Genomic DNA, 282339 nt, shown 5'->3' with positions numbered 1-282339 from the left:
AACCTGCTGCATATGGATCGATCTGTGTTACTGAGCTGAACACACTCCAGGTGCTGTCATCGCTCTACAACGTCTCCATCAAAAGTTGTTGTCGAAAATGTGTTAGAGACCTTTGATGACCTAATGACTGACCATTTCAGTCACCACTGGTCATTAGCTGCACCTTATCTCTAAAATGAACAAGGTGTCATGGCTACAAAAGTATCTAGCGTTTTTAGCATATTCTTTCAAAGCAGAGGGCATCGTGCTTTTTCCCATATCTTATCATGATTGGTGAGGTCACACACCTATTTGACCTGACTTCGCTTCTCAGATGTAAAATCCCAGATTCATGAACTGTTGGCACTTATAATCCCATTCATTACACCAAATTTCAGACTTATAGGAGTCACTAGTCAGGAGATAATCTATAGGAATGACAAGATTGCAGTTTTAAGAGGCATTAAAACTTACCTTGACATGACATTGTTACCTGACCTCGGGTGACCTCTGCTTGATTTTTATGCACGATGCAAAATTGATGTACAATACGATATACCGCTGCTTTCGCGGCGCTGCGCGCCGAGGTTTTTCTCCGGGCACACGAAAAAACCGGGAGTGTGGCTAAAAACCAGAGCTGGGCGCGTTCCTCGATTTTCGGTAGTGCGTTAGCGTTCCTGCGTTCCTCCGGCCGCGGTTAGTGCGTTCCTGGAATAGCGTTCCTCAATTTTTTTTCGTTCGGTGCGTTAGCGTTCCTGCGTTCCTGCGTTCCTCCCCCAAAAATACCGCCGAACCACGCGGCGCGGGCCCAACCAAACACGGGGCGAATCGATCAGAATGGCGACGTGGGGCCGAAAAGCAACTCGACATCTCTTTTCCGAATCGAATATCTGAAATACGTTTTACCAATATCATCCGTAGGGTTTTCAACAAAAATACGACCTGCTTAAAGGGACTATCCCACCTTCTAAAATGTTGTTAAAACCAGTTAAATTGTGCCCGACTTTATAGATTGGATGACCAAGAACACGGTTCTGGCATTTATTTTTCATTAAACATCTTAGGCTTCCCATATTCCAAACACAAACTTTCAAATATGTGACGTCACAGCCCAAAATTACCTCCTTCCCCAGGCCACATTACTGTCATAAAGCTGATTCTTTTTACTCTGTAGGCACCACAACAAAGTTCAGACCAAGTTTTAAGCGATTTTTCAACGAACAAACCCATTTAAAGGAAATAGTTCACTTTCACGAAATTATTTTTTTTTTGCAACGATTTATTATTTTTTATGTTCAAAATAATCAGGAAAGAAAATAAAACCTTTTTATAACAAAAGATTTTTTTCTATATTTTGATATAGGAAGAACTTTTCAGTTTCTGTAAGGCACAGCGATCCAGTATGAAAAGAGCATGGGTCCCGAAAATTCTTCAGAAACAGAGAAATTATCGCAGCCACCGGCATTTGGGCGATCTGCTCGATCTGATAATGTTCCCCTGAATGTCCTAATTGATCAGTACGAGAATTTCTCTAGAGTTCTCGTAGATAATTTCTCTAGTTTCTGAAGAATTTTCGGGACCCATGCTCTTTTCATACTGGATGGAAATATATGCAAGGCACACATCCTCAACGCAAGACACCTTTTTCGGGACGAGAAATAGAATATCTTTGCCTAGGGTGATCGTTGGGCTGTAAAAGCTCCTGATTTATGCTCGTCTCAGCCCAAGCTACGGAACTGCTATTCCAGTTCAAAACCCATGTTAAAAAGTGAACTATTTCCTTTAAATCAGAATGACTAAACGAGGTGACGTCACACTAACGGTCGCTCCATGTTGAAGTTAAGGCCTTGTACAAGGCCCATTTTCAAATGAAGGGAACGAATTTCTTCAACACCAAGAGGCCGCGGGGGTTGCAACCTAGATAGATAGTGGTTTCTGAACCTCGCCGCAAACTTGGCTATCTCAACTCAAACCCCATGTTAAAGGTGGGATAGTCCCTTTAAAAACAATAGTTAAGTTAAAAGATGTATCTTAGTAAAAGTTTATCATATTTACTTTACACATTTAATGCCTGAAACTGAATCGAATAGTAAACATCACCACTAAAAATCTTTACACATTTAATGCCTGAAACCGAATCGAATAGTAAACATCACCACTAAATCTAAGCAAGCCTTCCTCGATTCGACCGACAAGTGGCGCCTCTACCGGCAAACACACGTACTCGAGATTCAAACATTTGACACAGAGGTCATTGGCAGCAATATAATTTTTCGGGTGGTTCCGCAAGAACGCAGGAACGCTTCAAAATTTCGGGTGGTGCGTTCCTCTTACTTGCGTTCCTTTGAAAAACTTTGCGTTCCTGCGTTCTTGCGTTCCTAAAAAGGGCGGTGCGTACGTACGGAAGAACGCAGGAACGCACTAAAGGAACGCACTTGCCCAGCTCTGCTAAAAACACCCCTACCCATCAAGACGAAGACCGGAAACCCGACCCCCCCCCCCCCCACTCAAAAATCCGTGGCGACGCCCCTGGCTCCAATCACCGGCCGGGAGTCGAACGCTTTAGGTACCTACCAATGAACTGAGCACTACTTGCTCAATAACGACCAAGCTCCAACCGGCCTCACGGCCCAAATCGCACACCGCAGTGACGTCTCCACCAGGGACACGAGGGGCTCTCTAGCCGGCTCGCTGCAGATCCCTCGAGTGCGCAGTGAACACGCACGGAAGTCGTTCTTTTGTCGTGCTGTCTCACTCTGGAACCGCGCTCCTGCGGAAGTGAGAGAGTCCCGCTCTGCCAGAGTCTGTCGGAGAAGGGCGAGAAAGTGGCTGACGACCTCCACCTAAATAGGACACTGATACTTTTTTTTTAATGGTGTTGATAACTTTTAGGCGTGTTTCATGTGTATTTTAATATTTTTAGTGTAGGGTGCAATATTACTTTTATGCTGCATATTTTACTTTTAATAGGTACCTGATTTTATGTAAACCTGACACTTGTTCCGAAAAGCCATCGAATGTGGACGAACATAAGAATACATGATGATGATGATGATGAGCAAATGCACGGGCAACCCTTGTGAAAGTTATCGCTCATTTGAAAATTTTAAGTTCTTTTTTATCAGGCACGTAGCCAGGATTTTGCTCAGGGAGGGGCCACAGGTCAGGTCGCAGTCTAGTGTCGTACCCCCTCCAAAAAGGAAAACTCCTCGGAATACGCCCACTATTTTTGTGGGTGTGGTGCCGCTGTTTTTATCTTTTTTTATTTTTTATTTAAATGAATTTTAATGTTTTCATTGGGGGCATTACCCCCGTGCCCCCCCCCCCTCCCCCTTGGCTACAACTATGTTTTTTTAATGCAAATATGAAGTATCATGAAATCCCAAAGCAATCAGATTTGTACTTATAGCATAATACGTGCCTAGGCATACCTATACCCACGGTGACTACCTATACCTATCACAAATCACAATCGCGGGTCGCGTTTTAGGACACTGTGGGGGTTATGCATCATACCATCCAAAAAGTTTTCCATAGACCAAAAATTCCTCAGAGTTCAATTTTTACGCACTGCTGTGCAGTTTAAACCAAACCTTTCCCATAAAAGTTGTTTAGTTTTCCACTAGTTTTCTTTTTATTCTCGAAAAAAAAACGTAAAACCCTCGTCTATTACCAGGGGCACGGGCGTTATTCCCCCCACTCCCAAATCCGTCAGTGATAAATCAAATCAAATAAGTGAGCACTATTCCCTGAACAAAATAAGCCCGATACTCATTACGCAACAGTCAACAGCCCATAATTTCCAACAGATAAAACATTTAGCAACATAAGCAACCAATGACGTCATATGATTTTGTTTGTTGTGGAGCCTCATCAGAGATTTCGCTGCTTGCCCCGTTTCAAAAGCAAGACCTTGGCGTCCAGGCGAGCCGGCTTAGTGGGTTTTTAATTTAGCGTCAATAAAAAGAAGACTTTTATGCGTAAAAAATATACTTCAAAGCTATCAGAACTTGAAGATAGCTGCTTTTCGATGTGCTTTTTTCATAGAATGAATTTTTGATTTTCAAATGTAGTGTGCTTTTGGGATTCACTCAAATATACTTTGTCGGCCCCCTGCGAGAGGCTACGCTGCGTGCAGTTGTCCAAAGAATGGCGGATGGAGGGGGATGGAGCCAGCCTCATTAAAATATCGGGCCACCCAGGTATATCTCTTTTTGTTTTATATTTTGATCTAATTTCTCTTTATTTCAGCTATTGTCAATGTGTCGGCTTTGGCGTTTCGTTTATCCGTTCTTGTAACTGGGTATTTTTCGAAGTTCGTTACTGCGCCAGTTTCGTATAAGATGATTTAGTTATTTTTGCAGGATTAAATAGATATATGGTTGAATGCAAATCAAACCCTCTGTGCTTTCAGTTTGATAGATGATCATTGCTTATTCTGATTCTGAATTACTCTTGATATCCAATGTTCAGTATTATTCAGTGGCAGTGTTATTCTCACCTGATGAAAGGTGCTGCACCTGTTCACTGGAAATATAGCTTTGTTTTGCTAGAATAAAATATTGAGTTTTGTCACTAATGCTGCTTAAAATGTCCTATCTGTACATATGTGATCAGGGAAGTTTGTGGTATGTAAAAGTAATGAGAAGCATGTGATTCACATCTTGCATTGTAAGGCTGACTTTCCTCAGGACTTATTGAGCAGTTTCCCGTTACCTAGGCTGTAAAATATTAAGTAAATATTTCAATGTCAATTGCACATGAAGGTACTATATAATACCTTTTTTAATTGACTACTGAAACACTAAAATAACGGAAAATAAAGATAATTCTGGTATTTCGTAAATCGTTCACCCAATGTTATGATATTGGTTATTTTGACACCAATAATTCTGATATTGGTGTATTCCCTAGGCTTACCACCTGGTCAAACTACTTGAGTGTGTGGTGTTTATCTTATGTAGTATAGCCTAGTCTAGCACAAATATTGTAGGTACCTACCTCATTTATTATGAGGAATGTTGATGGTGGCTGTTTGGTATGCAGCTTGCTTCCTTTTTTTCTGGCATATGGTTGCATTTTTTCCCTGAAAATTCTGGTGATTGCATTTCTGAAGTAGTACCAGCAAGACCCATAGTACATGTACCTAAGTGGATGTTATTAATAGCTGCTATTTTTACATTAGCACTGACTGGATGAAGATGATTAGTTCAGAATGCACCAGTAGCACCTTTTAACAGTGCCTATGTATTGGATCTTCCTCTTTTTACTTAGGATTAGGTTGGTCATGCGTCACTTTCAATTACTAATGCATAAATGAAACTCATTTGTCCACATAAAAAATCACACACATCTATTGGCACATTTTTGTGACTAAAAGTTGTATTGTTAGATGCTGATGGCAATTTATTTTCGATTATCATAAATTTACCATGACCCCCATGCATATGACCTGACCTGATCCGGACCTTAGTTTGACTGCCCAATCAACCCTAAAAATTGTTCCAATTCATTCTGGCCTTTCAAAACAAATGCTTATTTGACAGACTGCACAGCCTTGACTCATATATATATATATTTTTTTGCAGGTAGGCTTACAGTGCATGAGCATAGAAAGCTATGACATTGTAGAAGCACATTTGATGCCCATTTGAGATTGCAGTTGGTGGTGTAGTTTGCAACCCACCACTTGGTCAGGGGAGAGGCATTAAGCTTCCCAAGCTGATATATATTGAACTTAAAGTCCCAGCATTACATGGCAAATAAAAGCTATCTATAAGATGATTCTAACCAACCAGCCCTTGAAATTTGTCTTTGAAGCAATTGGTCAAGTATCTACTTGAAATATGGTTTCAACTGATCATTTTTAACATTTTTTTTTGAAAATTTTCATAAACTTCAGGCGTACAAAATCGATTTCTGAAGAGCAAGGTTCAGGCAGAAGTCTGTGCAACAATTTTTAGGTCAAGATTGCCAAGTTTTCAGTCTTCTATTGACAACATAGCATAATGCACAATTTGAACCTGGCTTTAATTGTTTGACACTAGATAAGCTATTTTTGTATAAAAAAAAATGCTTAATTTGCAGAAGTTTTTCTGTTATATTTATTGAATTTTGTAGTAAGGACATTGGATTGTGGCCATCATTTTTTAAGATGCACTGGATGATTTAACACGTGTATTGCACATAGAGCTTGTTTGTGCTGATTATGTTCCTCTGTTCTTTTTCAGCTACCATCTCTCGCTGTCTCACCACCAAAGACCGACATAATATCTCAATGTTCCATTGCAATAATTCAGGGCAGATAGTCAGTGTAAGTATCTCACAAATGAAAGAGACTTTCAGTAAAGCAATTGCAAATGTTGACCTGTGTGAAATCACTTTGTCATGCACAGGGCTGCGGAGTCGATGGATTTTCGGCGACTCCGACTCCGACTCCGACTCCGGCTTTCAAAAACCAGCTCCGACTCCGACTCCGACTCCGGGCAGAATTGTCGACTCCGACCGACTCCAACTCCCGACTCCGACTCCGCAGACCTAACAGGGCTGCGGAGTCGACAGATTTTCGGTACTCCGACTCCGACTCCGGCTCGGGTTTCTAAAATCGACTCCGACTCCGACTCCGACTCCGGTTACAACTGTCGACTCCGACCGACTCCGACTCCGACTCCGACTCCGACTCCGCAGCCCTGGTCATGCAACACATATAGCTTTACTTCTTGTGCCTGACTCTTAGTTCCTCACACTTAATAGAACATAGCTGTATTTGCAGTTTGCATAATTCCATTCCTGTTAATATATAGCAAGCAATAATTATATTATGTGCATTTTAGGCTACAGCTTGAATATTGCATTCATCCCTTTATATGTAGTAAAGCGTGTGTTTGTGTTTCTTTGTCTCTTCAGACGAAGGAGGGGAGCGAGAGCGCGGTCCTCGCGATCCATTCCAGGGCAATGGAGGGACGGTGCCACCTCGCCTCTGCCGATCACAACAAAGTGCCTGATATTAGGGTGAGTGACAGCTGACAACTGACAGTAGTTTACTTACCTACATAGGTACATAGATAACATGAATCATGATTCATGTTATCTATGCTACATAAATAAAAGAAGTGTTGCATGATATTGTTCTTCATAGCTCTTATGAACTATTGGGTGATTTTCCTTCTTTTTCCTTGGTTGGCATCATGTCACCAAATTTACAGTTTGCGAGTGTAATCTCGAGTTTCGTCGTGGTGCTTGTCCACCGCTTTTAGCTGAAATTACGTGTGCAACAATGCCACAGCCCATTAATGTTGTGTTACATAATGGCGAGAACTGACACGGCACAACAGTAACTAAGCAGTGATCCCGAACAGGCACATCCTTTTGACAGAGTACCAAGACCCTGAGAGATAAAACCTGAGACCCTGGCATTATGATATGCATGAATATTAAATGCCTATGGGATTTGAACTTGGACCCTGTCACATTATGTGTGACAATGGCTGGACGAAAGTCACGGAACGGTGTTGGCATTGTCGTTTTCGGTCTTGGTCCCGGAGAATAAAATATATCCCCTCCCTTCAGGATGCCTGTGGTAACAGTGCCCCCCCCCCCTCCCACCAGGATGCCTCTGTCGCAGCGGCCTCCCACTGTGAGTTGCGTGCCTTTCCTCCCTTCAGGAGCCTCCGGTAACAGTGCCCCCTCCCGCCAGGATGCCTCTGTCGCAGGGGCCTCCCACTGTGAGTTGCCTTTCCTCCCTTCAGGAGCCTCCGGTAACAGTGCCCCTCTCCCCTCCCACCAGGATGCCTCTGTCGCAGCGGCCTCCCACTGTGAGTCGGCGGCGGGCGCCACCGACTCGTCCGGGCCGGCCGGCGCCGCCCGGGGACGCGGAGCGAGTCCCCGTGCCGGCGCCGCCCGCCCATCTCCACACTCTGTGATACGCTCAGCGCCCGAGCAGCGCGCCGTGGCGGTGCTCTCTCGTGTGGTGCCGCGCGGCCCGGCCACCACCGCCGGCTGGCGGCTGGCGCCGTGGGCGCGACTGGTCGGAGGAGGAGAGTCCACTGGCGGCACGGGCACGGCCGGCTGGGGCGCCCCGCCGCCGGCAGCTACAGGAAACAGCGCCGCCGCCGGCACGGCCAACTGGGCTCAGACCGGCCCGCCGCCCTCTCAGTGGGGCAGCGGCGGCCGGCCGAACGGCGCGCAGCCATCTGGCGCCGCGCAGCCGCCGCAGCCCGGCGCAGCAAAGAACGGCACCGATCAGCCTCAGCAGCAGCCTCAGCAGGGGCAGGATCAGCAGCAGCAGGGCGGCGATCAGCAGGGGCAGCAGTCGGCACAGCCAGCCCAGCCCGGACAGGATGGGCAGGAGCAGCCGGCGGCCGGCGCGCAGGCTCAGAACGCCGGTGAGTGCCCGACAGACCGCCGCAGCTGTGGGTGGTACCGGGGGCGGTGGTGGCTGGGTCATGGTATAACAGCCGGTAGTGTCTGGGTCATGATGTAACAGCTGGTGGTGTGTTTTGGGTCGGTATATTCCCGGGAGGGAGGTGTGGGTCGGGACACAGCACGGTACACAGGTGCAGCGGTAGTTTAAGGTGTGATGAAATGATTTCACAGAGAACATAATGCTATGATAGGCGATAGCCGTTAGATGTAAACATTCCATTTTCACACTGGCGCGTGGCGTTAGCTGTACCGGAAGATGGTTTGTATCGTTTTTCTGGCTAGCGTTACCTAAATCGGCTTTTTCGAACTTGCTCTTCACGTGGCATTCACATCGCCCGTGTTGTTGATCATCGATTTTTATATATTTGCCTCATTTTGCAATGCATCTTATAAACACGCGGCATTGTAACGTTTTACATGTACTTATTTTTCTTGCGTCCACGGGGTATCACCGACAATATCCACATTACCCGCTTTACCTCTCACATGCTGTTTCTCAAACTAGTCCCCCTCTCCATCCATCAGGCTCGACCGGCGGCGCCGCGGCAGCCCCCTCCGGCGCCGCCGCCGCCGCCGCCGCCCCCGGCTCGGCCACGCCGGCGGCGGGCAGTGGCGGCGGGGCCGACTCGGCCGATCTGGAGCGTCTGAAGGCGATGCGAGCCGCCATCACGGCCACTGAGGGCTGGTCCAGCAGCCAGGTGAACCAGGAGTCGAGCTGGGACCTGCCGCCCAGCCCGGAGCCCAAGGAGCACCCGGGCAATGTGGCCGCCTGGAAACTACCCGGAGTCAACAATGGTGAGTTTGAGACGGGGAGAAAGGGCTAAGTCTGAGGGCGCTAGCGAGAGGGGACGGGGATGTGTTTGAGTGCCTGACGGTTAGTGCTGGCTGCTTAGACTAAATAAACATGTTAGCTGGCTTGTTTTGTCTGTCGCTGGACGATTATTCCCATATCACCGACGATTTTGCATGATCTTTAGGTTTTTAAATAACAATTGCACAAGGCTATGAGGTGAAGTTTTTAAGCAGTGTTATCAGGGCTGTGGAGTCGGAGTCGGAGTCGGTTGAAGTCGACAGGTCTGCCCGGAGTCTGAGTCTGAGTCGATTTTGGAAAGCGAATTCGGAGTCAGAGTCGGATTAACTGAAAATTCAACTACTCTGCAGACCTGGCAGTGCTGCGGAGTCGGAGTCGATAGTTCTGCCTGGAGTCGGAGTTGGTTTTTAAAAGCCGGATTCGGAGTCGGAGTCGCCGAAAATCCATCGACTCCGCAGCCCTGAGTGTTACTGCTGCCAGCTTGTTAGCTGAGGATACGCAGTGCAGGCCCTATTTCATTTATTTTCAGTCTCGTGCCGCCTGCCCAGCCGCGGCTGCGATTACATTGTTTGTGCAAGGAAATGGCGAGCCATATTTGCACGTGATAACAGCTGCGATAGCTGGGGGATACCCCGGATACCGGACTGTGTGAGGCGCCACGCCAGCTAGCGTAACAAATATTGTGTGTGCTTGTGATATATCGTAGCTTAGGCCAGTGTCGATTAGTTTATTTTGTTTGACGCTTATTCTCGAAGTTTAACGTCACGGCTTTCTTGCTTGCACTGATGTACTATAATTCCAGAAGGTCGTCTCCTCGCCCAAGCGTTAGCAGACTCTCTTCCCTTCTAAAACCTCTATCTCTGTGTATATCAAATTCCTTACTAAGCTTCCCCTCATGGCAATCCTGGACAACACTGCTCGCCGAAATTTACAAGTCCCCCTATAAGCTGAACCCCATGTGACCTCAATTCATAATATACCTTTGACAGGTCTGGACGTATGGCACGCCAATCTGCGCAACGGCGGTGCCCCGGCGGCGCGTGCGGCTGAGCCCCAGTGGGGCCAGCACATTCCCCAGTCCAACATCGGAGGAACCTGGGGAGAGGATGACGATTCTCAGGTGTGTACTGGGCTGATGACTGATGAGTGAGACGGCAGCAGGAAAGTGCTGACCGATTGATAGTGTTCTGGGCTAAGGACGTGGAGTAGTAAGACCAGCGTGGCTTGTTTCGAAGTTAAAACTGATTCTTGCGGAGCAATCTCAGCTTGAACATTCGAAGGAGCAGGAACTAGTGTCATAAGGGCTCCGCTGCAGCATTTAAGCGTTTTGCGCTCAGGATTGAATCCTGATCAAACTACTCAATACGTCATACGTGCCTGGTTTTTCTCTTTCACCGTTTAGTTTTAGTACCACAGCTGACTCCCCCATCCCGCCGGCAGGGCGGTAACATGTGGTCGGGCGCCCCACCGGGTCCCCCCGGGCCGCCCGGCTCCCACTGGGGCGGCGGCGGCGGCGGCGGCGGCCCGGGCGGCTCCTGGCCCGGTGGTCAGCGGCAGAAGGACGACTGGGGCGGCGGCGGACACAAGCCCTGGGAGGGACGCGGCGGCGGCGGAGGAGGATGGCCGTCCGGACCGCCGCAGCACGGCGGTCCCGGACACTGGGGCGCGCCCGATCACTCGCCGCCGGTCGGCAGGAGACAGCCTGGATTCGACGACTGGGGTGAGTCACGGAACTAGGCCCAAGATGGTAGATAAGCCTAAATTAAGCATATTGTGTCTTTAGTTTTACAGCTAATGACAAGTTTCAAGTGTTCTAAGTATTTAAGCTAGCTATCCCTATGTTTGAAGTTGATCAATAGCTCGGTGTGTCTTTTGAAGTTAGCCTTCCAGTCTAACGAATCGTTCCGTGCCACACCTTCCCCTGACCTGGTATAACCCAGCTCTGCTTACTTCTGACGCTCCCGTACTCGGCCCGCCAGCAGGTAACAAGCGAGGCGGCGGCGGCGGCTGGAAAGAGATGGGTCCGGTGCGCCCGGGGATGCCCGGTGGCGGCCCGCCGGCCCACCTTCTCTCCCGTCTTCCGCCCGGCGCCCCGCCCGACCACAAGGGCATCGACGGCTGGGGTCGACCCCCGCGCAACGGCTGGGGCGAGGCACCGCCGGGCGCCCACCCCGGCTGGGGCGGCGAGGATAAATGGGGCGGCGATGGACACCCCGGAGGCTGGGGCGGAAAGCCCAAGACCCCGACCGCTCCTGGCGGCTGGGGCGAGCCCGACATGGACTGGGGAAAGAGCCGCGTCGGTCCGGGTGGCCCCGGCGGCCCGGGAGGCATGCACCCGGGCATGAAGGCCGCCATGGCGGACAAGTACCGCTCGCTCGCCGACCGGCCCGACGATATGGAGGCGATGCTGCGCGGCGGGGACGATCCGACCGGTCCCGGCGGCGACTGGCGCCCCTCCGAGCCGGCGCCGTTCGACCCGCACGGTTTCCCGCAGATGGCGCCGCCACATATGCCCGGTATGCCCATGCAGAGTAACGGAGGCCCGGCCGGTATTAACCCGAGTGTGGTGCAGCAGCTGCTGCGTCAGCAGGCGCAGCAGCCGGGCCGCTTCCCCGGTCAGCAGCAGCCGCAGCAGCCGTCTCCTCAGCAGTTACGGCCGCTGATCAATCAGATTCAGATGGCGGTGCACGCCGGACACCTTAACCCGGCCATACTCCAGCAGCCGATGGGCCCGCACACTCTGATGCTGCTCAACCACTTACTCAGTCAGATCAAACAATTGGACAACCTGACTCGCCAGCAGCAGATGCTGGCCTCGCGCGGCTCCCAGCCGGGCCCCATGCAGAGTCTGCAGATGGAAATCATGCGTGTCAAGAGCACGATCGGGCAGATCCAGAACCAGATTGGACAACAGCAGGCCATGATGCTGAAGCAGCCTCCTCAGCCGCAGCCGCAGCCGCCACTGGGCGCTGGAGCGAGCGGTATGATGTACAAACACGGGCCCACTCCGCCCGACATGCACGGCCTGCCCTCCGGGTTAGCCGAGCTGAGTCTGCGCGACGGGGGTCCGCCGGGCGGCGCTCCGCCGTCCCACCAGCCGCCTCAGAGCCGGCTCAACCAGTGGAAGCTGCCGGCTGCTGACAAGATGTACCGGCCGGAGGAGGAGTTCTCGCGCGCGCCGGGGAGCGGCAAGGTAGCCTCGTCTCCGCCGCTGTCCATGCTGGGAGACAGTACGTGGTCGGCGGGCAGATCGGCCGGAGAAGGAGGATGGCCAGACTCGGATAAGGATGGTGGTTGGCCGGGAACCGGTCAGCAGCAGCAGCAACAGCAACAACAGCAGCAGCAGAACAGCTACGCTGACCTCGGCGTACCCGAGTTCGAGCCCGGCAAACCGTGGAAGGTGAGTTGTGGTAGGGGGATTTGCTTCAACTTCAGGTTCAATATTAGCCTGTTACTGTGAATCAACTTGCGATTTTTGTCTCTATGCTTGAGTCAAAAATACAATTGTTGCCCTTTCCTCGGCTACTTCATTCCATTTGTTGTTTTCGACCGACACAGAGCTCCAATCAACCCCTCCCCATATGCACCTGTGTGCAGATGAACCTTTCAGTATGGATGCTCTTGAAAACCAGGCATCACATCGACTTCCCTCCCGGTTAGCTTCACGACACTCCTCGGTTCGGCACGCCCTACAGCCCCGGTAAATTAAGAACCTTCTCTCCTGTTCTCCTTTGCCGCCATTATAATGTTGCTGTTTCCGACACCCTTATAACTGCCTTTGTGCCTATCACTAACCACTTCTATCCATCAGATGCGCGCCGTCGAGGACGACCCGGCGCTGACTCCGGGCTCGGCCCGCTCGTCTCTGGGGCTGTCGGCCGGCGCCGGCTCGCAGGACCTGCTCGGAAAGTCGGCGGCTCCTGGGGCCACCGATCCGCTCTCCTCCACATGGAGCTTCAATCCGAGCAGCAGGTATGGATGAAGGGAATGAAAAGTATGATAGCGAGCCGGAGGTTACGAAAAAGCAGGGTGCAGGGCGGCGAATAATTGTGGGCGAGTGAGAACCAGTGAACCTATGGCTTTGTTATGTAACCAGGGAAACGGTGGCTTTATGCTAGACTTTTTGTCTATGCACATACTTTTTATATTGTTGAACTGTTGTCCTGTTTCCATTCATGTTTCATAGTTTGTACACCGTTGCTATTATTCATTTCATTACATTCCTTCAACATTGTAGTTGCTAAGAGAATTCAACGCAATATCCAAGTCACACTTCAATTCACAACCTGAAATAACTCTGTTCGGACTGGAGAGCTTTGAACTGAAGACCTGCTTCTTTCCAGCGGAAAGCACGGCCTGGGCGGCTCGGCTAAGTGGGACGGCGGCGCCGACTGGGCCGTCAAGTCCCGCGGACCGCCGCCGGGCCTCAACAAGAGCGTGGGCAGCGGCGGTGGCGGCGGCGGCTGGGGCCGCGGCTTCGACCAGCGCTCGGCGTTCGCTCCCGTGCAGGGCGGAGGTGGCGGCGGCTGGGGCTCGCCCGGCTCCGCTTGGCTGCTGCTGAGGAACCTCACTGCTCAGGTGAGTGGTTTGGTGGAACGGAGGAAAACGTGGTCGTCATGTGTGGTTTTATGTAGTGGCGATGTTTGTCTTTTCCCCTGCAGGAGACTTATGCCGTTTGTCTTTCCCAGCATTCTTGTATTATTTCATTTATTGTTTGCTATGTTTGCTATCCGTTCATGTCATCCCAAGTATGTCATCCCAAGTATGTTTGTAATACCTTATGAGCATCTCTGCTTTAGAACTGGGTGAAAGGCTGAAAGCCCGAAGTGGCTATGGCTGCGTCCTACCTCCCTACCTAACACGCGAACCTCCCCGTGCCGCCCCAGCTAACATACCCTCCCTCCCCACCACCCTCAGATTGACGGCTCCACGCTGAAGACGCTGTGCATGCAGCACGGCCCGCTGCACACGTTCCACATGTATCTGAGCCAGGGCGTGGCACTCGTCAAGTACGGCTCACGCGAGGAGGCTGCCAAGGTATGACGTACTCTGTCGGGGATGACGGGCAATGGGCATTGAGAGCGGCAGGGAAGGGCTGGGGTGACTGGTTTGGAATCATCTTGTGGTCGCTTTGCCGCGTGTTTTTCTTCCCCATTTAATAAACCTCTCCTAAGTGGATCGCTTTGCTCCAGAGAACGGTTTTTCATGTTCTCTATCTTTTTGGGGTTAACCCTATTAGTGGCAGGCTCCTGGCTACCCCATATTAGTGGCAGGGGGGGGGGCTGTTTACGACCCCCCCCTTGATATCTCGAGATCTAACGGGCCGATTTTCAAAATTCAAACGGCATTCGATTTGGCTCAACGAGATCTACATTTCTAAAAAAAATAAAATTAAAAAATGTCAATAGGGGGGTAGAGGGGGGTAAAAAAGGGCAAATTGCAGATACATTTTAGACTGTTTATCACGGCCAGGTTTCTGAACCAATCTTAACGCAACTTTTGCCGATCGATAGAGAATGAACCAGGAATTCACATGGATCCTAAAAATATGCATTTTCAAAAATCATAGGCGGATACAGATCATTGAGATTGGGGGTACACAAAAAGTATAGTAAATAAGGTTTTTGTTGGTACTATTTCTAAAAAGGGTGGCAATGGTCTTGTTATGTTACAATTTTCTTATGAGAGAACGACTAAAATTGTATTGGTCATGCATAGGCGGTGTCAGGGTACCTATGTTGGGAGGTAAAAAATAACCCCCCTTTTTGGACGCCTGGATCCGCCTATTATAGCAAAAACGTGTCAAAAGAGGATGCACAATAACTTTGTATATGTTATCACATGATACCTTTCATTTACTGTTCGTAAAACTGGTGCAGCATCGTGATCTTCGCCCAAATGACTCGCTTCACGAATAGGACCCCCCAATTCCCAGTGCCCTGGAGCCGCCCCTGGTAAAGCTATGAACTTGAAATTTTCAGGGAATGTGCCCAATTTAGTTTTAGGAAAAGTCAGAAAATTTCAGCATCGTAGCTTCAGCGGTTTCGGAGATATTCCCGAAAAACCTGAGGGGTGGATAAAAACAACCCCCCCCCCTGCCGCTAATAGGGTTAAGTTGTCACTAACATTCATCCCCCTTTTTGACTCTATCGTTCGGGAGAAAATATGTGGCATCATAGTCGTCCGTGACTGCTTCTGACCTCTGCCCATCTCTTTACAGGCCCAGGGCGCGCTCAACAACTGCGTGCTCAGTAACACGACCATCATGGCCGAGTCGGTGACGGACGAGACGGCCGCCCAGGCGCTGCAGCAGCTCGGCCTACCGGGCTCGCAGCAGGGCGGCTCCGGCGGCGGCGCGGCCGCCAAGCCGCCGGCATCGGCCGCCTGGAGCGACATGGGGGCCGATTCCGGCGGGCTCGGCACGGCCACCAGCATGGCCTGGAGCAGCGGCGGCGCCGGCAACGGCACCCTCTGGGCCACCGGAGGGCTGGACGAGTCCGGCCGCGGCGCCGCCTACCTGCCAGAGGGCCTGCTGTAGGGCGCGACCGAGGCGCTCTACCCGCCCGCCGGCGTCTGCGGAGAGGAGTTATAGGCGGAGGTGAGCGCTCGGGCGCCGCACAGCCGCCCTCCAGTGGCGGGAGCACCGTCCACTCGGTGAGTGAGAGAGAGTTATAGAACAAGCATCCGTCTGAGTTGGCGCGACGGGCGCGCGCAGCGGCGCGCCGCGAGCCACTCGACGGAACCGTGACGTATTCGGCAGGACAGCAATACGGGACGGGCCGGTCCCTTGCACATCGACGCGTACACTCGACTGCGAGCTAGCAGTTGTCCTACCCACAGGTAAACCTACACGTACATGTACACGTACATACCGTGCCGCGCGGAGAAAAGAAAGAGGTGCAGTCACTGTGTACGTTCTGGAGATGCCAGTTGCCGGAGCGCCATTTGGGGCGCTACACCTGAAGCACGCTTATGACGCCTGCCCGACGGATAGTATTTAAGGCGAGTAATGTTGGCGGACGCCTGCTCAGAGCTCCGCCGGCCGGTGTTTGTGTGTGAAAGAGACGGGAGAGGGTGTGTGAATGTGCAGGGAAATGGCGCGTGTTCTGTTTTGGCGCGAGCAGACCGGCGCGGCGGCGCCACTGGACCAGGGTCTGCCGTCGACGCCAAGTGTGATCATTCGAGGGAGGCCTTGTAGGCGCGGCCGTCGCGCGCTGCACGGGTCACTGAGCCAGCCGCCAAGTCCGCCTCCTTGTCCCGCCCCCGCCCCCGCCCCCGCCCCCGCCCCCGCCCGGCCGCCGGGGCCGCCCGAGGCCGCGCGCTCGCTCCCGCCGTGTGTGATATTAGGTGTAAGTCGCTCTCGCCGGCTCGCGGTCGCTCTGAGACGGTGCCTTGCCCGGCGCCCGGGCCGCGGCCGCTACCAAAGAGCGCGTGCCGCGCCGCCAGCGGGCCGCCGTCCGACGGTCCCGTGCAGTACAAAACGATTCAGGTGAGCGCTCGTCAGCGGCCGGTGCCGGGCCGATCTCGCCGATCGTCTTTCAAGCGCGAGCCGCGGTGCCTCCCGTCGACGGCTGGGCTTTCAGGGCCTCGACCCAGTGCCAATGCCGGCCTTACGCGGACCGCCTCCCGACCGCTCGGTGTCGTGGCCAGGCCAGCCGACTCATCGGGTACTCCTCGCTTTAAACGCGTATCGTGGGGCTGTGTGAGCGCCGGTACCGCGCGCCACCGCTGCCGCCTCTGAGGGCCCGTCTCTCCGGGGGTGGCGGCGGTCCGGGCGCCGCGGGCCGCCGGCGCTCCGCCGTGTACGGTGCAATAATCGCCTCCAGGCCTGTCACGAAATTGGCGCGAACCGTCCGTAGTCGCGCCCGTGCCGCGGCGCGATATCAGCTTTACATATCGGCTGCCGGGGCGCGGAATACCTCAGGCCGCGGTTGGGCGGCAGCACTTCCTGTCTAGGTTAAGGTAGCTATAAGCGCGCGCCGCGTGGGCCGGCCGCGCGCGGCGGGAGCGTTCGGCCCCCGCCACGCGCGGCCGACCGGCGCGGCGCGCTAGTTAAGTTGTGAGTCGCCAAGACGGCGAGTTGTGAGCCTCCTGAGTCTGCGGCGCGCGGTTGCGGTGGCCCCGGCGGTTCCCCGTCACCCCTCCCCGGTTCCCCGACGCGCTCCCTGCCCAGATAGTGCCCCGCTCCTCTGTGATGCTTCTAGCCACGCGGCAGGTTTCTCGTGAACATGTCGCTCTCGTAATGTCTTGCCAATCTCCACTATCCTGGGACGTATCGTGGGGGCGCCGTTTGGGACCTGACTGGATTGTCGACCCGTGCCCTGACGCTCGTGACCTCCCTGGTCGAGGTCGTCCTACCTGTTTCTGAGATCTGCTCGCCCCCGACTGTCCACTGCCCGTGCTGACCTGGCTGGGGGATGTCCCGGACCCCGTGGTCCGACCGCCTTGGTCTCCGTGGTCTCCGAGAGACGCTCCAGGTCTCTGTGATTCCGAGTGGTTCCTGCGCGTTCTGTGACCCTCTCGTGGCCTTGGTCCGCCCCCGCTCCCGCCCCGCCCCGTCCCGTTCCGACCTCGGCCGACCCGGCTCCGCGGTCACTGCGGACGGCGGCGCCGCTCAGGACAGCTGGCGAGCCAACTGGGACCGCCAGCCAGCGAGCCGACTCTGTGATTGGTCGTCGTCCGCGCGGCGCGACCGGTGATTGGCTGATTCGCTTAATGGTGCGGTCTTCCTTGTCAGTACAAACGTTTACTTAAGAGCTGCTGGCCAGGGAGGATGGAACCGTGTTCATCGTGAAGAAAAACACTCAGATCTTGCTACAAAGGGCGCCGTGTCCTGTCGCGCGCGGTCGGTGGGGAGGGCCGGGGCGGGGAGGGGGCTGGCTGTGACAGCGCGCGCGCGCCCAGCGGTCTCAGAGGGCCGCGGCGCGCCCGCCCGCACTGGCACAGCTATGTGATATGCATTAGTCGAGCGGACGGGGCCGGTGGTTGGTTGTTTGGCCGCTAGTCGGGATAGTGGCGCTGGCATCGCGGGCCGAGCTGATCAGGGTGGTGTAATTCGTACAGTGTGGGTGTTGTGACTCACCCAGCCATGGCCGTGTCTGGTATAGAAAATGACGAGAAAAGCCACAAAAAAATCAACTAGGTTAAGGTTATTTTAGAGTAAGCCCCGTTTATGCGCGATGCCGGTTAGAGGTACGGGCATTCTCCAAGGTGGCCAAAAGGTTAGCTGTGTTTTTAAAGCTTTTGTTGCCTTCTGTTTGAGCGCGTGACCTGACCTGGGCTGACGGGCGGACCGGGGCGTGGCGCGGCCGCCCCCCTATGTGTGTTTGTGTGTGTGTCTGCGTGTGCAGTGAGGCAGCGCGTGGCGTGGCCGCGCGCCCCCTATGCAGCAGCGCGCGCGCTCGCGCGGCGACGGCAGCGACCTGCGTGTCGCGCCACCCTGGACCAACGAGTCGCGGCTGGCGCGCGCCTTTCACTGCCGCCCTACACGAACAATCAGCACCTATCATAATACGTGAGAGCAGCTAATCGTGTGCGCCACCATTGCCGACCTGATTGGCGCTGCCGGCGGCGGGAGCGCGCCGCTCCCCCGCGGGGGTCGAGCAGCGCCCGCCGACCGGCAGCGCCGCACCGCTGCCGGCGCCACCGGGCCGCTTTTTAAACGACGGTGTTCTCTTTTTAACCCGATGTAACTCTGGTCAGAATATCAGTATGCGTATAATACACGGTCGTCTAGGTGTACAGACTTGTTTGCTGACTGGATGCGAGATGAGGTGGAGACTGGAGTTGGGGAGAGCTGTCTGGAAACGGGCAAGGAGAGGGAAGTGGGGGCTGCCAGCTGGAGCGAGCAGCTGATGCAATGATGGTCCCATCGAGCAGCGTCGCGGCGAGAGATACTCTAAGTAGACTTGGAGAGATATAAAAAAGAGGGCCCATCAGCATAGCAGTCCATAGTCTTGAGCAGAGGGCTGACCCGTAGGTGCATTGGAGTCGTGACATGGCTTGGATTTCGGCAGCGGTAGGCCGCAGGACAGGAGTGAAAGGGTGCGCTTCACTGGGCTCCTACGACACCCTGATAAAAACTCATCCCGGTCTGGAAGCGAAGATATTTTCATTTTCGCTTGCTTCTGTAGGTCTCTGAAGTATGCCAGAGGCAGGGAAGAGAGGGGGCTTACAGAAATGTGGCGCGGTGACGTTCGCACCTTCGATTAACTGTGGTATAGGGGCTAGGTTGGGCATTTATTTCTTCGAACGCACAAGACCTTGGCCTCCATTAGAACCGCCATGACGGGTGATGGGCTTCAGGCATCCCGCATCGGGTTCATGCTATCATCCAGATGAATGAAGTTCAATTTCATTCAATAGCTTCAGTTACAGCCGTACAAATTCTGCTGTTCAGCGTGAGGACTTATTCCACACTGAATTATTCAGTGAATTATGCAATGAGTTTGCCATTTTTTACTACGCCCGGAGTTCTATAGCCTTGCTACGCCCCTTCGCCCTAAAATTTCTGCAATTATCTCAGTGAAATATTTTCGACAAATCTGAGGCATTTTAGACGTTCGAAGTTTCTAAGTCAAAGTATAAAATCAACTGTTTTAAATGACGTCACAGATTTCATGAGAAATTTATGAGGAATGAAACAAAAGGGTAGATACATAACTGAAATGCACAAGACGAAATGAACTTAAAATAGTATTCTTTGTTTTGAAACACAAATATTGAAATTCCTTACAAAGTTGAGTAAATTTTACGCAAAACATCAATTTTGTATGACGTCAGAGTAAAATGCTCGTGATAGATGAATCAGTGGAGTGATTATTTGACAGGGAGTGTTATTTTTCGCTTCATGAGTTATGTGCGTTTTGTTTTTGTGATTAGTTATTTCAACCTTCTGCGAATAATCGGATTTTTTAGAGGGCCACGGATCTGAATTGTTTTACGTTCCAGACTTACGTTGAGAAAGTCGATTTTATTTCATTATGGTAAGGAACTTGATAGGTTGAGGTGCCATGTTCATAGAATTCCTCATTATTTGTATTTGCTCTTTGATCTGTTGATTTGTCAGATTTGATATTTATCTGTCATTCAGGTGGCTGTGCCTCGATTTGTACTTAATACCTATGCTCTGTCAAAAATAATATGTGTCAAATAGGCCTTTCCCTTATTTAATCCGATGGACTGTAAATAGGTGGGTAGGTAGGTACACATTTTATTTTTGGTAAGCAATGAGTTTCCCAATTTAGATCAAAGTGCAGAGGTTGGAGACTGTAATGATAAATAGATGAAATGTAACGATTATCAATATGGCAACTCTGCATGTTTGGGATAATGATAAAAAATGTAGCTATATTTTGCATTTAATTGAAAGTGCAGCAGTTAGTAGGTAGGTAATAACACCCCTCAAGTGGTGCATTTGCTAGCAGGCCCAAGAGGCACTTTCTTTTGCTGCTTAAGTCATATATCTATTTGGAACTTGCCGTTATCAAATGTCAACTGATGCCTAATGAATGATGGGGAAAGAATATATTAGACAGATGCCACCTAGCTAGGCCCTAAAATATATGCATCTTGTGGGGCCCTGCTTTTCCAGTTAGAGCAAGTCACATTGGAGTAGCAGATCTGCTCCAACTTGACCTTTGACTAGTCACAACTTGAACTAGATTAAAGGAAATAGTTCACTTTCACGAAATTATTTTTTTTGCAATGGATTTATGATTTTTTATGTTCAAAATGATCAGCAAAGAAAATAAAACCTTTTTATAACAAAAGATTATTTTCTATATTTTTGATATAGGAAGAACTTTTCAGTTTCTGTAAGGCACACGCGATCCAGTATGAAAAGAGCATGGGTCCCGAAAATTCTTCAGAAACAGAGAAATTATCGCAGCCACCGGCATTTGGGCGATCTGCTCGATCTGATAATGTTCCCCTGAATGTCCTAATTGATCAGTACGAGAATTTCTCTAGAGTTCTCGTAGATAATTTCTCTAGTTTCTGAAGAATTTTTGGGACCCATGCTCTTTTCATACTGGATGGAAATATATGCAAGGCACACATCCTCAACGCAAGACACCTTTTCGGGACGAGAAATAGAATATCTTTGCCTAGGGTGATCGTTGGGCTGTAAAAGCTCCTGATTTATGCTCGTCTCAGCCCAAGCTACGGAACTGCTATTCCAGTTCAAAACCCATGTTAAAAAGTGAACTATTTCCTTTAAATATTGTGTGACCAATCTTTTTCTGATAATGGTTCTTGTTTGTGCTACAGCTAAGTTGATAGAGCATGTTTCAAATTATGACTTGCGAGAGCCCAAATTTGATTGCTCCCTATGACAAACTGATGCCTAACAGTGATGATGGGTGCTGGTGAGCTCAGTCTCAGTCATCGAATTCAGCGAGTGAGAAGGACCTCATTTAGCTTTGAATGGCATGTTAAACATTGGTCTTAAATCCTCACTACAGCCAACCAGCCCAGAATCGCCCAAACGAACATTTGGGGTCGGACTCTGCCAAGTGCCAACAGCCTCTACTTGGCATGGACAGAGGCCACATGTGCATTCAAGCATTTAAGTGATGATTAATAAACATTACCTGACCGGATGTCCTGCTATTTCAGTTGTGAACCGCCTCACAACCCGCCCACCTACAGAAGACTCCCTCACCACCACACGCTTGTGAGCACTTGCTGCTGCCAGGGAGGCGGTAATTCGATACCTGCCCTCGGCGGTAGTCGAGGAGTCGGTCCAGACCGACGTCACAATGTCCAAGCTGAAGCGAATGCGACTGACGGGGCCATGCTGTCTCCACTTCCGCTACTCACCTGAAGAGGTGGAACAGAGGATGGTCAGTCGACAGATCGACCTGGAACTGGATAAAGAGAAGAGGATGCTACGTAGACAGGTGAGAAGATTGGGTGGGTGGGGGGAGAAGGTAGAGGTGTGGTGAGGTGTGATGGTGAGATGCGGAAAAGGGGGATGATGGGATGAGTGAGGTGAGATGAGAGGATTAGAAGAGGTGTGGTGAAGAGAGAGGTTTAGAGACGATATCGTGCATTGTGGAGTGTGGGGGAGGGGGTCGGAAAGTAGAATGAGCTGTGCTGTTTTTTTAAGAACATGACTGGCCGATGGGCTGTTTCCTGCTCGTTTGGTGAAGCTCACAGTGTGGAAAAAATCGTCAGAATTCGAGGCTGTTTTGATTTCAACTTTTAAAACAGTATTTATGTTATCCAAAGAATCCTACAACTGTGGATGTCGCTGATTTGCAACCTCATGCAACGGAATCTCAATAATGCACTCATGACTGAGTTGAGTTCCTATGCGGAGGTCTGGTGTTTATTTGAACTATGAAGGTGTGGTACTGTCACCCCCCCCCCCCCCGACCCCCCTGGTATCGAACACCAGCTGTGATTGGCGAGCTGACCCAGACCAGTGTTAAGTGAGTATTGTTGCAGACTGTAAATCTACAAATAAGCACGCGATTTATTGCAGAGTCGTTACCAGTCCCATAAGCGAAATATGACCCGGTGACAGACAAGGGTGCTACTGTGTACTGCTTCTAATTCATGAAACTTCAGTGAAGTTTCCCGATAAACGGTCAACCAGTTGGTTACTTTTGACGATTTTATCGTTTTATGGAGTCGCCATAGTATGTCCCCGGTCGCTTTCGCGCCTTGCTTTCCGCAATAAGATCGATAAGTTGTTTTTCGATAAGAGGAGTTCACTTTTATTGCGTCCATGGAATAGCCTTGCCATGTTTCTTGCTTGATTAGAGTCATTGATTACTCATTCTCTTCGTTTAGTTCACCACTTGAACAGTTGAGCAATGTTATTGATATCAAAAGGGAGTTTTATGGAGCTCATGCATTGCGAATGAGCCTTTTGCATGAGGCCAGTTGTATGAGATTCCATCAGCTAAGTCCCTGCCCGGGTGTGGCACGGCACGGTGTCACGGTGTGGGTCCCGCCGCGTCGCCTGTTTACCCCCGCCCGCCTGCAGTTTGTGTTTGTGGTGGTGGTGCGTTTACGGCCGCCACCGGTACGTAGAGGCAGTACGCTGTGAGGGGGGAGGGGTAGGGAGGGTCCATGTGCGGGCTGCGGGGACGGTCGATGACGTCTTGACTTAGTGTGTCATGCTGTAAGGAAATGTGTGCTAGAATTCCGGGAGAAGTGGCGAAGAACCTTTGATGAGGTACAGGTGTATTGGTTGCATGAATTGGATTGTTGTTTGGATTTGTGGAGTTTCGTCTACGTTTTCACGGAATTGCATTTTGGTAAATCAACATTTCGCTCAACCTTGAGCTTCTTGTAAGTTCTTTGCCCATACGCCATGTGCATTTTCGTTCCACTCCAACTCAATGCCTTGCTCCTCGCTCGCTTCCCTCGCCCTTTGTTTCTTTCCGTGCTGGCTCTGCTACCGACACCTCTGTGACACCCGAGTGACACCTCCAACACCCCAGCGACACCCTTTTGACACCGCTCTTCTACTCTGTCCCCACAGGTAAAACTCCTGCTGCTAGGTGCCGGCGAGAGTGGCAAATCCACATTCCTCAAACAGATGCGTATCATCCACGGGTACGGCTTCGACACGGAGTCGCTACAAGAATACAAACGCATCATCTATCAGAACGTCGTGCGTGGTGTGCGCGTGCTTGTGGATGCGCGCGACAAGCTCGGCATCCCTTGGGGAAGCGAGGACAACGCGCCTCTCGGGGCTCACGTGATGAAGTTTGAGACGGGTGGCATGCTGGACACGCGACTGTTTCTCGACTACCTGCCGATCCTGCGTGAACTGTGGGCGGACCGTGGTATACGGACGGCCTTCAGTAGACGCCGAGAGTACCAGCTGGTGAGTGGAGAGGGAGGGATAATTAAATAACTGGACAGGGAATAAAATAAGGGAGGCCGATAGAAGAACTCTGGATGAATGGGGGAGACAATTATAAAGGACATGAATTTGGAGAGGGGTATGGAAATAAGCATTAGAGAGATAAAAAGGGAAGTTGTATAGCATTTGATACATGAAGCAATCGTTTCAAAACGTCAAGTATACGTATTTAGAATGTAGATATTTGAATGAGGTCTGATATCTGAGTGTTGATCACCAATGAAGCGTCTCGGCGTGGCGGCTTTCAAAGCCTGGCATTCCAAGCGTCCAGGTCTGATACGAGCCGTTTGCCGTTCGAGTATGGAGTCTCGGCGGCTGTGCCGAACCGAGTGGGCGGGTGGAATTGTTTATCGCAAAATTCCGCAGCGAGACCGGGCGAGGCAGGCTCAATGAGCAGAATTCTGGATCATGTTCCGTTGTTACGCTCAGTAAATGCAATTGAAATTGGCTGCGCGATTGTGGTTAGTTTAAACATTGATAAGACAATTATATGGTGGAATGGTGCTTGAGATCCTGTGATTGATGGTTTGTTAACGTTATCGAAATGCACGAATGAATTGAGATGATCAGTGCTGTGGCAGAAGTGTTTAATTTGAAATACCTAGAATAAAGCAACTGATGTACCACGGTCTGACAACGTCTTTGACTTTACGTGTCTCGATTCAATAGTTTTACGTGAATTACATAATATGCTAATTTGATCGTTTTAAGTTAATTTTTTACCTTTAATTTATTCTACTGACTAACATTTTCTCGTTTTTTATCTTAACGCCCCGCTGCCCCTTTCCCTTTGCAGGCGGACTCTGTGAAGTACTTTCTCGACAACCTGGATCGGGTCGGGGTCAAGGAGTACGTGCCCTCCAACCAGGACATCCTGCTGGCGCGCAAGGCCACCAAAGGAACCTTCGAGTTCACCATTCCCATCAACAACGTACCTTTCATGTGAGTAGCGTAGCTGCTGGTGGTGCTTGACGTGGTGTATGTGTGATTGTGTGTGTGTGTGTGTTTGTTCGACAATTTTATTTGACATTTTTTAATGTTTGAGGTTGTTTCCAAGACTGGAATGATAAAGGCAAGGTCGGTTGTATGTAATTCGCTTTTGTATCGGCTTCCTACATAGGATACGTTATAGAAAGCGGGAAACAGAAGCCCAGTCACGTCAAAAACAACGTTTGTAGGTTTACCTACAATCAGTTGCAAACTGGAGCAAATTCCGTTTGAATGGCCCGTTCCTTGCAGTAACTGCTTGGAGCAAAATCGGTGAAAAACTAGCATATGTTCACCGGTATGAAGGCCGTGGTACCGCAAAGTCCAGGCCCCCGGAGTGTTTTGTTGCATGCAGCTGGCCGCAATCGCCCCAATGGTATCGGCCAGTTCCACGTCACACAACCGAGCGCCTATCGCGTGACGTGAGTCGATCGGGGATTTCCCTCGTGGACTAAGGACGGCTGTTTGGTATGAGTATTGTCCAGCTCTCTGGCTGTTACTAGGGTTGCAGTGTATCCTGACTGTCGACCGTATACAAGCATAAATCTGCGTGTTTCTCTGACGAACACGAACAACAACTTTCCTCTGACCGTCACAGTCTATCAATCCTGTCCCTCTAACGTCCGGATTCCGGGGTACAGCGCTATCACCGGCCTGCCGAGGTGTTTCCTGGACCCGTAGCGCTAGTCGTTGCTCTCAATGTGTGCACATTGCACACTATACAGCCTCGTGACTCGTATTGTGTGCTGACCCTGACGCATGATGACGCGTCATGTACCACATGTGACGTAGATTCTATAGCAGCGGTCGGTGGTTCGCGGCGTGTGTGTGGTTGACTGAGGATTGACAGGACGGCTACTGCAGCGACAGGACGGCAGGACAACTGCTGTCCCGTTGTGCGCCTGTAGACGAATATGTGTGTTTGGGAGGGAGTAGTCAGTTAGATCCTCACATAGACCGATCGTCTAACTGATTCTACACACTAGGTGACGCGTTTATATATTTTGCTCATGAATATTCAAAATTATATCAATTGGATATAGCGGAGCTACGTCTGATGATATAGAATTCCCCCTCAGTCACTTATTTCGTGTCCTCTTGGATTAGGCTATATGATATGTGTATTGTCTCGTCTCGTCATTCCCTGGATTAGGCCGCATAGCCTCGCGGGCTCAGAGCTTCCCTTTACCCCCCCCCCCCACCCACCCACCCCTCGCCGTCTCCTGTCTCTAACATACGCCGTTTTCTGCCCTCGTGCGCCAGGTTTGTCGACGTGGGCGGCCAGCGGTCACAGCGCCAGAAGTGGCTCACCTGTTTTGAGAACGTGACGTCGATCTTGTTCCTGGTGTCGTCGTGTGAGTTCGACCAGGTGCTCATGGAAGACAGGTGAGAAAATTGGTGGGGTGAGAGAGGTGAGGGGCGGGGACTTGTCAGAGGCCAGGATAGGACAGGCCATCCTAAGGAGATGGGATCTGGGAGTGTTTTAGGAGACAGGCGAAGTGACAGGCTGGGAGGGAGACAGGCCGATAGGATATGTGTGTGTGGTTGATGTTGACGGCTATTTTCGTTGTGGTGGTGTCCTTGTGGTTTTGTGTTTGGCTTGTTTGATAATGAGGATGTGATGGCGTGTGTTTTTCCGTCAGCGTTTCATTGTGGTTCAGGATAGCAAGCAGAGGCCTCTTGCACCAAACTACCTAGCTAGGTAAAATCGAAAAACCGGTTTCAGAATAAGATAATCTAACGGTGGTAAATTTGTTTGCAATAGCCCAATACATAATGCTACATGTGATTGCTAAATTTTGCACATAAATTGTTACATTTGAGACTCGGACTGGGCATACGATGCAAAATAATCCGAGCGTTGGTGCAAGAGGATTTTGGTGCAAGAGGCCTCAGTTGTCTGATTTAGCACAAAGGTCCATGATACTGCGGGTTTTGTAACGACTTTCGTTTAAAACAAAAATTAGGGGACGGTTTTGGTGAACATAAAACCAATATATCTGAATGATAAAACGAATAAACCTCTGAATACTATCATTTTCATTTTACCTCAGCTTTAATCATAACTCAGTTTTTTTTTCTCAATAATCTTACTAGTTGTTCTCATACCTTTAAGTGGATTCGTTCCAATAGAGGAATGGTGTGAGTCACCATTTCTCCCCTTCTCAAAATCACCCCCTCCCCATAGGCGGCGGAACGGGGAGGGCACCGGGGCACCGTGCCCCCTTTGATTTTGACATTTTAACATTAGCCCTATGGGCGTTGCATGGAAAGAATGGGACCAAAAGTCGGCAGTGCCCCCCCCCCCTTAATTGAAGATGTTCCGCCGCTACTGGCCCTCCCCCTCAATCATTTGTCATCTCCCACATCCTCTGAGATCGAAAACAACCCCCTTAGCAGCGCCCGTAACATCACCATTCACTCTACACACGCCTGACGCGAGGTGCCACGGCCGGCGAGGAAGGTCGGGGACACATCCCTCTGAGGGCTCAGATCTGTTACATCAGCTGACCGGAAACCGTGACTGGGATTGTGGAGGCTCTGGGTAGAGGGGGGAGAGGAGAGAGGGTGGGCGGAAGGTGGATCGGTGCAGCTGAGAGCTGAGAGGTGGGGAAGATAGTGGGTTTCTTGGAATGTAGTGTACGGGTGGTTGGGAGGTCTTTATGCGCTTGACGTGAACTGTGACCTTGGATGGTGTTTTACTTTATGTGAAATATTGGGTTTCTTGCTGCTGACGTTTCGTCAAAATTCCTCTTTTGATTCATGAATAGGTGTACCTAATGACGATTTGTCGGTGAACTTTGCACACGCCACACTGCGCAGCGCGCAGCCCACTTACGTCTTAGTTCATTGATAAAATACAACCATCCACCCTAGGGTTAGGAAAAGTGTTTATTTCCCAGAAGCCAAGTAAAAAACATCGAACAAGATCCAGTATCAACCCCAACACATGCACTCCTATTCTAAACTTCAGTAGCCGCAAACCATGCACTCAAACTTCAAAAACGCGCACAGTGGTCGACAAAACTATCCCCCGGCTGGCACTTCGACCGCCCACATCCACCATAATAAATCCAAACATCAGTCAGAACCCAGAACAAGTGTCGCTGTGTCTGCTGATAGAATCCGATCGCATTCCAGGCATTCCGCGCGAGCCATCGGTTTAAACAAACCGGTGACACGTGCACTGTGTATAGACTGCTCCCTTCTCTAGTGATGCAACTTCGCAAAGTTACATCATCCATGTTTGCGGACGATGCATTGCTTTGTAAAGTCTGCGTAGGTTGTCGTAAGCAGAATGGTGTCATTCATTCAGTCTTTAGCAAGCTAAATGTTGATGATAATTTACTGAACAACGTTGTTTGACACAACTGTTTTCGTTTTGTAATTGTAGATTCACAGGAGGATGAACAGTGAGTTGAACATCACGGTATGAATCTGTGTACATAGTACTCATTTATGATGACGGAACGATGTGTGGCATGGCTGGTTTTTATTGGACATGTATTGTAGATGAAGTGATGATTCAGAAAATTTCGTCACTATTTACATGGGTTGAGAATGCGATGCTGTGCTTATTTTACACTGCATGTCCAACTGTTGCAATCCTTACGATTGTTTCCATCCGGGTTTTGAGTTGGTTTTTTCACGCCCCTACACTGTTATGTCGTTGTCCTTAGTTGATAATTTAATCACGTTTTTCATGTTTTAGCGTACCATACAAAGCTAACCGGCATTGATACCAATTACCAAGTACCTATGTCTGATGGTTGGTTTGAGTTTGTGCATCGTCACGATCGACATGTGGTATTTCTTAATCCCTCTTTTGATGGATCATTGACTTCACCTTCTTATGTATAGTTATTGCTTTCCTATGCATCGTAGTGATACATGGCGCTATTGATTTGACCGAGCGTCAATGTCAGAAATAGAATACCTATAATTCAAGCTTGAGCTCGGACTTCTATCATACCTACTTCATTTATTCGTTCACCTAGGTCTAATTGGACGTACGGAGTGTTTGCCATTCTCTTCTTATGATGTAAGCTTTGCATGTAAGCTTTTTCCACAAAAAGTTATTCTCTTTTCGCTCTGTTCCAACCTCAGTCAATATCTCCCCTGCGCGACTCCGCCGTCACTGCCATCTCGCGGCCTGACTGCAAACCTCTACTTCCACAGACGGACGAACCGGCTGGTAGAGGCGCGGAACGTGTTCGACACCATCGTCAACAGCCGCATCTTCCGCGAGACCTCTGTGATCCTGTTCCTCAACAAGACTGATCTGCTGAAGGAGAAGGTGCAGCGAGCCGACACCGACCTGGCCGCCTACTTCCCAGAGTTCAGGGTAAGTTTGAGCTGCTGGATAGGATTCGTGCAGGAGCTCCGCCACCGGGGATCGCGGAGGTCCTGACCCCTTCCCACCGCAATAATTTCGCTTCCTAAGGCCACCCAATTTATAAAGTGATGTATTTTCAGGTCGGACCCTCCCCTCCCCTCATCCTGAGATTGTGGCAGAGTCCCTAGATTTGTGTTTTGGGAGAGATGTTTGGCTCAGATATGCACGGGTACGGGTAACGTGGTAAGATGGATTGTGGTGTCGGGAGTTTGCATGATGCTGGTACAAGGTGACTGGTTGGTGGGTGGTTGATGGGTGGCTGGTGGGTGTTTGAGTGTCGAGCGGAGTGGGTGAATGGGGGAGGATGCATGCAAGTTGGCGAACGGGTAAGTGAGAGGATAAATTAATAATTATAGCATGTGACGCGAAGTCGTGAAATTTTGCTACGTGTTTATAGTGCAGACAAACGGATTGAGAAAAGAAGGTGGATGACGTCCATCACATCATAACGCACATCACTCAGTGGTGGTTTGCAGCATCCATGGACATTGTGCAGTGCGCATGGACGTGAGTCCAGACTGATCGTCTGCCTGACAGCACGTTCTATTTGGTCTGGCGAGTTTTCCAGCTCAACTGTTTGTGTTGGTAGCAGGGTGATGCCAGCTACAAACGCGTGTTCGTGTTAATGGCCATTCAGCTGGTATTGATGTTCGCTGCCTGAACGTTTTTATTTCTTTAAATTTTGCCGTCAGTTCCTAACTTCCTGTACCCGACAAAATAAACTGCCCTTCTACCCTCTTACCTTGTCCATCCTTCTCCACTCCTCCCTTTCTACTCCCACCCCCACCCCTCCCTCAGAAGGTGATAAAGACAGGAAACACTCCAGCTCATCGCGGACAGGCAAAAACATGACATGAACTTGGCGACCTGAGACTGTGACTCAATTGGCGCTACGCCCGCCTTGTCCGTAGTTGCTAATGTAAGCGTTTCACGTAGTCGGGGATGCTCTGGCGCTTCGCTGTTTTATGTCACACTTTTTCCGTATCTTTTTTTCTGGTGTGTTTTGTGTCCCTATCGTCCTTGCTGAATGTCCACAATTCCGAGTTTTTTATCAGACTTGAATCTGTTGCCACCAGCATGGTTACTACCCGCCTTTAGGCCCGGTGACTCATGCCTGTCTTGTTACTAGTCGAAGCTGAAATAGTCCACTCACCCCTGACTTCTGTGGAGTTTTTACGTCATCGTTACGTCACCAGTTCGGGACTGAGCCCATCGCTTCTCGCTGTCATGAGACGCTCGGGACAGAGTCAGAAATATCTGGATAGCGCTGCGACGGATTCTCCCCGTAAATAGCCGTAAACAACGCAATGTCGCGAATGTCAGAGGCTCCTTGGATACCTACCTGAATGACATGGCTGTTCGTTTTATCATTATATTTATTTTTCTGAGTAACCGAATTTGGCAGCTGGCGGGTCTTAGCTAATTCCTTATATGTTCTGTTGTTTCAAAGTACGCGTCTCGTGACTTTTACTAACCGCCTTGCCGCATACTGAAGAAGAAATGTTAACGAAGACAGCATGGGTTGCTTTGGGCCTTGGGTTGCACGTTTGCTCCAGTTTGCTCCGTTTCTGACTCATTTTTAGCATGACGCCCCGCTTTCCCGACTCGTGACAGTGCGGGACAGTGCGCGAAAAGAATTTTAACTAACAATCAATTTTGGTGTTTGGCTCTCCATTTCGGCAATGGCAGGGTCCACCAAGGGATGTATTTATGCTCGCTATCGATTGCAAGACGTTACACACATTAATCATTACCATGCAGGACTCTCTTCTGCATGCTAACCTTGGTAGTTATTGTAAACACTAACCCGTTTGGTGAAGTGCTTGCTGGGCTCTTTTGGCTAATTCGATGTCGGCTGGTTTTGGGGAGCTTGCCAAATGGCCTAGGGGTCACCCTGAACGATCACGCACAATTTTCGATAAACAGGGTAGTTTGGGATTTAAATATTGAAATGCGTGGCTGCTGTCTAATTGTGAGAGGATTGTTTGGTGCGCTTAGATTCTGCATATGACTACGAAGTACGACAAGCAGATCCGGTCACCTTTCTTTAAGTTTTGTTTATTTTCATCATTGACAAAATTTAAAGGTTTTGTGAGGCTCAATGTATCAAGCATACCATCATTCGTGCCCCATTCATGACGCATCTACTATTGTTTACGGATCCCGTCACGGGGTGCTGTGGGTCAGGTGGATGTGCGCAGAACGTCGCAGGAAGTCATGTGCTGGGTGGGCGGGGTCGAAATCACGGGATGCGTGAGGCCCGCTACTACTAATATGTGTCCCAAGTTGGTGTCTTCCTTGATCTGCGCCCTGTCTTCTAATTACGCCACTGCTGCCCTGACAGCCGTGACCTGCGCCACGTTTCCCGGTGACCCAATTTGGAGGTGAGGCGTAGCACTGGTGTGGTATTTACTGTTTACTACGCCCCGTAGTGCGCCTCCCGCCGGCCCTAGCCGGATGTTTCTGGATGCGAGCGGACCGGTGATTTCCGGATATTTCTGGTGTGGCGGAGGTCGTTCGCAAGCGTTCGCACGGGTGCACTTGAGGTGCACTTGTGCGGTAGACCGTGTCCCGCTACCTTGGAAATGCCGTTCCTGAAAGAAATGCATACCTAAATTCACTGTAGTAAATATAGTCATTCATGATTTGACAGTGATATTTGGCTAGGTAAATTCAATGAGTTTGAGAGCTGATTATGCACTAGTAGTTTCTACAAACTTATGACATCAGTGGGCATAGTTTCTCATGGGAAGCCGTATATGATCGATATCGCGACTAGAGACCGTTGTAATTTGTCGTGATTGTCGTATTCGGGCACAAATTAACTCCGAATCGCGTTACTGGCACTATCCTTTATGGTTCTATGGTTTTTTCCTACGTAGTAGCCGTTCTTTCATCATAAATTTCCGTCGCTGTCTCTACCCGTCCATCCCTTCCCCTCTCCCTATCTCATGTTTCCACACAACTGACCGCCTCTCTCGGCTCCGTCAGGGCAACTCACACAAGCTGGAGGACGTGCAACACTTCCTGGTGGAGATGTTCACGGCGGCGCGGCGGGAGCACAAGCTGCCTCTCTTCCACCACTTCACATGCGCCATCGACACGGAAAACATCAAAGTCGTCTTTAACGGCGTCAGGGACACGATCTTGCAGCGTAATCTCGACACACTGATGCTGCAGTAGCGGAAGACGGTGCTGTATGTACAGGGACGCTGATATATCGCTGTTAATTGCTGCGTTGCCGGAGGTGTTGCGCCTCAGTGGTCACGTGTGTTACGATAACTGTGCTGAGGTTATCGTGTATCACAGTGTGAGTGTGTGTTCGTTTGTGCTCGTGCTACTCTCCGCAAGACTCGAGGCATTCTTTACCAGCGGTGCCGCGCGCAGCGCTGTGTCTGGAGGCATTTATACGGCGGAGAGCTGCTTTGAGTCGGCGGGTGGTCTCCGCCCAGGCCTTTCTTGCGATATTGAGTGCTACAACTCGTGGCAATGATTGATCTAAGGCCGACCAGCCACAGTCTAGGGTCTGATAGAGATCTGCGTCTAGATTCTAGTTTCAAAGGCAGTCAGTTGATGTGTGGATTGTGAGCGGGTAAGACTGAACTCGTTTGCTGTTCGAGCGAGTTCTCAGCGGTCCAAGGCGACCGGCGCGGCGTTCGCCCATACTCACCCTAGCGCTGCCACAGCCGCCGCGTCCCCGCCCGCCGCTGCGACCAGCCCAGTGTAATGTTTTGATAGTGGTGACTGGCGAGTCTTAGCGCCGGACTCCTGCTAGCAACGACTGATGTGTTGAGTTTACGGCGTCGGCGGCTGCCGGGCGGCGCCGCTGTCGCCTCGTTTTTGCGTATATGTTTATCTTTGCCGGCCAAGGGCGCTGGTGGTGCCCAGTCGTTTTTATCGCCTATGTTATATGATGTTGCCCTCTGCCGGGTGGGGAAGGCTGGGTCGGGAGGGTCGCCGGCCCCGCCAGGGGCGCCGATAGCGCTCTTTCGGGGACGGCGCCGGGTGTTATTTTTGTACGCATGCGCATTTCACGATCTGACTTTGACCAGAATCCAGTCACCGACCAAACTCTGAGAGTGCCTTGTGGGCGCGGAAACGGGGCACAGTGAATGAAGGCTGTAAGTTTGCGCCGCAAGCGAGTGTGTGTGAGAGAAGGGGTACTATATGCCAGTGTTACTATTTTATTGCCCATACCTGTAGTCTGTAGTCGGTCGGCGGGGCACCAGGCCGAGCTGCGACGCTGCCAGCGCGGCTGTGGCCGTGCCTGTGACCGAGAGAGAGCGGTGTGGGGCCGAGCGTCTGCGCGGGACCGGCCCCTGTGAGCCCCTCTGATCTGCTGATGCTGCGCCGTAATACACTATACAGTCGGCGCCGTGTGCCTGGAGTGGTGGAGAGAGACGGGATGAGTGGTTTGATGCAGTTCAAATAAGGAATATGTTACTAACTACTTGTCATCAGTGTCGTCAGAAGTCTGACGTGTTTTAGGGACTTGTGTTCTGTTTTCTTCGAGTGAGTTTTGCACGTCAAAAAAGTTCCGGGAATCCAATGCGACCCTGAATCTCGCTCACCGTTCTAAAAAAAGACCCATTCAGCGGAATACGCAGGATCCACCAATGACGACGGAACTGTTACACAGTCAACAAACAATGCCCCCCGCTACTACGCACTTGTAACTACGCCGCTGTCGTACACACTTGTCACGTGCCTCCAGTACGCGGCGCATCTGTAGTGTCTGGCGCTGTAGTGGGGAAGGGTGATGGGAACACCCGGCTCGCGGAGTCCGCCCGCCCTGCCCCGCCCCGGAGCCAATGCAAAACACTATACACTACACAGGCTGTTGTGGGCCCAGTACCAGATATAACCGGTTGGGGAGCGGTGTGGCCCGCCTCGGGTCACTCGAGGTCGTGATTTATGGTGGGGCCACCGGGCGGCGCTGGTAGCTGATCGGAGTGCGCAGGCGGCCGCGTCAGTGTCGATTTGACGTCGGAGGTGATCGGTCGAGGGGTGCGCTCAGTGGTAGTGTGTCGTCTCCCGACATCGGAGATTCAGGTGGGTGGGTGGTCCGCTGTTGCGGAGCGGGGACGTGCCTCAGTGGGGCTAAAAGCGTGAGGTACACGGTAAAATGTGCATCCTGCGATGAAGGGTTGACAGGAATGTATAATTACTTTGTTTTGAGTTGATGGAATTAGGCAGCAATAATCAAGCCGGGCGTACATATTTTCTCCCCAGTCGTGATTTTCTTTCTAGTTCTAAATTGCATTAGATGTTTTGCTAGTGTTTTTGGTATTGAGACACATTACGTGCCTTTTTGCTTCGTGCCTTTCAGTCTGCGAGGTGTAAAAACAAAAAGGCATAGCGTTGCCTCCTGTGCTGCAGAAAGCTGCCTGATAAATATTGCAGTAACTTTGTTCATGATGTCAGACACTTATTGCGCAGCATATACGAAATTGTATCGATCTCTCTCAGCGGCTAAAGCGAAAATTATCGAATTTTAAACGGATCCAGTAGGAAATCAGGTAATCAAGGGTTTTTAAAGGGTTCATTTAACAAATTCTATATATTTCTTCGATTGATGTCTGATGATTCTCATTATCATGGTGAGATGCTCGTGGAGGCCCCTTAATTTGTTGAATCAAGTTCTTGCTATAGGTACTCGAGAGTCGAGACTGAAGTCTAACCCCGAAATTTGTTTAAGGGCATCTAGGCTAGGTAGGTAGGCATTTGCCATTTTATTTAATGAAATTAAAGGGTTCATTTCTGTAAGCATAAAATGGAAGCTGAATAACATATCGATTGGTGTTTCTGGCAATTTGAATTGTCAGGAAGCTAACACTGGGTCATTAATTCCAGACTGATAATGAAGGGGGCCTTCTTAACTTCAAGAGTGGTGAGGAAAGGCCTGCAGGCATCTACACTGCAGGGTAAGTATCTAAAATTGTTAAAGTTATGCTTTTGAAGCATATTGAGCATTTTGTTTTGTGGCATTGCTGCTTCTCCATCTCATCTTTAACTCACGTGCATTGGATATTCATCTGATCTTAGTTTGCATTTGGCCTTTGACATGAATCTCCCTTGTTGTGATTGTGTTTGTTAACTCGTTGGAATTGTCTTATTTTAATATTCAGGCTAGTTAAAGTAAGATAACTGTATCATCATGAGAGGCCTGAAGCATTACAGAATACAGCATAAGGCTAACAATAAATGCCCATCTCTTGCAGCCCGGCAGAGGAGCTCGCTGCCGGAGCAGGCTCACCAGACTGCCAGTCTGGTGCAGGGGGAGCCCAACTATCCAGTGGTGGCCACCGCCATCCCTGGTCCAAAGAGTCAGGAGTTGATGAAGGATCTCAATGATATACAGGTCAGTCATGTTAATGTAGTGACTTTGGGGCTGACAGCATCAGCAATAGCGTGACTGAGCTGTTTCTGGAAAGTTGTATGGTCTGAAAATCCACTATTTCCTAGGCGAATGCATGGACCGGCTGCTTTTACACTCAATGCTTTGCTCTGACGGGCGATGTGTCCGACTTTTTGCACATTTAAGCTCATTTAAATGCAACTTGGGCACTACTTCAACCGTCGTGAGGACGCAACGTTGACCCTCTTTAGATGGAACAACACAGACATTAAACAAGAATGGTGAAAATTTCCCCCTTACGGACGTTATTGTTAACAGACATTTATGGCAGACCTATAGCAATGTCCGGCCGTCGGCGATCAAACTGAGATTGTTGCTAGTTAGTCAACAAAGGACAGTTCTTAGTTGATAATAGTGACGAAGTATGTTTGAGTGAAAAGGAAGTTCCCACAAAAATGAATCGCGTGTGTCGTAGCCCACTTGGCAGAGTTACTTGGCAGCGCCCGTAGGGCTCGCAGCCAGCTGGCAGGCTATGCTCACGTCACGTGAGAGGCGAAAAAAAGCAAATAAACCAACAAACTGCGGGCTGAGGATATTAGGCTCGATTGGTGCGCCGCAAAACCGCTACTGTGTGTGTGAGCTCGATAAAGGGCATGATTTATGCATTATGCAATGTGGCTGGTTATTTGGGGAGTTGACTTGGATGAAACTCTCCAGATATGTTACCAACAAACCAACGTAAATTGTGTGAACCTGTCTCAGCCAGTACAAAGAAAAATAGGCTTCAGACTTAAACCGTTTTACATGTCGAAGCGTACGGGTTGTTAAGATGACGAAAGAGCTACAATCTATCGTGAAATGCTCCACATAACGACGCTCAAATAATGTCCGTCTTTAGATAGAATAGTTTGCAACGACGGTGATGATTATGATCGAGAAATTATCCAAGCATACTCCGTTGTTGCTCAAACTTCATGCCTCTGTTAGCATTGTGAGTTCTGACCTCTCTCCCCGTTTTTCGTCGTCGACAGGCGGTGGGCAGTGTGCAGTTTTTCGTCGACTACGCCCGCTCGCTGGGTAACTACGTGGCTGACGTGGACGGGAACATTCTGCTGGACGTATACACTCAGATCGCCTCGCTGCCGCTGGGATACAACCACCCGCGCCTGCTGCGGGCCGCCCACAGCCCCGAGATGACGGTACGGAGGGCTGGGACGGCGCAACATGGGGACGGGACATCGGGATGGGGCTAGTGACAGAACCTCGAGATGACTACAGCGCTAGTGGACGGGAAATAATTTGTACAGATATTGTTGACTGTAGACTGTAGAGTTCCAATACTGTTTTTTCGAAGAAAAAAAAAACGGTGATTTTCCGCGTCATTCCCCTTCCCCTCCCGGTCTGATAGCGTTACCTACTGTGTCTGTTACAGCTGGCGTCCGTCAACCGTCCCGCCCTGGGCTCGTTCCCCTCCCGGTCTGACCGCTATACTGTCTGTTGCAGCTGGCGTCCGTCAACCGTCCCGCCCTGGGCTCGTTTCCCTCCCGGTCTGACCGCTATACTGTCTGTACACCTGGCGTCCTCTCCCCGTTTCCCTCCCGGTCTGACCGCTATACTGTCTGTTACAGCTGGCGTCCTCTCCCCGTTTCCCTCCCGGTCTGAGGCCTATACTGTCTGTTACAGCTGGCGTCCTCTCCCCGTTTCCCTCCTGGTCTGAGGCCTATACTGTCTGTTACAGCTGGCGTCCTCTCCCCGTTTCCCTCCCGGTCTGAGGCCTTTACTGTCTGTTACAGCTGGCGTCCTCTCCCCGTTTCCCTCCCGGTCTGAGGCCTATACTGTCTGTTACAGCTGGCGTCCTCTCCCCGTTTCCCTCCCGGTCTGACCGCTATACTGTCTGTTACAGCTGGCGTCCTCTCCCCGTTTCCCTCCCGGTCTGACCGCTATACTGTCTGTTACAGCTGGCGTCCTCTCCCCGTTTCCCTCCCGGTCTGATCGCGTTACTGTCTGTTACAGCTGACGTCCTCTCCCCGTTTCCCTCTCGGTCTGACCGCTATACTGTCTGTTACAGCTGGCGTCCTCTCCCCGTTGGCCTCCCGGTCTGACCGCTATACTGTCTGTTGCAGCTGGCGTCCGTCAATCGGCCCGCCCTGGGCTCGTTCCCCGACGCCCGCTGGCCACAGAAACTGCGCTCAGCCCTAATGTCGGTACGTAACGCCGCTTGCAACAGCTGTCACGAATACACAGGCATACAGCCGCAGTCCCCTGCATGTATCGCTCCCTGTACTTCAGAAGTTCAAGTGGCATCCGTTATCGTTACGTTGCGTCGCACTTTTGTTCGGCGCTATCAGTCACATTATTGATCTCCTGAACTCACGTTCAAGAGATCTATTGCAGCCTACAATGTGTATTAGCTATTATCTATCGTTAACGGTAAAGTAGGGAGCATTATGATCAGGTGAATTAACTAATGTGGCGGGAATATTGCCTGCTACACAGCTACTGCTCGAATAGTTGTAATAGTTGTAACGCAATCTTAACATTCCAAGCTGTATTCAGAAACTCGCCTTGGTGTGACAGACGCTGAAAATGAAAGTGTAATTACAATGATGCGTTGCGAAAAACGCTCTGACGCTACGAAATTTGCGTCTGCATCTGATTGTTCCACACATTACTAGGCTCTAACGCCACATTTATGCCAATTTTTATCAAAGTTTCTTCTGTTCGTACCTGATCCCGTTTGACGTCTGTAAGTACGACATTGTGTACATTAGACAAGTATCCATAAGCTATCCATCCCAGATATTCCTATCAGCTCATGGTTGCGTGGAATTTGTCGACATTTCTCTAACTTCTATCTGGTGTTCGTGTGAATGCTATTACGTCATTTTCAAACACCGAACTAACTACATGACCGCAAGATCACCGAGTAACAATGACCCCGATGTCCTCTCGGTGGGTGTGTCACGCTCTGATGTTAGTATTTCGCCGAGTCTGTTTATTTGTTGGTCCATTTGAGAGGTCACGATCACGTGTAGCGGCGGCTGGGAGCTGTCAAGGTGTTTGTAAAGACAGGCCGTCGGTTGACGGTCATCTGGTGGCGTGACTGGGGGATGGGGCGTGGGAGGGGAATGATGGAAGGGGTGGAAGGGTGCTACAGTTCCACCCCTCCCTCCCTAGGAGAGGGAGGGGTGGCGGGGTGCTACAGGGGCACGGGGATAGCCACACATGTCAGCTGTTTTACTAATCCGCATTATATTCAGTCGAGAGACGCCGAGTATGTGCGTTATGCCTGACGAAGTTTTATCTCCTGCCTCCCGACAGGTGGCTCCCGAGGGAATGACAAACGTACAGACCATGGCCTGCGGCTCCTGCAGCAACGAGAACGCCTACAAGGCTATGTTCATCGTATACAGGTAAGTGGGATGTGGTATAGACGTTCTAAACTGATCGCGTAATGAAATTTATACAGGTGTTGCACTGATGTGTGCTGGTAAGAGTGAGAGTGGGTGGCCGATTAACGCTCCAGCAGCTTGACCTCAGCCGTCACCCTTTGCCTACTAACTATTCACCCCCTTCCTCAGGAACCGCCAGCGCGGCTCCGAGGACCTGCCTCCAATCGAGGACCAGCAGTCGTGTATGCTGAACCGCGCGCCCGGCAGTCCTTCCCTCACCGTCCTGTCGTTCGAGCACGCGTTCCACGGCCGCACTCTGGGCTCGCTGACCACCACGCGCTCCAAACCGATCCACAAAGTGGACATCCCGGCGCTGGACTGGCCGGTGGCACCGTTCCCCATGTATAAGTACCCGCTGGACCAGTTCGTCGCGGAGAACAGCGCTGAGGATGAACGCTGCCTGCAGAGGGTGAGAAAGAGGGGGAGAGAAGGAGGGAGAGATGACGAGATGTCCGCAGAGGGAAGAGAGGGAGAGTGGAGGGAGGGGCTGTGTTTTGGGCCAGGGGTGGGCGGAGATGGTTTGAGCAAGATGCGGAGGGTGAACGAACGGGATGGAGGTAGCGATGAGTAAAATAAATGTTTTGACGGAGTACCAGGATTAGGCTGGTAGAAAGTGATAAATGGATTGCTAGACATCATTGATTGTATCGGTAAGGAGCCTTTGTAACGAGAGAATAGAGGGATTCTGTCAGTACAGGTCAGGCCGTTGATAGTATTTTTGTGCTTTATAGCACCCCTAAACTAAATTTAATATTTGATCTACCGTCTTTTTATCTGCGCCATGTTCTCACTTGTAGACTCACCTGGGCTATTACCACGCATATCCGCATCGACAGGCCGAGGAGGCGATCGAGGAGTACAACCGGGCCGGAAAGTGGGTGGCCGGAATGGTCATCGAGCCGATCCAGGCTGAGGGTGGAGACAACCACGCCTCGCCGGAGTTCTTCCAGGGGCTGCAGAAGATCGCACGCAAGGTTGGTGGGTGGAGGGTGGCTCCGGGTGGTCATTGAGGAATATTGGAAAGGGTGTTGTACTGGGTAGTGATGGGTGTGTTAAACAACAGGTACAGTCAGCGTATGTGAGACCTGAGTGCTTCTGTTTTGAGCTTTGTTGGATTAACTAATATTTATGGATATCGTTCAGTGGTTTCAGTTGCTAGTGCTGGCTGTCGGTACATATTTTATTTTTCCTTCGAATTATTGCCACTCTGGTAGGTTAAAGATGATTTATCTATGGATGGTTTATTTCTTTAGCTGTGCTGTTTTCCAATGTGCGAATAGCCTGTCCCCCTTTCCCACTGACCGCTCTCCCTCAGTCCCCCGTTGACCCCCTCCCCCCCCCCTCACCGCTCCACAGCACCAGATGGCGTTTATGATTGACGAGGTTCAGACTGGCTGCGGTGTGACCGGGAAGATGTGGGCCCACCAGTGGTTCGGACTGGACGGACCGCCAGATATTGTCTCCTTCAGTAAGAAGATGCTCACTGGTGGATACTACCACACGGATAAATACAGGTGGGCAGGCCAGCATCTCACCATCGTTTTTCAGTTGCGCTTGTGATGACGTGGAATGGGCTCATTCTTCGATGGTCACTTGAGCAGCGGATATGCTAGAATTGAGTATCTCAGATTTCCAAGCCTGCTTAAAAATCCTGCAGTTTGAAGGCTTGTTTTTTAATATAACTGAGCACGTAAGTGTAATTGAAGTGTAATTGTAATTGTAAGTATATTGAAGTGGTAGTCACAACTCACAGCCCTATATGTTTTAGTATTTATTCAGTCTATCCCGTACCGCCTAACCTGGCTCACCCCTCGCCCACCCGCAGGCCGAACGCTCCGTACCGCATCTACAACACGTGGATGGGAGACCCGGCCAAGGTCCTTCAGCTGGAGGAGGTCATCAGTGTCATGAAGGATGACAAGCTCATCGAGAACGCTGCTGATGTTAGTATGCTTCTGGATAAGGGAGGGACAGACAGCAGAGAAGTGGGTAGGAATCAGTGATTAATGATGGCAGAGGGAGCTCAGAAATGTGATTTCGACCTGCTTATGTCCTATTGTTCATAGCGACTTTTTTAGACAGTTTTCTCTTTGTTCCTGGCTGCTGCTGCTCTTAGACACACTTATAGTTTATCATACTACGCTCGTTACTTATTTACATTGCATTTTTCTTTTCTTTTTTTCTTTTTTGTTGGGTTAGGCCCTTTCGCTCTGACGAGACCATTTCAGAGCCGGAAGGACGGTAGGAATTTGGGGCTGAGCGGGCACCCTAGTGAGTCACCTGGGCTGAGCCCATCCAATTGGACAGCCCACTGGTACTCACTGCACCCGGCTTGACTCATCCACTCATCAAGTGATTTGTCCCTCGGTCGTTCATAAGTCGCTCCTCAGACACATTTACAGGGTCCACTGTGTGCTCGTTCCCCAGTCCTCCATCTTACACACCCCTCCTCTTGCTGGCACAGGTGGGCGCTCATCTGATGACCGGTCTGAACGGTATCGCTGAGCGTCGTCCGGGTCTTCTGAGCCGTATCAGAGGCCTGGGCACCTTTGTGGCGTTCGACCTGCCATCTGGTGGGCAGCGCGACAAACTGATGGCTGTGCTGCGCTCCAAGGGTAAGAGAAGACCGGGAACCTTTTCATGTCTGCGAACTTTGACTGTTTACTGTTTCAGTTGTCACTGGTTCGGTTGTATACTGGTTCAATTGTCCAATGGTTTAGTTGTCCACTGGTTCAGTTAGATCATACCAATTTGTTTTGTTCCCGGTTTTTAGGGCGCAAATCATTGTCTTTTGTGAATGTGACACGTTAAATTGCTGTAATTTTCATCATAATATTGGAACAGAGGACTTAATTTTGTGAAGTGGAAGTGAGAATCGCACGCAACGTGTCTCCTTTTTACCAGTTTTTTTTTTTCTTGTCTAGAAGCCAGTTCAACATTGACTAGTACCTGGCCTCCAGCTTCAGAACCACGTATTTGACCGCACTGTATGATAAGCTGACTGTGTTCTCCAGGCGTGGTCTCTGGCGGCTGCGGGGACGCCTCGATTCGCCTGCGTCCCTCGCTGGTGTTCCAGCGTCAACACGCCGACATCTACCTCGGAGCGCTCGAGTCGGCACTGGCCGAACTGGGCGGGGACTAAATCTGCCCCAGAGGCAGCCTCGGCGACCTTTGGCAGACTGGGCGTCGACGAGGAGCATCCCGTGAGAGTCTTGGATGCACTGAAGCAGCGCCGGATTTGTGGATTCTATGTCGGGCTTCTAAATGGCATCAAGAAGGCTCAACCATCCTTTTGAAACACCATTTCAAGAACGGAGAACTAGACCTTGGCAGACCTTAGATGGTCTTTGAGAAGATATGTGGATTTGAGGCGCTTTTGATAGTTGGCGTCATGCTTTGAGGCTGTCTGAGAGATCTCCAGATGGCGCTGTGGTGGTTGTTGCGCTCAAATGGGGAGCGTTGGACCCCTGGCAGCCATGCGTCAACTGCTGCTGGTCGGTGGAAGATTGGCTGAGGAATACTGAGGCAGGCTTGGTTTTGGGTGGGTTACGGTGGGCTTTGGTGGCGTGGATTTGATGGACAAAGGACGGAGAAGTGACTGAAATTCTTTCTAGGTGCCAGATCATCTGGTAAGGCTATCTTTATGTCGCAGTGCTCGGTTGTTCCGCGCTGAAGGTACGTTATTTCCGACTTGCGTGCAACGCTCGATTGGAGGGCGTTTCATGGATGGGATATTCTCATCCAGTGATCGCTGAATTTAGCGTTACGAACATTACTTACTATAAGTCGCGTGGTGTAGATGCTAGGTTCCCTGAACCGAAGTAGCTAAAAGCTCGTAGATTTGACAATCGATTTGTCGTTTTGCACTTCTCTACAGAGCTTTTGTCATGAAACTGTTTGTGATTTTCGTGCAATGACTGGCTTCGTATCTGATACTGGTGCAGTTTGGGGTTTGGAAAATGGTGAAGTTTTGCGCGAAAATATGCAGTTTTTGTCTTGTGCGTTAACGTTGCCATCGTAAGCTTTTGTAATGAATAGCTTTGTGCAAACATTGAAGAATTGTTGCCTTTGCTTTGCATATTATATATGATCGCGCTTGATTCGTTCATACGTATTTTTATACAAATGCAATAGTGAAGCATATTGTTTGCCGTTTTTTCGTCGCAGACCACTTGGGAAACAGTGGTGCTTATTGGATAGAACGCGGATGAATGATATTGCATACGTTCTAATAGGTTGAAAATTTGATGTTACTTCGGTGCAATATGCTGCCAGTAATTGGCCAGGTTATGATATTTGACTAGTTGCCTTGGTGAGTTGAATTGTAATACCTTAATAACTGACCACATTATCACCATATTGGGCTCAATTTTGTCAACCCCTCCGTGCTATCTGCGCTTCTGCGTGCTATCTGCGCATACAGAATACCACTCTCGCGGTGTTCTCACATTGGAGATATGCTATTGCATTCGTCTTCCGACTGTCTTCCATTGTCGGTCGATGGCTGGACCCGACCTGACCTGAGCTGATAATTGTCCGCGCTCTAGCTTGTAAGAATATGCGACGCGGTATTTCTCGTAGCTTCGATCCGATGTAAAGGCTGTCGCCTCGCACATAGTCTCTTCTAAATGTGTCGGCCAATACGCTAGGGCGTTACAGTGGTCTCTTCTCGCATAGTTCATCGTTGTTCCCTTACTGTTGCAAGTCATGCTGGTCAGACTGCTCAGCGGCTACCATCCCATGGGTGCAGAGCAGGCTGTCTAATATATGGATGCCGACATGTCTGCGCAGGTTAGCATTGTCCGTGTTCTCAAGCTACTTGTCAATGCTAGTGGCTACTTGAAATATGCTCTATCTTCTTTGATGTTGGTCGGTACGATTTCACTATCTTCGCAGGATCGCGTCTCGAAAAGCTCTTAATGTACCCTTTATATACCCTGTGGTTGAAGTCTGGTGTCAGTAGATAATTCTCCCGTGGTTCTTAGTGAACCCGATATGTGACCCTATATGCGCTAATGTAGAGCTCATGGCAAACTTATCTGTGCCAATAATACAGCTGAAAAATGTGATGGCATTATTATAACGGTTTATTGATCATTTCACCCCGTACGTCTTTGAAGTTTAAAACTAATCTATGAATGAGCAGTCTCTTCGTCCTAACTTGAGTGTCTTCGTCCAATTTTCTTATTGACCAGCATCATGTGGTCTTGGAAGCGAATAGTATTGACCAGTCAATGAAGTGTCAGTCATGGATGGGGGATCTATTTCTACGATAGATATTTCCATTCTATTCCTGTCTCTGTTCGCGTAAACATTCCTCAGAACCGGAAATAAATGGTGACTTGAACTCCCAGCCGGAGCAAATGGCAGCTGTACATATAACACATTAGGAACCACTAGTAGCCGTGTTGCGATTTCAGTTCGCCGGGCCCGAGCGGCTACAGTGTATCTAATGGAGACTGCAACAGTACACACGACACTAACACCACGGTATGGAGACTGCAATAGTACATACTACAGTAGCACCACGGTATGGAGACTGCAACAGTACACACGACACTAGCATCACGGTATGGAGACTGCAACAGTAGGTACGCACAACACTAGCATTACGGTGTGGAGACTGCAACAGGACACACGACACTAACACCACGGTATGGAGACTGCAATAGTACACACGACACTAGCACCACTGTATGGAGACTGCAACAGTACACACGACACTAACACCACGGTATGGAGACTGCAACAGGACACACGACACTAACACCACGGTATGGAGACTGCAACAGGACACACGACACTAACACCACGGTATGGAGACTGCAACAGGACACACGACACTAACACCACGGTATGGAATGGAGACTGCAACAGCACACATGACACTAGCATTACGGTATGGAGACTGCAACAGTACACACGACACTAACACCACGGCATGGCTGACATTGACAAGTGTTGCTGAGCGTATAGGAAGGCCTTAATTATTATTATTCATTTGTTTTAAACTAAGACTGAATCTTAACATTTAAAATTGAGGTTTTGCCCGACGTTTCGCGTTTATTGCTTATTCATGGGCTAATGTTACAACATTAGCCTGTAACATGATGTACCTAACATTAGCCCATGAATAAGCAATAAACGCGAAACGTCTGGCAAAATCTCAATTTTAAATATTTAGCTTCAGTCTTAGTTTAAAACAAATGAGTAATAATTAATCTAAGGCCTTCCTATACGCTCAGCAACAAACTAATACGATGTTGGAACAGCGCCACTCATCCGCTTAACGCTGCGCAAAATAGCACTGAGCGAGCGTGTCATTGTTACTGAGACGTGCCGACCAGACGGCCGCCAGACCGTCGGTTACTGGTCTATCACTCGTCAGTGCAGGTCACGAGAGGTCACCCGAGGTCACCGGGGTCATGTGGGGTCAGACCGCCCGGGGTACCTACAGCTCAATTACCAAATACTGCCGCCGCTCCCACGCCCGTACTCGATTGTGTATGATACGTTCGGGTGTTGGCGACACGGAGTTTTAATGTGATGATCGTGGGTTCAATGACAGGCTTCTGACGAATTAGGACTGGCTGAAGCCAATGGTGCTGAACCTTTACGTATGATATGGTCTACAGCCTATTGGGAAACGATGGAAAGGGTCATAGCCGTGCATATGATTACATATAGACTATAGATTTGATCTAGTGATCTGATGTCACAGTAAAAGGTGTGAATTTGTTTGAGGTTGCCATAGATTTGTTCGCATAAGACATGCACAGCTACCACTTTATGACGCCGATACCTATGTTTGTAGACTCCTATTCTGGTATAAATAAAATCGGCTGGAGACTACATTTATAAACAAGTAGGTAATCATAACTGCACTGGGGGTTTAAGTCTGCTGCAGTTGCCTTACTTGTACGTTAAGTATGCGACAGCATACAACCCACTTATAAGCGCACGCCGCACATGCATGCATGTATGCGGTTAAATATAGTGGGAGGCACTAACCTGAAAATGTCCCTTCCCTTTTATTACCTACCACCATTACCAAGCATGGCCAGAACTTGGTCCGTATTATCCCGACAATTCTCAGCGCCCAGCTTTAATTGCTCATTTTCACCTCGCTTCGGCACACGTAACGGCACGTTGTGACCTATGACGAAATACGGCACACCAGCCGTTGTGCGTGTGTACATGTGGATAGTGTGCTTCCTGGAACTTGGCGATGTCCGCTGTGAGCGTAACAAGACAACCAGTTCATCCACTACAGTTGTAGTAGGTATAGATAGTTTTAGTTTGCATGAGCTGTATCCTCGGTATGAATAGTTGCGCCCATCACATTGAAGTAATTTCACGCTGCACTTTTCCGTGAAATGTTCTTCTTCTGTAAAACACGGAGACCTATAATTCTTCACCTAAGGGATAGATAATTATGAGTTCGTGAATGACATCTCTTCATCCCTTTCGCATCTTTCGGCGAACTCGACCATTTGACGGCGTTACGGGAGCTACCCGGTCGCTCTATGGTGAAAGTGACCTGTACGATCCGCGTACCGACGCGACGGCACCCGCTCTAACCTCCAAACCATGTGAGAAAGGAAGGCCCGTTACGCAGAGCATCACTACCGGACGAGCTGTCGGCTGTCTCCCCACAGCCGTGGGGGCTGCCCGCCGCTGACACTGCCCCGGGGCATGAGGGGTCGGGGTTAACGAGAGCCGACAACTCACGAACAGTGAGCCAGGGGAACTACCTCGGCTGCAACGCAGCGCATCAGCCGGCGGCGCAGGCTGGTTTATAGCACGGCCACTCACAGGTCAGAGATGTGAATGGTCGTGAAACGCCTAAAACCTCAGTAATGCTGTTAAATGGCGTGTCCTTGCTCAACTAGGGTACCTATACCTCACCACATTTTAGCGGAGAACGTGCAGTCGGGTAAGTCCCCGAGGCAGGGACGGGACCCAGCTCTGTGAATTGCCGTGAAGATAGCTCCATACTCGCAGCGCTGGTTTACGCGTCTGGCGAGGCTGTTAACCTTGGTGTCTAGCCGTCAAATTATACGTGCCTCGAACGGTCATGGGATTGCGAAACGGCCGCCATTTTGATTTCCAGCGACCCGGCCGGTGACTGGCTGTTTTCAGTGCGATCCCTGCCCTTTGGCTAGTTATGTGGCGCAAACTGGTCACGGCACGTGACTGAACAGCTTCAGGTTCAGATGCCCGCGGACGGACGGGATGGCAGTCATTATGCTCGAGTCATCGTAATCAGATGATTTATTTCATCATTAGAATAAGTGAATGGAGTTGAAAAAGGAACTGCATTGATATTATGAGGATGAGGTCAGTAGGTATGAATTATGAAAGCTTCATCAGGAGCATTAGAACCATAAGGTAGATATAAGCATACCATGGATGAAGAATCGTGGCACTGGAAGCTTCCCGAAACTCTTGCTGCTCTTAAAAATTAAACCGTCCACTCTGTCGCACTCATAGAGGTCCTCGAAATCCATAGCAGATATTAGCCGTTTTCACGACGGGCTATCCGGCGAGTGCACCTAATTTGACCAAATCTGCACCTAATCTCTTTTACAGCAAATATCTTTATTTTATGAACTTATTTACGTGTTTTAATCGATAATACTCTCTGATAATATGACAAAGCAGGCATGCAAGCATGAAGCAATTATTGCAACCCTAGCTGATCGCTACTAAGAGACACACTGAACCTAAATTGACCAAATCCGCACTTGATCTGCACCAGCTGTGCACCAAATGTGTACCAGATGGCCGTCGTGAAAACGGTTACTGTAAAAGCTACAGGCATATCTACGAGAAATTCGCAAAAACGAGCATCGGGAGCATGTGAAGATTCTTAACTGATACTTAGCAGCGTGCCACTTGTCAGCTTTATTTACGGCGTTATATCTGTCTGTTTTGGCACTCATGTGTTCATTTATAAGAACAAGTTACGCATCCATCTCAATAATGGCAGCCCGCTAATAGGTCTCGCATTCTAGTAACCGTGCTAGACCTATGCGCGACCTTCGTCGGGCGACATTACGCCAAAATCATTACTCTTCATTATGTCATTTCCCGCTTCACGCCCTGCCGACGCTCCCACTGTATAAAGACGAGCACATCTACCCGCTCACATGGTTTTTTCGTCCATGTGTCTTCCCGAACCACTACGCAAGACTGTCTCAAACGCTAACTTGTCTCTGCTCGTCCGCCGGACACGTGAGAACGGCCCAAGTGACCCATTTCGTTACACCAGAGGAAGATGACCAGCGTCTAGCTTATTCACTCGCTTATCGCGGCGGCGTTCAGTGCCGCGGTTGCGGCGGTTAGTGGCGCACAGTCAGCAGCGGTGCGGTACGCCGCATTTCGTCACATAGGCGGACATTGCGCGATCGGCCGGGCCATGCAGGGTTGGTGTCTGTTTTCTGGTGCAGTCCGGTCACGCCGAGGGCCAATTGGCGGCGGCGGTGGCCGCAGGCGGGGGAGAGGTGCTGTGTAAACGGCAAGAAATCGCCACATCTCTGACACAGCTGGCGGCGGCGAGCGGAGGAGCGAGAGGGGCTACCACCTCCGAGCCAGGATGGGTCATGACGTGCAGAGCACGGCGTCTAGGGTCGGAGAATGGAAGGGGTCTAGATTGTGGTTGTGTTTATGGTATAGGGGCTGGGAGGTGTCTGAAATGTGACTGAAAACGAGCTGGACATAGGGAAACATATGTTCAAACCGTGTTTTTATATTACTATGAGCTATGGGAAGTGAGGGGCTGCGAATGCAATCGGAAGAGTTGAGCTTTATCAAAACATCCTGACTGGCATCTGCCTTCTCTACCTTTTTTCGTCGATGCAGACCTCACCATAATGCATAAATAGATCACAAAAAGAACAAACAGAAAAGAGGGAAGGAGGAGGGAAGCGAGCAAGAAGAAGAGAGCGACAGTAAAAAGAAAAAAGAGCGAGAAATGAATAGTAAAAAGGAAAAACAGGCATTGAAAACGTTGTGCAGAAAGCAAAGGAAAGCAAAGGAAACACGCTGTGCGGAAGAAGGGTCACAAGTCTTCAGCGGTGTTAATTAACAGCTCTGTGACCGACCTTTAGCTGTTAACTAGAGGTACTGAGTTGATTTGGATTGGATTAATCAGGGATAAAAATGCCTGCCTTTGGGTGCCCCAGCCAATAATGACATAGGAAGATATGGCCATGCTAGGAAGAAGGATATTTCCTGACCATGCATTTGGAATTTCGAAAACGTTTTTGAAAGTTCTCTCCCATTCTGAGCAAAAATTATCCCAATAAATCCAAACATGTACGAGGATAAAATCTGAACCGTCCCGATCAGATTCGGTTTGGTTATGTATTGTGGTTTGATCAAAATTATGTTTATTCTGCAAGTTAGGCAAAAATCGAAAGCTGGACTGATCAAATACACCCGAGTGAGCTTCTTTACAATGTAGCAATTAGTATCGCAATGCAAATAAGATGATAAGAGTCAATTGTGTGTTATGCAAAGCACCCTAAAATTATCATCCAAAGAATATTTTCAAAAGCCTTCTTTGGTTTAACCCTCACCATGGGGGGTCGAAACGACCCCCTCGGTTTTTGGAGTAACTCGCGTAAAAAGCGGCCGATCGCAACGAAACTTTCAGTACCCTCGAGTTGATCAATTTTATACCTACTCGGAAAATTTCATGACCCTGACCCAAATGACCATACTTTTCGAGACCGTGTTTGGCCGGAATCGCGATTCGGCGTATGTCGGCTCGCATTAGCCGCGCGTTTGCAGTCTTTTCGTGCACGGGTGGAGAATTGTGCTGGACTGGGGGTGCTCGAGCTCTCCCAATTCCACGCCGGCCACGCCGGCTTGGCTTTGGAGCCGCGGCCGGGCGGCGCGGGTCAAGGTCACCGCTAGGCGGCGGCGGATTTGCTGCGCCCGAGCACCCCCAGCTGGTCACAATTCTCCACCTATGTTTTCGTGGTTTCAAGCGTTCAACCATGTGATATGATGTTGCCCCCATGCGTTAGGGTGGGTGTCAAGGTCACCTGAAGGCCAGGTCAGGTCATTGACCTTTGATGACCACGGTTCACTTTTTCGATTTTTTACATGTTTCTAGGTCAGTTTTGGAGCTGATTTCGAACTTAGCAACCATATAGACATTTACGAAGTAGTTTTGGTGCCTTCGTAACATGTTAAGAAGCTGTCAGACGCGGCTGACACCTACTACGAATACCCGGCAGGACCCCTTCTGGTTGAACTGACCTGACCTGACCCTATCTAGCCTAAATGCATGATGACATCATCTGTGAGCAAAACTAGCATGATATTCGTGATCAGCACCCAGAAAAACCCATAGCAGCCAAAATTTACGACGATCTAACAGGTCTCGATTTTCCCGACTTTTGGGTCATTGACCTGACCTGGAAGGTCAACCAATGACCTAGGACCTTAAAATTAGTTATCATCGGCTTCCTCTTGTCACGAGCAGCACGCTCGTTATTTTCTGCGAAGCTCTAGCTCGACCAGGGGCGAAACGGCAAAGGGAGTCCAACGGACCCCCCCCCCCCCCCTTATACGTTCGCGGCTGGAAAAACACCAATACGGGCGAGGTTTAAGTCGAGCGCAGCTAATTGTACGCAATAGCACAACTCACTTATGACCAATCAGTTAGAATGCTTAAGCGTTTTCAACAACACCCAATTCGATCCCTCAGTTGATGTTCTACCTGAAGTTGTAGTAAAGCTGCCGCTTGTCTTTTGAAGCTCGACGGAAAAGTAGATGATTATGTTTTCGACCATTTTAGCCTTTACTAACCGAACATCTTTTCTTGGAAACGATGTTAATTATTCATTCGAACATCAATCTGCTCGTACATTCATGACTCGCTACCAACCTGTTTCCCGACCTCATCGCGTTCCATGTCGGTGGGGAAAGGGCGGCCGGTGGGCACCCTGGCTCTGCTCGACGGTCGTATATAAGCGGCACGCGCCCCACTCCAGACATCAGTCACACACACAAGCAATCACTGCGGGGAGCGGACCGGGAGCAGAGGTGAGCCCGACTGGGTGAATCGTGATTAATGAGTGGTTGAATTTCATACGATTTGCTCTGAGTAGTGATGTGGATAGTTTGAACTACATTTTCGGTCCGGTAATCATCATTGTACTAGCGATAATTTACAATCAAATGATAGATTTGATACGAAATCCTTTTCTGATGAATTCTTGTCGAATTTGTTTTACTACTTTTTATACAAGCATTTTTTATTTATTTTTATTTATTTCTAGTGCACGCTTTCTTTTCTTACCCACCGCTTCCATCCCTAGATGCTGCGACACGTTGTTCTTCTGTGCCTGGTGGCAGCGGCCGTCGCCGAGGAAGTCGCCGTCAAAGAGGAGGTGGCCGCCAAGCCGGCGGTCGCCGAGGAGGACCCCGCCGACGACCTGTCCGCTGAGGCCAGCGTCAAAGACAAGCGTCAGGTGGCGTACGGAGCGCCCACCGGGCTGGCTCCCTCCTTCGACAACTTCGGGGGCGGCCATGGAGCCGGCTTCGGAGGCGGTTTTGGAGGCGGTGTGGGCGGAGGTTTCGGTGGAGGTTTCGGTGGCGGTTTCGGCGGCGCCAAGTGCCGTGACGAGACCAAGTACGTGCTCACCTGGACCAAGACGGTGATCCCGGTGACCGAGTACGACACGCGCACCGAGTACCTGCCGTCGACGCTGTACAAGTACGTCACCGAGACCCAGTACTACCCGCTGACCCAGGTGCAGCTGGTGACGACCACGCGCGCCGGCGGCCGCGAGTACCAGGAGGAGACCAAGATCGCCTACCGCACCGACACGGTGGTGGTGCCCCAGGTGGAGACGGTCTACTCGACGCTGGTCTTCACCGAGGACGAGCACGTGACGGTGACGGAGACGGACCACTTTACGCAGACGCAGGCGCAGCAGTACCCGGTCGAAGTGACCGTCACCAGCGTCCAGCAGATCCCCCAGGTAAGGAGAGGGTTATAAGAGCGATTATACAGCCTCTTTATGCAGGGATTACTTTACATTGAAGTGTTCAGTGAAACTAGAGAAGCTGTTGAAGCTTCAGGTATTTTCAGAAATGCAGTGCAGGGGGTCTTGTTTTTAACTGCTTGTCGATTGCCATTCTAAATAGGCTATGCTGATGATCTCTTCCACCTTCCCTCGGCAGATCCAGACGTCTGTGGTACAGGTGTACCAGACCCAGTACCAGACGCAGTACGCCACCAACCAGTACGAGGTGGTGCAGACGCAGACGGTGGACGTGCCGCAGGTGCAGTACATCACCAACACCATCACCAAGCAGCAGTACCAGACTGTGGCCGTCACCCGCACGCGCCACCAGTACCACACGGTCACCAAGTGCGCGCAGAAGGGCGGCTACGGCAGCCGCTACTAGACTCGCCGGCCAGCTCTCTGACCTCCCCCCCCCCTCCCCCTCCCGCTACACCGACACTGTGTTGTGACAGGTCACTAGGCTAAGGTGCGCGAATTCCCATACTGTGATATATATATCGCCGGTTGTGCGGTGCCATGTTGACCAGAGGAGCGGCGCTGAAGTGGTGCCGCGGGTCGGACCAGTCAGTCGCCCGTGACCTCGTGTCTGTGCCCCAGCGGACAGCTGAGGGTGCAGACTGTTTGTGTCCCTTGTTTGTCATGTTTGTGTTACGCAGCTTACGTACAAATGCTTGATATAATAAAGAAAAAAAAACAAGAGCTAGAATTTCTTCCGAGATTTTTACGAGAAAGTCGCCCGGCATGAACACAACAACTTCCACATGAAAATTGGGGTTAATTGAAATGGCAATGTTTCGGATGTCAAACAAAAGTCATCATCAATCAACATCAATTCAACCTCAAAACTACTGCTAATCGATTTATTATCTTTTAAAACTCAACTTTCCCACAATACGTAAACTCAGACTGGTTTTTGTTATAAATTAGCTTCAAGGATAAAATGTGTCCGATCAATTTTTTCGTTACGCACCGCGCCAGGTATTTCAGTTCAAAATAGGTAGTGCTCTTTCGCGGATTCACTACTGAGTTTTGAAACATTATTTCATAAAACCTATTATATAATAAACACAAGTAATGTTATTCATGTCGATTTTTACTTATCCAAAACAAGTAGATGGCTCTGGCTAATATGAAATCAGCCTGATAATGAGCTTCTTGTGCAGCCCTCAGCAGACTGGGTGGTAGGGATTCTTTTTTTTCGACAAAACCGATAATAACTAAAAGGCTATGTTATCAGTCGGTAGGTATTCTTTTTCCGACAAAACTGATAATAGCCGTTTTCACGACGGCCATCTGGTATACATTTGGTTCACATCTGGTGCAGATTAGGTGCAGATTTGGTCAAATTAGGTTCAGTGTGTCTCTTAGTAGCTATCAGCTAGGGTTGTACTAATTGCTTATATGCCTGCTTTGAATATTATCAGAGAGCATCATCGGTTAAAACACTGAAATAAATTCATAAAATAAAGATATTTGCTGTAAAAGAGATTAGGTGAAGATTTGGTCAAATTAGGTGCACTCGCCGGATAGCCTGTCGTGAAAACGTCGAATAACTAAAAGGCTACTGCTTTCAGTCGGCCGGAGCTCATTGCAAATAGATGCGCCATGCGATTGGTTCAATCACTAAACAACGTATACGCCTTGTGTGGCGACAAAATGAAAAGGTTTGTTTTGGGGGCAAAGATAAACTGTTTGGTTTTGTTGTCAAACTGGATGGAAATGAATACGATGCTAATGCCAATATAAGGTGCAGAGTCTCGCGCGTCTTGCTGTTACAGTTTCCGAGTGACCGATAGCATAGTCAATTCGCGTTATTCTCGGTTTTGTCGAAAAAAGAATTCCTACCACACAGTTTGCAGAGGGCTGTACGTATTTCAAGGAATTCAACGCCTTTTTAGCACTATGAAAATAAACGTCTTTCGCGGTCTTTGGTCGGAAGAATACGAGGGTACTCTTGTCTGAATCACACCTGCTAATTCAAGGAAATGCACAGATGATTCAATCAACACGCTATGTGTGTAAAATTGCAGTTTTCATCTCATTCCGTTACTACTGTGTGTATTATTGCAGTCTCCATACCGTTGTGTTTCTGACGTGTGTATTAGTGCAGTCTCCAAAGCGTGGTGTTAGTATCGTGTGTACTGTTGCAGTCTCCATACCGTGGTGCTACTGTAGTGTGCACTGTTGCAGTCTCCATACCGTGGTGTTACTGTAGTGTCATGCGTGTATATTTGCAGTCTCCCTATTGCGGTGCAACTGCTGCGCTTGTTATTTAAGTCCCCATTCATTTTATATCATTTTTTACGGATTATGATAGTCTCCGACTCCATTCTTCAGTGCTAATGTTGTGCGTGCCATTCCAGGCTCCATTCCGTGGCGCTCGGTTGTCTGTGCTATTGCATCTTCCATCTTGTGGTGGTTCTGTCTCATTTGACATTACATTCTGAATCTTTTGGGTCTGCTGTTGTGTGCATTATTGCAGTCTCTATCTATCAGTGCTTATGGTATGTGTACTTATCATTGCCGTTCAATTTAGGGGTCATTCTGTTACGTATACTGTTACACTCGCTAACGATAACTTTGCAATACTGGTGTGGCGTTACGGCTATGGGCTGCCATCCCAGAAATGTGTTGCCAAGCTGGAAAAGCATGTGTTGTCACACATGTTGTCAAGCTGAGAACTCCTTGCAACCACACCGAGGTACAATGACAAGCATGCCTGCAGGCGCTTCGCTTCCTTGAATAAGCCATTGATGGAAAATGATAACGATTCCAATTCACTGCGCAGTGCTAGACATTGTACTTACATTGCTTAGCATGTTGTTTGTCCACGCATAGTCGAAAGCAAAAAATATGACAGCTCAGCTAAGCATGAAAATACAAGGAACTAAAAGATTGGATTCCAAATTAACTTTGTCAAAGTCAGTTCTGTAGGTACCAACCGTGGTTCCAGGTCTCTCATTATTTCTCCTTTATCCATAAACACCATTATCAATTAACTTTTTTCGTTCTTCAGAACAGATAGGAAAGTTTTTCGTGTTAATATAATTTTAATTTATTATATCAAGCATTTGTACGTAAGCTGCATAACACAAATACGACAAACAAGGAACACAAACAGTCTGCACCCTCAGCTGTCCGCTGGGGCACAGACACGAGGTCACGGGCGACTGACTGGTCCGACCCGCGGCACCACTTCAGCGCCGCTCCTCTGGTCAACATGGCACCGCACAACCGGCGATATATATCACAGTATGGGAATTCGCGCACCTTAGCCTAGTGACCTGTCACAACACAGTGTCGGTGTAGCGGGAGGGAGGGAGAGAGGGGGGAGGTCAGAGAGCTGGCCGGCGAGTCTAGTAGCGGCTGCCGTAGCCGCCCTTCTGCGCGCACTTGGTGACCGTGTGGTACTGGTGGCGCGTGCGGGTGACGGCCACGGTCTGGTACTGCTGCTTGGTGATGGTGTTGGTGATGTACTGCACCTGCGGCACGTCCACCGTCTGCGTCTGCACCACCTCGTACTGGTTGGTGGCGTACTGCGTCTGGTACTGGGTCTGGTACACCTGTACCACAGACGTCTGGATCTGCCGAGGGAAGGGGAGTGATCATCAGCATAGCCTATGTAGAATGGCAATCGACAAGCAGTTAAAAACAAGACCCCCTGCACTGCATTTCTGAAAATACCTGAAGCTTCAACAGCTTCTCTAGTTTCACTGAACACTTCAATGTAAAGTAATTCCTGAATAAAGAGGCTGTATAATCGCTCTTATAACCCTCTCCTTACCTGGGGGATCTGCTGGACGCTGGTGACGGTCACCTCGACCGGGTACTGCTGCGCCTGCGTCTGCGTGAAGTGGTCCGTCTCCGTCACCGTCACGTGCTCGTCCTCGGTGAAGACCAGCGTCGAGTAGACCGTCTCCACCTGGGGCACCACCACCGTGTCGGTGCGGTAGGCGATCTTGGTCTCCTCCTGGTACTCGCGGCCGCCGGCGCGCGTGGTGGTCACCAGCTGCACCTGGGTCAGCGGGTAGTACTGGGTCTCGGTGACGTACTTGTACAGCGTCGATGGCAGGTACTCGGTGCGCGTGTCGTACTCGGTCACCGGGATCACCGTCTTGGTCCAGGTGAGCACGTACTTGGTCTCGTCGCGGCACTTGGCGCCGCCGAAACCGCCACCGAAACCTCCACCAAAACCTCCACCCACACCGGTTCCAAAGCCGCCTCCGAAGCCGGCTCCATGGCCGCCCCCGAAGTTGTCGAAGGAGGGAGCCAGTCCGGTGGGCGCTCCGTACGCCACCTGACGCTTGTCTTTGACGCTGGCCTCAGCGGACAGGTCGTCGGCGGGGTCCTCCTCGGCGACCGCCGGCTTGGCGGCCACCTCCTCTTTGACGGCGACCTCCTCGGCAACGGCCGCCGCCACCAGGCACAGAAGAACAACGTGTCGCAGCATCTGGGGTCGGCGACGGGGGTTAGTGTGAGGAAGTGAGGTTATAGATATGTTGAATAGCTGAATGGATTGATTCGAATATTAAAAACCCAACATTAAATATTTTGATAGACAGGCGAAACGAAGCAGATATCACTACTTCAAATGAAATTATCAAAATTTTGAAAATCGATAGCGGGTGGCAAGAAGTTAAAGGGTTCACATCAGTTTTTAATGTTAGTTTTGCAATTCAACCACTCGTTGAGCACGTTTCACCCAGTCGGGCTCACCTCTGCTCCCGGTCCGCTCCCCGCAGTGATGGTTTGTGTGTGTGACTGATGTCTGGAGTGGGGCGCGTGCCGCTTATATACGACCGTCGAGCAGAGCTCGGGTGCCCACCGGCCGCCCTTTCCCCACCGACATGGAACGCGAAGAGGTTGGGCCTGGTCCGGGTCTGCGCGGGAGCGATAAGCTGCCGTTATTCGACGGATGGTCGACTGGAGATAGTACACATTTTAACCGCGTAACAGGTGTGAAAAAAAATATTTAGAATTTTGTCAATATGTGTTAGTTGATCATAATTGCCAATTTTGGGATGTTCATCTGTTTTCTGCAGTAAAAGGTGCATGTTTCGTTGCAATTTATCATAAGCAGCTTGACTACAGAGTTTTCGACATAGCTAGATAATTATGTGGCTCGACTAGCTGCGATGGAATGCTTATGAATCGCCTAGGACATCATTATGTTCTGACTTCTGGGTATAATAACAGCACAGAATATGCATTCTGCGACCGAAAGTAATGATCATGTCCTAGACTACATTTGTGTACATGTACATATTCTATACTTATAGTCTACATTCAATTATTTCGTGAATCGTGATTATAGGTAACCGTTCTGTTGACCATATTAATAATGGCATATGGCAAAGTGCCTCTTTTGAAGTGCACAGGAAGAAAGTCAACACTGCATGAAACGCGCAGACGCGTAGCAAAACTCTGGAGGTCGCCATGCCTCAGCTGGCAAGAATACACGGCTGCCTCTGTCGCCTCGCTGCACCCGATTCCTTAACGCCTTTCATTACCGTTGCCGATTGCTGCAATACGCAATGATTGGGATCTGTATGACACTGCCCGCTAGAGACAGAAGCTTTCTATGGACTCCTGAGTCCTGACCTCCACCCCGACTTGTTCAGCATGCGATAGCCTTCTAGCAAGGAAGTGAATGGTATTGAAGATAATGAGGCAAAATCTGCGATTAAATCATTAGAAAAGGTATCCCCCCTTCCCGTAGCAGCCAAAGCATTTTCTTGATTCCGCTAACAGCCGTTTTCACGACGGGCTATCCGGCAAGTGCACCTAATTTGACCTAATCTGCGCCTAATCTCTTTTACAGGAAATATCTTTATTTTATGAATTTATTTCAGTGTCTTAATCGATGAGCTCTCTGATAATATGGCAAAGCAGGCATATAAGCAAATAGTGCAGCCCTAGCTGATAGCTACTAAGAGACACACTAAACCTAATTTGACCAAATCTGCACCTAGTCTGCACCAGATGTGCACCAAATGTGTACCAGATGGCCGTCGTGAAAACGGCTAATATGAAACAATAACAAGTTCTCAAATGCGAAATGCCATCATCCCATCGAATTTTGATGAGCTTGAAACATATGCGCTTGATGTCATTTGACATCAGAAAATTTCCGTTTCTCAGCTATGCGGGTTAAACACAATAGCATAGCTAATAGCTATATGTAGCTACGCAAACGTGCATACGTTGTCGTCGACATTTTTAATGACACGTGTTTTGCTTTTAAACTCGCTGTTATCGGTTATGTGCGTGACTAACTGTGATAGGTGCTGTCAATATTTTTGGGTGCTAGTGTGACCCGTGGCGGTTTTTAATTGTCTGATAATGACTCTCGGATTTATTTATTTATTCATTTATCTACTATTAACTTTACATATTAGTGCGGTGCTCCCTGTTGGTGATTATGCGAATAATAAATAACAAATAAATAATAACCCCAGGTCCGTTTCCAACTAAAAAACATCCCATGCTATGCGTCTATGGCGTTCTGTCCATCTCAAACGGATGTTTGACCAACAGGCGCAATCACAAGCGCTCATAAATCTAATATATTGTTGCCACGAAGGCAAATTGATGGGCAAACCGCAGATTCAGTTCACGATTGCTGGGTCCAATTGTGATTTCAACCCGTGAGACGGTTCGCATGGGCGCTGACCATGAAGCGATATTCCCCGGTGACAGCATGCAGCATCGAGCGGTGATCAAAGTTGCACGACTCACAGATCCCTTCAAGCGCCGCCGGACACCTCGGCAACGCTCGCGTTACATTGCTATTCGCAGTTCCAGAAGTCTTTGCCTAGTCATGCGGTGGAGCGGGACGGCGGCACGCACCATTAGGAGTGGACGAGTCTGGCTGAAATTCCGTCCCATCACGTGGATTACATCAGCCGGAGCTTTCGGTGGTGGGTGGGATGACACAGAATGATCTTTAAATGTCGCCTGACGTGCCACTGAGTGAGCTGGTTTGTTTGCTCAATCATCAGAGAGGGCTTGTGAAACAATCTGGAGGCTCGTGATTTATTCTTACGCTTCCTTATCGCTGCTTCTGTAGAGCACTTGAATTTTTCCGCGGGCTTCATTAACCATGTATAGTTAGCCTCACCCCACATCTGAATGCATATATCAAGAAAATCATTTTGTATTTGTATTATATTCATAGTACGTTCACGAGTGATCCTAACATGGCGTAGCGATTACTGCCCAGATTGATGCCTACGTAGACATTGCGCGAGACTCCGATTGATTCAGCGAGTGGCATGGAACGGATGCCGATCATATCTTTCGGCATACTATTCCATCGATACTACTCATCACGGGTAGCAACTGACGTTCACGGTCCGCTCATGATCAGTCGCCCATGCTTTCACGAATCATCAGAGAGGTCGGCCTGTTTTTCGGCGCTGGATGGTACTCGATATGGAGCAAAGCAGGAACAAGAACGGCTTTTTGCGGGGCGACTGCTTGACCAACCGCATACCGGTGCGTTGGGTAACGGGCTCAGATGATAGACATGATGAGAACGTTCATTTTGGTGCAAAAGAATTCATAAGGATGCGATCAGTCCATTAAACCTCACCCTGGCAGGGCATTAGTTCATAGAGCGGCCTGGCAGGGGGGGGGGGGGGTCGATGCGACCTCCCCCGGCGTTTCGAAATTAAGCGTCGTAACGCTTCGTAACAAAGTCAAATAAATTGCTCTCAACGAGTACTCGCGATTGGTGGTATATTTTTTAACCCTAGGTCAATATTTGACCCAGTTATGGCAGGTCAAAGGTCAAATTTCGGGGAAAGGCTGTAATTTTTCCAAATTACCTAGCCAATATTGGCGAATCTTTGAAAGATAGCGACGTGAAACTTTCACGACCGTGTTTTTCAACGAATTAGCAGCAAAATGATGTATACCTAGTGATTGCATTTTGCTGGCGTGACGTACTCCGGGAACACGGGAGGTAACACCCACCGCCGGCGAGGACGGTCGCGAATATCGAGAGCTGACCTGGGTTGACCCTGTAAAGGTCAAGGAACAGTTTTGAAGGCGTTTAGGTGAAAATTGAACCACAGATTCAGATTCAGGACCTCAAGGAACCCCACTAAACACAGCTCATATCACAGAGGTCAGTGTGAACATCAGAACATGCGAGGTCATTTACCTTGGTTGACCTAGAAAGGTTAATATACTGTATACAATGTAAAGATTCATGTCCAGTCAAATTCTGACATAAATCACACGGAATAGTTTTGTTCTTGTCGATGAGATCACGTCCAGGTACGCGGTATGTGCGATTTTGTCCAAAACGGTCGGAGGTTGTACCTACTACCTATTATGACGTCATAGCTCGGTGACCTGACGTGACCCGAAAATGTTTTTTTTTTTTACCAAAAGTTGCGCAAAGGACGCCCCAGAAGCTATTAAAAATGTCAGCACGATCAGAAGGATGGTTTGGCGCGCATCGCAAAAAAAACCTGAGGGGTCGCATCGACCCCCCCCCCCCTGCCAGGCAGAAGGTTAATATTTATATCTCGAAGTTAGAACGTAACCACAACCAGCCACTAGGTATGTTATGCATTTGTGGTTTGTACCTTTTACGAGGAATATGTCAGTGGCTATTCCAGTTTTTCATTTGCTACTTAAAGGTAGTGTGCCAGCTTTCCTGGACCGTATGGAGTTAATGGCCCAGATAAGGAGAACCGGATTTTTAGAACTTATCCATACCTTCAAAACTCATGGAAACGTCTTAAATTCTTCAAATTTTGAGTACCCCAATGCGAAATTCGCCCCGACGGGTTGTCGGTCGTACCCCAACAACCACATTTCACACCACTATGAACAATAAATGCACACACTGAAATCGCTATTACCGATATGCTCATCCAATCAAGTTTCGATAAACCCGTTCATCATCAGCTCCTGCGGTTTCGAACACGCCTGTTAGGTGGTGCGGTAGACCGCGCCCAAAGCCAGGGCCCCGGTAACGTGAGGTAGCCGAGTCAGGACTCAGGGCAGCGTGCGCTGACCCAAGCCGGAGCCGCGCGTCCTCCCGGTGTCATGTGATAGCCCGGGGCTGCCCGCGGGGATGCGGTAGACCGCGCCCAAAGCTGCGGCCCCGGCTTGGGTCAGCGCACGCTGCCCCGACTCGGCTACCTCACGTTACCGGGGCCCTGGCTTTGGGCGCGGCTTCTGCTCATACTTTGTGGTGCGGTGGTGGTGCGTCGGGCTGCGCGCTCTGACTTCGGCCAAGAAAAATGCGTCAGCTGATCATTGTCATTTCTGCCACTTGCGTGTGGTGAAATGGGGTCATAACTTATGAGACGGCTTTTTCATATCAATTATTTTACATAAAATCATATTTCAAACCATAAATAATGTTCGACAGCCAAATAAAAGAAACAATACCAATACAGGCTTACAGTTTAAGGCTCGACATTGTGTTGTCTACGATTAGACAGCTGATAACTCATTCCCGTACGTCGTAACACTATAATGACCTTTGCTTATTGTCACATGTGCGCCGCATTCGCGATTGTTGGCGACGCCTGTTTGCAGGTGAGCCCACTACAGTTATTATACATATCGAAAAACCGATAAACTTTTAGGAGAAAAAGGCACTATTCCAGGCCCATTTTTGATTTGTTTTTTGCGATATTAGGTAAAAACAGAAGCTTCTTATCCTAGGAAAAAAAAAATGGGAAATCTTTCAAAGGTGGCACACTACCTTTAAACAGCTGGAAAATGCGCAAGATTGCGTGAAATCTTCTGATCGACTATTCATGCTGAAGTCAACAAGCCCGAAATCAGTCTTGCTGAACTTATTGAACTGTACAAAACTATTTCGCCATATACGATTCTTTCCTGGGTCATGTGATTACATTTTAGCGTCAAAATCACGCTCCACAGTACACCGCTTCATTTGACAGCTTCTCCCTTTTCCATGCCTGGCTGACCCATGTGTTATGCCCCGCCAAATGGGACCCGATGCGACCTTGTCCCATCCTCCGCACACTCATAAAATTAACGAACTATAGTAACCGATTTACGGTCCAGCCCAAACACATGAGAATCATCACCCGCGGGCACTCACTACTGACACCAGCACGCGTGCCCCCTCCCCCCGTCCAGTGGCCCCCCTCGCCCATCACGTCTCATAATACGAGATTAATGGGATAATACCCCGCATGGGAATCCCGCTATGGCTTCCCCCTGGCAGTTTCCTGACCCCTCTCTCCTCTACAATGGCCGAGTGTTGGCCAATTCGGTCAGAGGCGAGGCTGGTTTTCGGGCCCGCCGCCCCAGGGTGGAGGACGAGACTTTGGCGACGGGCTGAACTGGATGGCCTTGTGTGTTGGAGGAGCTGGGACGTTTATGGGACCGGAGTCGATTCATGGCACGGTAGTTAGCTGGGTGATTGCGATTGATGGTCGTTCAGCTTGCTATTATACCAAATGAGCACGAGGACAAAAGGCAATAAGTGTACATGCTTTTTTACGTTTAGGTACTATGCAGGGAAAACAGCTGCCCAGCGGTCAGTTTTGGTCCACAAATACGGTTATCGTAAAACCGATGCATGGAAGAAAGGGATAGACGGAAGTCACTGGACGTTTTAGAAATGTGACAGAAAGCACATCTCTTGCTTGTCTTTTAACGACATTCAAACAAAAACATCGCAAAAAAATACAGCAAAAGTAGCTCGTGGTCATGGGTCATTCCTCTCAGCCCAGGAAATACACTTGATGAGATAGGTAGACAAGGAGGTGGCATCATTTAAACCTGAACGATTGAAAATAAATGTCGGGTAAAGATTTTTACAGAAAACTCTAGCCGTGCAATGGTATCTACACATCCACTGTCGTCCTACCCGAATAAAAAGCAAATGTTTTTTATTTTATTTATTTTTTCAAAAATCGAAGTCCCCAACATGCCACCAACCCATGTTCCATCGCAGACAATTTCTGTTGCTAGGCGACAAGCCATATGGACCGGCGCTCAGGGGTCAAGAGGTCAGCACCGGTCGCCGCAGGCAGCTGAGACCTGTCTTCGGCGCCATACACACGCCGGTGACAGGTTAGGGAGCGGGGCGTTGCGCAAAGGACGTCACCGCTACGCACCGGTCGCTGAGGAATTCTCTCCGGGTGGCGAGAGGTGAACTGGACCCGACTAGGGATGGGGAATAGGTGCCGTGTTATGGACAAGACCGGTTTGATGCGTGGAGTAATACGATTTGGTAACCGATAGTTTGATGTATGAGCAAGAGCTTACATACCTGAGAGTGTGCTATATGCGGCCGTCGAAAACTAAAGATATTTAGCTCTGTCATGGTCTGTGAACTAAAGATATTTGGCTCTGTCATGGTCTGTGAAGGTTATGAAACTCGACCCATACCTATATAGGGAAGACCGGGACAAAGCGGCCACTCGGGGCAAATTGGTCACTAACCATCCCGTATTTTAGCCGTTCATAACTGGAGTCAACTCCAGTTATTGGTTGCCAAAGATCTCTTCGCGGTCGTTGAGCCACACTGGGGTTTCCGGCCCGTCGCCATTATCCTGTGATACACGGAAAAGTATCTCTTCCCAGGTGTCTTACTATTTTAACGATTTTCAAAAGTTGTTTTATTTCATAACTGGCAACTGCTTGAAATTTTATCTAAGTGTTCTTGTTGATGTATTGTGTGATTATCGTACATGCACATGTCGTACACGACAGGGGCGGATCCAGCTCAGAGTTTTTTTTTTTGGGGGGGGGGGGGGGGGAAACCATAACAATTTATCGATTCTTTCCATGCCTTGTCCATAGGCGTAATGTTAAAATTATGCCGTTTGGGAGGGGCAAATGCCCATTTTGCCCCCCCCCCCTGGATCCGCCACTGGTACACGATTTATGTACGAAAGTGATTAACAGCACGATGATACTGAAAATCGGGCTACTCATTGCATTTTACGGACGGAGCTATTCGTGAAGAACCGAGGGAGTCTTTCCAACCCCCCCCCCCCTACACACACCGTTGAACTCCGAGGATGGACACCAAGTGTTATAATGATCGGTGGTAGCCGTTTCAGCAACTGAGCTGTCTGACCCAACGTCAAGCCAACGTCAGTTCTACAGACAGGCTGACAAACTTCTCTTCGGCGAGCCGGCTAAGTCTCATCATTACAAAGCCTGTCTTATGTCTCTTGATACCCTCATCCAACGCCCTGAACTGGCATGAATAGACGGCTTAATTGAACTAATCAAACATCAAACAAGCCGACTAAAACTAGCGATGTGTTTGTGGTGTTTGTGGTTTTCTCGTCAGTGCAGCGGTAGCTGTACTTTTTATTTGTGTTGGTGCCATCTGGTGGTACTCCCAGTGACAGTGGCGTCACCGCGGGCCGGTCTTTCTGTGACGGCCTGCGCCATGGGGTGAGCCTAGCGAGTTTAATAATAATGTAATAGCTGTTTTGCTCTCATACTTAATAATATTTAAAATGTGTTTATATTTAATAATTGGCAAGAGCGGGACGAAACCATGCTGCGATTCATGTGAAGTAATGTGTAGGTATTAATGCCCGAAATTATTTACGCTCGGTGTTTTGAAACGGACACCACGACAATGCAGCTATTGTTGAAACCCGGAAGCATTGTTACGGAGCGAGCGAAGCGAGCGTAGTCTTTCCTTAGATTAACGGAAATTTCTGAGTATGAGCGGCCGGCCGGCCGGCCGGCCGGCCGGCCGGCCGGCCGGCCGGCCGTGGTCACGCTTTTGCGAGGCTTATATCTCAGCAACCACTTGACCGATTTACACGCGGTAATTTTTGTAGGGTAGCTTCATTCCTTCTACCAAGTATTGGACTATTCCCGATGCATGTGGGTGACCCCTTATGCACGTGCCACGTGCAAAACGAAGAGGTGTCACTTTTGTAATTGTTGCAATATCTCGGTAACTACTTGGCCGATTGCGCTGAAAGTTGGCATGTAGGTAGGCACCCACTAGGCACTGCATATACATGTGCCAGAGTTGGGGTGCTGCTGCACGTGCGCACGTGCAGGGGTCGTTTCCAGATCTCGAGAACGGCTGGACCGATTGCGCTCAAATTTGGTACACGGTTAGGGACCGGTTAGTAGGGTGCCGTGCACAAGTCAGTTGGGACCCATTTTGCACGTGCGCACGTGCAGGGTGCCGCTTCCAGATCTCGAGAACGGCTGGGCCGATTGTGCCCAAATTTGGCACATCGCTAGAGACCAGTTAGTAGGGTGCCGTGCACAAGTCAGCTGGAGGTACCCCCTCGCAATTTCGCACGTGCAAGGCCCACCCTCTCGCTCGCTCCGTTAGTCGCCCCAAAAGGCGTTATACTGGTTACGATTACTTAGTACAGAAGTTTTGTTGCTACCTTTAACGCAGCATGGCTAATGTCCAGAGAAACATCGATAAAACAGCACTCCCTGCCACGCAGAATGGTGCCAACCACCCCAGTGCATTACAAACGTCCGACATCAGAGTGTGGTAACAAAATTGCTTCTACATAATGTCCTTCATTAGCCCCATCTACCAATTGTATGTATATATGTTGCACGTAAGTACACAATCCGGAAGCCACTGGCTTTCATGCACGTTATTGACATAGTAGGCTACTGAATGTCACAAATCACAATACATGTAGGAATAAGCTTGCCGTATCAAGTAATGGACTCGCTATACAAATCACATCTCTGAGGAACTCACGTCTCTGACGTAAAAAAGGTAGACCTGTCCTACAAATCATGTCGATATAAAACTGCACCTAGCTGCCAAATATTTATGGCCAGCCCATTGGCTGTGAACATTATTTTTACGGGCAATAAAAGTAGGTATAATAATGTGACTTTGTAGAGCAATGTGACGTTTGAACCGCCCGACACCATTATCAAAAGCCCGATATGATGTGGAGGGGCCAAGCGTAGCGAGGGACGGTAGGATCACGAACGTTCGTGGTATAATGGGTAGGGTCGTGCTTGCCCGGTCAAAATGCGGCAGTTCTGTACTCTACAGTCTACATAGCATTCCGAATGTGAAGCCCTTTACAACCAGCATCGCCATAAATTTCACATATGTAGTGCAGAAAATGGTTTATACCACCTACACCTTTCTCTTTGTGTTAGGTAATGCCACCTTCACAACTTTATTCTCTAATCTAACTATATCAAAATTACAAGCAAAAACTTTTTCCATGATCATAAAAATAATAAGCTTGAGTTGAACCATTTAAACAGGATGGTGTTTTTTAGTCCGTTTTTTATAGCAAATAATTATTCTTGTCAGGGCCGTGCACTCGTATACCTAGCTGCGTAGACACATACCTCTCGTCACTGGCGCCGGCACACTTTTATCAGCATTTTTTTTTTTCTAGAGAGATATAACTGAATGCATCCTTAATTCGTTTAGGCAGCCAGTGCGTACGTTTGTACATCAATCAGTCAATCTAAATGGCGCCTGGCGTTCGCTTTCACAGTCTAGCGCTCACGAACTGTCATCGTACTAATGCTGAATGCTCGCGTGCGGAAGTAAAATGATTTCTTCAAAGCCGCCCAAAGTGCGAATAAACGCTGTCTTGTGCGGTGCACACGTGCACATAACAAGAGCTGGTGCTGCAGCGTGCAGACAATGGGTCACGCAGAGCGACAAACTGAGGGGGTCTGGAGATTAATGCCCCCCCCCCCCCTACGGAGCACGGCGCTCACGCTGGCGGTCCCTTTGACCCTCTGACGGCTCCCCGTGCCGTGGAGACGGGCAAACAGGCGTCATCGACAACACCGTCCGTGTTTGAGGGCGCTCAGCCCTGCACTCCGGTCCGGGGACCCGGCGGACCCGCCCGAGCAGCGGCGGCCAGGCGAAGGTATGCCGGGGGATGTGGCCTAGGGAAAATCGGAAGTAGTCGTTTGCGCTCTGTTAGATAGGGATCGTTTCACTGTTAACTGTTGGAACAGGGTGTTGCGCAGGCTGCTTTTGTGGCAGTCTTGAATAAATCAAAGTATCAATTTCGTTTGAGATGTTAATTAATATACATACCTATAATGCCAAGCTATAAAATAAAAATACATCTCGTTTGCTTTTATCAGTATTATGCACAGTCTAGAAGGAATATAAAATAGTTATGCTAAACAAAAGATGACAGAGAACTTTTTAAACGTTGGGGTGCTATTAAGGCAAGACGTTTTTGCTTGTTTCACGTTCCAGAAGTTTGATTATGCTATCCCGCTCCGCTATATTTCCCTTGGCATGTATATTGCAAAGTACTGTCAATGTTCTTCTCGAACTTATGCCTGTTTTGTTCTTGTTTTGTGACTTTTAGATTAAATAACAAAAAGAAATTCAGACTTTTTTTAGTTAACATAGCTTAACAAACTAAAATTCAAAATACAAAGGACGAAGAACGAGCTAAACCTGTCACCGAAATTGCTGCTTAGTTTTTTCCCGAAATGTCAATAGGGCGTTTGTGAAGTATATCAAGCGTATCGGATCTTGGCTGACCTCCAGTCCAGCCCTGACGTCCCGAGTCAGGTCGACCTCGACATCGTTCACATCGTCATATATCCACACTTTTGAGGGTGCAATCGCTCAAAAAACTTGGCTAAAGCTTGGCTTAAATCCATCGGTAAGCAGTAAGCGGTCTTGAAATGAGCCTTTTCTCAATTCAGTTATCGCTTTTTGCCAGGCTTCTTAGTCTGTTAGATGTCGATTCTATCCAGCCCGACCGTTCGACGTGGCTGGTGCGGTGCTGATGCGCGGGACACAGCCATCGATTTGTCGACTACTTTAGAAGAGGCATTCTATATCGCGATTGCTGCTTGCTACCTATCAAACTTTTGCATAAAAGTCTATCGATATTGCTTCATAAAATACGATATATTTTTGTTTGAAGTCATAAATGTTTGATGATGCTAACTCATATCATAGTGTGGACATTGGAGCTAGCAATTCCAGTTGTGAGAGGCGTATGTGGATCGAAACGGTGATTGGTTCATAACCGACTCATGCTAACACAGTTCATCTTTTTATTGTCGTGCTGTCATAAACGGGTTCCTTTTTCTTCGCGATTGGTTGCTTTAGCAATTTAATTGCTTTAACCCGCGCCCCGCTGGGCTATTCAGCCATACGCGCCCTGCTGGGGGGGGGGGGGCAGATTCTGCCCCCCCCCCTGTCTAACTTCCGAACCGATGGTCGTAGAAAGACGGGGAAAACGGCAATCGAAAGCTCTCAACAAGGCGGATCTTAAGAGCCCAAATTTTTTTGCTTAAGTAGGTCAGAGGTCAGGTCAAGGTCAGGTCAAGGGTACAAAATGCAAGTTTCTACAGTATCGGCCTTGCACCGTAGTTGCCGAAGAATGGACTAAGACTGATTGCCCAAAACGTGTTCTTAGACTACCAAGACAATATTCGTTGCACACAATGTCATTCAAAGGTCAAGGTCAAGGTCAGGTCAGGTCAGGTCAGGTCACCAAAAACAAAATATAGAAAAGGGCATGTGCGACACATGTTTTATGGGTCATTTTACTCATGGAATTCAATAGGCGCACTCAATAAGTGATATGGACCACCTCAGGATGAATTTCAGGTCGAGGTCAGGTCAAGGTCAGGTCAAGTGAGGTCAAATTTTGAAGTTGGTTGTTAAGGCCTAAAAAGGTGTCTATCCGATGCAGTTTTCCACGCCGAATCGAATGGTGCTATTTTTATTTCCGTACGAGGTCTAGAACTTCCAAAAATATCATTTTTCAAAATTTTTGTGTGTCGTGACGTCATAAAATTTTGAATAACTCCCACAATTTTGAACCGATTCTTCTAAAAATTGGTATGTAGGTGCACATAGACCACTTCTTTGACATATTTTCCGGTTTTTTCGATAAACTCAAAATTTTGGATTTTATAAATATTCTCCCCAAAAAGTCAGTTTTTTGGAAAAAATTTGGCCAAAATCCAAAATTGTCAAAAAACCGAGATAGCCATTTGATAGACAAAGTAGAATCACGTATAACCTTTTTTGTTACGTCTTGATTCCTTTAAAAATGAAGAAGTTAGCGGCGTTTGAAATTTTGCCGTTTTTTAGGCGAAAATGGCGAACATGACGTCACTAAAACGTCAATTTCTCAAAAAAATCCGACGGATTTCGCTCAAATTTTCAGGGAACGTGTCAAATTGATGTATGATAAGGTACTGAAAGTTTGACGTCGCTGGCGTAACGCGTTTAGAAGTTATTGGCGAAAAACGGGAGGGGGGGCAGATTCTGCCCCCCCCCAGCGGGGCGCGGGTTAATTGCAATAGCAAACAAGAACTGATGCTGAGATTTTCTTGAAGTAAATACACATTACACACCTTTGCATCAGTTCTTGAACGGCGCACTGGCTGGATCATATCTATTCTAAAGGCTTATATTCTCACACAGTTATTGACGTCATGTGTTCAGGTAGAGCTCCTGTTACAGGCTGGCCCGGATGGCGATATTTACTGCCATGGACGGCGCTGGCGGACGGCTGCTGCTCCTGCTGCTGCCCCTGCTGCTGGCTGCTGGCGTCTCGGCGAGGCTGTTCCGTCAGACCGCCGGTGACCAGGCGTTCACCGGCGTCCCACTGCAGGTGGAGGCTGGCGGCTGGACCACCCTGTGCGCCATCCACTGCGCCAGGAACCCCGGCTGTGCAGCCATGCAGCCGAGCGGCGACTCGTGTCTGCTGCTGTCGGCGGCTCCTACAGCCGATCAGCTCACCGCTGCCCCCGGGACGGACATCTTTGTCAGCCAGCTGGAAACGGCGACGACGGCGGCAGCGGTGACGACGGCAGCGGTGACGACGACGGCAGCAGTGACGTCATCGGCGGGGACCACGGTGGCAGCGGAAACAACGACCGAAGCGGCAACGACGCCGGCGGCAACGATAACGACAGCTGCACCTACAACAGCAGCTGCAGCAACCACAACCACGGCTGCGCCGACAACCACCGCTGCGCCTACCACCACCGCTGCGCCTACAACCACGGCTGCGCCCACCACCACAACCGTGGCAGCCACCACAACCACCACCACGCCACCGTGTCCCTCCGATTGGACCGTGATCGGCACGGCCTGCTACTTCATCGCTTCACCCGGAAACTCAGAGTCCCTTTGGCAGGACGACAGCGACTACTGCGCCGCCCAGTTTGGAACCAGAGCCACCCTACCTGCCTTTGAGACCAGCTCCCAGTACTCGTTCTTCGTCAACAAAATTTCTGGTCGCGTCTGGATGAATATCCGCTATGTGAACGGTCAGTTCAGCATGTTCGGCGGCTCGTCGTCCACGTACTGGCAGAACAAGTGGGACATGTACGAGCCTGGCTCTGCAGACAACGGGTTCGTGTTCTTCTACGGCGCGTACGACACACTGTGGGCCGTTCCGATTGACCCCGGCCCGATGCCCCGCACGCAGGTCGTCTGTATGATATACATGGGCTGATAACACGGCAACGGCTTCGCTCAACGTTCGCGATATGCGAGACCTAGAAATTTGAGGGGATTTTTGAGCTATTTAGATATGTAGATGTCCGTTCGGCAAGACACAAAGTCTCATGACTGCACATTGAGCACGGTTTAGGTTATTTTGCTCTGTAACAGCGTATTTAAAGTCAATTAGATTAACGCTGTTGATTTTTGTAGTGATACCTATAGATCAAGAAGCCGCCGAGTAGAGAAGCGTCATGTTGAGAAGTGTCGGCAAATCGTCCCCTTGTGCTTATTTTTTATTAGGTATAATTGTAAAGGGTTTTTGTCATTATATGTATGTTCAATTAAAGTTATTATTATTATTATTATTATGTCAAACATCCACCAACCACAGAACAGTGGGCATTACGGTGGCATAGCACAAACAGACGCACACATGCATACAATTTCACACATATTCATATATGAACACATAATCGACTAACACAATATTCGGCGCAGTGTGAAGCAATCCATTATACGCGGAGATATAAATAACCATGTGTCCCATGTATGACAATTAAACTGTGTGCTCCTTTGTTTGAAGATATTTAATCAATTCCTTTGATGCACTTCTTATCTGTGTCGGCAAACTGTTCCACAATTTTGAACCCTGGTATGATAAGGAGCGTTTTAAGAAGTCAGTTTTAGGAGCAATAAGATCAAGGTTACAAGCCTGTCTCGTATTACGTTCCGATTTCCTGGTCCTAAAGAGGGATGAAAGTAACGGCGACATGGTTTCTGGATAGAGTAGGCACTGGCGAACAACGGTGAGGACAGCAATGTTGCATTCCAACTCGAGGTCACCGCGCCATGCAATATTTTGATGTTCTCTACCTGCGATGCGCCGCGCAAATTTGACAATTTTTGATATTCTCTTCCTCTGAGCCAGACCACATGTGCCCCAAAGAGACACACAGAAGCGAAGATGAGGAAGAACTAGAGCATTTATCAATAATACGATGGTTTTGGGAGGTAACACATGACGAAGGTGACTTAGGCGGATTAACATGCCTATACATCGGCCTACGACGCTGTCAATATGACTGCTCCAGGTGAAACAACTGTCTATTGTCACGCCTAGACTCACCAATGTACTTTTGACGGGTATCACAGCATCAAAGATAGTAATGCTCCGCAAGTTGATTCGCCTCAAAATAGTTTTAGAGCCAAAAACAGCTACTTGTGATTTACTGACATTGATCGTCAGGCGATTTCGAGAGAACCATACACGAAGCCTGTTCAGCAATGTTTGAAGACGATTTATAATGTCATCAATGTCTTGAGGTTTACCTGAAACAATTATCTGAGTATCATCTGCGTATTGGACTAGGGAGCCCAAGTTATTGGCAACAGAAGTCATATCATTGACAAACAAATTGAACAACGTTGGGCCCAAGACACTGCCTTGCGGAACACCTGATGAGACCTTGCCTCTAAAATCATCACAGCCTCGAACATACTGACATCTCTCAGCAAGGTAGCTCTCAAACCAGGGGTGTTCAATTCCGTAATGAGAAAGTTTTTGAAGCAATATACTGTGATCAACAGAATCAAAGGCTCTGCTCAGATCTAATGACACCAAGATACATATTTTGCCGCTATCGATGGTGGACCGAATTGACTCTGTCAACGCAATGAGAGCATGGTTTACGGAATGACCAGGTCGGAATCCAAACTGCTCGTCCGATAACAGACAACAGTCTTCTAAATATGTCTTAAGCTGAAGTGAAACAACTCTTTCAAGAATCTTAGACACAACGTTTAACAGAGAAATCGGTCTGTAATTAGTCGCATCCCTGGGGTCACCTTTACCCTTAAAAATAGGGACAACTTCTGCAGTTTTCCAACACAGTGGTATGGTACCGCTGTTGATGGAGGCGTTCAAAATACGCAAAAGCGGCAGAAGCTGCCTGCCTGAGAAAGACTTAAATAAAAATGTAGGCAGCTTATCGGGACCAGCTGATGAATGCATTTTGAGCGAACGCACTACAGAACGAAGTTCGGCCAGCGTTGCTGGACGAAGATCAAATTTGGTGGATAAAACTCTAGTTGGACCAGAAACAACGTCAGTGTCATTTCTATTCCCAACAACATTAGCACTGGTGGATGAATTAGACCCTAACGAACAGAAGAAGTCATTAAATGACTGTGCTGTATGCTTATCTAGGACCTGAGTGGCCTTTGACCTACCCAAGGTCGAATTTATCAGATCCCACGTATCTCTGCTGGATGAATGAGTTGTGATACTGGACTCAAATTTTAAACGTCGCTCTGAGGAGATGGCACTCCTTACCTGCCGGCGCATGCGCTTATAAAGAGCAATGTCAGCTGGGGAACCAGAGACACGAGACACACGCAGCTGAATAGTTGCTGAACGGATAAGCTGTCTTGTTTCAGCTGAAATACCAAAACCAGATTTATGTTTAAGTGAAATAGTAATGAATGGGGCATGACGATCAATGACAGGAGTTACAGAGTCTGTCCACCCTTTCCATGCCTCATCAAGAGAAGTATCATCACCTATTTGTGACCAGGAAATCGTCCGTAAATCTCTAGAAAATGACTCAAAATCGATATTTTTCCAGTTGCGGAATGTTATTGCTTTGGGTTTCACTTTAGTTCTCCTTACTTTAATTTTTGCTATAACTAAGTTATGATCGGATGCAATACAGTCTAGCGAAGAGCATTCTGTCACAATAGAAGAATCACTAACAAGAACTATGTCAATGAGGGTGGAACTAGAGCTTGTAATGCGGGTCGGGTGGCTGACGCACTGTTGCAGTCCAGTATTGCCGATGACAGAAAGCAGTGATCGAACGTGGGGAAGGTTTGGTTGAAGCAGATCACAGTTTAAGTCGCCACACAATACAACACATTTACCTGCCGATAAGAGCTTTTGAATCGATACCTCTAGCGCCTCAAAATCTAATTTAATGCCATCGTACTTGGGCGGTCTATAGACACAACCTATGGCCAGTGCTCGGTTATGGCCACACTGTACATTTATCCAAGTTAACTCAAGCCGGCTGGAGCCATGAAGAGCCGGGCTAGAGAGTTTCGAGAACGTAAGGTCATTGCGGCAGTAGATGGCTACACCGCCGCCCTTCTTCCTCGACCTATCGACTCTACTGGCCAACTTCATACTGGCAATGGGTACATCAGGCTCACCCCTCCTTAGCCAAGTCTCTGTAAGGCACAACACATCAATGTGGTGACGCTTAACATAATCTGACACAATATCTGATGAGGGTGTCAAAGATCTTACGTTCAGGTTACCTACTGATAAGACGTATTTTGATGACGGCACGCGACTATGGCTGATGCTGGTACCCAGCACTCTACATGGACTCGAGACCAAGGCAGCGGCTACTGATGGCAAGGAAGGCGAGGTACGAGACGCGGGGACTGGGGAACCTGACGATTCCTTGGCTGGCTCATTAACTACACTATGTTTGGGTCTTCGGTGCTCAGACCCTATAAAAAAGTATTTCCTGTCAACTGTGAGATCGATCTGAGGGTCTGCGTGGCACCCTCCCTATTGTAGTGAACTGCGTCTCTCGCTAATCCGCTGAATCTACAGCTGTGCAGAGCCTGCCGCAAGTCAATAAATTTGATGTCAGGACTCTGTGAGCAGAGAGTGCGCAGCCTATTGTTGACGCTCTCAGATCTGCTGTAGATGAAGGATCCGGTGTCCTTTCTTGGGATTATACTACATATAAACACATCGCTTACACCATCCCTACGCTTAGTTTGGTCAGCTAAACTGAATATGTCCTTTGCGACCAGTTCGGATCCTTTGCGAGTTACGTCATTAGTCCCAGCATGTATAACAACCCGTTTAGCACCACATTTGCGTATGGCCTGGCTGATGTCCTGTCTCACGTGCTCGGTAGTGGCACCTGAGATGGAGTGAAAAGCGGGTTTACTGGGGCCGCGTTCACTCATTCCCTCGAGTCGCCTCACGTTTGAGTCACCGATCACCAGCAAAGACGTCCCTGCATTAGCGGGCTGGCGACCGGCGTGCCGTTCTCCAGCGGTCGTCCGGTGTTGGCGAGATAAGTCCTCAGCTGTCAGTAGCTGCTGTGTGTCAGCCTCTGCTGGGTACTGGGCATGACACGCTGAAGAGCGTTCAGGTTGACAGCCGTTCTGCTGCAATGACTGAACCAGCTGCCTCACCTGACTGATGTCTTCAGCCATCCTGTCCATTTTAAGCTGTGTCAGTCGCACTGCCTCCATCACATCCATCAGAGTGACCGCCAGGAATGATGGTCCAGGCACAGGCTCAGATGGCTCAGTCGGCGGCGACCGATTGTGTGACAGTGGCTTCTCGGACGGCGGCTGGGAAGGCACAGATAGCGGCTGTGGCAGCTCTGATGGCGGCTGCTGCCTCTCAGGTGGCGGCAGCTGCTGCTGCTCGGATGGCAGCTGCCGCCTCTCGGGTGGCGGCTGCTGCCTCTCAGGTGACGGCTGCTGCTGCTCGGGTGGCGGCTGCCACTGCTCGGGTGGCGGCTGCTGCTGCCTCTCAGGTGGCGGCTGCTGCCTCTCATGTGGCGGCTGCTGCCTCTCAGATGGCGGCTGCTGCTGCTCAGGTGGCGGCTGCTGCCTCTCGGGTGGCGGCTGCTGCCTCCCAGGTGGCAGCTGCTGCTGCTCGGGTGGCGGCTGCTGCCTCTCGGGTGGCGGCTGCTGCCTCTCAGGTGGCGGCTGCTGCCTCCCGGGTGGCGGCTGCTGCCTCTCAGGAGGCGGCTGCAGCCTCTCTGGTGGCGGCTGCTGGTGCTCGGTTGGCAGCTGCTGCCTCTCGGGTGGCGGCTGCTGCCTCTCGGGTGGCGGCTGCTGCCTCTCGGGTGGCGGCTGCTGCCTCTCGGGTGGCGGCTGCTGCCTCTCAGGAGGCGGCTGCTGCCTCTCTGGTGGCGGCTGCTGGTGCTCGGTTGGCAGCTGCTGCTGCTCGGGTGGCGGCTGCTGCTGCTCGGATGGTGAGCCTATGTGGTTACGGAGGACGCGTGCGGAGCCATCACCACGATCACCACCTGTAGGCTGTAATGGTGAGCCTTGTAGATGTGACTGGTGATTGTCACAGTCCTGAGAATGAATAGGACATATCCATTCTGTGACAAGTTCACCGATCCTCTGTTCCTCACAGCGACTATGAACGAAACTGCAGCAGTCAGCAAATGTGCACTTGATCACTGCATTTGCTCTAGTGCGGGACCGCAACACGAGTCGATCGGAGGCCTTGTTACACACCATGCATGTTGAAGACTCGTCAGTTCTTTGAGCACTGCATGCGCGTTCAATATCAGTGTCGTTCACAGCATGCGTTGGGCCAGGGTTGAGCTCCACGTCACCAGCTAATAGTAGTAAGAGGACAAGATACAAACGTCTATTGTCATACTTGCGGTGGTGTCGCTTGCAGGGAGCTGGGCGTGGGAGTATGACGGTCAGCTGAGCAGGGACCCTGCAGCTAGACCAGGGTGAGTACTCCACGGTATCTTGCCTTTGACTCACAGCGGTCAAAATCACAGCTGTAAGCAGTACGTATGTGTAGACCCTTCCGAACATGGTTCAGACTCCGTTTAGTTCAAGACGAATAACTTGCTAGTTAACATATATGTCACTATGTAGTGTCACATTCAAAGTTGGTGACTACTCGAAGAAGACGTCTTGCAACAACGTCACGTTCTTGGTCAAATCAGGGTCTTGCAAGGGTTTTAGGAATTTATTCAGGCCAAAATTCCACAAAACACACCAAAATTGGAGAACGATATTGAAAATAATTCTCACCTTTAGGACTTATCTTCGCGGCCCATAACAGATAAAGCTTGAGCGAATCTACGTACATTCAAGACAGCTTGTAGTCAAACGTCATATCTTCATACGAAGAGTTCAAAAACCAGCGCCAAATCATGCCACAGGTGCGCCGAAGACATCGTGGAGGTAAGACAGTCCTTTTAATAATTATACGAACTTAATTGCGTCGAAACACTATGCAACCTGTCTTATGCAACAGAGAAAGACGTTCGCAATAGGAGATGCCCAATAACACTGCTAAAACCTTCAGCAAATATTCGATTTCTATCAGAGCTTTTGATGTCTAAAAAGCAACCGACGAAAATGAGTCGGTTGCTCATTTTCGACTGAAAATGAGTCGGAAAGAGTTAAAAGTAGACCCTAGAAATGCCACGTAGTTAATTGTATTGTGGTATTTAATTTTATTCCCGTATGAACTTCTTCCATGAAGCGTATCTTTTGAGAATCTTTCATTAGTTAAGGTCCGACCGTGAATTTACGTGCAATCGTGTAACAATTTATGTCCATTGTGTAACGATTTACGTCCATTGTGTTTCATAGGACGATGTAGGTATAGCAGAAGAAAGGCTCTTTATTTAGCCGGTCAACAAGCACAGAGCTTTCGAGCCGGATCGCATAGATACTGTGCTGTTTCCTTCCTTCATTCCTTCCTTCCTTCCCTAATTTATTTATTTGTTTATTTTTCGGTTCACCCGACAACCACAAACAAGTGGGCATTACGACGGGAACTGGCAAAAGCACAGATAACGCAGCCTCTTACCGTTCGCACATAACATACAAAATTGTTAACATTTGCAATTCACACTTATGCACAATTTTCCTAAGTCTCCTCACTTTCCATTCCTTTCCTTCCCTATAGTTCTTCCCAAGTTCTTCCCTTACTACTCCTTTCCTTCCTAAGTCCTAAACGTTTTCTGCTTAATCTGGATGACTGAGATATAAGAAGAACGCTTAATTTCTGACTTCATGCGCAAGTCTTATTATTATTTCCAAATGGCTAAACCAATACATTTTCGTCTTAAGAACAAGAGGTCTTTTGTCAAAGGTGGAAGGTGTGTTCATAGCTGGTGGTCTTGTTAGCACACTCGATGCGTGCATATACGATATCGGATAAAATAGGTAAACTCGATAAACTATGACCAGTAAAACGCCTTTTGGGGCGACTAACGGAGCGAGCGAGAGGGTGAGCCTTGCACGTGCGAAATTTCGAGCGGGTACCTCCAACTGACTTGTGCACGGCACCCTACTGACCGGTCTCTAGCGATGTGCCAAATTTGAGCACAATCGGCCCAGCCGTTCTCGAGATCTGGAAGCGGCACCCTGCACGTGCGCACGTGCAAAATGGGTCCCAACTGACTTGTGCACGGCACCCTACTAACTGGTCCCTAACCGTGTACCAAATTTGAGCGCCATCGGTCCAGCCGTTCTTGAGATCTGGAAACGACCCATGCACGTGCGCACGTGCAGCAGCACCCCAACTCTGGCACATGGATATGCAGTGCCTAGTGGGTGCCTACCTACATGCCAACTTTCAGCGCAATCGGCCAAGTAGTTACCGAGATATTGCAACAATTGCAAAACTGACACCTCTTCGTTTTGCACGTGGCACGTGCATAAGGGGTCACCCACATGCATCGGGAATAGTTCAATACTTGGTAGAAGGAATTAAGCTACCCTACAAAAATTACCGCGTGTAAATCGGTCAAGTGGTTGCTGAGATATAAGCCTCGCAAAAGCGTCCGCACGGCCGGCCGGCCGGCCGGCCGGCCGCTCATACTCAGAAATTTCCGTTAATCTAAGGAAAGACTACGCTCGCTTCGCTCGCTCCGTAATAACCAGTATAACGCCTTTTGGGGCGACTAACGGAGCGAGCGAGAGGGTGGGCCTTGCACGTGCGAAATTGCGAGGGGGTACCTCCAACTGACTTGTGCACGGCACCCTACTAACTGGTCTCTAGCGATGTGCCAAATTTGGGCACAATCGGCCCAGCCGTTCTGGAGATCTGGAAGCGGCACCCTGCACGTGCGCACGTGCAAAATGGGTCCCAACTGACTTGTGCACGGCACCCTACTAACCGGTCCCTAACTGTGTACCAAATTTGAGCGCAATCGGTCCAGCCGTTCCCGAGATCTGGAAACGACCCCTGCACGTGCGCACGTGCAGCAGCACCCCAACTCTGGCACATGTATATGCATTGCCTAGTGGGTGCCTACCTACATGCCAACTTTCAGCGCAATCGGCCAAGTAGTTACCGAGATATTGCAACAATTACAAAACTGACACCTCTTCGTTTTGCACGTGGCACGTGCATAAGGGGTCACCCACATGCATCGGGAATAGTCCAATTCTTGGTAGAAGGAATGAAGCTACCCTACAAAAATTACCGCGTGTAAATCGGTCAAGTGGTTGCTGAGATATAAGCCTCGCAAAAGCGTGACCACGGCCGGCCGGCCGGCCGGCCGGCCGCTCATATTCAGAAATTTCCGTTAATCTAAGGAAAGACTACGCTCGCTTCGCTCGCTCCGTAATAATGACACTGATGATAATGACACAAACAAGATAAAAGCCACATAAAGGTAACAACACTTGTCTGTGTATCAGAAAAACCAATACATCATTGCTCAATGTTTGCAAAAAGTTAGTCAATCTCAATACCATACGGATCTGTTCTATGCTATCCTACATAAGGTACAACGGCGTAGTTAACATTATTCATGCATACCTTATTACGTAAATGGCATAACAATGTTAATCACCCTGTTGCGAGCATGCGTTTTCCGTTATTTCTGCCTCACCAATACGGCTACCTGCGTGAAATATATCGGTTAGAACTTGGAAATACTAGTCACCGTGTGAAATACATAGGGGAGAGCGGGGAGAGTTGTATCATGTCCAAGTTGTATCAGGGCGAATTGTGCCAAACTTATCCAATGGATGGCGCTCGCGACACGACCAGCCGACGAGGTTTTCCGGGTGCCATCTTTCCCTGTTCTGTCTTGTGGCTGAGTGGACGCGTCTCGAGGTGAGAGCCGATTTTATGTTTTTTTTAATGTCATTCTAAAAAAATAAGTTGCAAGAAAATGTGTGTTTTGGGCATTGAGATGTGCACGAATTCGAAAGATCTCCGTAGCGGTGGTGAGGGTAGGTTCTAAGGCTGCGTGAGTGAAAACGGATTTCTCCAGCTGTCCGCTGTTTTTTAGCACGAGGATGTTTTTTCCAAGATGGCGGCTAGGTACATGTTGTATCAGAGCCGGGTGGGGTATGTTGTAACATGTATGTATGTATGTATGCATGGGTATGTTGCTTTTGATCGCGAAAGCTAAGCCCTGGCTCGCGTTTGTAGGTAGCTAGTCAATGCTCGTTCCATTTCGGCACAATGTGCAGGGCTGGTAAAGTGTTATGTCCTATTGACGTCGTCGGGGACACAGTACCAGTAAAGGTTCAAGTACCCGGGGTCAAAATTACCACATTTAGTAAACTTTTACAGTAATAAATAACTTTCAAATAAAGCAGAAACTAAACGCAAGTAAAAGATATCATTGAATCTACAACGTATATCCCCTTTAACAAGGACATAAAAAGTCCCTATACCTAATACATACCTACAACATGGTTATGAACAATTAGTAGCCACAACTCACTTCCGTTAACAGCAAAACTACCGTCGACAGTTGCTAACGAAAACTAGATCAAACTAGATGATCAAACACATACTAACAGACGCTTAGACACCGACCCCGCTGTCGGCTGTGCTATTTCAAGCGGGGTTGATTGACGACCAGTTGTAGCCAGCTATACGACTAGACAAACGACTAGATTCGGAACCGGGGTCGGACCGGTTGGACATGGTAAATTCATGCGGGGTCGATAGTTTCTAGCCGTCGTCGTTGTGAGCTACCGATACAGTAGCGACACCTATTGCATCTGTTCGACGATCGTAGCGCCCCCTACCCTTTCCGGGTTCTTCGTCTGTTACGCTACCCGCTGACCGAGTGATGCCGTGACATTTAACCCGCGCCCCGCTGGGCTATTCAGCCATACGCGCCCTGCTGGGGGGGGGGGCAGATTCTGCCCCCCTGTCTAACTTCCGAACCGATGGTCGTAGAAAGACGGGGAAAACGGCAATCGAAAGCTCTCAACAAGGCGGATCTTAAGAGCCCAATTTTTTTGCTTAAGTAGGTCAGAGGTCAGGTCAAGGTCAGGTCAAGGGTACAAAATACAAGTTTCTACAGTATCGGCCTTGCACCGTAGTTGCCGAAGAATGGACTGAGACTGATTGCCCAAAACGTGTTCTTAGACTACCAAGACAATATTCGTTGCACACAATGTCATTTAAAGGTCAAGGTCAAGGTCAGGTCAGGTCAGGTCAGGTCACCAAAAACAAAATATAGAAAAGGGCATGTGCGACACATGTTTTATGGGTCATTTTACTCATGGAATTCAATAGGCACACTCAATAAGTGATATGGACCACCTCTGGATGAATTTCAGGTCGAGGTCAGGTCAAGGTCAGGTCAAGTGAGGTCAAATTTTGAAGTTGGTTGTTAAGGCCTAAAAAGGTGTCTATTCGATGCAGTTTTTCACGGCGAATCGAATGGTGCTATTTTTGTTTCCGTACGAGGTCTAGAACTTCCAAAAAAGTCATTTTTCAAAAATTTTGTGTGTCGTGACGTCATAAAATTTTGAATAACTCCCACATTTTTGAATCGATTCTTCTAAAAATTGGTATGTAGGTGCACATAGACCACTTCTTTGACATATATTCCGGTTTTTTCGATAAACTCAAAATTTTGGATTTTATAAATATTTTCCCAAAAAAGTCAGTTTTTTGGAAATTTTTTGGCCAAAATCCAAAATTTTCAAAAAACCGAGATAGCCATTTGATAGACAAAGTAGAATCACGTATAACCTTTTTTGTTACGTCTTGATTCCTTTAAAAATGAAGATGTTAGCGGCGTTTGACATTTTGCCGTTTTTGAGGCGAAAATGGCGAACATGACGTCACTAAAACGTCAATTTCTCAAAAATTTTCCGACGGATTTCGCTCAAATTTTCAGGGAACGTGTCAAATTGATGTATGATAAGGTACTGAAAGTTTGACGTCGCTAACGTAACGCGTTTAGAAGTTATTGGCGAAAAACGGGAGGGGGGCAGATTCTGCCCCCCCCCCAGCGGGGCGCGGGTTAATTAACAAACTGGAAATTTCGAAGCGCGAGTCTGATAAGCAATTTAGTACATATGACTGCTCGTAAAAAAATAATATAGAAATGAAACCTAAGGAAACGCGCATCGTAGTTGCATGCAGCCTGCATACATGAATCGTAAAAAGGTCGGGGTCATTTTTCGCTCTCATTTTTTGGTCGGGGACGCAATTTGCTTTTTTACCAGCCCTGACAATGTGTTGGCTTCTTTGCTCTTAACGGGCCACTTTTGCGTTTAGTCTGTTGATGTTTCGTTCGGGTTGCATTGACCTAAGTTTGGTCTAATAAAGTGAAGCCTTTGAGTATACCTATACATTGTATTTACCCCATTTAATGTTGTTGTTATGTTCAAAACCAGTAGCAAGCACACTCCCTGAAACGTGAAATAGTGATACAAATTACCCCACCATGTGATACAACTCACCCAAGCCATGGGGCAAGTTGTATCAAAAACATTGTTCTATTCGGCAGACCGTAGAAGAAAAACTAGTAGAGGTAGCGGAAAAGTTACTTTGCACAAAAGATCAGAAGAATCAAGGAAGGAGATAGTATGGAAATAATGAGTTTATCACGGATAGTTATGAGGTTATGGGTCTCGGAGTAAAAACTGATACAACCCACCCCACTCTCCCCTACTTCCCCGGGAAGTGTGGGCAACGAAATAAGCACCCTGGCACTGCAGGGCTGCTAAATACGGCCATCTCATCATCTGTTTGCATTTTGAGTTCCTATGTTTAGGTAGAATGATTTTAAGCTTTATATTCATTGTATCACAACTTTATCAGCTCTCCTAGCCGGCTAGCGTAAAATATTGTTCGCTGAGCTGAGAGACATGGCTGTCTGCTTCTTATAGGACTACCAGCCGACTTACAGGGTGATTTTTTTTAACTGTTAAAAAGTAAACGTCAATGGTGGTCCCTAAATCGAAAAATCGCGTGCAAAAAAGCAATGCACGTGATAGATAAATCTGGGACATTTTGTATGGTGTCATCATTTGTCCCTTTTCACCGACGGCCTCGGCCCCAATGGAGCCTGAAAATGTCCCACCAATCGGGCACGCATGGTCGCACTGCCGTTCAGTAAGGAACGACACAAAACGATGATTTTGAAGCATTGAGGCAGTTTGAAGCATACGATGATCAAGGAGATACCTCAGAAAGACGTTAAATAACGCACGAACAAGTTTGTAGTCATAAATAACCTTCAAACGGTCTATCTGGCGTAAGTGCAGTCGCAGACTCTGAAGAATCAGTCTTCAGAGAGAAAGAAAAACAGCGAATCAGACACGACCAGGGCCGTCAGTATCAAAATCCTCGACCTGCCCTCCCTAGACTTCTAGTTTCTGGACCCATCTATGGCAGATATAACGAGAAAACAGTGGAAATATCTGGCAGAGCTGAAAATGGGCGATAGGAGCCTTTTCAGTCCGCCTAATGAGTATGGGAGTCCATGGTGCTGTTCAACACGTGCTCAGGCGGGCTGATTCGTGTCGGTGAGAGAGGGGGTAACTTCAAGCACAAGTAAAATACACGATGGACGTTCCTTCACATCGTGTCTGCATGAAATCAAAATGTCCCAGAATGAGTGGGACCCCCTCCTTATGGTCCTTCGGAACACCATAGAAAACCGGTGTCCTGCTGTGGTTCGGGATCAACTCCTTAATCGTGCCCTCTGGTAACTTATCTCTTGAAACATCCTTGAATATCCTTTTACATTCTGCCTCGACTTTAGGTACTGGGTTCTTTTCTATAGCTTCATAGTTGTTCCGATCGTCTAAAATAGCATGAGATTTGTTGACATACTCCGTCCTATCCAAGTTGTAAAGCAGAGTGACAAGTGCAAAGGTCTTATTATCATGGATAGGACGGAGTATGTCAACAAATCTCATGCTATTTTAGACGATCGGAACTCAGACCTGTTATTTCAGCTTGCGGTGGTCCTACTGAAAAGATGTCATGTCTTTTAGAGCGCGTCCTGAAACAGCTACTACAATTTGTTCCAACACACTTGTGGGACACAGAACACTTTTTGAAAAGACTAGATGAACACACTCAAGAACAGGGGATCCCAAAAGGTTCCATTTTCTTTAGCATAGATGTGGTGAACCTGTACGGCAGCATTCCTATTTCAGAGGCCATTGATGCAGTCTGTGATAAGCTGGCCACCCATCTAAAAGATGTAGACACTTTTGGGCTGTCGGTAGAGGACATTAGGAAACTGCTGCAAGAAAGCCTCACAAAGAACGTTTTTTCATTCAACAATGAGTACTACCGTCAGACACTGGGGATCGCGATGGGAAACCCTTGTGCCCCTCCCATAGCCATTCTCTTCTTGGACCAGTTTGAAAGGCGTGCCCTAGAAGGAGCCACTCACAGCCCGTCGTTCCTGGTACGCTACATTGATGATTATGCTGGAGTGTGGACCCACGGTGAGCAGACGCTCAAAGACTTCCTCGCCTACCTCAACTCCCTACATCCATCGGTAAAGTTCACTTTAGACTACTCTGACAAAGAAAAAGGAGTGCCATTTCTAGACACATTGGTGACGGTCGAGGAAAAGGACGATGTCACAAAAATTGAGACAGAGCTCTACATCAAGCCCATGAACTCGGGCATTATCCTTCATTTCGATTCTGCACATCCAAAGTCGACCAAACTCAACGTGGCTAGAAACCAATTTAAACGGGCTATCAGGAATTCATCAAGCAGCATGAAGGAGAGGAAAAGTGTAGAAAAGATAAGGCAGTTACTCTTAAAGAATGGCTACCCAAACCACGTCCTGAACAGGTTGCTCAGAGAGGCTAGGGGGAATAAGACTCAGTCAAGAACTAGAAGGAACAGGACCCAAGAAACTTGTGATGGATTCCTTACACTTCCTTACGTAGATGAAAGACTGTTGTGCGAAGTTAAGAGGAAAGTGAGACAATCAGGCCTCAATGTAAAGTTAGCATGGAAAAATTCACAAAAACTAAAAGATAAACTAGTGAGGTCAGCACTATGTAAGCCCATATGCCCAGGAGGTCAAAGATGTCACACATGCAGATCGGGGTTCTCTGGGGACTGCACACAGAAAAACTTAGTCTATGAGATTACATGTACTGTCTGTCAAAGCAATGGGATGACCGTAACATACGTGGGAGAGACGAAGCGCCCGGTGCGCTTACGATTCAATGAACACCTGAGGGACGCGCTCAACAAAACACATGACACCCCCATGGGAGATCATTTTCAAGAGTGCCACTCCACCCATGAAGGAGGCATTCCTCTCAAAGTACGCGTTTTGTATAAGTCGAAAGACCACCCAGATAGGAAAATCGCGGAATCCCTCCTGATCCAAAAGAAGCGCCCAAAACTCAACTCCAACATGTCTTCATGGCCCATACTATAGAATGATAGTTGTTTGTTTTCATTATCCACTGGCTGTCATTGAAATTTATTATGTGTGGATAATTGTTACTGCGCTTGATTCGAAGATGTATACATATGTATGATCGTGTAAACCGCACCTGTTACGACACGATCTATTACGAGACTTTCGAAGTGTTTGTATTGTTATTGTTGTTGTCTTCTTCCTTTTTTTAATGCGACACGATCAGCTATTTAGCACGACTACGACCAAGACGAACCATATTCATGTATGGGAATTGAGAGTGCTCGCATATTAGTTATATGCATTTGTATGATTGTTTAAACCGAACCGAACTTTATACGACATATGCTACGAGACTTCCAAAGTGTTTATATTGTCATTGTTGTCACCTTTTTTAATGCTACGCGATCTATTCATCACGACCACGACCAAAACGAACCATGTATATATTTGTGTGGGTGTGCTCGCATATTACTTTTGATGGTCATGTATGTATGTATATGTGAATAGGTGGATTCGGAACAGCTTGGGATATGATCGATTAAGTTCAGATTTCTGATTTTAAGAAGACCACCTTGTACATCACGTGTGAGAATTCAAAAAAATGTAGCTTGGCGGCAGTTATAAAACTTCGTTGTCAATTGTTTCATGTGGCTTGAGAATGAACTGTTGTTCGAAAATTTGCCAAACAATATAATATTTACTTTTTATTGAATTTCCAATTAATTATCGAGGAAAAGGTCATTTAAAATCCTAACTACATATATCAAGATGTTCCTCGCTAGAGCACTGCATACTATGTCTTCAACTTCAAGAACCGTTTCAATATCATCTTTATTTTTAGGCTTGCCTTGGCCAAAGCGATCTGATAAATCTTCATCTTATGGTCGAGAATATTAACTTTCGAAGAATTGACATTTAATCTCAATGCAATTAGGTACATATGCTTGGTATCAGTTGAAAAAATAACTTCCTTATGTCCCAAGTTTTCTTTCCGTCTAGCTTCTTATCGGCCAATTTGTGTTCGGATGGCATAATAAAACGTCTGCCATCCCGGCCCATTGTTAACCCGCGCCCTGCTGGGGGGTGTTTGAACACCCCCCTTGTGGTTTTTCGCAAATATCTCAAAAACGGCGGCGCGGAGCGCCGCCGTTTTTGGTACACCTTATCATACATCAATTCTACACATGTTGTGAAAATTTCAGACCAAGGTCATTCAAGGTCAGGTCACCAGGTAACTTGAAGTGACCTCACCTCATAAAAAGTTTCAATGTCTGCCATAGCTACACCGAGTGACCGATCGCTTTAAAACTTTCAGCGATTGCTAAGAGCAATAGCATGTACAAAATGAATATCTCAGAATTTTGATATCGATGACCTAAGGTCAGGTCAATTTTGCGACCTCTCCATTATAAGTCAATGGGAGAAAATTGAAATGCGCCTCTTTTGGACGAAAGACATTATAAACACTCCCAAACACTGAATTACAAGTGGTTTAGACACACTGAACATGAAAGTGGTGTCCCTGACCCCTATGTACCTATGCCCCTGAGGTCATCTCTGGTCACGAATGGTGTCTAACAATTTTTCGCAAATAACTTTTGATAGAGGCATGCTAGAGCGGTGAAAGAAAACGCCTTAGATGTGCTCAGCTCGACGATACGGATCGACTGATATGCAACATGACCCTTTCCGGTCACGTCATGGCCTTGACCTGAGGTCAAATTTTCAAGTTGACCTTTCAAGGTCAAGTTATAGTTCATTCGATGCGTCTTGACAAGAGGAACACGATGCCGGTAAAAGTAAGCTCGTACAAGGCTTGGGTCAAGTTATTGCAGAAAAAAACTTTTTCCGAAAAAATCGGCTATTTTTGCAGTTTTTGCCCCCTGCAGGCAAAACCGTTGACGTTAGGTCAAATCTGAGAGAATCACTCAAAAAGGGGCGTTAATAGGGCTATCGAATGCGCTTTTCCGCGGCGCTGTAGCTTTATTGGTTCCCGAGTTATGCGTTGGCTTCCTGGAAATTGTCGACATTCGACCTGAAAATCGGCGAAATTTTGCCTTCATGACCTTTGGTGACCTGACCTTTGACCTGATCAAAAAAGTGACTGAAGTAATTTCGTCATTATTTTTGGCGCTCTTTCGAATGCCGCCTTCCGCGTATCGCTACGTGGCCCAGGAGCCGAGTTAGAAGGGGGGTGTTCAAACACCCCCCCCCCCCCAGCAGGGCGTGGAAATCCAGGACCCCCAGCCGGGCGCGGGTTAAACAAATGTTCCTGAGAAATTCCTCTCGAAGAAATCATGAATCACAAAACAATAAATCATCTTCAGATTATCACGTATCGTAGTGAAACATACACGCGCGCTATCCAGATTGGCACTCCCGCTCGGCTCGGCGGCCTCATCGTTGGGTCGAAATGGGCGCTAGACACGCACGGCATTCACTAAAGATACCTGTGCTTTCTTTGAGTTGTACACACCAGGTAGTTTGACGGAACTGGGAGCGTGAGCAAAAAACGTTAGCACCAGCATCAGTATAGCACGCACCGGTAAATGTCACTACAATGTGCAGTAGGTACCGCGGCCACTATTATTCCGAGTGCTCTTTTGCCGTCTTGTTCTTAACCCGGCAGGCGGTGGGCCTACCAGCCACCTTCCGCGCGGTGGGGGGGGGGGGCATTTTTTTGCCCCCCCCCCAAATCTCCGAAACTACTGAACGGATCCGGAAAATTCAAACGGCGTTCGATAGCCCTGTCAAATTTGTCGAAGGAACCAAATTTCATTGACCTCGGGGTCACTGATGACGTCACAGGTCAGGTCAAAGACAAAATGTTTCACCGTTCACGGGGCTTCTAGGGAAAGCGCTATAACACCGAGTAAAACGCATTTTGTCGAAAATCAGCGATGAGGCGTCAGTTGTCTAGTACATATGTTGCTATTAGAGGTCACCGGTCATATCAGGTCAGGTCACAGGTCAGGTCACCAAAGGTCACCCTGGGTCACCACATGAGCCCAACTTTACTAAGGTTATGCGATGCATGTTTTATGGCCAGTTTTTCATTTCCAACTCAATGGTGTTGGTTATAAGACCATCAGGTACGGTTAAGGTCACTTTCTGGTGGAGGTCAGGTCAAGGTCAGGTCAAAAAAGGTCAAATTTCAAAGTTGATATTTTTGCATAAAATGGGTATCGAATCGATGCAGCTCGTCACGGGGAGTCTAATGGTGGTCTTTGTTTTGCGCTACGAGGTCTAGAATTGCTAAAAATTGAGTTTGAAAATTTGACGTCATCAATTTTGAACAGTTTTTTCGCTATAACTTGGCCAAAAAAAGAGGTATCGACCTCAAGAGGTAATCGAAGGTAATCGAAGGTAATAAAAAAGAGGTAATCGATCAAGGTATCGATCTCAGGTCAAAGACAAAATGTTTCACCGTTCACGGGGCTTCTAGGGAAAGCGCTATAACACGGGGCCTTGTGCAAGGGAACGGGGCCTTGTGCGCCTGATCGCCGCACAAGGTGCGGCGATCAGGCGAGCCAGAAACCCTGGCTGCCCAGCTGGTGCAGGTATCGCAGACGCGGCAGCGATCCACCAGACAGGACCGCAATCTGTCAGTCCCACGATCGCGGTCAGCGATGGGGCAGCGCCGGTTCTGCTGCTGGGCGCCCCTCGCCTACAACCAGCTCCCGTCAGAACTGACGCGTCTACCGGCCCACCTATTTGGTCGGCACCTCCAATCCCACCTACGGGGAGGCGAGGTGACTTAGACAGCGGCCATGAGTCTGTATGAGTGCATGTGTATGTTTGTTTGTGTGTACGGGCTTTGAGCGTATTTATCACGTTATTTTAAGTTATGTCTCCCATGCAGAGTTTTAGCCCTGTACGAGCGGCCGTAATAGCCACGAGTGTATCGTGGATGGCTTCAATACACGTCTATGTCTATGTCTATGTCTATGTCAAATTTGGTATGTAGATAGAAGGCGGTACGGACTATCACATATATTCCGGTTTTTTCGAAATTCAAAAAACTTTTTGGATTTTTCGGCTATTATATTCGAAAAATCTATTTTTTATTTTTGGGGGTCAAAATCCAAAAAAATCGAAAAACCGAAATTGCAGTTTTGTAGCCCTTTTGATTCCACACCTTTTATGTCTGAAACATTTTTATGTATCTCTAAAGCTGTAGGCCTGATAGCTCTTCCCGCGAAACCTTTTTTTGGGTCGAAAATGGCAAAAATGACGTCACTCTGACGTCATTAGCGGCCAACCTATCATAGCCATTGGAAAAATTTTTGGTCACCATGTGCGCTAGCTGCTCCCGGGAGGGTACTGAAAGTTTGGTGACGATCGGCGCAGCGGTTCTCGAGATATATCGAAAAAACTAAAGGGGGGCAAAAAATTGCCCCCCCCCCCACCGCCTGGAAGGTTAACCCTCGCCCTGGCAGGGCATTTTTCTTAACACGGCCTGGCAGGGTGGGTTAATGCGACCCCCCTCGCGATTGGCTACTATGGCACCTAGAAATACCAAATTTGGTAGGTAGGTGGGCCCCCTAGATTTCTCGCCCCTGTGCAAATTTGCTTGCTCTAAGTCAATATTTAGGGGGGGGAGTTGGGGAATATACCTAAATGTACAAATTTCGCTAAAAACAGGTCAAAAGTTTTTCGCTTATAACTTTTGATCTAATTAAGATAGAGCAAAAAGAAAAGCACCAGTGAATTCAGCGCGTAAAGGTGCGTCGAATGATATACTTTTTTGCTTGCTTAAGTGTACTTAAAATTTTCCTTATTTTTAAGTAAACTTTAATTACTCAATTAAGTTCAAATTTACCAAATTGCATCATATCGCATATCATTCGATTCGGCTGATCACCAGGAAACAAAATGACATCATTTTTTAAGCTCTAGCATCATTGTGTGCCAAGTTATAAAAACGTCATTTGACCTCAGTTGACCTCATTTGACCTGATTCATGGATAATTTCACCAAATAAAGAAGCACCAAGTGACATGCTCTTAAATACTGTGGTTTCAAAGCACAAAAGTGATAGAACGAAGTGGATATCTCCAGTATTTTCCGAATTGAATATTTTCCCATAAGCTTAACATTACGAGTCTACGACCTAATGACCTCTAACTGACCTCAAGTCAGTGACATAAAAAACCCGAACTATATGTTATACAACTCGGTGAAATTAGCACACCCTGAAAGTTTGAAGGAAATCAGTACAAAACTGTAAGTTGGACAGGTGCATAAAGAAAATTGAAATTTGACCATGACCTTGTACCGGTTTTCTGACCTAGTGACCTGACCCAAGGTCACCCGGACCTGAAATTTTCAGGTCATATGTAAAAAGGTTGCCCCATAGGCTGTGCCAAATTTGCGCCGCCGTTTTTACGCTATATTTGAAAAAACCTTAGGGGGGTTACATCACCCCCCCCCCCTGCCAGGGCGAGGATTAATAGTTTATTTCTCGACGACTACTAACCTGTACCACATACAAATCACTTATCATCGTTGTTGTACGTATATGAACAGTGTGCATGTTTACAACTATCAATCATTCGGGTCGTATAGTCGCATGCAGTAGTTCGTATCCCGGAGAAGTGTGAAGTCGCAATGCGGCAAAGCTAATATAAAGAGATCAACAGCAGATACCTGTGCCGCTCCAATTTGAAATTGATGAAGGGACCGTAACGGAATGCGGATGGTTTGCGGGAAACGCGCGCACGTATTTAATTCAATTTGTGAAGGCCTTCTATATATATAGAAGCTACGAAAACAGATCTATGAAGACAAGTGGTCCTTTTTAGATGACCTCCTCCGAATAAAAAGTATACTGTTTGACGCGCCTGAGTTAGGCGAGCACGATGCTTCCAAAATTGCAGCTCTGCGGCTATTTTTGTGCGAAGTTATTTACCAAAAAACCGAACCCGTGACTTGGGACACTTGACCTAATCTCAGAGGTCACCGGTAAACCTGAGACCTTAAAGTCGGGTACCAATCGGTGCGTCTCGTAAGTCGTAACGGTGCAGGCACGATCGCTTTTTTTTTCCGCCAGCCTCTAGCTCAAGCAGCGCGGGGGTCAAACCGACCCCCTCGTCCGGGGGTATGTAGAAAACCAATAGGTCCGGCGAGCGTTAAACAGCTAGGAATTAAAAAACCGTATCGAATCGAATGCGCTTTTCTGCAACGCGGTAGCTGTAGTTGTAAGTACCTGATAGCTATGCGCCGATTTATTTAATAAAAAATGTTGACGGGAATTTAGATCTTACCTTTGACCTAACCTTTGAGGTTTGACCTGACCTAAAAATGACCAAAGTGATTTCTTAGTGATTTTTTTATGTTACATCGACACGTTCTTATCGCGTGACGTGTCACCAAGAGTTCATCTTAGTGACAAGAGTCCAAGAGCCCATGAGCCGTAGAAGACGGCCGGAGGTGGAGGGGTTGTCAAACACCCTGCCACGGCCCGGCAAGGAGTTTCGCCGAGCGCCGGCCCGTCGTAGGTTGAAGTTTGAACTTTACCATTAGAGTCCTTACATACAATACCTGTCATAGAAGACGACGGCTGAGGCTGCGCCCGTACAGTCATCGATCCGTCAGATCAGTTGCAAAGCAACTGCTTCCACAGGCTACAGGCGGATGCCTAAATCCAAGGTATATATATATATATATATATATATATATATATATATATATATATATATATATATATATATATATATATATATATATATACCTAAATCCAGTGGTTTCCGCATTTGATAGGATGAGCGATAAACGATAAACGATAGGTAATTATCGGCTCGCTGTTAAGAAAATCGGTTATCGTTATCGTTTATCGCTAAATTTTCAAAATTATCGCTCATCCACTTATCGCAAGTTACAAAAATTATGAACGATAAACGATAAAATGTAAAACGGGATGATGGAAAAATGGCAGACGATCGACAGTGTATGCCGCGCGAAAGTATGTGTGCGCAACCTGTTGTTATCCCAGATTACTTTACGTTGTTATCTGCTAAGTGTAGGTACAGATCTGTCAGACGGCCGACGGGTGGTATACATAAATTTGCGCGGCGGACCGGGCAGAGGTCAGTCACAGGGGAGGGGGTCCACTCCCGCATATCTGGGGGAGTGTACAAGTATATAAATGAACTTGCTCCAGAAAGTCAAACTCAGCATAAAAAACTGCGCCACCTTGGCTCAGGCTTCCGTCTTTGGCTACTCCCGAAATAAGCACGAAATAAGGACGTGCTCGTTGCGTCACTGATATAATTACCAGTAAAACGCCTTTTGCAGCGGCGCCGCCACGCTTTTATGAGCACTACGTACACCCGCATGCAGGTTAGTGGTAGGCTCAGGCACGACACCCAGGGTGGGATGAAAATTTTCCCAAGTTCCAAGGTGCCTATTTATAACATCACCAAAACCTGAAAACTCTCCGGATTCGTCCCACTGATTGTCGAGAAGTCAACATTTTCATTAAAAATAATACAAAATGAGTAAAACGAATGATCTAATAAACACCCAGCTGACCAAGGGAAAGACGGCTGTCCCTGCCGTCCCTCCCTTGGCTTCGAACCGATTGCAGTCTGCCGAATGATGTATGTAGTTACAGTTGCACTTACACTATGGGGGCCTGGGGCAGAAGCATGCCTTTCCAGACGGCGAGTTTGTGATGATGAAAATTTTATTTGGGACCACCTTCATAAATAGCAATTTCGACTGTTATTTGAAAACATTTGTACAGCTATTCTGTCGTCAGATTAATCCGAAGTCCTACTTAATCCTTTTGTCTGTTTAGTCGAAATGGCTTGAATACAATAAACAAAACAAAGTAACTCAGATTCAGACTCTGTATTTTCATGTTACCTATACACTGCCTTTCTGAAGTTGTAAGACTCCTAATGGATACTAGGTCCTGCAAGGTTCATTTCCCTGTGAAAGCTCCTCTGGGAGTGAGGGCGTTGCGAAGTTGCGACATCTGAAGACCGTGCAGAGGTTCACTTTTGACTTCATAGGTCAGTGACCTGATCTGACCCGAAAATGCGGTTGGTGTCAACAGATCCGGCTTGATTCAAAGGTCAGGTATGCCTAGCTTCAGTTCTCTATCACCGGCGTGTTCGGAGCTATCGCGAAAAAAAAAAAAAACTATGGAGGGGCGGCACCCGCCTCCCCCCTCGGCCGGCGAGGGTTAAGGCTCTCAGAGACCAGTACAGGGCCTGCAAAGGGCAGTTTGAGACGTTTAGATGCCGACTTGGGCCAGCAGAGGCTAATGTGGGTCCTTACAGACCATCATGGGCCCTCAGAGGTCAGTGTGGGACCCTAAAATACCTGCATGGGCTTACCGGCATGGGAAAATACCGGCACGGGATCTGAGGGCCCGCAGTGCGGGGCCCTCAGATCCCATGCCTTAGATCCCATGCTCAGAGGCACCTAAAGGTTAGTCTTGGGACTCCAGAGACAGAAATGATGTCACCAGAGGCCGGAGTGAGGCCCTCAGACGCCGGCTGGGCCCTTGAGGCCGGTTTAGGGGCCCTCAAATGCCAGTGGAGGGCCCTCAGAGGTCAATGTGGGTTCTCATCCCTCAATGTGGGCGCTTGACCGCCACTGAAGGGCCCTCCGAGATCAGTGTAGGACCCTCAAAGACTGGTATGGGAGCTGTTAATAGCTGGCGTGGGTTTCTTGAGCCTCGTGACAATCGAATAAGGCCCAGAGCCCCATACACCCATGGGGGCCCTGCCCATTGGTTGTTTGGGGGGGCAAATGATATGATGGCCCCCTGATTAGCCTTTGGAGGGGGGGAAGGGCATGGTCCTGATCCCCCTCTGCGACCGCCACTGCACTGAAAGTGCGAAGGGGGAGGGGCAGATACCCACAGACATTGCTGGCCCCCAGCCTGTTTGAACCGAGGCGGAGGCACGGTCACCCTGGCCCCCAGCTACTACGCCTGTGACGAACTATGCCGACTCCAAGCAGATCCGGTCAAGCGTTGGTCGTTTGTATACGCATTCTCCTGCACCTTACTAGTATTGTCTTATTCCTTTTCAGTGCCCGCTCATGTCCCGCGTCTCGTATTCAACAAAATGCTGCCACCAGGACTCACAGTTTTGTCTCTGATATGGTTTCCTTCTTTGAGTGAAGGAAATTGCGGTCAATAACGCTGTAGAAACAAAAGGGAGTCTTCATTAACCCGCGCCCTGATGGGGGAGGGGCCATTTTGGCCCCCCTGTGGTTTTTCTTAAATAGCGAGAAAACGGCGGCGCGCAGCGCCGCCAAATTTTGAGTACCTTACCGGACATCAATTTGACACCTTCACACAAAATTTCAAGTCACAGGTCACCTCAGGTCAGGAGTTATTGAGGTCAAACTGAGGTCATGTTCGAGTAAAAATGAGCAAAAAACATGACATCTTGAAACGCTCACCAATTCTACAGTTAACAAGCAATTTTAAAGTTCTTTATGTGGTTGTGTAGAAAAAAGGCGGCGCTACAAAACTGCTATCTCGGATTTTCGAAATTTTTGGATTTTGACCCCAAAAAATAAAAAAAAAATGATTTTTTAAGAAAAACTCAAAATTTTTTATTTTTTTTCGAATTTCGAAAAAAACGGAATATATGTGATAGTCCCTGCGCTCTTCGATATACATACCAAATTTTAGATCGATACCTCTTTTTTTGGCCAAGTTATAGCGAAAAAACTGTTAAAAATTGATGACGTCAAATTTTTGAACTCAATTTTTAGCAATTCTAGACCTCGTAGCGCAAAACGGAGACCACCATTGAACTCCCAGTGACGAGCTGCATCGAATCGATACCCATTTTATGCAAAAATATCAATTTTGAAATTTGACCTAATTTGACCTGACCTTGACCTGACCTTGACCTGACCTTGACCTGACCTTGACCTGACCTTGACCAAAACGTGACCTAAGCTGGCCCTAAAGTCTGTCTGACCCACATAATCGCATTTGTCATGTAAAATGGACCATAAAACATGTATCACACGACACTTTCATATTGTGACCCCCCAGTGACCTGACCTCTGTGACCTGACCTGGTATCAGTGACCTCAAATAGCAAAATATGTGTTTGAAGAACATTTCCCCATCGATGATTTTCAATGAAATGCATTTTACTGGATTTTACAACGCATTTCTTGAAATGCCTGTAAACGGTGAAAATTCGACCTTTGACCTGACCTGTGACGTCATCGGTTTGACCGAGGTCAATGAAATTGGGTCACAAGGTAGTTTCCCGTTGGGGCTATCCAACACCGTTTACCGCTTGTCGCTATGTTGCGTGGTTCTCGAGATCTGAGGGGGGGCCAAAATGGCCCCCCCATCAGACCGCGTTGCTCGGCAGACCCCATCTGGGCGCGGGTTAACCCTCGCCCATGTAGGTTGGTGCAACCCCCCCCCTGAGGTTTTTCTTAGCTACACGCCGAACCGTTTCAGATAGCCTGCTCAAATTTTCAGTACCCTATGGGGCATCCTTTGCGCAACTTTTGGTATTTCTTTTTTGTCAAGGTCATGTCAGGTCACGGAGTTATGACGTCATAAAGGGAACAACCTCCGGCCAGATTTACGCTAAATTGGAGATTGCTTCACATTGGTATAAATGCCGACTGACCTGACACACTGATGGATTGTTTTAGAATCATAACTGGCTGATTTGACATTGGTACAATGTCCGTTGACCTTTTCAAGGTTACTAAAGGTCAAGGTCAGGTCAGTGACCTCGGTTGACCTGTAATGACTTCTTGCACTTGTATGCCTTTTCGGGGTATTTTGATGCCCTGAATTCGAATTTGCTATCCATTTCAGGCATCGTCGGTTGTTTCTTGTAGTTCATTTTGGGTCAGGGTCAGGTCAGTGACGTCACACGCCTGACGTGACCCAATGCACAAATGACCTTGCAGACTTCCGATGCTCCCAACGCATCATTTTTAGAGTTATGACATCGAAATACACACCAAACGATAGAGAATTGATCAAGGATCACGATGGTGAAGGTTTCAAGTCGATATCTCTTACAGTTTTGCCGCAATCGGCGCGGAAATCTGGAAAAGTTAGATTTTTCCGAAATTTTGACCTTTGACCGGTCATAAGTAGGTCAAATGTTGACCTAGGACCAAAAAAATATACCACCAATCGCGAGATCTCGTTGAGAGCAATCCGTTGGTCTTTTCCGCTAAGCTCTACGACGCTCCGTTTTCAAACGCCAGGGGGGGTCGCACCAACCCCCCCTCCTGCATGGGTGAAGGTGGCAAAATACCGTTTAAGGGCGAGGGTTAAAGGGCAGGTTGAATAGTCGTCAAGTTCTGGTGTTTAGGGTACCGGATGGTAGGTACTTACAGACACACACTAAAGTCAGCAAAAAGTGGGGGGCCAGTTAAAATTGCTGGCTCCCCCACCTCCGAAAGTTGGGGGCCATGGCCCCCCGACCCCCCCCCCCCCTGTTTCCACGCCTATGGTCAACGGACGCGTCGAAATAAACAACTTCTAGCACTCCACTCTTCTACTCTGCAGATCTGAGATCACTACCACCTTGCTGACCTTGCTACCACCCAAGCCCCATAGCATTATGAGCAACCAATCGCTCACAAAAGGCCTCTACACCAAGGCCCTAAAACTCTACACCACGCTCGGCGCTTGCTCGGCGCGGTTCATTCCCATGGTTGAGCCCAAGTTGAGCCCTAGACTCTTTAGTGCCCTGGTTGAGCGAGCCAAGCCGCCAAGCTTCCTAGTTGTTATGGCAACAAGAGCGTAGCTTATTTTTTAGCAGTTCAAAATGACAAATGTTATTTTGGTATGTCAAAACTGGTCAAAACAAGCTGAAGTTTGGTGACTTTTTTCATTTAAAAAACTTTTCAAAAAAACGTAATTAAAAACTTTTTTAAAATAAATTAACTATTTTTCACATTTTGAGCAGTACGTACTGTACGTAGTGGATTTCCAAGTCAAAAATTGCACTACGTACAGTGTACGTACTGTACGTAGTGGTGGCGGCGCCCCTGGCCTTTTGGGCGAAAAACGAGCGAGCGAGATAGTGAGCCCTGCACGTGCGGAATGGTGAGAGGGTACTTCCAACGGACTTGCGCAAAGCACCCTTCTAACCGGTCGCTAGTGGTGTGCCAAATTTGAACGCTATCGGCCCAGCCGTTCCTGAGATCTGGAAGCGGCATTCTGCACGTGCGCACGTGCAAACGAGGTCCAAAATGACTTTTGCACAGCACCCTACTAACTAACTGGTCCTCAACCGTGTACCAAATTTGAGCGCAATCGGCCCAGCCGTTCTCGAGATCTGGAAACGCCCCCTGCACGTGCGCACGTGCAGTAGCACCCTAACTGCAACACATGGGAATGCATTGCCTGGTGGGTGCCTACCTGTATGCCAAGTTTCAACGTCTGTCAAGACAGCCTCAGATTCAGATTCACTTTCAGAATCACATTCGGACCCCCGTAGATTTTCATAAAAACTGGTCCATAGGTACAGTTTTGGACGCTGATTCCAATGGTGAAGTCCGTTTTTCGCCACATATTATACTTTGGCCCCTAGAGGCATTCAAAGTTTTTTGGGGCGAAGGGGGACCCCCTTAGATTTTCATAAAAACTGGTCCATGTGTACAGTTTTGGACGCTGATTCCAACGGTGAAGTCTGTTTTTCGCCACATATTATACTTTGGCCCCTAGAGGCATTCAAAGTTTTTTGGGGGAAGGGGGACCCCCTTGGATTTTCATAAAAACTGGTCCATGTGTACAGTTTTGGACGCTGATTCCAATGGTGAAGTCTGTTTTTCGCCACATATTATACTTTGGCCCCTAGAGGCATTCAAAGTTTTTTGGGGCGAAGGGGGATCCCCTTAGATTTTCATAAAAACTGGTCCATGGGTACAGTTTTGGACGCTGATTCCAATGGTGAAGTCTGTTTTTCGCCACATATTATACTTTGGCCCCTAGAGACATTCAAAGTTTTTTTGGGGCGAAGGGGGACCTCTTAGATTTTCATAAAAACTGGTCCATGTGTACAGTTTTGGACGCTGATTCCAACGGTGAAGTCTGTTTTTTCGCCACATATTATACTTTGGTCCCTAGAGGCATTCAAAGTTTTTTTGGGGAAGGGGGACCCCCTTAGATTTTCATAAAAACTGGTCCATGTGTACAGTTTTGGACGCTGATTCCCATGGTGAAGTCTGTTTTTCGCCACATATTATACTTTGGCCCCTAGGGCATTCAGATTCACTTTCAGAATCACATTGGAATCAGCGTCCAAAACTGTACCCATGGACCAGTTTTTATGAAAATCTAAGGGGGTCCCCCTTCGCCCCAAAAAATTTTGAATGCCTCTAGGGGCCAAAGTATAATATGTGGCGAAAAACAGACTTCACCGTTGGAATCAGCGTCCAAAACTGTACCAATGGACCAGTTTTTTATGAAAATCCAAGGGGGTCCCCCTTCCCCCAAAAAAACTTTGAATGCCTCTAGGGGCCAAAGTATAATATGTGGCGAAAAACAGACTTCACCGTTGGAATCAGCGTCCAAAACTGTACACATGGACCAGTTTTTATAAAAATCTAAGGGGGTCCCCCTTCCGCCAAAAAACTTTGAATGCCTCTAGGGGCCAAAGTATAATATGTGGCGAAAAACAGACTTAACCCTCGCCCCGTTGGGGGGGGGGCCATTTTGGCCCCCCCCCTGTGGTTTTTCCTGAATAGCAAGAAAACGGCGGCGCGCAGCGCCGCCAAATTTTCAGTACCTTCCCGGGCATCAATTTGACACCTTCACACCAAATTTCAAGTCTTAGGTCACCTTAGGTCAGGAGTTATTGAGGTCAAACTGAGGTCATGTTCGAGCAAAAATGAGCAAAAAACATGCAATCTTGAAACGCTCACCAAATCTACAGTTATCAAGCAATTTCAAAGTTCTTTATATGGTCTAGTAAACAAAAAGCGGCGCTACAAAACTGCTATCTCGGATTTTCAAAATTTTTGGTTTTTGACCAAAAAAAATTCAAAAAATTGATTTTTTTAGAAAAACTTTGAAAAAATCCAAAAATTTTCCGAATTTCGAAAAAACCGGAATATATGTGATAGTCCCAGCGCTCTTCTATATACATACCAAATTTCAGATCGATATCTCGTTTTTTGGCCAAGTTATAGCGAAAAAACTGTTCAAAAATGATGACGTCAAATTTTTGAACTCAATTTTTAGCAATTCTAGACCACGTACGGCAAAACAAAGACCACTATTGAACTCCCCGTGACGAGCTGCATCGATTCGATACCCATTTTATGCAAAAATATTAACTTTGAAATTTGACCTAATTTGACCTGACCTTGACCTGACCTTGACCTGACCTTGACCAAAACGTGATCTAAGCTGGCCCCAAAGGCTGCCTGACCCATATAATCGCATTTGTCATGTAAAATGGACCATAAAACATGTATCACACGACACTTTAATATTGTGACCCCCCCGTGACCTGACCTCTGTGACCTGACCTAGTATCAGTGACCTCAAATAGCAAAATATGTGTTTGAAGAACATTTCCCCATCGATGATTTTCAATGAAATGCATTTTACTCGATTTTACAACGCATTTCTTGAAGTGCCTGTAAACGGTGAAAATTGGACCTTTGACCTGACCTGTGACGTCATCGGTTTGACCTAGGTCAATAAAATTGGGTCACAAGGTAGTTCCCCGTTGGGGCTATCCAACGCCGTTTACCGCTTGTCGCTAGGTTGCGTGGTTCTCGAGATCTTAGGGGGGGGGCCAAAATGGCCCCCCCCCCCAACCGGGCGCGTTGCTCGGCAGAGCCCAACGGGGCGCGGGTTAACCGTTGGAATCAGCGTCCAAAACTGTACACATGGACCAGTTTTTATGAAAATCTAAGGGGGTCCCCCCTCACCCCAAAAAAACTTTGAATGTCTCTAGGGGCCAAAGTATAATATGTGGCGAAAAACAGACATCACCATTGGAATCAGCGTCCAAAACTGTACACATGGACCAGTTTTTATGAAAATCTAAGGGGGTCCCCCTTCCCCCCAAAAACTTTGAATGCCTCTAGGGGCCAAAGTATAATATGTGGCGAAAAACAGACTTCACCGTTGGAATCAGCGTCCAAAACTGTACACATGGACCAGTTTTTATGAAAATCTAAGGGGGTCCGAATGTGATTCTGAAAGTGAATCTGAATGCCCTAGGGGCCAAAGTATAATATGTGGCGAAAAACAGACTTCACCATGGGAATCAGCGTCCAAAACTGTACACATGGACAAGTTTTTATGAAAATCTAAGGGGGCCCCCCTTCCCCCAAAAAAACTTTGAATGCCTCTAGGGGCCAAAGTATAATATGTGGCGAAAAACAGACTTCACCGTTAGAATCAGCGTCCAAAACTGTACACATGGACCAGTTTTCATGAAAATCTAAGGGGGTCCTCCTTCGCCCCTGTTATGGTTTTACATTTAAGTCTACGTTAATAATGGTTCGATAGCAAATTAATTATCGTCGCGATTCCGCCGCCCCAGACGCACACGCGCACTCCCGATGCGAACTGTATTGAGTCCGGCTGACGACTGCTCAACAATACTCATTACTCAAAGACGCCGGAAGCTGCCCGGCGGCACAGCCTACCATCAGGCGCCGGCCGGCGCCGCGGCGGTTGGCAACAGCTGTCAGCTGACTGCGCCGGCAGAGTTCGTGCCTCAGTAGCACGCATCACAACACCTCCCCCCAGACGTGGGGGAGACAACACGTCTCAAGAACAAAAACGGTGCCTCCGACAAACACAAACGCACCAACGCGTGCCAGCGCACGATGGCTACACAAACTCATACACTGGGTCCGACCAAGTCACAGTCAGCCTCTTAGGCTGTCGACGAAGTCGTTTGCTGCGCCTCACAGAGGCGTCAGGCGCGGGGGTCGCTGCGCCAGGGCGGCTGCGGGGAACTTTGTCAGCGGCTGGGGTCCCGCTGTCGGCGGTCCTGGTTCGGGCGCTGGCCCGGCCGCTGTTGCCGTCTTCGGTGATGGCGTCTCGGCTGCCATCGGGTGACGTGGTCACCATCGGCCGCAGCGGGCGGAGGTATCGTCGATTCCGCCAGTAGGTGCGGCCGCTTGGCAGGCGAGCGAGGTAGTCTCGGCGGCTGCCGATGCCTACGACGACACCTGTCCGGTCCCACAAACCAGTCTTCGGATCTTGCAGGAGAACCTGTTGACCGATGCGCAGAGGTCTCAGCGAGCGGGCGCTCGCGTCGTAGCGCTCTGCGGTCTGGGACTTCAGAGCGGCTGCTCTCTCATCACACTCCTCCGCCGCGCGCTGCCACACCTCGGCAAACGCTCGGTGGTGAGCTGGCACGGTAGAGCGCAGCGGGTGGCCGTACAGTATCTGGGCAGGGGAGCGGCCATCGGCCCGAGGCGCGTTCCGCAGCTCCAAGAGGCCGTGCGCGAACGCGTCATTGTCCAGGTTGCCTCGGTCGCTGACCTTCTGCACGAGCCTCTTCACTGCCTTCACTGCAGATTCCGCATGTCCGTTTGACTGAGGAAAATGCGGGGTGGAGATCTCGTGGGTCACTCCCCACCGTCGCAGGAAGTCGCGGGTGTGACGGGCTGCGAACTGCGGCCCTCCGTCCGTTCGCAGAGTCTGGGGTGCCCCAGTGGCCGCGAAGGCGACCCTCAGGCTGGACACCAGGTCCTTCGCCGACGTCTCTCCAGAGCAGTGAAAGACGAACGGCCATCCAGAGAGGCGGTCTACGTATACGAGATACGTTCTACCAGCCCACGAAAAATAGTCCGCTGAGACGGCCTCGAAGACTCGAGTCGGTACCGCCTCGGAGACTAGCGGCTCCTTTTGCTGGCGCGGAAGATACATCTGGCAGGACTTGCACGCTGCGACGAGGTTAGCGATGTCCTGGTCAAGCCCGGGCCAGTAGACAACTTGTCTAGCCCGACGCTTGGTGCGCTCCACACCTTGATGGCTGGCGTGAAGCCGCTCGAGCGTCTCCCGACGCAGACTCTGAGGAATCAGGAGTCGCTGCCCGCATACCAACAGGCTGCCGTCCACGGTGAGACGGTCTCTAGCTGTCCAGTAGGGCCGCAGCGTCGGCTCCAGCTGGGACTTGTGGTCTGGAAAGCCAGCCAAGACCACGTCTCGGAGGGCGCTGAGCTCTGCATCACGCTCAGACGCCGCCCGGACCCTCTGCAGAGTAGCGTCCGGGAACAGTGAGTCTTCCTCGGTCGGATCAGCCGTGGTGATCCTGGCGATCAGGCTTGCGATCTGGTGGGCTTCCTCCTTCTCCGCCTCTTCGTCGTCTGGAGTCGGAGTATCCACCGGTGCCCGGGAGAGCGCATCCGGGATCGCGTGCAGTTTCCCTTGCCGCCAGACAGCGACGAAGTTGAACGGCGTGAGACGTTGCCGTAGCCGTTGCAGTCGCGGGTTGTCGATGTCGATGAGGCTCTTGGAGTTCAGCACTGGAACGAGCGGTCGGTGGTCTGTGACCACCTCGAACTGCTGCATGCCCGAGAGGTACATGCTGCACTTCCGACAAGCCCATGCAACTGCCAGCATCTCAATCTCGCAGACGGCGTAGCGGGACTCCACATCGGTCAGGAAACGAGACCCACACTGGATCAGTTTCCATCGTCCATCTGCATCCTGTTGCCGCAGACAGAAACCCAGCCCTCGTAGGCGAGCGGCGTCGGTCTCCAGGACTGTCCGGCGCCGCGGGTCAAAGAAGTCGAGGACTGGTGGCGAGACCAGCGCCTTCTTCACATCACTGAAGGCTTTGGAGTGCAGCGGCGTCCACACCCACTCGTTCTTCGGTCGCAGGAGGTGTCTCAGAGGCTCGGCGGCGGCCGAGACGTCTGGTGAGAAGTCACCCAGCTGGTTCACGAGACCGAGAAACGATCTGAGGTCCGTGAGGCACGCCGGCTGCGGAAACTCCGCGATGGCTCGCACCTTCTTGTTGTCTGCGGTGTAGCCTGTCTGGTCGATCTTGAATCCACAGAACTCCACCTCATTCCCGGCGAAGGAACACTTGTCTGGATTCAGTGTCATCCCGTGGTCGTCACATCTCTGAAGGATGTTCCACACGTGCTCCAGGTGAGCTGAGTAGCTCGAGTCGTACGCCAGAATGTCGTCTACGACTTTGCATGTCTGAGGGATGTCACCGAGAGCAGCGTCGCCTCTTCGGTTGTACTCGTCTCCTGACGAGATCAGACCCATGACGGCACGTTTGTAGCGGAAACGGCCCCATGGCGTGATGAAGCACGTTTTGTCCTGGTCCTCCTCGCGGATGGGGATCTGGTGGTAGCCAGACTTGCTATCCAGCTTCGTGTAGAAGTTTGCACCGCTGCCGATCGAGGCCACAGCGTCGTGCGGCGACCTGACTGGGTACGCTGGCCTCTTGACGAATCGGTTCAGCTTGGTGAGGTCGACCGTCAGACGGCAGCCAGAGACCGTGCCGTCCGGCGACCGCTTTGCCACCGGCACGATGGGGTGGCACCACTCGGTCGGATGCTCCACCGGCTCGATCACGTCACTCTCCAGCAGCTCATCCAGCTGGCGCCGAATGTCGTCACGCCAGCAGAACGGTACACTGCGAGCTGTGGAGACGGCAACTGGTGTGGCATCTTCAGTCAACTCGATGGCCATTGAGCCTCCGGACATCTTGCGCAACTTCGAGGTGACGTCAAACACTCGTGGGAAGGCTTCCTTCATCGCTGAGAAGTGCTTCCGTCGTTCTTCAGCCGATGGCACGCCTTTGCTTGCATCCCACGTCGGCTTCAGCGGGTGCACCTTCTGCGCCTTCCCGGCGTCTTCAAGAGCAGGAGCAGAGCCTCGTTTGACCACTCTGCGGGGTATCTTGCTCTTCCCTGGCATGGACTTCAGGGAGCAGACCGCTGGAGCTGGTCTGGAGGTCTCCTCCTCGTCTGAGATGGCAGAACGGATCTGCTGTGGGAACTCCTTGTGCAGTATTCCCAGTCGAACAGCGTCGTGCCACGACAGCAGCGAGCTGTGCAGCTTCTTCACCACAGAGACGGCTATCGTCCTCTTGATGCTTCCCAGCTGCAGTGCGACTTGGCACGCTCCCAGGCAGGGCAGTTCTCGTCCGTCTGCTGCGAACAGGCTTCCAGAGGGCGGCGTCAGCTTCTTGACGTTGATGCCCATCTGCTCCGCTGCCTCCTGAGAGATAACAGACACCTCAGCGCCTGTATCTGGCGTCCATGTCGTTTGTTGCCTGCGACCGTCACTCCGATGCAGCAGAATCTGGATCTGCGGAGCACGCGTCGTGTGCAGGCCTTGGATCATGCAGTCTCGGGGCTGCTGGTCCACTGTCTGTCTGGCAGGTGCAGATGCCGCTCGCGCCTTCATTGTGACGAGCGACACACGTCTGCCTCCATCGGACCTCCGCTGGGTCCTGTCCGTGCTCGCCGCCGGAGCGCGCGAGCGACTGGCGCTGCGACCGCGGCAGACGGACGCGAAGTGGCCTAACTTGCCACAAGCTCGGCAGGTCCTCTTGGCGGCCCTGCAGTCGCCGGCGCTACGGTGAGCTTCGCCACCGCAGCGGGGGCATGTCTTCTCTGTCGACCGGTCTCTCGGGCGACCGCGGCTGCGCTGGTACTGAGAGACCTTCGCCAAGGTCGAGCCAGCTGCTTCACGAATGGCTGAGCTGTTGGAGGCGGCATTCTCTGACGCTCGGGCGATATCCACTGCCTTTTGAAGCGTGAGATCCGGCTCTTCCAACATTCTGCGGCGTGCTTCTTCGTCTCGCGTGCCGACAACGACTCGATCTCTGAACCTGTTGTCCTGGCAGTGGTGACAGAAATCACAGAACGAAGCAATCTCTTTCAAGCCACAGAGAAAATCGTCCACTGTTTCGCCCGCTTCCTGTACTCGCATGTAAAAATCTCTCCGATCAATGATGACGTTACGCTGGCGGCGCAGATGCGTCTGCATCGCCGTGATGATGGTGTTCATATCAGCGTCTTCGGGGATCGGCAGGCCGTACCTGACCACCCTGGTCCAATCGTCATCTAGCAGAGCGAGTAGGGCTGCCTTCTGCTCGGGCTGGGCTAGCCTGTTGACGCCAGTCAGCAGACTGTAGCCGTGAAATTTCTGTCGCCAGGATTCAAACTCCTTCAGTGACGCCGATGACGACAGCTGTGGAGCGGGAGTCGCTGATGCCGGCAGTCTGGGCGGTAGATTGACGGCTGCGTTCGTATCGGCTGGGGTGGCCGCTGCAGTAGCCGCCGCGGCTGCAGCGCCGGCCCCTGCCGCCGGCCCGGCCCATATCCGTTCCATTACGGCCACCATACGCTCCTCCCGCTGCTGGCTTTGCCGCTGAACTTCTTGAGCCAGCTCCAGTTGCTGGGCGAGGAGTTGGGTGAGGGCTCCCAGGTCTACCGGCTTGCCTTCCTCCGTCATTGCGAGAAACGCGCGCGAAAACCGACGAAAAAAAATGCTATATTTAATGATAAAAAGTAAATTATACCGACCGCGCCATGTTATGGTTTTACATTTAAGTCTACGTTAACCCGGCAGTTGCTGGGGTATTTCGCCACCCACCGTTTGCTGGGGGGGGGCGTTAAACGCCCCCAGCCGATAACTCGAGAACCAATAGGCGCAGCGAAACGCACGAGGCGGCAAACGAAAGAACGCGACGAGACGCTTCAGATGAGTACTTTAAAGTTGAATTTTGAGGTCACAGGTCAGGTCAAGGTCAGGTCAAACACCTAAAATCGGGCTTTCAGTAGCATGGACTTCAGGACTTCGCAATGGGCGCCTCTCGTCATAAACTCTGTCAAAACGGTGCACAATCCATCATATAAGGCCTACAAGAGTGTCGCTCCATGCAGGGGTCAGTCAAGCATAGGTCAGGGTCAAGGTCAGGTCAACCGGGCAGGCACATATCCCCGGAAATCAAAACTGATATTCGCAGCCTGTGACACATGTTTTATGGGTAATTTGGGGCGTAGAACACGATGGTGACATTCATTTTATCATATGTGTACGTGTTTGGCTAAAAAAGTTCAATTTAAGAAATTCATGTATCATGGTCGTGAAGTAGTCACGAGAAATTGCCAAGATTCAGTTCAAGATTTTGGAAAATGCCGAACGATAATCAATAATCGAAGATAGCCATTTGATTCTCCATGGTATTGGCAGTCTAATGGCGTTTACGGCATGTCTATATGTCTATTCTGTGATTTTATATGATTTTTTGAACATATGCCGTTTTTGGTCGAAAACTCAGAAATCATGACGTCACTAAAACCTCGATATCTCAAAAAATTTTCGACCGATTTTTTTGAAACTTTGTCACAATAAACTTCAATCAATTCCCTACAGGTACCCAAAATTTGGCGCGCCTGCGGCGCGCCGTTTTTATGCTATGGCCCGGCGAAAAAAGTGGGGGCGTTTAACGCCCCCCCCCCAGCAACTCGCGGGTTAATAATGGTTCGATAGCAAATTAATTATCGTCGCGATTCCGCCGCCCCAGACGCACACGCGCACTCCCGATGCGAACTGTATTGAGTCCGGCTGACGACTGCTCAACAATACTCATTACTCAAAGACGCCGGAAGCTGCCCGGCGGCACAGCCTAACATCAGGCGCCGGCCGGCGCCGCGGCGGTTGGCAACAGCTGTCAGCTGACTGCGCCGGCAGAGTTCGTGCCTCAGTAGCACGCATCACAACAGCCCCCAAAAAACTTTAAATGTCTCTAGGGGCCAAAGTATAATATGTGGCGAAAAACAGACTTCACCATTGGAATCAGCGTCCAAAACTGTACCCATGGACCAGTTTTTATGAAAATCTAAGGGGGTCCCCCTTCGCCCCAAAAAACTTTGAATGTCTCTAGGGGCCAAAGTATAATATGTGGCGAAAAACAAACTTCACCATTGGAATCAGCGTCCAAAACTGTACACATGGACCAGTTTTTATGAAAATCCAAGGGGGTCCCCCTTCTCCCAAAAAACTTTGAATGCCTCTAGGGGCCAAAGTATAATATGTGGCGAAAAACAGACTTCACCGTTGGAATCAGCGTCCAAAACTGTACACATAGACCAGTTTTTTATGAAAATCTAAGGGGTCCCCCTTCGCCCCCAAAAAAACTTAAATGTCTCTAGGGGCCAAAGTATAATATGTGGCGAAAAACAGACTTCACCATTGGAATCAGCGTCCAAAACTGTACCCATGGATTAGTTTTTATGAAAATCTAAGGGGGTCCGAATGTGATTCTGAAAGTGAATCTGAATGCCCTAGGGGCCAAAGTATAATATGTGGCGAAAAACAGACTTCACCATGGGAATCAGCGTCCAAAACTGTAGGGGAAGGAGGGTGAATTGCGCCACCTTAAGGAAAAACGCTAATTGTAAGAAAACCGCTGGAGATATAAGCATGCATTGGTGACCATTTCAAAGAGGAACTCATTGGCTACGATTTAAGAGCCTCCCGATCAATTAAGAATGTTTCGTTTGCTTCTGACAGCTGCTTTTTCAGAAAAATGTAAAAGGGCGCATTTGCCAACAACTGCTGTAAATTGCGCCAGGGGGATGGCGCAATTAGAACCCAATTGCGCCCTATACTTTAACATGGCTAAGCGAATGAGACGGAATGCATACACCCCGGCAGTCTAATGTCATTCGATAGGCGTTATCACAAGTGTATTCGCGGCCATTGGGGCGACGTAAGAAAAGAAGAAAACAACTGGCCCCAAGAACTTTAAATTATCAGTTAGCATGCACCTTTTCCTTGATATGTAAAGAATTTACCATTAATTGTTAGAGAAAATTGCATTTAAAATCTTCCATTTATGCTTTTTTCATCGTTTGCACAGTATGTTCTTTTACTAAGCTAGAAACACTAATTATAAATAGTTCCCGCATCATCAAGAACAATAGGGAAGGCTTGAAGTAAATACAATTTTCTAAACGGTTTTGTAATCCATGTGAAGACACTTCTAAAATTGCCTGTAGAAATATTAAAGGCAAAAGTTCAACTTTTTCACAAGACGGATGGCTATAAACCTATGCAACGTGTGACAACTCAGCCGGTATATCGTCGCCTACAGCCCAGCTTTCCCTAGTGACCGATAGAGGCGCTGCTATCGATGTCCGCCCGTGCCGCCTAACGTGCGGCTTACTTTAATATTCATAATGTTATTCACGCTGGTTAAATAATACATGTAGGTGTAAATCGCGATGTTTTTTTTTTTTGCCCAGGTAGATAACTTTAGGGGAAGGTGGGGTAAGACGGCCCAGCGGGGCAAGACGGACCACCAGTCCTCCCGGCTGAACCGCTGCTGGTATCTACTGTTTTATGCACTCACTATGTTTGTTTTCCTTCGTAACAATGGCCACCTTGAGGTCATGCTGCTAAGATGCATAGCTTTTGAGTTATTGAGAAAAATGTTGTTTTTCGTCAAACCGATCTAATATAAGAGGTCTACGGGTGATTCAATTACGGCGCCTTTCTTGCATGATTAGTTTCTATTTTGCACTTAACTGTGAAGAACAAAGTTATAAACTTAGTTATAGTCACACTTTAGGAAAGGCAAGGTTTTCCAATGTTGGGCTGTTTGACATATACGTCATGATAATGACAGAATTTAGATTTGGGGCAAGACGGACCACTGTGGTCCACCTTACCCTGTGGTGGTCCATTGTACCCTGCATATGGAAAGTTCTTTTCCAAAACATTGACACAAGTTTAAGTAAGCTAATTTTTCAGGAAGGAGTCTTTGTTGCATGTGAGCCATGCATGCAAGTGCTCAGTTAGCATGCATTCATGCCAAACGACAATCAACACACATGTTCCCAGGTTTTAGCTGCACTTCCATCACACATGAGTAAAGAATAAAGGCTCATTTTGTTATTTTACCATTCTGGTTACTTTTTCTTACAAGAGTACAGAGCAGAAGTGTAACACACATGAACGGATAGCAGGCACTGCTGGGTGGTCCGTCTTACCCCGCGTTTTTTCTTGTCTGAGTTTTTGACATGTCCCTCTTTAAGAGCATCCACCACCTAGATGTCTTTAATTTGAAATTTAGTCTTTACACATATCAACAGAGGAAGGATTGAGCATTCCGAAAACTATAAATAATATGAATTACGAGAGCAGTGTAGCAAGATATGCGGCCTTAAACCTTAGCTGGTCCGTCTTACCCCACCTTCCCCTACATGTGTTCGTACGCTTGTAAAAGTGCAACGAAAACGTTTACTGTAACCGACTAGATATATGTGAACGTATGCGCCTATACGGTTATATTTCCAACCGTCTCTCTCAAAATTAATGATTTTTATTGTTTCGACAGTTTTATGACATCAGTTTTTACTTTTTTATCATAGCTGTCACCTCTCACGCCTGAGTCCATGTTGAAAATGTCGTATTTTGTCAATTACACAAGTTCGTAGCCTAAATGGCAGCTGCATTATAAGTTTGACGAGAGAAATAATTTGCGGACTGACGACAGCGGGTTGCTCCCCTGCCTGATATTAAACTCCTTCTTTATTGCAATCAGTTAATGATGCATTCATGCTGTCGTGATATACAATAGCTACACCATTATTCTATTTGCGCCCCCCTGGCGCAATTGCCATGGGCGCAATTAAAATTGAGGTACTTTTTAATAAAAGCGTGGAAGTTATCATAAAGATGTTGAAGGAAATTAACTGTTTTAGTGAAATATAATGAAAAAAGGGATTTTCTTTCTAAATATCACTCTGAAAATCACACAAATATCACACATTTTTATAGCCAACGGTTCAAAACACTGCAAAAAAGCTAAGAAAACGCTGTAACATCTTTGATGGCGTAATGAGCCTTGCTGATTGGCTTCAACGGGGAGCTTGGGCCATAAAAGGAACTATCCAGTGGGGAAAATAATGTTTTCGAACACAAAATTCAAAACATGCCATTGAATCCGTGGGAATGTTGGTGGGCGCAATTGGTTAGGAGGGCGCAATACACCCACTTTCCCCTACACATGGACCAGTTTTTATGAAAATCTAAGGGGGTCCCCCTTCCCCCAAAAAAAAAACTTTGAATGCCTCTAGGGGCAAAGTATAATATGTGGCGAAAAACAGACTTCACCGTTGGAATCAGCGTCCAAAACTGTACACATGGACCAGTTTTCATGAAAATCTAAGGGGGTCCCCCTTCGCCCCCAAAAAACTTTAAATGTCTCTAGGGGCCAAAGTATAATATGTGGCGAAAAACAGACCTCACCATTGGAATCAGCGTCCAAAACTGTTCCCATGGACCAGTTTTTATGAAAATCTAAGGGGGTCCCCCTTCGCCCCAAAAAACTTTGAATGCCTCTAGGGGCCAAAGTATAATATGTGGCGAAAAACAGACTTCACCATTGGAATCAGCGTTCAAAACTGTACACATGGACCAGTTTTTATGAAAATCCAAGGGGGTCCCCTTCTCCCAAAAAACTTTGAATGCCTCTAGGGGCCAAAGTATAATATGTGGCGAAAAACAGACTTCACCGTTGGAATCAGCGTCCAAAACTGTACACATAGACCAGTTTTTATGAAAATCTAAGGGGTCCCCCTTCGCCCAAAAAAAAAACTTTGAATGCCTCTAGGGCCAAAAGTATAATATGTGGCGAAAAACAGACTTCACCATTGGAATCAGCGTCCAAAACTGGACCCATGGACTAGTTTTTATGAAAATCTAAGGGGGTCCGAATGTGATTCTGAAAGTGAATCTGAATGCCCTAGGGGCCAAAGTATAATATGTGGCGAAAAACAGACTTCACCATGGGAATCAGCGTCCAAAACTGTACACATGGACCAGTTTTTATGAAAATCTAAGGGGGTCCCCCTTCGCCCCAAAAAACTTTGAATGCCTCTAGGGGCCAAAGTATAATATGTGGCGAAAAACAGACTTCACCATTGGAATCAGCGTCCAAAACTGTACACATGGACTAGTTTTTATGAAAATCCAAGGGGGTCCCCCTTCTCCCAAAAAACTTTGAATGCCTCTAGGGGCCAAAGTATAATATGTGGCGAAAAACAGACTTCACCGTTGGAATCAGCGTCCAAAACTGTACACATAGACCAGTTTTTATGAAAATCTAAGGGGTCCCCCTTCGCCCCAAAAAAACTTTGAATGCCTCTAGGGGCAAAAGTATAATATGTGGCGAAAAACAAACTTCACCATTGGAATCAGCGTCCAAAACTGTACCCATGGACCAGTTTTTAAGAAAATCTAAGGGGGTCCGAATGTGATTCTGAAAGTGAATCTGAATGCCCTAGGGGCCAAAGTATAATATGTGGCGAAAAACAGACTTCACCATGGGAATCAGCGTCCAAAACTGTACACATGGACCAGTTTTTATGAAAATCTAAGGGGGTCCCCCTTCCCCCAAAACAACTTTGAATGCCTCTAGGGGCCAAAGTATAATATGTGGCGAAAAACAGACTTCACCGTTGGAATCAGCGTCCAAAACTGTACACATGGACCAGTTTTCATGAAAATCTAAGGGGGTCCCCCTTCGCCCCAAAAAACTTTAAATGTCTCTAGGGGCCAAAGTATAATATGTGGCGAAAAACAGACCTCACCATTGGAATCAGCGTCCAAAACTGTACCCATGGACCAGTTTTTATGAAAATCTAAGGGGGTCCCCCTTCGCCCCAAAAAACTTTGAATGCCTTTAGGGGCCAAAGTATAATATGTGGCGAAAAACAGACTTCACCATGGGAATCAGCGTCCAAAACTGTACACATGGACCAGTTTTTATGAAAATCTAAGGGGGTCCCCCTTCGCCCCTTCGCCCCAAAAAACTTTGAATGCCTCTAGGGGCCAAAGTATAATATGTGGCGAAAAACAGACTTCACCATTGGAATCAGCGTCCAAAACTGTACACATGGACCAGTTTTTATGAAAATCCAAGGGGGTCCCCCTTCTCCCAAAAATTTTTGAATGCCTCTAGGGGCCAAAGTATAATATGTGGCGAAAAACAGACTTCACCGTTGGAATCAGCGTCCAAAACTGTACACATAGACCAGTTTTTATGAAAATCTAAGGGGTCCCCCTTCGCCCCGAAAAAAAACTTTGAATGTTTCTAGGGGCAAAAGTATAATATGTGGCGAAAAACAGACTTCACCATTGGAATCAGCGTCCAAAACTGCACCCATGGACCAGTTTTTATGAAAATCTAAGGGGGTCCGAATGTGATTCTGAAAGTGAATCTGAATGCCCTAGGGGCCAAAGTATAATATGTGGCGAAAAACAGACTTCACCATGGGAATCAGCGTCCAAAACTGTACACATGGACCAGTTTTTATGAAAATCTAAGGGGGTCCCCCTTCCCCCAAAAAAACTTTGAATGCCTCTAGGGGCCAAAGTATAATATGTGGCGAAAAACAGACTTCACCGTTAGAATCAGCGTCCAAAACTGTACACATGGACCAGTTTTCATGAAAATCTAAGGGGGTCCCCCTTCGCCCCCAAAAAACTTTAAATGTCTCTAGGGGCCAAAGTATAATATGTGGCGAAAAACAGACTTCACCATTGGAATCAGCGTCCAAAACTGTACCCATGGACCAGTTTTTATGAAAATCTAAGGGGGTCCCCCTTCGCCCCAAAAAACTTTGAATGCCTCTAGGGGCCAAAGTATAATATGTGGCGAAAAAAAGACTTCACCATTGGAATCAGCGTCCAAAACTGTACACATGGACCAGTTTTTATGAAAATCCAAGGGGGTCCCCCTTCTCCCAAAAAACTTTGAATGCCTCTAGGGGCCAAAGTATAATATGTGGCGAAAAACAGACTTCACCGTTGGAATCAGCGTCCAAAACTGTACACATAGACCAGTTTTTATGAAAATCTAAGGGGTCCCCCTTCTCCCAAAAAAAACTTTGAATGCCTCTAGGGGCAAAAGTATAATATGTGGCGAAAAACAGACTTCACCATTGGAATCAGCGTGCAAAACTGTACCCATGGACCAGTTTTTATGAAAATCTAAGGGGGTCCGAATGTGATTCTGAAAGTGAATCTGAATGCCCTAGGGGCCAAAGTATAATATGTGGCGAAAAACAGACTTCACCATGGGAATCAGCGTCCAAAACTGTACACATGGACCAGTTTTTATGAAAATCTAAGGGGGTCCGAATGTGATTCTGAAAGTGAATCTGAATGCCCTAGGGGCCAAAGTATAATATGTGGCGAAAAACAGACTTCACCATGGGAATCAGCGTCCAAAACTGTACACATGGACCAGTTTTTATGAAAATCTAAGGGGGTCCCCCTTCCCCCAAAAAAACTTTGAATGCCTCTAGGGGCCAAAGTATAATATGTGGCGAAAAACAGACTTCACCGTTGGAATCAGCGTCCAAAACTGTACACATGGACCAGTTTTCATGAAAATCTAAGGGGGTCCCCCTTCGCCCCAAAAAAAACTTTAAATGTCTCTAGGGGCCAAAGTATAATATGTGGCGAAAAACAGACCTCACCATTGGAATCAGCGTCCAAAACTGTACCCATGGACCAGTTTTTATGAAAATCTAAGGGGGTCCCCCTTCGCCCCAAAAAACTTTGAATGCCTTTAGGGGCCAAAGTATAATATGTGGCGAAAAACAGACTTCACCATTGGAATCAGCGTCCAAAACTGTACACATGGACCAGTTTTTATGAAAATCCAAGGGGGTCCCCCTTCTCCCAAAAAACTTTGAATGCCTCTAGGGGCCAAAGTATAATATGTGGCGAAAAACAGACTTCACCGTTGGAATCAGCGTCCAAAACTGTACACATGGACCAGTTTTTATGAAAATCTAAGGGGGTCCCCCTTCGCCCCAAAAAACTTTGAATGCCTCTAGGGGCCAAAGTATAATATGTGGCGAAAAACAGACTTCACCATTGGAATCAGCGTCCAAAACTGTACCTATGGACCAGTTTTTATGAAAATCTAAGGGGGTCCGAATGTGATTCTGAAAGTGAATCTGAATCTGAGGCTGTCTTGACAGACGTCAAGTTTCAGCGAAATCGCCCCAGTAATTACCGAGTTACTGAAATGGGAACAAATTTGGCACCTCTTATTGTTGTATTTTGCACGTGCACGGGGGGTGACCCACATACATCGAGAGTATCCTATTTTGGGTAGAAGGGATGCTGCTACCCTACAAAAATTACCGCAAGTCAATCGCCCAAGCGGCTGCTGAGATATAAGCCTCTCAAAATCACTACTTTTGCAAAACAGCTTGAACACCCTTGACTTTTCACGTGGCACGTGCCACGACGGTCACTGAGATGTATCAAAAGTAGTCAATTACGGGGTAGAAGGGATGGGGCTACCCAACAAAAAAGACCGCAGGCCAATCGGTCCAGCGGTTGCTGAGATATAAGCCTCTCAAAAGCGTTACAGGCCGGGCCGGGCCGGGCCGGGCCGCTCATACCAGGGGCGTAGGCAGGGGGGGGGCCACTGGGCCATGGCCCCCCCCCTTGGGCGCCGAAGGCGCCCTTTGCGATTGGAGGGCGCCGAAGGCGCCCTCCAATCGCAAATGCAATTGTGATATAATCGAATCGAAAAACAATCGCGACTGGAGGGCGCCCTCCAATCGCGAATGTGTTTACAGGGAAAATACGGATGGAGGGCGCCTTCGGAGGACGCCCATTCCAAATACGCCCTCCAAATACGGTTGGAGGGCTCCCTCGGGCGCCCTCCAACCACATTTGTAGGCTGTAGCTCTCTAAGCGTAACGGTGGTCGCCTATGTAAGCCGCTGTCCCGTAAATAAGCGCCCTCTCACCCGAAGGCGCCCTCCTGTAGGTCGCCACCCTGCTACATATTGCCGCCCTTCTGCTGATCGGCGTCCTCATAATTATTGGCGCTCTCCTACCTATTGCGCCCTCATGTGAAATTTTCAAGGCCGCCTTTCTCCTTTTTGGCACCCTATTGTTCAGTGCCGCCCTCCTACCTATTGGTTCCCTAGTCCTTCCTGTTGAATGTTAATCGGGGCCCTTCTCTTATTGGCGCCCTCGTGTTGATCGCCGCCCTCCTAACCACTGGCACCCTCCTGTTGATCACCGCCCTCCTATCCACTGGTACCTTCCTGTTGACCAGCGCCCTCCGCACAGACGCCCTCCTGTTCGTGTCATCCTCTTGAGCAAAGGCGTCCTCCTCACCATTGCCACCCCCATTTTAATCGTCACCCTTCCGCTCATTAACGACTCCCAGTTGATGACCGCCCTCCCACCTATTGGCGACCTCTTGTTGATCGCCACCCTCCTATTGGTGCTCTCCTGTTCCTCGCCACCCTCTTACCTGGTGGCGCCCTCCTGTTGATTGTTGATCGGGGCCCTCCTACCTATTGGTGCCCTCCTGTTGATCGCTGCCCTTCTATCCATTGGCGCCCTCCTGCTGCTCGCCAACTTCCTACCTATCGGTGCCCTACTATCGAAACTCGGGATGTTGATCGGGGCTCTCCTACCTATTAGCGCCCTCCTGTGGATCGCAGCCCTTCTACCTATTGGCAACATCCGTTGATCGCTGCCCTCTTATCATTTATTTACTCCTTTGGCATGTTTTTCAACTTAGTCGTTCTATTGCACATAGTTGATGTCTTGCCTGTGAAAACTGCCACAAATGAACGTGCATTCAGCACAATGAATGAAGTACCTATACCTACCAAAACTATCTACGCTCTACGATGCATAAAACACGTCTTTGGTCTTAACGGATTGATCCTACTTTACGTGCATCATGGCATCTATATGGATTACGATTAAGTATTGTCAACAGGTTCGGCCGCAACAGCAGGCATCTGAAGTTTCGGTGATTGAAACTGGTTATGTGGGTACACTGTATGCATCTGTGAGAAGGCTATGAAGGCTGGTCTGATGTAATTTGGATGATGTTTACGCATCTCGCGCTCCGGTATCAATCCGATACGGTGATCTGGTGCGTAGATATGCCACCGCCAATAAACTTTTATACATCGACACCCATGAGCCAAGCTTTCTATACAGTTTGTGTGGCAGCGGCCCGACCAAACCTTAGGTATTTTTTACACCTTCAAATTTGGTAAAAGAGCGAGAGGAGCTTTGAACGGTGATCGTATAAAAGGCGTGCCTAAAAAGCGGAGGAAAAGGTTGTTTTCAAAAATTTCGCGCGCCTTCGGCGCAGCATTTCAAGAACACTTGACCTTTTGTGACCTGGAGTATAAAGAATACACACGATGCAAAATCAATGCAGCACGACCTATACGAGGTTACGCAAAAAAAAACTGGTGGCATGGTAAAAAACGCCTCCCACCCCCCCCCCCCCCCCACACACCCCGCTGAGCGATTTTTTATCTCGCGACCGTATGGCGCCCTCTTTGGGTGAGGTGGCGCCCTCCAAACCCTTGGCCCCCCCCTTCGCGATTTTCTAAATACGCCGCTGGCTCATACTGAGATTTTTCCGTTATATTGAAAAGACTCACTTCGCTCGCTGCGCTCGCTCGCTCGTAATCATAAAATATTTAAATTTTGGAGATTTCAAACTACATTACACAAGCTACAACTTACCTACAAACAAGCCTGATACCGATATTAATAGGATTAAGAATTACTTGTCATAATTACGGCGCGCCTACAACGCATTACGTATTTTGCCAATTGGCGTATTTTCACAGTGGAGGTGTTTAATACAATTATCGTTATCGTTTTATCGTGTATCGTTTCGTCACCACTGTTAAAAACAATTTTTGTTATGGCGTTTTATCGTTTTATCGCTATCGCTGTTAATTTTTTGAATTTTTTTTTATCGTTTATCGTTTATCGTTATCGCGAACCTTTCTTATCGTTTTATCGTTATCGCAGGTCCGAAAATTAGTTATCGCGGAAAGCACTGCCTAAATCGAATATTACCTACTTTATGACTAAATTTCTTCAGTGTTGGCTTTACAGTAAAGCAATCTTGGCTTTACTTCATTTGGCAGCACAACTAAATGATAGCGATGTCAGCGCACAAGTGACATATCTAGCGTACATCACCTGTGATTTTTAATGTTTCCTACCTGACCGCTTGGAACAGCGTGAGAGTTCCGGTTAGCACCTTGGTCCACTGGATGTGGTGCTTAACCCAATACCAACCAACCTACCTTTTTAATGTTCAATAATCGGCTTTTGACGGCTATCGCAAATTAGTTACTATAGCTCAACACTTTGATTGTACAGAAACATGTCCAAAGAAATTATAAACCGGCAGAAATACTATAATTCTAAAATAGGTGTAGTAATAAAGACGCTAACCTTTGCTTATACAATCCTTTTTCTTTGTCAAATGCTGCGTGAGCAGTACTGCTTTAATGCTGTAGTAGTTATTGAACAGCATTTCCAAGACGTGTTGATTACCAACATAGATATAAAGACATGAGGGCCATGTCTTTATTTCTATGATTACCAAGGCCATTTCAATTTGTTGATCTCTGGTTGATCTGTTGGCCATTTCCTGTGTTGATTTAAGTTTACTGAGCCATACCGTCCCTTTCCGTTCGTTATAATTCCTCTATATAGTATATACGGCCTTGATCATTTTTGTCGAAGACCCTCTTGAACCGCACACTGTTGCATTGATTGTGGATCTGAGAATGGGTAAAAAGAAGAAGCCCGGTAAGTTAATGTGTAGGTAATTTATCATTTTTATGGTCTGCTCAGCCCCACCTATACAATTTATTTAAAGTCCCTCAAAAATTATTGACCTTCACGTAACTTCATTGAGGCTGTACAAACATGGCACACTTTTAACTAAATAATGATGCATTTATGTTTTTTATGATTTATGAAGCATTGATATATAATAGTTTATGATTAGCTGATGACAGTAATACTAGAAGTATTAAGGTTAAAGTCTAAAGATGACAGGGGCAGATCTAGAACTTTCTGCCACCAGGCACCAAAAGCCAATGGTTGGGGAATGAGGGCGGCATGTTTTCCACCTACCTGGGGCACCAAAATGTATGATTGACTGGTGTCTTCAGTTAAAATTGTAGACAACTTCCTCTCTCTCCCTTCCTCTTATATTTTTTTTACAGTTATTGGGATGTTTATGGTGCAGTGGCACTGTGATTCAGGGCTTTACGGGGTGGCATATTTTTCCGGCTAGCGGCTTGAGCCCCCAAAGCCCCTCCCCAGGATCTGCCCTGAAAAATGAAGGAAGGAATACTCTTGTTTAAGTAGACACTGTGGAAGAGGGCCATGCCAGAGTGCTCAGCCACAGCCTACAAGTTACTATATTCCAAAAAGGGCCATAAGCATTTAGGAACCCAGTTCCAATTTCACTCACCTTGCCCTGTTTTCTGTTGCAGTTGTTGTGGATACGATGACCACGCTGGCGGCTGCAGTGCGGGACTCTGTCCCTTCGCCCACAGTCACCTCTTACAGCAGGGAGCGGGCGAGCTCCAGCACGACAGCCAAGAAGTCTCCCGAGGCTGACGCCGCCGCCCCCGCCGCCGAGTGTGACATGCAGGCGGCGCGTCACGAGGTGTTCCAGCTAGGCCTGGAGGGGATGTCTCGCGCGCGACGCCGCGACGCCCGCCGCCAGAAGCTGGTGCGTCTGGGCGCCAAGCCGCCGCCGCGCGAGGCCACCAACTACCGCCTGCTGATGGAGGAGGCTAAGAGGAAGCGCGTGGCGGAGAAACAGGAGCGGGAGACGCTGCGCAAGAGCGGCCTGGCGCTGCCCAACGTGGACCAACTCAAGGACTTTAAAAAGTTTAAGAAGCCTCGTAATAAGAATCGTGTTCGAGGGTTTGACGGCCAACCGGGCCGATTCCAGAAGGGTGTTCAGATTTTGCCGAGACGTGTGCGAAAGAGCTAGCCTTACCGGAAGTATTGACTATGTGGTGATCTTCATGATTCGCGTTCCATGAACTCACCTGTCTAGCTCCATGATAAGCCACAAAATACCCTTTTGTGGCTGGTCGTGACATGATGAAAACCAGGGATGCGGAGCCGTGGAAATTTCAGACGGCTCCGGCTCCGGCTGCGGCTCCGGAGAAAAAAATCGGCTCCGGCTCCGGCTCCGGCTCCGGGTGAAATGTTATGGCGGCTCCGGCTCCGGCTCCGGCTCCGAGTAAAATGGTCCGGCTCCGGCGGCTCCGGCTCCGACTCAGTACATCTCCTATGCAATCAATTAAATACGGGTGGAAGAAAAATTGGATTGGTACACGTAGCTTCTGTATTTGCATAACAACTAACAACTAAGGCTATTTTTCTCAACAGCACATGCAATCAGCGAACAGGGTATATAAGCACGTGGCGAAATGTTATGACTATACGGCCGCGTTACTCTATGCCATGACCGGCTCACCGCGTCCCCGCGCAAACGCACCTCGGAGAGAACTGGCAGAACAAAGGACTAGAAAGCATTGGAAAGGACATTGGAAACGCAGTCGCCACGAATCGGAGTTCACTGAACCATCTAAGCTGACACCCATCTCGGCTGCATTGGGGGTGGGGGGGGGGGTGGGGGGGAAGAGACGGTGCTGGGAGTCGCAGTCCACTGCACTGGCTTCAAAACAATGGCCGTCACCTGATGACCGGTCCTCATGTTCTGGGGATGCAGTAGACGTGGGGGGGGGGAGCAGACAGGAAGTTGATTGCGTACTGTGGGATGCTGGGGATATTCGGCTTTTTTCATTCACTTGATGGCCCATGACGTACTTACCATATGTTTTACTGCCTTATACTGTCAAACCGAACTACATAGGTCAATTATTTTTTTCCTCTTCAAAAAATAAAAAGGAGCCGGAGTCGCCCCCTTTTTTGGCGGCTCCGGCTCCGGCTCCGGCTCCAGGCTATATTGTTTCACGGCTCCGGCTCCGGCTCCGGCTCCGGGCAAAATATGCCGGCTCCGGCGGCTCCGGCTCCGACTCCGGCTCCGGCTCCGCATCCCTGATGAAAACTGATGTGCTGTCGTGACTTTACGTGTGCGGAATATATTTCTTGGCGATTCATTAGCGCACGTGTGATAGACAGCTATCAGCATTTCATATTTTCCGGTTTTAAGAGCATTTGATACTGCGATATTCAAAATTTGTTATTGAACTCCTCTCCGCTCCGCCACTCCGTTGTTGTGCTGCTTGTGCTTCTGGGTATTACACATATGTCGCACGTTGTGTTTGTAAACAGTGCCTGCTGTTTGTCTAAGTCTATGTCGTTGACAACTAGGCGTGGAGTCGATAAGTATGTGAAATAAAAGAAACGAGACATATGCTAAGCAGCTTGGAATTGAACAAACATTGTCTGGCGATAACACAGCATTGTCTTCATGGTGTGCATGCCCTACAGCACCATTTGCAGTTGCAATTATGATTAATACAGATCGGTTGAAAAAGGGTGGATCTCGCCGTGCCGTTTTTAGGGGAGCGCTCGACTCATGAATGATGTATCTAGCAAATTGTTGACGTGCAACCAGCCACTAAAACGGGAAAAGAAGGCCACGCAAGGCCTTTTTTCTCACCTCCGTCTCTGTCAGCTTGAATGGCACTACGTCAGAAGCAAGATCCCACTTTTCTTTAGAGATGCAGTGTTTTACCCTCTTGCCACCCGGAGAATAGGTATGTAAAGTTTCGCAATTCGCACCCAAGAATGCACTGCATTCGTTGCAGCTTGTCATGTTTGCTAGCAGGCTGGCACCAAGGGTTTGCCTGCATATTTGCCTCCGTTTGCCTATAGCCTTGGGGCTTGCAAGAATCAATGTGCTTAGCAGTTTGCCAATATTGCAGTGTTTTAGGAGAGGTATTACAAACAATATTATTCACAGACGGCAACGCTGCGTCGTCCTTTTCCGGTGGTTCGTACCCGTAAACAGCAGCCATGGTACGTAATTTCTATTTTATTTTTGATATCACGACTCGTTCAACGATGATTGAATATTTTTTTAATCAGCCAGGTGCTGTTTCACAAGTCAGCAACCCTTATTGTAGGAATACTGGATGGCTGACCACTCCCATGAATCTTCAAATCTTCCCCAATCTTGGCATATCAATATATGTTTTGCAGAAAATTTTAGTAAGGTATGCTTTTCATATGAATGGCTGCAATAAAAGGCCAGCAATTCCATTCCCAACCGGGTGTCTCCTGTTCTACTTCTTGTACAACGATGCACCGATACAGCAACTCAGCCTAACAGCGTCATGCTGTGCGCGGGAATGCAACACCCTAAGCAAAATGAAAATCTGCATCACGCTGTAGTTATTTTTTACCCCTAAGAACCCCTTCCGCCAACAAGATCTTGTGGAAATTGCTGTGCTATTTAGGCTGTTTTTTTTAGAATGTGTGCTTATAATCACTTCTAAAGTAATATTTTCAAGCAATATTATAGATGCTTTACTCTTTTGTGGACTCTTTAGCAGTGTTGCATGTGTTTTGCTATCTTCAAAGACATTTATGCCCTGTGTTGTTCTAAAATGGCTTGAGTTTTTTTTTAAAGAAAATATATCACTTTACATAGGGTTTTGAAGTGAAATAGCAGTTTTATGGTTAAAGCAGAGACTAGCAGAAATCAGGAGCTTTTATGACCCAATGGCAACAATCACCCTGTGCCAATATCTTAATTTCTCAAAACCAGTAGCTTAAGTAGAGCCCTGGACCCTGTTCACGGGCCCTGTGAGCGGTCGGACCGCACACAGCCTTGAAGCTCCGCCCACTGCGTCCCTACGTCAGCCTTCCGTCACCGCACACCGCACACGGCGATCGCTGTGGCCGGTCGGGACTGGCCACAGCGGACCGTCCACCGCACGCAGCCGTGACGTCAGAACCGCCTACCCATCCCCTACCCCCACGCCTGCTGGATGCACCGCACACACCGCACGCAGCAGTGTGCGGTGCCCGTGAACACCCCTCTGGTCTACTCCAAGCTCATTAACCTAACCATAACCTTAGCCTTAATCTTGACCAAAATAAGTACCTTACACACAAATGTGGTGCCTTATGGTAGAATTATGCCAAAAAGGCAGCTACCTCTGGCAGAGGCCAACATCAACTAATCAGCCTGCCGTTGGTTTGAAGTTTGATCTATGAGGACTATGATTATTGATTGGGCAACACCTAATAAGCCTCCTCTGCAAACACTGCTACCTAAGCCTCCACCTAAGGTAGAAAATGGTTGTTTTTGTATGAAAGTATTTTTAAAATTCCTTTTTCATTTATCATTTTAAGCACAAAAGTCAAACTGTAGGAAAAAACTTATTTGGGGAAATTGGTATAGTTACTTCAAGGAATGATATTCCATGAGTGTATGCCTTACTTTGATGCATGTCTAAAGCTATCCTGAAGTTTTGATTCAGGATAAGATGATTCATTCTATGGACCTTCTGGATGATCTGCTACCACTGCTATCCCTTGTCCTTGTTTTCCATCCTCTGAAACTGAAAACAACGCTTGTTAGTGCAGCAGACATGAATATAGGCAACTCATTTAGGTGGGATCACCTGATTTAACCCAATCTGAGCTGAGCCTACCAAACCTGGCCTAAACAACTTTTCCTTATCCTACAGCTTATTCCTACCAAACACTTCTACCCCTAGCAAAAGGCAAGGTGGAGTTTAGTCAGATTGGGTTGGGTTGGGTGTCCTCTCTTGCCTCTTGGGATGATCACAATATTTGGTGCAGAAATAGCTAATAAGCACCATTTTAAATTCACAATCAGGGCACGGGAAGCATGGAAAGGAACACAATTCTCACCCTTCAGTAATAGCATCCTTTCTCCTTGCCCCAATATGCATTGTTTGAACTGGAAAGCAGATACTGTGGTTTATGAAAGCTCAAGTTTGTGTGTGTGTGTGGGGGGGGGGATGCTGCCCATTTTGCAACAAAATTCATCCCATGCTAAGAATGACTTAGGAAAACACTAACTTGGCTGTTCTAGTAATGCCATTCAGTTATCAGTAGAATGCACGATATTTTCTTTTTGCCAATTGCTGACAGTTGCTCTCCTCCCCCGCAGTCGCTCGTCATTTCGCCCGAGTTCCAGCACATTCTGCGTATTATGAACGCCAACATTGACGGCAACACCAAGGTGATGTACGCCCTGACTGCCGTCAAGGGTGTTGGTCGTCGCTACGCCAACATCATCATCAAGAAGGCCGACATCGACCTCAACAAGCGTGCCGGAGAGCTGTCCGAAGAGGAGGTAAGACGCGGCGACGGCGATCACTCGACGGCGATCGGCGGTGATCGTCCGAGGGAGCGGTCCGCCGTGTTCTCGTTCAATGGGGAGCATTTAAAAAGGGTCGGTTAGCTTTTCTTGAATAACGCAAAGTAATTGAGCAAGTGAAGCTGGCTTTGACCAAACCCTTCTCCTGTAACTTGTCAAACATGAAATGTGTTGTTGCAGTCTGAACCTGAAGGGTTCAGTTCAGTTGAGATTTGAGAACTGATATCTGATGATAAAATACCTTGCAATGTCGATCATCATTTTGAACTTAGTGTAATCTTAGCTAATGAACGTTTCTTGGAACTGTATCGCCCGCCGTTTCTGCTGTGGGGAGGAGAGAATTTAGAGGGACTTCCCTTTTCGTATATCTTGCTGAAGATATCTTTAACCGTCTATTCGATTTCACGCCTCATGCTTCCTTGTGCCGTGATCACTGGCGAGGTTTATGATATAAACTATAATCCAGGTTTATAATATAAACTTGCTGGGAAAATAATCAGCCGAATGGAATATGCCAAAACGTGTGTGAACTATGCTATGTTAGTTAATAAATCGCTGCTGTAGCTGCCCTCCTCATTCCTGTTGTATTTCATCGACTGCCTACGAGTGTGGGTTTGTCTTCGTTATCGATCATTCGCCCCGCCCCCTCCTGGATATCTGTACTGCGAACTGACCCGACTGACGTGCCCACCGTCTCTCGCCTCAGGTCGAGAAGCTGGTGACCATCATGTCCAACCCGCGCCAGTACAAGGTGCCCGACTGGTTCCTCAACAGGCAGAAGGACCACACGGACGGCAAGTTCTCCCAGCTGCTTTCCACCCAGCTCGACTCCAAGCTGCGTGACGACCTCGAGCGGCTGAAGAAGATCCACGCGCACCGCGGTCTGCGTCATTATTACGGTCTGCGCGTGCGCGGACAGCACACCAAGACGACCGGCCGCCGCGGCCGCACCGTTGGTGTCAGCAAGAAGAAGTAGGGTGGAAATACACGGCCCGCGTGCGCGACAGAGTGTCTGTGTTGGTGGGGAGAGTGGGGGAGATGGAGAGGGGAAGTAGGTGGGGTGTTGGTGGGAAGAGTAGGGGCTAGGGAGGCGAGGTGGGGAAAAATACGTGAATGGCGCTTCCAGGGGCTTTGTGATGCCGTGGACTGAAAGGCAGCTGTGCAGTGTACACAAAGCACGTAAACAATTATACCGTTACACAGTTAATGGCACGCTACACCCCAGGTTTTTTTTTACAATCAAGGCCCATAGACAAGTTTTACATGAGAGGGCGTCCTTTTCGTCGCAACGTTAGTACAACGATAGTGTATACCTATCGTTCGTTATATAATCTCGGAGCCTGAGCTTGAAAGACAGGGAAGGTAAGAGAGCATATAGTCATGACGGTCAGAATCCATCATATATTCCAAACATCACGCTTAGTTCACAACGTATTTCACATTTCATAAGACACGACGATGTATCAATCGTAACCACAGTGCAGCTGGGCAAGCGACCCCCGCGCAAAACATCCTCACTCGTCAACAGCAAAACCACTCGTCCAAGAGACACGCCATCTTTTAGACACCCAATCAACAGCAGGATGCCAGCAGACTGGCCCACACAGCCAGGGTCTCAGCAATACTGACGAAGCGGGCTGAACCCAATGGGGTACGTAACCTCTGCTTTCCCCTGTCTGCCCCCAGTTACCGCTCGTGGATGGACAATGGGAATGCCCAGTAACGGGGACTGCGTGATAGGTGGGGCTGGGATGAGGCCCTCAGATACATGCCTTCATCGTCATCAGCCTTGCCCGAGATGGAAGAAACATTCCAACGATCTCATGTGATTCCGAGAACGCTTACGGCCCGACTCCTGGTGGACTTGCTTCCCGTGGACACCATCATCCACCCGAGCCTTGTCACGTGGCACATAACCCTGCCTTTCCACGCTCGGCGGACCCGATCACGTGACCTTGCTCCATGCCTCGCCTCCCTTTGACACGATCACGTATTCCTCTGTTTCTTTTTGCGCGGTTTTCGCACCACGCCAGCGCCACCGTCCAGCCCGCTCTGGAACTCTGAAATGTCGGTCGGCTGCGGGATTCGAACTCGCGGCCGCACGGCCCCGTCGCTTGCCGAACGCTTCTCACCGCTGAAACAAACAGATCGTGATCAGTAAAGGTTAACAGATCATATCTGAATGCAGCATAATCCTTGCATAACCGGCTTCCAGCAAAATCCTGTACCCTGGTTTGATATTAGCCATACGTAGTGGCTAAGAAGGCAGTATGCAATACGCATCAATTTACCGTAACCAAAACACATCATCCCCTACTCTTTGATGCCACTAACCAGCAAAACCCTTTTCCCTCATACGAGGGAACAGCATACCCAACCTTCTTCCCTCCCAGCCAGTACCGCCCATCCTTGTTTACCGTTTGCCGAGTCTGGCTGCCGCGGGGTCTCTGGACTGATCGCCGCGCCACCGTCCCAGCGCCGTGGGCGTCTCCCTCAGACACAGACTCTTGGCGTAGTGGCCCAGGTGGAGGGTCTTCACCGATAGCATGGCCTTCATCTCGGCCGGGTAGGTGGCGTATGCCCGCGTTAGAGATGTGAACGCTGTGGGCGGAGGGTGGGGGGGGTGAGACGGATAGCTCGCACGGAACCACATGTTATCTTCTTCATCCCACCGTCCGCTTTATCTCATACCGCTCATCATATTCTGATTTCCCGCTGTCTATTTTGCATGTAACCCCCTCCGCCTTGCTCCTTCATAAATCGCATTTGATTCTATCGACCCGGAGCTCAATCCATATCGCATGACACCTCCAGTCCACCGACACGACCATTCCATCGTACAAGAAACCTACCATCCGACTCGTTCCGTTGACTGTACCGAAAATAATCTCAATTCCTTCTCCACTTAAAGCTGCGTGTAATTCCCCATCTTCCAGAACCGCCCTTCCCTGCGTGTAATCTCATTCCCACCAACCCCCGCTAGTTTCATATTTAGTAATCCCTCCCACTCCCAAAACCCGCTCCAAACCACGAAAGCACCGTCCCTCCCACCATCCCCCGACCCATTCCCTACCTCGTCTGGCCATATCGGCCAGTTGTCTGTCATGGGCCACCGTTTCCTCCATGTGAAGCTGCAGCTGAGTGGCCGCCTCCTCCAGGCTGGTGGGACGACCGCCGGCGCGCGACGCCGCCAGGGGAGACAGCAGGGTCTCTAGGCTCATGTCTGATACACTGAGCGGGGGAGGGGGAAAGGTCAGAGGGTGGGTCTGGGGGGGGGGGGGAGGCCCGGGGCGACAGCAGGGTCTTGCAAGGCAGATACGTGGTAGAGTTTAAAAGTAGGCGAAACATGAACTGAACAATTAAAACATGAAAATCGAAACCTAACAGGACAAATTTCCAAAGTTTGCATACCATGAATGTTGTCAGTCAACACGTTTGTTGTAAATGTACACATCAAACATATTCGCTATGCCAGACTGACTTGACCTTAAACTGTCGCACCTTTCCGTCCGACCAACGTAAGATCGCCGTCCCTCAGAATATCCCCTTCTTCCCCTCTCGCCCTGACCGACCAGGGCCTGATACAAATATCCATCCCTTCCAAACAGATCTCTCCGCCAGGCCAGCCAAACCACCTACCCGCCGCACTAACCTCAATCCGCCCTCCCTCAGCAGTTCTACCAGCCCCGTCTCTGCCGGAGTCAGCAGGGCCAGCGCGGCCCCCGTGCCTCCGGCGCGGGCCGTCCGTCCCACACGGTGTACATAGTCGGCCGACCGACAGGGAGGGGTGTACTGGACGATCCAGTGCACGTGCGGCAGGTCCACGCCACGTGCCGCCACGTCCTGACACACGTGTGGGGAGGGGGGGGGGGGTGAGTTAGATACTGGGAACCTTCAAACAGCATCATATACAGCGGCATATACAGCATCATATATATCATATTATCATATAGCGGCGATGAATTATTTAGCGTGATGGTATCATTTACCGCGAGCCAGCAATTCAGTAAAACATTTAACATGCGGCGATGGATAACACATCTAACAGTAAAACAGGAATGACAGCGATGTCACTGTTTCCGCCAAAAAAAATGCAGAAATAACGTTGATCAAGTGCAGATGGAGCGCGGTCCTTACCGTACAGATGAGGAGTCCGGAGCGAGCCTTTCGGAACTCTGTGAACACTCCAGTCCGGTCCTGAAACATGGACACCAACAGTGTTTGTGAGGCGTGAGACAGTTATAAACCACACAATACGGTATCCGTGAATTACAAATTCAACGGGTCATTGTAAACCATTGTCACCCAAGACAGTGTCAGGGGTCAGCTAGAGGCATGGCTATCCAGCCTCTTCTAACACACATACTTTAATAAATTTGAATTTCCTCCATACCAGCTCTATCCAATGCCCAGGTCCCATCATACCAGCTCAGTACATTCGTACCGTACCCTATCGCCCGCGTACCGTACCGTTTGCGGCATGTTGCCGTGCAGTTTGCAGATCTTGAGGTCGGTCAGACCGCGGCCGGGCAGGCAGGCTCCGAACAGGGCGCAGTGGTAGTCCACCATGTCGTTTGTGTTCATAAACACTATCATCTTGGACTCATCTCGAGTCTGAGGTGAGGGGAGGACATACAATGTCATTGCGAGAGATATGTGACAAGGAGTATTTAGCATTTGTAACATACTTGTAATTCTTCGAGGTAATATTAGACGACTCAACGAAATCCAGCGAGAGAAAATAAATGGAGAGCAAGATGGGCCTAACGAGGGAAAAAGGTTACCTTACGAGCAATACAAAAATACTATTACTTTTACAGGTAATTCGTGGACCCAGTCCTACGAAGGACGCTGACAGAAAAAAAATGAATGTCCGATACAAAAGAAAACTTCAAGCTCGGTCTCTATTCATGAGAACTCTTACTCACAGAGCATTTCCAGAGGACGAACGATGCCAGCGCCACCATACGGAGTTTGGCAGGAACTACCGCCACAAACTGGCGGAGCTGACCGGGAGTCACTAGTTCGCCTTCCGGCCGAGAGGTGTCACCACCGTCCGACGAGGCGTCGATGAAGGTGGGGTCCGTGAGGCTCAGACCTGCAAGGTATCGGGCAAAGTAGGTGTCAGAGAATGACTCCCGGGTCAGAAGTCATTAAATCGAGCAACAAACTGCAGAAAACAAACTGTTTATAATGAAACTTAAAGGCCAAAAAATAAATTATCGATGAAGAAACAAATTACGACTGACCTCGACATCACTGACCCTGAAGTTTAAAAATCGCCAATTTGAGTTCCGACGAAACCTGTCCTCATCAAGCCCATCATTAGCATCTACAGCATACGTGTTAACTCAGAGGCCAATAAAGGATCCGTTTTGTCCCTTCTACACCGCACAATGCTCCCAATCCCCTAGTTTCCTCACCTGCCAGTTTCTGTACCCGATCATCCAGAGTCGCCGACAGCAGTACGGTCTGCAGGGGACCCGAGGTCCGCGGGGCGCGCTGCTCCAGTACCGCCTCCACGATACTGGCGCAGAGGGACAGGTAGTGGCGCGGTCAGACGGGAAGACGGAAGGGCAGACAGCGCACGGGGGGTGTTAAAAACGCGAGAGTGGACGTGCGACTGACACGCTCACTTAAAACCCCACTTCGATTCATTCCAGCTCCTGACACACATATTCATTAGACCGGATGCTAAAATTTCCATTAAATTTCCGGGTCTGCATAGCTTTCATGAAAGCCTCTGTGCCAAAATTTTAGTTCGACACCAACCGTTGAACCCTGGTTGAACCCATCCTGGTTCCAAGTTCCAACATTTCAACTCCACATCATCTGGTCCCAACAACATCCACCATCCTACCATCACCAACCGTGTTCCCGCATCCACTGTCCTTCTGACAAAACTCTACACCTTACATTCTACCACCACCCACCATGCCTCGTTAGTCGTTACCCACCTCCTAACGTGTTTCTCGTATCCCATATCGAGCAGTAGATCGGCCTCGTCCAGAACCAGCCACCGCAGCGCTCCTAGACGGAGGTTCCTCGAGCTCGCGATGTGCGCCAGCAGTCGGCCCGGTGTGGCTACGAGAAGGTTCAGACCGCGGCGGAGACGACGCTTCTCTGCCAGAGTTTTCTCGCCGCCAGTCAGGTAACCGGGAACGAGACGAACGAATGCCTGCCGGGTCGGGTCAGGTCAGGTCAGGTGGAGATCAGCTTAGCCCTTCTCACATCAGATCAGGTAGCTAGACATCACAGTGTTAAAGCGCCAGGTCAAATAGGGGCAGGTTACCAGGCGTTCAGTGCACGAAAACCTATTAGATAAGGTTAGGTAAGGTCATTTAGCAGGGTCAGGTCAAGTCGATTTGCCGGCACGTTCCCATCGCCCTCAAATGGCTAGCACGTCACAAAATGAGACCATCATGGCATATGGAAACATACAAGCCCGATAACGCCCACACTGTCGCCAGTTTTGCTAATAGACTACATCGCTAGCATAATATGACATGCATCGCTGAGCGAAAGGTCACTACAACGTTATGCTATGAATATTTTAGGACCGTCTCGGACTCTCGAATCCCATGTGAAATATTTTCAAATAACTAATTAACAACAGCGATAAGAAGAATGTTCCGACCCGTGCAAAGGCCGCGCTACAGCACAAACGTCGGTTGGGAAAATGAGCATTAAAATGGATGGCTAAAATTGAGCGCTACCGCAAATCTGGAATAACTACAACACTTGGCTGCATTATCTGGTTTGGACAATGGCACGCGGGACTGTCGTTTCCCAGTTATATAAGCCAGAAAGTTCGGAAGGCTGTTTCGAGACATATATCGTGTGAGCGTAGCCACATACAGTGGTTCGCAACACTGAATGGATGTCATTCCACCAGCGGTTTGTTCAGTTGGCGGTAAAGCGACAAAGGTGTGACACTGAACTTCACAAGGGCTGAGTTTTCTATATAGATGGTGGGATAGGTTACAGTCGGCTTCGAGCATTACCTTTGTGAGCCCAATCAATTTCTGTTGGTTTAGAACGCAGCACTGAATTGAAAGATCTCCTCCCATTCAAGCTAGTAGAGTCGCCTTTTGTGAAGCGAGTTTTAGAAGTTCAGGAATGCCCGATTAAAGAAACGCTGCATGGCAACGTCGCAGGGTCGTAGGGTCCCGGATCCCAGGGGGGGGGGGGGTCAGGACCTTGTCGTAGATATCACCCCGACGACGCCGTTGCGTCAGTGTGGTTTCCATGGTAACGGGATAAACAACTTCAGTCGGGAACAGCTTGGAGTATAACAGGTGTTAAACGGAGAAGCTACGTTGAAATACTTCAAAAGGCTTCGAACAATGGCTTTAACCCACCAACTACTCCCACTAGCAAGGTTCAATGAACCCTGTCAGGGTACTGACACTTGCATAGTTGAATGACGTTGAAATAAAGCGCGTAGCACCATTCAAAGTTAATTATTTTCCAACGAGTATGAACATAAAGGTATTACCTTCATGAGTTGTGCGGCGCAATTGTAGGTCTGCAGTGCCAGCTCGCGCGTGGGTACCACAATCAAAGCGTACAGCCCCGACTCCCGAGTCACCGGAGGCTCGATCGCCTGCAAACCCTGCAAATAAACAAACAAGTCAGAAAACTTGCCGATAAACGCAAAAGCGCGCCACAGATTTAAAAGACAAACAGGTCAAGAGTCATGGAAACACCCTGCTGACAATCCATGCATAAAACATCGCTTACAGGTCTTGTCGATAAGATTATCATGTGGGAAGAACCTTGTGATAAAAGCATATCACAGTCTTACCAGTATAATGCCAATATATTTCATAAAACTTGGAAAAATATGTAAGCATATCACAGACGTGTGAAGTGTCAAACATGCCACAGAAAGACATCAGGCTCTGCCATACAAACATATTGGGCCCTGCGCTCCAGTGAAACATTTGAAGCTCTTGTCTGAAAATCATTATGTAATGTTATTTAGTACATGCATCAAACATCACATAACGTCATAAAATATGAAAGCAATTACGCTTATGGACATAGAAGTAAGTCAATTGCCTGGATTGTTGGCTTCCCATCCAGTAGGATGACAAAACAATAGTGCCGACTTGTTCATTTCCAAATCATTTTTTTAAAAAGCATCAAGCTGGTGGTTGTTGGTAAACCATATATTTATTTTTACACACTTTGCGTGCATTAAAACATCCCAATAAAATGCAGTTAACACATGATAATCATAATACAACTCGCCATCCTTCACTCGCCAGAAATATGCACGATAGTCAAGTGGTTTACAGCAGGTAAATCACTCCCAACCGAAAGACAAAGCTAAGCTCAATCGGTCATCATCAATGCGCTGTCATGAATATCGCACGCAAAGACCCGTCCTATTCCCATAGGTAATGCTAACTGACACAAGAAACTGCCAGACGAATGAGAGTAAACCGTTAAAAAGCAGTGAGGAAAAAACTTCAGTAATGGCTGTAGCGAAGTTGTACGAGCATGAAAACGAGGAAATGAATCGCTACAACAGAACACTAATCAATGAAACCGATAAAACAAAGTTCCAGCTATATCACAATAAACATTGCAGTTTGCGCGATAAAACCCCCTTATGACAATGCGTAATTGGGATATTAACGGTGCATATGTTTGTATTAACATTGGCATACAGCAGAGGCCAAATAAGCCACAATTTTTTTGTCGCATCGCAGCGTAAAACGCATAACAGGTACAATGATAATGTGATAACACCATGAACATTTAGCCTGTTTGCTTTGATCTACTGATGCGTATTGTCATTGTAACACGTGCTAACATCCTCAAACTATGGTGCACATAAAGGCACTGTCGTCTATTAGACGCATATACTAACGCTCAGTGCATAATATTATTATAAAGCTTCAAAGCTTATTTTATAGGTATATTTTATAGGTACTTAAACTCTAGCTAAACTCTTATCACATGACAACCTTTGCAGCGACTCCTTGTTCCACCTAGCCTGACCTAACCTAGCCTAGAGTTACTCAGTAGCCAGCTTGTAACATTTTGGTGAAATAGTTATATACTTGGGAGTGACTATACATACGTAGGTAGTGCTCTCCTCGAATGCTTGATTTGTATAGGTTGATCGCAGGACTTGTCCATTGAAAACAGCCACTGAAACCCTTGCAAAACAAGGAAGTTCCAAGTAAAAAGAGTGCGGGATCGCTGCATATCAACTGCAAAAGTTGCAGCCTTTCCCCATTGTGATTAAATGTTACTTGAAAGCCTCCGTGGGGGCCAAAGAAAGCTACGCGATTCCCATCATTAGCAGCTACCCTTCCCAAGATCACACACCATTCCCCTCTTCTGGCATGGCCATAAGACCAACTTGGCAAAAAGGTGTCAAATTCCGAGTAGCCCCCCCCCCCCCTCCTTCAACGCTCACGGCACGTCCCGTTTCCCCTTTTCACTCCACGGCTCGAAAAGCTCTTACTTCAAATTTCCGTCTAGAAGTTCATCAGGACTCCCACCTGATCCCAAGTAAGGATCCTTTAGGTCTTCCACTCCCCCTAAAAAATTCACTGACAGCCCCACCTCCCAGAGTCCGCCCTTACTTCCTGAAGGTTCTACAACTCCCTTTCCCTCCCCCCTATTCCTTACCACAGTTCCTTTACGCTTTTAACTCCCTTCTCCAACTCCTGTACGTCGCCCACTCCTTCCCTACACCCCTTAAATGTTCACTCTTTCTCCCCACAGCTCCTACACACCCCTACTCCTTCCCAAAGCCCTCCAGGCCCCATCCTCCTCCTCCTCTACACAGCTCTTCACCTTCCCATCCTCCTTCCTAAGGCTCAATACTGCCGGACACTGAGTTAGCCAGCGGCTCAACACGGGCCGATCCCACCTTCCGCGCTGGCTCCCTCGCAGATCCCATCGAGCGGTAAAAGAACACCACCACCGCGTACCAGTACCACTGAACGCCCACCCAGAGCAGCGACAGCACAGCCAGGACGATCGGCGCCGCAAAACCGTTGGAGATGGTCGCAATCAATTGGTACAGGTTACCTATGGTGCTGAGGGTGAGCATGATTCCGTGCAATATCATCCAGGTGAGCACTAGACATTCACTGGCCGTCTGCACGCCGTAAATCAGCAGAGCGCTGGCAATCAGCATCAGCACGGACATGATCAGCGCAATCCAGAGCAGTGCGCTGAGGGCAAATAGCAGAGCCACTGCGATGCCGAAGTCGACCTTCCCGGGCAGCAGAGGACGCAGCAGAATAGCTGGACCGATAGCCAGAAATATGATTGTAAGAAGAATGCCGAGCGCACTGACGATGAAGTGTGTGATGCCAATGGCTAAGGAACCTCGGCGTAGGTCCAGCCAGCCACAACAGGTAGTCAGCGCCATGACTGACAGAGGGAGGGCTGTAGTGTAGTGGAATCGGCTGAGAGATCCGTCAACCGGGGTGAGGGTTGGAGAACAGCTAAACGTTGGTTTGATAGTCAGGCTGGAGCTGGTTGAAGTCGGTGGTAACAAGGCACGGATCACACCCGAGCGAAGCCGATGATGGTTTTAGATAAAGTAACGTCGTTACGTCGTTTTCTCAGAGGTCAGGCTTGAAAATCAAAGTTCAGTGGCGTTTCCGTTCAAATACTGCTCGCTCAGGATCTATCTGACGCTCTAGCAGCACTGTAGCTCCACTTTTGATCCCCACCGCGATCCGACCCGCCTCAGATGGTCTTCAAAAATCACCGGCGACTCTTCCCTCCGGTGATTCAGGCCCAAACTCCACAGCGCCGAGGAGAGACGGCAGATCTTATAATGGGATCTGGACGTTCCGTGGTGCCCATTGGTGCCTGGATCGCAGCCGCTGCTTGTCGAAGACAGAGGCGGGGGTCTAGCCTCCAACGCGTCCCACAGAGCGGGCACCTTGGCACCGCTCGCCACACGAAGACGGGCCGGCAAGTGACCGACTTGATGGCCCGGTGCTACCAGCGGGACCGACGTAAAACTGCTGCGCAGAACGGTCTGTGGGGTAGGCGTCGGCATGGGACCGCGCTGAGGTTTGGTATTGAGCGAGTCTTTAGGCTAAAAATGGGTCCACTTAAAGTATTTCATTAATAAGTTCTTGTGAGGTTGCCAAGCGTCATGGTTTGTAAGGGTTGTGCTGAAGCGGTATGAACTTCAAGAACAGCTCAAGACTGATGATTGAGCTATCTCTTCACCGATAGTACAAAAAAACTCAAAGCGATCTGCTTATCTTCATATTTTGCGCATTTTCTGTGCAATGCTTAAAACAAAAAACAAATTTCGTCCTCGTACCAGTTACTAGGGACACACTGCACAACGCACACTGTACAATGCACAACCTGTAAAGCGAATATGACGCAGTATGTGAATAATATAAATGGCAAACGCCCGAATGTGCCTCTTATTATTGATTCCACTCCAAACTTCGCTGCAGTGTCGCCTCTTATCATTACCTTGCAATGCTACAACGACAGGGATCGGACGTGCACGTTACCTAGGGTCCTATAATGGAAAATAATATGCCGGCGTCCTGGCATTGCCAGTGTGGTGGAATGCAACACATGTCCACATCAAAGGCACTGCATCACTACATCACATGGCATAACATATATCAGGCAGTGTTAGGCCAGCGTTTTCCCGCTTCCCGTCTATAAACTAACTACATGCACGTCCTCCACCCACCTGGCTGTATGACCGGCAGAAGATAAACCAGCGTTTTTCCGCTTCCCGTCTATAAAAAAACTACTACAGGCACGTCCTCCACCCACCTGTATGACCGGCAGAAGATAGGCCAGCGTTTTGCCACTTCCCGTCTATAAACTACTACAGGCACGCCCTCCACCCACCTGTATGACCGGCAGAAGATAGGCCAGCGTTTTGCCGCTTCCCGTCTATAAACTAGCTACAGGCACGTCCTCCACCCACCTGTATGACCGGCAGAAGACAGGCCAGCGTTTTTCCGCTTCCCGTCTATAAACTACTACAGGCACGTCCTCCACCCACCTGTATGACCGGCAGAAGATAGGCCAGCGTTTTGCCACTTCCCGTCTATAAACTAACTACATGCACGTCCTCCACCCACCTGTATGACCGGCAGAAGATAGGCCAGCGTTTTGCCGCTACCCGTCTGTGACCGGACCAGGCAGTCACCGCCGGCCAGCACAACGGGTAGCGCCCTCTGCTGGACGCGGGTCATCTCCGCACCGCCCAGCGCCTTCGTCACGTTGGCCACCTGAAAAAATTATTGGAGTCAAGTTGGAGTATGATGATTTGGGGGTTTTCGGGGAGCCCGGACGGCCGAGGCCATCGGCGCCCAAAAGCTGATTTTTGCGATTTATCTAAACTCTGGTCAAAGATTGGACGATGCTCAAAGAGTTTCGGCATCCCTACAAAATGTCACATCATGTAAGATACAAATGTGCAAAATGTATGAGGGCACACAAACAGACGCTCGTTCTACTACAGTTTTTCGCCCGTTAGTTGCCCCATTTCGTTCTCACCAAGTGTGGATGCAGCTGAAGATCGGAAAAGTTCTCTCCTGAGAACACATCCGGCTGAGAAGGTTCACTGGTCTCCGGCAGACCAAGCTCCGGTACCTCAGGGTTGTGTGAGAACAAAGACGCATAAAACGGCTTGTTGTCGGCGGGCTTCGGGCGTCCGCCATCTTGCTTATCCTCTGGGGACTTTTTCTTCTTCTTCAGGGAGGCCTTGAGGCGGTCCTTTTTGCGCTGCAGGGAGTCAGGTGAGGCAGAGGTTGACACTGCAGATTTGGAGGGCGTCTCTGATGAGCCCCAGGACGAGGGAGCCTTGGGCACCTTCTGAAAAAGAAATGGCGAAACGTAAATCAGCTGCACGATTATCAGACGTTGGGGTATCGTTGGTTGGGTGAAGGGAGCAAGAAACGATGGCTAGTAAGCACGTTAATTTCGAGAAAAAAAAACAACGATGCCCATTGCCCATTGGTAGCGCCAAAACAGAACCAGAAGCGAACGAAAAATAAAATGGAAGCAGCCCCATTTCTACAATAACATTGTTCCCTACAGGAAAAGCGTCCAAAAGGTCATATTCGTTACCTTTTCCAATCAAGATCGTACAGACAAAGCGTCAAATGTGCCAATGTATATCTTATAACCGTGCTTAGTTGCAACACGCAGGTCGATCGATGAGCGTTTATTACTGGAGTTCGACACGTTCAGATAAAAAGCAGAAAACGACGCTCGCTCGACTTCAGACGGGTAGGCAGTAGGCACGCATACGTCAAGCATTGCATTAAAAACACTTTTTTACATTACATGAAGCGAAAAAAGCAATGTCAACTTGTGAATGGAAAAGTTATAATCGAAGCACGAGGACTGGCTTCAGCAATTGAGCGACATCACCGAGTTTGTTAGACGTTATAATAGGCCACTGTTGAAACTTGACATCATTCAACAGATCAGGCAAACTGATTGAACACGGTATTCCAGGGACACTGGACAATTTATTACAAAACAAAGGGGAATGGACGACAGTTTCTCAGCCAATTAATTGATGAGTTTTAAACGATAGACTATAATACCAACTCGAGCTGACAAAGTTCGAAAACTATAACAAAATAAGGACCATGATGGGTTCAATGTTTCCCAACTGACTGTTCAGGAATGGTACATGACACGCGAAAAACGGGTCTAAGAAGCAAGGACAGAAATATATCTGCGATCATTATTTCTGAACTTGCAACTCTCATCTCATCGCATTTCAGACCCATCGCACCGCCTGCGCTCCCCGCCCACCTCATCCTCCCTCGGTTCCACCACACTCTCCCGTCACTGTGCAGTGGCTGCCGCCTCAGGGGTCCCCGGCGCCGGCAGCACATCATAATGCTTGTGCTCGGCCCGCCACGGGTGCGGCCGGTCGCAGAGCTTCTCGCGCAGGCAGCGCTCCAGCCTCTCCTGATACTCCTGCTCCTGCTGCGCGCAGGCCGCCGCCAGTCGCCGCTCCTCCTCCACTCTCTCCTGCTCCTGACGGCGCCGGTACTCGCTCTGCGCCCGCAGGTCAGCCGCGTGCTCACGCTCCGCCTCACGGAGCCGCTCGAGACGCTCCTCTTCGAGCTGCTGCAGTCGCTCCAGCTCACGCGCTAGTTGTTCATGATAAGCGCGATCCTGGGCGCGTTCCTCACGCGCGCGCCGCAGCCGGGCCTCTACCTGTCCGCGCCGGATGTCGATGGTCTCCTGGAGGAGGCACTGACGGCGCCGGCGTTCCGCCAGCCACTCCTCGCGCTGTCGTTGGTAGACGGCCTCAGCCTCCTGCTGCACCAGCTGTTCCACCTCCTGTTCAGCTCGCTGTTCATCCAGCCGCGCTTGGCGCAGGTAGGTTAGATAGGCGTCCATACCGCGAGCGTGCGCCACGCGCCGCTCCGCCTCGGCAGCCGTCTCACGAGCGCAGTCTTCATTATCACGCGCGCAGATCTCTCGCTCGGCTTCCAAATCGCGGCGTCGTTCCTCCTCGGCGACGCGGCGTCGCTCGGCCATATCGGCGAGCATCTCGGCACGGCAGCGGCGGTCCTGCTCGCGGCGCCGCCGGGCATCTTCTTCCTCCTCGACACGCATTTTGGCCAGCCGCTCGGACAATTCGGCTGCCTCACGCGCGTTCTCTTCTCGCTCGCGTACCGCGGCGCTCTGGCGTGCCTGCTGCTGCTTGTTGAGAACCTCCATACGCATGCGCTCTGCTTGTTTAGCGTCATTGACATGCGCGGCTGCTTCACGATGGAAAGCACGAACGTCCTCCTCCAGTATCTGTTGATGCAGTGCCTCCTGACTGGCCTCTTCGGCACGCAGCGCGCGCTGTTCGGCCAGCTGCGCGTCCCGATCTCGGCGCACCTCCTGTGCGTGCTGATAACTAACGGCCGCACGCAGTTCGTCGCAGCCCAGTCGCCACTGGTAGTCGTACATCTTCTCGGCGAACTCACGTCGCTCTCGCTCGCGCGCTCCGCGGAGCTCAGCCAGCTGTCGGCGCATCTCCTCTCGCCTCTGGTCCGCCGTCTGCACCGGCTGCGTCAGCTCCGCTTCCAGCGCCGCCTCCTCGCGCTCCAACTTCTCACGGAGTTTACAGCGGCGCGCGTACAGCATGTCATCACGACAGCCGGACTGCTGCAGCGTGCGAGCGCGGCCTGAGGCATCAACTCGCTTCAGGTCAGAGCGGTCCTCCCAGGCGCGGCGCGCGGCCTGTCGGTGCAGGACGGACACTTGCCGGTCGAACTGCTGCTGTTTGAATTCCTTCTCGCGGCGGGCGGCGTACAACTGTTCGCCATGCAGCTCGTGGCGAGCCGAGCGGCCCACCGGACTCATGGCCTCCGAAGTTGTGATCGGTCAGCGCCAGGCCACAAACGGAGATCGTTGGCACAAGTTCAGCACGTAGATAAGAACCACCACTGCTTGGTCGAGCCTCTTTCGTTCAAAATAAGCGCCGATGTTCGAATTCGTGAGTCGTTCAGCTCAGACAAGTCGTTTCAGATCGTAAGCATCGTATCTTCTTGTTCAATCCTCCGGTAATCCACCACTGATGATTCGTAGATAAATGTCGATCGATCGAGATGGTCGTAGCGGCGTAGAGCGGCACACACGGTCGCAGCTGTCGCGGGCCCGTCTCTGGACTATCGTTGCCGATCGTTGCTGTCGTGAGCGCTCAGAGTCTCATCGGAGGTCGCTGGCGTGGTCGATTTTCGGTATCAGTAGACAGGGGCACGGGCTATACTGCTGGGGGTCCGCCGACTGTGCTCAAGCGCTGCGTTTGATCGATGGGTACCGCACGGAGTCGTCATAGAACAGGGAAACTTGTTTGATCGATGATCATTAACGACTGTCACAATGTTGAATGCCGCTTTGCAAAATGTCGGACATCCAAACATGTATTGCACACTTTGTTGTACGCAGCCAGCATGCATATTGCATATTTATTAGCAATCGGCAAAATGGTGACGAACAACTTCGATAAGTAATTCACATAAATGACCCTAAATGTATTTTAGTGCTGGATTCAGATTACCGCAATACTCAGTTTAATCCGATGCGAAAATTTTCGACAGTGATGAAAAGGTGTGGCGTCTTTCTATTATTAAAATGATTAAAACACCAGCTTAATTTATAAGTTTCGGGAGCTTTCGAAAGTTCTCGAAACTAATAAATGAATCTGGTGTTTTAAACATTTTAAGAATAGTGTCTCTGTCAAAGCTAAACAATAACATTTATCGCTACATTATGGTGTCTTTCCATTGGGTTATACGTTTTAATAAAAAGGCATGATGTTGGGGCAGAAGTGTACAAGAATTCAGCCCTTGTATTTCAGATCATCTCCTTTATTTGTCTCTAGGATAGCCGATAACAAGCAAAATTAGCAATCAACGCCGCTGACTTGCGGCGCGGCGGCCAGCTCACGATACGACGCTATGCGGTACAGCCTACCACTTCAGGCAGTTACCACTAGAGCCATCTAGCGACAGATTAGGAAGCTGACGTTCCATCGCTCGCAGCCGGAATTCGTCGTCGGTTCAGCTCCGCAAACCACTTTGTTTCGAAAGTCAAGTGAAGAAAAGGAATTGGATAATGCATTTTTTGTTTGAAGATTGCATGTCTATAACAGTCGGTTGTGACTCGTGCTAGTAACGATATAGTACCCTGAAGGGCGATGGCACGTTTTTCAGCTTTACATTCATCGTGTGACTTGTGAGCAAACAAATGCGCTGCATTGTGTTAAGCATGCACATAACGCAGCGCAGAATGATTACCTATTACCTAATGAGTAATGTCAAAACGCACGGTGATGGAGTCGGTAACGCCAAAATGCTTCCGATGCGATGATCCATCAAATGTCATTGAGATACCGGCCATACACTTACACACTAAGCTGAAGTACAGATAACGCTACCGCAGCCGGTACCATTAGAGCTTTGCTGGGGACGACGAATATGAGAAAGGTGAGCAAGCAATAATCTAAGATCCTGTCTACTTTGTCCTCCGTATCGGGTATCCTCCTTCCCCTTTCTCTTTGTTCCTTACCTGTTCCCCTTTCCTCATCTAGTGCTCCACGAAGCGTACCGACGGCCATGCCTCTCGATAACCGGACAGAGTAAAGGAACTTACTATAGTAACCAGTGTAAACGTGAGCACGCCTCGAGAGTCGATGGCCTTTCCATCAGTCAGCGACTATGGCCACCTATTTCTGGCCTCAGTCTACTGGCTCCCTCTAGCCTCTCGTTAATTGGCTACAATACGATGTTATTGAGTATTGAACAATGACCATGCCGATTTACTTACCGGTGTTTTCTTGCGGGCCGGCGTTGTCTTGACGGACGAGATGTTGAGCGTTAGACCTCCACCGTCATCCATCGTTGACATAGACAGAAAACTGTGCAACGATACTGCAGAACTCACTCGTATGTAATCGCTACGTCTGTAACAATGTAAGATGGTGTTATTGGTCTGCTGAAAAACATCGTATGCAGTATCATTAGGTTAATAAAAAAAGGTTTCATTCAATAGCTACACTATTTCCATTAAGTGATTGATTTGATGACTTTATTGGTCAGGTCATGACCAGTCTTCAGGTGAAGCTGGCTTGTGTGAATTGTGCAAGGGAATGATCTCCCAATGCATTCACATTGGGATTCAATTATCTGATCACACCAGACCTCTGGCAGTATTTTCCACAACAAATTATTCGTAAGAATACAACAATATCTGGCTAGTGTTTGCTAACATTTTCAATAGAAGAGGATGGTGCTGTGAGATGAACACTCATGCACCAGTGTCACCTGGGACCAATGATGGTCCAAAATAACTTCTGTTAGATCAATAGATAGACCCAAATGTGACACCACTGATAGACAGAGATGTGACATTTAATAAATTAATTAATTAATTAATTAAAGTCAGATGAGCCATCACCTGGCCATGTATTATGGTCTCAACAGAGCTCAAATGGTTCTGCTAAGGGACTAACAGGCAGGCAAATGCTTGAGATCCTTTTGTCTCTTTCTTGTAGAAATTGGCACAATGCAAGCCACTAACTGCTGCAAACTCTTCTGCCCTGAGCCCCTGCTAGATGTCTACTGTCAATCAAACAGCAGAACTCATGTGTCCATAAAATTCTATTGAGGGGTCTTTCTCAAAGAGCACAGCACAGATAAAGGTCACCAGCCAATGAGATGTCTTATGTCTTTAGTTGTCCTCACTTAACTACAGTCTACATGCAACTTAAACTAACTACATGAACCTTAAACTGTGAGCTTTGCGTGAACATAGGATGGCAAGGGATGTGATGACAGTGTTCATTAACAGCTGAGTTCAAGATTTCATGTTCCTGGCAATTTGGTGATGTCTCCAGTCTCCATTTGATGATGAGTTCCTACGTGCTGCTCTTTCAATTTGTTTATACAGAAATGGTGCCTATTCATTGAAAGCTGGTGATTCAATGGGTAGGTACCTACATGATCACTGACTGTGGCACTTCAACTTGAATATTTATCTAGTGTGTAGAAATGTAGGTACAGATCAGGGAACTTCAACCACCAAAATAACTTGAAATGATCCATGGATTTGATGCATAAAGTTAAATAAGCAGCATATCTAATCAAATACCTAACGCACATTAGTACGAAATAATTTGGCGACAGCGTTGCTGAAGATGGGAAAATATGAATCTCGTTAAAGTATTCATGCAATACTGATAAAACGCAAAATATCAATGTCTGGTCCTAAGGTAAATAAATACCAGCCAGGCACAAAACTCCTCGGACAAAAAAAAAACTGAAACGGATCAACCAGAGCTTGAGCCGGAGCAGAGCGGCCGGAGCCCAAGCTCTCACCATACCAATACAAAACGTTCGCGTACAGAGAAAACTCACGTAATATACGAAGAACTTTGATGCCAGCGTTGCTGAAGATGGGTTGATATAAAAATCGCAAAATTATTAATGGAATATTAATTGAATCGGAGAACGTCTTCCCCGAACCACGGCAATGGCCAGCAAGGCGAGAAATAAGCGTGTGTTTTCGTAGCAAGCGCGTAATATACGTCGCAAATGTCGTACCGTTTTTCCTTCATGTAGAAATTATTTTTTGCTTGCAATACATCAACATCATACAAAACACGAGCAAAAAGTTATTGAAATACATTTAAGTCCTTCTTTGAAATCATAAGTACATAGAATTTGATAGATTTTTATTCAAATTATTTTTACATCTTCATCCCTATGAAGGGAATTTTTCACTATTGACGTAATGCTGGATTTGGTAGTTCGTTGCTATGGTGATGCTGAGGCTACCATATTCATCATGTAAACTTCGTTGGTAAACAAAACAGCTGCATGGCTGTGGACAAGATAGCTGGCGGAAGCGATCGAATCGAAATGGATTCCGAAATATTCACGCGATAGTCACGAACTTCCAGCTATTTAGATCAAATTGAAAAGGCCTTGCTTCATGCACGAAGTTTATTCTGATTCAACCGGTATCGGTGTGAGCTGGTATTCGTTGCAAAAAGCAATTAGCTGAGGGTGAGTTTTTCAGCTTTCACAGGTAAAATACCAAATACTGCACTTAGGTATCACTATTACTTTCTGGTATCAGTTCAAGCAAAACTATGTTAATGTAACTCATATCGACCAGCACCATGAACGTACGAGGTACGATCACGATGGGGCAAGCTCAAACTGGCCGATGGAAAATTGAGACCCCGTACCGACATGATTACCCGTTGCCGGTCCTCACTGGTGACTGGCTCAGCTTCTGTGCCTTGGGTCCTCACTGACTCAGCTTCTGTCTCATACAAATGCACGCTACACGCCACCAGTTGTGGCCGCTCGTTGGGATCCGTGACCCGTTGGGGCATTCCAATTCAATGACGCATCCTCCATTACGCCTAAGGCCTATTTCTCAGTTTAATTCAAATCGAAAGTGATAGTCTGGGTCGACAGATTTTGATCGCCGACTGAAGAAACGACTATGGCGACCGACAATGATGTAAAGAAGAGGGACCTGACTCTCGTATCAGCTATTGGATTCGAAGGTAAGCAAAGCATGCATTTTCATTCAATGACACTATCTGCTAGAATTTTTATCGGTTCGATTGCGTCTGTGTAGATTTGGCGGTGAAGAAACTGTTAAGTATTTACTTACTCGACTGATGTGTTGTCCACGTCACGCCAAACTAACTTTCGTCGCCCGCCCTTCCCCTCCCCACCAGGTCACGTGCCGAGCGGCCTGCACGTGCACCCGGATGGCACGCACGTGGTTCACGCGCTGGGTACGAGTGTGGTGGTGATGGAGCTGTCCTCGGGTCGGCAGCACTTTCTGACCGGTCACAGCCACAACGTCAGCTGTGTGGACGTCAGTCGCAGCGGCAAATACATCGCCTCCGGACAGATCAACTTCATGGGATTCAGGGTGCGTTGGTCGGTCGGGGACTCTGGACGGAACGGTCACCGGTTGTGGTAGTTATTTGTGTATAGTTTGATGTAGCCGAATATGTTAAACGGCTTCTGAGAATGACAAGGAAGCCAGTTGTGGCTTACTCGTCATTAACGGTAACGGTGACTGTAAATGGGTTAACATTAAACGTAAAATTGGAAACGTAACCGTTCAGCGCAATTAATTAACCGTTTACGGATTCAACGATAGGCATGTGGGCATGTCGGTATGATACTCTTACTCGTACTTACTCTTATACGATACAGGCTAAAATAAGCATTCCGTTGTCATCACTCTGCTGTCCTTATGCCTACCTCTCCTCCGCTCCCATATTCAGCGCACACATCCCCTACTCCCCCTTCTCCACCACTGCCCCCCCCCTCCCCCCCAGGCGGAGGTGATAGTCTGGTCGTACGACGGTCTCACCCGGTTCGGCTCTCACAACCTGCACAAGGTCAAGGTGGAGGCGGTGGCTTTCTCTGCCAACGACATGTTCATGGCCTCACTGGGCGGTCAGGACGACGGCAACGTCATTGTGTACGACATGGCCACCAAGGACCCGCTCTGTGGTACGGAGATGGGGTGGGGGGATGGTGGGGGGGGGGGGGGTAGCCAGGCAAAGACTTTGGTAAGGTGTTGCAACTTTGTTTAGCCTATCAATCCTAAAACGATCGATCGTGCAACGAACCGTGTGAGGAACGTATGAAAAGTATCGGTAGCGTTGTGGTAGCCTTTATGCAAGCAACGACATAATAACGCGCACACTATAATTCATGCCCGAGACCGCTTAAACCATTGCATGCCCCGATCTTGACATTGCCGGTATCATAATCACTAGCCAGGCTATCCTGATACATATCCTCACGCCCTTACCTTGCTGCCGCGTCCGTCCGCAGGTCTGACCGCCTCGCAGCCAACGCAGGGCAACTCTCTGGTCCTGTGCTTCTGCAGCACTGCCGACGATACGTTCATCACGGGCGGTGACTACACGCTGAGGGTGTGGAAGATCAACAGAAAGAGGCGCTTCATCACACCCACAAACGTCTCCGTCAGCGAGGTCAAACGCAAGATCAGGTGTCTGAGGGTGAGTCAAAAGGAGGGGGATGGGATAGGGAGAGGGCAGTGGGAAGGTGGTATGCTGCCAATGGGAAGTGCGATACACTGCTATGATATTCTATTGCGGTTAGTAGATAAATGATGTTTGTGGACTGTGGTATCGATCGGGCTACGTAAACGCCGGGTTCTCGGTGGAGCCTAAAATTACGATTAGTGTGATCGCGGGCAGATATGGACGGTCACTGTGAACGTCGGATGGGCTTCTGACAATGTGTTAAATCTCCGCACGGTACCGTAACTGGCAGCCGTACTGGGAATTGGGACTCCGTTTAGCCATTCTACCGATGGTTTTTTTTTTTTGTTGGGTTAGGCCCTTTCGGTCCAATGAGACCATTTCAGAGCCGGGAGGATGATAGGATATAGGGGGAGACATTGGTCTGGGCAGGCACCCTAGTGAGTCGCCGGGGCTGAGCCCGTCCAGAGGTCAGGACACCCAGCCCCAAGGCACTCACTGCACCCGGCTACGGGGTGCGCTCCCTCAGGAGCAGCGGTGCCGCTCCAAGGGAGCAGCCCGCATGAGATAAAGTTGCCTGTCCAGCCCGGAGGGGGTTGTGGCGTGGAGGAGAAGGATTTCAGTATCCTGAGGATAGAAGCATGGAACGGTGATCTACCGATGGCTGCATGCTGCGTATATTCCCGGTACCGTCTTGTGTCTGTACGTCACTCAGTTAACACCATGTACCCCGTAATTTAGCCCCTGATACCGTTACCGCCAGGTGGATTCCCTGGACCGGTACCTGTACTGCGGTACCACGTCGGGAGACATCCTCAAGGTACGGCTGGGTCAGCAGGAGGGACAGGTACCGGCCCTGGTGGCCTGTCTGGCCCGGGTACCGGAGAAGAAGACCAGGAGGACACGAGAGGGCGAGGCCTACACCGGAGGTACGACAACACTGAGATGCCGGGAGTGGGAAGGAGGGGGCCGGAGTCATGGGTGTGTAATAAACAATATACCGGTGTGTTGTCATGCCGACAGGCATTTGTTCGCTGCTGCAATCCCCTTTTAGCACTCAATAGGCGTGTCTGGTCGTTGCGAAGTCCCCTGTTTGTCCGGTCCGGTCCAGCGTCCGCGTGTTGTCAATGTTATTCGTTCTAAGTTTCTGTGTTCAGATTTTGGCGAGACGTGTGGTCGCGGTTTTCCATTCCCAATGTCCCCTGTATATCTGGAGAGACGTGTCGCTCGGTTCTGGTCCCTGTTCTGAGTCTTTCCGTACCATTCGTCAGGCGTCTGGTCGCTGCTGATGCTGCCCGGCGACGAGCTGCTGGTGGGCACCGGTAACGGCACGGTGGCTCGGCTCAAGGAGTCGGCGCAGAAACCGCAGAACACCATCAAACTGATGAAACGAATCACCGACAGACTGATGGACGAGGTAGGTAACGTAGGTGGAGTGAATATGGCCCGAAGATGGTCGCTTGCTGCTCACTATCACTGTTTTATGTCGAGATTGTACGACATTTCGCCTGTTTACAACTGCTGCAGCTCGAGCTGAATGGTTTGAGTTACGTTGACAGTAGTTTATCTCGTCTGGTACGCTTAGCCGACCTAGCTGGTATGGTCGTCCTAGCCAATGTCTTACATCCTATGTCATTCCTGTGTCTTCCAGCAGTGTCCACCCTAGCTGAAGCCGTCCCCATATTTACCCACAGATACAGCGTAACACGGTCCAGGGTCGGGTCACCACTCTAACGGCAGACGGTCAGGGCCGGGTGTACATCGGTACGGCAGACTCGCACATCTATACGGCGTGTCCTCAGTCGATACGACTGACACTGCTGAGAACGTGTCACCCTACAGAGGTCAAGGAGGTCACCTTCCCCAGGTGAGGTCACAGGAGGTCAGAGAGGTCATCTTCCCCACGTGAGGTCACTGAGGTCAGAGAGGTCGCTTTCCCCAGGTGAGGTCACCAGCAGACTAGAGGAGGTCACCTTTCCCGGGTGAGGTCACAGAGGTCAAGGAGGTGTGACCCCATATGAGGTCACGGAGGTCAAGGAGATCACCTTTCCCAGGCGATGTCATTACCAGGCTTCATAGGTTGAGGAGGGCACCTCCCCAGGTGAGCTCATTGCAACCCAACATAAGTCATTCTCTTCGTGACGTCCAGTCTGTCTTTGTGTATTGCCAGGGCGTGTTCGGAGTTGTTTCTGACCTGTTTGGTTTGTACTCGGTTTGTGTATTTGTCAGGGCGTGTTCGGAGCTGTTTGTGACCTGCGCCTCGGAGGACACCCGGATCTGGCACGCTCCGTCCGGCCAGGAGCTGATGAGGATGGCCGTGCCAAACATGGTCTGTCAGTGCGTGCAGGTCACCGCAGATGGCAGCACCGTCATCACAGGTCAGTCAGCGGGCGCGTCACGGGTCACTACGGGCCAGTCAGGAGGTCAATTAGGAATTATCACAGGTCAGCTGTGGAATTAATATACATTTTTTGTTTTGCCATCGACTTGCCCTCATATCTGTCGCATCATATCCTGATTATGACGATTCCAGTTACCCGAAATAGTGCTTTCCTCTGATCATGTTGCAAAAATAGTGCAATTTTTGACCCTGTGTGCTCACTGCCCCCCTCCCGCTGCTCCCTCTGGCAGGCTGGAATGACGGTAATGTGCGCGGCTACAATCCCGAGTCGGGCAAACTGAAGTTTATGATCCGTGACGTTCATAACCGGGGAGTCACGGCCCTGGCGCCCTTCTCCACTGGGAAGCTGCTCATCACGGGCGGAGGCGAGGGACAGGTGAGGCGGGAAAGGGAGAGGGTAAGGGTTGGAGACGCACAGTAGTGCAGCTTGAAGGCGCACAGTACCTAGTGCAGCTCATTCTCGATGACGGAATGTAAGTGCATAAAAATCATGCGAGGTCGTTAGGCGTTAGTTTCACCTAGATCTTAACTGGTCACTCATGGACTTCGTCAGACGTCAAGGGCCTCCCTGACTTCTCATTTCTATTTTACCTGGCTTTACGTACTTTTGCACTCCCCCTACTCCGACTTAGTCTCTAACCCTACCTCGCCCCTCAGGTGCGCGCCTGGGAGATCGGCCGTCACACGCAGACACTGCGCGCCGCTCTGAAGGAGCACCGCGGCTCGGTGACCTGTCTGAGACTGACCCGGGACGACGCAGAGTGTGTGAGCGCCAGCACAGACGGGTCGTGCATCATCTGGGACGTCAGGTGGGTGTTCAGGGGAGAGGCGGGTCGTGCATCATCTGGGACGTCAGGTGGGTAGTCAGGGGAGGGACGGGGAGTGTATTATCTGGAACGTCAGGTTAGCTACTTAGGAGAGGCGGGTTTTGCATCATAGATGGAACGTCTGGTCGGTTATGAGCGGGAGGAACAGACATTCGATTACCGAGGCGAAGACAACATTGTAATGGATGTGACATTTAGGCCCGCTACTGGGGCGGTTGAAAGGGCTGTAGGAATTATAATATTGTTCTAATCCTTGGTTGATTCTAGCAGCATTTCGGCTAGAACTTTGAGATGATCTGGAAAATGTCTGAGTGCTGCGTAAATGTCACCGACATCCTCTGACGCTCCCCGCGATGCCTTCCCAGACGGTTCACTCGTAAGACTGTTCTGTTCGCCAACACGCTGTTCATGAGCGTGTGCTACCACCCGTCCGAGGCGCAACTCATCACCTGCGGAACGGACCGAAAACTCGCCTACTGGGAGGTGAGCCAGGCCGGGGACTGTTCAGAGGACGTGCAGATTGTATAAGGAGTGGACGCCGGAGATGGACATGTGTGATGGAATCTGTGGAATTATTATCGGTTATGAATAGCAGAGCGCTTAATATCTTTGCCGGATGGTGCCTACCGTTTTCGGGCCTGTTGGTCGCCCATGAGTTGACTGTTAGCCAATGGATCTCTAACGTTTGCGAGTTCCGCAGAGATTGCGTCCCTTCCCTCCCTCTCCTTTCTTCCTACTCTGTTCCAATTCTCTCTCCCCTCCATCTCACCCACGCGGCCACGCCTGACTTTTGTCTCCCAGATATTTGACGGCTCGCTGATCCGTGAGCTGGAAGCGGCTCAGGACGGCGCTCTGAACGCACTGGATATCACCTCGGACGGCAAATACATCGTCACAGGAGGCGACGACAAACTGCTCAAGGTGGGACGCTCGGTTACGACTCGGTTACCTGCGTGCTCCAGTATTTGACCAGTGTACTCAAGTGCCCGTACCTGTATCCCCTGTCAGTAGCTAAGCCGGTATGTGCCTCTCCGTGCCACCGTAACCCCGTACCTCAATCGTGTACCCGTTATGTACCGATAGGTGTACCGGTATATACTATACAGCGAGGGCGGCGTCCCGTACCTGATCCAGTGTACCCTGAACCTGACCCGTACTCGTGTACCGACAGGTATACCGGTACAGCGAGGGCGACTGTGTCCCGTACCTGATCCAGTGTACCCTGTACCTGACCCGTGTACCCGTGTACCTCACAGGTATACCGGTACAGCGAGGGTGACTGCGTCCCGTACCTGATTCAGACGCGTACCCTGTACCTGACCCGTGTACCCGTGTACCGACAGGTATACCGGTACAGCGAGGGCGACTGCGTGTTCACCGGCGTGGGGCACAGCACTGCCATCTCCTCGCTGAAGATCTCTCCCGACATGAAGACCGTGGTGTCGGTGGGCACCGACGGCGCCATCCTCTGCTGGAAAATGCCGGAGGACGCCGCCGTGGGCCAGTGACGTCACTAAACTAAGAGCGGTGATTGGTCCAGGATGGAGACACGTCACGAGGTCGAGAGTGGCGATTGGTCCAGGCGAGAGAATCAATCGGCGAAATAAGCTCAACTGAATTTTGACAGATGAATTAGGTCCCTTTGCAAGCAAAAGGTGCACTGGGTTTGTTCTTTGCATGCGAACTACGAGGAAATTGAAGAAGCGACGCGAACGTAAACGAAGCAGACTCGACTCGTTTAAAGGATAATTGATGAAACCCAAGTTTTGGTGAATTTAGTGGCTTGAGATATGCACTAATCACATCTAGTCAATGGAGTGTGCCTACAGCCTTGTCACCTCTAGTCCACGTCTTAGTCATGCGCACTTTTTAGATTATGCGTGATATGATCTCATTTGTTTATTTCAGGTGCTTGTCTTGCTAGTCTTAAATATTTTTCCGCGTACAGAGCTTATGTCTGAATGAAAGCCGTCCAATGTCTTAAAATAAATGAGTTCTAAAACAATGAGTGTTGAGTCTACCATGACTATCATTTACTTAGTCGCGAATCAGGCACTGGTACGGTACACAAAAAGAAACGTGACATCGCAAGCATTTTTATTCCAAATACGCATGGCTGAGGAGTGAGGATGCTCGTGATATAATGGAAACCGTATGACGGACTTGGATCAGTTTCTATCGCTGTTCGATTAAGTTCAAAGTTCCCCAAACTGAGACATTTGAAATTCAGCCATAACTTTGACAAAATGCATCGAATGAATAACAGTTTTGGGGAAAGATCCGTACGCTCGCCAAAGCTAGGCGGCGTCGCGGATTCACTCACCGGTAAGCGCATTGACCATGCAGCTGGGCACGGGTCCATCAACCTCCAACTGGTCGGCCTCGGGTTCCCTTCCAGCGGGCAGTGCATTTCCCGTATTAGCAGCTGGCAGCACTAACCGCGAGCTGTCACCATCCGGCTTCCGTCACCCGCCCGAAGCACATCGGTAACACAACACTGACGCACAGAGCACTCTCGTGACCTCAACCCCGCGCAAGGCTCGCATCCCGGTCCCCATAACCCTGCATCACCTCACTCAGCCAGCCACTTCTTCCGCTTGTTTGCGTTCCGCGGCCGCCAGCGCCGCGTCTCTGCCCGTCTTCAGTCCCTTCAGCTTCCTCGTGTTGATCTTGCGCAGATCCTGCTTCTCCATGTGTATTCTGCCCATCTGGGCGCCCAACTTGCCGTCCGAGATGTTCTTCACCTTCTTCGTCTTCAGCTCCTTGGGTTGCTTCAGCGCACGTCGGAACAGGTCGTCGGATGCGAGACGATGGCGGCGAAGGACCAGGTCCAGCGAAGGTCCGATCTCCTCTAGCTCGACGCGCGGAGTCTGACCGCCGGCACGCTGGGTGGTCACGCGGTAGCTGCGCATGTGCACGCCCTCCTGACTGGCGGTGAAGCTGAGCGCGTGCTCGAAGCCGGCCCGACGCACGGCGGTGGCCTGCTCGCCCCGGAAAAAGTCAATCAGCAGACTCTTGAGCCGGACGTAGGTGTCGTTGTCCTTAAACGGTTCTCCGGCGAACAAGAGACACGGTTTGGTGCCGGCCGCCACCTTGGCGTTCTTGAAGTCATGCAGCGCTCGGGCGTTCTGAACGCCAAGCTCGATCATGTCGAGGAGATGATGATCGAACATGCGGCCCAACACCAGGTTCTGTGGGCGCTTCTTGCTGTGAGAGCCAATAGCGAACAGGCTAGCATCCATCTTGGCCGCCAGCTGCTCCACCGGTGTGATGTCTTCGAAGGGCAACAGGTCCCGCTTGCGGTTCAGCAGGATCGAGTGTGGTCGCTTCAGAGAGGCCAGGTCCTTCAGGCACTCCTGGAGCACAGCATTGGTCTTGTGACCCTTCAGAAGCATGAGTTTCTTCTCATTTTCAATCAGCTTCGGAGCTCGGCTCTCCAAGTGCTTTTTCCCTTTGCGGGTCTTGGTTTTCTCGATACGACCCTTGACGCCCATTGTGGTAATGTGATGAAGAATTGACCTGAAACCAAACAGAGTTGATCAGTAATGGTCTGCAGTGCACACTTGATCAGTTAGCCGGGCAGTCTGTGCATATTTTGCATGGAACATTTAGGCTTTCACCCGGTGGCCGCTGGGCCTCCGCACCATCCGCTGGTCACTGGGGGGGGGGGGGGGGCAACTAATTGCCTCCCTTTGCTTCTCCGATGATATCGTCGCAAAGCGAAGAGATAGCGTGACAAAGCTTTGTACACATATTCCTAAATAGCTAGCCGACGTTATTCAAATTTGGTGTCAATCCTATTTGAAATGACGTCACAGTGACGTCAAGTCCAATTATAGATTGACGTTTCTTAATTTCCTCAGATATAAGGACCGAATATAGCAGCCTGTCCCGTAGCTCAGTTGGTAGAGTGTTGGACTCCCGGTAGTGAGAGCCCAGTTTCGAGTCGCTCCGGCGCTCCGTATTTGACTCCTGACGGGGATGGTCTGTGGTTGGTGGGAGCAGCCGCAGCCAGGTGAAGTCAGTTCAGTGGGACAGGCCGTGTCCGGCTTTAGCACGTTAAACTTTGGCATCTAAATTCTCCCGTTACCCGGAATTGCGCGATCGGACGGTAGGGTTCGGGGTTTACGCAACAAGCTCTGCTTAGCGTGGGCTCAGGCTCTGTAAATCCGTCCATTCAAAAAATCGAGCTAAATTAAAAAAAAAATAGGACCAATCACTCATCATCACGAACTAGTTGAAAGTGTACTTAGATACGTCAGGGATGACAGCAGGCGCTGCTTAGTTCATTCACCGTTGCGTTTCATGCTCAGTGACATCAGGAGCTCCGTCACGACCCGATGGTTGGGGGACGAAGGCCATTTGAAGCCAATTCTTTCCATGTAGCACCCAATGTTAAAATGTAAAATATTGGTTGAGAGACACGTCCCCCGCCGCCACCCCTCTCCCCGCCCCCCCCCCCCCCCCCGGTGGCGGAGCCCATGGTGACATCAGAAACGCTCCATATCAGAAAATGACATCTTATCAGGTTTCAGAGATATCACACAAAACGTAAAAGAGGAGGGGGCAACTTTATGTCCAATATGAGGGCATAAAGTGGGGAGAACTTTATGAAAATTCACTAACTGCTCTTCATAGGGCTACTTTTTGCGGCCAGTTTATTGTATCGCGCAGCACCCGACGGCACAGACACTCCCGCGGCATCGCTCCGGCCGCCAGCAGCCGTTGACGAGTTCACGGGACAGTCGACACAGGCGCAACGTTCACAGCTTGAGCGCTGACGGACCCGGAATAGACAATCTCCCCATAATTGGCGACAGAGAAAATACACCACCCAAACAGAAAATGTTAGACATGGAACTAAATGAGTTACACCGTACAATCCCAACGTACAGAGTGATACATGAAGATTGAGACAGCGTCCTTTGTCATTGAGATGGTTACATAGAACTGACGTCTGCAGCCAGTCTCGGCGAGCCGGCTCGACACAGGACCGAGGCCGTCCAGCAGGGTGCCCACCGCCGGCGCCCGTCACCGCCCAGCGCCCGACAGCAGCTACCAGCCGAGTACGCCGTCACGCAATCCCAGACAGGTTACGATTTGCCCTATAGGTAGGTACGCATCGGAGCAGAGCACTCGCGGCGCCGGATATGATTGGCACAGTGTTCGTACAAAGCACGCCTGAGTAAGGCCGCGGAATCGCGTCAGTGTAAACCTGATACAAAATACATGCGTTTTGGAGCAGGACAGCGCCCAGTAAAAAAATACAGCCCCCATTTTCGGCCGAAGCCCAGTCCGTGGGCCGGCCAGTGGAGGCGGCCCACTGTCCCGTGCTGGCAGCGCGGCCTCTCCTAGCGGAGGCGCGACTCGGAGGTGGTGCGCGCGCGCCGCTCGCCCAGCGGGCCGGCGCCGGCTGTCGGCCGCTGGCGCGCCTGCAGCAGCAGGTCCTCGATGTGCTGCACGATCAGACTGATGGCCACAGTGTTGTCGGCACCGCGCGGAATGATGACGTCAGCAAACTTCTTGGTCGGCAGGCAGAACTCCTCGAATGCCGGCTTCACCAGCCGTGTGTACTGGTCGAGCACCATGTCCAGGTTGCGGCCGCGCTCGCGGGTGTCGCGACGCACGCGCCGGCTCAGACGGATGTCGGCGTCTGTGTCGACAAACAGCTTCATGTCGAAAAGCTCGCGCACTTCTGGCTGGTAGAAGACCAGGATGCCCTCGCAGAGCACGACATCGGCAGGGTACACCTTGTGGGTCTCCGAGAGGCGCGAGTTGGTCCTGTAGTCGTAGATGGGCACGTTGCACACCTTGCCCGCGCGAATATCTTGCAGTGTGTCCAGCAGAAGCTGGTCGTCGAACATGTCGGGATGGTCGAAGTTTACCTGTCCGCGAAGGGCCAGCTCCGATTGGTGCGGGCTCAGGTTGCGGTAGAAGCTGTCCTGGCTGATGCAGACCACCCGGCGGTGCTCCTGCTCGATCGCCTCCTGGCCCAGCTTCTCCATGATGCGTTTACACACCGTTGACTTTCCTGACGCCGTTCCTCCTCCAACTCCAATAATGAATGGCACATTGGAAGGCTGGCCATTTGTGTACTTCATCATTGAGCTTGTCACAAAGTCAGATGCCCTAGGGGAGAGTGAGGCAATGTCACTGGCGGATCCAGCTCAGTTTTGGGAGGGGCAAACCATAACAACATAGTGGTTCTTTCCATGCACTGTCTATAGGCGTAGTGTAAAAATTTTGCCGTTTGGGAGGGGCAATTGCCCTACTTGCCCTCCCCTGGATCCGCCACTGGGCAATGTGATACACTGGTTTTCTGCACCTATCATCCAAATTATACAATGGAGCTGTGCCAAATTTCGTCACATGCTAGCTTAGTTCATTTGGAGAGCACATGCAAATTATCATTTCCATACGTTTATTCACTTTTGCATGAAAGACATAAAACCAAAGCAAAATTTTTAGGGTGTTGAAAAATTGTGGGGCGCCGGGCGAGTTGATACATGACGTGGTGTAGCACGTTACACTTTTTATTTTGCAATTTCTCCAGAATAATAACTTTTTTATAAATTTAGTCCGAATCTTTTTGATTGAAAGGATTCACAAGGACAGAGCCACCGCTAAGCGAAGCTTGTTGCGTGGACCCTGCCCTCTACCCTCCGATCGCACAATCCCGGTTCTATGGCAGAATTTAGAGTCCAAAGTTTAACCCTCGCCGGCCGAGGGGGGGGGGCGGGTGCAGCCCCCCCCCCATAGGGTTTTTTCGCGATAGCTCCGAACACGCTGGCGATAGAGAGCTGAAACTTGGCATACCTGACCTTTGATTCAAGCCGAATCTTTTGACACCAACCGCATTTTTGGGTCAGGTCAGGTCACTGACCTATGACGTCATAAGTGAACCTCTGCACGGCCTTCCGATGTCGCAACTTCGCAACGCCCTCACTGCCAGAGGAGATGTCACAGGGAAATGAAACTTGCAGGATCTAGTATCCATTATGAGTCTCACAACTTGTATATCTCGGATTTTTCCTAAAGGTCATATGAGGTCAGGTCATTTTCGTGACCTCACCATTATAAGTCAATGGGGAAAAATGAAAACTGCTATTCTGGCGCCGGGAACGATCTCCATCTATCTCAAGCACACAGAATCGTGATTTGATGTACTCCTTGCAAGGTTAGATGCGTCACTTTTGCAATGTTGACCTTGCGTGACGTCATTTATGACGTCATCAAGGTCATATTAGTTTTTCGTCAATAACTCTTGATCAAATTGAGCTAGCGAGTCGGGAAAGCCACCAATGGACTCAGGAAGACCTGCCGAATCGAATGATATGCGACATGACCTCTTTCGACCAACTTCGTGACCTGGGGGTGCTGACCTGACCTTGACCTGAGGTCAACACCCCAAGTTGACCTGACCCGGACAAAAAGTATATCATTCGACGCGCCTGAGCGAGGCGAACACGATGCTGCCAAAATCGCGGCTCTGCGGCCGTTTTTTGCGAAGTTATTCACCAAAAACTGAACAGTACCTTGGGGCACTTGACTTGACCTGACCTCAGAGGTCACCGGTTGACCTAGGACCTTAAAATCGGGTACCAATCTCTGCGTCTCGTAACGGCGCACACGCTCGTTTTTTCTGCGACGCGCTAGCTCCACCAGGGGCGAAACGGCGAGGGGGGGAGGTCGTACCCGCCCCCTCCCTCGGCCGGCGCGTATGTAGAAAACCAAAGGTCCGGCGAGGGTTAACGTGCGCACTGCGCACATAGCCGCGCACGGCCGGTCCCCTCACTGACTTCGCCTGGCTACGGCCTGCCACCAACCGCAACCATACCTATCAGGAGGCCCATAAACGTCAAGCGCCCGTCGCGCTTCGAACCCGGACTGCAGTTGTAACCGGGAACGAGTGCTCTCACCACGCGGAGTCCAACACTCTACCGACTGAGCTACGAAACCGTTCATGGACCATCTTAATTCTTGTTGAAACTGATCGTAGTCCTACCCTGTGGTTAACACTAAATACATTTTCCTTCTTATTGTAAGACAAATAATAAAGCATTAACACTCAGTAAACTTCACATGCAAGATTAAATTCAGGCCCAGTTGAAATGGTGCACGCCTTAAGCATTTGCCTTTGCCTGTTCCGTAGCTCAGGCTTGAAAGCATGAGGTGCGTTAAATGGGCTGATGATTTCATCAGAATCCGTTAATGGTTAAGAGATAAGGACTAAGCTAGTTCCACTCTGCAACTGAAGGAAACATTTCTTCAACACCACGAAGCTGCGGGGGTTGTGACCAGGATAGATGGTCGTTTCTAAACCTGGCCGCAAACTTTGCTATCTCAACTCAAACTAATGTTAAGGTGGGATGGTCAGTTAGATATTTTTGCAACATTATGCCCCTGTAACAAATTGCCCCACCCTCCCAGCTCCCCTACTTGCTCTAGACAAGCTCAACACCTAATTACTAAGCATTTGAAAGCTAATTATAGCTAAATCGCAAACGCTAGGTCGCGTCGCATACTTTCAAGTTTCAACCAAATCCACACCGCACCAGGCCAAATCCGCACCAGCCGAACAAGCCCGCACCGACGAGATCTCGTGGAAATCAAAATTGCCATACTTTGCCGACTGGCCGCAGACGGTGACGGCGACGCCAGTTTTACCGATACTGATACCCTAAAATAATACTGCTACTTCAGTTGCTAAGATATTAATAAAAAATCGACTGTTCCATGTTGTAGATAGGGGTAGGGCAAGATTAACATGGGACAACTTAATGAAAATACACTTACTGTTCTTATCCGCTCAGCTTGAACTGCCCGACACAACCTGACACAACAAAGCCAAAGCAGCAAAAGGCGAGCAAGGCTTGAGCGGCCACTAATAGGGCACGTTGGATTTTTGTTCGGCGTGCCATGCAAATAATGCTCGCTGATGTTTCTGACAAATAGAGCAATTGCAGTTTAATCATGTCGTTTTTGATGGATTTCTTTTGTGAGCCAATTTTTATATCGACAGAAAGTTTAAACATAAGTCAAAAAACATCAAAAGAATTATCATAAAGCGAAAAAATGAAAAAGCGCAACAAAGGCTGCTCAAAGGTCTGAAAACATCTGGCTCGCTGATTAGTCAATAAGCGTTGACGGTGATTTTAGACATTCTTTGAACACAGAAAATACGCCTTCACTGCACCATGAATGGCGAAATATGGAAGCAAAGTAGAGGACAATTTCCTTAGGATTAAAATCAAAGTAAAATAAAAATGAATTAATTACAATTGGAGTTCTATCGGGTTAGGGTGAATGGCCTCTTGATTTTATTTTTGATTACTTGTCTACGTCAACATAGGGCCTTGGATTACTTGCGGCGGTGGTGGTACGCCTTCTTTTGCTCAATTCAATTGGTATGGGTTTCAGCATAGGATGTCTGCTTAGAACCACTTAGAACCTGATAATTTGAATTTTCGCTCACCACAAGACTCAGACTTAAGCTACAATACACAGAATACAAGGATTTTCTTAAAAAAATGGTTCTGCTAAAGATTTTTCTCATAAATTGAAACTTTGGATAAGCTGATTTAGTGATAAGCTGGTCGCTGGAGCATTATTCAGAGGGCTGTTCATGGACCCTGTCTGCGGTTGGACCGTACACAGCCTCCAAGCTCCGCCCACTGCGTCCCTACGTCAGCCTTCCGTCACCACACAGCGACTGCTGTGGCCGGTCGGGACTAGCCATAGCGGACCGTCCACCTCACGCAGCTGTGACGTCAGAACCGCCTAGGTACCCATCCCCTACCCCCACGCCTGCTGCACACACCGCATGCAGCAGTGTGCGCCGTGCGGTGCCCATGAACACCCCTCAGTAGTTACAGTATTTAAAGGCATTATTTGAAACAGCTTGAGCTGTGGAAAAAAGTACATTCAATTGGTATAAGTAAGCCTGGCGTCCCAGGAAGATGCCAGATACTGATGTAGGTTGTAGGTTGTAGGTTTGTAGGGTAGGTTGAAGGTAAGGTAGGTAGGATATGTAGGACTAGATAAGTGAAACTTTTTTAAATATAAAGGTACTGTATCATAGAAAGCCTTCGCAAACGCGTTTCGAATATATCATCTTCAGTGCTAGCTTCCCATAATGCAAAAAGAAAATGGTACAAAAGTTCACAACACATCGCAAATACACACGATGCCTAGGATATGTAGGCTTGTAGGTAAGGTTAGGTCAGGTCAGGTTAGGTTTGTTTTGGTCTATATATCTCCGTCATCCCAATCTGGCGTCTTTCTGGGACACCAGGCCTACTAATACCATTCAAGTTACTGGCAGCACGGCATGGCAATGGGCTCCAGCCGGAGTCCACACTTGAACTTTATGGTGCCGTTAGTGCCACTGCTACTGGCCATTACCAAGGCTGTTTGCCCTTCTTGGCAGCATGTGTCAGTTAGCTCAGTTGTTGTACCTACCATCCCAATCTTTTTTTCTTAGAATATCAACAAATTGATGTCGGAAACAATGGTAAACTCTAAAACTCTAAATTTAAAATTGTGATAGATTTTACAATCATACCAACTCAAGCCTCAGAAAAGAGCTTTGGATACTGAAAACAGGAAAATGTTGAAGGTGTTTATGAGGTGTTCTTATTCTGATTGACTACGGTTGCCTATGTTATTTTTGTCTGCAGCACTGAGCAGTGTGCCTACATGAACCTTTCTCTTTCCTATCATCAGGCAGGTAGGTACCTAATTTTTATTCTGCAATGCACACAGAATGAAGGCTCACACCGGTTGCAGTTCCAGTGGGCCTGGTCTTGATCCTCAATTGGCTGGCACAGAGAATACCAATATCAATATCAGTTGCTTTGCCAAAGCATACTGGTTGGAGGAACCAGAGACTGCTAGACATTTTACAAGCAATGAAAAACACCATATCCTGTTTCCACACACCTGGAGAATAAAACGCCATGGCCTGGGACCAGAAAGAGGCCATAATTCCAACACTGTGTGAGAGTCAATGACTGTGATATAGGTGCTCAGAAGCAAAAGTGTTGAGTTTGAATATCAGTTTTTGTGCCAAAAGATATGTTTTCATCCATTGCTGATTGCCAAAACTTCGGTACACAAAGTATCGCTGGTGGTGGTGTCGAGTTATCGGCGCATTACACATGTCATGGCGGATATTTCGATGAGTTCGACGATTAGAGGGATTAATGGCTTTGTTACTTTCAATTTTTTCAAGTATTAGCGAGAATAAAGCTTTATGTTGAGTGAGGGCTATTTTCCATCATTGGACAGGTGAGGTAGCATCTCTTCTATGTAAGTGAGCATCTCTAGTGAGCATCTCAAAGTGAGCTACCATCTATTCCTGCACAAACATATTTGTTGGCCAGGATCTTTGGTAACTTGCTGCTATTGACCCCCTATCACCTATGCATTTCGACTACATTCTTTGTATTATGATCTTCGGTAGATCTCTGCTTTCATCTGTGTTCAGAGGTGAACGATCGTACGATTAAAGTTCTAAATTTCACGACCCTGATTGCCATTGCCCCATCAGTTGCAGTGACATATTCAGAGTCGACCCACTCTAGCGTCCGTCGTCATGGCATCTGTGATGGCCTCTCGGTTCTCCGTACTGAAGATCGAGGATGACTCCGACCAGGAGCGCGAGAAGGCCGCCCTCAAGAAGGCTGCTGAAGAAGAGAAGGCCAAGAAGAAGACCAACAAGAAAAAGAAGAAGAGCAAGCCGGCTGAGACAGCAGATGCTGAGGTGCGTAGATACGGCATGGATTAGAGAAATCGGCAACTAGAAGCTCTGGCTGCAATGTAGGTGTTGTAAATGTGTCTGTGGAAAAAGTTACATTTATATTTGAGTTACTCGTCTGAAATTGTAGTTCCTCGTAATATGAACATTTTATATACTTATTCTTAACCCAGCTTATTGTAGGTATTAGGCAGATATTAATTGTGGAGCCTTACTGACTCCGCCCTCTTCCACCGGCAGCTGCAATCGATGGCGTTCGGCCTGCCCAAGCCCAAGCAGCAGCCGAAGCAGCCGAAACAACAACAGCCGCCACAGCAGCAGCAGCAGCAGCAGTCCGGCTCCGAGTCGCCGAGGAAGGAGAGCGAGTCGGACATGAGCGGCTGGGAGAAACGGGACCAGGCGGTGAGTGGCAGGGTGGCAGACGGGATGAGATAAACGGGAATGGCATACCGGGACGTGATAGGAGACGGAATGTGATAGGAACGGCACGTGACTGGAGGTGGACGGATACTGCAGGCGGGATGGGTTATGATGACGATGTTCTGGAAGGACGTTAAGGTATTTTGAGTCGAATTTAAAGCGACTTAGTTGTGGGACTGGTTTACAATTGACTGGGCAAACGAATGATCAGCATAATCTTGGAGCGACCTTTGAGTACCTCTTTGTCTTTTGAGTATAATGTCGGTAGTTTTTACCCTTGTGCCGTGCTGCCCAGTCGCTCGGTGCCCATCTAGTCACCATTTCATCGTCAACCATTGAAGTTCTGACCTCCCCTCCCCGGCGTTCCCCAACAGTTGATTGACGAGGCCTTCGAGCGGGACCTGCAGCAGGCCATGCTGATGTCCCGAGTCGACTACGAGAAGGCCGCTACTGAAACGTCACCAGAGGAGGCTGCCAACGGACACGATGACTCCGCAACGGCGGCGGCCGGAGTCAGCAAAGCACGAGCCAAAAAGGCCAAGGCGAAAGTGTTCTCCATCGATCAGCTGCAGGCACTCTCGAATTCGCAGGTGTGTGATGGGATTTGGTTTGGATAAAGCCGATCGTAGGTGAGACGTGGCTTCTGATTCACAGCGCCAAACTGTAGTCTCCTGTATCATAAGGCAACGACTTTATCTGCAGTTTCGTTGGTAAAAGATAAGATTTACGCTCCGACGTGCGTCGATTCGTAGACCTGTATTTCCGTTTCGTTCCTTCTTTCTTTTTGTCTTTTTTCTTTCTTTCTTTTTGCCCTGAAGTTCTGGTATAGAGATGAACACGTAACACGTTTTAGATTCCTGAATGATTTTAGACGCATTAAAAGTGGAGTGAAATGATTTTTATCTTTCACCGCTGTTTCAGAGTGAAATGGAAAGATGCGTCTGACCTTCCCCTTCCGTCCCTCAGGGTGACTCGAGAAGTCTGCAGCCCCCGCCGCCCCGACCGGCGGCAGCGGCAGCAGCGGGGGGCGACAACGGCGACTTCTTCGGTCAGGTGGAGCGGAAGGCAAAACAGGCGGCCACCAGAGAGAGGATCCTGGAGACCATACGACAGGACCTGGTCAGTGCTGAAAGAGGGGGGGAGAGGGTAGACTATTTCGACTTTTGAGACGTCTTAGAAATAGATGCTCACTTCGTCCTATCTTCCTACATAATTTCTGATAGATTATTCAGAACGTCGGATTTGTGTCAGTGTCGTGACACAATATTCCATCAGCTACCCACTTTCAAATTCGTCTCGCACCCTGAAATAAATTGGTTGGGGTTTAATTCGAACAGACTTCGTATTACATCGGTCAACTCCCTCCGAGTGTATGATTTTCTTCGGTCCTCCGTCCTGGTTTGTTCGGTTATCGAGTATCGATGACGCTGCAGCTAAAGGTATGTTGTACCCGATAGTCGTGTGGTAGGTGGATGTCGGCTGATGATTGATAGTGTTCGATCTACCAATTGTATCTCGTTCCGCGCAGCACAGTCTGAGCCACTGCGTACACACTTGACATTATTGATAGGCGGCCGTGATGATGCAAGGCGGAATCTTTGGATATCTAATCAGGTGAATAGCTGTTCATTGTTGTTGTTTTTAACATGTAATGCAATCTTGTTCACCTGCCTGAGCTTTCTTGCCCTTATGAGTCACTTTGAGCTAACTGATAAACGGGTAACCTGCACATTACATGCTGTCCTGGCTAGCCCTTTGTTATCATTCGAATCCCCGCCTCGACCCTGTGGCCCTCCCAAGTCCAGCCCCTTCAGACCCTATATCGCCACTCTGAGGCCTGTGCCTGTCCTTATTATGACTTTGCCGCCCTTGCCGGGCCGTATATCTCTTTTCAACACTCTGCTTCGCCTAACGTGTCGTTCTTCGACCTCGAACCCCGTCCCAGCGTCTCTCTTCGACCCTTGCCCCGTGCCTGTTTTTCTATGCTCCCACCCCTGTTTCATGTGTCTCCCCAGACCTTTGACTAGCCGTCCTTGTATCTATCAGCTCTGCTTCGATCCTGTCTTTGAGTTCTGACCCTCCCTGTCTCTGGTGTATTCCCAATCCACTCTGTGTCTGTGTGTGCGACCCACACTGTGCTCCCCCCTGTGTCTCCTCAGCCCTCTGACATACCCTCACCTCCCCCCGCAGCCCCCGTCTGTGACGGCGGCAGCGGCCGTGCCTGCCGAGCTCCAGGTACGACTGGCCACCGCCGAGTCCCAGGTAGAAGAGCTGACCGCGGAGCTGGAGAGGACCAAGGATGAGCTGCGGCTGGCCAAATCGCGCACCAAACGCGTGCTGAGTGTGCTCACACAGTCAGAAAGTGAGTTGGGAGGAGGATGGGTGAGCTGATGCTTGATAGGGAGGGAAACGCGATGATGTCTGTAGTCTCCCGCCCCGGAGGCAGAAAGGGAGCAGGCGGACGCGCAGAAGCCAGAAGGACGGAGGAACGATGAACTGGAGGGGACAGGAGGGGGTCGTTAAATGTAGAATGAACCGACGTTATGTACAAATCAACTTAATGGCTGACGCATTCGCTACTTCACGAACTCGTTTCCTCTAAACTGTAGACGCCGTGTGTGTTCTGGGTTGACAGTGTTGGGATGGCGCTCTCTCACTCTTCCGTTCAGCCATGAAGGTGCAGCCGATCGTCAGTCTGGAGAAGGTCGTTCACTCCCTCTGTCACTCTACCCCCTCTCCATTTTCAGCCAAGGAGAAGGTGCAGCTGATTGTCAGCCTGGAGAAGGCGCAGGCGGCGCGTGATACCGCCGACCGCGAGCGGGCTGACATGTCGGCCCAGGTGACCAGCCTGCTGGCACAGCTCGAGCAGGAGCGCAGCAAGGTGCACGCGCTCACCACGCAACTGAAACGGGCACAGGTGAGTGAGGAAGGGAAGTTAACGCGCTCACCACACAGCTGAAACGGGCACAGGTGAGCGAATAGGGGGAGGTAACGCTCTAACGACACAGCCTAAACCTGCCGTGCAGAGGCAAAAACTATTATGCGAGGTGTCTGACCTTACATAGTAGTTTTTGCCTTTGCACGGTAGATACGAACACAGGTCAGTTTTTGAAAGGAGTTTGCGCGCTCACAACGCAGCTCAAATGAGCACAGGTGAGTCAGAAAGAGAGGAACTAAAAAACGTGATAGGGGTGGGATTAGGCCTATGCCTGATATTATATTGGTGATAGACAATGAAGGGGTATGATGGGTGCTTTGTTATGTAGGTTTGGACACGAAATGAAGCTTGGGTCCGTCTTCTGACGCCAGTATTTTGTTCTCCCTCCTCAGGGTAACAAGCGTCGGGGTCAGAGTGAGAACGACGCGGCCGACGCCGTGGACTAGATGGCGCCACCGTCGCCGTCTCGTCCTCCCATCACGGGCACACAACTTCTCTTCGAGACTGTACATAGTGACAAAAAAACGACACAGACTGCATGACCGCCATTCCCTCGGCTACGGTCGCCGAGGCGTGACGTGATTGGTCGGTGGCGGCGCCTCGGAGGCTGTCATTGGTCGAGAGCGCCGCTCCGGCCGTTGTCTGAGATTTGATTGGTGGAGCGCGCCGCCGGCTGCACGTGATTGGCCGCGGGCGTCGCCCCGGCGGCGGTCCCGCGCGCTGATTGGTGGACCGTATCGTGACCCGTGTTGTGATTGGTTGGATGGGTGTTCGTTAGCCGGTGTATGGTGCCGTGGAGCAATCAGTGATGTGCTTCCTTTCTGTTCAGAACTCGTTCTCCCAGCCTCCCAGCCAGGAGCGATGTTGCCGTTTTCTTGCAAACATATTTTTATATCGACGCACGTGCTCTTTGTTACGGTGGTGTTTTCAAATTCAGACTAGATGTTTCCACGTGACATATTTACGACATACATGATACCGGGTACGCACTACATGATAAATGCATGGAATGCGAAGCATTGTCTAAGCGCAATTACACTTGACAAGCCCACGCAGTTTCACGCTGTCGAACGTCCGTCCCCAGGATCATTCATCTGCCCTCATCATTTCATCTGGACTCAAAGAACACTCAGACTTACAGTGTAGAAATGTATTAGTTCCTCCCTCTTATCATGCTCAGTATCACAGCGGTAATCCGGGGTATCGAACCGAGGGCCGACTCCACTCTCACACTAACTCACCGCTACTCACTCACCAAACGGTGAGTAACTCACGCCAAACACTCGCACTCGGTGTAATAATGCACAACCAGGCGCACACTCGCGTTTGGTGCAATAACGAACAAACACGCTCCACATGCATACATGACCCGGCGCACAACGCTACAAATGGAACTAATTTTAAAAGCAACCGCAATCCCGCATACGTTTCAACCATTCACGGCAAGCACTCAGGTTTCATCTCTCCTGCGCGCGTTATTACACCAACGCAGCAAGTTGATAATGCGAGCACAGAAGCTCCCAAGTAAAAACATTAGGGTACGCGGATACGACACTGACGTCGAAAAACGCCATAGTCTCGCGTTAAATGTTGTTACTCGGTAAATCCTGGGTGGTTTTACACGTTAAGTAGTTGTGGTCCTATGGTATACACACAGGTAAAACAGATCGAAACCCGATTATCGTGCTACACGGACCCCTGGCCAACACCGCCAGACTACGATTGGTCGACGAGAGTGACTCTCGCCCCCGATTGGTCGTAGCCTCCAAGTTGGGCTGCTATCAGCCAATCACGAGGCAGCTCCGTCCCGCGGCCGAGTCAACTACCACAGACTTAGTTCATGAGCTGTTTCGCACAAAAATGGCGTCAAGCACACCCCGGAGCGCCATCTTGGTCCCGTTGCTATCACCATGACGTCAGAGAAGGGGCGTGGCCTCACCACAGACGCCCCGCCCAACACCCACGACCGCCTCACAACCGGAGAACGACGAGTGACGTCACACAACCATGACGTAACAACAAAAGCCATAGGTGACGCCATTCATACGTCCACAAACGATACCATTGTGACGCAACATTGTGACGTCGTACATATTACGGTGTATGACGTAACATACGTCAGTTTTTGCGACACAAACATTTGTGACGCGTCAAACACCCGTGTGATGGGAACAACTGCATCCATCAGCGGTAACAACTGAATCCACGCTTTATGACGTCATAAGTCCAACTATTGTGACGTCACTGGTTCACTCCAGGGCCGGAAGGTTGCCGCTGGTGACGCTGGCAGCGTACTGGTTCAGCACCTGGTGGAGAGAGGGGCAGACATGGGGGTTAGCTGATGCAGTCTCTAGCCATGCCTCTCTGTCCCTCAAGCTTAGATATAATTTGGACAGTCTTGGTCGAAACATTCTAATTTAATGCCCCCTGCCCACTCCCCAGTCCCTCTCCCACTCACACTTCACCGGTTAAACACGTCTTTATTCTTGGAACCAATAGCCTAAACACTCCTAAAAACGCACAACTGTGTCTTTGTATAGAGCGTTCGGCGATGCTCGCCACAGTCCCTCTCTATTCCACCCTCTATGAAGGATTCCCCGTCCCCTGATTCATCTCACGTTCCCAAATCCGTCCCACGTCCGTCTTACCTTATAGATGAGTGCGTACTGCTCTCGTGTCTGCACGGCCCCGGCCCGGTCATGTCGGATCCTGAACACGGTCCGCATGATGTCTGTTGTCCTCGTGGCGTCAAACTGTCGCATACAGATGTCGCAGGCGAGCAGCACGCCCGTCCGGCCCGTGCCGGGGCTGTGGAGGGGGAGGGGCGGTTAGATTGGGGGGAGTGAGAGGTGGGGGGGGGGACGACGATGAGTGGATGTTGAATAGGCGGTGGAAAAAGGCAATCATGACACGCATGACATTTGAACAGGTTACCGATGAGTATGTTTAAACGGTATCGGCGCATACACGGTTCTGTATAAACGGACAACATTCTGAATAATGTCAGAACTTCATATTCGCACACTACAATTCAAACGGTCAAGGGACCAGCAGTAAGCTTACATTTACGCCACTGAACAATAAAACCTACCAAAACACTACAGCCCCCCCCCCCCCCCAGAAACGCACCTCAGCCCATCGCTCCCTCCCTCGCAAGTCCCACCTGCAGTGAACCACCGTGGGTCCGATGTTGGTCTTCATGGCCCGCCGGGCCTCCTGTAGGAACTCAACCATGGAGTCGAGATCGGACGGCACGCCACGCTCGGGCCAGCCAGAGTACCACAGGTGCGTCACCTCGCGGAACAGGTTACTGTCCATGTTCTGTAAACGGGGGGGGGGAGGAGGTCAGGTCAGTCCAGAACAAGTTACCGTGCATGTTCTGTAAACGGGATGGGGAGGGATGTCAGGTCAAAGGGTAGCATAGTGAGCATTATGATGTGTTTGTCGGGGAGATGCGCAAAACGACCGGCTGTAGCCGTGAATGATAACCGCGGGTTGTTTGAAACAGACTAACACTATTAGTAAGAATGGTGTTTTTCCATTGTAGTTATTTGGGACAAAAGGAGACTGCTGATGTGTGGAGGCGATAGGTAAAGGGGAGCGTTAGATACTGTATTTTGGACACAAAATTTGGCACCGGCAATCCCATTTTAGAGTGCATGTTTTACATCGACACGCACAAAAAGCATACGCAACGTAATTTATATATGTACATCATCGCTGTTTACGACACATAGGAGTTACGTCATTGACTTACTTAGCCTCAATGCTGCTAGAAAAGTCTCTCCACTATAACTCCCAGCCTCCCTGAGGCCTGAACCACTCCTCAGCGCATGACACCATTCTCACCTTGAGCTGAATGGTGGACACGACAAACTTGTCCTTTTTTGTTTTGGCCATCAGCGTGACCTGGAAGTCTCCGTACAGACGGTGCCGGTCCAGGGCCTCCGACGGCGGCAGGTACTCGGCGCAGCGACGCTAGGGGGGGGGGGGTCAGAGGTCAGAACGGGTCGTATATGGGTCGTCATTGGATCACAGAGGTCACAGGACGGTCGAGGTTATATGTCAGATGTTACTGATGTGTGTCACGCGGCTTACGGCTGAGGGCCGAAGAGGTCGCAGAGGTCATTAAGTGAATAAGTGATCAAGGTCCGAGGTAAGAGGTCACTACTCACTACTGAGGGTCATAAATAACACACAAAGTCACTGTTTTACCGTCGTTAGACTGGACATGTGTTAAATTGATTCCAAGAAACATAGAAATAAGACAAAATAAGACAGTTGATAAGACAAAAGGAAATTATACAAAACCAAGACGACAAATACGACAGACCCCTTATTTCCCCTCCCGTCCCCGTCGACTCACCACTCCTCGTTCGACAATATCGGTGAGACAGATGACCACCTTGGACTGGGTCTCCCAGATCATTCGCCAAAAGTCGTTCACAGTAGACTCCAGCGGGCCCTGGGTGGCTATGTAAAACTGCGGCTCGTCCTTCGGGCCCTGTTGAAGGGAAAAGCGGAAAGATTGAATATAAGGACGACCTAGCATTGTTGGCAAGGTGCAACTATATGGCCGGTACCTTGAAAAGCACGTTAGCTTGTAAACAGGTTCGAATGGTACAACTTCGACCCACAAACGGATTTCGATGAAATGACTTATAACAGTCTTGCGGTCAGTAACCAGCTCACGTAAGAGTACACAATGTGACACCAACGTCCAGCCAAACACTTCCTTACACAAACCTTCATCATCACTTTCATCATCATCCCACTCTTACCAGTATCTCACTCTCCTATCCCAGCCATCCCCGTACTCACGCGGACATAGTTGGCGTTGATGTAGTCGCTGTTGGGCGCTCCGGTCTTCTGATCCAGTACCACCCTGGTCTCGGGTACCGGTAACACGTTAGCGTACCGGTTACGGTCCTCACTTCCCGGCGGGAGGTCGTCCAGAGTCGGCATGGCACCGGTAGGGATCGAGTCAAACTCCTCTGTGGAAAGGGGGGGAGTTACTAACTCAGCTAAGGGGTCATCTAGTGGTGAGGTGGAGGAAGGCACAACAGTGGGAGCAAAAGTGGGCAGACAAGTAACCTCTTGCGAGATGAGGGGCGGGGAGAAAATAAGCTACAATAATGGGCTGGGTACAATTTAACGATTCGTAACGATATTTATAAACAGTTATCAGCCAAAACTGCATAGTCTTCTATCTAGCACTCATGGTGCGTGGTATAGCGGACACAAAATGAATAGTCAAGTAACAAGCTGTCCGTCATTTAGCCTGTTTTCCATCTTTCTAGCTCATTCATCCCCAACCTCTCCCTCCCCTCGCCCTTCCACTCATTCCTCCCACCTTTGAGAGCCGCCAGATCTCCAGACAGGTTCGCCAGGCCGGCGAAGTTGACCGCGTTTGATGGCGCATCATGATCGTCAAACGCCTGGTTTAGGTAGGATCGCACCGATCGGCGCATCTTGTTCTTGCGTCTCATGGAGCTGAAGACGGACTCGACTCCGTATTCCTCCATGTTGACGGGGTTACAGCGCTGGGCCGTCTGTGCCGCGCGGCGACGGTGGCGCACCACCACCTGAGGACGGGAGAGGGGGCAGAAGGGGTTAGAAAGGGTAGGGGTCGAAGAAAGTGCAGACGGCTAAAGCGATGGTTAATGGCTAAACGCAGTTTACAGGAACGGAAAGATAACGGCATAAAGTGAAGTAAACCGATAACATGGCATATTAAAGGGAAAACCTAACAAATGAACCAGCCCAAACCTACTCTGACTCAATATGTTCCCAATAGATAGCATATTTACTTTGTCAATTCGCTCCCTCCAAACCCATGATACTTGCTCCCTCCAGTCCTGTAATCTCATCCCCTTACTTCATCCCTCCATCTCTCTACCCCCACCTCCATCCCTCCTCACTCACCAGCAGTACTGCCAGCAGCACCAGACTGGCCACGGCCACACATCCCACAGTGATCGCCGCTATAACACCAGCCCTCTCCGAGTGCTCCTGCGTCTGAACCAGCTGCTCCGGCTGCACTGTGTCCACCTCTCGCACCAGGCGAGCCATGCCGTCCCAGCTGCTTCCCCCGCCTCCCCCAGCCGCAGCAGACTCCCACAGAGGCTCCACGCGCTCCGTCAGAGCCCGGTCGTACTGGCCGTCAGAGTCGGTGAGGTAGAGGAAGACGAGGATAGCGGTGGATGAGGGGTCCGTCTCCCGGCGGGCCCGCACTGGACGCCCGCATACGGGGATGTTGAATAGCACGGCGCTGTCGGCTGTGAGATTCCTGAAACAGAATGGCGAGGGTCATAACTCAGGCAATTGAAAGGGTAGACAGGGTTAAACACTGGGGTCGGGCTGGGAGTGCGACGGTAGAGAAGAAGACTGACTAGGGAAAGAGGCAGGGGTGGGTTGGCGGCAGGGTGGACGAAATGATCGAAGCCTTTTAGGGGATATACATTTTTATTTATTACATTAGTATTTTCTTTATAAGACTGAGTATATGGGACTCAAATTTCTCGCACGCCAAACCTAAAAGACTCGGAACTCGCATCAATTCTAATTGTAAAATACGGCCCTTTTGCTCAACCGAGCTCAATCTTCCTTTCCGTCCAGCCCAGTCAACTCTAACACACATAGCTGAAAGCCACAGCACAGACACCGCGGAAACAAGCCCGCCAATGACCGCGCCCTATCCGGGGGAAGGAGGAAAACTGACCTCCAGCCGGCGGCCGGCGAATATCGAGATAACGAGACACGACCGGCCAACGGTCCACGATGGCGGAAAGCCGACCGACAGATATATCAGTACGGCCAGGTATGTGGCAATGATTGACGTCAATGGTTTTCCTGCAGACTGCTGGCTAGCTGGGTGGCGCAGAGCAGGGTTGAAGTTACAGACGGTTACAGACAGTTGTATATTGAGCTGATCTGAGAGACGGTATAGCGATAGTAAATGTTTTGGGATAACTCGATCGAATTGGTGGACGAGTAAAGGGGACGTTTAGATAAATTTTGTTGGATGAATTTTGATAGCTGGCTTCAATCATTACCAACAAAGCAGGCTTATAGACCCCACCTATCGATGTTTCAACACGTGTTCGACAAATCGAACAAATCCCTTAGACACGTTCCCCACAGCTTTAGGACCTCTGACGACAAAACCACATCCGTACATAGAATCCATCACCGGACATTGCAGCAAACCTGCCCACTCTCCCAGGGCGCCGCCAACTCAGCAGCTCGGAGTGTCCCAACGACATGCGAGACAGCACGTTCTACCACGGACCGCGACTGGGGCGTGATCGGGTACTCAGTCGTGCGAGACGCGGCCTTGGGGCCAGGAGAGCACCAAGAACTCTCCCAGAGCGCGCACCAAGGAAATGGCAGCGGGGCGGCGGTGGAGGTGCTATGGCAGATGTCGCTCTTCAGTAATTGTCTGCTAGAAGTCGTGTCTACTGTGGTATTGTATAAGTTTTGTAGTCTAGCGTCCAGAGCCTCGTTTCATAAAGCAAGTCCGTAACTTACGCCGATTTTTGGGCTTGTACTGCAAGCGCATGTGAAACGATAAATTTGTTTCACCTTCTCCCTTCTGTTCTTGCTTGCAAGTTAAATAAATTCAACGATTCAAACTATCGTCATTGCTTCACATGCACTTGCAATACAAGACCAAAAATCGGCGTAAGTTACGGACTCGCTTTATGAAACGCGGCCCATGTCGCGACGTTTGTTATGAATTATGCCGAGACAATGGGAAGCTGGGTAGTAGATAATGTAAGCTAATCACAGTACAAACTACAAAACATCCAGCAAGACGCAGTAGTGATTTGCTATAAGGGAGCTCGGAAAGACCCATACTAATGCTTCAGCGAGTAGACTTAGAGTAAACAATGAACCTTCTAAGAAAGCAATTCTTTAAACCTCTTATCCGAGTTCGAATGCGAATCAATCAGAGGAAAGACCGTCTCGCTCTTGGCCTTTCGCTGCGGTCTTTCCCACAGTAAAGGTCATGAAAGCGGTGAACAGGTGGAAGTGAGGGAGAAAGGCTGGCGACTCCGGAGCGCCAACGAGTGGTAAGAAGATGGCAAGAAACTGGCGGCGACAGCGCTGCCCGGCGTAGAACAGCGGTTATCTGAGCGTGAAGCAGGACAGGCTCGGCCGTGCCAAGGCCACCCGCGATGGGACAGGGATAGGACAGGACTGCCGCGGTACAGGCTACATCGGATGAACTGGAGGACATACAGGATTGGTAGCAATGAAACAGTAGCACCATACCCATCATGGAAAGAAACACATCACACAACAAGCTAACGTGAAATTTGCAAATTAGAACTTGAACTGGAAAATTGGACCCCGTGAACGTTTTTAGTCGTATATTAGATATTATACGTTATTGGTCCACAAATAGTCCACCACCGCCCTTCCCTCTCTCACGAGCCCTCACCTGTGCGTCTCTCCGTTGACCAGATCCACCACTCGCTGCTTGAACGCCTGTCGGACGCGGCAGAAGCGCGGCCACGTAGTACCGATCAGAAACTGGACGTACAGCTCCACGGGCGGCACCACCGAGCTGTGAGTGATCCCTGGTGACGTACTGGTGCTGGGCGTGGTGCCGCGACTGGTGCCAGGCGTGGTGCCGACCGTGGTGTCTGTAGTAGTACCTGTGGTTCCTGTAGTGGTCCCGACAGTAGTACCGGTAGTAGTATCACCAATAGTCGTGTCGCCCACAGTGGTGCTCTCCGGGGTGGTGCCACGGCTGGTGCTCGGCCAGCTGGTGCTGGTGACACCTGTGCCCACCGGCCGTCCCGCCGCGGTATACGTAGGCACCCCAGCCGGCGGGGGCGGAGGCGTCAGCCTACCATGCCCAATGGTCGTATAATTTCCAGTACTATACGGGAATCCCTCTCCGTAGAATCCACTCCCCGAGTCGCCACTGGGTCCGGTCGTGTAATCATAATCTCCCGGCCCGGACGGGGCGGTGGGCGGAGGACGGGTAAACTGTCCAGTGGTGGTCGGCTGACGTGTGGAGCCGCTGGCAAAGTGCGACCCCGGCCGACCGGTCACTCCGCCGTGGCTGGTGAAGCCCGTCGGTCCGGTCGGGTAGTCGAAGGCGGCCCCAGTGGTGTAGTGGTAGGTGCCCGTGCTGAAACCGTCGTCGGTGGTCCCTCTGCCCGGCCATGTGCCGTTCGACGCTGCGGGAAGACGGGGGAGGGGAGGTTAATGGTACGGAGAAACGGACGGCGTGATGGGAACAGCGGACTGGCAGTCGGGTAACTTTCAGTTGAACGAACTAGAAGCCAGTTGATAGCTTGGGTGACCATCCACTGGGTAATAGCAATACTGGCTAAACGACAAGAGAATGGTAGTTTGGTTACGTAACGAAATCAAACAGTCATCTTATCCTAATTTGTCGAACTGAATGGCAATGGATAAAATAAGCGGCTTTATTGAGATTAAAATGAAGTAACTAAGGCGAACTGTACGACACATCATTATCCGGGAAAAACGGAATCATCTTCATGCAGCATCTCTACAAGAAACTATCATACAAGCAGCAATGTCGTATTGATCGCCCTTCCTGAAATCGCCCTAGCCGGTAGTGACACCCATGCTAACCTCGTGTCGGCGCGGCGTGACTGACGGACACTTTCCCCAGCTCAGCGCTTTTCTCCGAGGTGTGCTGGGTCGTCTCAGGGTGGGCGCCCGGTGGAAGCGTGCTCCACGTGGTCTCCGGCGGGGCAGCAGACGTCGCCGAGGCCCAGTCCTCCTCAGGGAGGGTCGGAGGGGCAGACTGAGGGGTTGATTCCTCGCTGGGGGCGGAGGAAGGGGGCCAGGTAGGTGGAGGGGTGGTTGGAGACGGTCCCCCGAAAGTAGTCTGACCTCGAGTCGGGGCAGTGGTGAACGCTTCTGGCGTGGTCGGGAAGGTCTCCAGCGTCGTTGGGAAGGTTTCTAGCGTGGTGGGGAAGTTACCCTCCTCAGTCGTCAGCTCCGAATCCTCCCAGGGAGTCTGTGCCGTTGTCTGACGAGAGCCCTCCCGCGTAGTCTCCTGTGTAGTCTCCCGTGTAGTCCCACGGGTAGTCTGTGTACTCGGAGGCTCTGTGGGTGCCGTCGGTGGCCGGGAGGTAGGCGATGTCCTCCAACGAGTCGTCTGTCTCGTGGTCCAGCCCGGCAGGGTCGGCGGAGCTGTCACCTTTCCCTCCTCAGGAGCCGCCTCTGGCTCCGACACGCCCGATTTCTCAGCCTCGGAGGCGGTGGGCGGTGGGCTGACGCCGCCATCCGCCCCCGCCCCCGCCCGGGGTCCCACGGTGGGCGGCTGGGGTCCCGGCTCCACCGAGGTAGCTGTCGGGAAGAATTCCGAACCCTCGTCACCAGTGATCTGATCCAATTCCGCTGCGGCCACATCAGAAGGGAGGGTAGGACCGGCCGCCGAGGGTAGAGTCGGCCCGACTGACGGTCTCGTTGGCCCGGCAGAGGGCAGGTGATCCCTAGCGCCGCTGCCTACTCCCTCCCTCTCTCCGGCCGGTTCGGGAATCGGAGATATGGAAGCCTCAGTAGGCTCTGGCGCCAGAGGTGGGCTGGTGACTGTCGCTACCCCCTCATCAGCAGGCGTGGTCCTGGTCCGGTCCGTGGTCTGGTCTGTGGTCTGGTCTGAGGGACCAGGGTCTGGCGTGGTCTCATCGCCCTCCGCATCTCCATCTAACGCTCGTACTGTCGATGAAGGAAGCTGTACGGTGCGGTAAGCCGCCCAGTTACCAGCCGGATCCCGAGTGAAGACCGTCAGGATGTCTCCGTCTCGGCAGTAACCGCCCGGGTGCTGCGGTGTCACCACACAAGGGGGAGAGACAGGAGTTGGGGAGACCTCTCCGTCACTGCTGCTGGGGCCTTCAGCCGCGGCCGGGGCCGCAGCGGGGGCAGCCGGAGCCGCGGTGGGCTCAACAGTAGCGCTGGTGCGTTCCGGGCTCCATGGAGGTAATGTGGAGGGCTCGAGGCCCAGTCCATTGTCGATGTCTTCCTCTCTTGACGGTGTGGGTCGCAGCAGAGCAGAGCTCGGTGGGGCCGGCGCCGCGCGAGTAGGAGAGATGATAGTCGTCCGTGCCGGTCGGCTGGTAACCAACGCTGACAGTCGATCCGCCAGACCCAGTCGAGTCACCGATGGTCGTCGAGACGCCGTCGACGGCAGCGCCCGCGTCGGGGTCGCCGCCGGAGCCGCAAACGTCGCCGTCGGCAGTTGAGCTGGCGGAAAGGAAGGCCCTCCGTCACTGCCTTCACCAGGCGCAGAGGACGCCGACACAGCCGAACTGGCAAAGTAATACTCAGTGACCGGCGGCCTGCTCGGCGCTAGACTCGGCGGCGCGTCTGGTCTCCGGCTGGGGCGGGACGGACGCGCTGTAACCACTGCCGGCGACCCGCTGCCACCAGCGGAACCAGAGGAACCATCCGCGCCCTGTCCGCCGGGCCAGATGGGTGTCCAGTCGCGGCGCGTGGCCGGTCGGGCCGCCTGTCGGGGACGGGTGGTGAGACGCTGGCCGAAACTGGGACTGGTCAGGAGCCGGTGCTGCTCGTCAGAGAGGAACCGGCGAGAGATGGTGGTCGATGCTGTGGTCGGGTCGACGGCTGGGATCGAGGGCGGCGGCCAGGGTGTCTGTGATTGTGTGGCGACCAGAGCTGAAACACACAGACGGGGAGGGAACGGTCAGACATATTGACAACATGAGTATGATCGTAGACAGACGAACAGCAATCCCGTACCAAAATCCGACGTGCGAGATAGATCATTCAAGCCAAAGAAGGAGAGCCAGACTTTTGAAAGGGCGTTGTAAAAAAATGTCCCCATTGCCGACGTTCCAATGCCGATATGGTTTTCGCAAGTCAATCAAACCCACCAAGCCTTCCGCAAATAAAACATATGTAACTTATGGATCAACCGCTCAATTCCAAGACGACTACTCACACCGAGCAACAGCCTTCAGGCACCAATCAATACCCCCTCCCTGCCCCCGTCTCATGTGCCGGCCGTGGCTGATCCTTTGCCAGTCAAGGTCGCCTGCGAATCGATGACCACTCCTCCCCCTACTATGCCAGTCAAGGTCAGTCAGTGCGTGACCTCAACCCATCGACCCCACGAGGGCCGTCCATGGCTACCGCGCCGTCTTGGCTTCAGCCTGCAAGGTCACTGACATCGGGGGACCGATAGACATCGACCCTTCCGTAGGACGTTCGCCTCGGCTTCGTCTCCGAAGGACACACTGCCCGGGGCTACGCGAGGTCGCTGGACTTTCGTTAGCCGTGCCATATCGACCGTTAGGCGTGCTCCGGTATTCCTAAGCGAGGACGACGACTAGTCCAGCCGTAACGATTTCTGGCGAGGTTACTAGGATCGATGGAGTACAGGTTAAAGACGGACTGGCTTCTGCTGTGCTGTAATTACTCGTCTAGCACCTCGAAAAGACTATAAAAAACCAAGGTCGCTCAGCTCAATACCGACACACTGTAGGCCGACGAGGAAGCCAAGGAAGCATCTCACTCCCACCATCACCAAGGTCCGTCCCCGCCCCGCCTCCTCCCCATACTGCACGTGGCTGTTGCACGCCAAATGTGGGAGGGCCACGCGAGCGATGCGTTGGAGGTGAGATTCTGGGACCCGACCCTGACGCACCGCAGCTCAGTCGGGGCTCTACCTTCCGGGTTGGGGAGAGCGGTCAGCGGGGTATATGTCAGAGGACTCGCATCACTATGCAAGATTATTCATTACGCAGGTGTGCAAGTATTGAGTAAACCCTTATTAGGAGGCGTCGTTTGAGTTCGTCTTTGAAGCGTCAAGCGTTTCACGGTGAGCTTTTATGCGATTCTTTTCAGGAGAATAATTTATGTGCGCCGGCAATTCACTGTTTAATCTACGTGTGGGACGTTGATTTGTTCGGCTAAATTTACGTCAGTTTCTTAAGTCCGTTTCGTTGGATGCCTCATTTACAAAGATTCGAGTAAGTCATTCGCTCAAGTCATTTAACCTCATTGACAGGACTGACGTCAGGACTGACGTCATTACGCGATTCGCCAGTCGGTTCACGTATTCATTTTAACGGTGACGCTGCAAAGATTCCCCGAGGCCCGAGCTGTTTGTCCAGAGACGCGACAAAGTGACCTTTGACTGTTGTTTGAACAGGAAGGAGGAGAAGCGTCGCCTCTAGTCTGAAAAGATCGGCACCCCACGCGATCTTTGCTCTCAGTTCAAACTCCGTTTTAAATGTGGCCTGCGCCACACGAATTGGAGAGTTCGTCAAGAGTTGTTTATCATCTTGGAGGAAGAAAAAGTGGACTGTACCGTCCGGACCCGTCGCAGACCAAATCCGACGGTATGCGTAAATACACAAAACATCTCCCCGGGGAGGCCATCGGCCGTTTAGTACAGAGTGCAGAGAAGGCGCTTCCTTCTACAACAAATGCTCGTTAAACAGCCCAGGATGTGGCTAAAATTGCCTGCCATACGGCAATACATACTTAAACTTAAGATGCATGATTCATTTGACCGGCCAACGAGGTGTTTTTATAGCACAACATGGGAAATATAAATTTATTTTTAAAATGATAATATAGGTAGATGATTTGCCAAAGCCCGGCTTAGGTCGGCACAATGTGAATTGTTGCAACGAACTTACAATTTGCCTATCAATCCCCTGAACGTTCCACCTACACAAGCCAGACCAGCATCGATTCATTCGCAAACAATGGACGTAGTTAATAAAGCCCCTCTCACCTCTCCCAACCCTGAAGCTGACTCAGCAGCTGTTACCAAAGACCTGGCTCTGTCCAGTCATCGGTGACTTCTTTGTGGTTCTTCATTCGCAGTCTTTCCTAACGAGTGAATGGAGATAGCTAGCTGTGTGAGTACTGAGCCTGCAGTGTCACCCTGTAAGGCCTTAACCGCCCCCAACCGCCAATCTACCATCCTCGCTTGTCCTTTCTCCCTCTAGTCCTAGTCCCTCTAGTCGTAGTCCCTTTAGTCCTAGTCCCTCTAGTCCTCTAGTCTAGTCCGGCCGCTAGTCCTTTAGTCCTTTCCTCACGCAGCTCGCCAACCGTCCTGCCGGCCTCGCGTGACTGTGAGCGGGACAGACGCCTCCTCTCCTTGCTGCCGCCAAACGAACTTCACCATATGCGGGTCGGGTACAGGGCGGGCCACCAGTCACCGCCCCAGCATTACTCACGAGTTCTCTGTAAGCTATAGGGCTACCGGCTTTTGGGAGATTGGCTGCAGTGCAATGGTGCACCATATAAGACCATGGTATTGATGTGCGCATGTGTTTTACAGCGTTCTGGCGTTTGTGTGAGTACGTTTCTATGTTTTGTGCTGTGTCTGGTGTCTGCCGGCCCTTTTACCACCATCCTGTGTTGAACAATACCCCCGGGCGGTGCCAGCCAGTCCCGCCGCCCGCCAGGCCACTGTTTAGGTGGTCGTCCCATTGTGTTCTGTCTGTGCCGGCCTGGCTGTGGTGTGAAGTCTGTATATGGTGCGGTACTGAACCGGGTGAGAGGCCTCACAGGGCTTCGTCACAAGCCAACAGAGGGATCCTCGCTGGCAATGGCCTCTACCCTAGCCGAGACGGCAAGAATATCGCTGTTTAGTCTGGAGAAGTTTGACACATTTCTAGAATTAAGACAATACGTTGCGTTTCGGGACTGATCAACTACTCGGGACCGGCAGACTTGCTGAGTGACTAGCTAGTTCGGAGCTTAGCTGGCTGCCCGGCCTGCCTGGCTGGAACTGGCTGATCCTCCAACCGGTTTATCCTGTAGCCAGGCCGGACGGCCGACCGCCGGGATTACTTAGTAGCGCATCGACTGGTGCTTAGCCCTCGGTGTTCAGTATTCAGCAAGCGTGCAAGTCCCCGAGGCAAGTGCCCCACACCAGCGTCTTATCAACAGAGGCAATGCTGCGCTACCACATCGGTCCATCCGAAAGTCCGTCCGTCCGTCCGTCCGTCTGTCCTTCCATCCGTCCTGACTATACGTTTATCCGTCTATACTCTAGCCCGTCCATCCATCTGTCCATCCTCTGTCAGTCTGTCCATCTGTCCTATCCATTTATCAGTCTATACGCTAGCCCGTCCGTTCGTCCGTCCGTCCGTCCGTCCGTCCATCCTATTCGTTGTCCGTCCGTCCGTCCGTCGCCGGTCGCTGTCCCCCGCGGCTCAGTCAGGTTTGTAGTAGGACGCGCCCAACGCACCGTTATATCGGCTGGGCCAACAGCAGCGGGCGCGCCGCACACGTCACGTTAGCCCGGCGTGACTCAAATCGGGAGGTCCAGCGGAGGGTAGTTTTCGGTGGTGTGGAACGGCAGTCTGGACGAGTAGGGATAATGGGAGCCGCAGCACACTGTCAGGTAGAAGCCATGTATTTTGAAAAAAATAGTTTATCATTAAGCAGTACCAATATGATTATATAAGCTATGGAATTATATTTTCTTAGCCAAAAATATTATGTTAGACGGGCAGTTATTGGCAACTATAAGTTACACATTATATATTGCTACATCTACCACTTATAGTTAAACCAGTTATGGTTATAGACCACTTATAGGTAGTAATTGCATCCCTTTACCTATCACCAATAACGGCAAGAGCACACGTCCGAAAAGCACTCTCACCGGCCAGGCCCATGGTAACTGACCGATACCCTATTCATCGCCGACCAATACGGTCACCGACCGGAACAATATCGTCAATACCAGCCCACCCCTGTCGCCCAGCAGTCACCACAATAATGATGAATTAGACGCGTCAATAATCGTTCTGTGACTGCCGGGTGGGTCGGTAACCGAGCTCTTGTGTGCCGGCTGGTCAGGCTGGTTAGGGAGGTATTATTGGGTGTTATTGGACTGGGAACTCGGGACCGGGACAATAGTTGGCAACACGTGACGACCAGTGGCGTTACGTAAGTGGTATTTATGGATGTGCTAGATGGATACTGCTCGATGTGTGTGGAATGGGTGTTCGGAAATCAATGTACTGTTTCAGCACTCGATCGATGAGAAGTTGTAGAAAACAAAAGTTCAGCCTCTGTCCATCTATTAGGGACGTAGACACCATAATGAAGAGAGACCAATCCCTCAATATCCAGACTTTTAGTTCGTTACGAAGGTAGCTTAGCCCTCGTTGTCTGTGTATGGCCTAGCCCTTACTATTTGAGTGGACTCTCGAATATTACGAGTGGGCAATGGTCCTCCCCATCACTGGGCAAAAGATAGGTCCCTGGGCCGGGCCTTTTCCAAAACACCATGACACTATGAATACGGCACGTGCACAGGGAAATAAAAGCCCGACAATTTGGCAACAACTATTGTGACGGAAAACTCGGGACAGCCGGCGTCTACCTGGCGTCACAAAGTTTCTGCACGCAGGGAAAACGCGTCGACCTCGGTCGCACGAGATGGGGAACATTCCCACATCGAGAGAGAGAAAAAAGAGAAACATGGCGACACACCAGATTTCGCCATCGGTGCTCTGAAGTCAATCAGAGATAGCGAGGGCGTTGGCGGCAGCAGTGGGGCGTTTCATTCCTGATCGGTAGGAGATGTAGAAATTCGGTTCATTCCCATGTACTGGATATGGATCATTCAGTGGTGCAGACGGGAGAGCAGCTGGGCCGCAGGAGCTATCTGCTGACTGCTATGGTGTCCATTGTCCAATGTTAAAGACGCGAGACGAAGACAAAAGATTATATAAAATATAACAATTATAGCTCTATTACTATTGGATAGTCTATTACTTAACCAATAGGTATGCAATATACCGTACACATGCGTGGACTTCTCGATACATATTTATCATCCCTGATGTCGAACTAATGCTTTCATGATCTCAGCTACCTGTCCCAACCCCGTCGTCTGTTTATCGCGTTTTGCGTAGAGTAGTTTCTGCCCATGCCCGTGTGCGGTGGAGCGTATCGGCTCGCCGTCTGCTCCAGATAAACTGGTCCGTTTAGCCCAGATAACCCGGCCCATTTAGCCCAGATCGGTGGGCGCATTTAGCCCAAATAACTCGCCATATCTCGCCCGACAATTTGGCCGTGCTTTCCTTGATACACCTTGATCACGAAACCCAACTAGCCAGGCGCCATGCTGGCAGACATGTATGTTTTGTGGTGGACGCGCTTTCAAAGTTTCCCCACATGTCACTAGCCGGAATATTTTAATTAAGACGCTACGATATCACCGTCTTGAAGTGAAACCTCGGGAGGCAGGCGGCAGGGGCATCACAATTACTGGATAGTGGCTGCCGAGTGCCGATCAGCACGTGTGTGAAAAAGTGGACCTTCGTATCACCCACTTCGAACAATCACGGATGTATTTAGAACGGCGGCGGACCGAATGATTGGAACATTAGGTATTTACGATCATTAAACTTTGGTATTTATACGCAGTGATGATCGTCAATAAGCTTTGGTATTTATACGCAGTGATGATCAGCCCAACGCGTTCCCATGGACAAGATGCCTTGGGGCTTGCCAAATGGAAAACGGCTGTCCACAAATTAATTTGTGGGACGTAGAGACCTGCTCGACATCACTGCACGTCGGTTGATGCTTGCCAACATTGCATGCGAACAGTTTCGCAAGAAGATTTTCCATCACACATTTCCCTACCAACCCCGACAAAACAATGTCCCTCTTCTGCGAATAGGTATAGGTATCACGCTACAGGCAGGTCAAATGAGCGAAACCTAACCGCACTTTATTTTTGTGCGTCGGACTAACCTACTTAGTATGTCTACCCAGTGAGCAAGGACTGTATGGCCACGACGCAGAACGCACAGCTCGGGACTACCCCGATCATCCCTGATCCCCTTGTGCGCATCACAATTCAGACCAACCACACTGGCCACTGCAGGTGGGCCTGGGGTGGAACTCACCTGCACAACACAATAGCAGTAGGGGTATCCTCAGTCGACTGGGCGCCGCCATATTGGTATGACGTCAGAGGCAGAGGCGGCGGCAGTGCAGCGGCGGCAGAGGTAGAGTTCAGTAGAGTGGAGTGGAGTGGAGTGGAATGGAGTGTAGAGTGTGGAGTGGAGTGGCCCGGTGCTCCCGCTGTCTCTGCCAGTGGAGACAACGATGACTGACCGGCCTGAAACAGAACAGAGACAGTAGTCAAACGGGTGAAAAAACAACGATTAATGTCTAAACACGGGCGAACTAAGCACGTTAACGAAAAACAAACGTTAAAAACGAAGTCAAGCACCAAACGTCTCTGGAGAAAGGCTCTCAACAAGTCACAAAATAACAAAAGCAGCTGAAGAGATAATGGCTACACGCAAACACGGTTATCTGCGACATTCTGGGCCAAATGCTCCGTCAGAAAACACCCTTCTTCAACAGTACCGAACATCGAGCGAGAAGGGGCCACAGTTCATCGGCAAGGTTCGCCGCATCCCATGACTCATTTCCTATTCACGATCACTGTCAGGCACGTAGGCAGTTAGCTGATCAAAACAGCATCACGGAACGGCGTGCCGTGCACGATTCAATCATTGACTCTAGCGTGCACAGCAGTGCACACACGGAGGGCACCGCGTGCACAATGTACAGTGCAGAGTATGCACAGAGTCGCTGGTGCCTTCAGTACGGCTGCTGCACAAGGGCATCGGCTACTGAGAGAGGAGATATAATATGTCGTCCCTGAATGGAACGTTGCTGTAACTCGCAAAAAGAGAGCCCATGCCAGTCATGCAGAGGTTTCGTGTCAGTCAGGTGGGCTTTAGTATGGTATCCCGCGTTATAATAATTGAATGACACAGCCTCTGAAAAGCTGATCAGCCTCACCTGTGACAGTATGACCTTCCACGTGACTCCGGTAAAGGCAGTATCTCTCCAGATAGCGCAATTAGCTTCCGTTGCAATAGCCGCCCACACAACACCCACTTCACATATCCACAACGAACCGCCCGAAAGTCAATACCTATACAAAACTGGAGCTCCGCGCCGCTGCACTGTCCAGAGTGGCTACAACAGCAACTGGCTGGAGAGTCAGACCGGCACCCAGCACCCACCACACCTCACCATTGCAGCACCTCACTGAGGACGGAAGACCAGCTGACCTCTTCTGTCACCCCCCCCCCCCACCCCGGAGATCCGCTCCACGACACGGAACTCCGGTTACGCAATCCTACCACCTCACCCCACCGGGTCAGTCCTGTGCTTCTCTCCGACCTGTTTGATCACTGAACGGTCGGCTGGGGTGACTAATATCCGTTACACCCATCTAAGGTAGCCTTAACCCGGCGGCCGCTGGGCCTCCGCGCCACCCGCCGGCCGCTGGGGGGGGGGGGCATAAAGTTGCCCCCCCTTTACTTCTGCGACGATATCGTCGCAACGCGAAGAGATACAGAAGCGAAACTTTGCACACATCTTCCTGAATACCTAGCCGAGTTTGTGTCCAAATTTGGTGACGATCCCATTTGAAATGACGTCACAGTGACGTCATAAGTGAAATTATAGATTTGCGACTCTCATATTCCTCACGATACATCACATATATGGGACCGAATATAAAGGGCCGATTATTGGTCAGAAACTACATGGAAGTGTAATAAGATGTTTTAGGATGACAGCAGGTGCTGTCTAGTTCATTTACAGTCGAGTTTCATGCTTAGCGTCATCAGAAACGGTCCATATCGGAAAACGACAAAACTTTATGACGTCACTATGACGTCATCTTAGGTGCTACAACCACCAAACTTTCCTCAAACATTGCCTAGGTATTCATTAGAAGCTATGCCAAGTTTCACGTTCGTAGCTCATCAGGTTTCGGAGATATTTTACAAAACGTAAAGGGGGGGGGGCAACTTTATGCCCCCCCCCCAGCGGCTCGTGGGTTAAGTCCGACTTCCTTCAATGGAGAGTAGCTCAGGTGATCAGTTCATCGTTCGATGACTAACGGTAACCAGTACCCACAGTCCTACATGCATATCCCTAGTCCACCCAGTGACCTGTCAGATCCTCTCACTTCACTAACGGCATCATCCAGCCGCCGACTCATCCATTCCAGCCACTGTCTGCCGACCGGAACTCCAGACCGTCGACTCCCAGCTGACGTGGGGTGAGTATGACTCACAGCTGACCCATCCGTGTCAGCAGGTCACGGGGAGAGTCAGCCGCAGTCAGCACTCAGCAGTCAGCACTGGTCGGACCGCTACCCCCCCCCCCCCCCGACCCGTCCGGCGTGCCATCAGAACCGGTCGCATTCCTCAGAAACCTGCGTGGTGGCTCAATTGCCGACACCGCCGTCGCTTGGTCGTAAAGTAATCTTGGTTCGGATGGACCTAGGAAGGCACTTTCTACAGACAGCTATGCCGACCGCCGCCGGGCGGGGCAGTCACGTGATCCCACCCACACAGCACGGCACCTATCACGTGATCGTCTCCAGCTGGGCCAGTCGGCCATCGCGATGGACGAGCTCGGAAAGAGAGGCGCTCACGTGACATGTGTCCATCGACACCGACTGGTCACGTGATGGACAGCTGTCTACGGTCGACTGAGAGGGAACGGTCGCCATCAACGATCTCGGGCATGATCGAAGGCGAGAGAGATCGGTGATGGAGGAGCGTCTAGACGACGTAGAGGCACGACAGCGAGCTCAATTTCTGTCCAACTGTAACTGAGTTCATACAGTGGTCTCACCATGGGTGTCGATTTGTATACTTTTGGGGGTGCTGCAGCACCCCCAATGCTCAAATGAGCACCCCCAATGGTTTTCCGGGCACCCCCAAATGTTCCAGTCAGCACCCCCAATTATTTTGTCCCTCAATAACTCCCACTAACTCTGCTTGAGGAAAATAATTGGTTCTGCAGCCTTTCACTACTAAAAATAAAACAATTACGCAATTTACAATGCATGAAATAAAAATGTAAAGAAAAGAAAAGTTAGTCTTAAGAAGAAGGGCGAAAAAGACGTTAAGTTGCAGACTGCAGAGACACTGGTGTGGGTCCGTCGTACACGAGTGTCTGACCCTTAGAGCTGATAACGCGTACCCTTTACAAGCCGGCAGGGGGCTCCAGATACCGGCGACGGGCCCTCAGAGGCCGGCAAAGGGCCATCAGATGCCGGTGGTACCTTCAGAAACCCTGTGGGGTCGTCTTTAGAGACCGGCACGGACTCAGACGCCGATGGGGGCCTCAGAGTCGCCGGTGTGGGGCCTTCAAATGTCACCGGTGGGTGGCCGTCATATGTGCACTTGTGGGCAGGGATGCGGAGCCGTGGAAATTTCAGACGGCTCCGGCTCCGGAGAAAAAAATCGGTTCCAGCTCCGGCTCCGGCTCCGGGTGAAATGTCAATACGGCTCCGGCTCCGGCTCCGGCTCCGAGTAAAATGGTCCGGCTCCGGCGGCTCCGGCTCCGGCTCCGGCTCCTACTCAGTACATTCCCTATGCGATTAATTAAATACGGGGGAAGAAAAAAGGCGATTGGATTGACACACGTTGTTTCTGCATTTGCATAACAAGGATATTTGGAATACCACATGTTTTACTGCTTTGTACTGTCAAACCGAGTTAGGTCAATATTTTTTTTTTCCTCGGAGCCGGATCGCCCCTTTTTTGACGGCTCCGGCTCCGGCTCCGGCTCCGGGCTGTGTTGTTTCACGGCTCCGGCTCCGGCTCCGGCTCCGGGCAAAATATACCGGCTCCGGCGGCTCCGGCTCCAGCTCCGGCTCCGGCTCTGGCTCCGCATCCCTGCTTGTGGGGCCTTCAGAAGCGACGGTGTTTGGCCCTCAGAGCCGCCGATATAGGGCCTTAAGAGGCACTAGTGCGGGGCCCTCAGATATGGCAATGCAATGTATGGCCCTCGGAGGCGCCGGTGTAGGTGCTCCACAGTTGCCGGTGATGGCCCTCACAGGCGCCGTTGTGGGGGCTCTCAGAGACTCAGAGACACTGGTTTAGGGCCATCACAGGCGCGCGTGTGGCCCTCAGAACTGCTGTTACGGAACGGAACCTTCATAGGCCGACAAGAAGATATCAAGAGGTCACCGGTGCCTTCAGGAGCCTTGTGGGGTTCTCAGAGACCGGACATGGTGCTCTCAGACGCCGCTGTGACCCTCCGAGTCACCTGTGTGGGACCGTCAGGGTCGCTGGTAACTGACGAGGGTATCGCCGTCAGATCCGGGGTTTGGGTCGATACGGCTCTATTCCGGCTAGCCAGTATATGCCGTAGCGCTCCCGGGTTGTTATGGTTCCGAACCGCCAAGTCTGGCTCAAGTCAGACTCCCTGCCATGGCTCAAGTCCGGCTCCCTACGACCAGGTCCGGCTGCACCTCATAGCTGCTCTGGCTTACTGTGGCTGAAGTACGGTGGAGGTACGGCACGGCTGATGCGGCATAAGTCCGGCTGTGATGCGGGCGAGCTCCGGTATCGTGTGTCAGCTCCCGTAGGGCCCCAGACCTTGCCCATACTTTAGCCGGAGCAAATGCCGGAGCTAGCCAGAGTAAGACCAGCTACGGCCAGGACCAAATTTGCTGGCTGGGAATAGGCCGGTTAAGACCCCCATAGTCCGACATGTGGCCCTCCGAAGCCGGTAAGGGGCCCTCAGAGGCCGCCAAGTGGCCCTCAAAGACTGGCTTGGGGCCCTTGTGGAGATCTTAGTGTTGGTACTTGTGGGCCCATGAGGGGTTTTTACGAGCCCCGGGGATCCCTTCTATGTCCAAATATGGCCAGCATTGACCCTTAGCGGCCAATTGGCGCCTCAGGGCCCCTCAGGCCCGAATAACCCGAGGGGACCCTGAGGCCCGAACCTGATGGGGGGGGGGGCACGTGCCTCACGGCCCACCTGGCTACGCCACTGGGGAAAATCGTAAACCCGTAAATATCCAAATGCGATCACCTGTCATTTTTCATCGATATTGGGATCGTCTGATTACCGCCAGAGCCTCGTAGCTACCGTTGCCTCCGCGCAATGTCCGCCCCTGCGGACCGCAGCGGCTGCTGCACCGGTGCTAATCACCGTCATTGGTTTCTGTCACCTTACTACAGAGGTGTCGGGGCTGCTGCCATGCTGCCGGCAAATATTTTTTTTTCGGAAAGATGTTTATGTAATCAGGTAGCCAAGTACTAGGACGAGCAGAATGATTTTCAAGAAGAACGTTCTGCCCTTGGGAAATGTTAGTATATAGAAATCCCGGCATTATCAGTACCTTATGGGGATAACCAACCCCGCCTTGTACGGTTGTGCCGCATGGCAAAGCTGCAATCTGTCACCCGGTGCAGGGGTTGAGCACCCCCAACCATTTTGAAAAATCGACACCCCTGGGTCTCACATACCTATTAACACGATGACGCATTAAATAGGCATTTGCTCACAAGCTATGTGAGCTGGGGCTCCCGCAGACAACGACCGAACAAGTGCGAAGAGGTTTTTTCTGCTGTAAGCCCATGAAGTCGTGCTGCATGGAGATTGGAGCCCGCCAAAGCCACCATCGCCGCCCGGACCCTTACCAAATCACTATCATTAGCTCAACGACCGGCACAACATAAAAAATGTCGATCATGGTTTTCAGCCAATCAGAAACGCCGATCGTGGTTTGTAGCCAATCAGCGATGCCGTTCGTGGTTTCCAGCCAATCAGGGGTGAACAAATCTGAAATGGTGAACAGGGTCCACGACCCCGGCCCGGCCGTCCGGAACGGAATATGTCATCGACACTGGAATGTGTCAATGACACTGGCTTGTGTCACTGAGTACGGAATGTGTCAATGACACCGGTGTCAGTGGGAGGTATGGAATGACGCTCAATTTGAACAGACAATCGCTGAATAACAACAAGGAAAACGAAACAATCGTGGAAGGTCTGGCAATAGCTTGCATTTACTCATTTACATAGATATAATTCCACTGTTTTTTTTTTTCACATCCAGCGAAGGGAAGGAGATCGACCCATGCATTTGCAGCACAAGAATGCACAAGTTCCCAAATGCCTCGAGTTTCAATTATTTTTCTGTCCCTCATTTCTCCCACCCAAAAAGCCAGGAAGAGTCTGGCCCAGCGCGTTGGAAATCGGTCATGACTAACCGTGAGAGACTGCGCCGGTTTGGCCGCGACTGCGCCGGTTTAGTCGCGCTGTCTCTCACACAGTCGAGCCGGACCTTGGGTGGTGGCAGTGACACACTGACGGAGAAACTCGACTGAATGTCGGACTCACAGACGGATGGTGGGTGTCGGTTAGTGCTAAATGATTCTCGGACATATAAACATACAGCAAAACTTAAACGGTTCAAAACCAATTTTGAAATCGCATAGGGAGAAAAGGCACCGCAGAAAATATCACGCAAAGGAATAATTATAAACGTGTCATAGACTGGACCATGCAGATTCAAATAAAATACAACGGGCACAAAAACAAAACTGCAATAGCAAATAGGAATGAGGTTGGCTACACACTGGACAACACCATCAAGGCCACAGAGAGATGAAAGCGGTGGCCAACTGTCTGCTTCACCGATACCTCCATCACCACCGCCGCCATCACCACAACGCCCGCCACCGCTACCGAAAGTCCACAACCGCCACCGCTACCGAAAGTCCGCCACCGCCACCACCGGTCGTCGGCCTTGCACGAGGGCGTTAAAAGCGGCCCCGCCCGCCGCGTGTGCCACATTCTGTTAGTGAATGGACCGGGGCGGCACATACGGTGCCGGTCGGTGCCAGTGTCCCATGCAGGGTGAAACGGAAACAAAACGGGATAGGGAGAGTTTACTTTCGGCTATTGGGATAGAGTGAGAGATGGACGGTTGGGGATAAGGTCCGGAGTTGTGATGGCCAATGGAAACACGTAGGTAATTACGTCCCTTATGAATATCGAGTACTGTGAAAAACACCGTCCTGAAGTCACCAAGCAAACTGCAGCTCACTGCTCACTGTCCGGTGCTCACTGCTCAGTCACTAATCCTACACGGACTATCACGCCACCGGCTGTGGGATTTCCACTGCACAGGCTGGCAACAAGGTCCGATGTTAGTCCTCCCCTCCCCACCGAGCACAGAACGCCAAAGGAACATACAGCGTCAGGGCCGTACGACGAGCAGCCACAAGAAGCTAAGTCAATAAGTGGCCGCCCGTGTAATCCTTTGGAAACCTTCCAACCGGTCGATACTTACAGGGAGCTTATTGAACTCATGGAGCTGCCTTGAAAAGGTATAATGGCGGTGCACGGTCTTCCAAATAAGACTTCAGGGCCTAGGCAGTTTGTTTATGATTGAAGCCTGTGATACCTAACTACTTCTCAAGCGCGTCCACCGTTTCATGACGCCCCTCAAGAAGCACATACCTCCAGTGCCGTAACAAGCGCCTACCGGGCACCACCTGCAGACGGGCGCAGTGAACTCCTCGGCAACAAAAACCCTCCTTCACCCCCTACCACCGCCACCGCCACCGCCGCCGCCGCCGCCAGCAGACAACGGCAGACAAGCAGACAAGCGGCAGACACCGGGCCAACTTTCCACGACCGTGGCCGGACGGTAGGGAGCTACAAAAAGGAGACAGGCACAGCCCGTCTGGCATGGAGTGGGGAGGGAGGGGAGGGAGGGAACAGGTGTCTGGCCGTGAGAGAGTCGGTTGGGATTCTTGGGCAGGCGAGTCTGTGATCGCATGTGATGGTTCTTTTGGCCTCGGCTCTGGCTTAATACGACTCGCACTGGAAATGTTATTATATAACAGAACAAGGAGGCGGTTTTATCGAAACAGCCGATGAAACATGAGACGCCGGTTTAGGTCTTCGTCCTGCACATTGCACAAGCAAAGGAATGCTCGATGGAAGCGTTTGCCAACAAATCGTAGACGTCAGGCACGACAGAAAAAAAAAACTGGGACAGAAAGCGAACTTGGCCGCGTTCCGAACGCAGCCTCACCAAAGCAGCCGTCGTCCAGCCCCTGTGACCCTCATTCACGGTCACTACACCATGGTTACTGCGCCCTGTGGGCTTCCATCGTTCCCAGTGTGGTCTTCGCTGCCGTCCAGGAGCCCGGCTGCGTGGGAGAGGCGCCGCTCTACAGTCCACGTGGGTCGGCGGCCGGCCCGAATTTCACTTTCCGCGCCCGGCTGAATGGGTGACACACACCCAGTGGCGGTGGCTGGTGGATGCAGGGCGGTGGCTGGTGGGTGCAGGGCGGTGGCTGGTGGGTTGGTGGGTGCAGGACGGTGGGTGGTGGGCGGTGGACGGCGACGGTGGGAGGTGGGCGATGGCGGCGGTGGTGACGTTATATGAGGATCGGACGAATAAGGTGGCGAAATGGGAACATCATTTGATAAAGCAATAGTATGTAGTCACGTACCGTAGCAGTAACCAAATGCCGGCGTCTGAATGGCAGTGTCGATGTCACGCAGGGCGGCAATCATATCTCGCTCAGCGACGTTCATTCAATCAGATACAGCATCAGCAGCATAGCCAAATATTGGCAAAGGAACCAATAATACGATGCTACGGCATTTTGGCATTCTAGATTTGTTATAAAACAACGGCTTTGTTGCTAAGCTCTCATTCACGCGTACCTATTGTTTGTTCACCCTTAACCAGGAAAATCACAAAAACACCAATTTTCCAGCCAGCTGATTCATGAAATAGTTGATAGATATCACTTCTTGCCGACCTGTCAAGTGCCAATGCCCAATAGTCGACTTCCAAAAAGTCAACGTACTTCAAAGGTCAAATAAATGTCACACATTTGATCCTTTGTGACTAGACACAACCACCGTGCTGCATGCTGTGTCTTATCCATCTATTTCCTAATAGCACAGGTAAAACTGGCCTTGTTCAGGCAGAGATAAACCTGCAAGCAGCTCTACCTGAGTATGACGCACAACTGAGGGTGACGGAACTTAACGCCAAGTCTCCGGGAGATAGCATCACACTCCCAGGGGTTTGCCCGAATTTGTCTCATGGACAGATTTTCAAATAGGGTCTTGGACAGAAGCTGATACATATCCCGGCCGGATCGTGTAACAAGTTTCTCTTCGCCCACTAAGAATGAAGGTTCTTCCCAGATGGTATCAACTGTTCCAGATCGAAGCGAATATAAAAAAATGAAGCATTTAAACCAGTATAACGCCTTTTGGGGCGACTAACGGAGCGAGCGAGAGGGTGGGCCTTGCACGTGCGAAATTTCGAGGGGGTACCTCCAACTGACTTGTGCACGGCACTCTACTAACCGGTCTCTAGCGATGTGCCAAATTTGAGCACAATCGGCCTAGCCGTTCTCAAGATCTGAAAGCGGCACCCTGCACGTGCGCACGTGCAAAATGGGTCCCAACTGACTTGTGCACGGCACCCTACTAACTGGTCCCTAACCGTGTACCAAATTTGAGCGCCATCGGTCCAGCCGTTCTCGAGATCTGGAAACGACCCCTGCACGTGCGCACGTGCAGCAGCACCCCAACTCTGGCACATGGATATGCAGTGCCTAGTGGGTGCCTACCTACATGCCAACTTTCAGCGCAATCGGCCAAGTGGTTACCGAGATATTGCAACAATTACAAAACTGACACCTCTTCGTTTTGCACGTGGCACGTGCATAAGGGGTCACCCACATGCATCGGGAATAGTCCAATACTTGGTAGAAGGAATGAAGCTATCCTACAAAAATTACCGCGTGTAAATCGGTCAAGTGGTTGCTGAGATATAAGCCTCGCAAAAGCGTCCGCACGGCCGGCCGCTCATACTCAGAAATTTCCGTTAATCTAAGGAAAGACTACGCTCGCTTCGCTCGCTCCGTAATCACCCAGGCCAACTGGACGACAAAAGTTAAGCGTTTGAATGAGAGATTGCAGAAAAAAATCTTATAAGCACTTCGGTTCCTACAGAAAAACACGAATGACTGTATGAGTGAAAATGAAAGAGCATGGACACCAACATCGGTTAGATGACTTATTGGGGTTTGGACGGTGAATCGGGATATGTGTACCGGATCTCCAGATCTGAATAAAAGCTAGCCCCAAATACGAACAATACAGATGAAACCGTCTGAAAGGCTTTTATCCAGTTCATCTGTCCGCTCGGCTCTATTGTTGTACTAAGCTGTGACGAGCTATCATTCCGTCAGCATTTTGTCCGCTCACAAGCCGGTACCACACACGGCTCTCACTTGGCCAAAACTGGGCCATTTCAAACCAGCGCTAACGGAAACCACTAGACAGCTGGATATCACAACACGGACTGCCTAAAAACGCGCTCACGTCCTATCAAAGTATTCACTGTCAACAATTGCACACCGTAGGTACTCAATCACCAGCGTTCCTTTCGCACGCATACTCAGCACACTCAACAAAAACTCATAGCTCCTACCTCCGGAGGGCGCCGGTGGCGGCTCCCAGCTGCCTCCGACCGGCGCCGGAAGTGAGTCTGGACGGCGACAGAGGCGGCAATTTGCCGGCCAGTGACCCCCCGCCGGGCACGACTGCCTGCCTGACTCCAGGGACCACGCCACGGACGGTGGTTGTTGTCGAAGTGAGCCACGAAACGCATTAGTGCTCCACCATAAGCTAAGGCAGACATAATGCGCCAAAAACGACATGGAGGTCATAAGAGGGAGATGGAATGTAATACATAAATGGAGTAACAAAACTACAAATAAAATAGTGTCGCCAAGTCAACCTTTACTTTGTCCAGGAATGGAGCCCCACCTGCGAGTCCAAACTCAAGCCGTAACGCCAGCAGTAACGTTACTCCGAGACGCCACACCGTCACGAAGCGGCGTCAAGGCACCGCTGGGCGTTACGCGCCTCAGCGTCTGTGACGGTGTAACCGAGGCATGTGGTGGCCATCCTGGTAGAATGGGGAGGTTCAGACGGCTGTAAATTGCCCGAGGCGACGGCGAATGGCCGGACCAGGTCGGTGACCGTCCAGTCGCTGCCGTCCAATCCGCGAAACTACTGGTGACTCGGGCACCAGCGAGATCATAGCTTGGCCCAACGAGGAATATAAAATATGCGGCTGCATCTTTTGAATGTCCTATGTATTATGATATTTGTAATGCCATGAATGATAGTCAAAGTTTTTGTGCACACAGCAACACATCAATTTCATCGATTCATTCTTCACTGTGCCTCAAAACGTCTCACTCAAACACTGCCGAATTTTACTTTTTATTGAAGTTAATAGGGGCTTTTACTTTAGTTTTCAATGAATAAAGCCACAGTGTGACAGCCACAGGATGTCAATGTGACTGGCAAAACCCGGTCGGTGAGGTCTCATTCAGTGTCGCCGGACGTGCCGTGTCAGCCACGGAGCCGGTTTGTGTCCGTGACGTCAGCGGGAGCCACAGCGACACCAGAGCGGCGTGTCATCACAGTGCAGCGTCACCTAAATCTCACATCATCACTGAACGACGTTACTAGAACCTTGCACAGTCACTGAACGGCGTCACTTTGGCATTCATCATCGCCTGACTAACAGCGTGTTTGAACCCAATAATGTTACAGAACAGCGTCACTTGAACCCAACATGATCGCAGTATGAGCTTCAGCGGAACCTCATATAATCACGTAGTGTCTTCCTTGCCTTTCTAGTTTCTGCTATCCCATGCAAAACGTTACCGGGCCTTCCAAGACAGCCATTCCCACACACCCCTCATTCCTTCTACACCGTCACCCCCTCCCTTTCAGGACAGTTGACCATCCTGATACAAACTCAGAGTAGCGTGAGGGGAGCGTCTCACCCAGCCGTTTGGGTCACGACATTACAGGCCGTTGGAGACCGAGTATCATCTGGCCAGAGGGAGCTTCCGGTCCCCAAACGCTGGGGAAGGAGAGGGGGAAAGGGAAGGGAAGGGAAGGGAAGGGAGCGGAGGGGAGGGGAGAGGAGGGGATGGGGAGTAATGGTGAGGAGCGTGGAAACACCTGAGGAGGGGTAATTTGTGGACGGTTTGAAGTTGAGGGGCGCTCTGGAACGACAGTGGGGATTGGAAGCCCTCCGACGGTAGGGTAAAGAAATGGGGTCGACCCGGCCGGTAGAGGGTGCGGGGTGAGGGTCTTTTTACCTGGTCCAGCCGGGCAGGTAGGGTGAATAGACGGCAGGTAACAGGGTTCTTTGTGAGTGCCTTAGAGGGGACCGAGAGGGACTGAGAGACCCATTTGTGTGCGTTTGGACCAAGCATAGCGAACGAGGCGCAAATATCAGCGAGAATCTTTTGCTCCGCTTGTTGAAAAGTCATCGTCATCGAATGTCCATACGAGCAGACGACATTGGTGTAGCACTTGGGCGTCAGCCAAAAACTTTCTCGTCTTTAGTGTATTTAACAGGCCGGCATGGTCTTCAGCCACCCCAGCCAGCCTGATCACCTCGAACAGACAGCAGTTACTCCCCAAGGCCGACCGGCGAGGCGTTCGGCACCACTGACGTCACGATCTACCCTTTGTTACACGGGGAAAACGGCTGACGCTCCGGGGACAGGCCAGTCATGCAGCATGGGATGGATGGAGAGAGGGGGAAGGGTGTGTTCTAAGAGAGTGAATGTGGTGAGAGGGAGGGAGGTAGGCGAGGACGGTTGGGCGGTGGAGACGGTTTGAATTTCCCAAGGGTAGTTTTGAAGGAAACAGTGGGGCTCAGACTGCTCACGTCTGTCCACTGCCCGTTGCAAATAGAAGCGATGACTAAGAAAGCGACCAACGAGCTCAAGAAACATATGCTAATACGATGCTCAACAGACGTTGATCGAAGTGTATTGAGCCCTGACTACCGTCTCACTTATCTAGAAACATCCACGAACGACAAGCAGCCCATATTTCACAACCTCAACCTGCGCTTCCGAGGCGGCGGACATTCCCCGCTCCCAGATCCGGGTGCCGGCACTGTCCCGCTACGGCCTGACCTGTCCCCAGGCGGAGAAACCTTGGCGCAACGGTCGCGAGCCGTCCAGTCAGCGACTGTTCCACCCACCTGTTCGCGCTCCAAACTCCGAGTCGAAGTGGTTTCTGAGGAGTTCGCTCAAATCACCACGTCTGGCAATCAACGTGATCCACTCCGGTGCTCATCCACCACTCTTTCTCTCTCCTCTCGCGCCCACAGATCACCGCTCTTTCCGCCCTCTCGCGCGCGGCGCCCACCCGCTCGGCGGTCGACTGGAGACTGCGTCGCCGCAGCGACGCTAGCACCGCCGGCGGCCGTGACGGTTAGTTCTGCCGGCCGCCGCCAGAGGCGTCACCATCGCCGGCTGACTCACGGGGTGTGTGACGTCACTCAGAGGCGGTAGCAGGCAGCGAGAGCGAGAGGTCACGGCGAGACGCGAGTGGCTTTTAACCCGCGCCCGGCTGGGGGTCCTGGATTTCCACGCCCTGCTGGGGGGGGGTGTTTGAACACCCCCCTTCTAACTCGGCTCCTGGGCCACGTAGCGATACGCGGAAGGCGGCGTTCGAAAGAGCGTCAAAAATAATGAGGAAATCACTTCGGTCAATTTTTTGGTCAGGTCAAAGGTCAGGTCACCAGAGGCCATTGAAGGCAAAATTTCGCCGATTTCCAGGTCGAATGTCGACAATTTCCAAGAAGCCAGCGCATAACTCGGGAACCAATAGAGCTACAGCGCCGCGGAAAAGCGCATTCGATAGCCCTATTAACGCTCTTTCTGAGTAATTCTCTCAGATTTGACCTAACGTCAACGGTTTTGCCTGCAGGGGGCAAAAACTGCAAAAATAGCCGGTTTTTTCGGAAACAGTTTTTCTGCAATAACTTTTGACCCAAGCCTTGTACGAGCTTACTTTTACCAGCATCGTGTTCCTCTCGTCAAGACGCATCGAATGAACTATAACTTGACCTTGAAAGGTCAACTTGAAAATTTGACCTCAGGTCAAGGTCATGACCTGACCGGAAAGGGTCATGTTGCATATCAGTCGATCCGTATCGTCGAGCTGAACACATCTAAGGCGTTTTCATCGCTCTAGCATGCCTCTATCAACAGTTATTTGCGAAAAACTGTTAGATACCATTCGTGACCTAAGATGACCTCAGGGCATAAACAGGGGTCACGGACACCATTTCCATGTTCAGTGTGTCTAAACCACTTGTAATTCAGTGTTTGGGAGTGTTTATAATGTCTTTCGTCCAAAAGAGGCGCATTTCAATTTTCTCCCATTGACTTATAATGGGGAGGTCGCAAAATTGACCTGACCTTAGGTCATCGATATCAAAATTCTGAGATATACATTTTGTACATGCTATTGCTCTTAGCAATCGCTGAAAGTTTCAAAGCGATCGGTCACTCGGTGTAGCCATGACAGACATTGAAACTTTTTATGAGGTGAGGTCACTTCAAGTGACCTGGTGACCTGACCTTGAATGACCTTGGTCTGAAATTTTCACAACATGTGTAGAATTGATGTATGATAAGGTGTACCAAAAACGGCGGCGCTCCGCGCCGCCGTTTTTGAGATATTCGCGAAAAACCACAAGGGGGGGTGTTCAAACACCCCCCCAGCAGGGCGCGGGTTAAACAGCGGCGGAGTCAGGAATAGCTGATGGGGGAGGATGGGAGCGGCAGTACCGGACAGCGGCGTGAAAGAAAGGATATAGTCACCAGACAAGTGGGCATGACAGACGAAAGTCTCCGTAGTACTAGATTGTTACATCTTTACCTCGTGGCTCGTGCTGATTTTGAAGCGGACAGTACCAAAAATAGAGTGAAAAGCAACGAAAGTGCGAACTGCTAGCAGAGACCCTATGATCTAATTCCCAACGGACGAAACTGAAAGCGCAACACGTCTACGTCCTCCGCATTGCAGAAGGCAACTTATGGTCGCATTCGCAGGTCACAGCGGTGACCCCTGGGTGGGAGGCATGCCCTGACCTTTGACCTGGCACGGCTCACGCGTTAACCCCAGCTACCTAAGGCAGTGATAACGGCCGGCGGTACGACCGTCCACGAATTAACACTCATCACCCGGCTTGATGGTGTTCCAGTGTATCTATGTGTGAGCTGGCTTCACCAAGGTCTCGCTCTCTGACCGGAAGAGAACGTTTTGTTCAGGAGTATGACGCATGCTCCCAGTGGGGCTAGAGTGGGGCTAGGTTCTGGCATGCAAGCGGCTAAACCAAACGATCATATAAACTGCTTGTAGATTGCAGGGGGCAACGCAACGCTGCACATGAATGAACCCTCCTATCCCAGGCCATACTCGATTCCAAATATTGTCTCAGGCGCTAAATATTAGTGCTTTGCAAAGGTTGTTGACACACCTTCCTCACCAGTCACCAGCAAAATATACAGAACACTTCCAAGCAGTAGCAATATAGGGCCCCGTCTTCCGAAACTACAAGTCTAGCCCTGTCGGAATATATGTTTCTATCTCAGCCCAGCCCGGACTGGCCGGCCGACCCGGCTTCTATCAAGGACCGTTTATAGTTATGTCACTTGTCCCAGCCTCGGTCTGGACAAAGTCGAGCTATACCGAATGTTCAGGGTCAGAGAGCATATACAGTCGGGTCCGCGCAGATCAGGAAGGTCAGATGGTGAAATGACCACAAGGCTGGGGCAATGTCCAGACCAAATTATATGCATCAACTGTAACTCGAGCCCAGTCGTGAGACTGCGAGGAATGCGACGGAAACGCTTGGACGTCAATTCTAAAGGCTTTAACCCGCGCCCAAGTGTGTGTGTGTGGGGGGGTTGAATACCCCCCCCCCCTGCGGTTTTTCGCAGATATCTCAAAAACGGCGTCGCGGAGCGCCGCCGTTTTTGGTACACCTTATCATACATCAATTCTACACATGTGAAAATTTCAGACCAAGGTCATTCAAGGTCATGCCGGTCCCGTAGCTCAGTTGGTAGAGCGTTTGACTCCGCGTGGTGAGAGCACGCGTCCCCGGTTACAACAGTCCGGGTTCGAAGCGCGACGGGCGCTTGACATTTATGGGCCTCCTGACAGGTATGGTTGCGGTTGGTGGCAGGTCGTAGCCAGGTGAAGTCAGTGAGGGGACCGGCCGTGCGCGGCTATGTGCGCACGTTAAACTTTGGACTCCAAATTCTGCCATAGAACTGGAATTGCGCGATCGGAGGGTAGAGGGCAGGGTCACCGCAACAAGCTTCGCTTAGCGGTGGCTCTGTCCTTGTGAATCCTTCCCATCAAAAGATTCGGACTAAATTTATAAAAAAGGTCAGGTCACCAGGTCACTTGAAGTGACCTCACCTCATAAAAAGTTTCAATGTCTGCCATAGCTACACCGAGTGACCGATCACTTTGAAACTTTCAGCGATTGATGAGGGTAACAGTATCTATGAAATGTATATCTCGGAATTTTGATATCGGTGACCTAAGGTCAGGTCAATTTTGCGGCCTCTCCATTATAAGTCAATGGGAGAAAATTGAAAAGCGTCTGTTTTGCACGAACGCTATTCTAGACACTCTCAAACATCGAGATGCAGGTAAAATTGACACACTGAACCGGAAAATGGCAACTGTGACCCCTCGTTATGTCCCCGAGGTCATCTCAGGTCACGAACAGAATCTAACAGTTTTTCGCTGATAACTTCTGATAGAGGCGTGCTAGAGCGCTGAAAACGCCTTAGTTGAGTTCGGCTCGACGTTGCGGATCGACTGATATGCAACGTGATCTTTTCCGGTTAGGTCATGACCTTGACCTGAGGTCAAATTTTCAAGTTGACCTTTCAAGGTCAACTTATAGTTCATTCGACGCGTCTCGACGAGAGGAACACGATGCTGGCAAAAATAATGTCATGGCTCTGTTGAGTCAAAAGCTATCGCCGAAAAACCGATTTTCGTAAAAACGGCTATTTTTAGAGTTTTTGCCCTCTGGAGGCTAAACCGTTGACCTGAGGTCAAATCTGAGACCATTGCTCAGAAAGGTCTGTAAAAGGGCTATCGAATGCGCTTTTCCGCGGCGCTGTAGCTCTTTCGGTTCCCGAGATAGCCGTTGGCAGTTTCCAAAATGTTGAAATAGTCAACATTTTACCTTTGGTGACCTCTGGTGGCCTGACCTTTGACCTGACCCAAAAAATGACCGAAGTGTTTTCGTCCTTATTTTTGACGTTCTTTCGATTGCCGCTTACCGCGTGTCGCTACGTGGCCCAGGAGCCGAGTTAGAAGGGGGGGGGGTGTTCAAACACCCCCCACACCAGGTCGTGGAAAATCCAGACTGACACTGGGGCGCGGGTTAATATCACCGGAGAAAAGAGCATTCAGCACAAAACATGACATTGATGAATGGCAAAATGAGATTATTTGCCTGGCATTACAGTCCCTTAGGCCACAACTTAGATGTCATGTCGTCGCAATCCCTACTAAACAAGAACAACGCTCAATTTTGGGTTTCAAGTATTCTATCTAGATTCCGGATATTATTCATGAGGAGCATCAACTATCAAATTTAGATTTGGGCAGATTGTGTCGTTTCTAAAACAACACGACCACTTCTATAACGAATACCACCACTACACTAGACTGGCTGGACGCCTGTCCCTGGCCGCATCACCGACACCGGCGGCGTCACAGGCCGCGTCACGCCGCCCACCGCGTCACGGCGGCGTGACGGTCCGTGTGACGGCGTCACCGTGACGGGTCGGCGCCGCGGAGCCGTTACCATGGCTCCCGTCACGTCCCGCGAGGTCAGCAACGACAGACCAGCCAGCGCGGCGGCGAGGGAATGCGACGGGCCTACCCCAGAAAGAATAACTTTCAATAGTAGACAAAACGCTTTATAGAAAATGTTTTGACGGTTGCTGCTACCTGAAACTGCAGGATGAACTCAAGGAGGCTGTCATTGAGTTGACATTGGAGAGAACAGGCAAAAGCAATCATCCGCCGGGTAATAGGGCTCTGGAATAAATGTTTATCATAAGACATGCATGCGGTAAATATTAAAAAAAAAATGGAGTCAAAATCACCGACTCACCTGTGCGTGCGTCGTTAGAAGAGGTTGACGGTGAAAGCAGACCGCCGAGATTCAGTGTGGTAGCTCCAAAGACGTCACATGAGCGGTGCGGACGTATGAGCAGACGTCACATCAGACTTGGCGATCAGGAAGTCTTTCAGAGGCTTCGCTTCAGAGATGCGGAAAGACGTCTAGTTCAGAGATGAGACGTGACGTTCAAAGACGTGGCAGTGCAGAAATTTGTCAGGACATTCGGATAAATCACGAATGGAGACCGTTTGTCTCCAGTCCGGCGTCTGAAACAATGGAGAGCAACTGGTTGGAAGACGGGTACTTTCTAGGCATCGTTCCCAGCCGTAAAGATAGCTACGAGGATGTGGTTTCCACATGATATATTCAATGTCACTCATAAAGATCGCAGGGAGCTTGTTACTCTGAAATATAAAGGTGACTGAGCCAAAGCGCCATTATTGCTCTCTGCGTGTTATATATCAGTGAGCATGCATGAAACTGAAACCATGCGCCCGTATTTATTTCTCGTAGCAAGCGACACATGCCCTAAGACAAAAGTGTTTTTTTTTTAGCCCGGCAGGTACTTAAATTCGATCACTTTTCGCCACACTCAGTCGTTATGAAGCGTAACAGCTCAGTCCCAACCTGCCACGCACAGCTTGCGACCCAAACACCTGCAACGACAGCATAAAACCAGGCAGCTCGAGGGCCACCAGTGCAGCATGCCCTAGCAGCGGCGGCGGCCCAGCCCGCGACCGACCGGCCGGTTTTCGTCTGTGCATGACTTTCGGAGCGGGAAATTGCCTGCGCTGCCCGCGTTGGGTGTCCAGTTTTCCTCACTAGCATTCCTCTCCAGGCTGCCCGACGTTTGGTGACGCTGAAACCAAGGTCAGGCTCGGATTGATATATGTGTGAGGTTAGGTGAGTCGGTGGACCGTTCTAGAGGGCGCATGACTTGGAGACAAGCCCAACGACAAGGTAGTTAGTGGGGGAGAGCGTTGGGCAGCCGGCGTGGTTGCTAGCTTCGCAGACAATGGAGGTAAGAGCAGCGAGATAGTTTATGAATGTGAATACATCTCACTTTCGTTTTCACGCATATGCAAACGAGCCTCAACATCAAAACTGGGTTTCATCGCCTGTTTCTACGCTTTCACGCTCGATTTTTCGATAAAATGGCATGCCAAAAATACACAGCAAAAGAAGGACCAGATTCCACACCAACGTAACCAACCGTAAAAAATGAAAGAGGTTTATCCTAGCAAACCACTGCAGCCTTGTCCACCCATGCAAAGCTACTCTTAAATTTAAACTGAGCGCCGCAGTTGCTATGCTTTAGGCAACCCCTACCGGGAGCTCTGCGTTCTCTGACTTTGCAGTCTTGTGTTCTCCGATAAGCATCGCATCAAGGGTGGTCCGACAATACCTCCCAGCTGGCACCGTGTATTTGTGGACAGGGCGGTGCGACAATGGTAGGGTGCGTCCACGCAGTGTGACCATCTCGTCACGGGGTGTCCCCGTTCGGACACGCAGAGGACACGGGCACGGTCACGGACACGCAGAGGACATAGGGTCGGAAATATAGAGGGCACAGATGTGGTATCGGACACACAGAGGACACAGACACGGTCTCGGACAAACAGAGGACACAGGCTCGGCCTATGATTAGTAGGACACGTAGAGGAAGACGAAGGAGTTGAGACCTAGAGATCGTGGGAGCTACCCAACAATAGCAAAAAGGTTGCTCCTTTTGGGGCAAGATTCACGAACAGAACACCGAGTCTGACAAACAATGCCGCACTATGCACTTGCCGGCTAGATGAGATCGGAATAATTTCACTCCGGTGTTGACACTGCTTTATCTACGAATGCACCAACCAGAACTGGATTTTTTTACTTTTCATTTCATATGGAACTTTCCAGCTCCAGCGAAAACAGCATTATCATGGATTAGTTAAGCGTAGAGGAAGGAAGCTCGAACAAGAAACACATATCTTTTATCTTATCTTTCTCATCGAACCCCAATGGTAATCCAGTGAAGCATGAAGGGTACAACAGGGGATATAGTATATTACACGGTGGATAATACTCATTACATAATAATAATACCTTGTAATCGGTCAAATATCCCCGAGAAGGCCGAGATACGGCTGACACAGAAACCCAATGAAGCGCGACAATAACATACCAAACAGATAACAGCCACTGCATAGTGGCTAACGATTACCATCATCTTCATCACTCAACGATAATAATCGTTACATCAATCATCATCAGTCACTAAACCCGCAGCAAGCGATACCCCTGGCCGTCTTTACTCTTATCTTACACAACTTACTGACCTAGGCCACGCCTTTTCATCCGTAACGTATCTGTCCAATCACATAATACGCCTTGTCGATATTTGAGTGTCATGATGAATCAGACAATCGCATAATCTTTTGGACACTCACATCGCTCTAAGATCACTAGACCTAATGCCCAGCAGGCCACTCAGACAACACGGCTTGTCGCACCCAATGAACTGGTCATATCAACTGACCCGTCCACTGCACCTGCAGTGCCCCAGTGACCCAGAACAACTGACCCGGACCCCTCTGGGTCAAGGCGAACGGTGCGCCACCCCAACCAGTTCTCTGATCGGTCTAAGAGAGATCGTGCCGGTCCCTGGGTCAGTGAGGGATCATCGTGACACAGCTAGACAGTGGGTGCTTCAGAGGGTGAAGATAAGGCGTGACGGGCGAGCAAAATACATGGGCCGGCACTCGGCAAACCAATGACAAGCTAGCAGGACATAGGCGAGAGAGAGAGAGAGAGAGAGAGAGAGAGAGAGAGAGAGAGAGAGAGAGAGAGAGAGAGAGAGAGAGAGGGAGAGAGAGAGAGAGAGAGAGAGAGAGAGAGAGAGAGAGAGAGAGAGAGAGAGAGAGAGAGAGAGAGAGAGAGAGAGAGAGAGAGAGAGAGAGGCTCAGTCCGCCACGGACAGAGCAGCCACTCCAGAGTCGCACTTAATCTCGTTAGACTTGACCTTTCCATCTGAGTGGCTTCGGTCAATTTAAAAGCCGAAGCTCTTGAATCGAGTCTTTGTCTCAGTCGACCGCAGTTCACTTCACATCCCTTCGTCGTTACGTAAGGACCTCAATCAATGCCTTGGGACTGGAATTTAAAAGTCTTCCCCTCCCCCAGTCACCTGCACCTGACCTTGACGGAGGCCTGTGACGGCGACGCGCGGGGATCTGATTCTGACCTTTGTCCTGAGCTGACTTAGGCTGGGCATAACGGCAGGACGGGGTAGGGTGGAACTAGAAAAATGCGTGGAGTCGCTGATGTCAACTCGCTCTCATACTGAATTCGGCAAATGACGTTCAAATGAAAGCAAGCGTGTTGAAATGGAAGCAAATGCCTACGTGTGAGAAACTGGCCGAGGGTAAGTTTACCATTTGTACCTTCCGTTCCTATACATACATGTCAAAAAATCCATCGGTGCGATGCCTTTAATCATAAGCGACTGTTTCTTTTCTCTGTTCCATGTAAAATGGACCGTGGTGTGGACTGCGTCCATACCATAAATGCCCCTCCACATGACACCATAACACCCCCGCGCCGTATGCTTTGGGGCGGGGCAGCCGCGGCGGTCGGGACCGAGGGGAGAGGGTGGGAGGCAGGGGAGAGGGAGGGAGGGGGAGCCATCAGAGCGGGGCGTGCCCCAGTGCCACCGGAAGCGGCCCGACCCGAATGTGGGGGAGGGGGGCGTGTCCGTCAGGTGACTCACACATAGCTATCTACCAGCGAACGAGCAGTAAGCGCAATGGGATAGGCGCTACAGTACACAGTGCAATACGAATTGACCTGTGAACAAAATCCCTTTCATACGACGGACTAATACAGGGTTTGAAGCTTGAAAATGGACGGAGTTTGAACTTTGAAAGGCGCTGGAAGTGGTTGGGCGAGGTACGAGTAGTTGTATGCAATGGTCCCCTGCCCTTCGTGCCGTCATCAGATACCAACATCACCATCATATAAACCATGACGTGGTGGCAGAAACGGTGCAGACCCATGTGGGGATAGAAGAGTTGGAAGGTAAATAAACATCCAGTAGGATGTGTAGATTCAGCACCGGTCTGATTTCACCTCGGGTGACAGGATTCAGGCTGCAGCGATATGCGGTGAGTGCCATAGAAAAGCTGTCCCAACCGCCGAACTGGTCCTCATTCAGATACATGAGCAGCGAGCACACGTGACTCGTCATATAGCACCTGACACTGGATCACGTGACCTTCGCCCACCACCGATTCACTGTATTCCTCTCTGACAGTGCAGCTCATGTGTGCACATACACACGCACGTCCCCTCCCCCGCCCCGTCCGCCGCCATCACATCCCGCATCAGGAAGTGAGCCTCGTCCTCCAGCTCGGCTGCCAGATCAGGAAGAGCTGCCAGATCGTTGGATCAGCTGATCGTCTAGTTTCCGGAAAGGACTGATGACCTGCCCAGAGCATGCACCCCGGAAGCAGAACTCAAAACCAACGGTAGTTCACAGAGAAGGTGGACCGAACGGTGGCGTGTTACATAAGTCAGGCTTGTGGCTTTGGGTCTTAGATAAATTTCATGGGTGAGAGCTAAATATGGTCACATGAGGGTGGGAGTAAACGGATTACGTTAGCAGTTACACAGACTCTTCCCGAGGCTTTGTCTCACAAACAAACAAACAAATTAGAGGCAATTTATGTCTAAAACTGTTACGTGTAAAACGCAACCCAAATTAAAAACAGGGCATCATTATTTAATCCTGAACAACACGCACGCTATACGTGGAATCGTGGCATAAGAATTTCGCGGAAATCCAAACCGATTAACCGGTCCCACCGGTTCTGCGAGCACACAAACAACAAACGAGAGCTCTTCTCGGTAATCCCTCCAAAGCCCGGGATATTCCAACCACATACCGTGAACCGGCAGTGGTGCGTGATCCCCTCCTCCCCTGGTATTCCTCTGATGGACCCGCTCTCAGCTATGGGTAGTGGCGGTTTGAACAATAGCTGTTGTTGGTCGTAATACACCATACACGGAGTTGTGGTGTGCAGACGTGATGCCAAGACGGGCAACGTAAGCATGCTGGCGCATAATATTGGCAAGAGAGTGATCCGTGCGAGGGTGAAGAGAGCTCTTGAGAGATTTGAGTTTCGAAGGAGCACCTAACAATATTGCAGTGGCAGTAGCCAGCGGCGTTTTGGTATCACTTCCTCCAGTGCGGTAGCTTCACTCTTAGTTCTTTTCCTGACTCTTAGTTCTTTTCTGAATTCAGGAGTCTACACGTGCCATTCTTGATCTAGTTTCAACTGCAATCGTTATTGGTTTGCCCGACTCCTGTGGTCTACTTACAGGGTGGAATGTGGATACAAGACTGACTGTTGACATGCGTGACGCAGTTTAGCGATAGCGGCAGGAGACTTCGCCAGGCTTTGCGTATTTGCTCTGAGCATTTCGGCTTGTTTGCGATGTAAACCAGGGACGAAAACACAACCGCATTGCCCTTTAAAATATATCGGTGCGTTCGCCCATTATTGTCATACCGCGACACATTCATAGATAGTATAAATGCACCGTATAAGGGCTTGGATGTTATGCGATGGCCGATGGGAGTTGATTGCTGGGCTCCATTACCGAAAACAGGGTGGGATTGACGAGCGTGAAGGCTAGGGCGGTTTGCTAAAATACAGTCTCAGCTATAACTCTCTACCGCTTTAGAACGGCATCGTAATCGACCTTACACCACACATCATCAGCAACGCTCATCACCCAGCACCCTCAGAGTCTGCATTTGCAAACTGTTACCACTCCTATAAAATTGTCACAACGATGTGCGCGATCCAGGCATGGCCTGACAGACTTTCTGACGAACACAGCTCTACCCAAGTGCAGATCTGCCGCCCTCTGCTAGGCCTCTGGTAAGGACGGCCTACGACCGTACTCCAATGGTGAAGAGGGCCCATCCCAGCCGCCCAGCCGGCAGCTGGCTGGTAACGGTTCGCCACGTACCCGTCCGATCCAGGCCGTTATGCGGCTGGATGTGAGGACAGTGGCATCGAACGACGCGGTGGTCTGCATGCGCTCGGAATATGAACTCAAGGTCCTGGATGGAGACGATGTTTTATTTGATTTACGTTTAGGTGTCGACGGATACCGCCACTGGAAAATGACTGTAATGGTCTGAAAACTAATTGCTCGGTCCTGTTTGTTAAATGACATGAAAACCGACATCTCGTGATTCACTGGATTGTAGTCCATTTGATTACCATTCCCACTGGCCATCGGTAAGAGTAATCTGATCATTCTTACCTCAGTTCTTTGGAATTTCAGACGGCAGAAGAGCAACTGACCTTACCGTTACCGCTTAACAACTACTTGACCGTCAGGCGAATCAATTCACTCGTTGCGTCGGAGCGGGTGCGGGACCTGAGGGTATCTGCCGCCTCACTCGTGCTCCATTATATAAACGCTCCCATCACACCATCTGGCCAAACCAGGGACAACTCACACTGAGGAACGGTCACGGTGCCTCGCGAGTCAGTCCGACAAGAAGATGGGTTGACCAAAGCTCATTCGGCCTACGCTTCAGGGATATAAGCTGTAGAGAGTGGCCTATTTCAGGTTATCGATGAGCATATCTAGGATCAGTCCCGCAGTTCTTCCGTTGCACTGCCAGAGTCCGTGACAAGCTGGAATGTTACCTTCTGAAACAGTAGTATACGAATCGGATCAGATGCAGTGCTTTCTAAACAAGCGAAAGTGGATATTGCAGCGCAATGTGCACCCAACCATACAAATGAACGACTCTTAAATACGTTCATTAATTGAGGGTCGAAGTAACGTCTAAAATTCGTCAATGGCTTGCTTTTGGGGACAGCAGCGGGTGACTGCTCAATACATCAGACGTTCTGGCATCCTAAATTTATCGGGACACCTGAGTAACAATCTCTTACGATCCTATAAGAACCGAGAAACCATGAATCCTCGAAAGTAGGCAGATTTCTCTGTACTGAGCCCGTAATAGCCGAAAGTGGCCGGTGAAGCGACCGAACCTGTTTGTCGTCGCTTATATAAACTGCGAGGAAGGAAAAACAAAGCTGGAAGCTTGGAGGTGAGGCCAAAATATGAATAGAATAGAAATATAGTTCATTACTTGTCCATGATAAAAATGATTGGTTTATATTTAAGCGAAAAAGAACTGAGAACATCAATAACTTGTTGAGCTGGACAAAATCGGTTGCAGCAAAACAGAAGGTACAAAACCAACAGGCTATAAACGCTATAAAACGCTATATAAAATAATGTCAGATTTTTAGCAGATTTAGTAATTTTAACAATGTTCCAAAGCCCAAAATTGTTGGATGTGAAAATTGATGCGTTCAAAAACCCACCAAAGCCCTACGCCATCCCGTCCTGAGCTCACCCCCTGGCCTCCGAGAGAGCCGACCTGTCTCCATTCACTCTCACGGTCGATGCCAATGAACAGCGGACACTTTCACGGGCGCCAGAGCCTGTGACCGAGTGCCCAGGTTACAACCTCCCCCGTGTCGAGCGAATTCGCCAAGCGAGACGCAGCGAAAGTATTTGGCTCGTGTGTGACAACGAGAGAATGGTGAGGAGTGCTACAGGCAGCGATTGTTTCGCCGGGTCCTGCGACGAGCAATCGGTGTGATGTCGCCACGCATTTGATGTTGGGTCGAGCTATAGTATCGTTGCTTGTTAGGGCTGAAGGTAGGCTTTATCGGTAAAGAGACAAATGAGACACAACCGTACTTACCAGAACAGTTGCTAGGAGAGGTCAAATAACGTATGGTAAGCGATATCTGATTCTGAAGAAAGAAATCGAAAGTGTTTACCTGATCAATCACCTGAGCTCTGATCAATCAGCTACCGCAGAATGGCCGTTGGTCCAACCAACATTGGTAATATCCTGATGCCATATCCGGACAATAAATAAAAAAAAATCCTCCAAGTCAACCCCTGCTCAGTTATCAACCACAAGCCCGTACCAATTATGATATCCCTTGCCCCAGCTGAATTCCCAATCCAAACATCTATCATCCTAGCCCAGCGTACTCAGTACTATAAAGTAACTCACACCATGCCTCGCAGACATAAAATATAGATGCCACGCCAGGAATGCCAACCCACCAGCTGGTCAGACAGTACACGGGCAGGGGTGAGTGTTCGCCACCTCCTTGGCGACCGGTCAACACCGCCCTGACAACAGGCGGGCAGGCCATATCGACCCACCGACGCTCAGTCGGCGACACCATAGGTGGTGGGCACTGGAGGATCCAGAGAAATGGTTTGAGACACTGTGAGGACGGGGGTAGACTCCTCGAAAATTTCTCCAATTTTCAATAACATCTGGAGATTTCGCTTCCTCATGCCTTGCTGTGCAGTTCAAAACACTTTCTCCTAATAAATATTAAGTTTTTTTTTTGCGAGGAAAACGACAAAATTGTGTCATTACGGGCGCTACGGGAGGAGCAAATGCTCCCAAATGTTCTTCCTTGGAGCTACCAGTGGCGACAGACATCCCCCCCTCCTCACGGCGTGACTGTGGCGCACCGTCCTTCGTCGACCGTCACTACCTCCCCCCCCCCCCATCGCCGAAGCTAGTCAATGGAGCCAGGGTCAGGGGTGTCATGACCCGCCAGATCGGTCTGAATGGCGTCTGGGTGGGGCAGACAGGAATGGACTGCAGTGGGCACATGGCCAGACACCGGCTAGAGGGCCAGAAGAGGTCTCTGTAGAGTGTTACATACCTAGAAACATTTTATCCAGCCATACAACCACCCAATAATGCAATTTTTATCCAGGAATGAGTTCGAACCGAACGATGTAATAGTGGTAGCACGAAATTGCGACGCAAACCTTTGGCGTCAGGTCATTTCACTGGTCATTATAGGCGGCAATCGATGGCTGAATGCGCAATACAACTGCAACAGTGCACACGCTTCCATTGAACGACTCACGTGAATCGCTGTTGAATGTTGATGCTTGAGTTTGTGAAGGTCGCCCGGGTGAAACAAGTCATGGACAAGTAAGGAATAAGGACAATTTAATTCAGGTGGACTACGAGTCCTATACTATACCTCACGATAGTAAAAATACCTAAAAGTGCAGCCAGCAACAAGAATTGAGAACCGTATAATTAAGCAGGAGGTCAAAGCTCCAACGTGCCAAATTTCAACGAACTCCTTTCATCCCAGCGTATGCTAACCACTGACACCGAGGCCCGCACCAGTGAGTCTGTCACGCCTGTCATCCGTCACGGGTGACAGTTCGATAACGGATCTGTCACGAATGCCGCCATCTAACTGACGTCATTTTCAAGGGCGACAGGAAGGGGGAAGTGAGATAGCCGTATGTCGTGATACGGGGCACAAACGGATGGCGTGGTCGAGGGACAGGACCGCTGGGGTCCGTGAAATAAAAATCGTGGGCTCCAGGGGACAGAAATATCAATACTGGGGTCCAAAGGGATAAGCGGGGAGAGAGAGAGAGAGAGAGAGAGAGAGAGAGAGAGAGAGAGAGAGAGAGAGAGAGAGAGAGAGAGAGAGAGAGAGAGGGAGGGAGAGAGAGAGAGAGAGAGAGAGAGAGAGAGAGAGAGAGAGAGAGAGAGAGAGAGAGAGAGAGAGAGAGAGAGAGACATCAGACCTCCCACGGCGAACCGCGGGCGTTACCGTCTGTCCAACACACTGGCTCCGTCCAGCGACTGACCCAGACCCAAATACCAAATACGCCGCCGACTCGTAACGCCGTCAGGAACACCCACTGAGATCGGTAGCTCGGGACTAGTGATGTCCATCACGGAAAATCAGGAAACCGATACCGAAATAAATACCAACCAAAACCATGGGAGAATACCGAAACCGAACCAACTTGGGAATACCAGGGAAATGCCAGCTTTTTACCAAAATCACAGCCTCTTATACATTAGCGAGGATTCGTAGTGCCAACAAAATACCAAAAACTTGTGGATTGAAACACAAAATACCGAGTTGGTATCGGTTTGGTATCGGTATGCCTACCAAAAAGTTGGTATCCGATCGGCATCTCTACTCGGGACAGAGCCCAGAACGGGCCCGGTGAGACCTCAGCCAGATGTGAGCCCACACGGAAAACAGAAGGCTGAGTCAGACAACGCGAGAGTGCACCGCAGCGTGTTGAAGGAGGAAGTTTAAATGGAACAAAAGAACAAATCTACCAGATGGAGACCAAAGGAGATCAGATTGGGAGCTCGAACAGCAATCACGCAGTCCGCAGAACTGCGATCGATGTTTCAGTGGCATTTTCCAGCATAAATGTCAGTGAACGACCGGAGATATCCGTGATAGGGCCGCCCAATGTCGGGAAACTGTGACCGCTACCGAGACAGAATGCCATTCCAGTGAGATGGCGGGCTATAGGGCCAGATTTTGGCCGGAAAATCACTCCAGAGCAGATGGAGTGAAACAGGCAAGAGGAAACGGGGCGATTTGTAGGCAAAGTTGAACAGGAATGAAATCTGAGCTTGCAACGCGAGTGCTGAATGCTTCGACGGTTAGTTAACGAGGCGGTAGAACTGGAGCAAACCAGCTAGAAGGAAGTGTCATGCGGCGAATAAGAAATATTGCGTGTGTGTTTCTTCAGTTCAACACAAGGAATGCTCAAACAAGGCCATAAATTGTACAACACTTGATGGTGATAGTCTGTCTGTCGCAATGAACACGAATTGCAGCAACACTTGTTAGTATGTAGGTAATCACGACCATGGTGCTGTCAAAACAACGAATAGCCGCTGTCCACTTTACTTTATGTTGTCCAGGGCTAATGATCTTCCCGTATTATGACACCAGCAACAAGAGAAGACAGATGACCTGCATCATCACCAGCAAACATTAAGCAACATACCTAAGCAAGTAGCTTTACCGAGTTCAGCACTACCAGTCGCCAGGTGTATTCAGCATAACCGGACAGCTCTGTACCGTCGACTGCTGTCCAGTCTGTCCCGTCGGCCGCTGTCCTGTCTGTCGGACAGCCGGTCCTTGGGACAGCCGGCCGGCCTCTCCCTGGACATATCTGGGTCAGCTGATCACACAGTCAGCTGATCGGGCCGTCAGCTGACACGACCTGCCTCCGTCCGTCTGGGAGAGACAGCTGCAGCGTGACTCGAACTGGAGAGGGGGACTCACATGGCTTACCTAAGGGTGAGGGCTGCATGTGCTGCAAGGAATGTGGGACAGGGGAGGGAGACGATGGTTTTGCGGCTGCATGATGTAAGGCAATTAAAATGCCTGATTGATTTTAGACAGGTTACGCGAAACTTAACTGATCGACAGCACATTGTATGTGTCATCATAACGTCGATCAGATTGCCAATTAGCGACTGCCAATAATCAATTTAATGTTGAGACGGCCACCAGTTCCCATCCTATTCCGCAGCATTGAACCTTCTCACAGATGCTTTGCAATTAGTGAACGGTGTAAACCGTCCGCTAGTTCCCTGACCGCGCAAATAACCCATCTCCGGCGTCAATTAGCGTCCAAGATGCAACAGCGGCCCACGGTAATGACCAACTTCCCTGGGAACTAGAAGCAGGATTCCACATGGATGGTCCCGGGTGAACACTAAAGCAAAACAACGCAGAGGAATGTTATACCACCCAGAAATTATCCTCTCCAGCAGGCAGCAGCCGCATCTCAGGACCAATTTACCCATCACGGGAGTAGCCCTCGAGGAATGTGCCGAAAACGGCACCATAATCCCCCAGCACGGCACCATCCTGCAGTCTAACAGTCTCCGAGAATCGGTGAGTCACGGCACCGACCGCAGCACTTCGGTGGGATCCGCCGCCGGCAGCGCTTCAGCCATTCACTCCCACGGCAAACAAAAGGCTCGAACATGACGAGCACGCTGGGTTCGGTGGGATGGGCGCGGGCGATGGAATGGGTGGGTTCTCAGCGGTTTCCCGCTACATCCGGAGCGCACCGCGAACGGAAGTGACCGGTCGTCGCACCGAGCGATGCCTTGGGGCGTGTGAGCGCTGCAATGAAGTTGGGGATCGCATTACTTGTGGGAAGGTGTTCACTGTGAAATGTGCATGCATAGAAACAAAGGCGTTACAAAGTTGTGGATATCACGTCAGAACGAATGAAAAAGAAATGTCTAGACTCGAGAGCCATTCCTGTTCCACACTTAATTCACAGGAGGTCGAGGACGTGCAAAACTTGAAGAATGATTTATGTCGTTTGCTAGGTGCAGACTGGGTTGCTTGCGCCACGATGATCATTCATATAAAATGTCAGCTAAGCTCCTCAGTCCTCGCATCCCAAGCCATATCACCCGCTGCTGTTATCTTCCCTACCCCCGAATGACGTCAAAGTGTGAGAATGGCCCATGTTGGAACAGCTGTGTGTGTGTATGGGGGGGGGGGGATGAAGACTTGGAGATGGTGTTCACTGAATTCAGTGTTTCAGTTGGCACTCCCAAAACAGTGCCTCATGACGACAATATTTGGAGTGGAGGCCATCGCCCTTCCATGAGCGACGACACACGAACGTGCCAGTAAATTTCATCGGCGAGATGCGGGGACACGGGGCGAATATTTAATACTGAGGACAGCCTAAGGCCTCGGACAGCCTCACTGCTGCACATCAGTACTCCAGTCCACTGAGACAATGCTCGATGGGAATAGTCATGTGTGATCTGACTTGTAATTTGCACGTGGATCACCGAATTTCCCCGCAGGCACAAGCCAAGCGGGACCAAGATGCGCCTTATACGCGGCCCAAAGCTGACCCGACGCTGACCCCTAACTCCGGGATGGATCTCCTATCCGCGGAGGAGAGGTCCCTCTCAGGCGCAGCTAGCTGCAACATCAGCTCAACTGCAACTCACAGCGACGGATTGGGTATGTTTGTCCATGGGATTGGGAAGGAGTGGCATATGGTTAGCTGGTGAGAGAAAGAGGTAGGTATTCGAGCCGGGACGGGGTGCGGCATTCACACGGTTGTGAGAAACAGAGGATAGATGATCCCGGATGAAAGAAACCATGTTTGAAATCTTTATTTGACAGCTTTGTGACCAAATGGGTCTATGCAATTAATTAGACGGTAATAATAAAGGTGAAAAGTTCCTTGATAAGTGAGTGGGCCAATCATGACCATTGAATCGTCAAACGAGAAACAATGTGACGTTGGCGGTGCGGTGCCCTCAGACTGAAAAGATACGTGTAAGAACCGAGCATCTTCATCTTCATGCTCATTTCCACCGTAACGCACCTACACAGCCTGTGTGTAGTGCCTGCTATGTGAAATGTGTAAGCCACCTTACACTATGTTTAGGTACAGTCTACATAACGGGCTATCGAATGCCGTGCTTACGCCCATTATCGCAACTCGATGCTCCAGCTCGCGCGTAACTAGGGATCGATCTCACTCCGACCGTATGCTTTACCGTGTAACCTTCACCTTTGTAGCACCTGCACCGTACCCAACAGTCTATGTATATGACGAGTCGTCTGTAAGGCCAGTCCCCTTCAGTTCAGGGCGAGGGGAGGTGAGACGGAGTGGGTGGTATGAGTGTCTGGGTGCGATCGAGGCAGGGGGAGTGTCACACGAGATCACCCGCTGGGGGGCGGAACCAGGAGAGGGAGGGGGCGGAGCCTGAGGTCAGTGGTACGGACGGACCGTGGAAATTGATCCGGGGTGGCGGCAGAGTGATATGTGATCCTCGGGGATAGACGTCGGGTGCTGTAACACCGTCAGAGCTGAGTATGATCGGACCGGGGACCAGGGTCACAGTGAAATGGATGCCCATCTGCGCAGATGTGGGGTGGATGGGAACGAAGGGCAGGGGACTGGTCAGCGCAAGGGTCAGCGGTCATGTCGCGAAGACGTCAGGAACAGAGGATAGAACAGGAACAGAGGGGAAAAGAAGGAACAGAGACACAGGCAGGCCGAAAGGGAGGCATACACACAGAAATCGGAGGAAATGCCCCGAAAAGTTAGACACACATCAGAGTGTATAATGCACAGTACCTATATAAGCAAACATGGGTAGGCGGGAAACAGACCGACAGACAGACAGACAGCCAACCAGCCAATCAGCCAGCCAGCTAGACTGATAGAAATGCCAGCCCTGTCACCGACCCCGTCACACACCGCCATGCCTGCCGAGTCAATAAACCCACACTCCGTGAACCAAACACTAACCACAACACGCCCGATATAACGTCACGCCCCCGGGCCGCGGTCGAAGGCAGCCAGTGCGACATACCAAACCAGGGCCGGGCAGAACAGACCAAACCTCTCGCAGCCAATTTGACATAATAAACCTCCAGCCTAACCTGAGACTAACGTACCAAAGTTCAAAGCTCGACAGGAGCGGCCCAAACCGACAGAGCCCCATGTTTCAGTCACGTGACATGGAAACGTGCGTGATTGCAGTTTTCTGGACAACAGGAACGCCCATGAGGAAGTTTTTGGCCAGTGCAAGGCACGAGTTGCCATGTAAAAATGCTACACTGAGGCACGTTCATGAAACGGTATTCCTGGCCAAGCCTGGCCGAAGCGAAAGGAACGCATTCCGTTCTGAACAGCGCCGAATGGCAGCAACACAGTCCGTTTCAACAGCGACACATTCCATTCTCAGAACGGGTAAATCAGATGGTGAAATGGCAGGAATGTGCGCGGATAAAGATCAAACTGATCACAGCCGGCTCACGGCTCGCGAGCGTTAATCGGGGCTGGGTTGTCATGACGCCGATTAGCTGATAACGAGGTATGCATTCAAAATAAACGTCACAGAGCGTTGTGCTGCAGGATGGACACACCAAGGGGATAAGAATAGAGGCATGACCATTGGCCACTCCATGGTCCAATCTTACCAATCAGGGCAGGGTGGGGGTCCTCTAATGGCAAATGCCAATGCGACCTCCGACACTGGCTTACACCTACACGACACGTCTATGCAGTGCCTGATCTGTGATTATACCGTTATCTACTGATGCTGTCCCTGACGAGCAGACTTGCTCCGTGCTCGGGCCAACGCCCGGTGTTGGTCACGCCTCATTAGTTGTCATACAGTATGAGCGTTCGAAGGCGCCCTGAGATCGCTTAACTTAATGTGGCTGGTTATAACGGAAGTGATCGGCTTTATCCCCAGGCCCAGTGTAGGTAAGATTGCGTGTTTTCTGAACAATACTCGGCATAATCAACGGCCGAATAGCGTGGCATCCGAATATCACGCAACCTATCTCATCTATTGGAACGCACAGCGGCCTATCAGACCAGATGGTGTATGGCAAGGGTGATCAAAGTATCCTGCGTGCGGCGAGGGGTGTATCACTGTATCATGTGTGTAAACATCATGCGTGAGTGAAATACGTATGACAGAACAGAAGTACGTAGTGGATAAATTGGTGCATCAATCACCACCGGACCAGCGCTGTCAGACATAGTTGCCATTCCATTCCATTCCATTCACGGCGTCACCACCACAGCAATGGCGTTACGCTCTACATCCCCCGACGAGCGCCGCCAGTCTCTCACTGAACGGGTACCGCACAGTCGGCGTCAAACGGAGGACAGAGAGAACAGTGAAAGGTGCATACTGCCGGAGTGCCACTCCCTGTATGGAGTGACGTGGGTGATGGTTGGCGGCCTGTAGGATGTGAAGTGGGGGCAGGGCTTTACCAGATTCAGAGGACGCATGCAGCATATATGGTCTATAAATGGGCAGAGCGGAGTAGTGAGTCACACAGGAAATGTCACTCGCTGCATTAATGCAGGTATTGGGTGCAGTATTGTCTGAATTACCAGGTATACATCGCAAACAGTACGATCCCGTCTCTTCCACAAGCTCTACCACAAGCCCGAGCAAAGTGTAACCCTCGCCCCTGCGCCACCACCATGCTTCGAACGCCAGAATCACGCCTGAACCCTGCCATAGATTCCCCAACACTCGCTACGCCACGTAAACGTGCCTCATGGGACATGCTTGAGCAGTCTTTGTACGTCAGCTGCGGCCGTGCAACGTTGCACACCGTGCCACGTAACCAGAGGCACGGCCGAGACTCGCCGAACCGCAGGGCACGTCCGGGGAACGGCTCGGCACGGGACGTCCTTTAGTGTCCAAAGGGCGTTCCTTCAAGTATCGGGAGACACACTTTCCCTGAGACGAGACAGATCGTCTTTTTCTTTCGAGAAACGCCTTTTTCTGCCTCAGGAAGTCCAATGTCCATATCTGTCGACCTTTGCTCTTAAAAACGTCCTCTTGGGATTTTTCTCAAAATCTTGGGGAGAATAAAAGTCCATCATGGGACAGAACAGGAGCTTGGGACCTGCATGCTCGTCACTTATACCACCCGTGCGCCAGGGATTTCGTGAGTGTCCCGTCACGGCCGGCGGCTACCCGTGACGCCATGTGACGCGTCGTCACAGACCGTCACGAACGGTGACGCCACGACGCCCGAGGGGGGACAGGGGAGGAGGAGGGAGGTGAGGGAGAGGAGGAGAGAAAAAGGGCTGGCGAGAGACACTGATGTGATGGAGAGAGAGAGAGAGAGAGAAAAAGGAGGGAGCTGGAAGAGGAAAAGCAGAATATCAAACTTCTAAGTATAGCGAAGTACATAGGATCACAAGAGAAAGGAAAGACGGAAGACAGGGAGGGAGGCAAGAGAGAAAGAGAGACTGAGTGTTTCTGCCCATACCATTTGAAGTGGAGACATGCCCCTGTTGTTGCTCTATTCATTATCCCGCCAATTGAATTGCCTTCATCCAGCCCACGGTGTGGAAACCAGCCATCTGTCAATCAGCTGTTTTGACCTTGCTACCCACTGCTCTGTGTATTTGGGGCGTGACCAACAGTTGGACCACATTGTGATGTGTTATAGCCAAGGTTTACCGAGCCCAGCACAGCACATTCGACCAGCGTCAGATATGAGCATTTAGCTGATACATAGCGGGATCATGTAGGCATGCCGAAAGAAGCCATCAGTTATGGAAGGACAGAATATGTTCCCTCCAGTAACCACCCTTCGGTTTTCAGAGGTGTCATTCTCAGCGGACAGCGCCACGGTAGGGACTACCACGCCAGAAAAGAGCTGATGGGAGCAACCATCGTGCAGTTATAGCTACGGGTAAATCGGGGCTGCCACCTGTTAGCAGGGGCCGGCAAGAAATGAACTGCCAGTATGAGAAGAAGTCATTCTTAAAATCGCCTGTTGAAATCGTCAACATGGCCCTCTGAGTTGCACATCGCGGCCTACCACCCCTCTATTACGACCATCGACCCCTCAGCCGGGCCTTTAGACATACAGTGACATCGTCCGTCGACCGTCACTAAATGTCACCCCGTGACGCGTCACGGTGTGACATTTAGACGTCACATGGTCACAGCTGATGTCACCGGCGGTACGATGCAGTGACGGATGTGACTATCCCGTTAGTTGGATGATCGGTGATCTGTGAGCGCCCCGTGACTAAATCACTGAAATCAAATATGCTATCAATAGGTACTCACTCAAGCAAATCTCAATCAAATCAATCAAACATCAAATGCTAAATCTATGTACTGACTACTGTGTGAGTAGACGGGAATAGTGGTTACATGTGCACTGGGGCAGTTATTACGAAAAGTACCTACTATAAACCGCTTCTCTATAATAAACGGCGAAAAAAAAATCTGCCTCCAATGGAAACCTAGCGCAGCTCCTCATCTCAGCATGCAAATTAATTATCATTCGCCGTTTTCTCGGCAATCACGTCGCATTTATTGTGTACAGGCATCAAACTCGCCACATTTGTGAGTGAAAGGTTTCACAATTTAATCAAAACGAAGCACAAACCAAACGACCACCATTGACGCGGAATAAAATCAAACAAGCGAACAAACAAGCGCCTTTATAAGGCGAGAAGTCTGACAAAGTAATCATCCCACCGGAACACATCATTCTCGTGAGCTGACATGACGGTCATCCCACGTGACGTGCCCTACGTCAGTACCTTGTGGGGCTAATAAGTCGTAAGACGGTGCTAATACGTCCCCATGGAGCATGTGCTGATCATTAGAGACGAATATAGAGAAACAAGACGGGTGGACGAGAGACAGAGTCACGTCTGATCGCATGAAACGATGACACTGATGACTCAGTGTCGAGTCGCGCAAGGCAAATGTCTGCCTTGCGCGACTGTCACAGCGACAAAGGGTCGAGTAACACACAGGTGACTGTTAAATTCATGTGACACTAACACGGACTATTACCGTGATATGGGTTTGTGACCCGTGTCGGCGCGACGATAAACATGAAACGAAACACGATGACCGTTGCCCGACATGGAGAACGATCTAAAAAAAAATACATGTGGCAGTGATGGTGACATGTCGTGAGCGTCACATTACGGAACTGTCATCGTGCCAGGGGGTCGAGTAGCTGCAAAACCTGACGGCATGTATGTACGGTGGGAACTGGACAGGTGGCCCCAGATAAAACGGCACTGTGGGGGATCACGCGGGTTTTAATCGGCGTTTTCGTCTCTCGAAAGCTAAGTTCTACATCATGATGCGATAAACAGAGAAACGGTCGGCTCTCAAGATACTGAATATATGGTAAGCTCACACGTTTTGCTCTGGAAACCTGCTCGATAAAGATAATGTAAGGGGGGGGGACGGGGGACTACCAGCGGACTCAAAGGAGCAAACATGAACATTAGTTTGGCTAAAACGCGGGCGAAGCAGACTCCATCCGGGAAACGTATGGCTGCATACCAAGTAACCAAGGTAACGTATATATGAAAAATCCAAATTATCGTAAAATTAACACCCATCAGATCCAGCATTGAACCCAAAGTTCCCCTCCCGAACCCACCTGCTGCGATTTTCCGTCCGATACCTACGCGTCCAAATCGATCATTCACGGCACGCGCGTGCGACGCTCGCGGCTCAGCACGTTTCCATGACGACGCACACCGCCCGCTCGACACCCCTCCACACGGAGTCACTGGCGATTCTGACTGAATCGCGACCGACGACCTCCAGCCGGCGCGCCGCGCGGCGGCCGACGAGCGACACTAGCGCCACCCGCACACGGTGGCCGGTATGGCAGGAGGATACTAGATTGGATGGAGACTGACGCGACATCTATTGTTGAAGAACATGACTAATATCAAGTGCAGATGTCGCCGTAAGTCGTCAAATGCCTCCCAACTGGGCATAACGACCGTCAGCGCATCTGCCTGGCGGCCCTGCCTGCCTGGCCTAGCTTGATAGCTTCTCTCTGAGAGCTATCAAGCTAGAAATATGGAACCAAATACCAGCAACCATGGGTCTGTTTCAGTCGCACTTCCTAACACCTCTAAACTCCTCAGACCTTCAAGATTGCTTCCCTGTTCCAGTGGCAGCTCTAGCCCCTACAAAGCCAAGGAGGGCCCTGCTCCAACCTACTCTATCTTGCTCTTGGAGGAGTTAGGAAGTGCGACTGGAACAGACCCCATGCCACCCAGCTCCTGTGCCACTATCTGCTACCTGTCACCGAAATCTGTTGCGCCGGCGTCTCAGGACACCGTTTACGCTTATTGCACACGAAATTCAAAACCCTTCGATTCCGCCCACTTACCTCTGCAAGGACCCCAATCCAATCCTCATGGATTGGCCGGAAAGGATGCTTGGGACGAGTAGCCAGGAATCGCAGCGACCGGTTATGCGTCCGGCGCCTGCCGTAAGAGGAAAACAATTTTCAGATTCACTAGTTTTGACATCTCAAAATCCAACTAATCACACACCGCTGCCATATTGATATTCTCCTTCAGTGCCTTTCACAAGCCTGTCCCCACACACTGCAACGACGGCTTTGTCGCCGCTCATCTCAATTCACCACCCTGCCTTGCTTCAGTTTAAATTCTGACGCCCCCCCCCCCAACATACCGTTCGGACATAAGCATTAAGTTCCTAGTTTCATACGATGTTCCCAATCCGCATTGTCCTCCATCCTTCATTGCCTTTCACACAGACCATGTCTATAGGGCCTTGAGACCATCCATCCAAACACATTACAATTCCAAACGATGACATGTATTGTTTGCATTTAGACCTTGGTCTGCAGCTCGGCCGCCTTGGCTTTCTCGATCTTGGCGATGCGCGCGCGCGACTTGGGGCCCAGGGATCCGCCGCCCCAGTGGCGCCGGATCTCATCAAAGCGGTCATTGTAGTTGGTCCGGACCGCCTCCACCAGCTTACTGAGCGCGTTGCGGTCAGAAGAGTCCACCTGTGGAGGTAAGATTACACATCGGTTAGAACTCTGACCAACAATGATACCAATTTTCAAGACGTATCGAGTCCATCAGTGTTAAAAAGCTCGTTTGTTTTGTTCCCCACGACTTAGTCGGGTGAAGAAATTCATCCCATCATGTTCAAACACACCCATCCCCGTCTCGCCGAGTATGTTTCTATGGACGCTCACCTGGGCGACGCAGAGGGCGGCACAGGTCTTGCGACGCACCACTTGTCCCAGACGAGCCTTGCTCTTGACGATGCAGTAGGGCACGCCCATCTTGCGGCAGAGGGCCGGCAGGAACAGCACGATCTCCAGCGGGTCCACGTCGTGGGCGATCACCACCAGCTGAGCCTTCTTCTGCTCTACCTGAGGGAGAAGAAACGAAGGCGTAAAGGGCGTTGGGAAACAAGCCGGGGTACGTCAGTATGAAGACGGTTTACTCAGTGTTAAAAAGCTAGTTTGTTTTGTTCCCCACGGTTTCGTCGGGTGAAGAAATTCATCCCATCATTGTCAAACATTGATATATGAACACCATTTTATAACCAATCACGCACCAGGTTGGTGACAGTGCAGACTCCCTGGCGCACGGTCGGCGGACGCTTGGTGGGCTCATCCTCCTTGCCGTCAGCGCGAGCCTTGGCACGCTCACGCAGGCGCTCCTTCTTGGACTGGCGCGACTCGGGACGGTACTTGTCCAGAAGCTTGAACAGCTGGGTGGCTGTGGGGCGGAGGATGCTGTCACAGCTACCGCACGTGGTGCAGGGCAGTGAAGGGAAACTGTTCGCCGTCAGAGATCCTTGTGGAACAGCTTAGTCATTAGACTCCTCGAGCTTTTACAGAGTATCATCAGTGAGTGATAAAAACAAGATAAAATATAGCACCAGGACAGGACGGTCAACATTCAACCATTCCACTCATGGCTTTACCTGATGACGCAGCACCACCAAACAAGCACGTCATCATCCCTTACCGGGACCTAGTGCAAAAGGCACGTCATCATCCCATATTGGGACTTAGTGCCGCGCATCATTGCCGTCCCACGTGCGGGACAGCTAGCGCCACCTATACCGGATGATCGCGCACGTGGCGCCACCCAGCGGACGGTCATCAGCCGCCGCCATTACGTCAGTCGACAGTCCGCACGGGCCCTCATCCGTCCCCTTATAGGGGGAGCGGTGGGTCGCGGTCCGGCCTTCAGACTCGGCGGCGACCTCTCGTCCTCACACCCCGTGTGCATATCATAGCCACTCCGCCGGCGCCGCGGCCGGTCGGGAGCCTAATGCACACCTGTCTGCTTGTCCAGGGTCTGGCGGAACTGATTGATGGGCGGCGGGATGCGCAGACGGGTCTGCAGCACGGCCTTCTGGCGCTGCAGACGAATGTAGCGCGGCCAGCGCACAAAGTGCGTCAGATCGCGGCGCGGCTGGATGTCGCCACCTGCCGGGGAAAGGGGGAGGGGTGTCAGAGGGGGAGACAAACAGGGCACGGACGGAGCGCCCGCGAGAATATCAGTAAACGGAATGATGTCTGTTCATGGTCAGTCAGGTGAACTATGCATGACATCATGCTAGTCAGAAACGGTTGCAAACAATGACAAAGTTGTAAACCCACCAATGCGGAAGTTGCGCGGCCTCTTCTCAAACAGGGGGTTGACAGTCTTCTTGGCCTCAACCTTCTTGGTCGACAGTGGGTTTGCTGCCACCTTCTTTCCCTTCTTGGTGAGGGCTCCCTTCTTCTGCAAAAGTAGTGCATTTGCTTGTTCAGACAGCAACTACAGAATAAAGAGCTACCAAAAGCTATTGGTATCTCCATGAAAATGCATTTTTAAGAAAGGGAGAAAGGGGAGAGAAAACTAGATAAATTATTATGACAATATTATATTATGAGAAAATGAGATGGAAAAAGGAGGGGAGAGAAAAAATAAATGAGATAAAAGTTTGGAAAGATGTTGGAAAAGGGATAGACTGGATAAAAATTGACTCAAACTGAAAAGAGAAACAAATACTGCAACAGGAAGAAAAAAGTCACCATGAGAAAGTGACATTGACAGTGAAAGGCAATGTGAGACAGAAAGATACAGAGATAGAAGCAAGAAAGATAAAGAGAAAGAATGGCAAGAAAGACAGAAGGAGAAAGAGTCGGAGAAAGAGAGAAAAGAAGAGAAAGAGAAAGAGAGAAAGAGAAAAAGGAGGTGAAAGAAGGCAAGGGAGAAAGAAAGAGAATGCAAGAGAAAGAAAAGACAGAAATGAGGAGAGAAAAGAGTAAAGGAAAGCAAGAAAAAAGAGAAAAGACAGTGTAAAGAGCGAGCAAGACAAAGAAAGAGGAGGAATAGAGAAAGAATGATAGAAAAGGAGAGAAAGAATGAAAAAATAGAGAAAGATAAAAAGGGAAAAAGAAAAGAGAAAAGATAAAAAGGGAAAAAGATAAAGAGAGAAAGTCGAGGAAAGCAAAAAGACAAGAGAGAAAAGATGGATAAAGAGGGGAGAGAGAGAAAAAGAGAGAAAAAGAGAGAGGGAGAGAAAAAGTTGAAAGGAGAAAAAGGGAAGGAAATAGATATTAAAGAGTAAAGTGAGAAAGAAAGAGGGGAGTAAAGGTAAGAGAGAAAGAGATGAAGGCGAAAATGAGGGAAGTGGGAAAGACTATAGGCCCAAGGCCAGAACTGAATTTATACAATAAATGCAAGAGTATATGAAATGTGTTTAATAAAGATTAAATTTTAAGAACCTGTAGATCTTATAGGGTGCTATTCGATTGTGAAGCCAGTCACATGAGCCGAGATCACTGGATGCTGGGAATATAATCCAAATTCCCAGAGCTAATTAGGAATAATCAAGCCTTAGCAAAACCAGACACCTTAATATTGAATAAAACACACATAACAGACCCTGATCAACATGAAGGCATATTCCTCCTCAATTTCCACAGTTGAGCCAGGCACATAACTTTGTTGTTCTAGTACCAAACACCTTAGAAACGGTTCCGCGCCAAATCGACCCCCACGTCAATACAGCAGGGTTCTATCTACGTGAGCCACGAAACATAAAATAATCGGGAAGTACCAAATGGAATGTAAAATAATTACCTTCTTTCCAACCATTTTGAGGAGGAGCAATTACAACACGTCCAACCACGGGGAAGTGGTAGCGGAAAAGGAAGATGCGAGAAAGTGGTGAAAATAGAAAATCTCATGTATCGTTCGATATCCGAAAATGTTTTGCTGTCCGAAAAGTGTTGATTTTTGTATTCTAGGCGTTCAATGTTTGATTTTTAAAATAATTTGAAAAAATTGAAGAGTCAATTAAAAAACTTATGTGCAAAAATTAAAAAAATCGAAATAGATTAGCACTGCACTAATCGATAAAACGTGGAGTCAAGAACTAAACATCTGATTTTCTGTTCAAATCACAAATCTTTACATTAACAGGGCAAATTCTAATTTATTTAGTTTCGCTTTTTCAAAATAAATATTTTGTTGCAAGAGTAAAACTGATTAGGTCGAATAATACAAATAAAAATTTCGAAAGTGATAACATCAAGGACGTTCCAAATTGACCCAGTTTGGGTCTTTGCGGCGGGGGTGGCGCTGTGTCAGCGCAAAAATTTATCACCATGACGACTCAAAACGAATTTTTATCAAAAGCAGAGGACGTTGCTGACGAGGTAAGATGTCTTTTTGTTTCTTTTTTACCAAACCTAGGGTAAGTCGTGACATTTCTCTCATCAGTCTTGTAAGTTGCGTTGAATGTCGCCGGCATATCTTGCGTGCAATTCGCCTCTCAACAAAACATCTGCCAAACATTGGTGAATTATGCATTAAATTTTATTATTTCGCTTGTTGTTTTACTTTATTTTAGTTTTGTATGAATCCATTTCATTATTCCGATTAAAATTCACCTCAATTGCTTAGGCTCAGTTATTTATTATCAGTATTTTGAAAGGTGGAAGATGTCCCACGTTTACTTGCAAAATGCAAATTCAGGAAATTATTTTTTGTTCTATTTTAATGCACTTTTTAACTGATGTTTCTTAATTAATACCCAGGTGTTGATCTTATGTTTCAATTCTCTTAAATAAGGCAGAGTGTACCAAAGGCTTTTCAGCACTGGCTTTTTAGTAATTTAGGTATGAAATACCTAAATTACTAAAAAGTTAAAGCTCCAGTGAGATATAAGATATTGGAATTGTGTGCACCGTGCAGCGTATTTTGCATTGCACAGCAATGCACAGCAATGCAGAGTCTAGAGCAGTGGTCGGCAGGTCATTCGGGGTTGTGCCCCCTTTTTGGGCGCCAGGCAGGGCCATTACCCCCACCTACCAGACCCAATTGCTGACACAACCAAGTTTACTGAAATTCCATACCGTCCTGGAATTCTTTGGGTATTTGTGCATTTCCAATGCATCAAATTTAAAACATGACACTTCCTCCAAAAAACATTTAATACCTATATCCCAGTAGCGGCGAAACACCTTCAATTAAGGGGGAGGGGGGCACTGCCGACTTTTGGTCCCATTCTTTCCATGCAACGCCCATAGGGCTAATAATAAAATGCAAAAATCAAAGAGGGCACGGAGCCCCGGTGCCCTCCCCGTTCCGCCGCCTATGCTATATCAAATTTAACCCTTGTACGTATAGGGGCGGCGGGTGGTTTTTCGTTAAAAGCTCACGTAAAAGGCATTGCCATTGGATCACGACCAAATTGTACCCTCGAGCCCATCATTTTTCTTTTTACCAGCCCGGAAAATATCATGACCTGAGACCAGTTTTACCAACAGAAAAATGACCGCCTGCCGGAATTTTTGCCTCAAGACCGCTTCACATATGGAGCGTAAACGCGATGGGCTCGTAAGCGGATAGGGCTTTACCGTTTACACTCCATATGTGAAACGATCTTTAGGTAAAAAATTCCGGCAGCCGGCTATTTTTCTGTTGGTAAAACTGGCCTCTGGACCCATAATGACATTTGGCTTATGAGCTTTTTCTGGAGATCATCTTGAGCCATAAAATCTCACTTCAAGAAGTTATAGCGGGTCCCGATTTTCTCGACACTTGTCATTGCCCTCTTGAATGAGACGGAATGACTAAGGACCTTAAAAATGGGCAGGAGCGGCTTCCTATAGTCACGGGGTACTACGCTCGTTTTTTTTATGCACAGCTCCATCCCAGAGTCCGAGAGGCCGCGGGGGTCCGATCGACTCCTCCCCCTTACGTTAGCGGCTGTTGAAACGCCAACAGACGGGCGACGGTTAAAAGTTGCAGCTGCTTTTGTACGACTGTACGGAGGGGTGAGATGGTGAGGCGAGCAGGTACGTGAAAATTGGTATCTAATCAATGTGTGCTGTGCCTTTGGCCTGGGCTAATCTTTGAACCCTGGGATGCAACAGTCACGATGGCTCCATCACTGGAGCTACAAACTCTAAAAAGATAGGCTTTCTCAGAATCCCTCATTACCCCCACCGAAAGGGCTCCATTACCCCCAAAGGGGGCATGCCCCACCATTTGCCGACCCCTGGTCTAGAGCAAGTTAACTTCTTAGCAATAATGATAATATGCATTTTCTCAAGCATTTGCAGGTTCACAGATGTGGTAACTACTAGCTTCTGTCGCTGTGAGCTTATTTCATTACCAGAAGTGCTTTGATTTCAATAGGTAAGTTCATTATTGAGCCGAGTATATGATTAACAGATTCATTTTTCCTCCAACAGGTTTTACGAAAAACTAAGCACATTTTACCTCACTTGGCCCGCTTCTGCCTAGTCAGCACATTCTTTGAAGATGGCCTTCGGATGTGGTTTCAGTGGAATGAACAGGTGGGTTCCGGTTCCCATTCATTATTTTTTCTAGTTCACCTTCAGTTTATCTTCAGTTAAAATGAATGTATATTTTGCAGAAGAAATATTTTGCGAAACAACAATTTCCAAAGCATTGCATTTCAAACTCAAGCAAATATTTGGTGTAGACAAATACTTTTATGTAGTGTACACTTGGTAATTGTGTCTGACCCCTTACTTATCCCACAGAGGGAATACATGGACATATCATGGGGGTGCGGCTGGTTCCTGGCAGCACTGTTTGTGTTTGTCAACCTGGTCGGGCAGCTGGGCGGCGTGGCCATGGTGCTGCTTCGGCTGAAGGTGAGTGCTCTACTACCGGTTCATCTGCCCTGTCCACTGCTTTGGCTGCAGATTATTAGGTGTGTTCGGTTGTCAGCGATGTGTCCAAGTGCTGCATAGTGCATACACCCCACGTGAATCTCACCAAGAAGGCGAGAAACTCCAGCAGGCTGGAAGCATGCCGATAAAATAAAAGACCAAATAATGCTCCAGTCTCAGCCATTCTGTCCTTCTGACGGTCTTATAGCGGAGATTGCCGGCAGAGAGACGTTCATTTTGCCGGTGTTCATGCTGCATTGGTATTAGTACCGTATTGAATATATCATGGCTACTGCGGGGATTTCAACAATGTAACGATAGTCTGGCTAGCCGCTAGTGCATGTTGATAATTTGGTTTTAGCCGATATTGACTACTTATATGCAGCCTTCATATTGAATGGATCATAGTATGGTACAATTTCTCATTGGCTAAGTTATTAACCTGAAAACGGAACTTCGTTTTCACTTTTATATAGCCTTGTCATGACTAGCACTTGGGGTACATCTGAGCGATAGGATTTGCACATTGTTCATGTGTAGTTATCTGAAATTGAATAATCCCACTCTTTGTTTGTGACGACAAAGCTTGACGACCCGATTTTACGGACGATGCAAACCAACCACGCCGTAACTTTATCTCGTATCTTATATGCCAATTTAATCCCGTCCCATCTCTTGCAGGTTGACATCGCGGTGGGCGTTCTATTCGCCATTGTGCTGCTACAGACTGTCGCCTATCAGATCCTGTGGGACGCCCAGTTTCTGTTCAGGAACCTGGCGCTCATTGGTGCACTCCTGCTCGTGCTCGCAGAAACCCGGGTCGAGGGAAAGAGCCTGTTCGCCGGAGTGCCCAGCCTAGGTGAGTGTTGGAAGCGTCGATGAGCTAATGATTGCACTAAGGAGTCTGGGTACCTTGATCCACGCATCATCCTCTCGGCGTAGCATGGTGCTGAGTGGGGTGTGTGGTATTGATTGGTGTTGAATTCGTTGAGCAAAATTTAGCCAGCGTGGCCATTGACTCGTGGTAGCGAGCTTGAACTGGGGCCAATCCGAAATTGCCGATTGACCATCTTAATGTCTTGGATGTTTCGGCTGTCTTGTTTCAAACAGTTTGTCCTGCGATCAGCGATGTTCATGTGTCTGAACCACGTAAGAGACTCTGGAGGCCGGTGTGGCCCAGTCAAATAGGAAGTGTTCGTTAGTGAGCGTTTTACCAACGGTAAATTAGTGCGCTGTCCTCTGGTCACCGTGACAGTATGGGCGCCGATGACCACTGTAGTCCGGGCGCCCAAAAACCCCAATTCATCATCGCCGTGGCAGTCCGGCGTTACACGAGGCTGCTTGTAGGAGTGAATGAATGAAAATGAGAATTTAGTGACCTCTGAGATCCCGTTGACAAAGCTAATCACTCTCTGCGAATGCAATTTCTCGGCGTCTCCAAGTCTTCTCGCAGTCAGTGATCCGCCGTAGCCAAGTTTCCCTGATTGCCTTCATTAGCTCAAAGGGACAGAGCGGCTGACCGCGCCCGTTACTGAGAGTGAAAGTAGACCGGGCGGGTGAGATGATAGTGGGGCGGCGTCCTCCCTCCACTACGGTAGGCCAGCTGCCGCTGAAGGTCGACATGTGATCCCGGGCGCGGTTCCGACCGGTTTGGGAGGACCGAATTTCGGTAACACCGGTGAAAGATGGCTAACTGGTTGACCGTGGGTAGACTGCGTTGGTGGGTATTTGATACGATGAAAAAGAACGAAGTGAGTTTTTGCATAATTCTAGCGTCCTAGATAACTGAAGGGACAAGAATATTCTGCCTCTGAGTGGCTTCGACCGAGACTAACGAAATGACCATTTTTCTCGGCATACGAATCATGCGTTTTATTTATTCATTAGCGTCCCAGACGCTTTAATATTTATTCCAGTGACGTCACGGGCGTTTCTCACGCTCCGGTTTCCAAACGTCATCGGCATTCCGCCGACCACCTTCCACGTCACTAGCGTCTATGCGTCTGTCGGTTACCGTGGTGAGGCCCGTGGCACGTTTCCCACCGTCTACACCGGCCGTAGTTAGTAAACCACAGCGGCGTCTGCTGACTCCGGTTTGGAGTAAACCGGCTCGTCCCGGTCTGTTGCCGATTGGGGAAAGCAGAGCCCATCTGACGAGTCTGTCCGAAACGCCGGCTTCTCGCGAAATTAGCGATAGGATCTGAGCGTAGATGGGCGAAGGAAGAACACTGGTTTTTACCTGGAAGAGGTTTCCTTTTACGGTATTGAGAGTTTTGTAGGACGTCATGGACGTGTTTGGCAGTGGATTGTCGTAGTTCGTAACGCTGACGCATTGGTTGCGAGAAGGTTCGCTCGTTTAGGAAGGCGAAGTCCGCCATGTAGACAGGTTATGTAACTTTCCGAAGTGATGGTGAGGGGCTAAGGAGCATATTCACATGTGATTCAGCTCAACTGTCGTATCCTTCGCGATCATTAATCATATTATCCCATACCTGCCGTACCGTCTTTACTATTCTGGAAATGCAATGTACCGAGACTACCCTCTAATTGTAGTTAGTTTTGACTAGGTCTAAAACTCTACATTTCTAAAAATCCACAGCACTTCATTGCTCGTAACGCCAAGCGTGTCGAGCTGAACCGTGCCGACCCTGTCCCGGTCTCGGTACGTGTCCGTCGTCCGATCTAACTGATCCGTGCACGGGCGCCGTGTAATCTGACCGGCTGGTGTGAGATGGCCGTGTGGAGGTCGGGGAACGTGAGGACGAACGTGGGGAGGGGAGATGTGGGGAGGAGAGGGAGAGAGATCGAGATCGGCAGGTGGAGGGGGTCTGCACCGTGTTGAAAGTGGTGGCTGGAAGGGTTTGGACTTCCGAAATGATTTGTTTGGAAGATTGATTGGCTGTTCTCAGCGCAGGTGACGTCTATTTTTTTGGGTAGTTGCGCTCATTTTATGTTTTCTAGAGAGATGTTAGCTACCATGTAGTTTATTCCTTGATATGTTTGTAGTTCGTGAAGACATCCGTACGAAACAACGTTCGAATAGTGTTCCACACCAGTAGGGGACCTGATTTCCGTGCTTCGTTATGCTTCGTTCATAGTGCACCTGAGTGCAAAGATTGCAGTGTGGCAGACTAGCAGCCCGCCGTGCCCCCCCCCCCCCCTCCGTCTCCAGCAGACGGCCGTAATCCTGTGCTGTCCGATCCAGTCCCGGGGCGCTGGAAATACTGCCTACCGCTGTCCGTGATGTACCTGACCTTTGGCCTTTGGCGACAGCGGATATTGCGGCCTGTGTACCGCTAATGACGTGTGCCGTATCGACGCATCGCTGTGGACGCTGGCCACGCCGCCGCGAGCGTCCGTTATGCGTCGTTATCCTACCCGTCGTTCCCCTGAATAGGCGTATTCAAGACGTCAAATGTTTATGCTTAGCTGGACGAGGCGGGTCGTGCCGTCCATGTCTGGACTAGACGTGTTGTCCTGTCTGGCTAGGTGTGTCTGGCGTGGCGTCTATGCTTGGCTAGATGTGGGATGCTGTCTGTCTTTGGCTAGACGTGACTTGTCGTTTCAGTCTATGCCTGGCTTGATGTGGTGTGCCGTCTATAGTGCCTGGCTAGGCGTTGCGCGTCATCGGTCCTTGACTTTGCTAGACGTGCTGTATGTCTGGCTAGACATGACGTGTCGTCTATCCTTGGCTAGGCTTGATGCGCTGACGTGCCTGGATTGTAAGTTCCGTGGTCTGACCATGCCGTTCTTCTTACAGGCGAGAACAAGCAGAAGACGTACCTGATGCTGGCCGGTCGCATCCTGCTCGTCTTTATGTTCCTCACTCTGCTGCGCTTCGAGGCGTCTCCACTGCAGATCATTCAGGTACCGGCACCAACTGAATAGATGCAGCGTGAGCGAAAATGGGCTATGAATGAGTAATCGGCGGTGTAGGCCTAGGGGAATATGAAGTGTACGGTAATGACCTATGCATGTTTGAGTAGATACGAAGGTGTTTGGAACTGATGTGGGTCAGTACTCAGTATAGAGGGTATTGACTATGCAGTTCATTGGACAGTGCGCACATCAAATGAGTGTACACTTTTGCGGAAATCTATGGCGCTTATTGATTAGCTGGCGTCTCTAGCCTATTCGGAATCATTGAGCGGGCTTTTTTAAACGGACTTGATAGCCAGTATAGTCGCCCTTCCTAGTCAGCCTCCCACCATTAGCCCCTGTTGACCTCTGACCTCTGACCTCTGCCGACCTCTGACCTCTGCCTCCCCCTGACCGCCTCAGATTATCATCGGTTCTGTGCTGATGGTGCTGGTGACTATCGGCTACAAGACCAAGCTGTCGTCCATGCTGCTCGTCATGTGGCTCATGGCGCTCAACTTCTACGTCAACGCCTGGTGGTCGGTGCCCGCCTACAAGCCCATGCGAGACTTCCTCAAATACGACTTTTTCCAGGTGAGGATCTAGTTTGGAAGGGATGGGCCGTGCTTTGATATGTAGTATTGAAATCCGATGACATAACTCAACTTAACCAGGACTTTACCAGTGACTTTAACCAGGAACGGTATCTTTTGAACCGATTGCTGTTTACGTTTAGGTTATGGGATGTCTCTAGTGGTGCGTCTGTATATAACGTTATGGGGTTTCCCTGAAGCATTGCGGGAAACAAAGCTGTACCTGACATGGTTCCGGGCGCTTGTTTTGCGATGCTGAGACTGACTTTGTTGAATGTTACCAGACCGTGTGTTTACGTTGGTGTGTCTCGTTTAAGTGTCGACCGTGTTATGGTCAAGATAGCTTATCTTCTTTGCGATTGGATGCCTCCATTTAGATTAGATAAAGGTGAAGTGGACGGGCACGGATCGTTTTATCTGTGATGGGCTTTCTTTCAATCCGTATTTTGTGGTGAAAGATGACTGATTTAACAACGGCTGTTCGCGAGCTGCCGTTGCTGGGGCGTCTGCACTACAGCTGTGCCTGTTCTCTGGTGTCATTCTGTCATGGCTAGTGAATGCGAGACCCATCACCTGTGCGGTCTGTTGGCGTAGGGGAGGGCTAGTCGAATGGCGTAACTTCGTAAAATATTACCCTAACCGAATGTCCTTCCCAGATTCGTCTTGTCCCGACCCGTCTTGACTTGCCCAGTGCCGTCACCGGCTGTTCATTGGTAGGGCGCCCCGCAGAAACTGTCGCTGATGTATTCGACCTCATGACCTTGACGAGAGTGCACCGCTTTCTCCAAGCTTTGGCTCCTCCCCGCTCCCCCTCCTCCACGACTAGTCCGACTTGTTCGGAAGGGGATGGGCACTGGATTCCTGCGGTATTGTGGCATGGCCCAGAGGTGTTCGATTTGGGCGAGACCCCAACAGCTGATGCGATTAGTACTGAATAGAGGCTGGTGGTTCGATAACTCTGTGCACGCGGTATTACCTTGCCAGGCGTAGGACTTGTGGCGGTGATGTGTCGACATACGTGTGCACCGCGGCATGTGACATGGCGCGGGATGTGGTGGCTGGATGAATGGTATTGCGACAGAGCTCTGCACTTGGGACTGAGTACACGAGCACTCGTGTGTAGCAAGGCGTGAATCAGACTTCTGAATTTCTGACGATATTCTAACGACAGTTGTAACAAAGTGGCTTGTATCAAACGAACCTTCGTCATCTGTGTGGCAACAAGCTTCAGTTGGGCGCCGATGACCACTGTAGTCGGGGCCCCCCAAAACCCCAATTCATCATCAACAAGCTTCAGTGTGTCCCAGTATTTCCTAGCATGCTTGAGTTTACAAGCTAGTCACGACATTGTGTCTACCTCGCGCTGTTCCTGAATGTTTAATTGGGGGTTTTAGGGTGTTGTTCCTGAAATTATCTCGCGTGATGCGACACTTCTGACGCGCCCGTTTCTCTCTCCATCACTCAGACCCTGTCTGTGGTCGGCGGTCTTCTGATGCTCATCTCGATCGGCCCGGGCGGTGTCTCAATGGACGAGCACAAGAAGGAGTGGTAGTCGCCACCCCCACCCCGCCGCGCGGAGCTCGAGCGGCGCGCACGTTTTACCGCCCTGCGCGGTGGGCGGCTTTTAACCGGGCCGCCGCGAGGCCCGGTCATGATGTTATAACAGAGCTGGTCGGTCGGCTCTGCAGAGTTTATATGTGGGTGAACCAGTGACCGGAGGACGAAGGCCGATCGCGCCGGCCCTTTTATGTATTGGTGTGCGTGGGATGTTGCGGTTGTCCAGTTTTATTGCTGTTTTAAGTCTTCTCTCTGCCATGTTTTATGAAGGTATTTTTGGTATTAAAAACGGAAAATTGTGAGGCGTATACACAAATGGAAAGAGTGAGTTGTTTGGCCGGGTGGAGTTGTTACGAAGCTGAGGACGGGTTGCGATTTGGAGGACTGGAGGCATTTAGCACAGCCTTCGGGGTATGTGCGGGGTGTTTGGTTTCGGTTCGCGCTGGGCTTTTGGTGGAGTGCGTGTGGGGTCGCTGTCTTTCACTTCAGCTACGAGCGGTGGAGGGCTAACGGGGAACTGATGTGTTCTAATACTCCGGCGAGTCGGCAGCAGCGGGCCCACCCGGCCCCACGCTCCGCGGTACTAGAACTAGACTACTTGATTTCGCCGATATCCGGACTTCGTGCGGTTTTTACACAGCGGTTCCTCGCCGAGGCGCGGAGAGCGTTGAATACACGTCTTAAATTATTCCGTTCATATTCGTGAGAGTGGGGCCCTTGGTTGCGCTATTCCGTCTTGAGTTTTAGATTATCTCTTCACTTGAGTCTGCTGACCCTGATTCTGATTTAGTTGGATCTTGAATCATTTATTTTCGATATTATTTTTGCCTTGTAATTGTTTTATGTTACTGTTTATGCGTGCTTATCGCACATGTAAGTTTTGGAGATAGTGAGGCAAAAATTACGTAACTTGGTGATAAATCTTCGAAAATTCCACTGGAGGACTGTGCGATACCGTACTGTGCCGTTACATCTGTCTAGCATAGTTTAATTTGTAACAAAACATAACTCCAGTTACTCCGGACCAGTTTTCTCTTTGTTCACCTCGCTCCTTCGACACTATTTTTGGGCTGGGCATTGCAGCTGCAGCTATGACCGTATACATAAAGCTTTTGCGTACTCTTATCATTTGCTCCTCTGTCCCTTGTACGGGCCCCGACGCGAAAGTTCTAGGACACAAGCAATCCAGCCGATCGGGCCACGTCCCTCCGACCCCTCCTCAGCACCGCCCCAGTCCCCACCACACAGTATTGTTCAGTGCGCTCCATGTATTGACTGACAGACCGACATCGGGCGCGGTTAATTGGGCGCGGCGCCGACAGGTGGCAGGGTGGTCGCCACCTCACAGATGCGGCGACAGCGCCCGACACGCGGACGGGACCGTGACGTAACGCGAGTGACGTCATCACAGACTGACGTAACGTGACGTGACATCGGGCCAACGGCTAACGGTTCGGCGGACACCCACTCAATTCTCACTACCGGCAACAGACAGTTATTTCGTCGGCTAGCGGCCGCTGAAGCGAGTTACGCACGCGCACACACTACATTACCAAAATTGTAAACTGTTGGGTCTGTAAAACATCATGGGTTTGCCAATAAATACAGCTCTGGCCTCGCCGCAACGGTGAGGGTATAATAATAATAAATTATCTATAGTCTGCCTCACAAGTCGGCCAGCTAACTTCTCAAAAACCGCTCCCAAAATCAGCCATATTCGGGAGCTCCGGAATGCAGGGGCGCCATCACAACCAGCACGACGGTGGCGCCGCGGGGCGGGAACTCTAGTAAACTCCCTACGGCCGGTCGGGCGGGTGGGGCCACCTCAATCGGGGCCGTTTACAGGTAGTTATATCACTTTAAAGCACATTCTGCCCCCGGGGGGCGACAACGCCGTCTCGTCGGTGGCGCAAAGGTCACCGCGCATGCGCACAACAATCAGCACAACGAGAGCGGCGTATCACAGATTCAACTCTATACCAAAACACGGGCGGCCGAGGGCCCATCTGACTGCCGACGGCCGCGCTACACGAGCGGTACACGTGGTACACGAACACGTGCACACGTGGCGGTCACGGTGCACACGTGCTCACGAGCGACCGTGGCGGGTGGTGGAGACGCGGCGGACGAACGCTTGGGTGCACGGACGACGGTGGCGCTGATTTATCCCCTAGCGGCGACACAGAACACCAACGTTGACTGGGGCGCGTCGTTCTATTTATTTTGACGCGGCCGTACGCGCTGTGAGATTCACACACTAACCCTTCACGCCCCAGCACACAACACTTGAGTCCCGCAGATTGCAGAAGCACCACTACCGTCTCCCAACGCTCTACCTTCCTCCTTCCCTTCCTCTGCACGCCGTCCTCCGCTCTGCACTGCCCTCCCAACTCTGCTCGCCGTAGCTGTCATGTCTTCAAACAACCCGTCATGAACCCAGTAACGCTCAGTCTTCACCCCACATTTTACATCCTACATTCCACATTCCACATTCGACATTCCCCATTCCTCCCATTCCACGGTCCACTCTGTTGAGAGCGGGCGTCCGCACCAGCCTCCCCGCCGGCCCCTCTACCACGAGAGGATTCCCATGCGGCGCCAGGGCGACTGGTGCGGGCTACCGCCCTCGGCCGCCTGCTAGCTCACCACGCCGAGTCTCTGGGCGGGGGGCGCCGAGGCGGGCCCGGAGTCAGCCGAGTCGGGTCGGCCCGGCGCTCCGTTCTCCTCCTCCAGGCGGAGGCGGAGATCCTCCTCCTCGGAGGCCGAGCCGACGCTGACGCGCGGTGTGAGGATCTGGTGGATCTGGACCTGGTTGTTGAGCGACCGGTTGGAGTGTTTCAGCTGCAGAATCTGTCCGGGGAGAGAGGCGGTGGTTAGAGAGTGGAAGAGAGGGAGAGATATGACACACAAACAGGAGAGCTACAAGGTATAAAGCAATGACACTGTGAAGCTAAACTACGTTAGGACAGAAGGAGACTAGAAACAGGCACTGAAGCCAGGTGCTCAGTCACGTGAATGGTAGTGACATCGTGACGATCTGCGACAGCTGCGGCGTATATTAGGTTCTTGAGGTAAGGTCTCAGCAGATGAACAGCTAGCCATTGTAAAACGGGAGCCATTATACGAGGACTTCGCTACACCAGCACTTAAAACTCGGAACCAATAGGCTCCACATCATGTCACACTCGATAAATGTTAGGAGCAATCAATTGCACCGATTGTACTCGGAAATCTGCAGTTGAAATGTCCTTTCAACTGCATGTACAGAGACCATAATGCATACTCCATGACGCGATAGCATGGTAAGGAATAACACAAGATTGAGCATTTGCAGCATCGATCGAAGGTCGAAGATCGATCATCAAAGCGTAACGAAGAGTAATGTTCAGTAATATGCAAGAAGTGGCATTTTCGATGCAAGACTATGCCTGCTCCTACGAAAAATGATGAATAAGTGGTTCCAGCGAACTACTTCAGACATCGATTCAAACTAATGAACAGATCGGGCGGGTACAGGGTTCAGCAGATCGGGTACAGCTAAAAATTTTAAAGCGATGTGTCTAAGCAGACTGACTTGAGTTGACTTGACGGGTTTGTGGAATTGCCTTTGCGACGGCTCCTTAAATGGAAATATAAAAATGCAAAAAATGCGAAATCAAACAGGATGACGAAAGTAACAGCATAGGCGCCGTCGCATGCACCTCTACATACACACGTCCCATGTATAATGTAACAAAATCACACATACAAGACACAACACATATGGCCAAAGCATGCATCCAAGCAGACCACAGAAAGCCCCGCACAAGCCCATTTCCGAGTCACGGCGCCCTCCTCCGTTCCTCTGCCTCCCCTACTCACTCTGTCCTCTATCCGGGCGCCACTCTGTCCAGGAGCAGGCTATAGATGTTTTGGACGGAGGAAAAATAGGCCCGGTAGCGGCCCGCCCCACTCGAACATCGGAGAAGGGAGAGGTGACGGAGAGGTCATGGAGGAGAGAGTGGGCATGCGAGCGAAGGTGAGAGGCAGCTGCCGGTGCGTGGAGAGAGAATGGGAGGGAGAGAGGGGTGCGGTTAGTGATCAGAGTGACAACGGTAGAGTATCGAATCACACACAAAGACAGAGTGAATCGCGTGAGAGTGAGTGGACGGAATGCTAAGATCTAAAGTGAGTTAATGTGAGCATTTAGCCAGTGAGTGAGTGGTTACGACAGACAGTGAGACACACGACAAACCCTTAAGGAGTGAGACCATTGCACCAAAGCGGTGAAAGCCAGTGAGCGACCACAAATCACAAACGCTTCCCCAGTGATCACACGACCCAACCGCTTCCCCAAACCGCGTCAGCACCCAAAATGCCAAAACGCCAATGCAGCCCCGTGAGCGTGAGCGGTTCGGGTGAGAACAGAGTTATAGTTACCAGCCCCTAATGACGAGCGGGCATACTGTACGGCACCGGACTACAGTGTTATTTGATGGAAACGTTAATTTGTAATTGCACTTAGTAGCAATACTATGCATGACCGGCAAGGCCAATGACTTTTAGAAAACGCCATGTATTTCCATCAAAAAGCACCAAAGCCAGTGATTGCCTAGCTTCCCAAAGCACCACACACAAACACAAACCCGTAACTCTACCCTCCCCTTCAGGAGAGAGTGTGGGAGCGTCTCCTCACCTCTGCCTTCAGGTCAGCCACCTTGTCGGAGAGCTCCTTGACTCGGTCACTCTCTCCGACTCCGTTCAGCTCTCCCTCTGCCAGCAGCTCGTGGTTCTGGGGAGAGGGGTAGGGAGGTCGCGTTAAATCAGAGGTCACACTCGAGGGTCGGGTCAGAAGGCGGCGGAGTAGTCTGGTGAGATACGAGAAGTGGCGACGTGATATTGAGATCACAGTCTCTGAAGAATGGTGTAGAGGCTAAAGATCAAGTGTAATAAAGTTTAATAAAGCAACTGTTAACAGTTTGCCTTTACCTGTACCACAACAATATTTCAAAACGATGATAAGGGAACGTTACCATGACTGCATGAAAATAGCAAATAGTCGTTTAGAAAGAGACGTGAAGCAACAATACAAATCATGAGAAAAATTACCGAAAGACATGTATATGGCTCAGTCGCTACGGTATAAAAACCAATTTTACATTATACACGACAGAGACACAACATGTGGGCGATACTAAAGACACCACGGTGGACCAACGGTAAACCACGTACAAAGCCCTGTAATATCGCAGCCATAGCCCAAGCCACACTGAGACGCCAGCCACGCGATAACGCAATGCGCTAGCCAAGCGACCAACATAGCTATCCAAAAGACAGCCTTGATCTCTAGCCATATATCTATGCATACTTTTTGGGAAAGGTATGGCTGAGGTCCATGTTCTAGCCAAGGCATGACTAGCCAGATGACTGAACCAGCCTCTAGCATCAAAAAGTCACACCACTAGCCAGCCAATCAGCTCATAAGCTGCGCCTCCCCACTCGCCTCCGCCATTCGTGTATGACGGACTAAGGCGAGAGCATGGCTGGTGGGCGTGGCCTTTAGTGGGCGTCGCTAGACAGGGAAACATGGCTGCGGTGGGCGTGGCTAGGGCGTGGTTTACCGTGAGGCCGCCCTGGATGACCAGCCAGGCGGCCCGATGCGCTACCTTGAGCTCCAGGTTGCACAGCTTGTGCGTCAGCTCGGCCATACACTGGGTGTGTTCGGCGTCTCGAATACGTGCCAGCATCAACTCCTCCTTCATCTGAGGGAGGGGAAGGTGTTAGTGAAGGGCGCAGAGGGAGGGGCATTCCACAGTTGTAGCGGGTTCAGGGACGCTGGTGATATCCTCTAAGGCAGTCCTCGAGGCCTAGTATATGGGCTTAACGTTCACAACTCATAAAAGCGTGGCCGTCTTATTGGCCAGAGCAAATTGCACGTGTGTTCTTTGCACCGCAATCCGAGATACATGTAGGTAGTGTCAGGCATCGATAAACGAACATATGTAGATGAAACAGGCACCAGTTTCCCACTGGGGTAGACACGGTAAAAGGCGACAATGATCGGTTTACCAGATCGAAACTGCCAAAGCCAGGCGGATAGGTTTCTAGCCACATACTGCTCCAAACCAAACATGGACGGCTGGCTAAACCCTACGGAGAGAGGCACGGACACGGCATCGTCAGTGTAAAATAAATCGTGAAACGTCACTCGCACTGGCTTTAAATACATAAAAGCTATGGCCAATGATATCCGTTTTGTATATGTGCCACGGCTATGTCCATTCTAAATTCTAATAGCTAAGACAGTTACGATTTATTCCGCTACAAAAAAGGAAAATTTTAAGCGGCCAATTACCTTGGTCTGTAGATCGGAGAATTTCCTCTGCGAGTCCTTGATCTCCTCTGCCTGTCGTTTGTTCTCGGACTCGAACATCTCCAGCCGCTCCACGGTCTTCTTGTGTTCCTCGCTCTGTCGTCGCAGCTGATTGGTCGTCACCTGGACCTGTGATCAATCATAGTGTTCAATACAAAGCGTCACACTGTGACACGGCAGTTGGTTGGTCGTCACCCAATGTTGCATTCGATCAGCATTTTCTAAGTGAAAAGTAGACATCCAAGCAATTAGCATAATGAAAAACTACGTGCCAATGATCCAAAACCTAAAAACCCCAAACATAAAGGCCTATAAGTGCCTGCCAATCATTCTAGCCTAGCTTCCTTTTTTAACTCCTTCCACCCCTTCCCTTCCTCATCACCAACCTGCGTTTCCATCTCCATCATCTTGTTCGTCATCTGCTTCATCTCCGCCACTGCCTCGATCTCCTTCAGTCGCGACGACATCAGCTCGTCCTGCAGTTTGCTGGTGTCCTCGCCACTCGCAGTCCAGAAGAGCAGCTTGCGCGCGGCCGTGGGGGTACGCAGGGTGGGCGTGTCCGAGCCGCCCGCCCCGGCCGCCTCCACGGATTGTTTGAGTTTCTCCTTCTCCTGAGGAAGAGGCGGGGGGAGAGGGTGTGAGATGTGTAGCACTTAGGGTGGCTACTGGCTGCTGGGTATCTCAGGTTTTACGCTAGCACACATAAAATTACAATTAACTGAGTCCGTATACGTAGAAGTTGTGCCTTCGCTACAACTGTACAGACTGAACGGAAAACCAAGCTGCTGGTCTTGCAAGACCAGCCGTCTCATACCATCATTCTGCCCTGAAGTTGAGCTTCTCCGGTCCGGCAACAGATTTAGCCAGATTCGTCACAGTACGCTAGTCAGGATAGCGCAAAACTAGTCCCCCCTAACATGAGCAGGAGAGCGGACCCCGAGTCGACCTCCTCATTCCTCACCTCCAGATGTCGTTTCCACATGACGTTCAGGTCTGCCACGGTCTGTTGGAGCTCCTTCAGCGAGAGAACGGCCTCGGCCTCGCGCACTTTGGCGGCCGCCAGCTCCTCCTGGAGGGCGGCCACCGGGTCCTCGGGCGGCTGGTCCTTCAGCGCCTTCAGCTCCTGGAGGAAGCAGGGAGGCATGGTCAGACGTGATGATCCAAGGATTCTGGTAAATCAATCGGTGCCACCCCTAGAAGCAGGAAGAGCGATGTCACAGAGGCAAAAAGAGTGTTTCACATCGGCGACATGAAGCATGTTTTATGTCTCTGTTAGTTGAATGTGGTTTTCTCTTGAATAGCCCCCCCCCCCCTCGTTTTCCTATTTTCCTAGGCACAAGCACAAGGAACGCTCGTTTCACTAGTTCTGGTCCCTCTCTCCCTCTGTCTAACCTTCTCTTGCTGGTCACATCTGGCGCTCAGTTCGCGAATAGTGGCCTCATTCTCGGCGTGTTCCAGTCGCACTTTGACCAGCTCATCCTGAAGACAGCGCATCAGCTCCTCCTTCTGTTGGAGTAGCTCCGTCTTCAGCGAGAGCTCCTGTAGCGAGTCCTCGTTGGAGCTCTGATGGAGGGAGGGGAGAGTGATTAGAGGTGCACGGAAGGGGGAGTTGGAGCTATATTTGCGGAGAGAGTATGGCTGGTTGATTACGTGTCAGTGGGACAGGTGACTTGGGTTCAGTACAGACTGCATGTTTTGCTCAGTTAAAATCGTACATTGCACTAGAATCACATAGCAGACAGCAAAAGAATCAGCACAAGCATGGACCTCAATACGGATACAGAGGTCTATGGTGCAAGATAAAAAGCTAAGGCGAAAAACATTCTTCATGAAATGTGGTTCACAATATTCACGTGCAAGCAACTGTAAAACATATTGTAATTTGTCTCATCCAATCAATGAATTTACAAAAGCCTTCGCCTTGGGACTATTAAACCACCCTCGTCCGCACGGATTCCCATCAATCCTTCACCTTCCCCTTTCACGTACCGACTCGTTCATCTGTTCCGACAGTTTATGGATGCGCGCCCGGGCCTCCTCCAGCTGCTGAGCCGTCTCGCCACTGTGCTGCCTGACCGCCTCGAGCTCCCTCCGGATGACATAGCTGTGCTCAGCCTCCTCGGCCCGACAGACCTGGCCCTGGATCAGCCGGTCGGCCAGAGCCACAGACTCGGCCTCCAGATACTCGACTTGTTGTCGGAGCAGGCGGTTCTCCGTGCGGAGACGCTGTGGGGAGACGGAGAGATGAGGTCAGATGGAGCCGGGTGAGACCACTACAAGGGGTGATACGGGTGATAAGGTGAGGCGACGAATGTGTGAGACGGGTGCTTGGAGTGAGATAGTGAGATGATGGGTTGAGATAGGTGATAAGGTAGATGAGGCGTTGATGGATGAGAGTGAGTGAGATAGTTAGTCGGGGGTGAGACGTGGTGAGACGATGGGAAAGGAATGGTATATGCGGTGAGGCGATGCATGGTGGAATTAGGGCTATGGCGTTGAACGCTGGTATAGTGACACCCTTTGTGAAGTCAGCTGATTTAACTTAGCGAGCCACATGACAACCTCACACGGTAACCACTCAGGCCGTCAAATTGGATCCCGCAGAGACACTACCTCGCAGTAATAACGTCACATTATTGTCGGTTATTCTCTAGTGGCGGGGATAAGGGCTGGTTCAGAGATAACAAACGAGCCTCGAGACCGGTCGTCCCCGACCAATCAGCGTGCGGCAGACAGAAAAAGGTCAGCGGAAAGGTCACCGCTTAGAAGGCGGCCACCAATCATTGAGCGCCATTCAGAAAGCCGGAAACTAATCATAAAACGTCGCGCCAGAGAAAGGATGGTCGGGGAGATGACTTGGAGATACAAAATAGAGCGGGATGAATGCGGCTTTGAGAGAATCGTCTGATACATATGACTCATCAGATACTCATGACACATACCATAAAATTGCAATGTATAAATGCAGTTCTTCCGATCATCATTCATCTATCAGCTTACCCTCAGCTCCACTTGTTCTTCGTGCTCTTTGGTTTTCATCACAGTGTACTCCTTTTCGAGTTTCTTCATCCGCTTGGCGTTGTATTTGACGTTTTGCGCCAGGGTGAAGTGGGTCTCGGGGTCGGACTCGAACCTTGCCGGCATCTCCTTTTGGAAATACTGCCGACACAGAAAGAAAACATGTCAGTATGAGCGACAAGGACACTGGATAGGGAGAGCAGGGTGCATAGAATATACGCAAGTATCCATGGCAGTGAGGTAATCAGATATAGTAAAAAATCTGCAGCATGATTTACAAGTGCTGGAATGAATCAGTACTCAGCACCATGAAACACATTTCGAACACATACTGGTGTCACTTGAACATCATGGCAACTTCAAAATCACAACTTCATCACAGGTCATCACAACTTCAAAATCTTTGCAGAACATCAAATCATGACAACCAGCTTTCCCCGTCGATCTTGAGTCTCCGATACAACGTCTAACCGCGCACACGAGTTATGAACGTCAGTGGTCTGATTAAATGTTAAATTTAGACTAAACTGCAGAGGAATGGGTTATTGAACTCAACTCAACGACAGCCAGAGCCCACCACAATCACAAAAAATTGCTATACAAGGGGCTCAACCCGCTTGCTGTCCTGAATAACGCTAGCAGTAACTATTTTAGGTCTGATAGGAATGAGCTAGTGTTTGATCTTTGAATAGATCGTCAAGGCAATAGAGGTCAATATAATACGAGCCGCTATCGTTAATAACATTCCAGTTCTGAGTTCAATCACTTGTCTACCATCTAAACACTATAAGTGCAATGCTAAAAACGCTTATTGGAACGATTGAACCGAGGGTGAGTCGCTAGTTGTAACGATAATATCAAACACTGCAAATGAGGCGAGGTGAAAACTTTGCCAACGAACATTGCTTTTACACGACTCAAATTGTATACCCATCTAGGTTACAAAAACACAAACACTACATCCGACACGTTTTCTGAGCATTCCAGCGACATTCCCTCGAAACCCCTAGACAATTTCGGAAACCAAACACTGGCTTTCGACATAGTCACGAGCACAATTCCCTAGACAGTTTAAATTCGGGTCGGCAGCCGCTGGTGCAGCGTTGTGGAAACCATCTCGTGTGGAACGCTGTTTCATTCGCGGCCGCTGTGTGAGCGAAAATAAACACCACAAACGCAGGAAACCCGAGGATACAGGGAAGCCGCCCAGTCGGACGACTGCAAACGAGATTGGATGGAGAGAGAGAGAGAGAGAGAGAGAGAGAGAGAGAGAGAGAGAGAGAGAGAGAGAGAGAGAGAGAGAGAGAGAGAGAGAGAGAGAGAGAGAGAGGGGGAGAGAGGGGGAGGGCGGGGGGAAGGGAGGGAAGGAGAGAGGGGGAATGGAGGGAGGGAGAGAGAAGGGGAGATGACGACCAGGAAAAGGAGAGGATATAAAACGAGGAGGAAAATATAAGGCAGCTAGGCATCGGCAGTGGGAGACCTTACTGGCTTTATATGTTTGTGATGTTTTTAAACATTAATTTACCATCTGGCTGCATCATGATATACTCCTCGACAAGCTACTGGGACATTGGATTCCCATTCAAGGTCAAAGCCACAATCGCCCTAATCCAGATCTCTCGCTACTGAGCTTGGGGCTCTAATGGCCGTCCGTTCTCTCTGCATTCATTTCACACTAGTCTCAGAGTTTGTCTTGGCCCGATCGACCACGGCCCACACACACAGTTAGCCTCATTCACACCACAGTGTGTAAACACGCATACAGTCCTCGACAACCGGACACGGACACGCGAACAAACGGACAGCTGGCAGTAAACGGTCGTTGCCCCAGCACTGCCCAGCAGGGGCGAAACGGAAGTGGCGTTTACGTACAGATTAGTGTGAGGAAACTTACCAGAAAAGACAGCTGAGCTGCCACAAATTTGGGGGTATAGAAATTACGTTATATGGTGAGAACTGAGAATGGAGTTTCACGTCCAATTACCCAAAAATTTCGTATCTCTCTCAATCTCCCAAGGCTTTCCCTCGCTGTCCTTGGTTGATGGACCAGTGATATCCCGTTCCCGTCCTCCCGTTTCCCGTTCATATTGTGAGCATGCCATTCATGTTCAGATTGAGGATGGTCATTGTCCGTCTCACCTTCTCCATCTCCCACCCAGCAACATTTCTAAAATTAGAGTTCCCTCAGCATCCTGAGGCTGTCCCTCTTACCATCTCTCACGCTTCTCCCTATTTCTCACCTTGAGCATCCCCTCCATATCCTGACTGAGAATGTCCGTCTTCCCGACGGTCAGCACAGCCACAGCCAGCCGGAATATCACCTCCATGCCATCCGACAGAAACCAGTCCATGACTCGACTGGCCAGCGGCAGGGGCAGAGCCGTGGTGAATAGAGTCAGGAACCAGGAGCTGGCGTACATGGATGTGTGGAACGACTGCGAGGCAAAGTGGCCGTGAAGCTCCGGCAGCTGCTCCTGTGGACGAAGAGAGAGGGGAGGTGAGAGAGGGAGAGAGAGGGGGAGAGGGAGAGAGGGAGGGAGAGAGAGAGAGAGAGAGAGAGAGAGAGGGGGGGGGGGGTCTTGAGCGAAGGAGTATAAATCACAGCAATAAAATGGACAGTGGTAGAGTGGGCAGCGAAAGTCGGGCTTAGCGGAGCAAGGCTGTCGGCGCTTCAAAGATAGCATCAAACAAACACAATAACACAAACAGTCCTAAAGAGCTTTCCATTCTGACATCAGCCCAGGTATGTTTACGAATCCAGTTGCAGTCGCTGCGTAGTAAAATTCTTGCTGAGGGTATTCACAACCGGTTCAAAATTCGGGGGCCTGACGGCAAAGCGAGCGACAGACTTAGCCTTGACGTGAGGATCACTTTCAAATGTCGCGTTTCTGGTCCGTGCATTTTTCATTCCAGCACATAGTACCTTTTCACCAGCATACGAAGCACTGCCGCCATGATTATTTTTAGTTCAGTTAATACAGTGCGAATAGCACTGTTTCAAGCAGGACGATATAACAGCCGGTCTTATGAAACAGTGCATTCACCCCTATGCCGTAGCATGCCAATAAAAAAGGAAGACGATACATATTTAACCCTGAAACGGACCGTCCGTAGCATGACAATGCCGGTGTGAGTGCATCGTGACAAGGAAAACGTGCTTTAGTCGGTCCTTTGGCCTTGGTATCCTGAGCGTGGCATCGCTGTATCGTGGCACATCGGTCTGTACCGTTCTCTTTGGTCGGCCCATCACTCATGCCACTGGCCCCAGCAGCACGTCAAGTGGAAGTGCGTACCTATACCTTTGCTTATGTAATTGTCATTAGTACCAGGGTTCAAACTCCAAACGTGCAGCTTTTTTGGAATCACTAAGGAAAACTCATTGTCAAGTACGTGTTTCAAACGCTCTCGAATTTAATTGAATGATTCAACACCCACAAAACTTTGATAAACTTTGGTCCAATCCATCCGCTTTTAATTCATTTAACAATACAATAGCACTCACAATCAAACGAAAAAGACACTAACCATTCACAAACTTAGAACAGACAATGGACTTCATCAAACAAGCAGGCCGCTTACTTACCTGAACGAGGACCTCCAGCTGGTAGATGCAGACTCCGAGCTCCGACATGGAGGGTTTGAACATCTCGCGCATCCGGTAGTCCTCCATCAGCTTCACGAGGACGGCAAACGACTCCTCCTCGGGCATCTGTGAGGAACGGAGGAGGATATACGGGGTTACGAGCTGGGCTATGAACAGAGAGTGAGGACACATACTAGTTAATAACATATCATGGACATATCCGGAAGCTAAATGAAGCGGCGAACACGACTTAAGAATCGGGCAAACACACAACAAAATGGAATAATCATTTCACCGAGAGGCTTCTCGCCATCGATTCATCCTTTTAATACTGATGTTTGTGCAGCCATCAATCAAATAAAGCTGACAAATTCGATACAAGGACACACCATGGAGAGCATACTCCTCTACCCTAATCCATCACCACCGCCGCAGGATGTCCGCCGAGCCGCTGTCTCCGGCGTCTCCGGTCTCCTCTGGAGATCTTTCCGTCGGAACCTTCCCTTCCTTCCGTCACTGCTTCTCTCCTTTCCCTCCCATGTCTCCCCTTCCCATCCGTCCCGACTGAGTCCGACCAGCTCACCCCTATAAAAAAGGGAGTCACCCATTCACAGAAAACATGCATTTACGGCCCATATCACCCAAAACTTATCTGTCTCTCTCGCCACCCAACCCTCACTCAGACTCCCCATCCCCTGCCGTTCCGATACCAATCTCTCCTCTCCAGGGAGTTAGCGTTCGACTTCCGCAAGTGTTGACCAAGTCTGTTTATTTGGGCGACCAATGGTGACGAATGAAACTGCCGCACGCGATGACACTTCTGAGATTAGGTTTGGCGACATTCGAGGAGTGCCTTGGATTGGGGAAGATAACGTCCGACGGTGAAGATGGAGGGAGAGGGAGAGGGAGGGGAGAGGAGAGGAGATAGCTTTACTAAAAATAGAATAAGAAGTGTGGCAAATAAAGGAAAGGAGAAAGGGAAATAGAGGCCAAAAAATCCTTTGCGAACATGACTAATGTTTACTAAACAGTAAACATCTCTACGAGGTACGTGGAAACGTTCCTACTCTGCCTTTTTTTCAACTTATCTTACGCCCTTTGCCACACAGTTTGCGCTTTAGGTTTGCCTTGTCAGTTATTTTCCTTCTGCTAACTAAGCAATGACAGGCATACCGTTGCCAGTACAGACAGCCTCAATAAACTGATGCATGAAGCCACCCTTGCACAAAGCGTGAACGAAATTTGTAAGAATCACTGCTGTAAAACCACGAGAGTGAATATTTCTGCAGGCGTCGGATGCACTGCTGCAAGCCTGCTTGTTTATAAAGAAGATAGACTGTCGCAAATAAGATCTGCCGCAAGAGCAGGCGAGAACAAACCGCCTCGCAACTCTAGGTACTCATTTCATCTGCCTGCGGAAGTGATCTCGGCCGCGGCAACTGAGAACTATAACAACGGTACTTTGGAGCGGCAGCTTTGATTGATTCAGCGGTAAGACCCGAGCGATTTGATACCCTTCAGTTCACGGCGACTTGAAGCCGATCTCATACCATTGAGATTGACCAGGACTCGATCTTCACACAGCACTGGCAGCTGATTTCAGTGCCTTCAACCATGGACAGTCCGACCTGTAATTTCGGACCGTGAACTTTCGTCTAACGGCAGCTGCAATTGGTATGGTCTTTCAAATTGCTTTTGAGCTGCAACTGCAGAAGATTTCATCCGAAATCAACATTATCACTGCTACATGAAGAAACAACTTGGCTGGCTAAAGGTATTATAGCTACCTATGTAAGTCACAGGGATTGATCCATACTCCGTTCCCTTCACTGACCTGCATGAGCAGTAGTCCGACGATGAAGGCGGTGCCCTGGCAATACCCGACCTCTCGGTCGTGCAGAGAGTACGCCTTCATGACGTTGAAGAGGCTCTCCTGACCCATGCCGTTCTTCTCCTTGAAGAAGTCGTGCTCTGGGTAGGTCCGAGCGATGTCCCGCCGGATAGACTGAGGGCAGAGGTTATCGGAGGTCAGCAGGGGTCACTGGAGGTCAACAGGGGTCAACAAAAGTCAGTGGAGGTCATCGGAGGTCAGTGGAGGTCAGTAAAGGTAAACAGAAGTCAAGAAGACCAGCGAATGTCAGCAGAGGTCACTTGAGGTGGACAGTCAATAAATATTGGTGGAGAGTGACTGAAGATTTTTTTTTTATAAATTTAGCTCGAATGTTTGAATGGACGGATTGACAGAGCCGGAGTCCACGCTAAGCAGAGCTTGTTGCGTAGACCCCGACCCCTACCGTCCGATCGCGCAATTCCGGGTAACGGGAGAATTTAGATGCCAAAGTTTAACGTGCCCTTCAAAGCCGGACACGGCCTGTCCCACTCAACTGACTTTCAACTGGCTGCGGCTGCTCCCACCAACCGCAGACCATCCCCGTCAGGAGTCTCATATATCGAGCGCCGGAGCGTCTCGAACCCGGGCTCTCACTACCGGGAGTCCGATGCTCTACCAACTGAGCTACGGGACAGGCATAGAGAGATGCAAGAGATGCAAGATGCAATAGAGCTCGAAACGACGGGCAAAAGACATCAAAGAGAACTCAGCATATATCAGGTTCAGCATTAAACAAGTGTCATGAACCAGAACAATCAGTATACACACAGCACAGACTACAAATGCAGACAATTGTAAAATATCACAGCTCCTGAAATGGTTACAAAAATAGTTCTTCACAACTTTCGTCCGCAGTCCCAGATGAAAGTAATTAAGAAATAGATGGACTGCACACAGCGCACATTAGTTCTCAAAGAGTCAGCAGCAGGTCAGGCAAAGGTCGCACTGTCAAAGTGTATTAATTATTTCGTGTGAACGAGTCATGTTCCTGTCGTGTTCGGGTTCAATGCGGCACAAAAGTCGAACTTGTCGCCTGAGGCTATTAGCTGGGGAAATGTCAGGTCACAGAGATCAGCAAAGGTCACAGGCTCACGTGCGCACCGTGAAACAAATGAATGAGCTTAGTTAGAACGTCTTCTCATTTTTTTTCGTCGCATTTTGACAGAAAAATGGGTTGTTTTGGCAGCTATTCGGAAATGTATGCATTAAAGTATGACGCAGGATTGTCCATATTACGAGATTCAAAGGCTACTTTGCATGCAGAACAGAAAAACAACGCTGAAAAGGAGTGCATTAGAGTAAAACGCTCAACGTTTCTTTAAATTACAATATGTGGTGAAGAAGCAAAATAAAGAACACTGTAGACAAAAAAAAAACGTTGTAGAAAAAAAGAGAAATGCTAGATACCATTCATATCGCATTTGTAAGATTATCAAGCCTTTTGATACCGCTCTTTTTTGTTAACGCTGGCGAAAGCCTCCTTGGGAAGCTTCTCCAGCCGTTTATTCAGACGATGAGCCCGGTTACACCATAATACCATCGCCCAGTTTCGATTCTCATCTATACGGCGTCACTCTCCAATGGACTTCATTTTCGTCCGGGTCGACGGGACCACGCACCGTCTACATAAAGCGTTATTTTCAATGCATACCAATGGCAGAAGAGCAGAGGGAGCGGGCGGTCTTTTATCTATTCGTTCTCGATCCACTGGGCACGATTTGACTAACCGAATTGTTCCCCGGCAGCTCAGCGATAGGACCCTATTTTATCCAGAATCGACAGGGTTCGACCGAATTGATTTAATTTGTATGATAATATGTCGTATGCAATGGCTGAACTTCAAGCTTGATTGATAGGTAGATATAAGCATGAAAGAAATGTTTAGATATAAGCATGACTAAGAAATAGCCGGAACGGTTACTCGATTGCAATATACGCAAAGAAACCCTTCGCAGCTACCCAACTTCAAATCAAGACGGTGGACCAAGCGAGTAGACGCTGTTTCAGGACCACACGTAAATCTCAACAACCATTGTATCGAGTTGACGAATGTCGTGATCGCTCAAAGAAAACACACCAGTCTTCCTAGACAGAGACATCGACTCCCATCGTTCACCGGAGCTATGCAACAAGATAGCCAGTTCAAATCACTGCACAACTCGGTTTTAGATGGATCTGAGCGCAGTGCCGAGCAACTACTGCGCCTTGTGGAAAGGGTATCCAGCGGTGAGTGCAACCAAACGCGCACAGAAGCCTTTTTCATACTCAGGCTACCTCACAGTCCGTCGTACAATTCGTAAAGCATTTCCACACAAACATTCCCACACACACCTACAGTACACACACATGGCCACTGAGCCCCGTGGAGTCGGATCAAACAGCGCTGGGCCGTGCTGTACCACCTACACATTCAGACGGATATTTGTCGAGCAAACAACGCGTTACTCGCAACGTGGGATCACTGGCACAGATCGACGGACTGACGAACGGACGGACGGACGGACGGACAGACAGACGGGCGGACAAGCGGACAGACAGACGGACGGACAAGCGGACAGACGGACGGACGGACAGGCGGACGGAATGATGGACACACAGACAGGCGGACGGAATGATGGACAGACAGACAGGCGGACGGAATGATGGACAGACAGATGGGCAGGCGGACAGACATAGGGACGGACAAGCAGACAGACAGACGGACAGACGAACAGATGGACAGATCAATAGACGAATAGACGGACAGCCATAGGGAATGCCAGATCAGCGCCTGCGCCATTACCTAATGAAGCTACCACCACCCCTGCTGCTTGGTGCGGGTTCCGGCGCCATGTGTGCCCGTCACGTTTCATTACTGTGATGCATGTAGGAGCTGGGCGAGGTCGACTTGCATGTGCCCCACAGTTATGTCAGAATCAGAAGAATAATATTTCGGGTGTGATATATGAGTCATGACATCAATAAGAAATGGAAACATGTGATGCTGATTAATGTATAGTACTACATTTAAAACTTGACCAGAACCCACAGCTTTCATTCAGTTACTACATATATTGCAGTTTCCGTCAAGCGCAAATCCGCCAAGTATCCTTCTGTGTTCCTGTCAGCGTGAATAAATGGCCAACATAACCGAACGTGTTGGTCATTCCATCACACATTCATCCGATGGGATTGGATTTGGGCCTGAGAAGAATAGAAGGGATCGGTCCAGGATCAGGCATCGGGGCAACATAACTGCCAACAGAAACTGACAGCATACCTACTCGATGAAAAAAAAAATCCGAGAAAATCAAGGGCTATTCCTGGCCGAGAAAATAACATGACATTTCTGGTAATGCCCCATCGACATCTCTTGGTACCCTTTTCCTCACAATACCGCTCCAGCTATTGCTTCTGATTGGATCGCATTTAGTCCTGTCAAATAAGACATGACAGGAAACATATTACGACAAAGAACAAATAATGGCCCAACACGCAGTCCTTGCCCAGACAGCAGAGGCACATCGCTCAGACGGTGTGATAAGAACGCCGTCAGATGTTCCAGGCAGTGTGCTGCGGTCCCAAATTGGTCACGGAAGACAGACACGTAGCCCCGTGAGAGATGACGCAGACGGGACGATCTGACGATCTATCAGAATGGGAATGGTTCTCAGGGGAAGAAAACATTTCCAGGGTCTGATTCTACACAAAGGAATGGGGTCTGTGTCTTTCAAAGGAAAGTGTGTTTGATGCATGTAGTAATAAAAGGGATGCCCAGCATTAAAGAAGCGATGCTTTGGCTAGCAAATTGTGCTACACTCCGATACACGGGTTCACGTTTGCCGCGTTTTTTTTTTTCGTTACGAGTACAAGAAGCCCACTGGCCTCACCATATCCTATCAGCTATCCATATATCATCTGACCACCACAGGCAAAATAACCATACACCGCCTTATATCTTCCATAGCGTCATTTTTTTTATATCCACCCGAACAATATTGCTTTGCCGTCTCAAGCCTTTCAGCAAACACGCACCAGGCTCCCAGCGACGCTAAGACAACACTGGGCAGCCGTCTGACGCCCCAAATCTTCTCCGGCTACCGACGTAATATCGCCAGCCGGCCGTATAAGCCCACAAAGCCCACAGGGCTGTCACAAAGCCAGAGTGTTGTGCCGTCGGCAGTCGCTATGTCATATCGATCTGGTCTGTGTTTTCGTTACACATCGTGCACAAGGCTTGAGCCCCGGCCGAGACATCGCGAAAACATCCGACCTTCTCGACGGGGCAGGACGGAATGGCTCTGTCTTTCCCTGTAATTCCTCCCTCTCCTCTCACTCCCCTTCTCTTCCCTGTCTTTCTCATTCTCCCTATCCTCTTCTTCCTCCCTACTCTCTCTTCCTCTTTTTCCCCCTTTTCTTTCTTTCCTGGCACCCACACGCACCCATCCGAAAACCAAATGTCAAACGACAAAAACTTTCCGTCTGAAATTCTCATCAATCCTATCAACATCCTCGCTCCCATCTCCCTCCCCACCCAAATGATAGCACCTTTTCCCTACGACAGGAGTGTAAATGACCACCCACAAAAAGTTCGCCACCGAACCCTCCTTCCAGCAGTGAGGCGAGAGGGTGAACACGGGCCATAATAGCATATCTATCAGCAACGCTAGACGAGGGCTCGGCGAAAACGGCTGTCGTTCAAAACGGCGACAAAAAGTTATTTGTTGGATGAGCGGAAGACACATCGACTCTTTTTGTCGTAGATCGCGCTATCTTTTCCCAAAATAGCATCTCTCTGTGGAATGGTCCTCGAAAGCCTAGTTACCAGGGCTGACTGAAACACTGCATTCAACCGGATGAATAAATGACGTGATATTGTTTGCCAGGTAAGAAAAAAATCGGAGAACAATATTTTCTCAGTCCAGCCGACTTCCATCATCTATGGCATATAAAGTTAACGTTAAGGAGGTTTATTCCATTCGAGACGCGCTACCTCCCAGCATTCCGAGTCGTCCGCGGCATTGGCCGGCACCGGCTGACGTTGGCCGCGCAGTAGTCCGGCGCTGTTTCTCTGTGGTTGTGATCAATACGGGCCGTCGGATGGTCCGCCCAGCCGGTCGGGGGTCGCCACCCCCCCCCCCCCTCCCCCCGCCCCTCCCGACACCCCGCCCGGTCCGACTGACTGATTGACTAGACTTAGTTCAGACACTACGAGAACTGGAGGGGAGGGATACAGCAGATGTCGTGATAAGGCCCTAAGGAGACATAAGGAGAAGTCATTCGGAACGAAAGTCGACGATGGGCTGAATTGAATACAAATCACTGAGAAGCATTTCGGAACATTCACCAAGTATAAATTTCCTGAATAATACAGCGATTATTCAAACATTTAGCCAAAATCTACCAAACACCAGTATCTATTGCCCTTCCCTGCACATTCAGGGTCCATCACGCATCACAGCTTTCCTCCTCTCCTCTCTCCTCCGCTCGCTGCTCTTTCCTACCATCCAGACCATTGACAAAGCTAATGAGGCGTTCAGCCGAGATAACAGACGCAGCGAGCTTCTGTCTCCCAGCGAGTGTCTCAATGTGTCTCAGTGCCTCCGTCGCCAAGAATGTTCTACTGGTATCCATGGTTCTCGGCCTTTGCCATACGCCATAATTATGGACCTTCTATTTTTGGATGTAGGCTGTAGCTTAGCATGTTACATAAGCATATCATGATTGTCTCCACGATTTAAGGCGTGCCTTCGAGACCCATAAATGACTCTCTAGTGTCTAACTATCTTTGCGTGACTTTGCGAGTCAACGAGACAGAGTTGTAGCAAAATGTACCTCCTAAATACGTAGGAAAAAGAGAGATAGAAGAGAGAGAGAGAGAGAGAGAGAGAGAGAGAGAGAGAGAGAGAGAGAGAGAGAGAGAGAGAGAGAGAGAGAGAGAGACCTGAGACACCGACTAATAAGGCGGAGAAGGTCGCCCCATGGGTGGTTGGAGAGTAAATCTGTAGGGCGGACACCAAACTAGTTACGTCCCGCCGGGTCCTATCTAGGAGGACATCTTTGTGTCGGAAATCAGCGCTGGCAGCTCACAGATTGGTGAGGTATCGATACGGACAGAGATCTCGAGATAGCTAAACGAACGTAATTAATGGTCAATTTCCAGCGACTATACAGTATACACAGCTGTATATATACAGGTCCAACGTTACATGGATATAATGGTATGGGCCAATTACACGACATTAGATTTGTGCTGTCACGTATAGATGCACACAAAATATCCAAATCATAGCAGTACATATACAAAACTGACAGCTTACTAGACAGAAAATACATCAAACACGATTTTCAACACATGTTTGATGCCGACCACAACCTGCCCTCAGCAACGCCATGCCACTCCACACCACAAGGGAGCAATGGGCTGCATATTTCCGGTCCCCAGCCCACCATACTGGATGTGACGGGCAATCAGGTCCGAGCAGCTAGCGACAGAGCCTACGGAAGCTATTTAGGAGAGAAACCACTCAGGCCGTCGCCGCCGCCGCCGCTACCGACGACGACGACAACGTTATATGACTGAATGGCAGAGCTCCGCTATTCACTCAGCCAGAGAACTCCACAGGAAATCAGCGAGTCGCTGGCATCCCTGAATGTGTCATCAAATTCGTTCTGATGCTCTAAAATGCCGCACGCCGGACGCCACTCTTGTTCTCCGCTCGGTGGCGTTTTGCGGGACAGCCTACATGCAGGCGTTACTGCTGCTGCCATCTATCGGGAGAATAAAACACTGATAAGGCAGGGCGGTCGGCCCCACAGGCCCACAGCCATACAGTGTTCTGCACCTGTTGACGCCAGTTTGGAACTAGTGCTAACTAGTTTGCTGAGCGAGTGTGGATCGGGCCACCGAGTCTGCACTGAACACAGCAAATCGATGGAAGCCATTGCTACTGAACGGGCCACCAAACGATCGGGTGAAATGTGGTTCAGAGTGGACGAAACAACAACGGCCGAGTGCGGGCAGGGTTTCAAAATGAAAGGTCACGGCTGTCCGAAGTCGTATTGTCTGGACAGCCTAAAATGGTTGCAGTGAACATTCGACTCGCAGAGCCAGTAGGATAAACATGAATCCAAAGCAGCTCCAAAAAAAAAAAACAAGGAGCAGAAAATATATACAATAAGCAAGCAGGAAAAGAAATTGCACTTCGCAAGTTAGCATAAAAACATACAGCTATAGGCATGCTTGATCAATTGACTGCTGGATTGACTGATTGGTAGACGGAACATATGCTGATGAGACAGGCAGCCAGCCAGCCAGACAGACAGCCAGCTAGACAGACAGACAGACAGACAAACAGACAGACAGACAGACCGACAGACAAACAGACAGGAAGACCGACGCGACTGTCTGACTTTCAGCCCCCTTATCGACCTGCTGCCTCCAGCAAATGGTCACGGGTCAGTTAGAACGTTCAACATTCCCCGGTGCTGCCATGGATCGACCTCTAACTGGGCTTCAGAGGTCACACGACTGTCAAACGATCCGACTGTGACCCAAAGGTCAGGTCGGCGGGAAGATAGCGACGGTCAGGAGGGAAACGACGGCATTGCGATAGTGGTCAGTAAGCTGATAGACTCGGTCACCTGAAGAAAGTTGGAGTCATAGGACAGTGAAGGGAAGTAAGCAGACGAAAGAGGCTCTATGTGAATGAGCCCAGAGGATTCACAACCCTCTCCCGTCAAGGTACGAAAGCCACTTAAGATTGCAGAGTAGGCTAAAATCACTTAACATCATTGAAATATGTTACACTCGCATTGGTAGACCAGCTAACTTGTGAGTAGCAATGATGGTAATTTTAATATAGCCATTTCAAATCCACCATCCCACTTTTGGATCGGATGGACGAAATTGGCGCTAATCCCCCTGGAGACCACGGTTAATTTCAGGTAGACCCAACTTCAGAACAGAATATTTCTTCTTGAAATTCTCTTCTGAAATTGATTGCCACAATTTCTCTTTGGGCCACCAGACTTGTCCATGAAGTTCCGAACGCGCTTGGCCATTATGATGAGAAATCACCTCAGCTTATTGCAGTCAACGGAAACCCTCTCCGTAAAACACACGGCAATTGAGTAGATGTGGGCTCTAAGCACCTCAATAAGGCCACTGGCCGGTCCGTTGTGCAAATAATCGACGGTGATGGAGGGAATTTCTCCCCGAGGCACGAGGCCCAGTGGCCCGGGGATATATTTGCACACGCTCGCCGAGGCGAGCCGTTATGACCTCAATCGACGCTCGTTTGGGTTTCGGATTTCTAAGCATGGCTCACTGAAACCAGGGAGGATAGTGGGATTGTTTCTGATAAACAAGAATATCCGCGGAACTAGTGAGCTAATCAAAACCAAAGACTGAGCTGTTAGCGCCTCATAACTCCCGTGCCTTCGGTTATTTTGTTCACAACTTTTACTGAAGCGTTTGTTGCACTTCAGTAGGAAAAACATATTTTTTCAACACCATCAGAAAACTGATTTTGTGAAGAAGTTGCGTCAAGAGGGGTCACGCTACGCGTTTGTTGCTAAACTAAGTTCCGGTGGCAGATAATGCCAGCATAGAGCTTCGTCTGCATAGAATTACCATCTGCCCCCTCGTTCACATAGCGCCACACCTCGTCCCAGCTGCGCCACACCTCGTCTCGCTCGTACCACACCTTTGCCACGCTCCCATTTCGCGGCTCTCCGGCGGCATTTTATCTTTATCTAACATCTCTGACCACTTCTCCGCGCGTCCAGCCGCAAACACGGCCGTCCAGACAAAAAGAGCCGAAAACTGGCGAAGTTACGGCTCGCTAGAAGTTGTTCGAGCTTAAACAGACAGAGAAAGCTGGTACCTGAAATGATGATTGTGAAGATGCGAGAAAATACCGCAGAGCACGCTACGAACAAACTAATCAAAGAAATACAAGCTTCAAGAGTTTGTAATTACTATACTTCGGAAGATATTCGCAAAAGAATGATGACAAAAGATACTGTCATAACACCCCACTGGCAAGCAAGAATTTCTTTCGTGGAGCATCTTCACTTCAAAGAGATGTGGGAAAAAAGCTCAGCAGGCGAGATGAGACTGAGCTCTCCACAAGGAAAAGAGAAGCAGATTCTGGGGAGAACGGCTCCTCCAGGCCCACCGCGGCAGATCAAAGTCTCTCAGAGATATGACGGGCCGCCGGTGATGGTCGGCGCACCACTTCCGCCGTATGCAAATGGCGGCGTCATTGCCGCCGCAAAGTGTCGGTGAAATTGCCTCACGGCGTGCCAAAATGAGCGCTTTATGCCCAGCGACCTCCAGAGAGGAAAGAGGAGGGGAGACGATATGATGGGAAAGACGAGGGAGAGGAAAGGAGCGGATATGGAGAGGGAGAGAGAGAGGGAGGGAGGGAGAGAGAAAAAAGAAGGGGAGGGAGAGAAAGAGAGGTGTAGGATACATTATGGCAGTCCGGTGTCGAACTGTCGAGGGATCATGGCAGGGAAGGAAATCTGAAACGACATGAACGGCAAGGATCTACGAGAAGAGAAGAGAAACCGACGAATCTAAGCGGAAAAGGCTGATATCAGTCATGGGGTGCACTCCCCCATGCAACGGCTCCGAGTTTATACAGCCATTCTCTCTAAAACCGTACTGCAATAGCAGGCATTCCTCAAATTCCAATGTGAGTCACGGTCATTTCCGATGCACATATATCTCCATTATTCTGTGCGGCCCGACCGGTTCTGGCGCGGTCAAGCAGTCCCATGTTGACTGACAATAGTCGACATTCATTCATTCATTCATTTATTCATTCATTCATTTATTCATTCATTCATTCATTCATTGAACAATATGGATGTCCAGACAACACAGTCCTTTGGCGCAACGCCATCCTCCCCGCACGTATCCAGCTCCCAATTCAATAACAACACATCAACCAGCCCTGTCACATCATGTCACACCAATGACGGTGTCCAAAGTCAGACGCCGGGGGACGTGGGTAGGAGCGTGGGCGATTGAGTCGGATACTGGTCGAATGGGTATGCGTGGGTGGTATAGTGGGGCCAATGCAGCCGGTAATATTCGGTGGCAGTGGCGCAGCTGGTGCTCGAGACATTTGTATTGTGTAAACCAAGTTCTTGAGAAAGAGGGAGAGAGAGAGAGAGAGAGAGAGAGAGAGAGAGAGAGAGAGAGAGAGAGAGAGAGAGAGAGAGAGAGAGAGAGAGAGAGAGAGAGAAAGAGAGAGAGAGAGAGAGAGAGAGAGAGAGAGAGAGAGAGAGAGAGAGAGAGGAGCAAGAGAACGAGCTAGAAGACACCGTAGGTGTCACAAGTGACAACTTACCTTTTCACATGCGGAGGTTGCCTTGATGAATTCGGCATATTTGGCCTTGACCGGGCTGTTGTGGGCTCCGCAGAGAAGCTGCCAGACGATGCCGCGGAAATGATGCGGGATCCCTTTGCGCACCAGGTCCTGCACAGAGACAGAGAATGGGTCAGGTCAAAACTAGTCGGGTCAGGTCACAGGTAATCATGTGATATCAAAGTAGTCACACATGTAAAAGAACGATGATCGTTTTGCTTAATGTAACTCTGCATATCTATTCGTTTCCCGTTGGGTTAGATTTGAAAGCTGTTTATTCGTTCGCAACATTCACGATGTTTTCCACGAGTAATATTGGACCATGAATACAGCATCCCATCACACCACATGACCACATTTCCATACCAGGACCTCGTCAATCGTCTCCACGATCTATCGATCCGCATCATAATTGCAATCGCCCGCTCTATCAGACACCACGGCGCCGCACCGCATAAGCGAACGATCACGTGCCATGCTCGGGGAAAGAGAACCATCACTGGCGCCCATTTCCTTGCCTCGTTTCCTGATAAAGACCATCGCGCCGCATCATCACACGGCGAACGAAGAACCAGCTGACGATGTTCTATCACTGACCAGAGAAGCCTGGCGGGTGTACACTGATAGGAAATCGTACCGAACGACCTCGAGCCAGAAGCCATGCAACGGCAACGAAATGGTGTTTCTTTACTTGACCTTGTGGACAAAAAAAAAGGCAAATACTGGTAATTTGCTCGGCGTGGCTCACTAGCTCGGAATTTTTTGGTAATGTGAGTTCATTTGAATTCACATAAAAAGCTCAAAGCAAAAATGCATAATGCATTGCCTTTATGAGCTATTGAAGACTTTTGAAAGAGCACGCATTTTGGCGCCAAAAGAACATAGCTTGCTATCGATCCTGGTTCTTAAATGCAGAATTGCGGATTCTTTCGATCAACTTTCACTCATATCTTCGACCAGGCCATCTACCCATCTGCCCACCAGCCCACCTCCCTTTCCAGACAGACTGGAACCCGCGTTTACGCTGTGCACATACCCCTCCCCGTCGGCCCCGTCCCTAGGTCGCTCGCCAAGTGAGATTTACGGTCCTGGCGACTTTTTACGAGGCGACACGGGACGAGTCGACATCTCCCGACAGACGCCAGAGCCAGACGTTGGTTGTGACGTTTACCGGCGCGCGCCGCTCGTCTTTGATCGTCTCTGCCTTCGTCAGAGTTTCTATTCACTGCACAGCGGTGGAAGTTGTGAAGGTACGCTCATTTGAGCATAACATTGAACAAAACTAGCTGAGTGCACGTAGATAGTGACAATCCATCAAGAGTAAGGTTTTCGATTATTGAATGATTCTCGAGAAACCGGACGACGTTTTGGGCTAACTGGTCATCAAGGTTCTCCATCACGAAACTTCCGAAGGACCACAACGCCACTCATAAGACTCAGTTACGCAAATATACCGAGTAGGCTTACATCTCCCAAACCACTGACTTTTTGCACTGCCACTGGCAATGTCATCGCCATCCTCCCTTCCTTCGTCTGCCCAGCGAGGTGCTTCCATTAACACCACACGGGGCACAAACGACCACCCCTCCATCCCTCCGCCGCCCTCTGTTCTACCACCATTCATACAAATCAGAGCCCACCAGGCTTTGTCACCACATTTGTCGTGATTGCTGGACGCCAGACTCCGTATAAGTACTGCAGGAGAGTGCATTGCGACTAGGCCAGACCATTCAGTGATGTAGGGGGAGGTCATATCCATCAACACTCACCGACGGGCGCCGGACGTTAGACTATCCAAACGTTTGGGCTAGCGGATGTTTGACCCTCGACTAACTCGGACATTTGACATAGGTACTAACTTTAATTTCCCTGATATTCAACGAACAGTTGAACTTCGTCAGCCTTGGCTCTATGATTAACACACGTTGCCTGTCGTGGACATGTTTGTGGATCAACACTGCCGCCTCTGCCACCGCCCACCGCCCTCGCATCCTTCCCACCCCCGCCTCCACTCCCGCCTCCGCCCCTCCCCCGCCCCCATCCTGCAGCCGGGGATGTGTGCCTGTGGCGTGCGCTAACGCTGTGTGATTGATGATTCCAGTAAGCCGGGCGGACCCGGGGCCCGGGACGCCACCCGACTCACGACGCGTGTGCGGACGAATCACGCAGACGAGTCACCGGAAGGTTGGGAAGGCAATAGGTGGACGAAGGAGAATGGTATTTTAACGAAAGTAGGTGGGTGGGTGTAGCCTGTAGGGAAGAGGTGGTGGATATTCGTTGACTGGAAGTCAACTTTGGCGAACGAATCAAGATGGAGGTAACTTCGGTCCCTATCAGCCGAGCAGTCAGGCGGAACAAAGGAGGCCACCGGTTTTTTATTAAATTCATAGCGTATTATCGGTAAACAATGTGACTTATAGGTGTGTTTATAGGAGTGCTTATAGGTTATTGACCACGAAAAAGTAAGCGGAATTTTTAATGAAAATCAAGGAAACGACCATCAAATTAAACAAATAATAAAATTATTCAGCAGCATATAAATGACCAACCATGGGTTTATGCTCTGAAAATAATTGCCAATAAAAATATAAGCCTGCTAATCTCAAACGGTGGAATCCCATGCACTCCACGCTGTCCAAATGTACTGGATGCCGAAAGTACATGAGTACATCAATGGCTATGTCCATCGGCATAGGTCGATACCGGATCAATGAATCAATAGTTATCAGGCCTACGAAGGGAAATGGCTTTTTAGCAGTCTGGAATGTTCCCGGTAAAATTCCACACGACCCAATCTCAAGATTATCATGGGAATAATCCAATAACAATGCTTTATCTTACTTGTATTGAGTGATTTATTGCTTGCATTGTAGACGGGGTATAGCGCTAGCGATTAAACCCAAGCACAACGGGTAGCCGCTGTTTGGCGCATATGCGGCTGGTGGCTTCAGACTGGTAAATGGCTGTTATGATTACATGATAAGTAGGTGGGAACGACTTCAAAAGTTATGATGGCTTCTGCAAGTTTCATCTCGGCTCACTTCGAAGAATTCTCCATCATGGGTTGCAGACATATCACTCATTCATTTATCACACTCGCTGAGATTAACATTGGTGCAAGTGGGCGTATAACTATGCTTCGAACATCAAGCGTAAAACTTCTCACGATTGATGATTGCCTGGTAGCGGCACCACTAATTTCCAGGAGTGATCGAACCTTCTCTGCTCCGATGAGTTCCTCGAAAAAGCTTCATCCATCAGCAGGACCAAAGGCATTCGAAACAAAGGCCCAGTGAGTGATGCTGCAGCAAGGAAAGCGTCGCCACTGCGTTATTTAACGCCCTGGCCAACTGCTAATTTTAGGGGGAAATATGCGTTCAAAATAAGCTAAGCCAAAAATGAAGCTATTATAGCTGTAAGCTTAACGCATTTATGACAACTAACTTAGCTGTAAGATTAATGCATTTATGACAACTAACTATCTCAAACGCAAAACGCTCCCCAAAACGAATTTTCATTAACCCGCGCCCTGCTGGGGGGGTGTTTGAACACCCCCCCTTGTGGTTTTTCGCGAATATCTCAAAAACGGCGGCGCGGAGCGCCGCCGTTTTTGGTACACCTTATCATACATCAATTCTACACATGTTGTGAAAATTTCAGACCAAGGTCATTCAAGGTCAGGTCACCAGGTCACTTGAAGTGACCTCACCTCATAAAAAGTTTCAATGTCTGTCATAGCTACATCGAGTGACCGATCGCTTTGAAACTTTCATCGTTTGCTAAGAGCAATAGCATGTACAAAATGTATATCTCAGAATTTTGATATCGATGACCTAAGGTCAGGTCAATTTTGCGACCTCCCCATTATAAGTCAATGGGAGAAAATTGAAATGTGCCTCTTTTGGACGAAAGACATTATAAACACTCCCAAACACTGAATTACAAGTGGTTTAGACACACTGAACATGAAAATGGTGTCCGTGACCCCTGTTTATGCCCTGAGGTCATCTTAGGTCACGAATGGTATCTAGCAGTTTTTCGCAAATAACTTTTGATAGAGGCATGCTAGAGCGATGAAAACGCCTTAGATGTGTTCAGCTCGACGACACGGATCGACTGATATGCAACATGACCCTTTCCGGTCAGGTCATGACCTTGACCTGAGGTCAAATTTTCAAGTTGACCTTTCAAGGTCAAGTTATAGTTCATTCGATGCGTCTTGACGAGAGGAACACGATGCCGGTAAAAGTAAGCTCGTACAAGGCTTGGGTCAAAAGTTATTGCAGAAAAACTGTTTCCGAAAAAAATCGGCTATTTTTGCAGTTTTTGCTCCCTGCAGGCAAAACCGTTGACGTCAGGTCAAATCTGAGAAAATTATTCAGAAAGGGCGTTAATAGGGCTATCGAATGCGCTTTTCCGTGGCGCTGTAGCTCTATTGGTTCCCGAGTTATGCGTTGGCTTCTTGGAAATTGTCGACATTCGACCTGGAAATCGGCGAAATTTTGCCTTCAATGACCTCTGGTGACCTGACCTTTGACCTGACCAAAAAAAATGACCGAAGTGATTTCGTCATTATTTTTGACGCTCTTTCGAACGCCGCCTTCCGCGTATCGCTACGTGGCCCAGGAGCCGAGTTAGAAGGGGGGGTGTTCAAACACCCCCCCCAGCAGGGCGTGGAAATCCAGGACCCCCAGCCGGGCGCGGGTTAATGCTTCAACGTGGATAAAACGCAAGGTTTCAGGGGATCCACAATGTTATTCATGATAAAATTGTGTCAAATCTACAAAACATTGAGATTTACAGTAGTTTCATGATTTAGGGACAGCATGGTCGGACCGGAAGCCCCAAAATAGGTTTGCATAATGGAATTAAAATCGCAGACGCCCAGCTAGATCCGTCTCCAGATCCTTAATTGAATTGTCACGACATGCGAGCCATGTCACATCCGCCCGAGCGACCGACATTCCGGACCGAAATTACGGCCAAATTCCACCCTCTGTCTTCGGCCAGACATTCAATCAAACGCCACGGAAATTAAACAGTCTGAGGTGAGCCGCGCGGGCCCATACATCACCCTTTCTCCACACCGTAGCGCAGCGAAATTTCCTCTCTCCTACTCCTCCCCACTGACATCACCCACCCTCCTGTTCTGTTCATTGTCCCCCCACACCCACCAACCCCCACCCACCCCTCCATTAGTGTTAAGTCAGACCAATATGGCAGACCAAAAGGTAGACCAACATGGCGACGCCGGCAGTGTGACCCACCTTGACCTGCTGCTGTTTCTTCTTCCAGTGGAGGTCCCACTCGTTGACGATGCGTCCCCAGACGACCCAGGCATCCTCCTCCGGCTCGGCGGTGCTGTCCTGACCCTGACCGGAGCTGGTGACCGAGGCCACAGAGATCTGGGAGGTGTCGGACGACTTTCGGCTGTGGCCAGACGTGTTGGAGAGCGAGTTCAGACTCTTGGCGTCCGTCTCGATCAGTCTGAAATCACACAAAGATGACGTCGGTCAGACATACGTAAGAATACCACCGGTAGATATAACCCTTAGTTAGTTGTATGTATGTATTTGTCCCTTAGTTAGTTGTATGTATGTATTTGTATGTATTTACGATCGTGGGCGATCCACACATGGTGTGGCGATTACTGCCCCTTAGTTGTGAACAAAAGCAAATAAAAGAAGACATTAGAACGAACAAAACGTAACCATATGACGATGTTATTCTTCGGCGTATTGGCTTCCAGACTCCGGCATGGGGAAATTCCTTGAAATCAATTTCAGGGAGTCTGCTTAAGTCCCAAATTAACAGCTTGCAATGCCGGCTGCAACATTCACCAACCAATAACCTTTCCAGAGGTCGCCAATGTTCCGAATACCGCTCCCATCCCTCCTCCATATTGCACTCCGACTAGTGCCGTATTTATTCAGTAAGTCGCTATAGCCACCTTCAGCCCTCCCGTACCCAGCCGTCCTGAGGATAAATAGGCTTATTTCCGGAGAAATATCGGCCAGTGCCGCGCCTAACGGCTCAATTTCACCCGACAGGGAGACGAGGGAGGCGTTTAGACAGTGAAGGAGGGGGTGAGGGATCAGGGGTATGAGGGTTAGATGGGAGGAGCAAGGGACTAGAGAAAGACCAAGTGCGCAGCGGGGCGATAGGAATTAGTGGCCAGCTACATAAAATGCATCTTGACATCGGAGGGAGGGTAGGATGGGAAAATGTCTCGGTTTGCACAACAGTGATGTGAGGATATCTGCATTTTATCAGATGCAGACTTTAAAAAATCAGTCATTCTTGATGCCCAAAGAGAGAGAGAGAGAGATAGGAGAGAGAGAGGAGAGAGAGAGAGAGAGAGAGAGAGAGAGAGAGAGGAGAGGAGAGAGAGAGGAGAGAGAGAGGAGAGAGAGAGAGAGAGAGAGAGAGAGAGAGAGAGAGAGAGAGAGAGAGAGAGAGAGAGAGAGAGAGAGAGAGAGAGAGAGAGAGAGAGAGAGAGAGAGAGAGAGAGAGAGAGAGAGAGAGAATGGAGACAGACCCCAGCCATACATGCGCCGCCATCTCCAGCCCCGCTGACTCGGCCAGTCTCATCCCACCAGGCAGACCACAGCAGCTGCTGAGATGGCCCGTCGTCCGTCACTAAATGTTCACGGGATTCTCGACCCTCAGTTCGACCCAGCCGGTCACGGAGGTCGCAGTAATAGCCCCAGGGCGGAGACAGATGACCTGCCTGCGCCGTCGGCAGGCCAAAATGAGCCCGGATCTGGGGGAGGCCATCACACAGATCTGATGGCGGGGGGGGGGGGGAGATACGGGCTGAAAGGCAGGCTTTGTGTGACAAAGTTGCGCATTCGGCCTAGTATTGGAAACTACGCATTCCAAACTACGCAACGGTGAATTGTGTCTATGTAGTTCATCAGTGATAATGCGGAAGAGCTTTGCAGTGAGGTTTGTTCAGCCCATTGTCCGCTGTCTTTTCATGGACATTTTGAACTAGCGTGATGGCTCAGCAATAGCATAGAAATCAAACAATACGCCGTGCTACCGTTCGTTCGTACCGCGATTTCATTTACTAGCTCGCGTTTGACTGACTAGCTTTTATGACTAGCCCCGTGCACAGGCTGCACGATCAACCAGTTGCCAGACAGCTCTGGGAGACTGGGAAACTGGAGATGTTTCTATAAATATAGCACGCTAAGCCAGTCTGGTAATGGAGAAATGATGAAGAAAAACGGCGTGAGCTCACATACCCTCAGATTTACTGTGAACTAAAAGCATCGTGTACTGAGAAAACCTCTGAGGGTTGGCCGAGCGAAAGGCTAGCTAAAACATCAGGGAATGACTCGACTTTGGGAAGCTACCCAGTTTCGTTGAAAGGACCTGAAGGAATGTGTATCGCATGTGTATATGAACTGCCTGCCCAAAAGCACCTTGGTCTAGGGAAAAAGTTGCTGGCAAGGGACATGTTGAGTGATACTTTCACTGCCCGTGCTGCAAAAGACAGCGATCTATGCCAGTCATCATTTACGTCAGCAGTCAAAGATACCGTTTCAGTCCGTTAAAAATACTCCCGACCATAGCGCTCACAAACCAAGACACGAACGTGACCATAAATGTGATTTCCGATCGGCGCACTATGCTCGCATTCGAAATGAAGCCGCACGGGGTACGAATTTTCGAGGAAAAGGAGGACACGATATTATGTTGATAGCTCCGCTGTTCCAACTCACTTCTGGCAATAGTCACTGACTTCCTGCACCGACAAAACCTGCCGGCGTATAAGGACGCTCCTGCGATGGGGAAAATTCGCCACCATTCGCCACTTTCCTTTTACACTCGACAGCGTCGGCCGGCATTTTTCCACAGCCAAACGCCATTGGAGCGGGCCGTTTTTTTTTTCTTTCTGCCGCAGCGCCTGTCGCCCTCGGGTCGAGCGGTCCAGTGTTCCACCAGTAATGGTGAGCCGCGATCGGCCGAACGGACGGTATATCGTGACGGCTGTCGGGTCGGGGCCGACAGAGGAGGTGCCGATATTGGACAACGCGGCCCGACTGACCGGAAACTGGCCACTCTATACATCGAAAAAATAAAATAAAAGGAATACTATACAATAGCTGGCTTTTCTAGCTGGGTGATTAAAAACATCACACAAGTTAGGTACAAATAAGCAACAGCGCATCATTCAAAGTTAACGGAGATTATAATTGAAGGAAAATAGATGACCCAGCTGGGATAAGGAAAAATCTAATGTCTTAGTCGGTAACGTCATTTTCAACCTGCGCGCCGACCCCCCGTACAGTTGCCAGGCGGACTGCGGAAGGGGGCGGGTGAATCTAGATGACCTGGATGGTCACAGCTGCCAACAGCCGCTGAAATGGTGCATACAGATGACCCGCACAAAACCCACGCGCATACAGTGACCTTGGCATAGGAACGGTTCGGTGAATATGTGTAAATCGGGTCCATCATAAAACAGTGTGCATATGAATTGTAAAAGAGTATTCACGAATCCTGTGTTCCTGTAAGTGTTCCTGTCGTAACATTTAGCACAGCACAAAACGTGTGGTGCATCACTTCCTCATCCGCAACTGCACCCGTAACATAATGGAAAATATTTGAATTAGTTTCAGTGAAGCCTAACCCCTGAGCCATTGCTTTTTTTTTACTGGTTGTGGGGAAGAAAAGCGGAGTGACTACCAAAGCTCTGGCGCACTTGCCACTTTTTACCGCTGGAAAGCTGCATGATTGCAAGTAGTTTACTGTTGTATTTATGTCAATTTACCGTGTTGATGCGCCTCCCGTGAAGCCCCATCGCTTGGAGGCAGGCGCAAACTGCCGCCAAACATGTGACCAGGTCATTACCCAGGCCTTAGGTCATTACCCAGACCTTAGGTCATTGCCCTTAACTTATCCACACTGACAACACTGCAGTCAAAGGAAGCGGCAAGGGCGATAGAACCGATTGACAGTGATAACAAATGCCGCTGAGAACCCGCTACCAGTAACCAGTGACCAAGAATCAGCGACCAACAGCAAGCGACCAAGAGCAAGCGACCAGCAATAGGCATTTAACAGCCAGCGACTAGCAGACAGGACCTCTCACCTTCATCCCCGCCCCGTGACTGGCACTCTGAAGTCAGGGAGGAGCTACCGAGGAAATGACTGGCATATATTCAGACCGACAACAACACAAGGGTGGTGTTGTTCGTCAGACACACTAGCGTCAATGGTGGGTGGAGGTGGACGCGTTGGTATGGATGTATGATTGTGTATGAAGCGATACGTGGTAGTGGTGGTGCAGCGGTGGTGCGTTAGTGGTGCAGTGATGGTGCATGGAGGTGGTGGAGTTGGAATGTGGCGAGCAAAGTTTCACCTCATGTTTACTTTCCTCAGCTATTTCGAGGAGCCGCTAGCATTGTGTCTGCATTGTTTTCCAATGAATCATTGAACTGATGAGTCATGCGATCAGCATGTATCTGCACAAACAATGTGTTTGTTTTGCATGCCCATTGTAAGACGCGCTTGTACCCCCATAGTAGCCAGTAGAGTCAGATGATGAGTAATCTGCCCAGTGTGTGGTTACAATGCTGATCACACTAAGCATATAGTTACAGCTTTGTTGCCAACTTTACACATCCGTGAAGTCGTGTATAATTAAATTAGCGCAAAATGGGTCTTCGTATGCGTGCTAGTTAAATGGTGTGCTGAGCCTACTGAAATCCAATTATGGCAATAGCCCAAGCCAGTTAATCCAGGCAATTATGATGTTTTATTAGGACTTAAAATTAACTTAGAGGTTAATATATCCTCAAATTTATGCACTACATGAAGAGGTAGTGAAATGACCATTCAAAATTTGATTCAGGCCGATAACGTTTACGAATCGCCTGGAGATCAAATTCAGGGTTGGTTATGTAATTATTGGAAAATTATAGAGAGCTATAAACTTATCCATTGTTGTCTGGTGCATACTGCTGACAAAAAAAGAAAAACATGTGAGTCAACCATACAACTTATTCACGCAGGGACGGTCCGAACAGCCAAAAATGGCAGACAATAGAACAGTAGAGGTATATACGACAAAACAAAGCGCCCGTTACGAACCATGTCTGCCAGACGGCCCATTTCTCACGCGATGAAGGACAATCATAGGACAACCTAGTTGGTCCCCGCCGGAAATATATGACATGACCCACCACTTTACCAAATCGAACAAACGGCCATCCGTCACTTTCACGAGGGCTGAATATTACGCTGTCGACCACTGCATAATGTTGCAGTGTTATGGTTGCCGCCTTAGTATCACTGACCAAACTGAAGGAGACATTTCCATGTCCGCCAAATTAATGCAAGCATAAGACTGTGCCGGCCGAATTACCCTACCAGCCGCCGGGCCAAATTACACTGTAGTCAGCCGGATACCCTGGCAAATTGCATCTTGGTGGACTTGGCACATGGCTGGACCTGCATGGATCGTATGTGGTTGGCGGTGGGCGGTGGACGGTGGGTGGTGGACTGTGGACAGCAGACAGTGGACGGTGGAAGATAGTCGGTGGAAGGTAGTCGGTGGACGGCGGACGAAGGATGGTAGATGGTAGACGGTAGACGGTGGACGTTGGGCGGAATCATCGGTAACTATCTGTCGGCGCGGCTCACCGAGTCACCAAACATGGTCCCACATGGCCATGTCCGGTCCAAATCTGTGCTGTGATCATCTGCTCCAGGGAGAGAGCTGACGACCGAACTTTGGAGATCGTATCACAGTTCGACCCGGGCGTTCGGCCCACGCACAGCACAAAATTACTCAGCCGGGACGTGCCGAGAAATGAAATTAAACAAACTGTCACGCAGAGAAAATTTACGAAAATTATATGAGAAAATGGGACAAGGTCTCATTGGGCTGAGTCGATGACCGTGGAAACTTTAACTAAATTTAGGCGGTAAAGCCAGGAACAGGAAAATTGCACAGAAGTAATTATCTATCACAAGACATAGCTGGAGAACGGTTGTGAGACTTGGTTATGTGAGAACGACCAGATCATTAACTCGAAGGGATGTCACAAAAGCCCCCCATCGAGAAATGACGGAACAATAGAAAGAAAGCTTGAGGAGACGTAGCAAAGTTCAGATTGGCAGAAAATTGAAAAGGACTTCCGTTGAAAAATGGGATATGATATTATTCGTCTAATTGGGATTCTGCGTCGCATTTAATCATTCGCTTTCTGGTCGGCTTGCTGAAATGGATCGTCGGATCTTTATGACGATTAATTATTTCCCGATCAAATAGAAAATGAAACTGGAACGACTGCATAATCTTTCACTACAAAACCGAATTCAAACACGGAAAATAAAAAAACAATCACGAGGCGTTTTAACGTCAGCAGCGGACCAGAAATCCTCCGAGCTGCGAGCATTTGATAATTTCCTGCGTTAGTCCGGTCTGAACTTCATCTTCAGCGGTTTGCGTGAAGTCTCCCCAGCACAGTGATGCAAATGGGGTTCACGAGTGGCCATAAATACCCAAAAGTCAAGTTTACCAAATCGAGTTAATTGCGATATGGCCGAGTAGACAAATGTTTGGGGCATCTGAAATCACATGGTGTTCATGTTTTTGTCAAAACCGGCCTCGTGTATTATCGTCAGAAGTCGTGACATTTTCTAGGTCGTAAAATGACGGTCAGACACTCGCAAGTTCAAACGCCGCTGGTTTGCGTTCATTTCGTACAAATTGAACAAAATATGCATGGGAATGATCCCCAAAGCCTTCTGCTTCTAATGCCGGGTCACAAAAAGCCGTATCTCATTCGCTTTGTCGGTAATCTGACTATTTATCATCATGTTGCAATCGCAGTTTTTTACTAAGAAAAAAATGCTTTCGTTTCACCTACAGCACTTAACACAGTGTGTGCCCGTTAGTCCACCATACCATAGCCTTCCCTAATCATTTCTGAGTCGCATCGTGAAAGAATTAAGGTGCTAGCACAGGGCTGACCGGCGCTACAGAGGTTTTTGTCCGGGCGGTCGGGCGCCGCAGTGGGCGCGCAGTGGGCGGGTGGGTGCCGTCGCGCGGCGTCCGGGCGGCGCGGCGGCGCGGCCGCCCGGGCCGCCCGCTGCGCCGCGGCACCCGACCGTGCCGGACGAAAACTTCTGTAGCGCAGGTCAGCCCTGTGCTAGCGCCTTAATTCTTTCACTATGCGACTCAGAAATGATTAGGGAATGCTATGATATGGTGCACTAACGGGCACACACTGTGTGAAGTGCTGTAGGTGAATTGAAAGCAAATATTTTTGGTAAAAAACTGCGGTTGCAACATGATTACAAATAGTTAGCTCACCGCCAAACCAAAATAGATACGGCTTTTTATGACGTGGCATTAGAAGCAGCAGGTTTCGGGGATCATTTTCATGTATAATTTTTGCAGTTTGTGTGACATGAACGCACGCTAGCGGCACTTGAATTTCAAGTACCTGACAGTCATTTTACGACATCGAAAATGTCTCGACTTCTGACAATCATACACGAGGCCGGCTTTGACAAAAACATTAAAATCATACTTTTTCAGACACCCCAAACATTTGCCTGACTGACCATATTACGATTTATTCGATTAAGTGAACTTGAATTTTGGGCCTTTTTCGTATTTATGGCCACTCGTGAACCCCATTTGCATCACTGTGCCCAGGGACACAAACAGCACATCATCGTAAACCCTGCAGCGGTCTCGCGTAGGTGATATTTGGCAAGAGATGGCAAATCCCTAAAGGGCAGATGACAGATCCCCCGGGGGCAGGTGAGAGATCCCCCGGGGGCAGGTGACAGATCCCCGGGGGCAGGTGGCGGATACCCGGGGAGCAGCTGATGGATCCCCGCGGATCCCGGACACGGCTAACACACCGGATGTCCGGGCTCAGAAAAACAAGGGGGCGGGCCGGCGCGGCGGCCGGCACAAGAATAGCCTCCGGTCCCGGGCACCGCCGCGCCGGCACGACCACCGAACTGCCAGCTGGAGCCACGGTGGATGGTGCATGTTCCGTGGATGAGAGTTGGGAGGTGGGCTGTGGTGGGTGGACATCGGACGGGTCGGCAACAAGGCAGTGGCGTGAATGAGGGAGGGATGGAAAAAAAAGATCGAAGGAGGGGGAGTCCACAATATTGGAGTGTACCAAGCTAATTCACAAGGTCACTGACCTCGGGGGTCAGTGATCTCTAAAAAATATCCTCTTCCCTCATGGACCCGTCACCCACGATTCCCTCTTTCCATCACCTACCCGTCCGAGGCTCGCCGGTGGTGGTGAATGCTGACCAGTAGGTTGGACAGCCCGTGCCATCCGTCCCTGAACAGCCTCATGGGCAGCGAGCTGCTGCTCCAGGGCGGATCCTCAGCAGGAGGCTCCTCCAGCACCAGTGCAGCAGCCTCTGTGATGTCGGTGTCTGGGGTGGAGGCATCCTCTTCATCATCGTCGTGATCCGGGTGGTCCTCCAGCGGTCCTCCCGAGAGGAATACGTCATCCTCCACGTCGAAAGTGTGGCCGTTGTCGTCAACTGAGGTTAACCGAAGTCGTGGTAGGATGCTCTTGCCGTCGGGGGTTAGTTTGGGTCGAGATAACTCGTCTGTCCTTGTAGGAAACACTGGTACGACATCAGTCTTTTCAGCAGCCTCCTCAGCGGCCGTGAGGCTCCCTGGCGCGTCAGCGGCGGGAGGATCCTCCCCACCAACGTCCTGAGGAGTGGGCGTGGGGTCGTTCGACCTCCAGCCACCACCACCCGAATCGGGTTGAGCTGACGCACTGACATCATTGTCACCAGCACCATTATCATCGACGCCACCAGCGTCACTGACGTCACCATTCTCGCCACACTGTTCGCAGTTCAGAACGTCGTTACCGTTCACGGGATCCGTCGGTAGGCTCGTCGATGTCGACAGCCCATGTTTGTTCACGGTCTCCTTCTCCGTCTCCGTCCTCTTCGGAGGCGGGGGCTCGTCGCCAAGCTCACCAAACACGTCAAAGTAAGACATGGCTCGCTGTTATGGCGTTATGCCATCGCTTAAAAACGCACTTTGTAGCCTTGATAGTTGATGTTATCGCTTATTCACCTTTCTTCAATTATGTACGCTGCAGTCGGTAACGAATGGGTTGATGTGAGCGACGGCAGTGGCCAAGATGGGTTTACTAGGCCGAGCGACGGCAGCCGAGGTATGAAGAGGCATCCTATTTGCCCATTCCCTATTACCCATCCCATTTTAATTCAGTCGTTGCCTAGCTCGATCCTTGCCTTTTTAATTAAAGGGACCCTCCCACCTTAACATTAGATTTGAGTTGAGATAGCCAAAATGGGGTCCCTGGCTCACAATTACCGGTTTCGGCACTCACAACATCGAGAAATGCCTTAAATCGGAAATATTGAATTTCAAAATTGCAGCATTTTGATTCAGAGGGGCTAATGCTTAGGAATACCCCTCTGAATGTGTGACGTCAGCGCAAATATCTAACGATTTTTAAATGTTTGACTAAAACGTTTTGTAGCACGCGGTGGTATATGCTATTTGCGCGCAACATCTGCCGCAAACGCCGCACTTCTAAAATAAAGTCGCTAGAAACAGCGGAGATCCCAAAAAAGTAAACAAAAGTAAAAGTCTAATATCTTGAAAACCGGTGAATATTTTTCGGTGAAATTTGGTAGATATTCGTTTTCGCTCTTTCTGAACCGAGCGACATCACTTTCATGCCAATTCATAAATTTTTTTGAAGGTGGGAGGGTCCCTTTAAATCATCATCTAGGAAAGTCATCAATATCACCGAGTTATGCCGCACCCGTGCGGCGTGCGTGCAGGCAGACCCAACCCGTACAACCTCTTCCCTATTCAGTATTCTCAGCCCCTCACACTTTTATCCGTTCACCATATAAGGCTATAACTACCCCTGCTCGCCACTTTACCCTTAACGCCCTGAGGTCAAACGATGGCGAGGAAGATCGCCCATAAATCGTAAGCCCACGCCGGGAGCAGCAGGCGCGCCAAGTTGTAACGACGGGCGTCGTCCTGAAGTGCCTGAGTGGTGTGTGAATAGGAGGGGCGATAGTATGCTTCCTTGCGGCAACCCACAAGGTGCGCTGACCACAGCCGATTCGGAGATCTGTCCTATGTGAGAGCGCACAACAGCCCGCGTTAACCGCACAGATCCAGATCTAATTAATGCGTGAGGTGATTGCAATGTCACCAGGTCATGCTGCCGCGTGACAGAAGGCAAGTTTAATTAAAAAAACATTGCAACCATAGCTCTGCGTTGTATTCAGCGGAGAGACACCGGCTCCAAACAATTGGCCATGGACGCCGCCGTCCATAATAATCCCGACATTGAACCTGGGCCTCGTGCGTGCCTGGCGTGCAGGGTCACATCGCTACAGACAGAACGTGCCAATGACTCCAAGGTGTGTTTGGAGGCACCCCGGCGATTGTTCGCATCTGTGAGACAGCCATGAAGGCCACCTCCACACCTCTCTCCCGAACCTCCAATCCTCTTTCTCACCGCCCACTTATGGACTGACAGCAAGGCACAGAAAGGCAACATCGGACAATTGACTGCCGTCTGCCACTGACTGCCTGACAGTATGACCTGCTGACCCTATTCAATCCTCCACCGTTGAATCAGTTCTCTGAGCGCCTCATTTGTGGAGCTGTCTCCGTAAGAACGGATCTCGTCAGAAGCGAGGACTGCCAATACGGGCCTCATTTCGCCTCGACTTGGATCATTTCACGTCCGCCAAGCTGTACCACCCAACTTCGAAACAGCTGTCCACGAAGTTTGCTCGACTCGGGCGGAGGCCAACTCTAGACCGGTGAGTTATTTGGTGATTTAATTTCGCACCGAGCTGAAGTTTTCAAAGGAGAAGACGGCTTTGGTTTGAACAGGAGTCCAGCCGAATTTCCGTTGTGATATAAGGCCGTGGTTATCGCTTGAAATTGTCATATCGCGCACCACAAATAGGTCAGCGTGGAGTACGCTGCGTTTGACTGATAAGGAGCTTGGCTCCGTGAGACGCTAAGCGACGGGTCGATACACACAGTGCCAGCAGTATCGTGGCCTGAAAATACCATTCCGCATCGCAAACATCTCCGATTATGTCACCTTTACCAGACTGGTGCGCCAAAAATAAATCCAGGTCTTATGCTCTTATCTTGGATCGAGGTTTCGTTCCCACGTGTAAGCCGTGAGGCTTCGATATAGCAGAGGCCAGTGACCGGTGACCACAACACTCCACCAAGCAGCAGCGTGGTGACTCACACCTTTCCGACCCCGCTCTCCGCCCGTTCCGTGCCGGGTTCCGCCCCGCTCTCCTCCAGGGCTCCGCCCCTCACGCCTCGTGCACTGACCTGACAGATCAGTCACGGTAGACCGCAGGGGGTGGAGGGAGATCACGCTGAGCTGGGATCTCGATCCCGGATAGCGACGGCAGAATCGAGCACGAACGACCACGACGACAAAGTCACAGTGTCCGTTCGGTCACTGGTCAATGGAAGATTCGTTCAGACCCAAACTGGCTAACTGCAGGAGTTCTGATATGCAAGCTTCGTTTGTCTCGAGCTGTATCGCTTAGCACACAATCGGCATTCACCTGACATGAACACCTTTTTAGCTTGAACGGGACAGGCCGAGATACACGCCAAAGATGCCAGGTATGGAGGCATTCGTGTGCTCAGCTCCGCCAATCCGTTGTAACCGAGGACGGAACTCTGCACCCCCAGACTGACCGGGAGCACATGACCACAACACGGATCATATGACCCGCTAAGGGATCACATCACCAAATGACCTTGTTAGACCTTTGAATCTACCGTCCGACATCAATCTGAGGCACCAACATGCTCGGCTGTTCACTCCGTTCTTCGAGAACACATCGTCCAACAACCACTTTCGCACTTCCACCACTCGCCGAATCCCTGTACCGTAAGTCCAGCTGTCACCCCCTGCCGCACAACGCTAAACTGTCGCCCTGACTGTCGCCAGACGCTAAACTGTCACCACTGTCGTCCCACGCTGAAGTCTGAACTGTCGCCTGTCGCCCACTGTCGCGGACGGTCGACTGACAGCTGCCGTCTGGGCTCATTTCAATACGGAGCAGCGGCCCGGCGACCCGGCAGGAACCACCTGGCAGCAGCCAGCACGGCAGACCCGGCCGATAGCTGGGCATCGATTCAGGCCGCGGGCAGGGCTTCAGGCTGGGTCTCACAGGGTGGATCAGAGGCTGTGTCAATAGCTGGGTCAAGGGCTGGGTCAGGGACTGGATCAGGAGGTGTGTCAGGTGATGGGTCAGGGGCTCAAAATGAGGTTAAATATTTCCAAAAGCGCCCGCGATACGCTAAAATGATCAGCATTCACAACGGACCAGAAGCTGAGCCCAGCCTGGATACAGTTCCACTCAGCTGGGTCCGGGGCTGAATTCTATGAGCCCAGACTGAGCTCTAGAGTGAAATGCGCTGGCACCTTGCCGGAATCACTTTGGGGTTAAGCTGGAAGAAGCTAATAAATCACATCACCAGACTTTAGCCATGCAGACGTCAGCCATACACCAAATGGCCCATGTAAACCTCAGCGAAGCTGACCTCCCGGAGAGCACTAACCACGCCTTCAAAATCGCGCTTGTCTGTGACCTGGCTGGCTCTGCCTGGCCCCAATGGCTCCGTCTGTGACCTGAGCACTGAGCAGTCCGCCCGTCTAGCCAGCCTGCCCGCTCGGCGGCGGCCGGCGTCATTGTTTCCAGCACCGCTCGCCCGTCACCGCCCCGCAGACCGCGGGCGGTGTGGGCGGAATTCGCCACGCCGCCGTCCGGTCCCGACCGCCGCACGCGAGCTGACTGCCCGAGAGGCAGCCGACGTGACCGACGGAACGAGAGGGAGGGGAGGGGTGGTCCAGATTCTACACCACGAGGGTATCGAGCGTGACAGAGACGCGGAAAGGGAGGGGGCGAAACGAACAGCAAAAACGCCTTACTTGCCACAAATAACGCAATCGTGCGCGACTGGGGCTAATTCGAGACCCAATCACACGCACGGTACTCAACGAAGGCTCGTTTTTGTCGTGTTTGAGCCCACTCACGGTGCTCGCTCAGTCCTTGGGGCGGGTCTAACGCCGTGTTCGGAGGGACGGGAGGAGGGTGGTGCGGGGAGCGAGGGCCGCACAGCCGTGGGCGGCACGGCTCAGGGTCAGACGGAGGGAGAGTGGCGGCGCCGTGCGAACGAGAGGTGCAGCCCACGGCGCACCCCGACCGGGCCGGGTAGGTGCGTCGAGAAGTATAAGGAGAATTTAGTCGACGCAAAACTCTTATTCATGACTCCCTCTCCTTTTTCATTCACGATAAGTCGCAGTGTCATATCTGGCGTCATTCTTACGCACATTTCTCCAGCGATATTCCTTATTACCACCACATCCAGAAGTACCACTACGCTATATCAGTCGGGGAAACTGTGGTCAAATCTTCCATTTTTAGAAAGCCTTCCATTTTTGGAAGGATTTTCTATATATGGGTACGCACCTTCCAAAACTGGGTACGCTGACGACGTCATCGTACCCAAATATAGAAAATGTTGCGCATATGTTGGAACTTACCGATTTCCGCCGAACATGAGGCAAATGCGACTATCGCCCCTGGTCGCTTTCTATTCGCCATAGTGAAGTGTCCATAATCTAGCGTGGATGCCTAAATCCTAGCGTGGATGTATTTTAGGTAATTTTTCAAAGTAATGAGTCGTGGAAAATTGACAAAAATTTACCGACAAACGATGGTTTTATAAGACTTTATCAAACATTTTGTAAGCAAAAAGCATCAAAAACGAAAAGTAAATATCCTTAAAAGTACTTTAGTGACGGGCCATGCTTGTTCGATACCGCCGACTTTATTTACAGTGCGGAATTGTCTGGACAGAGTGCGGCGGTTTCGGGAGTGTAGTGGCGAGTAAAACTTGTATTTGTTGCCGTTTTCTGCATTTATTAGCATATTGTGTGGTTGATTTCAATTTTTTAAGGCTTTTGCCAAACATTTGGGTGGAGGTCTCGTCATTTTTCAATGTTTTTTCCGGAATATGGGACGAATTAAATAGGCGTTGCTGCGCCGTTTTTCGTGTTACTTTCTATCGAAGGAGCATGAATCTTCAATTTATATGAGGAATAGTAAGTTTAATTTAAACCATTTTTTGTCAGGGCTATAGCTGTGTTCCTCCTGGTTGGTTATTGACCAGCTGTTTTCTCTTCTGAATTTCTATGCGTCCTCTAGAAGTAGAAATAGAGAGCAGTGCGCCAGGACACCATGCTATTATATCACTATGTACATTGACATAGCATGCCTGTATTACCAACACTAGCACTGCTGCTTCTCCTTATATCAATGATCATAAATGGCAAAATCAACTATTAATGTTACACATTTAAAAAGGCCGTAACTTAAATCAAAGAATGTGAATCACAGTTGGGAACACTGAGATTAGACCTTCCAATTTTGGAAGCCTTCCATTTTTGGAAAATGCATACCCATTTATGGAAGGTCCTTCCAAAAATGGAAGGCTTCCAAAAATAGAAGATTTGACCACAGTTTCCCCCACTGATATGTAGAACCCAGTCCAGCCCAGTCCAGCTCGGTCCGTCCAACCCACAGCTGTGCGGCTGCCTCCAGCCGGTGTCCGACTAGGCCCCAGACGGCACGGGCCCGGTATTGTTATTACCGCCAACAGCTGTGCCCCAGGATGAATGACACGGAGGGAGCGAGCGCTGCTCGGGTCCTGCTTATATGGAGGGATCCACGGAGCTGCTGCTGCACAGGCTGCTGCACAGGGGTAGCTGCACAGGCTGATATTGCAGAAGGTTGGCACAGCTCAGTAGATGCTCGCAATGCAGAGCAATTTATATAGCGGCTACTGCCGTATTGTCAGCGTCTGCAGAGAGCTGGTGGTGCGGAAGGCTGTCATTGCAGGGTTTTGTCAATGCTCACTGCCATTTCTGACAAGAGCAGTGGCAGCAGCTGGTGGTGACTGCCGAGCGAGGAAGGTCTGAACAGCTAACGGACCACAGCTGAGGTTTAATGGCTGATGATGGCTGACGATAATGGTAAACTGCTGAGTGAGCCAATGACAGACGAGCGACACGGCTGACAGTTAATGGTTTGCGGATGACAGCTAGCTGTCGGTGGCCACTGACAGATGACGGCTGTTTGTGCACAAACACTGACGGTTTGTTGGAGGACGATGACCTCTGCTGACAGATTCGAACACCGGCTAAACCACCCACGGCTAAACACCGGAGACCGAGCGATAACTGTTCAATTGAGACTGATCAAACCGACCACCTGACACGAACAATAGCACACAGTGCTGAATGACGATTGCAGCTTACAAATGATTGCGGACAGCCGAGGTCCGATCATTGTCAAATAAGTACCGATGACAAGACAGCCATTCAAAACGTGCTACTATCAAAACGCGCTGCTATCAAGACCAAGTAGTACCGATAACAGGTGCGCACGAAACACAGCTATGCGGAGGGGACATGGGAAGATCCTCTGATCTCCAGCTGACGACGGACGCGTGATGTGAGGATCACAGGAGCGGAACGATCAAAGAAAGAGAGAGAGGGAGAGAGGGGGAGGAGGGAAAGTGAATCATCACAAGTGGCAAAGGTCAAGAGCCGTCATAAGAAACATCCACGGCGGACGGGAGCACCGGCTAACCGTGTTACAAGTGTGTCAACTGAGGTCAACGACTGTGTGAAACGGTAGGTCAGAATCCGGGACGACTTTTCGCTTCAGACATACGTCTAGAGCTGAACGGAAATGGCTGATTACTAACTCTCCTTTCGGGCCAATCACAGGCACTCCGCCCATGGGAATGTTCCCATTGTGGTAGCCCGCTGTCACAGGTTGACTATACACCTTTCGAGACTCAGCTGTGTTTCCAGTCCATGCGAGGAGACGAGTTGAGTTTTATATTCCTGTACCTTATTCCATTTCCTACAAAGTTATAGTATTTATATACGAGTCCGTGTAGTTACCACCTGCGCATTGCTGGAGCCCCGACTTTGAGCCCCCGTGGCTCCTCACCTCCCGGCCAACCACCATGCTGATGATTTTTATGCAAAGGAGGGTCAAAGTTTCCTGACGAAGCCGACAGAATCGCGAGACGAAGCCCCAAACTTCATTGGGAAAACCCAGGTGCGGGAGCCGTTGCTTCTCTCTGCCCGTCGCTCGGAAGAGAGCCCACTCTGCCACCGCCGTCGCTCTCACTGTGACGCCCGCATACTAGCGTACCCACGCACACTCTGCACCCCCTCACTGCGCCCACACAACACTCTCACCCAATGTGCAGCACAACACTGAACTTCAGCGGCGCCGGTCTCTGGGCGGCAGCGCCGGGCGCCGACCTGCCATCTACCGGCACAGACGGTAACTACCGGCAGCCTGCGGCGAGGAAGCGACTCGGCCCATCACGCGAGCGCTTTGACAGTTGCAGGCGCATGGGGGAGGTCTGGTGCAGCGCGGAAGGCACCGTTTGACTAGACAATGAACCCGATATAGGCAGACAACTGGGAAGCGGTGTCGCTGTGCTTGATCGAAATGCGACCAGTGTGTTTGACAAAACAGGTTCGCCGATACTAGCCGATACATTGGAGCTTCGCATACCTTTGCAATGGGTCGTGATGTTATGTTGTCATTCAGGCATCCACGAGACTTTGGTTATGCATAGTATACACACAGCGTCATAGTAGAGTTAATGTGGGATGTATCACAATCACGAGAGTGATTCGGGAACTTCGATAGCATCGTTTAGTAAATACTGCATCACAGGTCATCTGTGTATCATTGAGTACGGCCAATGCAACGGTGCCATCCAGTACAGCTACAGAGTAGCGTAAACAGCTCATGAATGCTCTCGATCAACTGCTCTGACGCAATCTGACAACCAGTCAGCTCCGTCAGATCTGCTGACACTATGTGACAGGGTGTGACAGAACCATCTGTCATGATACTCAAGTCCGGTGCACCAGAAGAGGCGCTGCCCTGACGACTCCGCTGCAACTGATCTTAACGGTATCGTGCACCATAAATGCCCTCATCAGATGGCTCATGGCAGACTGAGTGACCTCATGCTCATACATCTATTTGTGTTAGACGTGGGTTACGAACACCTTGGAACTGAGACCGCCTTGAATCGTCAGCTACTGGGATAATGAGAATTTTTTATAGAAGCCCTTATATAAAAGAGACAGTTGACAGCCTTTTAAGATGCACTAACATTAAAGTACAGTCCACATGCGTTTAAACAGGCACATCAGCTTTCAAAATTGTTTTTGTTTCTTCTTGTTGTTCTCCAATTATTATTACAAGCAGGTCGAGTCTAAAAATATCAAAATATTTCTAATTCCTCGAAAACGGCATTGAGGCCGTCTCATCTGTACCTACATCATTATCGTGTTTCCCTGAATATCATCTTGAACCATGCCATTATTTAAGTCGTTGCTGGAGTTCATATGGGTTGGGCTCCACTATTTCACGGATAATACCCTTCTCCATTCCACCACGCCATTCTGCGCGCCGGCAGAATTTAATTTCGCCCGGATAACGAGCTTACGCGATTGGCGACGAATTACTCCGCCCACCCAATGACGTCATCGCCATCAGCTGGCTACGTCATCTCCCCGGGATTGAGGTGCACTGCTATGTAAATCTCATGGAGTCCTGCTGTTCGCAGGCGTATTTACAAATTGCAACCGAGCTCCGCCGTGGGGTAAGGTGGGCAGGGGTTTTCGCCAGTTTTCGCACTACGGCTGCGGTTGAACTACCGTCTGTGGTAGAAACTTCGGGATGATGGCGCGTTTCATACGAAATCTGGCGCAATGTTTGTTTGCTTCTGAACTTGTATTGTTATTGCTGTGAGCTCTTGAAGTGGGAGTGTTTCAATAACAATTTGTGGATTATTTGAGTTTCTTGCTATAAAAATCGAATAATATTATGAAACATTGTGTGGAAACTGCAAATAATGATATAATCAATTGCTTAGTTTGGGAATTGATACACATTTTGTAGAGGTTTGTCTGGCAAATGGTGTAACAAACTTCAAGCCTATCATGATCTGAAGCTGTTGTAACAAATCAAAATTGTTTTGATGTTCCATAGTACCTTGTTGGAAAGACTGGAGCATGGTTCAAGATGATGTTTAAAAATTCAAGATTTGTATAAAAGCTCATGACTGAAGAGCAAAAACAGTTATATGATGGCTCAATCAAACGTGGAAATGGATGACAAAACAAAAAGTAGAGTATCTACATTCCGGCATGTGAGAACAACTTCAGAACTTCATAGTTCTTGTAGTATTGCATTCTTCTTATGTACAGTTCTAGGTTTTGTTAGGGTATTTCAATTTTGATGTGTCAGTTGAGATATAGGTGGATTGCGGACAAAATTTAGAATCATTGCATGGTACCTAGATAGGTACTTGTTGGGTAAAAAGGTATGTGATGAATGCCACGAGAAGGTTTTTTAATGATTTAATATATGGTTATTGTTGTGCCTACAAAAATGCACGCTCCTACTAGCACCTAGTTTTTGAATCAAATCGAAAGTACCTATTTGCTATGAATGTAAATATGTACCTGCAAAGTATGTCAATAAATTTGTGTGATGTTGACCAGAGAGCCGTATCATCTGGGCATTTATGTTGCTTCTTACATTAGGTGTTAAGCATAGTAATTATGGATGAACTTTGTGCAAATATCTTCAATGCACAGTGTATGTAGCATGTCTACAACCCTCACTGATCCTGCTATAGCTATAGGCATTTGGCACCAGCAAGACCAAGGGCATGAACTTCACAGTTGCTCAACCCTTTGTCATGCACCACCAGTCACTTTTTTTCCTTACATAGCAGTGTACACAATAATGTGCGGAGGGCCTACACAAAAACAACATTATTAGTGTGCACTATGATGCACAACATTGTACCCTGATTATTTGAATATTCTGATCACTCAACAGTCAACAGTCAGGAGACCATTTTTGAATGTCACATTTATTATACATCACTCGTCAAACAAGAGCATGATGACTCACATTTTGACAAGCAATCATGGTAATATTCCAATAAGTTGGACACCTCCCTGTCCCTGGGCATCATTTTTCCAGGAAGGTACCTCTGCAGCAGGTGTTGTGATAGGTTAGGTTGAATTGGGCTAAGTTAGGTGAAGTAAGACGGTTAGGACCAGGTCAGACCGTAAGGCCTGGTCAGGCTGATTTTAATCTTTCATTCTAATTTGACATAGATACCTATTATTACCTATGTTTTTGCTCCAGAATGAACTTCATTAGGTAATGAGTTCATTTTGTTTTGTTTTTTATCTGTCTTGTTTTGTGTTTTTGTCCCTTATGTTTTGCCCCATAGGCAAGGGTGGAGCTTTTCCAGGGAAGGTGGTGGGGCAAAAAGCCGTCAAACCTGCAATGCTCGGTGCAACTCAGATTATGGTTCAGATTATGTGCAACACTGAATCAATTCTTTTAATTACAGAACATTTTGAATTATACATACATTTCAAAGCTCCTCAATGCGAACAACATGGTGGTTTACTAAGCAACGAAGTTCTACAAATAAGCAAAAGTTGGAGGGGCATAACGCTATTTTTTCTCTGACAGCTTCGTAACATGTTACGAAGGCACTAAAACTACTTCAGTACCTACAGAGTGTAACGAAATTATCCGGCCACATCTATTTTTTCGCCATATCTGTTCGCAGTTTCCTAATCCTTTCTGATGTTAGAAGTGGGAATACTGGATGAATACGTGCCTCTGCTATCGGTTTTTAACTCAGCAGTGACCTGACCTTGTCATGTGACTGTTGCTCTGACTAGGAGTCGATTCACAGACGGGTTCACATGGTAGTTTTTGTCCAAGCCAGTTGCGAGAAAGGGATACAATCTCTCCTTTCGTGGTAAAATTGCATGGCGGCACCCACGGCGTCATGAGCCAGAAGCTGGTCTGCCAGCAGCTGGACATCAGCAGCAGCCAATTGCACATCTGCCTGAGGCGTGGTAAGCTGGGACTTCGATAGCAGACTCAGCCCGGTCGTGACCACAAAAGCCGCCCTTTGTCAAGTGGTGAGGAGAGTCAAGATAGCGGCAAGGAAATGCCACCAATCAATCCGCAAATTGACTCGAATTCTTACCAAGTCAGATAATAAGAGTCCCATATCATGGTTTACCGCTACCCGCCCTTTAACTTGGTTCTAGTGCCCTTCAAACCGAAAAAGACAACGAAACTGACGGGAAAACAACCAGTTCACCACCTTTCGCCTCACGCCAGATCGCGTCCACTGGTTGAACAAAGATAATGGTGAGGTGGTCTGGTTGGATGGGTAGCCGTTCGAGCTGTATTATCCTTTGAACCGTCAAATCGGACATGTATGGGCGCCCAGCCGCTCGAACTTGCTGGCCTTTGCCGCCGTCAAACATCCGGACAATATCCAGAACTGGAGCATGTTCAGCTGCCTAGCGATGCTCCAATAGGACAGTGTCACATAATACCGCCATCAACGTCAAGCATTACGGGAGCAACATACTGGCCAATGAATGGTTGGA

At 49.7% G+C, this 282339-nt stretch overlaps 17 protein-coding genes and 2 non-coding genes across 41 annotated transcripts; 10 read left to right on the top strand and 9 right to left on the bottom strand.

The window, feature by feature from the left end:
• Nucleotides 1-3918: 3918 nt before the first annotated feature.
• LOC122366938 (translation initiation factor IF-2-like) lies at nucleotides 3919-8591 on the top strand. Its single transcript, XM_043339610.1, has 5 exons — nucleotides 3919-4181; nucleotides 6210-6292; nucleotides 6886-6990; nucleotides 7766-8363; nucleotides 8575-8591. Exons 1-5 carry the CDS (start codon nucleotides 4136-4138, stop codon nucleotides 8589-8591), a joined length of 849 nt encoding a protein of 282 aa, XP_043195545.1. The 5' UTR covers nucleotides 3919-4135.
• A 387-nt stretch (nucleotides 8592-8978) lies between these two features.
• LOC122366929 (protein Gawky-like) lies at nucleotides 8979-18955 on the top strand. Of its 2 annotated transcripts, none has more exons than XM_043339600.1 (8): nucleotides 8979-9198; nucleotides 10204-10334; nucleotides 10655-10934; nucleotides 11197-12614; nucleotides 13026-13186; nucleotides 13558-13792; nucleotides 14132-14251; nucleotides 15435-18955. In XM_043339600.1, exons 1-8 carry the CDS (start codon nucleotides 9057-9059, stop codon nucleotides 15750-15752), a joined length of 2805 nt encoding a protein of 934 aa, XP_043195535.1. In that variant the 5' UTR covers nucleotides 8979-9056; the 3' UTR covers nucleotides 15753-18955. The 2 variants fall into 2 exon arrangements, with proteins under 2 accessions (XP_043195535.1, XP_043195534.1); XM_043339599.1 differs by having other exon boundaries at nucleotides 11194-12614.
• Nucleotides 18956-19867: 912 nt separating this feature from the next.
• On the top strand, nucleotides 19868-33854 carry LOC122366928 (guanine nucleotide-binding protein subunit alpha homolog). Its single transcript, XM_043339598.1, has 7 exons — nucleotides 19868-20199; nucleotides 21833-22116; nucleotides 23712-24059; nucleotides 24895-25040; nucleotides 26349-26471; nucleotides 29265-29430; nucleotides 32473-33854. The coding sequence occupies exons 2-7, from the start codon at nucleotides 21976-21978 to the stop codon at nucleotides 32662-32664; spliced, it is 1116 nt and encodes a 371-aa protein (XP_043195533.1). The 5' UTR covers nucleotides 19868-20199; nucleotides 21833-21975; the 3' UTR covers nucleotides 32665-33854.
• Nucleotides 33855-34209: 355 nt separating this feature from the next.
• LOC122366927 (4-aminobutyrate aminotransferase, mitochondrial-like) lies at nucleotides 34210-44655 on the top strand. 2 transcript variants are annotated; one of them, XM_043339596.1, is made up of 12 exons: nucleotides 34210-34533; nucleotides 35335-35405; nucleotides 35703-35842; nucleotides 36871-37038; nucleotides 37963-38043; nucleotides 39161-39252; nucleotides 39421-39700; nucleotides 40128-40265; nucleotides 40648-40805; nucleotides 41117-41234; nucleotides 41756-41906; nucleotides 42306-44655. In XM_043339596.1, the coding sequence occupies exons 2-12, from the start codon at nucleotides 35342-35344 to the stop codon at nucleotides 42431-42433; spliced, it is 1518 nt and encodes a 505-aa protein (XP_043195531.1). In that variant the 5' UTR covers nucleotides 34210-34533; nucleotides 35335-35341; the 3' UTR covers nucleotides 42434-44655. The 2 variants fall into 2 exon arrangements, with proteins under 2 accessions (XP_043195531.1, XP_043195532.1); XM_043339597.1 differs by lacking the exon at nucleotides 34210-34533 and adding an exon at nucleotides 34874-35000.
• A 6429-nt stretch (nucleotides 44656-51084) lies between these two features.
• Nucleotides 51085-53039, top strand: LOC122366936. Its single transcript, XM_043339608.1, has 3 exons — nucleotides 51085-51351; nucleotides 51627-52292; nucleotides 52495-53039. Exons 1-3 carry the CDS (start codon nucleotides 51085-51087, stop codon nucleotides 52720-52722), a joined length of 1161 nt encoding a protein of 386 aa, XP_043195543.1. The 3' UTR covers nucleotides 52723-53039.
• Nucleotides 53040-55370: 2331 nt separating this feature from the next.
• On the bottom strand, nucleotides 55371-75206 carry LOC122366934. Of its 2 annotated transcripts, none has more exons than XM_043339604.1 (3): nucleotides 74992-75206; nucleotides 56125-56790; nucleotides 55371-55924 (listed from the first exon to the last, which is right to left on the bottom strand). In XM_043339604.1, the coding sequence occupies exons 1-3, from the start codon at nucleotides 75058-75060 to the stop codon at nucleotides 55697-55699; spliced, it is 963 nt and encodes a 320-aa protein (XP_043195539.1). In that variant the 5' UTR covers nucleotides 75061-75206; the 3' UTR covers nucleotides 55371-55696. The 2 variants fall into 2 exon arrangements, with proteins under 2 accessions (XP_043195539.1, XP_043195540.1); XM_043339605.1 differs by lacking the exon at nucleotides 74992-75206 and adding an exon at nucleotides 57057-57260.
• Nucleotides 75207-76501: 1295 nt separating this feature from the next.
• LOC122366930 (uncharacterized protein C1orf131-like) lies at nucleotides 76502-120527 on the top strand. 2 transcript variants are annotated; one of them, XM_043339601.1, is made up of 3 exons: nucleotides 76502-76746; nucleotides 118490-119109; nucleotides 120076-120527. In XM_043339601.1, the coding sequence occupies exons 1-2, from the start codon at nucleotides 76716-76718 to the stop codon at nucleotides 118996-118998; spliced, it is 540 nt and encodes a 179-aa protein (XP_043195536.1). In that variant the 5' UTR covers nucleotides 76502-76715; the 3' UTR covers nucleotides 118999-119109; nucleotides 120076-120527. The 2 variants fall into 2 exon arrangements, with proteins under 2 accessions (XP_043195536.1, XP_043195537.1); XM_043339602.1 differs by lacking the exon at nucleotides 76502-76746 and adding an exon at nucleotides 117496-117794.
• Nucleotides 120528-120765: 238 nt separating this feature from the next.
• Nucleotides 120766-124347, top strand: LOC122366933 (40S ribosomal protein S18-like). Its single transcript, XM_043339603.1, has 3 exons — nucleotides 120766-121001; nucleotides 123130-123315; nucleotides 124046-124347. The coding sequence occupies exons 1-3, from the start codon at nucleotides 120999-121001 to the stop codon at nucleotides 124313-124315; spliced, it is 459 nt and encodes a 152-aa protein (XP_043195538.1). The 5' UTR covers nucleotides 120766-120998; the 3' UTR covers nucleotides 124316-124347.
• A 373-nt stretch (nucleotides 124348-124720) lies between these two features.
• LOC122366947 (probable ATP-dependent RNA helicase DDX31) lies at nucleotides 124721-142422 on the bottom strand. The gene is made up of 14 exons (XM_043339636.1): nucleotides 142245-142422; nucleotides 140656-140791; nucleotides 135865-136182; nucleotides 135447-135596; nucleotides 130838-130954; nucleotides 129297-129517; nucleotides 128763-128866; nucleotides 128268-128437; nucleotides 127810-127953; nucleotides 127477-127536; nucleotides 126992-127182; nucleotides 126413-126570; nucleotides 125757-125940; nucleotides 124721-125473 (listed from the first exon to the last, which is right to left on the bottom strand). The coding sequence occupies exons 2-14, from the start codon at nucleotides 140734-140736 to the stop codon at nucleotides 125326-125328; spliced, it is 2046 nt and encodes a 681-aa protein (XP_043195571.1). The 5' UTR covers nucleotides 140737-140791; nucleotides 142245-142422; the 3' UTR covers nucleotides 124721-125325.
• Nucleotides 136520-139039, bottom strand: LOC122366948 (cilia- and flagella-associated protein 53-like). The gene has a single exon (XM_043339637.1). The coding sequence runs from the start codon at nucleotides 138688-138690 to the stop codon at nucleotides 137170-137172; it is 1521 nt and encodes a 506-aa protein (XP_043195572.1). The 5' UTR covers nucleotides 138691-139039; the 3' UTR covers nucleotides 136520-137169.
• Nucleotides 142423-142662: 240 nt separating the features above from the next.
• On the top strand, nucleotides 142663-150110 carry LOC122366943 (cilia- and flagella-associated protein 52-like). Of its 7 annotated transcripts, none has more exons than XM_043339619.1 (14): nucleotides 142663-142895; nucleotides 143316-143407; nucleotides 143585-143784; nucleotides 144200-144377; nucleotides 144705-144892; nucleotides 145641-145806; nucleotides 146149-146294; nucleotides 146572-146744; nucleotides 147107-147255; nucleotides 147509-147654; nucleotides 147936-148087; nucleotides 148471-148588; nucleotides 148907-149026; nucleotides 149449-150110. In XM_043339619.1, the coding sequence occupies exons 2-14, from the start codon at nucleotides 143344-143346 to the stop codon at nucleotides 149611-149613; spliced, it is 1965 nt and encodes a 654-aa protein (XP_043195554.1). In that variant the 5' UTR covers nucleotides 142663-142895; nucleotides 143316-143343; the 3' UTR covers nucleotides 149614-150110. The 7 variants fall into 7 exon arrangements, with proteins under 7 accessions (XP_043195554.1, XP_043195553.1, XP_043195555.1 ...); XM_043339618.1 differs by having other exon boundaries at nucleotides 143303-143407; XM_043339620.1 differs by having other exon boundaries at nucleotides 142686-142895; nucleotides 143279-143407.
• A 75-nt stretch (nucleotides 150111-150185) lies between these two features.
• Nucleotides 150186-157299, bottom strand: LOC122366945 (uridine-cytidine kinase 2-B-like). Of its 2 annotated transcripts, none has more exons than XM_043339634.1 (2): nucleotides 156902-157299; nucleotides 150186-151624 (listed from the first exon to the last, which is right to left on the bottom strand). In XM_043339634.1, exon 2 carries the CDS (start codon nucleotides 151597-151599, stop codon nucleotides 150682-150684), a length of 918 nt encoding a protein of 305 aa, XP_043195569.1. In that variant the 5' UTR covers nucleotides 151600-151624; nucleotides 156902-157299; the 3' UTR covers nucleotides 150186-150681. The 2 variants fall into 2 exon arrangements, with proteins under 2 accessions (XP_043195569.1, XP_043195570.1); XM_043339635.1 differs by lacking the exon at nucleotides 150186-151624 and adding an exon at nucleotides 152750-154234 and having other exon boundaries at nucleotides 156902-157098.
• LOC122366944 (G kinase-anchoring protein 1-like) lies at nucleotides 157290-164123 on the top strand. Of its 10 annotated transcripts, none has more exons than XM_043339623.1 (8): nucleotides 157290-157360; nucleotides 159657-159869; nucleotides 160104-160265; nucleotides 160658-160873; nucleotides 161250-161402; nucleotides 162474-162645; nucleotides 163031-163200; nucleotides 163614-164123. In XM_043339623.1, exons 2-8 carry the CDS (start codon nucleotides 159702-159704, stop codon nucleotides 163665-163667), a joined length of 1095 nt encoding a protein of 364 aa, XP_043195558.1. In that variant the 5' UTR covers nucleotides 157290-157360; nucleotides 159657-159701; the 3' UTR covers nucleotides 163668-164123. The 10 variants fall into 10 exon arrangements, with proteins under 10 accessions (XP_043195558.1, XP_043195567.1, XP_043195565.1 ...); XM_043339632.1 differs by having other exon boundaries at nucleotides 157295-157401; XM_043339630.1 differs by having other exon boundaries at nucleotides 157296-157327.
• A 233-nt stretch (nucleotides 164124-164356) lies between these two features.
• Nucleotides 164357-218171, bottom strand: LOC122366942 (mucin-5AC-like). Of its 2 annotated transcripts, XM_043339613.1 has the most exons (13): nucleotides 217966-218171; nucleotides 199091-199365; nucleotides 181128-181342; nucleotides 172840-174888; nucleotides 171668-172415; nucleotides 169147-169510; nucleotides 168575-168806; nucleotides 168043-168215; nucleotides 167588-167725; nucleotides 167071-167199; nucleotides 166385-166542; nucleotides 165870-166029; nucleotides 164357-165527 (listed from the first exon to the last, which is right to left on the bottom strand). In XM_043339613.1, exons 3-13 carry the CDS (start codon nucleotides 181177-181179, stop codon nucleotides 165471-165473), a joined length of 4260 nt encoding a protein of 1419 aa, XP_043195548.1. In that variant the 5' UTR covers nucleotides 181180-181342; nucleotides 199091-199365; nucleotides 217966-218171; the 3' UTR covers nucleotides 164357-165470. The 2 variants fall into 2 exon arrangements, with proteins under 2 accessions (XP_043195548.1, XP_043195550.1); XM_043339615.1 differs by lacking the exons at nucleotides 199091-199365; nucleotides 217966-218171 and adding an exon at nucleotides 194129-194321.
• A 980-nt stretch (nucleotides 218172-219151) lies between these two features.
• LOC122366940 (60S ribosomal protein L7a-like) lies at nucleotides 219152-222564 on the bottom strand. Its single transcript, XM_043339611.1, has 6 exons — nucleotides 222452-222564; nucleotides 220981-221104; nucleotides 220657-220806; nucleotides 219924-220087; nucleotides 219556-219735; nucleotides 219152-219360 (listed from the first exon to the last, which is right to left on the bottom strand). Exons 1-6 carry the CDS (start codon nucleotides 222464-222466, stop codon nucleotides 219181-219183), a joined length of 813 nt encoding a protein of 270 aa, XP_043195546.1. The 5' UTR covers nucleotides 222467-222564; the 3' UTR covers nucleotides 219152-219180.
• Nucleotides 219431-219509, bottom strand: LOC122366950. Its single transcript, XR_006253972.1, has one exon. It is a non-coding gene; the product is annotated as a small nucleolar RNA SNORD36 (small nucleolar RNA).
• Nucleotides 219805-219882, bottom strand: LOC122366949. The gene has a single exon (XR_006253971.1). It is a non-coding gene; the product is annotated as a small nucleolar RNA SNORD36 (small nucleolar RNA).
• A 52-nt stretch (nucleotides 222565-222616) lies between the features above and the next one.
• Nucleotides 222617-231851, top strand: LOC122366941 (surfeit locus protein 4 homolog). The gene is made up of 7 exons (XM_043339612.1): nucleotides 222617-223029; nucleotides 225073-225177; nucleotides 225388-225501; nucleotides 226201-226378; nucleotides 229280-229386; nucleotides 229801-229971; nucleotides 231436-231851. Exons 1-7 carry the CDS (start codon nucleotides 222979-222981, stop codon nucleotides 231520-231522), a joined length of 813 nt encoding a protein of 270 aa, XP_043195547.1. The 5' UTR covers nucleotides 222617-222978; the 3' UTR covers nucleotides 231523-231851.
• Nucleotides 231852-232777: 926 nt separating this feature from the next.
• On the bottom strand, nucleotides 232778-278095 carry LOC122366935 (ecotropic viral integration site 5 ortholog-like). Of its 2 annotated transcripts, none has more exons than XM_043339606.1 (16): nucleotides 278071-278095; nucleotides 270001-270846; nucleotides 262000-262219; nucleotides 256715-256843; nucleotides 246315-246485; nucleotides 244481-244606; nucleotides 243138-243371; nucleotides 240880-241038; nucleotides 239869-240105; nucleotides 239272-239442; nucleotides 238841-239002; nucleotides 238266-238490; nucleotides 237862-238008; nucleotides 237173-237268; nucleotides 236203-236298; nucleotides 232778-234377 (listed from the first exon to the last, which is right to left on the bottom strand). In XM_043339606.1, the coding sequence occupies exons 2-16, from the start codon at nucleotides 270747-270749 to the stop codon at nucleotides 234165-234167; spliced, it is 3135 nt and encodes a 1044-aa protein (XP_043195541.1). In that variant the 5' UTR covers nucleotides 270750-270846; nucleotides 278071-278095; the 3' UTR covers nucleotides 232778-234164. The 2 variants fall into 2 exon arrangements, with proteins under 2 accessions (XP_043195541.1, XP_043195542.1); XM_043339607.1 differs by lacking the exon at nucleotides 278071-278095 and adding an exon at nucleotides 235389-235556 and having other exon boundaries at nucleotides 270001-270841.
• Nucleotides 278096-282339: the final 4244 nt, after the last annotated feature.

Source organism: Amphibalanus amphitrite, unplaced genomic scaffold (genome assembly GCF_019059575.1).
Source record: "Amphibalanus amphitrite isolate SeventyFive unplaced genomic scaffold, NRLGWU_Aamphi_draft 000840F_arrow, whole genome shotgun sequence".
NCBI lineage: Eukaryota > Metazoa > Arthropoda > Thecostraca > Balanomorpha > Balanidae > Amphibalanus > Amphibalanus amphitrite.
Note: the sequence above shows the minus strand (reverse complement) of the source record. Positions and strands in the feature narration are given on the sequence as shown.

Coding starts and splice junctions, on each gene's coding strand:
- LOC122366938 (XM_043339610.1), top strand. CDS start 4,136: ATGGAGGGGGATGGAGCCAGCCTCATTAAAATATCGGGCCACCCAG. Junction 4,182..6,209: donor TAAAATATCGGGCCACCCAG/GTATATCTCTTT, acceptor GTTCTTTTTCAG/CTACCATCTCTCGCTGTCTC. Junction 6,991..7,765: donor ACAAAGTGCCTGATATTAGG/GTGAGTGACAGC, acceptor CCCTCCCACCAG/GATGCCTCTGTCGCAGCGGC.
- LOC122366929 (XM_043339599.1), top strand. CDS start 9,057: ATGCGAGCCGCCATCACGGCCACTGAGGGCTGGTCCAGCAGCCAGGTG. Junction 9,199..10,203: donor ACTACCCGGAGTCAACAATG/GTGAGTTTGAGA, acceptor TACCTTTGACAG/GTCTGGACGTATGGCACGCC. Junction 10,935..11,193: donor GCCTGGATTCGACGACTGGG/GTGAGTCACGGA, acceptor TCGGCCCGCCAG/CAGGTAACAAGCGAGGCGGC.
- LOC122366928 (XM_043339598.1), top strand. CDS start 21,976: ATGTCCAAGCTGAAGCGAATGCGACTGACGGGGCCATGCTGTCTCCAC. Junction 24,060..24,894: donor GACGCCGAGAGTACCAGCTG/GTGAGTGGAGAG, acceptor TTCCCTTTGCAG/GCGGACTCTGTGAAGTACTT. Junction 25,041..26,348: donor ATCAACAACGTACCTTTCAT/GTGAGTAGCGTA, acceptor CTCGTGCGCCAG/GTTTGTCGACGTGGGCGGCC.
- LOC122366927 (XM_043339596.1), top strand. CDS start 35,342: ATGAAGGGGGCCTTCTTAACTTCAAGAGTGGTGAGGAAAGGCCTGCAG. Junction 35,843..36,870: donor AGGATCTCAATGATATACAG/GTCAGTCATGTT, acceptor CGTCGTCGACAG/GCGGTGGGCAGTGTGCAGTT. Junction 41,907..42,305: donor GGCTGTGCTGCGCTCCAAGG/GTAAGAGAAGAC, acceptor TGTGTTCTCCAG/GCGTGGTCTCTGGCGGCTGC.
- LOC122366936 (XM_043339608.1), top strand. CDS start 51,085: ATGTTTTCGACCATTTTAGCCTTTACTAACCGAACATCTTTTCTTGGA. Junction 51,352..51,626: donor GGAGCGGACCGGGAGCAGAG/GTGAGCCCGACT, acceptor TTCCATCCCTAG/ATGCTGCGACACGTTGTTCT. Junction 52,293..52,494: donor GCGTCCAGCAGATCCCCCAG/GTAAGGAGAGGG, acceptor TTCCCTCGGCAG/ATCCAGACGTCTGTGGTACA.
- LOC122366934 (XM_043339604.1), bottom strand. CDS start 75,060: ATGGATGTGATGGAGGCAGTGCGACTGACACAGCTTAAAATGGACAGG. Junction 56,791..74,991: donor TGGCTGAAGACATCAGTCAG/GTGAGGCAGCTG, acceptor CGCCGACCCCAG/ATGCTGCGACACGTTGTTCT. Junction 55,925..56,124: donor GCGTCCAGCAGATCCCCCAG/GTAAGGAGAGGG, acceptor TTCCCTCGGCAG/ATCCAGACGTCTGTGGTACA.
- LOC122366930 (XM_043339601.1), top strand. CDS start 76,716: ATGCCACAGGTGCGCCGAAGACATCGTGGAG. Junction 76,747..118,489: donor GCGCCGAAGACATCGTGGAG/GTAAGACAGTCC, acceptor TTTCTGTTGCAG/TTGTTGTGGATACGATGACC.
- LOC122366933 (XM_043339603.1), top strand. Junction 123,316..124,045: donor GAGAGCTGTCCGAAGAGGAG/GTAAGACGCGGC, acceptor CTCTCGCCTCAG/GTCGAGAAGCTGGTGACCAT.
- LOC122366948 (XM_043339637.1), bottom strand. CDS start 138,690: ATGAGTCCGGTGGGCCGCTCGGCTCGCCACGAGCTGCATGGCGAACAG.
- LOC122366947 (XM_043339636.1), bottom strand. CDS start 140,736: ATGTCAACGATGGATGACGGTGGAGGTCTAACGCTCAACATCTCGTCC. Junction 127,954..128,267: donor TCGTCCTCTGGAAATGCTCT/GTGAGTAAGAGT, acceptor CCCTCACCTCAG/ACTCGAGATGAGTCCAAGAT. Junction 125,474..125,756: donor GCAGCCAGACTCGGCAAACG/GTAAACAAGGAT, acceptor TGTTTGTTTCAG/CGGTGAGAAGCGTTCGGCAA.
- LOC122366943 (XM_043339619.1), top strand. CDS start 143,344: ATGGCGACCGACAATGATGTAAAGAAGAGGGACCTGACTCTCGTATCA. Junction 144,378..144,704: donor CACCAAGGACCCGCTCTGTG/GTACGGAGATGG, acceptor GTCCGTCCGCAG/GTCTGACCGCCTCGCAGCCA. Junction 146,295..146,571: donor CCGACAGACTGATGGACGAG/GTAGGTAACGTA, acceptor ATTTACCCACAG/ATACAGCGTAACACGGTCCA.
- LOC122366945 (XM_043339634.1), bottom strand. CDS start 151,599: ATGGGCGTCAAGGGTCGTATCGAGAAAACCAAGACCCGCAAAGGGAAA.
- LOC122366944 (XM_043339623.1), top strand. CDS start 159,702: ATGGCATCTGTGATGGCCTCTCGGTTCTCCGTACTGAAGATCGAGGAT. Junction 159,870..160,103: donor CTGAGACAGCAGATGCTGAG/GTGCGTAGATAC, acceptor TTCCACCGGCAG/CTGCAATCGATGGCGTTCGG. Junction 160,266..160,657: donor GGGAGAAACGGGACCAGGCG/GTGAGTGGCAGG, acceptor GTTCCCCAACAG/TTGATTGACGAGGCCTTCGA.
- LOC122366942 (XM_043339613.1), bottom strand. CDS start 181,179: ATGGCGGCGCCCAGTCGACTGAGGATACCCCTACTGCTATTGTGTTGT. Junction 168,807..169,146: donor TGCTGCTGGCAGTACTGCTG/GTGAGTGAGGAG, acceptor TCCCGTCCTCAG/GTGGTGGTGCGCCACCGTCG. Junction 166,030..166,384: donor CCCACGGTGGTTCACTGCAG/GTGGGACTTGCG, acceptor CCCCCTCCACAG/CCCCGGCACGGGCCGGACGG.
- LOC122366940 (XM_043339611.1), bottom strand. Junction 220,807..220,980: donor GCCGCGCAACTTCCGCATTG/GTGGGTTTACAA, acceptor TTTCCCCGGCAG/GTGGCGACATCCAGCCGCGC. Junction 220,088..220,656: donor GACCCTGGACAAGCAGACAG/GTGTGCATTAGG, acceptor TCCGCCCCACAG/CCACCCAGCTGTTCAAGCTT.
- LOC122366941 (XM_043339612.1), top strand. CDS start 222,979: ATGACGACTCAAAACGAATTTTTATCAAAAGCAGAGGACGTTGCTGAC. Junction 225,502..226,200: donor TGGTGCTGCTTCGGCTGAAG/GTGAGTGCTCTA, acceptor CATCTCTTGCAG/GTTGACATCGCGGTGGGCGT. Junction 229,387..229,800: donor CTCCACTGCAGATCATTCAG/GTACCGGCACCA, acceptor TGACCGCCTCAG/ATTATCATCGGTTCTGTGCT.
- LOC122366935 (XM_043339606.1), bottom strand. CDS start 270,749: ATGTCTTACTTTGACGTGTTTGGTGAGCTTGGCGACGAGCCCCCGCCT. Junction 241,039..243,137: donor ATATGGAGGGGATGCTCAAG/GTGAGAAATAGG, acceptor CTGTGTCGGCAG/TATTTCCAAAAGGAGATGCC. Junction 236,299..237,172: donor TGTGCAACCTGGAGCTCAAG/GTAGCGCATCGG, acceptor CCCTCTCCCCAG/AACCACGAGCTGCTGGCAGA.